This window comes from Furipterus horrens, unplaced genomic scaffold (assembly GCF_987537825.1).
Source record: "Furipterus horrens unplaced genomic scaffold, mFurHor1.1.pri manual_scaffold_6, whole genome shotgun sequence".
NCBI classification, from domain to species: domain Eukaryota; kingdom Metazoa; phylum Chordata; class Mammalia; order Chiroptera; family Furipteridae; genus Furipterus; species Furipterus horrens.
In genome coordinates, this window is record NW_028327176.1 from 131,386,335 (window position 1) to 131,674,692 (window position 288,358).

General features: G+C 37.8%; 4 protein-coding genes, 2 non-coding genes and 1 pseudogene across 11 annotated transcripts; 2 read left to right on the forward strand and 5 right to left on the reverse strand.

The window, feature by feature from the left end:
- The first annotated feature begins 2,000 nt into the window (after positions 1 to 2,000).
- Positions 2,001 to 31,019, forward strand: SLC35A1 (solute carrier family 35 member A1). Its single transcript, XM_090280539.1, has 8 exons — positions 2,001 to 2,269; positions 6,382 to 6,559; positions 19,272 to 19,431; positions 19,591 to 19,743; positions 25,316 to 25,382; positions 27,302 to 27,478; positions 27,907 to 28,041; positions 30,199 to 31,019. The coding sequence occupies exons 1-8, from the start codon at positions 2,254 to 2,256 to the stop codon at positions 30,324 to 30,326; spliced, it is 1,014 nt and encodes a 337-aa protein (XP_090136665.1). The 5' UTR covers positions 2,001 to 2,253; the 3' UTR covers positions 30,327 to 31,019.
- Positions 31,020 to 32,170: 1,151 nt separating this feature from the next.
- Positions 32,171 to 94,774, reverse strand: RARS2 (arginyl-tRNA synthetase 2, mitochondrial). The gene is made up of 20 exons (XM_090279652.1): positions 94,706 to 94,774; positions 86,129 to 86,202; positions 81,727 to 81,826; positions 80,312 to 80,395; positions 73,148 to 73,242; positions 64,581 to 64,636; positions 62,724 to 62,807; positions 59,670 to 59,746; positions 47,920 to 48,078; positions 46,769 to 46,875; positions 43,597 to 43,692; positions 40,511 to 40,571; positions 39,252 to 39,328; positions 38,633 to 38,757; positions 38,016 to 38,083; positions 37,822 to 37,931; positions 36,403 to 36,498; positions 34,758 to 34,832; positions 33,180 to 33,243; positions 32,171 to 32,516 (listed from the first exon to the last, which is right to left on the reverse strand). Exons 1-20 carry the CDS (start codon positions 94,739 to 94,741, stop codon positions 32,430 to 32,432), a joined length of 1,731 nt encoding a protein of 576 aa, XP_090135778.1. The 5' UTR covers positions 94,742 to 94,774; the 3' UTR covers positions 32,171 to 32,429.
- On the reverse strand, positions 64,239 to 64,374 carry LOC150007437 (small nucleolar RNA SNORA21). Its single transcript, XR_016512152.1, has one exon. It is a non-coding gene; the product is annotated as a small nucleolar RNA SNORA21 (small nucleolar RNA).
- Positions 94,775 to 94,892: 118 nt separating the features above from the next.
- On the forward strand, positions 94,893 to 165,064 carry ORC3 (origin recognition complex subunit 3). 6 transcript variants are annotated; one of them, XM_090279654.1, is made up of 20 exons: positions 94,893 to 94,970; positions 98,306 to 98,360; positions 105,288 to 105,385; positions 107,594 to 107,738; positions 110,077 to 110,181; positions 110,582 to 110,733; positions 112,113 to 112,246; positions 114,061 to 114,220; positions 115,659 to 115,772; positions 123,881 to 124,014; positions 124,494 to 124,557; positions 137,329 to 137,445; positions 138,360 to 138,439; positions 154,223 to 154,356; positions 156,947 to 157,026; positions 157,935 to 158,035; positions 162,328 to 162,469; positions 163,374 to 163,490; positions 164,326 to 164,405; positions 164,918 to 165,064. In XM_090279654.1, the coding sequence occupies exons 1-20, from the start codon at positions 94,947 to 94,949 to the stop codon at positions 165,021 to 165,023; spliced, it is 2,142 nt and encodes a 713-aa protein (XP_090135780.1). In that variant the 5' UTR covers positions 94,893 to 94,946; the 3' UTR covers positions 165,024 to 165,064. The 6 variants fall into 6 exon arrangements, with proteins under 6 accessions (XP_090135780.1, XP_090135781.1, XP_090135782.1 ...); XM_090279655.1 differs by having other exon boundaries at positions 156,950 to 157,026; XM_090279656.1 differs by having other exon boundaries at positions 110,582 to 110,727.
- Positions 165,065 to 168,156: 3,092 nt separating this feature from the next.
- On the reverse strand, positions 168,157 to 187,644 carry AKIRIN2 (akirin 2). Its single transcript, XM_090279660.1, has 5 exons — positions 186,837 to 187,644; positions 172,456 to 172,599; positions 170,587 to 170,736; positions 169,402 to 169,473; positions 168,157 to 168,858 (listed from the first exon to the last, which is right to left on the reverse strand). The coding sequence occupies exons 1-5, from the start codon at positions 187,069 to 187,071 to the stop codon at positions 168,848 to 168,850; spliced, it is 612 nt and encodes a 203-aa protein (XP_090135786.1). The 5' UTR covers positions 187,072 to 187,644; the 3' UTR covers positions 168,157 to 168,847.
- Positions 187,645 to 198,754: 11,110 nt separating this feature from the next.
- Positions 198,755 to 199,161, reverse strand: LOC150007440 (large ribosomal subunit protein uL29 pseudogene; annotated as a pseudogene).
- Positions 199,162 to 209,209: 10,048 nt separating this feature from the next.
- Positions 209,210 to 209,347, reverse strand: LOC150007441 (small nucleolar RNA SNORA8). Its single transcript, XR_016512169.1, has one exon. It is a non-coding gene; the product is annotated as a small nucleolar RNA SNORA8 (small nucleolar RNA).
- Between the last annotated feature and the right edge of the window lie 79,011 nt (positions 209,348 to 288,358).

Below are 288,358 nucleotides of genomic sequence, written 5' to 3' on the forward strand. Positions count from 1 at the left end.
GTTGTTCTATTACAATTGTCCCATTCCCCCCCCCCCCCCGTTGCTCTACCTTGTCCTGCCCATCCCCACCCCTCTTCCACAGTCAATCCCCACCCTGTTGTCCATCACTCTACCAGAGGATGGGCAGTTCCTTGAAGTATAGTGGATTCCAGGAACTAGGACACAGAAAAGTTAAGATTGGCCTGGAACCACTTGTTGCTAGAAAAAGTAATTTTTTAAAAATCTTCAAAAATCTATGCAGACTTAAAGAAAGGAGCAGGCTTACAAAGGTCATATTGGGCTCCTTGGAGCATCAAAAGAAGAATAATAATAGTTTATTAAGCTAAGTTGAGACTATAATGACTCCAAAACAGAAAAGAGATAAACCGTAAAAAGCATTATTTGTAAAAGAATGAATGTATGATAGAGTATTTTAATTTTTAAAATTAATTTCAAGTACACATATGTGTTTTTTGTCTTAAGTGTATGTATAAGAACATACACAGCAGGGGATTGAACAATTCTGTAAGTAACTGAACCAGTTACAGGAAGAGGTGATTAGCACTAGTGAGTACACATATAAACAGGTAGAGGGAAGGTCCAATACTGTTCCAAAATGAGATTAATCAAATATCTCACTCTACAAAGTCTACTAGGATCTGTTATGAGACTCTCCTAATATTTATGTGATGATAATATGGCATGCAAAAATTTCCAATAATGTTAATAAAGCTCTGTCCAGAAGGCATCCAGCCATGTGATATGAAAAATAGAGACATTTATTGAAGAAGATACAAGATATAAGAAACATTGTCGACATGACAATGACAGTTCAGTCCACTTCAAAGTAGGCACCTTGGGACCTCACACAGTTCTCCCAATCACCATCAGTGGCACCATTGTATTTTCCTGAATCTCATTGATAGTCTAAAATTTCTTCCCTGTCAAAGGTGATTTTAGTTTCTGGAAAAGCCAGAAGTTGCAGGGCACCAAATCTGACCTCAGAGGGGGGCTGAGTCACATGGGTTATTTGCCGTTTCACCAAAAAAACTCTGCAGGAGACATGATGCGTGAGTGGGCACATTGTCATGATGAAGCTGCCAATCACCAGGTTGCCTATAGCCCAAGCCTTCTCAATCATCTGAATAGTTTCTGTGGAAGAATGTTCAAGCTTAATGCAAAATTTGATACAGATTCATTGCTCTACTCGCTGAGTCATTTTGAATGTGATGGCCACACAGTACGTGTGCTCTCTCAAGGGCATCTACAACCCCGACTAGTACAGGGAAGTCGTCATTGTTCATGCAGGTACATTCTGGACAGACCTCATCTGTCTTATCGAATGATAAGACAATAGTGTATAACATTAACCACTCAAACCTCTTAAAATCATTTTTGGGAAACATCATTTTAGCCTGCAGGACATCTCAGGATCTTGTATCCCTGTTCCTTTGAGGAATGAGGTACCTTATAGTATTTTTAACCAGTTCACATGTGTTGAAAGCCATTTGTTTTGCCAATAAATTATTTCTAACATTGCTAATGCTCATTAATGTCCTCTATTGAAAATAGAGCTTATAGAAGTTGAAGTAAATGCCTGTTGACATGTCTAATGTTTTTGGAGCTCTTTTCTTGTACAATCATCATGCAGTTAGAATGTCTGGCTAGGTAAATATAATTGATGATAACACTGACGATAAAGCCACATGCATGATACTTTTTTTGAACAATATGTGATATAAATTATGTTAAGTTTAAATAAGAGGTAACAATGAAAGGAAATGAGTGAGCTGGAAGTTACAACCTTGCCGAAAGTAGTTTCTGTTATTTTATGAGTTGTAGGAGTTCCTACAATAGCTTTGACAGGCATGAATCATTGAGTGACTCCAAATCCTTATTTGTGGTCAAATCACCTTGGGGAGGACTACAATCCCCAGAAGGCAATGCTCTGCTCCCTTGACTCCGCTTCCTGAAACGGCCGGGATTTGTAGTTTACAGAACGACGCCTTACAATCAAGTTTTACGCACTTGTCTGCAAGGACTCGGCCGTAAAGTCCTCTCCTCCATTCATGGCGTTCATTTTTGGGATTAGTTCATGTTTCTGAGCCTAATCTTTGTGTCTGGCTGGCCCGGAAGCCAGCGGACGGTGGGCGGGCAAAACGCTCTAGGCCCAGCGGTTTTCGTCTCTATGACCATAAGAGGCGGTCCCCGGTGTTCTAAACAGCGGACACCGTGGGGGTGCGAGTCAGTTTTGCGAGGGGCTATCAAGGGAAGATGGCACCTGTAAGAGGTGAGGTGGAGGAGTGGAGGGATGGAGGGGTTGAGGGGGAGTGGAGATGGGGTGCCTCCGGACTGGGAAGCCCGCAGGGTTGGGGGGTGGGGAGCGGTGGCAGAAGAGCGTCGGCTCCAGTCGGCACCTGTCGGTGGCTCAGCCCTCTCCGCGCCTGTGGGGGCTCTGGGGCTAGGCTGAGGCACCTGGCGGCAGGAGTATGTACTGAGCCACTCCCGACCCAGTCTGCGCCCCCGCTTGTCGGGGCAGCCAGCTTCCCACTAAGGCTGCCGTCCCGGCCAAGGACTGCGCGGGACAGTTCAGGGACTTCAGACAGCGTCGGCGTCGAAGAGATGGTCGTGGGTGGGAACCAGATTCAGAGAGGCCCGGACTGCAGCGGACCGGGAGAGGGGTCGGGGCACAGGTTCTGGCTGGACCGGTATCACCGAGCAGGAGGCAGGACCGGTCGCCGCCTGTGTCTGGGTCTTAGATGCCTCTTCTGCCCCTAAGATGCTCGGAGGCTTAAGGGAATGCTACGGACGCAGAGCCTAAGCAGCGGCACTGAAACCGTAACGGGATGCAGAAGCAATCTTTAACAGAATTCCTCCTCCCAAGGACAGTGTTGTGTGTGGTTAGAACGAACACTGATATTTTGGGTGGAAGGTGAGATCCACCTCCACCCCTCTGCAGGAATGGCAAGTTAGAGTAATACTATTTGATGACTAATTGCCATGAACTGAGGGTGAGCCTCCTTAACTCCGCAGCCCTTTTGTTTTCCTGAGTAGGGGAAGTTAGGACCCGAGCTGAATTTCTTGAGGGTAGAGCAGTCGCTAGGAGAGGTTGGGTGACACCCAGTTCTTTCTTCCCCCTTCCCCCATAGAGCGGTTCCTTCACCTCTGAATAAATGTTGAACAAATATTTAAAGAGTATCTTATGTATGATGTCAAATTAGTTTCCTGGTTGGGGTGTCCGCATTTATCATTTAAGCCCTGCCCCTTGGTATTGTCTTAGTTTCATTTGCTTTTCTTATGCATTCTCTCTTTTTCGAATAAGTCCAACCTTAAGAGCCTTTTTTGTAGCAACACAGGAAGTAAAGGGGAAAAAAAATGGGAAGGCAAGACTAAGGATGAGCAAAACTTATCTGAGAAATAGTTGTAGCGATTTATCAATTTAGGCTATTGCCAATACTTATTTGTTGTGCCTTTGTCGTGTTATAAACCTACAGAAATGTATAATCATAACAAAATTGCAGTTGCCATAGCTATCTGATATTTACAAAGGATTTATCTGAAACTTCCTGAATTTCCAAGTTCTCAGGTATTACAAATAATGTCCCATCTAAAGTATAGTAAAATATAACAACAACAACAAAAATAACTTCAGACCCTAAATTTATTTTGGGAACATTTTCTATACAGAAACAAATACTGTGTGCGAGCTAATGGGAACTTGATGAGAAACAGAGAAAAACAATGCAGATGTGCTAATGTGCCAACTCAACAAAGCAGTTGTTGAGTTGGGGCCTAGGTTTATAGTTACCGGCCTTGGGCACAACGTGAAAACTTAACAAAATTTACAGTGAGTGCATGAGATGAACTTTTGATTTACCTGAAAAAAATGGAAATCGCTAATAATTGAAATTTCAAACAGAAGAATTTGTGACTGGCTTGAAGAAGAACTATTTTGATCCAATGTTAAACTGAAATTAGAGAAAACAATGCAGCATTAAGTATTTTTTAAGTTTGTTTTTTACATGGATTCCACACCAAAGCCCTACATGTTTTACAAATGCCTAAACTTATTTGTTTGCTCTTCCATTCAGATCAGTAGTTATTTTCAAGAATATAATATCTATTCCTATATAATCGCTGTGCAAATAGGTTTACTTTCAAAGTTGATGACAGTGATAACTAGGTCAGAATATATACCTGTAGGCTATACAGATTTAGTTTAGTGGGATAGTTTTCAGTTTGGCAGGCCTGACCTCTCTTATATATGAAAGTGTTGACAATGTAGGACATGGGTTGGCAATTTTTTTTCTGTAAAGGACTGGATGTCATGACCAGTCAACTGCCATTTCAGGGCTAAAAGGTAGCCATAAACAATTTGGAAACAAGTGAGCATGGTTGTGTTCCAGTAATGCTTTGTTTATGGATACTGACATTTGAATTTTATGTATCGCAAAAGGTTATCTTAAAAGTTTTTTGTTGTTTTCTGCTCTGGCTTGTGTGCGTCAGTTGATTGGAATGTCATCCCATACACCAGAAGGTTGGTCAGGAGACATACCTAGGTTGTGATTTTTATCCCAGGTCGAGGCATGTATAAGAGGCAACTGTTTGATATTTCTCTCTTTCTCCCTCCTTCCCTCTCTAAAATCAATAAACTTACTAAAAAGTCTTTAAAAAAGTTTTTCCCCCATTTAAAAATGGAACTGTTCTGAACTTTCAGGCTGTATAAAAATGAAAGATGAAATATAGTTTGCTCACCCCTGATCTAGGATATGGGAAGTGCTTTCTCCTTTACTGAGTAATTAAAGGTTATTGCTGTTTATTTTTGAAGTTATATACTTCAAACTTGTGTGGGAAAGTTTTAGAACAAAGGAAGTATTGTAGTGATCTTCACTTCCTTTCACATAAAAATTTCTTTTTAGCTCCTCAGATCTTTTGGAAAGAATGTTTAGGCAGATTCAAGCTCTGTGTCTTCTGTTCTATCACATTACTTTTTACAATAGTTAATACTTGCTATAACTTAAACATTCTCTACAATTAACAAAAAATTCTTTAATTATCCCCAGGGAAATATTTATATTGAAGAACCTGTAACTTCATAAGTTCTTGCCTTACATAATCTAAAGGTAATTTGTTTGAAACTCCTGTTTTATTTCCTTATGAAAGTCATCTTTGAGTTGTGGTGAGGCTCTGAAAGCAGTGAACACAAGCACGCCTAGTGTACATTGTAGTTACAGTAGCAGCCCAGTCACCCTATGCCCCTCTGATTCTTAAACTGTTGTCAAACTATGGCCCACTGGCCAGATCCAGCCTGTCGTTTGGCTTTGTCACCCCCATAAGCTAAGAATGGTTTTTACAGATGAGTATTTGCAATTGATTTGATAGAGCACTACTTTGAAGACTGATGGAGCAAAATGTTACCCCTCAAAATAATTCCATTATAATATAGCAGACCTATATTATAAAGCATTGTACTCAATTATTATATTTTGAATTTGTCAAAAAATTGTTTTCTCTTGTTACTTAAGTACTTATATGATATTCTTGATTTTGCTTTGTAGGTGGAAAAGCTTAAACTATTTACTGTTTGCGTTTTACAGAAAAATTTTGCTGATCCTTGTGTAGTCTTAGCCTGAAGATTTGAAAGGTTAAGGGTGAGAGGTGGGAGGTTTGTAAAGAAAGTAGAAATAGTTTGAGCCTTGGGTGATGGCAGTATCAGAGCAGGGCTGGGAGTAAGGAAGTGAGAGGAAGACCTGGTACTCCAGTGCCTGGTGCCTGCCCAGGTGCCTGAGTGATGGCTGCTGCTCATGTATACTTGCAAGCAGTTCTTAAATTGAGTGTTTATAAGTTGTGCGTATCCTGCATTTCAGGTTTTATAGGGCTTTGTTCTTAATACTCTTATGAGTTGTGAAGTATTTTTCTCTATAATGCCATGAGAGGGTAAATGATTTATCTTTTTATTATGATATAGTTTTATATTACGTTCCACTTTTATCACTCAGGTATTACTTTTGTTTTCTTTCTGCTGTGTTTAAATTTAGAATATACATTGCTGTAACTTGTTTTCATCTTTCCATGCTTCGCTTTCACAAGTTTGAGTTATAAAGATACATAAAAATACATAATTTATAGCATCTCAAACTAAAGTCAGTCTTGCAGTTGAGGCATTCCCAAGGAACAAAATCAGTGCCTAAGTACTTGATATTCAAAGTCAGCTGTTTTATGTATGTATGTTTTTTATATTCATGTAATTGGAAAGTATTGTTTTGAAATAAATTTTTAAATATGGGTTTAAAAAGTTATTTTGTACTTGAAATTGGAAAGCATTTGAGGTATAATGTTGGTTAACTTCTTTGTACATTGATATTGTCTACTAAATAATATCTTTGTTGCCATATTTTCCAGAAAATGTCAGTTTATTATTCAAGTTATACTGCTTGGCAGTGATGACCCTGGTGGCTGCAACTTACACCATAGCTTTAAGATATACAAGGACATCAGACAAAGAACTCTACTTTTCCACCACAGCCGTGTGTATCACAGAAGTTATAAAGTTACTGCTAAGTGTGGGAATTTTAGCTAAGTGAGTATAATTCCTTTTTAGTGTGTTAAATTATTTTTCCACTTAAGGTATTTTCATTATTAAAAAAAATCAAACTACATTTTTATGCGTTTGATTGCTCTAGAGCAGTGTTTCTCAACTTGGGGTGATTTTGATCCCCAGGAGATATTTTTGGTTGTCCCAACTTGGGGGATGCTCCTGGCATCTAGTAGGTAGAGACCAAGGATGCTTCTAAACATCCTATAACACACGGGACAGCCTTCCACAACAAAGAATTATCCAACCAAGAAGTTGAAGAAGGCTGCTCTAAAGCAGGGTTGGCAAACTGACCTGTGAGTCAAATTGAAATTGCTGCCTATTTTTTGTTACAACAGAGACTATAACTCACAAAGCCTAAACTATTTGCTATTTGACCCTTTAAGAAAAAATTTGCTGACCTATGTTTTAGAGGAATATAATGATAATAATAGTTCATATCTCTAGAGTGTTTCCTATGTTAAGTGCTGGGCACTGTGTTATGTGCTTTTCATTAACCATCTCATTTAATCTATATTTTTAGGTACGTACTACAGTTACCTCCTATTTTACCTGTATAACATCTGAAGTCCTCAATATTGCACTATTAATATGTGGCAGCACTGGGCTTTAAATCAGTAACATCACATGAGAATCATTTTAGGTAAGGATACAGTGTAAAAGAGGGTTAAGAATAGGGGCTTTGAAGTGAGGCAGACCTAATATTTATTGTAGCCTCACTGGGATTATGATATACACACATTTCTTACCTTCTAAGCTTTAGTTTCTTCATTTTTTAATCAGAGAAGAAAAATATAGGGTTGTGAGAATTAAATAGAATCTGTAGGAAATTCCTGAGATTTATGATCCATGGACCCATCTGGGTCATGTGGGCACGTGAGACTATCTAGGTTTCAAGATGTGGGTTGGTGAGAGTAGGGAACCAATGAGGAGTAGCATGTGTTGATGTTTAGGTAGAAACAAATTATATTGAAATTTTATTTAACAAATATTTATTAAGTGATTTCTCTGTGACGGTTTTATAATAGGTGCTGAATGTACAGTTATGAATGAAATAGATATAGTTCCTGCTTGCTTGGAACTTAGATGTAGTGGATAAGACAGAAAATCAGTAAACACACACATGGTTGCAAATAATTATGTGGGAAACATACTGCAAACGTGGCTTGGGGAGGGAGAAAAGAACAGAAAAATAACGAGGCCAAAAGGGGGAAAGCTTTAATACATTTGAGTTTAAAATTTATCATATAGGCAGAAATACTGTGGCAGCCTGACTTGTTAGGTTGCAAGTAAGGTAAAATCTCAGACCTTTCAGTTCCTTACTTAGCAAGATTCATTTTTGATGATATTTGGCTTTCATTAAAGGATTCTATGTTTTGGATAACGTCAGCTAAATGAAAGACCTTATTGTACCTTTAAAAGGAAGTGTTCCAAAGGTAAAGATCTCTATGTTTAAAATGTCAGAACTGTTTCCACATAACAACCTAAGAGTTAATAAATTAATAAAATCTTAATGTCTAATTTCTTTTAGGACAAATATAGGGTTGTTGGACGAAGAGGGATGGGGGACACATTTCTTCTTTTTATTTCCTAACTTCCATAGGGAGAAAAATGTGTGACTTGAGATTAAAATCCGACTGTCAAGCATGAAATCAGCTATTTTAAACTATAAGAGCAAATCATGGTTCCATTGTTTTGTAACTGTTAAGAATTATTTTAAAAACCAGTGTGCAAAAAGAGCAATGAGACCTTTAGTGTAACTCAGAGTTGGACTAGTCTTCTGCCAACCCACCTGCGTAGATTTTTTTGTTCTGTTTTGGTGTTTTTCCAGCTTGGTATTGCTTGGTGTATAGTATTTCTTATTCTTAAGCTATTCAGTGTTATCGGTCTGGTCAGTTATAGGTGGTTTTGTGGAAACTTTTCTGAAATTATATTAAAATTCAAGTACAAAAATTTCTAAAATTTCTCAGCCAAGTCAAATAATGGTGTCGAGATAGCAAGTTTAGAAAACCGATAGTGTACTACATCAGTATCATCAATAATTAGTAGCTGTTTCTGTCACCAGCATAATGTAGAGGCTCTTGTAAACATTTTCCTGAAAGTACACAAAGAACAGGGACAATCAGGCAAAATGAAAGAAGTATGATTACAGAGTTTTGGTGGTCAGCATTTCACATTATATGGCTAATAAGAATTTGGTTGTGAAGAAGAATTATTTAAAACATTTAAAATGCAAGGTGTTTGTAACTGGAAAAAGGACTGAAAAAATTTATAAAACATGAAAAAAGTGAAATGCATTTGAAATTACTGGATTTTAAAATGAATATGATTTTTAAGGAGAAATATGTTGGCAGATTATCATGTATTTATTAAAAATACATTGGTAGAAATGAAATACCTGCTATTCATAATAAAAAATATTTTATTTCTTGGAACAAAGAGTTTACTTTTAAGAGGGTATCTGTGAAAATGTTAATCTCTTGGAATGATAAAAGTAATGATATAGGAGAATTATTTCAGCCTATGAGGTCACAGATTGGTAACTACAAAATGAAATGGAAGAGCATTGTGATTGCTTCTTCTGCTTCTTCAGCAATATGTGACGAGACAATTGATTTAATGAAACTAAAGCACGGCCGCCAGTTTGGGAAAGATACTGAATGAAAAAGCTGAAAGTTGATCCTAGATTTTGAGAGGAGAGTTGGCTTATAATAATTCACCTGAAGCAGTTTGGAATAGGGAAAAGATGAATAAAATACATGGCCAGACTGTGATTGGGCCACTGAGAATGAATTGAACAATGAGTTGCAGCAAATTAAAGAGCCTAGAACTTTCTGTGTGTCTTTTCTGTTTTGTTGTGTGAAGTTTGCACCTAAGTTAAACATTTTCCAGATATTCTCCATGCAGTCATTTCTTTGTACAATATTAAAATTGGTAGTTAAAAAAGTAAGTGGATCAAAGGCAAGTAGGATATTATAGTTTGTCAAGAAACACATGTTGGATATCAGTGCTTTATTTGCTGTGATGGAGAAAGTTATAAATATCAAAAATATATTCGTTAATTGAAAAATTTTTTGAGTTGATTTGTTATACACAAAGTTAACCAAAATTGATTTCATATTTTTGAATTTATATTTGTTTGAAAATTCTTCACCACATGATGTTAAATAATTCTTTGTTTCATAGTAGAAGCAATACTTTTATATGAGAGAAAGGATGACAATTTCAGGATATTGTGAGAGAATGTGAAAGAATTTATTAGCAGTAGCAAGGTTTAGAACTTGAAAAACCTCTTCAGAGAAGAAAAACATTTTTTTGATGGTTAAAAATGTGTTTACTCCATCTTCCCAGGAAAATAAAGTTAATGTGAAGATTAGAAAGTATATTACTAAATTTGATTTCAAATTTTTAGAGAATGACAGGAAAAGGGAAAATAAACTGAAACTACTATTTAAATGGAAAAAACTATTAAAGGAAGTAAATGCTTCTTCCTTCTTCCTACCCTTTACCCTATGATAAAGTATAAAACTATAGAGTTGATACAAATATTGCAGAACTTGAGTTTTATCTGAACTGTGCAAAGCTTAACCTCATTTTAGACCAACCTGTTTGTCTACTTATTTAGTATGGTCTCTATAGTAATGCTCTTTACTCAATAATATGTTTAGTCTTAGCTAATTGTTAAAGTAAGTACATGTCATTTTATACCATGTGGAGATGGGGGCAGAAACTCAGGAAATATATTGAAATTCATAATGTGTTGCTTATAATTAAGGTTCACTTACAGAGAAACATACATCACTGCCACACCCAAATAACACGTTTCATTCCCTCCAAGCATTTTAAGTGTATAGTCATGCTATGTCTGTTTCAATATATTGTTAAAATGATATGATGGGATAGTCAGTTTCATTCATTTAATCATTCATTTATAAAGCCCCAGTTAGGTGCTCAACACTATTCCATATGTAAGAAATATTCAATATGGTTGAAAATTAAAAAGGCATAGTTCTACCCTCATGGGACTTATAATTTAGTGTCGTCGTCGGCAGCCGTCCGTCTCGAGAGACGATGGCGTAGCTTCCTGAGAGTCTATCTGCACCGCCGAGAATGACTGTGCAGTCCGATTCGGGAGTGACAATCCCTGCCACACATGTTACAGGTGAAGGCAGATGGCTGTTGTTGCTGCTGCTGATAACCGGTATCTGTCTCCTCCCGTGTTGAGTCGACATCTTGCGATGACGCTGGAGTGTCCTCTCAAGTGAAACTGAAGCTACAGAGCCTGGGCAGGGTGATATGGAGGGTCTGCTGTTGCCCATGCAGCAGACCCCCCCTCTCTTCGCAGCTGAAGGGTCCAAGGGAAAGACAAAGTCAATACAGCTTGGCTTCAGGTGCGCCGCAGGAGTTGCCGGTGTTGACTACAATGTCAAACCGCCTTAGGGACTCCGGCTCCGGATTTTCTGTCGGGGTTTACTCCCTTAGCCTTTCCCCTGAAGAGGTATGCCGCAAGGCAGCGGAGGTTTTTTGGGGTCAGAGTTTTCCTTCTCTGATTTAATTTAGTGTAGAAGCAGGTATTTAAGCAAATGTTCAATAAATAATAAATTTGTGGTGTTGAGGGTAACTAGAGGATGCTGTAAATAACTGTAATAGAGGGCCTCTCTTTGGACTAGAGGGCTTTCTCTCTGAGGATGTCACATTTAAACGTAGACCTGAAGATTGAGTACAAGACAGGCAAGAAAAGAGCAGAGAAGACAGAGACAACAGTGTGTTTGAAGTTGCTTAGGTTTTTTTTTAAAGTATATTTTATTGATTATGTTGTTACAGTACTTCCAGTTTTTTTCCCCTTTGCTTCCCTCTGTTCAGTACCCACCTTCCCTCTACCAATTCCACCCCACTTAGTTTATGTCCATGGGTCATGCATATCAGTTCTTTGGCTTCACCCTTTCCTATATTATTCTTAACTTCCCCCTGTCTATTTTGTACCAACAGATTATGCTTCTTAGTCCCTGCACCATTTCCCTGTTTCTCCCCCTTCCCCATCCCAGCTGAAAACCCTCCAAATGATCCCTATACCTATGATTCTGTTCCTGTTCTGGTTTGCTTAGTTGGATTTTGTTTTTATTTGTTAGATCCAGTTATTGATAGTCGTGAGTTTGTTGTCATTTTAGTGTTCATAGTTTTGATCTTCTTTTTCTTAAGTAAGTCCCTTTGACATTTCATATAATAATGGCTTGGTGATGATGAACTCTTTTTAGCTTTACCTTGTCTGGGAAGCACTTCATCTGTCCTTCCATTCTAAATGATAGCTTTGCTGGACAGAGTAATCTTTGTCATAGGTCCTTGCTTTTCATCACATTGAATACTACTTGCCACTCCCTTCTTGCCTGCGAAGTGTCTTTTGAGAAATCCGCTGATAGTCTTATAGGCACCCCTTTGTAGGCAACTCCGCTTCTTTCTTGCTGCTTTTAGGATTTTCTTTATCTTTCTCCTGTGGCATTTTAATCATGATGTGTCTTGGTGTGGTCCCCTCTGGGTCCAGCTTGCCTGCGACTCTCCATGCTTCCTGGACTTGTATGTGTATTTCCTTCGCAAAATTTGGGAAGTTTTCCTCCATTATTTTTTCACATAAGTTTCAATTTCTTGCTCTTCTTCTGGCACCCCCATGATTTGGATATTGGCACATTTAAAGTTGTCCCAGAGGTTCCCAAGCCTCTCCTCATTTTTTTCAATTCTTGTTTCCTCATTCTGTACTGGTTGACTGTTTTTTCTTCCTTATGTTCCAAATCATTGATTTGAACCCTGGTTTTCTTCCCTTCACCAGTTGTTTTGCGTGGATTTTCCTTCGTTTGACTTAGCATAGCCTTCACTTCTTCCCTTATGCATTTGCCATACTCAAGCATATCTGTCAAGCCTGTGTGCATCTTTATCCCTAGTGTTTGGAAAACTCTGCGTCTGTTAGGTTGGCTATCTTCTTGTCGCTTAGTTCTCCCACTGGAACCTTGATTCGTTCCCCCTTTTGGGCCATACTTCTCTGTCTCCTCATTCTGACAGGCTCCTGTTTGTTTGCCTCCGCATCCCAGGTAGAGCTGTCGCTCCTGTTACGTTGCAAGGGGCGGAGCCTTAAGGATTTGTCAGTACAGAGTCATCTGTTTCACCACATTGTGGCGCTGTATGTGGGGGAGGGGTCTGAGAGGGAACAATGCTGCCTGCCCAGCACTCGCCCCTTTTCCAGGCACCTCTCCCACTTCCACACCGGACTGGCGCCCCTCTAGCTGCTGCCCTGCCTGTCATTCCCAGAGTGGGTGGATCTGTGGACATTCTAGGACTGTGATGGCCCTTTAAACAAGTGGACTCGCTGAGAGACTGGCAGTTTCTGCCTCCACCCCAGCCCCCACTGGTCTGCACAGTCAGAAGCAATGAGGCTTGATTGTCCCCGGTATTGGGACCGTGAGCTGCGTGGTCTGGTGAGGAGCTGGGAGCGCTCCCCAGGTGTCCCTCCTGACTTTTTAAAACATGTGACTGTGCTTTCCGCTGGCTTGCCACTGCTACCGCTGCTGCCACCACCACACTGCGTCCTCTCCGCTCCGGCTCCGCGCCTCCGACCTGTCTAGATGAGTATTTCTTCTTTATATTTTTGTTTGTTGGACTTCCATACAGTTTGATTTTCTGGAACTTCTGGTTGTTTCTAGTTTTGAAGGAGTTGTATTCCTTCTTAATTATGGAGGGACACAACAGATCTGTCTATGCCTCCATCTTGGCTGGAAGTCTGAAGTCCCTGAGTTTTAAAGAACAACAAATTAGTGTGTCTGGAGTGTTGTGAGAGGGGAGTAGTGAAGAAGGAGAGGTCAGCAGGATATCAAGAGCAATCCTATGAGCCTATGAAGAATTTTGAATTTTCATCTCAAGCTCATTGGAAATAATTGGTTTAAGTCAGGGACTAACTAATATGGCAGTCCATTTCACTTTAAGACTTACTTTAACCCCTTGGAGAGAATTGGACCAGAAGGGTGTAAGAGATGGAAGTTAGGAAGCTTATTAGAGGCCAGAGATAATGATGAAGAGAAGCTAATTTTATGTTCTGAAAGTGGAATCTATAGGATGTGGGTGGTGGGTTTGGTACACAGTTTATTATTATTATTATTCTTTTTTGGGGGGGTTAAATTATATTGATTATGCTATTACATTTGTCCCAATTTTTCCCCCTTTGTCCCCTCCAGCTAGCACCCCCCACTCCCTCAGGCAATCCCCACACCATTGTCCATATCCATGGGTCATGCATGTAAGTTCTTTGGCTATTCCATTTCCTATACTGTACTTTACATCCCTGTGGCTATTCTGTAACTACCTATTTGTATTTATTAATCCCCTCACCTCTTCACCCATTCCCCCAAACCCCCCTCACATCTGTCAGTGGATTCTTATTATTCACAGTAGTCATATTACCTCAAGTCACCATGGACACTGAATTAGTGAATACTGAGCTATTGCTTCTAGGAGAAATACAGGGTTAGGTTCCAGGGAGCCTCTGGTCACAACATTTCGTTAACTGGTCAATATAACCTTGTTTTATGTGTGTTTATATTTAAAGATACCTTATTTAATATATATTGATTCATTAGCATTGAACTCACAGCCAACTGTTACTGAACAGGGGCCTGGCCCTGAGTGGGTCTTCCTAGGGTCAGCTGTAGCATGTGGGTTCTTGAGTTCATGTGGGAAAGATCTCATAACAGGAGTCCAGGTGACTATGAGGATCTGTTTATTAAAGCTGGGGGCAGTAAAACAAGGAAGGACTTAGCATTGAAGAAGTAACAGGAGAGCCTAGGCTGGGCTGCCTTAGCTCACTGGGAAGTCAGAGAAAAGGGCCCTAGGGACAGGTTCAGGGGATAAGCCTGGGACAAGCTGATTTTTATGTTTCTTTGTTTTTTGTTTTTTGAGACAGGAAGGAAAGCAGATTTGAGGAAAGGGGGTATGCTAGTGGGCATGTTGAATTAATGGGTCCAGAACACAGAAGAGAGGTCTAGGCTGGAGAAATAAACATGGGACCCCTTATCCCACAAATGTATTTAATCTCAGGATTAGAAGAGATTGTTAAAAGAGATTTGTAAAGGTGTTCAATTTTAATGTCCTTTGACTCCATATATATTAAAGGTTATTGCTTCCTGGACAGTGTAACCAAAAACCACAGAACAATATGAAAAGGACATGCAGTAATAGTTGTATGGTTAAACAGATGGAAGTCAGTTTGTTTAAGAAGTAACAGTCAGCCCTGGCTGGTGTGGCTGAGTGGATTGAGTGCCAGCCTGTGAACCAAAGGGTCACTGGTTTGATTCACAGTCAAGGCACATGCCTGGGTTGCGGGCCAGGTCCCCAGCTGGGGATGCATGAGAGGCAATCACACATTGATGTTTCTCTCCCTCTCTCCCTCTCTTCAAAAAAAAAAAAAAAGGAGTAACAGTCAGTCTGATCTGAATCAGTGTCCAAGAATTTTCTGAGAGTTAAATTAAGCAGGTGAGGGTAAGTATAACTTCAGTCAAGTGCCCAAATTAGGCAAATTAGAATCTTTGGGTCCCAAGAATTTAAGCAGAAGCAGTTGTAGCTCCAGGGATCGTGGTGAGCCTTTGGAGACCTAAAGTCTAGTTGTCTAGTTATGCATCTCTAGTGTAAGAACTTTGAGTCTGGAAAGGGACTAATTAATGTAATCTTTGACTAATGAATTTGACCTAACCGCATGTAAAAGCAAGATTTCAGACCCATGTTTTAAATGAAAGGCCAGCCTCTGTCAGGGCTTGAGGTGGTATGGAGTTTCTATACCTAGGAAGTCCTATTTGGACAGAACTCACAGTGGCAATCTAGGTCAGGTGGCTGAGACCCAGTCTCTTTGGCTCTCTTTCCTTTCCCCTTCCCTAGGGTCCAAGGAGCCAGATTGCATCCCTGAGGCATGAGTTATCCCAGTGTTCACCTTATCAGATTGTAGGACCCTTGCTAAAACACTGCAAGATGATAGCTTAATTTTAATCCCAAATATTTTCTTTGTACTACTTATTTAAAAGATTTTAAAAAGAACTAGTTAAAACATTATAAACAGCATTGACTTGAAAAATTTCTCCCTGATGTATTTAGGATTTTTAGCTTCTTAGAGATACAGACTTGCTTCAGTGAGGAGTGCCTGATATATCTTGGGGCAACTAAGATCATGGACTTCACGTGTATTTCTTCAGAAAAAAGTAAAAACACCTCTTTCAGGTTATGGTGAAAGAACAAAAAGCAGAGAAATGCACACCTTGGTGAGGTCTCCAAGAAAACTGGGCAATAAATTATGAGGAAAACGCTTAAAATATATCATTGCTATAATATATAATGTTATAAGTTAAAATTGCCTTAGAAAAAACAGAATAATGTGTGTTTTGGATTGTTGTAACACGAGGCTTTGAAAACGTAATGAGCAGATATCTAACTTCTTTTTTTTTTTTTTTAGAAAGCAAGTAACTACACTTTAGAATACCAACTGTTAATCACTGTCAAAACGTGTTATGTAAGGTGCCAAACATCCTCTTTTAAGATTGCAGCAACTAAATTTGCTGCCTTCAGACATTCAGGACTGTTGCTATTGAGAATGGCAAGCTGCCAGAGTGACAGTGTTAAGGAAATGTTCTTTCCCGTCTCCCCATAAAAATAGGGTGAGGGAACACACAGGTAAATACAGCTAATTTTCATTCTTGATTTCCAAGAATATATCAGGGCATGAAAACAGAAGAAAAAAATGGGCTTTAAAATTTTTTTAAATTGATTTCAGAGAGAGAAAGGAACATCGATTTGTTGTTCTGTTTATTTATGCATTTGTTGGTTACTTCTTGTATGTGCCCTGACCAGAATCAAACCCACAAACCTTGGTGTATTGGGACAATGCTCTAACCAACGGAGCTGCCTAGCTAGAGCCTGGCCTTTGGTTTTTATGCGTGATATTTTATAGTATATTCAAGGCTGTAGTATATTTAGAACCGGTCATTTATTTTTGCCTACTTAGTGGTAAAAGAAAAGTATTCATGATTACTAGATTTTTCTGGAAGATATTGCTGTTACTTTTTAAAAAACTGTAGTCAGTATAGCTAAATATAAGCTTTCAGAGCTGTATCATTAATACATATGTTAAGCAGTATTTAATCTGATTAATACTGAAATCATTTATATCCTTCTTTAAAGCTTTCTGTGTACTAAGATTCCCACATATTCTTCTTTCTTATACCTCCCAGATTTCTTTATTCTACTTTCTGATGTTTTTCTGTGATTTTTGAGCTTTTGTTTTACAAGTTCTTTTAGTATCCTCTGATATTTTTGTAACTTATTTTAAAATACCTTATTTATTTATAATTATATAATACTGCTGTAATTCTAAGGTGCTACAGTAAAACAAGCTTTCCAGTAGTTAGCATTCTGGTGTAACTTGGCTTCTCTAATATCCACATTAGCAAAGGAACCAGAAAAATATACTAAAGCTCTCCTGGCAGTGAAGCAGTAGATCCTAAGCACTGAACAAAAATGTGGTGGTATAGTCAGAAGAGCCAAAGACCTGAAGGTTAATCCAACATGCTGTACTTGACTGATTTGTCACACTGAAGGAAAGGAACACTCAGATTGGCTGGTGATGTCTCAGACCTTTCTTTTTACGTGAAAGCTGAAAGGTGTGGGAGAAGAGATAAGGAGAAAAATGATAGAAAAGGGACTACAGCAACCTTGGTTATTGGTGCAGGTTTGGTTATTAGAAATAGCAATTAGATCCTTTTACAGGGCAGAGTATCTGTGATAAAGAGATCCGCTGTTCTCTCATTAGCCAAAAATTAATTGATACCATGGAAGATATCATCTCTAATGGGTGAACGTAAAATAGCATTGCCCATTGGAAAAGAAAGGACAAATAGCCACTATAGTAGAGTTTGGGGAACCTTATGTGGAAGATAAAATGGACATGGAAGAGGGTAGAATGTGGAGATGGGAACAAATGAGTCCTTCTCAGTAGCTCCTTGCGGAAGTACAGAAGATATATCAATATTCGTCAGTATTTTAGAAGGGCATTAAAAGTGTGGAACAGTGAAAGCAGTGTGTCCTATATGTCACAAAATCTGTAAGATTTATTATCTGCTGTCATATGATTGCTTACTAGTGAGAATTATGACATTAAGGAAAATGTTCAATTATGTTTTCTAATACATCACCTTGTTAATATGGTTGGACCTATGATTATTTTAATCTTTTTTCTCTTTAATTTTTCTTTAGTTTTACAACTAAGAGAAAACAATTTTTTATACTGTTTAAAATGTTGAGTAAGTATATGGGACATGTTAGATTTGCATTAAAAGTAATTTAAAAAGAATATCAAATGTTTAAAGGGCTCATCTTCAGATATCTGGAAAACCTTACTATGGGTTTTCTCAGTAGAATGATCTTTTTGGTATTCTTTCCTCTTTTGGGTAGAGTTCGTTGTCTCCTCCTGAGCTGCGTGTGTTACTTTTCAGTATATAGATTTACCACTGTGATGTGCAGCGGGTTGAATTTGGCACCAGAGGAAGGTCTGTGACTAAGAAGGGTATCTTTTGTTTCTGTGGCCTAGGCCAAATTCCCTGTCTCACTTAAGCATTTTCTTGGGGGCTGGAATGTTGTACATTGATTGGGTAGGCATAGGTAGTCAGTTTAACATTATGGACTTTTTGCTCCCTCTTAGAACATTAGTGATTACTTTTGTAGGAAAAAGTATGTTAACCAAAAATAGAAGCTTATTGTGACTATATAAACTTTGAGTTGAAACACGTCAACAAAGTATTATGGTCTTCTTAAGGATATTGTGAATTGCAGTTAGGACTCTTTGGATTGAGTACATTTTTTGGTGTTGATGCTTATTATAAAACATTGTTTTACTTTTATTTTCATGAAATAAGCGGACTGATTATCTAGTTCCTCCTGAGGAAAAATAAGAATAGTTAAGAGCATGCATAATCAATATGCAGTCAAGTAGTGAATTTTATACACATTACAGTTTTATTTTTGTTGGTATTAGTAAATTATTCTGATTTTCTGCAAAATTATAGATATGTACTTGAGTTTTATGAGAATTTGCTTAAAGATTTACTGTCTACTATACTTCATAAGCACTGAGCTAATTTGCAAATGATATTGACCTGAATCCATCAATTCCTATCCCAAGTAACTTCCACAGCTACCAAAGCCTTTTCCTCTTGTTTGCAATTTAAATTTATTGTAATTAAAAAAAAAAAAAAACAAAAGAAAACTTTAAAAGTGGATATGTAACCTACTTAAAAAAAGATCATGGTGAACTTTATGTAATGGCAGTTAAAGTGTCATGGATTAAATTAAATTTTTATAGGTAATATCAGCACTCTGGTTTCCTGTCTCATTATTTAATATACTCAAAAACCACTGGAACTTTGACCAGAGGTTGATGATGGTAAACCTAATTGTTTTCATATTTTCCCAGAGAGAACTTATAATTGTTTTTTAATGCAATTGTTGCTCTATTTCTTTTAATAAATCTAAAATTAGTTGAAAATTATAAAAAAAATAAGTTTGCTAATTTACATTAATGGACTTAATAGCTATCCTATGTGTGAAGAAGACTTACCAAATGGATGCTTTTTAATTTTACTCCTCAATTCCTTCTCATTCCCCCCTTTTGTTTTTAAAGAGAAACTGGTAGTCTGGGTAGATTGAAGACATCTCTCAGAGAAAATGTCTTGGGGAGCCCCAGAGAACTGATGAAGTTAAGTGTGCCCTCATTAGTGTATGCTGTTCAGAACAACATGGCTTTCCTAGCTCTTAGCAATCTGGATGCAGCAGTGTACCAGGTAAGCGGAAAAGAGCAGAATCTTAAAAAATGGTTTTATATGGTGAAATTATTTTTATTAACCCTTTATCACATCAAATGTTTTTCTCCATAATTCTATTAATGGTATCAGAAATAGTTAACTAATGGTAAGTAAGTTCATTAATTATTTTGTTTCTAGGTGACCTACCAATTGAAGATTCCCTGTACTGCTTTATGTACTGTTTTAATGTTAAACCGGTCACTCAGCAAATTACAGTGGGTTTCAGTTTTTATGCTGTGTGGTGGAGTTACACTTGTGCAGTGGAAACCAGCCCAAGCTACGAAAGTCATGGTAAGGAACAAAATGCTTACCATAACTAAATAGGAAACTTCCTATGTCTTAAACACTTTGGTCACATTGATGAATGTAGCACAATTATAGTTCTTTGAAAATGATCTTTGCCTTATAGATAGGCTTTTTAAATCCCCTTAGGATATAATATTAAAGATAATGTAATTTACTGGCTACCTTTCTTTTTAGAGGGGAATATGCATGAAATATGTTAGAGATGGAAGGTACCTTAATGTTATCCATCCCCTTCATTTTATGGATGAAATTGAAGTCCAGAGAGGTGAAGTAACTTGTCCAAAGTTACAGTCAATAGCTAACCTGTGACTAAAATTGTGACAACTTCTACACAACATGTGTATGTGCAGAACTTCTAGGCCTCTTTTAGACATTTCCTCAGAAACACTGGGCAAGGTTTTGTCCATCTGATGTTCACCATCACCTACCTCTTAAAGTTTTTAATCCTTTTGCAATTACTCCCACTGTCAGTGATAGGGATTAGAGGGGAGTAGTGTTTTTACTGATAATTGATAATGAAAATAGGACAAAAAGTATACTTGACTCACAACTTTTAGTTTGCTAAGAGTTAAAAGTTAAGGTACATATCTGATTTTAAAAATCAGTTATTTTCCTAAAGAGCAGTAGGAAGTGGAATCCATTGCACGACTTTCTGAAAGTCATTAGTTTCCTTCTACAACTAGACTGTCTACAACTTTTAGTGAATGAAAGTTCTCTTAGGAGTATAAGGTGGCTGGGGATGTAAGGGGAGCTTGTGAAAATAGGAAGTCAGCTCCTTTTTATTACAGGTAGTTACTTTCTAGCCTGGTAAGATACCCCCCACCCCGAAAAATGAGTTTTAGATTAATATTTATTGTCTTCTCATGTTTAAACATGCTCATACTCCTGGTGACATTTCAAAAAAACTGATCAAATATGCACTGCACATTTAACTCAGTTGCAGACCTGCAGAGGACTAATGTATTAGAAAGTAAGGCAAGTATGTAATTAAAAGTTAAATGTGAACTTTAAGTAATATTGGGTTGGCCAAAAAGTTCATTTGTTTTTTTCTGTAAAGAAAGCTCTAGTAGTGCTTAGTTGTCTTTAACTTCATTAGAAACAATTTTGTTAAGATTGTATTGTGACAGCTGTCATATCAGCATGCATTTAAAAAAAATCAAAATTGGTTAATTTTTATGTAGCCATTTTAATATTGAAGATGGAAGAAAATACACATACTATGCTTTATTATTTCAAGAAAGGTAAAAACGCAACTGAAATGCAAAAAAAAAAAAGATTTGTGCAGTGTATAGAGAAGGTGCTGTAACTGATCGAACACTGTCGAAACTCAATTGGGTATACCAGTTGAAGTCGATAGCAATCAAATCGAAACATTGAGAACAATCAATGTTCTATCATGTGAGAGATAGCCGACATACTCAAAATATCCAAATCAATAAAGTTATTGATGAAAATGAAAAATGTGTTTTTCATTTTAAAGAAAAAAACCTACAAACTTTTTGGCCAACCCAATACCTCACACCATTAGAGAAGATGTTAGGTTCACCTCACATAGGTAATATATGTGAAAAATTTAGTAAACTAAAGCAGAGTACAGGGCAGCTTTTCCTACTTTTGGATCCCTCTAGAATAGTGATTTTTCAACTGGTCTGCTGTGGCCGGTACACTGGTGTGCCGCAAGAATTTTTAAAACATGCAATACCTGACTATTTAGTCAGGGACACTGACCTCTTTTTTCCCTTAGGTTGTCAAATTAAAAAATGACAACAGCCAACACAATAGCTGTCCAATGTGAATGAATCAGGATGATCTATTTTTTTTGTCAGAATGGCAAAAAATATATTTTTTCTGTGTGCCGCAGACTTTTGGTAGGTTATGTGTGCCGTGAGATGAAAAAGGTTGAAAATCGTTGCTCTAGAGAGTTCTTTCATACTTTAAACAGAGTTCAGCTTCCAGTAACTGCCTCTCGTTGTTTGTTCTTGTCAGAATAACTCAAATTCCTATGAATTCCCATATATCCTCTGAATGTTTGAGGACAGTGTCACATCCCTACTTTCTAAGTTCTTTTTTCCTCATTCAGACAACCTTGTGGTTTCTTTCTATATGGTTTCCAGAGACTTCCTGATCCCTGCCTCTAGCCCCAACACCTCCCTGTATTTTTCTTCTAGATGTATTCCACATTACCTCTAGATGTTGCCTGAGCAGTGTGAGGGATAGCTTGCTAATTCTCTCCTTTGTCCTAAATACAAAAGACTTGTTAAATCAGCATAAGATGATATTTGTTTTTGGGGGGTTAGGGGGAAGGATTTTATTTTTCATTTTATAACTGATTATACACAATCACATGTAGCTGTTCACACAAATACAATTTATCTCGAATGTGTCTTAGGCAGTGGTCTTCTTCTAAATCAAAATGCAGGATGTGTTTGTGTTTATCAAGCTTATCTTAGCTTTGGGTCATTATTTTGGCCTTTGAGGTCTTTCAGTCCTTATCCATTATTAACTTTTTCTTTGAGTATTGTGCTTTCTACAGATTTGACAAGTATATCTTCTAGGTTGTCACTGAAAATTTTAGACAGCACAGGACCAGAGTTCTGTGACTATACCATTAGACCTCTCTTTAGCTTGACAATTTTTTCTTGTTTAAGAAACATTTGTTCTTTCTCAGTTTTATGGGTCAGGAATATGAGGGTGCCTGAGCTAGGTACATCTGGCTTGAGATCTCTTAAAGGTAGCTGTGAAGGTGTTGGGTAGGGCTGCAGTCAACTGGGCCTAGAGGGTGTTTCTAAGGTGGCTCATTCATATGGTTTTGATTGTTGGTCTAGCTTGGTTTTGCTGTATGAACATTCACTCAGCCATAAATAGAATTGTACTGTCATTCTGACTAAATTTCTTTCTCACACACAAAAATACTATGCAAATCCGTCATTTCTTGCTAAATATTGTCTATGGAATTCCTCTCATCACTTATACCAGGAATCCTTTCAGTAAGGAAATTTGGTATGTCTCACTCTTAAGGAAGCCATATTGTTTTCTAGTGATGACCATTAAACATTTTAAGTTCTTTAGGTCATCTGTTCTACCATTTTTCTAGTAATAATTAATAATAGTAATGGCTGTAATCAGTTATACAGCACTAAATACCAGTAATATTCTAAGTGCTTTACATTGAATTCAGTTATGCCTACAACCATGAGAAGCTTGTACTGTTTTTTTTAAGTTTATATTTATTGATTTTAGAGAGAGAGAAACATTGATTTTTTTATTTATACATTCATTGGTTGATTCTTGTATGTGCTCTGACCAGGGATCGAATCTGCAACCTTGGCGTATCTGGGCGACACTAACCAACTGAGCACCGGCCAGGGCTGAAGATAGTACTGTTTTTACTTCCATTTCAGATGAGGAAATTAATAATCAAAGTTGGTTAGTCATGTGTCCACAGTCACATTGCTTGAATCCAGACAGTGTGGCTTCAGAGCCTGTGCTCTTGGTAAACTGTCCTGGGCTCCCTTACCAATCTCAAGCAGCCATCTATAATTTATGCAGCTTTCTTTCCCTTTGCCTTTTGGGAAAAGAGGACAGTATTTACCCAATTTAGATTTTCTGGCATGCTTCCATTCTCCTTTATTCCTTGAAGACATAATTATCAATATCTTGATTTGCTACTGTTTGTGGTCAAGATACTTTTGAATTTGTTTTATTTAGCTAGGTATTTTCATAATAGCAAACCAAATGTCTTGGACTTCAGTGTCCTTTTAAATGTTTATTACTTATTTATTATTTAAAATTATTATTCACAGAAAATATGGAAAATAGATTTGGGTACCCTGTTTTCTTGCCATCTAATAGTATAGCGTAATACTCTTTTCTTCCTGAACTGAACATACTTTTAAAAGCCTTTTAATATTTTAAATTACTTTTGTAAGTCTGTGCTAATTCTGAGTTTTAAATTAGTTTGAATACTAAAATTCCTGGTTAGATTCCTCTTGGTTATGTGCACTGCAGTTCTTTAGTGTGTTCCTATAAAATCAGAATTCATTGAAGATGCTCTTAATTAGTAACATTGGTTTTTTTTTTAACTTCATCAGAATCTCATTCTTTAGGACCTCTTATCCCTCTTAAACCATCTTCCTATTAGCTATGAAATGCTAACTTGAAATTTTATTTTTTGAATTTTTATTTAAGACTGGCACTTATGTCTCTTAATTGTGCTTTGTTTGGCTATAACTCATGCTAAAATGACATGGTGGGTGTTCTCCAAAGTTTTCACCACTTCCACTTCATCACCTGGAAGTTTCTTATTAGTTAGAATTAAATCCATAGTAGCCTTGTCTATAACTGTTTTTCCTAACTGTGAAGCGATTGAACTGGCAGAAAAGCAAGCCAAGAGTTTTATCACATACTATTTTAGCAGCCTGACCTTCCTAGCACTTGGTGAGATGGGTGAAATCTCACACCATTCTGTTTTCTCGTATCTGTGTCAGTCCTGTAGTATGTGTTAGGAAAACATTCATGTTTATCAGCTCTAGTCTATAGCAATGGTTCTCAGACTTTAGTGTGCATCAGAATCAACTGGAAGGTTAAACAGATTGTTGGGCCACAACCCCATGGTTTGATTAAGTAGGTCTGGGGTGGGGCATGCCAATGTTCATTTTCTAACAGGTTCACAGATGATAGTATTGCTATTGATCCTGGGTATTGCTGTTGATTCTCCTTTTATCTTCATGCTAATATTTTAGACCAGGCTTTCTTTTTCAGGTACTTAACATGAAGTAATACTCTCCTTATATCATGCTTATTTATTTTGAACAAGGTGTGTGCTTGTCATATGTTTTTTGGTCATGCATCTCAACTCCTTAGTTTCATTGTTAGTACAGAGAGTGTATTAATGTCTGAGAAAAGACGATGAAAGCTCCTGAGGATTACTTTAGTGAAGAAAAAGGAAATCAAATAAAGATGAAACAATAGGTTGGAGCCCATATATATGTGTCTTGTTAGCACAGTATTATGAATACATATACCTGAATCTGTCCTATCCATGAACTATTTAGGAACCACAGCTGTGTATCATCTTTATCTTTATTCATTTAGTATATAACATAATACATCTGGTACACAAAAAGTATGCTATTAGTATTTGATAAAAATTCAGTGAAGTAAGAAATCTTAAAACAAGTGAAAACTGTTAACGTTTCTATGATTAGTGCTATAAAGGATTGAATTGGGCTGGTGGTAGAAGTTAACATTAGGAGGCAGGCAGATTATGCAAAAGTCTATGCTAGGGTGCCCATGATTATTAAGAAGTAGGCACACATGTTATTTTAAGCATTTACTCTGGCCATGATTTGAGGGCCACATTTTTAACTTAAGTGCTTTGGGTAATCTCTGGTTAGCCTTTTGTTTGGTTTTGTGTTATTCTATAGAATAGCCATTTCTGATTTGGCAAATACTTTCAGTAGGAATGTAACACAAATTTTTGTATTCGTTTATTTGGTCTCTTGAATGAATTCTATTTATTAGTCTCTGAAAATAACTTAAAACATTACGATTGCAGGTGGAACAGAATCCATTGTTAGGGTTTGGAGCTATAGCTATTGCTGTATTGTGCTCAGGATTTGCAGGTAAATCATTAAAGCGTCATTTTATTCTGTTGTCCAAATTAAAAAAATATCCAACTTTAGGGATCTAGTTTATCTTGTTTTATCATAACTAACAATTTTATTTCCAGTAAAGGTTACCTTTTTTACTTATTTAGTTTTGTGTCAGCTATTTTTCCAGTACACACATGGTAGTGTTTAATTCAGTTCAGACCTCAGTCCTTTTTCATATTCACAGTTATCTAAGAATATACTGGTTGTCCTTGACCATCCTGAGTCCTGCCAAGAACCCCAAAGTAAATGAAAAGACCTTTGAAAATAGAGGAAACTAGCCATCAGAAAGCTTCAGTACCTCTTTCCATTTCCATTTTCCTGGAACTGTCACTTTCCTCAGGCTAGATCTGCTTCTTTAGGCTATCAGTCACCAGCAGTATCTGTGTCTCCCCCCCCCCCCCTTCTTCTGCTTCAGCAGATTAGGAAGTATAGAGTAAAGAGAAAAAAGGGGTGGGGTGGAGAGTATCTCAGAAAACTTAGTACATAAAAGTAACAAAGACAGAGGAACAAGGACCAAAATCACCAACATCAAATAAACAAGGAAGTCTGGGATCCTGTAGGGACAGGCAATCTTCCAGTCAAGAGACAGTATATGAATGTGTAACATAAGAAATGAAATGTATTTTAGAAATAGTTCCAACAGAGAAGAAACAAAGTTTTTTAGTAAAGAGTATATTAGTTATAGCTATTGTCTTTGTTATTTATTTTTATTCATGTTATTTCAAGAGTTAGGACTTTGCTTTTGTTTTTGACTAGGAAAGTAGGCTGGATAGGAAAGTGAAATATTGCTTGTAAAAAAGATGTTCAATAAGACAGGAAAATCCAAATTTGGGAATATACTTAATGATAGCACCATGCTGAACTTTTATTCTTAGTAACTAGCAAATTAGAAAAAAAATTGAGTCACCACCCCAAATAATATACTATTTGTTTTTTAGCATTATTTTGAACAATTAATTGGTTTGTGTCCAGCAAGTCTACTTAGTTCAACTTCTCCATACACAATTGAGGAAGTGCTGGGAGGTTTAATACTCTCTTATGCTGGAATAACTCAGCACTCAGTAGTTAAGTGGTTTTCCCAGATAGGAAGTTCAAAGGTGGAAATGGGAATAGCCATTATGTTTGTTCCGATTAGCTGGCTCTTCCCAACATACATTCGTTAAAAACAATCTTGTTTATCATTAGAGTTTTTTAGTGGGTGAGTACTTCAGTGGCAGCTTCTAAGTCTCTAATTAACATGGTATTTATAATTAAAATCTTTAATGTCTTTGTCAAACATGCATTCATTTTAAGTAGAGCAGTGGTATGTGATTTTGCGGGGGTTGTCATGTGCTCTTTTGGAGTATTGAAAAAAGCTGTGGACCTCCCAACCCCAGAAAAATGCACATGCACAAAATGTTTTATCTACTTAGGGAGTTCTTGGTTCTTCTGACATTGTGTATGAACTTGGCTTGAGGAGCCTTGCTTTAAACGAAATGGCTCCACTCAGCAAGTTCTATTTACATTTTATTTTAGTTATGTTACTTTGAAAAAAAATTCCAAGTGGTAATTATATGTTAATTTGCAAAGTTGGGAGTATTCATTACTAGGCAGATGTTATAGGGGTATGAGTAAGATAATTGACTCTGATAGTATAGTTTTCCTGCTGACCAGTCTTTTATTGTGATCTATCTTACTGCTATAATGGCAGAATCTGTTCTTAATACAAATTGGTAATGTTCAGTATGCCATGTCACACCAACATAATGTGTATTTAATGTAAAGCATTTGTTTCCCAAATCATATACTTTATATTATCATAGCTCCAGGTTACTGTTTTAAGTGAAAGACATTTTAGGTTAGTTTCTAATATATTTATTTCATATTTGCATGTCTTAATTTTCTTTCAGGAGTGTACTTTGAAAAAGTTTTAAAGAGTTCAGACACTTCCCTTTGGGTGAGAAACATTCAAATGTATCTATCAGGGATTGTTGTGACATTAGTTGGCGTCTACTTGTCAGACGGAGCTGAAATTAAAGAAAAAGGATTTTTCTATGGTTACACATATTATGTCTGGTTTGTCATCTGTAAGTATCCAGGAATTAAAGGTTCTGGGTAGACTCTTTTTTTAAAAAAAAAGTTAGATGTCCATTTTAAGCCTTTATAGCATTTTGAAATTGTTCCATCATATTGTGAACACCAGTCTGAAAATGTAATTTTGGTTTTATTGACTTACTTTCTTGGCATAGCTGTCCCAAAGCAATTTTGCTTACACAATCAAAAGTAATGTTAGCAGTAAATGTGTACAATTTAGTAATAGACCACACAGTCCTTTGGGCATCTGAAAAACATTGTTTTATAGGAATTACTAATGAATTTTAGTATAAATTCAGATGGCTGCTTCTAAGAAAAATTGTACTTTCCCAGGTATCTGGCATCTCTGGGGATGAAAACTGCCTCACTATCATAGATTGTTTCATTTACTTGAGTGTTTTTCTTTCTTTCTGTATACAAGTTCTTGCAAGTGTTGGAGGCCTCTACACTTCCGTTGTGGTCAAGTATACAGACAACATCATGAAAGGCTTTTCTGCAGCAGCAGCCATTATCCTTTCTACCATTGCTTCCGTGATGCTGTTTGGATTACAGATAAGTATGTCTTAGTTTGTATTTTTACATTTTTAACATGGAACAGCTTCTCACTTCCTTGATTTTGTCTTTAAAATGAGGCACTGGTCACAGTGTTCACAGAAATTCCTAGTTTTGTTATAATTTATTCTGTAAGTGCAGCAGTTCATAGTTGTGTGGAATGTGGGTCAGCAATTTTTTTGAGAATAGCCCTGGGGCTTAAGCCGAGGGGTGGTTCTGTGTGAAAGTGAAGGGGCTGCTCAGCTCCTAGACAGAGCTTTTTTGTGGTCAAAGCCTCCCTATTCCCCAAGTATTAGATATGAGACAGCTTAAGTGCCTCAGGATGAATATCCTGTGATGAGGTATAAAAGGAAATAAATACAGGGACTTTAGGAAATGATTACTTTCAACAGTGGAATTAGAATAAACAAAGCTTTTATTTTGAGGAAAAAATAGAAAAATTCTTTCATTTCCCCTAGTTTTGACCTTCCTAACTATTTTGGACTTGGGTGCAAACTGACTTTGAGATTACAATTCAAATATAACATTTCTTTTCTCTTTATAAAGACATCTATTTCATTTAATATGTAATTTTTACAGAACTCATTACTGTAGGAATTTTGGCACCACCACTATGCTGGTCCTTCTAATACAATTTTCCCTAGCCCACATCCAGCATTAAGTTGGCTTCTTATTAAAGCAATGGCGTTGACTTAACATTTCAGGGCACTTTTATGCTGTAATAATAATTTTATTTACTAATGCATGAAGAAAATGTCAAATATCAACACTAATTAAAAAGAAACAGATCTGGCTGATGTTTATATTTTATTTTAAAGTTGACTTGTTATAAATGCAAATAGAGGAATACCAACTTTGTAGAAATCTTAGAAAACTATTTTATAGTATGATTCAAATTTTGTCTGTGCCATTTATTAGCTGTGAAACCTTGGGGAAGTTACCAACCTGTGTCAGTGCCTCATCTGTAAAATGGGAATGGTAGTATCACGTGTTTCCTAGGGTTGTTTCAGGTAAGGTGCTTAGAATAGTGCCTGGCACATAGTAAGTATTCTGTATAAGGCCAACCACTTAGCATTTATGTATCAGGTATTTACAGACCGTCTTTTAGATACTTTTCTTAACCTGATTTGGGTGAACTTATAATTGAAGTTCTGATCCATCCTTATGCTCAACAAATCCTTATGGCTTTGCCCCAAGGAATATTTGGAAACAGTGTAAGATGCTTTTGGTCAATGTTCTGTCTTAATGATGGTCAAGGAAATTAGATTGTCTTAGCAATCTTCCAGTTTCTTATTTAGATTTAATTTACCCCCTTCCTCTTTTCTGAAGGTAAAGTTAGACTTTTTTGGTTAAGGTTGAACTAAAAATCATATCTTGATGGCATTTCTTTACATGCCATTTTTGTGTATATAAGTAGGCTCTTATGAGTTTATTTGTAACAGATGATCTCTAAAGGTTGAGAGCGGCTGGAACATTTTTTATTTTTTAAATTTAACCTTTATTTTTTTCCATTACCATTTAGCCCCCTTATATCCCCTGGCCCCCCAACAGGTAAAGCTGTTAAGACTGTGCTGTTGTACTCCATATAGATTATGGTTCAGTTTTGAAGGGAATATACAGTTTTGACAAACATTTATTTATAAAGAGACTACGGTCAAGTTTGGACAAGTTGTAATTCAGTGGTATTCTGATTTTCAAGATTCAGATGATAAAAAAGACAGGGCTAGCAGAAAATGGAATTTTACTTAGTAAATCACCACCGTTTGAATTTTGGTCAGCTACCTTTGGCTCTAAATTTCCACAGGTTTCTAGTGTCATGGTGAAGCCACACTCCACTGCTCTTTCTTTTGGTCAGCATATAGTGAAGTTAGTATATTCTTTGTCGGTGGTGCAGGGCAGGCATACTTGTGTTCTTGAAAAGTGTATAATCAGTGATTGTCACTCCCTAATCTTTCTAAACCTAATCATCATAGAAATAGAACACTTAGATTTACTTATTTTGTATATTTACAGTTCATTTTAAAATTGACTTTTGTCATATACGCAAATAAAGGAATGGTGTAAACCCATAATTGAAAGTTTTCAAGATTTTAAATTAATCATTGTTATATTAGTTTTACAAGCATAAATACAGATAAAACTTATTTTGTTTTCTTTTCAGCTCTTACCTTTGCTCTGGGTACTCTTCTCGTATGTGTTTCTATATATTTCTATGGATTACCCAGACAAGACACTACATCCATCCAACAAGGAGAAACAGCTTCAAAAGAGAGAGCCAGTGGTGTGTGATGTCAGCCACGAAAGACAGCCACTACGATTAAACTATTTCCATTAAACTAGAGCCTTAAATCAACCCTTAAGGTAGCTTAAACAAACAAGTATAACAAATTAACTATGTGGTATAAGAATTAAGAAGAAAGCTATCTGAGTGAATTGCTACAGAAGATTTAATGTGACCTGTTTGAGGTCAACCCATTTTGTTTTAGAATGAAGGAATTTTTTAATTATATATATAATGTATATAAAAAGTATGGAGATGGTGTGTTAAAAAATCACGTGAAGCTGTAATAGTCAAATAACAAGGTTTGGGACAATGTTAAAGGTTAAAAAGTGCCAAAGCCATTTCTGTACTGTTTCTTGTTCAGGTACCAGAGGAGAAGGATGGCCCCTCCTAACTCTCCAATTTATGTACAGTATTTTGTCCTAACAGCAGTAAAGACCTAGTTCCTTTCTTACAGGAGAGGCAAAAACAAGACAGGCTAGTCAGAAACAACATGAATGTGCACCTTCTCAAAGTGAATATTCATAACTCAGACAGCGGTTTTTGGGCAGTGACTGAGTACTCTGTTAGTGCTGTATTTGTGCCATTCATTGTCTGGGGCTGTATTTCTTTAGTTAGATGATATACTTTTCTTCAAAAAATATTTCTAATGTCATTTTTGTACTTTTTTAATAAAGTATGTTTAGCTGTGGGGCTCTCAATTTGTGAAATTTCTGTATTTTTAAAAAAATTTCTATAACGTTAATGGGGAAATTCAGCAATAAATTTTTATGAAATCTGTGTGATCACTTTTTGTATTATAGATACGACCATTAAGGAATACAAAAACAAACTTTTAACCCCAAACATTATATTTAAAATTTCTCTATGTTGGAATTATATTAGTTAGGGTTCTTTGGTTGCAAATAATAGCTATAAACCAACTCCGACTAGCCTGGCAAGAAAAAAAAGAAAAAAAGAAAGAAAGAAAGGTTTATAAGGACTGCAGTCAGTGCTGTAGGGCTGTAGGAATTAATGAGCAGGCTTCTCAGGGATCTACTTTTGGAAAGATTTGGTTCTCACCAACACTGTTCCTGTGTCATTTCACTCAACATTCAGATACGGAGGAGGTACTACTACAGACCTGGGAAAGAGAACTCTTCCTCAAAGGAATGGAAAGGGATATTGGACATGAAAATTGTGTCCCAACTGTACATTTTTATTCCATGACTGGTCTTTGCTAAGTAAATCTTAATGATACTTTAAGTAGAAAATTAGCATCTGGAAGCTAACACTTAAAATTGAAACTACATGGATGTGTCTTTTAGTCCTAAGAAGGTATACCATACTTGCTAACAAAACTGTGTTCATTCAGCTGGAGAAGCTTGGTTCATGCAAATTTTCTTCGATAGAAGACTTAGTAGCAACAATGAAAATAGAGCAGACCTGAATGGAAGTGCTGGCAGATGAGGACAGCCATACTCATGAAACAGGTCACACCCTATTTATGTTAACCTAAACAAGTCACAAAATATACTTTACCAACATGCACACAGATACATGAAGGAATTGGTTTGGGAAATTCCATTTCAAATTCTCGTTTAACTAATTTTTACAAAAATCCTAATACAATACTGTACAAGTAATTTCTTGATATTCAAATGTATTCAGTTCCTCAGCTCATATGGTAAGTCACCTATATATATCAGACAAGCACAAGATCTGTTCTCTAGGAGTTGTCAGCTGGATTGGCAAAAAGGCTTAATTTTTCAGAACTAGCCATACTTACAAGAAATTTGAAATATTTTTCAACATTAGATTGTATGAGTTACAAGAGTAACTTCTGGAAGAATGACACCAAGAAACCTCAAAGTAGAGTTTAAACTAATCCTTTATTCCCATTAGACCCCAATGAATTTAAAAGATTTAACTGTATTTTAAAAGTCTGTTTAGTACTCATTGATCATGAGGCAACTCAGACTTCTTTTTAACAATCAGGATTTAACAAGCTGATAAATCAGTTACTGACTTAATAATATATAGATTCTGATACAGAATAGCTTATCAGCAAGGCATAAAAGAATAGATAACTAGAATTAATTTAGTATTTAAAAAGCCATTTTAATTAGCAATTACATCCGATGTACAGGTGTTATTCCAAGAAGTTTCATTCCGTTGGCTAGAACAGAACGGACAGCTCTGAAAAGATGAAGTCTGGCCTACAAAATAAAGAATAATTAAATGTTCCATTCAGTAATAGGATAACAAAAGTGACTATATAAGAATGTTTTTAAGAGTAAATCTAACTTCTAATTCAAAGTAGAAATAACTGACTGGTGTGGCTCAGTGGACTGAGCACCGGCCTGTGAACCTAAGGGTCGCCGGTTCAATTGCCAATCAGGGCACATGCCTGGGTTTCGGGCCAGGTCCCCAGTTAGGGGCATGCGGGAGGCAACCACACATTGATGTTTCTCTTTCTCTCTTTCTCCCTCCCTTCCCCTCTCTCTAGAAATAAATAAAACCTTAAAAAGAATAAAGTAGAAATAATAACTCAGAGTACCCTGGGGCTGGCTTTAGAATCCCTTATCGTAATACTGGTAGCCAAGAGCTGGGGAGTAAGAGTGACAGTATCATCATAGAGTACAGCTCAGATAAAGGGAAACTCATCACTGTCATACTTGATACAGGAAAATGTGCTTCACAGTTTAGTTTGTAGGAAAGTATATAAACATTGTCACAACCCAATTCTAATTATTACTTTGGACTATAAGTACGTTACAGTAGTTGAACAATAGGATGCTATTTTAGAAACCTTTGCAAGACTGACTCAGTAATATTAACCTGAGGATGTTATTACAGACAACACACTCAATGTAACATACCCCAGCGACTTCAGGAGGACTCCCTTTTATGTGTAGTGTTTTGTGTGCCGCAGCTGCAAGATGACTGAAATGAGGGAAATTGCAATTAGGACTAGAAGTAATTTCCTGTTGTAACATGTAAACCTGATAGCTAATCTTACTCTCTCAATGTAAGATTACAAAAAATAAATAAATAAATAAAAGCCTAGATAGAGCCATTAAAATGTACCAAAAGTCAGTAAGTTGAGACCAGAATTCACACTAAACCCAAGTTCTAGATTTTGGTACTGGTTCTACTAATACCAGGTGGCAACTTCTAAAGATTATGATTTCATTTTAGTTTTACAAGTATACAAGACCTCGCTAATAATCAGTTTTTCCCTCATTTAGGCTTCCTTTAAGATGGCCTGGCTTTTCCCCCTCTGTACGATGAGGAGGTGGGGCTGATTAGTTATCTTTTCTCTGCACATATACTGGCTACTCATTTTAAAACATATTTTATTTATTAATTTTGGGGAGCGGGGAGGGAGAGAAGGAGAGAGAGAGATTTGTTGTTCTACTTATTTAGTTTATTCTTGTGTGTGCCCTGACCAGGGATCAGGATGGCAGTCTAACCAACTGAGCTACACAGCCACTCATATTTATTTTTATTTTTTCCATTGACTTAAAAAAAAAAAAATTCCCACCATTCATCTTTAAAGCATCTTTTCTATTTAGGTATGGCAGTAAGTACGACAATGTGCCAAAGAAATTATGCTTATGACATTTGTTCCTATGATTAAGTGACATTTAATAAGACTTTCTGGCTTCTTCATCTGTATATGTCTAAGAGGCATTTAAAGGAAAAAAATACATCTGGGTAAGGTAAAAGCATAATCAAGAGAACAATCCTAATAAGTCTCTGATTGCAGTAAATCTTGAGTAAAAACAAATAGTTCTTAAATAGTTGTTGCTACAGTAGAATCAACTTCTATTCAAAGTTTCGAGATAACCACCATGAAATTTCTATCAAAGTGTCACTGACTCACTTCCCATTCATTCTCTATTCTCTAGCTGACTGGTTTTTCTGTGCTTTTGCTTAAAATCTCTTTTGTGGACTCTACTCCCCTGAAAATAAGAGGAAATGCCTTAGTACATGGCAAAGAGGCAAATCCCTAGTAGGGCTACGCTTATAGTTCCTTTAACGTATCATGTTCTTGCTCAACTTTGGGCTTTTTCCTCCTCTGCCACCTTGCTTCTCCTGGTTAATACCTACCCCTTTCCTCTGAAAAGCCCTCCCTCATTACTCTAGCCTGGGCTGAGTGCCCTAACATTTTCTCTTAGATCCACTCTATCCTAATACATACACAATATTCTCTAGCCACCTATAAGGCTTCTGTTTCCCGTTCACTTGACTGTAGTGACTGTACCTTATATTCACTGTAGTGAATATATGAATGAACATTAATTGCTAATTTAAGAATTCCTGTAACTTAAAGCACATAATTTTTAGGCCTAAGGGTTTGTTTATAAGAAAACTTCAGATGAAAGAAAGGTCCTTTGTCAGATCAGGTCTTAGATGTCTTTTAACACCTGAAAATAGCAAGATTATAAAAGTACCTTAGAGTTAGAAGGTAGCTGACAACGTGCCTGGGCTGGAGGTCCTGGGATGATCTATAAAGCACTTCGTCGAACCTAAGAAAAAGATGACAGGAGCATTTGTCAGGAGAAGACTGCACACATTACACTAAACTAAGCTGTTAAGACAAAGATCTAGCATGTAAGGTTGACTTGACATCACTAAGGTTAGAAAGCATATGAGAAAAGACCTTGCGTACAGTTGACAGTGAAGGCACATTTTTCTTTCTTATAAGTGTTTTTTATGGCAGGTACTTTCTAAATCACCTTTTTATCTCTGGGGCTTAACCCAGAGCAAGAACTCAAATCACGGCTGTTGAACTGAATGTAAAAAGCGGCTTAGTGATATTCAGGAACATAATCTAGAAACTAGCAAACAGGGTCTACCCTCATGGCAAGAAAACAGCTGGCTTATTTTCCCTCACAAAATTAGCCAAATGTGAGTAGATTAATCCTTCTGATCCCAGGAAAGAATGACTGATCATTGTGTGGCAATCAGAAAACTGCCTTGTTAACCAGCCACATCCCTTCCAGAGACTGATCTCTCATCACAAGTCTGGCTTCCCCAATAATGTGTGCGAGAGCTCAAAGGAGAGGTGGTCTGCCCAGAGTGAGGGCATCAGCCAGATGCATATTTGAAACTGTGAATTGAAACCAACAGGCAAATGAAAGACTTATGGTCTAAGGGAAGCTGCACAAAGGCAGGGATTTTCCTTCACTTATCACAAGGTGAGAAGATGATCTTTTAAAAAACTAAACAGGCATGCTTTTACTATTGTTCACATTCTCTTACCCTGACCTGGAGGATGGCAGGCACCTGGGCTAATTCAGTGGTGGTAATGTTTTTAAGACCTAACAACTGACCACGAGCATGCCCTCTGTGTGTGCTCAGAGGGCACACAATCACTTTTGGTCTTCCTTTAGGAAAAATGCTGTGCAGGAGCAGGCGCTAGCTACTGGCCTGTTTGTTCCAGTGGTTAGCAAACCACCAGCAGTCATTCTGTAACTGTACCCCACAAGCCAGGCCCTCTGCTCAGCTCTGCAAGTTAAATCCTTTGTCCCCTAACAAAGCTATATTAACCTACTCATTCCCTTTGTAGCCATAGGTTGCTTCATGTTTAAACTGTGGGGCTTAGCAAGACTGACAGTTCCTGGATTAATAACTGTGCCATACTGGTCAAACGATAGTTTCAGGAAAACTTTATTCAACAGCTAATATCTAAATTCAGTGTTTCTGCTTCTTTAGAGAAAGGAATGGCTACAGGACAATAACAAGTTTACTTTTCAGAAAACAATGAAAACGTAAACTACCCCTGATACATGTGGCCCTCTGATAGCATCTTAGAATCTACTACTTGAGACCTTATCAAGAGGCCAAAGATGACAAGAATTTACCCTAACTCACTCCCCTTCCTACCTACCTTCTCCAGCTTAAAATTCCTTAACCTAGTCCAGTGGTAAGATGGGTTTAAGGCACTCTTAGGTCTCCCACCTTCTTGGTTGGTTCCTTCTCAATCAATAAACTCCACATGCTGCTTTGAGTTTTGGCCTTTCGCAGTACTGGGCACAGGAACCCAGTACTAATTCACTGAGCAGAAGCTGACTCAATAATACCCGAAAACTGTACCTGAGAAGATGCTGGAGAATTGAAACACACTGTGGCTCTTGTAAACAAGCAGTGTTGAAGTCATTTAGATAACCACATCCAAAAGTCTCTTCCAAACTGTTATAAAAACAACAAACAATTAAACAAGTCATCCAAGGACACAGAACTGCGAGTGATGCATCTCATAATATAGTCCCGTTCTCCTTAATACCACATAATGCTGGTCAGCCATGGATCGCGTATAGGATGATGCTCCCATAGATTATAATGGAGCTGAAAAATTCCTATCGCCTAGTGATGTCATATCCGTCTTAACGTTGTACTACAAAGCAATATACAAATGCTTACCACTGTGTTACAACTGCTTACAGTATTGAGTACAGTAACATGCTATACAGGTTTGTGGCCTAGGAGCCATAGGAAATAATCTGTCACCCCAAAATATGTCTATTTGGCAAAAGTATCATTAAGGCTGGTTAATTTTAAGAGACAGCAGATATGAGAGAAGCTTTGAAAATCAAGTACAAGTTACCCTTTGTAAAAGACATTTGTAAGATAAATTTCCATTTATAAAGGTGTCTCCCTGCTGTACCAGGAAGATGGGGATGACCTTATTTCTAGAAACTCTTATCAATGAAGAAGACCAGGACTTAAATCTGCATGACCACCTCACCCTTCTTTACTGTGCTTTTCCTGGCAACCTCCCATAACTGACTCTTCCCACTCCCAACATCTTTTATCTTCAGCTGTAGATGGCACTTTAAGGTGGTGACTTCAGGCATTTTGGCAAGTAACTCAGTTTTTCTGGGTCTCTTCCATGTATACAGAAGAATATGTGTTATTAAACTTCTGTTTTTCTCCTGCTAATCTGTCTTTTATTATAGGAATATCTCAGTCAGGAACTGAGAAGGAAGGGTACAGGGAAAATTATTTTTGCTTCCCTACAGAGCATTAGGCTATACCATATAGCCTAGGTGTGTACAGTACGCTATACCATCTAGGTTTGTGTAAGTGCACTCTCTGATGTTTACACAACCACAAAATCACATAAGAACACATTTCTCAGAACATATCCCTGTCACTAAGTGCAGGATGACTGCAGTCTTGGTCTTTGAAGCTAACATTGTTCAACCCGATGCCTCAATTTTTCCTAAATCTATTTCTTTATCTGAAAATGTAGTATATTCTTTGGCAGAATTGCTATGAGTAGTAAATAAATATGCATAAAAGCATTTCCTACATAGGTTCTTAATAAGTAAATATTTTAAAAACTTCACAAAACCCCCAAATAACAAGTAGTCAGTCCGCTGTATTTCTAGTTCTGAATACGAGATATCAGAGAAGCCCAGAAAACAGGGCCTTTGGTCTTAGGATCACAGCAGCCAAGCCCTAGCCTGGGAAGGGCAGAACGGTCCAAGTTTCCCTGCGGCCTCTTCTCACCTGTGGAGGCGGGCATGCGTGTACTGTAGAAAGACACCTGTGTCCCCACGACTCTGGAAAACACGATCCCAGCTGAACTGATAGTCAGATAAGAGTAAACCTCTGAAGTCCTAAAATGACAGAATAAACCTTCAGTGCTGGGATTTGTTCTGTTACCAAATAGGAGGGTCTCATAGGAAGTAGTATTAACACACCTGAATAATGAGTGCTGCCAGCCCAACCTTCTCTGCGGTCTCCTGGGGGTTCTCGAGTTCTTTGGTAGCTGAGACAGACAAAGGTAGGTATCTTTAACCTGCATGAACTATACCGTCAGGGATTGAAGTGGAGACAAAATCTGCCAAAAACGGATGCTGGCAACCTCAAGAACAGACAGGTTCCCTGTGGGCTAATTTGCCTTTCAAAATGACAATTCCTCTGCCTTCATACAAAGGGAGAATACACAAATTTATTTTTCTTATAAATATCCCTTGTAAGACATTAGACATAGCTGGTACTTATTTTTCCGAAGGTGAAGGTTAAACAAAGCCATAGGACTTGTGACTTGTTTCTAATTATATAACATAGGAACTTCACAGAACTACTCTGAACAATGGAATAATAAGGTGAAGCTGTCCATGAAAAGAGGCCCAGGGTAATATCAGTTCAGATACCTGAACTGAACAATACTTGAATAGTATTGTTCAAGTATGGCACCTCTAATTAGTGCAAGCTATTTTTGAGAAAGGTCATAATAAATCACACCACAAAAAGCCCAGCAAAATATAAAAGTGTCACATAAATGATGACTATAAAAACAAAAAAGTGAATTCACTCTTAACGGAAGCCATATTCTGTAGCATCCTTAATCGAATCTCATTTAAGACATCTTCCAAAAAAGTAACATCTCCTCTTCGAGTCTTCATTCCCTGTACTACTCCAAAGGGCACGTGCTGGCACCTGAAATGGAGTGGGCATTTAGTTACTGAACACTGAAGAAGAGCTAGTGATCAAAGTATAGAATAATAGCATTTTAGAGAGTAGTCTGAACTTAAGCTCTCACAGTGGTTTTTTAAAAAACTTAATAGATTGAAACATGATGTGATTTGTCATATGCCACAAAAGATGTTAAACACAGCATCATTTTAGACATAATCACTAGCATGTGATTAAATTCCTAGTTACCCTTATGAAAAAAAGGAGATAGGGGTCAAGAATTTTCAAAATCAAGCCACTGAGAGCAGACATCTAATCAAAACATTTATTAAATGTTTATAAACTATGAATTAATAAAGCCAGGGCATAAATTACCACAAAAAAGCAAATGGACTTTTACTCATGAAACATCTTGAAACAAAGAAGTCTTCATAGAGATCTTTAGTAACATGGTATATTTTTGGACTTGGCTGACCTAACTGATCCTGAGGCAGGTAATTAAGAACCACAGACATTACCTTTTTGCCCAGTCATATCCCATGATCTGCAGCATTTGGAACACTTGCTGAAAATGCCTTTTTTGCCCTTTATCTGTCTTTGGGGAACATAAGTATTTAAAATAAAAGAACAGTGATAAATTAATCTACAGAAATAGGTTGGGCATGAATCAGATTAAAATATCTGTGTTCTGACGGACTACAGTCATTGTCACTTGCTATGTTTTAAATAAACACACAGAGATGATGCCAACTAGAAGAATGTCTGAGCTGAGTGCACTAGAAGAGGAGGGAAGAGCTGCTGCACCCTCCTGAAGGAGGACATTCGAACTTTAGTATTCTGAGTATCCTACTTAAATTTCCTCTCTTAGCTGTTATAACCTTTATCTCAAAGAAGAATAAAGCTAAGCTCTAAAAAGATATTTACTGGCAACTTTTTTTCTTAGGGGGAAGGGAAGTTACATGGAAGAGAAGGAAAGGGAAGAAGAGGCTAAAATACAACTCAGGAACAAAAGGAACAAACTATTGACGCACGGAACATACTGGGTCAATCTCAAGGGCATTCATGATGCTGAGTGAAAAAAGCCAATCTCAAAAGGTCACGTACTTTGAGTCCATTTATATAATATTTGCACAAGGACAAAACTGTAGTGAAGGACAACAGAGCAGTGGTTGCCAAGGGTTAGGAGTGGTGGGGAGGTGTGGTTAAGAGGTTGCCATGAGGGGGTTTGTTTTGTGATGAATAGTTCTTTACCCTGAATGTGGCAATGGTTATGTGAATGCACACATGTGATAAAGTGTCACAAAACATGCATGCATGCACACATACACACACATTTAGGACCATACACTAGTGGATGTAAAAACTGGCAAAATGTAACTAAGGTCTCTTCCAATGACAACTTCCTGGTATGGACAAAGTATTATGGTGAAGGGTATATGAAAACCCTGCCCTATTTGGAAACTTCTTGTGAGTCTTAAAATATTTAAAATAGAAAGTTATTTTTTTTAAAGTGCATTATAGTGACCTGTACATACTCATTTCACATAACTATTTTCCTGATATGAATAATTTTGTTTTTACTATGAAGCAATGTGAACTCTATTATTTTTATGTTTTTTTAACATAGTGGTTATCACCTTAAACACAGTATTGAATTCTTTCTATAGTTTGACAAAGTTATTTTTCCATAGTTTTTCAACATGGCATCCAATTTCTATCTTTGCAGTTTTCATGAGGTAGGGATCATAACTTTTTGTTCTTTATTGTAATTACTTACCACATAAATCATTGTATCAAAATTATACTTGTCCATTCGATCTATAGCAGCTGCAAGATCTCTGAAAGTGGCCATAAATTAAGAGTTACTAAGCAGATCTGGGTACTACTTTGTTTTGCCTATTCAACAGTAATGAGACTTTTCTAATTAAGAACTTCTGTTATTCCACAGCCTGGGGTATACTACTCATTTTTGTATAATCCCAATATCTTACAAAAATAGCTTTGGGAAAGCAATAATATTAATAATAAAAGTACTGTGAAAAGATAAAAACATCAATGAATAAGAGCTCTGGGACAAGTAGTAATAATTAAAATAACTCTAGGCAAAGTGTCTGTATGTGTTTTACGATTTGTTAATAATAAAAATAAAAAGCCTACTGGAAAGATTCACCTAATTGTCACTTATTTGCAATACATTCTCTTTAAGAACATATTTAAAACATAGGTGATGCAACAGCTAAACACATATCTTCTAGCTTCTCTTCTTCTAAAGCATTTTAAAATATCATTAAGTACTTTGACAAAAATTCCATCTCTTTTATCTCTGATTAAGTACAGAAGACCCAGTTTGCATGTAATACAAAATAATGTAAAATAAGGGGCCTTTGAGATCTTGTTCCCAGGCATATTTTGTTAGTTTAGCTCATATATATAAACTCTTAAAACACATCTGAAAAAATAATAATGAAAAATAAACCATAAAGTATAAAATTTCAAGTCAACATTATGAAAATACTGAAGTTTAAAATTAAAGCTACTTTTGGCAATGTATGACACTGGGAGGACTTAAAAAGTTCTTAGGTCTTTCAAAATGTTGGGATTATAAAAATATCATTAGTAACCACCTCATAATCCTGTGTAATACAAAATATGCATTCTCAATAGAGGCAAAAAACAGGCTCTTGAGGAACAAAATGTATAAAGCATGTATTTGCATATAATATATATAGATATATAGTATATCTGTTGTATTAAAATTCATGAGGGGTTATAATGAAAAAAAAGGTTATGAGACACTGGTACAGAACATTATTCCAAAAATGAAGTTGCATATATACACCCCATTATACTTTTTGGTTTGAGTGAAAGACAAAACAAAGAAACCTGATCCAATGAAAGAGTAAGAGAGAAGAATATAAGAAAAAGTTGTAGGTTGAGTTTTAGAACTTGAATTTAAAAGCCAGAAAATATGTTAGGTCATTTAGTTCAGGGGTCTTATTTCACAAAGTATGGAACCATGACCCAGAGAGATTAAGTGATGGTCATGGTCTCAGAACAAAAGTTTGGGTGTCTAGCCTCACCCTGTGCTCTTGTCAGTATTCTACACTTTTCTTTACCTGTTATAACAACTCCTATAATTCACATCTACACACATAGATATATTCTATTAGGAACCCAATGAAGGGGCAGAAAAAACTAAAGATAGAACAAGGTAAAAAATCAAACATTTCAACAAGTGGAAAAAGATAATTATTTTCCCAAAGAAAAAAGAGAAAGTATGGGTATTATGGTAACTACAGTTGGCTCTCTGTATTCATAGGTATCACAGATTCAATCAACTGTGAACAGAAAATTCAGGAACCAAAGGTTCTGTTGCTGTTGATGTGTACTCTGTAGTTGGGACTACTCTATGATGGTTGCATTTGTACTTAACATGAACAGACTTTTTTTCCTTGTCATTATTCCTAAACAATACAGTATAACAACTATTTACATAGTATTAGGTTTTAAAAATACTCTAGAGATGATTTAAAATATATGAGGATATGCATAGTTTATATGCAAATATATTATATAAAGGACTTGAACATCTGTGGATTTTGGTATCTGTGACAGGGGGGTGGGAGGGGTCCTGGAACAATCCCCATGGATACCAAGGGATGACTGTACACAGAAGAATCTAGACCTAATAACAGCTACATAAAGAGACCAGATCAGGACAGTTATAGAGTGGAGACATTCTTATAACCATCGCTCATGGGTTTCTCTTGTAATCTGTCCAGCAATAATTAGCTGACAAAAAAAAACTTTTCTACTATATACATGGTGTTCCCCAAAAATGTATACACACTATAAATAATTATAAAGTGTTTATTAAAATACATTTCATTTTCAAAATGTAATAGAATCTACAGACATTATTTAATTGTTTTGTCAACGCCTGTTTCCAAACTGACGTCCGTTCTGGTCCAGGCACTGCTGACAACATGAAGCAATGGAATCTCAAACATCACGAAACAGGAAGATGGGGCACCCCCGCACTACCATCACGATGTTAGATCCCACCTTGATGAGACTGTGCCAAACAGGTGGACTGGACGAAGGGGTTTCGTAGATTACCCTGCGCGTTCACCAGACCTCACACCACTAGACTTTTTTTTATGGGGATATGTAAAAGACAAAGTCTACATTATGAAACCTGCAACAGTCGCTGAATTGCGGGCAGCCATTGAACGAGAATGCACACAAATACCAAACAAAGTGTTTCGTGATGTTTGCGATTCCATTGCTTCGCGTTGTCAGTTTGAAAACAGGTGTTGACAAAGTAATTAAATAATGTTTGTAGATTCTATTACATTTTTAAAATAAAATGTATTTTAATAAACACCAATTTTATAATTATTTAAAGTGCGTACACATTTTTTTGGGACACCTTGTATTTTTTGTATCCAGAAAAAGAAATGTACCTCTTAGATATATAGGTTCTTTTCATTTCTCACCTCCAATTGTATACAAATAATAAAAAAAAAAAAATACTGTCAAAAAGTAATAGAAAGTAGATGAATTTTCTAAGGGACAATAAGAGAGTTGGGTGGTTATTTAAAGTTGTTTGGAACAAATGATGGTAGATAAAAACAATAATAACATATCATTACTTTAACTATATTACAAAAGTGGTTTGTGATGTAATATAAAACTAGCCTGGACTAGGTACAAGAGCCATTCGCCAGCAGAACAAGAGATTTAGAAACTAGCATTTGGTAACAGATTGAGGATAACGTAATTGTCTTAGCATTAATTCTAGAACAAAGAGCATGAAGTCATGTACATATTCTAATGCTGACCTTCACATATGATACAAACCTGGTTGCATAGAGAGAAGTTCCATCGCTTCGCATTACAGTACAAATTGCGGAGGGGTCGCCATTCCCAGAAAGATCCACTACAGCCGTCCCTTTTCTAGAAATGCAAAAAACATAACTGAAGTAACATAAAAAGTAAGACCTTTAAAAGTAAATTAGAGACTTCCGGCCAAGATGGAGGCCTAGACAGACACACTGGGTCTTCATCCACAACTAAGAAGAAATACAACTACCTCAAAACTAGAGACAAACAGAAGTTCCAGAAAAATTGAACTGCATGGAAGTCCAACAAACAAAGAAATAAAGAAGAAATACTCATCCAGACAGGTAGGAGGGGCGGAGAGGACGCAGTGTGGTGGCGACAGCATTTGTGGCAGCAGCAGGCCAGAGGAAAGTGCAGTCCCACGTCTTAAAAAGTCAGGAGGGACACCTGGGGAGCACTCCCAGCTCCTGACCAGACTGCACAACTCTCGGTAGCAGTGCCAGGGAAAACCAAGCCTCATTGCTTCTGACTGTGCAGAACAGTGGGGGTTGGGGCGGAGGCAGAAACTGCCAGTCTCTCAGCAGAGTCCATTTCTTTAAAGGGCCCCCACAGTCCTAGAACATTCACAACAAACCCACCCACTCTGGGAACGATGGCGAAGGCAACAACTAGAGAGGCGCCAGGCCTATTTGGAAGTGGGAGAGGTGCCTGGAAAAGGGGAAAATGCTGAGTAAGAGGCATTGCTCTGTCTCAGACCTGTCCCCCACATACAGCGCCACAATGTGGTGAAACGGGTTGCCCTGCACTGATGAAAACCTAAGGCTCTGCCCCTTACAACGTAACAGGAGCGTCAGCTTTACCTAAGACACAGAGGCAAACAAACACAGGAGCCTGTCAAGATGAGGAGACAGAGAAGTATGGCCCAAAAGGGGGAAAGTATCAAGGTTCCAGTGGGAGAACTAAGTGAGGAGGAGATAGCCAACCTAACAGACGAGGAGAAAGCCAACCTAACAGATGCAGAATTCAAAACACTGGTGATAAAGATGTTCACAGGCTTGACATATATGCTTGAGTCTGGCAAACACATAAAGGAAGAAGTGAAGGTTATGCTAAGTGAAACAAAGGAAAATCCACACAAAACCAATGGTGAAGGGAAGGAAACCGGGGTTCCAATCAATGATTGGGAACATAGGAAGAAAAAAATAGTCAACCAGTACAGAATGAGGAAACAAGAATTGAAAAAACTGAGGAGAGGGTGAGGAACCTCTGGAACAACCTTAAATATGCCAACATCCAAATCATGGGGGTGCCAGAAGGAGAAGAGGAAGAGCAAGAAATTGAAAGTTTATGTGAAAAAATAATAAAGAAAAACTTCCCAAATTTGGCAAAGGAAATAGACATATAAGTCCGGGAAGCACAGAGAGTCCCAAAGAAGCTAGACCCAAGGAGGAGCACACCAAGACACATCATAATTAAAATGCCAAAGGTGAAAGATAATGAGAATCTTAAAAGCAAGAGAAAAGCAGAGAGTTACCTACAAAGGGGTGCCTATAAGACTATCAGCTGATTTCTCAAAAGAAACTTTGCAGGCAAGGAGGGACTGGCAAGCAGTATTCAATGTGATGAAAAGCAAGGACCTACTACCAAGATTACTCTATCCAGCAAAGCTATCATTTGGAATGGAAGGGAAAATGAAGTGCTACCCAGACAAGGTAAAGCTAAAAGAGTTCATTATCACCAAGCCATAATTATATGAAATGTTAAAGGGACTTACTTAAGAAAAAGAAGATCAAAACTATGAACACTAAAATGACAACAAACTCACAACTATCAACAACTGAATCTAAAAAAAAAAAAAAAAAAAAAAATCCAACTAAGCAAACCAGAACAGGAACAGAATCACAGGTATGGGGATCATTTGGAGGCTTATCAGCTGGGAGGGGAAGGGAGGAAAAATGGGGAAACGTTGCAGGGATTAAGAAGCATAATTGGTTGGTACTAAATAGACAGTGGGAAGTTAAGTATAATATAGGAAAAGGTGAAGCCAAAGAACTTATATGCATGATCCATGGACATGAATTAAGGGGGGTAGAATTGCTGGAGTGAAGAGGGGTACTGAGCAGAGGGGAGCAAAGGGGAAAAAAAATTGGGACTACTGTAACAACATAATAAAATATACTTAAAAAAAAAGTTAATTATCTATAACATTATCTTTGGCAAACCAGAAGCTATTTTTATTACTTAAGAAGCGATAAGTGGTATAACCAACAATAAAGATAAGATGGAATCTGTCCATGACTCTGTTAAGAGTGTGTATGATTAATTAATATTTAGTTATCTTTTAAAAAATAGCCTAATTGAAAAAAATAAGAATGTTATTGCAGTTCTACCATGAAACATATTTTTCTAATTCCAGTTATTATAATATTAAATATTGGTGTAATTTTAACATGTTATAAGGTGATAAAACCATGGATTATTGTTATTGTCTTTCCTATCTGATCATAAACTATAATCTATATATGGCAATCTAAAAATTTTCCTTAAGGACATTGCTGAGGATGTCATGAAATACAGATTCCATGTCTTATGAAAGTGACAACAGAAATTGCTCTTTGGTACTATGAAAAGCAGCACTTCTAAGCAACTAGTTTGCTTCTACATGCCTGATCTCCTATGACTGGTACTGTTTTTCTGTTTGGTTGATAGGAAGCTCAAAGCTAAATTAGAAATCTACCTTAAGCAAGGAAACAGAAGTCCTGTGTGTGCTATATGATGTACTAATACCACCCTGACTTCATATTATTTTCTGCTCCCACTTCCTGACTTCCTCATTCTACTCCTTCAAAAGTTTGTTGTAGTATACCTATTTTCATAAGAAGATGTGAGTTCTATTTCATTTTTTCCAGTTCTACCATATTGGCCTGTGTGACAAGCAGGTCACATGTACTTTCTCTTCTTCAGTTTGCTCCTGTGTAAAAAGCAGATAAGATCCTTTCTCCCAGCCTTACCAGAATTTTGTTACAGCGGCAAAAGATAGCATGTGGGAAAGTACTCTGAACTACAAAAAGCACTATTAAAAAATGCCAGAAGGCAGCACAGCACATTCTGTTCTCACTGAGAGAATATATCAATACCAATTTCAAAAAAGAACAAGTATCTTTACTAAAGAATAGTAACCTGATCATACATTGTTTTCTGTAGGAGTCCTTTACTGTCCAGTAACTTTAAGACTTCTTGAGATTTTTCACGATAAAATGATTCTCCTGAGTATTCATCAAAGTGTATTCCTAGACGCTAAAAGGGTTCAAAAACAATAGAAAAAAAGGTTACTTAAATGTACTATTATCTTACCCTAAGACAAAACAGGATGCTCTACAATCTGTCACACAGATGAGGAAAACAAGAATTAGATCAAGTCACTCCTCTGCTCTAACCTTCTAAAAGCTCCTCCCATACCAGTCAAGTCCCTCCAACAGTATTATGCTGTCCAATATGATAGTTCTAGGCACATGTAGCTATTTAAATTCAAATAAAATTAAATTAAGACTTTGTTTCTCAGTCCCATTACCCACACTTTGAGTGCCCTGTGGCCACGCAAGGCTAGTGGTCACCATACTGGGCAGCACAGATACAGACCATTTCCATCACGGCAAGAAGCTCCATTGGAGAGCCCTGGAAAATGTCCTATATTCACGCCCGACCCTACAACCTCCTTCACCTCCTCTCCTAATGCTCCTCATCTTGCTCACCTACCCTAGCCCTATGGGCTTCTTTATTGAGACTCTCCTCATGACACCCACAGACCACACACCTGATCTCTTCTCCCCTGCTTAATTTTTCTCTATAACATCATCACCATCCAATAGAGTATATGTTCTTGTTTAATTTACACCATCTTTGTTTAATTCACCTGTCTCCTTGCTAGAATGAAAGTCGATGAGAAAACTTATCTTTTTTATTTACTGTTGTATTTTTCCCATGCCCTAAAGTTTTTATTAAATGAACAAATTTATAGGCCCATCATATATAGGTCCAAGGCAGCAACTGAAAAAGGAAAACTGATAAAGAAAAAGTGAAGGAAAGATAGGAGAGAGAAAAGAACAGCCAGATTGAAATGAAGTGTCAGAATATCACCAAATATTCAGTCTGTTCAGTTCACAGGCTCCAGGATTATTTCATAGCTCTAGCTTTCAGTCCAAAGAACAATATTTGAGTCCTAATTTCCAACTCAATGTCAAATCTATTCTTAACACATGAGCTTAAGAAGAAACTTTGCTACCTAGTGGTACCAGTCAAGAGCAGCACCACATTCAGGAAAGAAGGACAGCGGAGAGGTACCTTGTAAATCCTAGTGTACTCTTCTACGCTCAAATCCCGAAATTTTTGCCATAGTGCAAGTGCTTGCAGGTCACCCAGTTCCAATCGCTGGAAGAACTCATGTGCTGATTTTGCAACACTCTTATCATCTGCTGCTTCTTTATTAACTTGTACATAAACCTAAAAGCACAAGAGTACATTAAATGAAGTATATTACTAGTCACAGTTATCTTCAATAAGAAAAAGGAGACAAAAAACAATCCTGAAAATTCTCATTTAAAGGTTTTCCAATTGCCCTCATCACAGAGCGTACCTTTCTTTTTTTTTTTTTGTCATGAGCCCTATAGATCCCTCCTCAAAATGCTTCTAAATGCATAAAAATACAAATATTTACAAAGGAAGTAATTACACTGGAATACAGTTATCCAAAGACTTTTAATATTTTTTTTATCATATAGCAATGGGAAAATGCTAACTTTCTGATAGAGGTTAGTGAAAATAATGTGTCATTTTTAATTCCCTTACATTAAGAAAGCCTGGCTTAGCCTAGACTAGCATGTCGTCATCGTCTTCTTTTTTTTTTTTTTTTAAGTCAAATTATTATAGCTGCAACTTCTCTGAGAAAAGGCTGAAGAAAGCAGATGGTTCAATCTGGCAAAGGAAAGACTGAAGAATGACTTAGCAGTTGTTTTATGGGAAGGTATTATAAACTGTTCTCTAAATCCACAAAAGACCAGTAAAATGGGTGATCTAGGAAAACTTTTTGGATAGTCAGCTTAATTATGTCAGCTTGGGCTCCTGAGAACTGTGTAGAGCACTCACTGCTGGAACGTTTCTGCACTATCTGCCTTGGCTGGGTTAGCTTTGCACCCACCCAATGACAGAAGTTGGAGAGCTTATTAAGGGCTCTTCCAGTTCTAGAATTCTGTGTTCACAACACAGTTGTTAATCATTTTTCAGTTTCCAAAATGCAAGGTCAAATAACAGCAGTATAGCTCAAGTAGTTTTCAAATTATGCATATGGACTATAAAGAATTTTATTATATTTACAAGTTGTAACTCTCAGAGAAAAACAGAAGTTTACTATCATATTTTTTCCAGAAAACTATTAAAATAGCATGAAAGTCATAAAAAACTGGCAAGTAAACTACCAAAGGAAAAAAAACAAGTGAGGTCTCTAAACTCTACAGTAATATCATCAAAATATCATGGCAGGAGTATTTAGGTAGCAAATGCTTTGATTGCTGGAGAATACATTGGGGCAACCAGAAAGTGGCTTATACCCACAAGATACTACCAACAAAAGGGAGAGGGCATGAGACATCTGTCTCAAGGTAAAAATGTCTCTCTTTTCATAGATGGCTTGTGTTAATTACTGGAATGGCAAAATTGAATGAATACATACCTAAATAAATGTCAAAACTTCCTTAATATTTTTTCCTCTTTAAAGCATATTGTTCAGAAATGAATTAATATAGCAGGCCCAAGACTGGTATCCTTAAAATGTTCTGTTTGCAGAGTTAGCCCTTGACTGGCATCTGGGAACTTGGACTTAGGGAATGTTTCCACCAACCTAACTGGTAAGAGTGGATAACTGTGCCTAAACTGTTTGTGCAAACAATATGGTTTATGCTAAACATCTGTTTTCCTTCTGAGAGTCTGGAATTTTAGTACAGGCTACGTAGAGGTACCTACATGGTCCTCCAGTAGAAACACTGGGCACAGGGCACCTAATGAGTTTCCCTGGTAGACATTTCATGTGCACTGTCACAATTTGTTGTGGGAGGAATTAAGTGCATCCTGTGTGACCCTAGTAGGAAAGGACTCTTGGAAGCTTGGGCCCGGTTTCCTCCAGACTTCTCCCCATGTGCCTTTTCTCTTTGCTGTCTTTGCTTTGCATCCTTTTGCTGTAATAAATAACAGCTCTGAGTACAATTATACGCCGAGTCCTATGAGTCCTCCTAGTGAGTCACCTTAATCCCTTTAGTTTGATTCTTTGGAGACCTGACACACATATCATAAAAATTAATTTCCATGTGGTCCTATGACTAAGTCTAAAATAAGTCAAAGGCAGAAAAAGGTGATTTTGGTAAGGGTGTAGGAAAACTAAGAGAGACAGTAAAATTGCAGACTTCCTGACTTCTGAATGACCTGTCCATTGACAACTACTTAACACAAGAATACCTCAAGATATTGCAGGTTCAGTTCTAGACCACTGCAAATTAAAGAGAGTTGGAGGGTCTTATCTTCAATTGGTAAAAAAAAAAAGAAAAAAAAAATTTACCTACAACTGTGAGGAGGAATAAAGCGAAGTGCAACACAATGAGGTATGCCTCTAGTCCAGCCTATAGGAGTGAAGACTATTCATGGTTTGTGATTCAAAATCTCTCTCTCACACTCACTCACACACACACACACACACACACACACACACACACACACAATTTATCAGCAAACATATACAAAATACTCTTATTTCAGAAGAGTAAAAATTTTAGTCTTTTTAAATCTAGGACTCTAAACTCAAATAACCAAATGTTTAACAATCTAATAAGCATTCAAACTACTAAGAATATAGAAAAAACTTAACCAAAAACTTTTCTCTTTCTTAAAGTTTAAAATAGAAGTAATTAAAACAAAATAAAACATAAAAATCCTTTCTAACACTTTAAGAATTTTGGCATTTCAGCAATTTGTAGTTAGAAACCAAACATTACTGAAAATCAACTGACACTATCAAACAGAACAATAAAACAGCCTTTATTAGCACTTAACAATCTGCCTGTAAAGGCACAATATAAAACTCTAATTATTAACGTTCATCACTGTTTTAGAAAAGAAATGCTTTTTCCTTCACAAATTTAATACTATATAATTCTGAAATTATAGACAGTTGTCAATTCACAACTACCATAAGCCTTTTACACTTAGAAAGTATGCCTTTTGAAGATAGCTTCCTTTTGAGGCTAAATCTAGACACAAAGGGAATAAAAAGAAAATTTTAAGTTTGGAGAATATGGCTTAAGCGAAGTGTTTATGAATATGGAAATACAATTTTCTTTTACCTACTAGAATGTACAAGCCAGCTGTTTTTCTATTAGGGAATAAACTAAATGTTTGAGACCTCCTTAAATAAATATTAACCTTTTCTTTTCATTATTTCTAGATGTTGGAATTGTCAAAAAGCATATGACATTTACTTCTAATGTAATTAAGATAATTAGAGCCAGCTCTTGGGATAACGTGCTCAAATGTAGAGAAGCATGAAAAATAAAAGTAGTACATAAAGTCCTCTCACTCCTTTAAAAAAAAATTTTTTTATCCTCACCCAAGGACATGTGTTTTTTAATTGCTGTTAGAAACAGAGAGAAAGGGAGAGAGGAAGAGAGATAAGAGAGATAGAGAAACATCAATGTGAGAGAGAACCATCCATTGCTTGCCTCCCGTATGTGCCTGGATAGGGGATACACGCCCGAACCAGGGATTGAACCTGCAACCTAGATGTGTGCTCTGACCAGGAATCAAACTGAGCCACACTGGCCAGAGCCCTCTTACTCCTTCTTAATCCCTTTAGTTTGATTCTAAAATACCAGTAGCCACATAGGCACAGTCTATGTCCTTGGAACAGGACTCTTAACTCCATTTCTGGTTATTTTTGTTTTAAAATTCAGAGTAACTGTTAACAATGGTTAGCATAACTTAGACACTAAAGACCCTTTTATCTGTATATTTACTTGTCCTCTATCTTAAAATGCATTTAATTTTGAACTCATTTTTTAGAAAAGAACGTGTAACTAATTCATGATTATAATTCAAACAAGCTCATTGTTAGTTTAATTTCGATTAGAAATTTCTTAGAGCTGTTGGTTGAAATAGCTTCTTTATATTCAATGCAATATTAAAGAACTTCAAACAAATTAATATAATTTTATTGTATTAGTCAAATAATTAACAAAGTCAAAGCTTGATAGATAAAAAATAACTTGCTTTAAGTAATTCATTGTCAAATTTCTCATTAGTATTGTACATTAAAGCAGCATAGAAACAGCATTTTACCATTCATTATCTCCTTTTAATATTTGGACTCTCCTATTTTTATGATAATTATTAACTTCCTGTAGATCATCACACATTAGTACCTAATAAATACATTTCTCATGCTGAAGGTGTTTTTGCACATTTTAATGGCGTGGGCTAATTACTGAACAATTAACATGTACTCTGACATTGCTTGGTATTTCATCCTTGTTCTAAAAACACTTAAGAGGCCCTGGCTGGTGTGGTTGGCGTGGCTGAGTGGATTGAGTACCAGCCTGTGAATTAAAGGGTCACTGGTTTGATTCCCAGTCAGGGCACATGCCTGGGTTGTGGGCCAGGTGCACAAGAGACAACCACACATTGATGTTTCTCTCCCTCTCTTTCTCCTCCCTTCTCCTGCTTCTAAAATAAAAACATGAGGATGAGACCCTATAGTGCTGTCCAAGAAGCTAGGAAGATATTTAAGTGGCTTTGGGGAGGATTGTCAAGAGCAATGGACTGTCGAGGAAGCTGCCTGGAGAGGGAAGAATTGTCTAGGTTGAGGAGGGAATATGGGAGCACTCCCAGGAATAGCAGAAGCTGGGCAGCCCCTGGGGTGGCAGTAGGCCCTTAGAGAAAAATGGTTCATGGTGTCCGTAACAGGGAGGCTGGTCTCAATGGAACTGGGCCACAGCAAGGACCTCCCAGGGGAAGCCTGTCACACAGGCAGAGCTGTGAGCCTGCAAGGCATTATGTAGGCTTGGATATGGGCTTATCAGTCAAGATCAGTGTGGATTGGGGCCAAGAAGAGGCCTCCACTTCCTTCCTGGGATGCCTAGGGAACTCTGCATGATTTGGAGGGTGGGGAATCCTAGCAACGACTTGACTCTCATCACTCTCAGAAGTGATGGTGGGTTTCAGATTTAATGAGACTTATAATACATGAGCTATTTCTTGCATGTAAATGTTATAACAAGTTTCACATCAACATAACAATCATCCTGAAAAAGTAATGTGACCTAACCAATAAAAAACTTCTGAATTCATTTCTTTATACAAATTTCTAATGCATAAATAATCTTGTACTTATCTAGAATTGATTCAGTCTTGAATTATATTCTTTACTTAAGTTTGAGAAATTGTTCTGAGACTAACACCAGGAAAAATATGGTCTCCTGAAAAACACATATTGCCTCCACAGTTATAAAAACAAGAGCAAGTAAACATTACCACTCATCAAATTGGTGTTTCGATCATGTCCTATATTTTTCACTTACGATTTTTTTCTTTTGTTATTGATATAGGGAAACTCATGGTCAAAGCTCTTATAGAGTATTACCTAGTAATACAATATGCTCTGACTTCATGTCTTTTTTAAGTGCCCATCACTGTAATTACTTCAAATTCTTTCAGAATGGGGCTAAGTAAAAATAAGGAAATACTAGAGGGTCATTTTGAACTTAAAAAATTTATACTATCTGTGTTAATATATTATGTTACCTTTACAAATGCCAGAGCTAGGGTACAGGGCCAACACATACTTTATTGGCATAATATTTATCTCTTGTGAGAGGCTCCCCATATTTCAAATGAATTTCTATAGTTTTCAAAGTTCATATTAATAAGCAACTTGCAATGAGTCAAATTCCAAAATCTTCTGTAGCAAAAAAAAAAAAAAGAAAGAAAAAAAGGCAGGTTTACCTATCCCTAAAGGTACAGTGTTACAAGTTATCAAGGTCCATTGAAGTGGTTTAAATCTAGGATGAACCCTGAGAAATTTCTTCTAAAAATGATTATTACAAAAAAAGTAAATGACACCCATATACCATGATTTAAATTTAACACTTGCTAACCTTTTACCATAAGAAATTAATTTTCAGTATAAGTGGAAAGGCTTTTTGTAAGTGTTCTAAAACTTTTTATAAATGTTTTTCTTGATTGAACAGTGTAAATGCCAAAGAGCAAATAAATTAGTTGTTTAACTCATAAGCCAATTCATGGGGGAGGAACTACAATATTATGAAACCACATCCCTATTTTGTGGCAACAAATTAGAACAATTAAAGAAACAGTGTCAAATGCTGGCCTACAAAAGGTCTCAGTTTATGTACAACACAGCCAGATGTCATTGCTAAATAATGACCTCAGGTACAGAGAAAAACTAGTAATGAAGCAAAGCACAAAAATGGAAATGCAGTAGAGAAATGACTGTAGGTGTTAAATAACAGAAAAAAAACGCTAAAACTATCATATAACATCATTTATAATCTGGCTGAGACACTGAAATGGGGATACTGATCTTGGTGCAATATAAAGAGATGCAGGCCACAAAATTGTTATTGGATGACTTAAGCCAAATTCAAAACAAGTGTGTCAGAAGTTTGAAGCTGCCAAAACTAAATTACTAATTGCATCCCTGGTACAGCAATTTGAGGATGAAAGAAAAGAAAATGATATGTAATTATAAACAATGGAAATAAATGGCTCAAAAAGGCACTCTGTAGTGCCAGCAGGGGGCAGGGCAGTGTAGTACAATACATAAAGCACTTGGGAGCCAAATTGCCTGTACTGGAATCCTGGGTCTGGTCCTTGGGTTCTTCATTAGTAAACTGCATAATAAAGTAAGTTAGAACCTGACAAATGGTAACTAGTGTGTCCTACCATAGTTAGAGCTTCCTTGGAGCTATACAAAAGGTTTTATATTTGCATAACTTAAATAAAAGACAGAAAAAGGGGCAAGACCAAATTCAAACATTTCTTGCAAGGCACGTTTGGGGCTGGGGATAAAAGATCAGGAATACAAGGTGCTTCCTCTCAAAGACCTCACAAACACCATTTGACATAGAAAAAAACCAGGGGTTTGACTATGGTTCAGGTCCCCCCTCCCCCAAATAAAATTATTAATATTTGCTTAAAGCTTTATTTAAAAGAGAAAAAATTCCTCTGTTATGCTAAAAGTTGCTGAAAATAATCTATAGTGACAACTATAATTTTAAAAACTAGGTCTGCTAGAATTAGCAAAAGATAAAATAACCTGGAGGTTGTCACTTTAGGCTCTGCATGTTCTCTGTCCTGCAAAGGACGGAGGAAGAGAGCAGGTGAGTGCTCTAATGGATTTCTATCTTCTATTCAAATAGCAAGGTGGGTGTTAAACTTGCACTCTTTTGTCAATAGAAGCTGCTCTCCTATGAAGCTATTAGGCAAAAGAACACATAATGAAAGCAAGCCATTGTTCCTTGAGTTTTTAGTTATTCTTAGGAGTACCCCCCAGCCCATTTCTTCCTTAAGTGTATTTACCAACTAGTCACCTTTAACATAGATACATGCATGATCTCCTTTTTATGAGCCTTAAAAGACAGAAAGTTGTGTTAAAATAGATAGAAACATGTTTAAGTTTCTAACGAGTCTGAGAACAGATTTTACTAAAATATCTGAAACATTATGGGCAACATAAATTTACTGTTTTCAGGAGTCAATAAAAATTGTGTGTGTGGTGGGATAAAGGTGAGAACAGTTACTCTCATATGTGAAGCTATATTTCAGATTCTTTTTCTAAATTGTATTTTATTGATTATGCTATAATAATTGTCCTGATTTTTTCCCTTCCCCCACTCCACCCAGCACCTGGCACCCTCTAAGGCAATCCCCACACTATTGCTCATGTCCATAGGTCATGTGTGTTAAGTTCTTCCATTCCTCCATTTCCTATACTGTACTTTACACCCTGACCCTTGCTGGTTTGGCTCAGTGGATTGAGCATCGGCCTGCGAGCTAAGTGTCGCTGGTTCGACCTTCCAGTCAGGGCACATCAGAGAAGGAAAACTCTGACTCCAAAAAACCTCCGCTGCCTTGCGGCATACCTCTTCAGGGGAAAGGCTAAGGGAGTAAACCCCGACAGAAAATCCGGAGCCGGAGTCCCTAAGGCGGTTTGACGTTGTAGTCAACACCGGCAACTCCTGCGGCGCTCCTGAAGCCAAGCTGTATTGACTCCGTCTTTCCCTTGGATCCTTCAGCTGCGAAGAGAGGGGGGGGTCTGCTGCATGGGCAACAGCAGACCCTCCATATCACCCTGTCCAGGCTCTGTAGCTTCAGCTTCACTGGAGAGGACACTCCAGCGTCATCACAAGATGTCGATTCAACACGGGAGGAGACAGATACCGTGTCACTCCCGAGTTGGACTGCACAGCCATTCTCGGCGGTGCAGATAGACTCTTAAGAAGCTACACCATCGTCTCTCGAGACAGACGGCTGCCGCCGCGGCCGACGAGGACGACTTTACACCCCCATGGCTATTCTGCAACTACCTACTTGTACTTCTTAATCCCCTCACCTCTTCAACCATTTCCCTACATCCCCCTCCTGGAAACCATCAAACTGCTCTCTGTATCGGTGATTCTGTCTCTGTTCTTGTCTGCTTAGGTTGGTTTTTTAGATTCAATTGTTGATAAATAAGTATTTATTGCCATTTCATTGTTCATGGTTTTGATCTTTTTCTTAAGTCTCTTTAACATTTCATATAATAATGGTTTGGTGATGATGAACTCCTTTAGTTTCTTCTTGTCTGGAAAACTCTTTATCTGCCCTTTGATCCTAAATGATATTTTTGCTGGGTAGAGCAATCTTCGCTGTAGGTCCTTGCTTTTCATGACTTTCAATATTTCTTGCCAATCCCTTCAAGCCTGCAGTTTCTTTTGAGAAATCAGGTGATAGTCTTATGGGAACTTCCCTGTAGGTAACTGCTTTTTTATTGCTGCTTTTAAGATTCTCTCTTTATCTTTACCTTTTGGAATTTTAATTATGATGTGTGTTGGAACGGGCCTCTTTGCAGCCATCTTGTTTGGGACTCTGTGCATATCTATTACCTTCACCAAATTAGGGGAATTTTCTTTCATTATTTTTTAAAATAGATTTCCAATTTCATGCTCTTTCTCTTCTCATTCTGGGACCCCTATGAGATGAATGTTGGACCTCTGGAAGTTGTCCCAGAAGCTGCTTTCCTCATTTTTTGGATTCTTTTTTCTTTTTCTTGTTCAGATCAGTTGTTTGATTCCTTATGTTCTAAATCACTGATTTGATTCTCAGCTTCATCCACTCTACTGTTGTTTCCCTGTAAGATGCTCTTTACTTCAATTCGTGTATCCCTTGTTTCTGACTGGATCTTTTTTATGCTGCTGAGGTCCTCACAAAGTTCCTTGAGCATCCTTATAACCAGTGTTTTGAAGTCTGTATCTGATTGATTGCTTCATTAGGCTCTTTTTCTGGAGTTTTGATCTGTTCTTCCATTTTGGCCAGGTTTCTTTGTCTCCTCTTTTTGGCAGCCTCCCTGCATTTTTCTATGTATTAGGAACAGCTGTTTTGACTCCACGTCTTGGCAGTTTTGCTTAATGTACTGGTGTCCTGTAGGATCCAGTGGCACAGCCTCCCCTATCACCCAGGCTGTGTACTTGAGGTGTGCCCTTTGTGTGGACTGGGTATATCCTCCTCTTGTAGTTCAGCCATAGTTGCCGTTGGCAGATTAATGGGAGGGATTTACCCAGGCTAGTCAGCTGACCACCAACCTCCTCCCTTTGAGGAGGATCAGCTGTGCAGGGGCAGGATGGTGATGCTCAGGATGTAGCTGTCCACTGGGTGGGCTGGCCCTGGGTTTCCCGGGCGGTGCAGGCCAAGTTCAGCCCCCACATGTGTTTTGCCCAGGGCAACTCTGACTAAGCTATAAAGCAATCGGAGATGGCTGCTACTTGTGCTGGGCTTGGAGATTCCCAGGTGAAGCCAACCTGGGAATCTAGGCTGGCTGTTGCTAGTGCCGGGCCTGAGGCTCACTGAAGTCATCTGTTGCTTGTTTGAGATGATGTAGAAAGATGTGAAGCATGAGCTAAGACCAGCCATTCATATGGAAACGCAGCCTTGGTGGGGCTGAAAGTTGGGTGGGGAGAGTCTCTGGGGATCTTCAAGGTGGGCCAAATAGTGTTAGCGAGGTTGGTGGAGTCTCAGATATGGCACCAGATTGCCAGCTCTGTGGCTCTATGGGAGAAAAGGTTTAGAAAAGGAACAATGGCCTCTGCTCACCTTGATGCTAGACACTTCAGTTTCTCCCTTTTTGCCACTAGTGCCTTTCAAGCTGCTACCCCAGTGCTGGAGCTCAGAGGGAGTGAGTCTGAGTAGGTGAGTCTGTGTGTGGGTTCTTTAAGAGGAACTGCTTGGGGTTCCAGCAGTTTCTCCCACCGACTCAATCTCTGCTGGTATTTGCAGCCAGAAGTACAGGGCTTATCTTCCTGGCATTGGAACCCTGGGCTGGGGACCCTGGTGTAAGGCTGGGACTCCCCACTCCTCAGATATCCCTCCTGAATTTTTATTCACTACATGTGGGTATGGGACCAGCCTGTTCTATGTCTGTGCCCCTACTACTAGTCTGAATGGATGTGGTTTCTTTAATTCCATAGTCTTTACACTTCCATTCAACTTGATTTCCGATGTTTCCGAGTGATGCTTGTTCTGTATTTTAGTTGTAATTCTGATGTGGTCATGCAAAGAGGCAAGCCATGTCTGCCTATGCTGCCATCTTGATTGGAAGACCCTATACTTTAAATTCTTAAAAATGTTCTCTCAATGACACAAGGTCTCCAAGCAGGTTTTTATTTTCTGCACCATGGGTTGTCTCTGTGGGCCTGGATCTGATGAAAAGGTTCACTAAACTTGTGGTAAAAAATATTCAACATCATTCAAAGTTTAACAAATAATATAGTAAAAATTCCAGGCATGGAGATGTCATGCTTTATTTACAGAAAACCATAAAACATTATTAATTTTTAAACTCTTGCTTATCAATAAAACAATCAGAGAGAAAAAAGTTATAAATCAAAAGTAGGCATTTAAACTGCATTACAGGCATGGTTTCAAGAGGAAATGAGAAACCTTTAAAGATCTTTAAGAATTAGGGTGTTTTTAAAAAAAAATTTAATGACAAAGCCAGATGCAGAAGGAAAACCATTTAATAAAAAGAAAAAACAATGAAGTGCTCTCTGTGGTTTTGGCTGTAGGAATAAAGCATTATTTTGGCATGTGGTCTTCCTCATACACAGGCATAACATGTTTAGTCTGATTCCCTGGTCTTTAACCAGTATGGATGAAGGTGTATCTACACTTTGTGAGGCCCAGAAATAGCAGAGGTAACAACTGAGGCAATGAAAAGGAAACACATCCCTAGAGATTAATTGGACAGGAAGAGTTTTATTAATGAACTCCAGGAAGGACTGATGACAGAGACATGAAGGGGGTAAATGAATTAGAATAGAAAGGAGTTCACATTGGGCAAAAGCCAGGAAAAAAAGCCAAAAGCTAGAAATGAAAAAAGCATTCAGAGAGAAACACATCTCGCTTCCTCTGCACCAGAACAAGAGCAAAAAAAGTACATTCTCATGTTTTTCATGTCCAAACGTGAAGAAAGCTGCAGTATGTAGCAAATGACAAAAACTGAAAATTTTCTGTGTGTTAAATTATCCCATGTGTTTATTCTAAGAAGGTTCTATACCTGGAGAACTACTGTCTCAAAATAACTAAAATAGTACAAAAAGAACATTTGGATTTGAATATTAAAAGAACTTGCTAGTAAATTAAAAGCAGCATTTTAACTTTTTGGTTCCTTGTGTTAAAGAACATTTGTTAAAACCCCTGGGTCTAAAAATGCATTATCAAGCTGCATAGTACTCTAGAAAAAAGGAAGTTGAAGTATTTTCTAATGTTTCTTGACAACTTACTTCAAAGAGATGCTGTAAAGGATTGGAGTGGAGTTTCTCTTCATAGCCAAACAGTTGGAAGCCAGTTCCCAGAAGACCTACCACAATGATCCGTAAATGAAAACATAAAATGGAACAGTGGAAAACAATCATGGCAGGGAACAGGTATAGTTCTATGAAAAGATCAATTTCCCATAATTATGTATCTTGAGAACATTGCAAACACATACTATCACCTTCTGCTACCCCATTAACTGACACAAGTCAAATCAATATTTTGAATTAGAAATTCAATAGATTGAAATAGATCCATTACTAAAATTAATTTCACAGAAACCAATAGACTATGAACTCATCAAAGGCAGGGGCTAAAACTAATTAATCTTTGTACTAAAAGTGTTCAACAGCTCCCAGGCAGACATAATAAAAGAAACCTTTGCTGAGCAGCTACTCTGAGGAAAACATGATGCTGGGCACTGGGCACTCAAAATTTGTGAAAACAAACTGATGGCAAGTGGTTTTAAAACTTTTTAAAAAACTTGTAGATGTTAAAATAAAACAAAGGTAGAATTATCTTGGTATTATAATATTAATTCTTAAAAAAATAATTGAATTAAAATAAAACTCGAAACATCCCTGATTACTTCTCTCATTCAAGGTGACGAAGCAACAAAATTCTTTTATCTGGCTATATTTTTGTCTTTTGTCAATGATTTATTTTTTTTAAGTCTTTGATGATAAGTTCAGCATTCAGAGACAGTGTTAATTTGAACCTTTAAAAAAACAAAAGTAACTTAACGTTTATAAACTAGAAATGAAAACGCCTAGTATGGAATGTGAATATTTACACTTTAAGATATTTTGCTAAAAGATGATCACAATTTCAGTTCTAAAGGATATCTGCAGCCTGGGGCCAATAGCAATAAAGGTATTATAGTTTAATTATTTAAAAAACCATCTTTCTACAACTATATCAATCATCAAGCTTCAGTTCTAAATGAGCTATTGCCACTGGGACCTGCTCATTGATGTGCATTTCTCTATACAGGCTCAGCAGAAAGTGGGATGCTACTGAACATACGGGTATGTGAGTATAATACTTTGGAGCTTAGACAGGAACTAGAAGGATAACTAAAATATGTGCCAGCTCTATTCACTTGCAAGCAAAAGCACATATGATTTTCATTCAGGGTCTTGGGAGCAAGCAGGGTTTGGAAAGATGCTCAGAGTGTTCTAAAAAACAGAAATAGGAAAAGTAAAGGCCAATTCCATTTAATATTTCACCTAATATATTTTCAAAAACTAATTCTGTGCCTAGGAATGTCTGCCAACTTTCATTAGGGAATAGCTGAAAAACCAAAATTAAAACTCTTCAACAATGACGGTTATAATGGAAATGTTGACAGATCATTAAGCACTACAGTCCTTTAGAGAAAAAACAGCTGTAATAAAATCCTGCAGCTAAAATTTTATGAATACCATAATCACATATTTGCTAATGCCTGTGAAATGCCTTAAAGTGGTCAAACTAATGTAAAGCGGACACCATCTATTAAATCTGACAGTTGAGCCTAGAGCCTAAACCTCTGACTACCAGCTGCTGTGAACTGCAGGTAGATTTTTAAAAGGCAGGGCGTGTTTTCTGATTCTCCCAAATAAAAGCACAGTGAATATAAGAACAGATTCAAGTTCTACCCTTTTTAAGGTCTAAAATAAGATTTTTATTAACTGAAAGGATAATATTCATAAGAGAAGGTCACGGTAAGTCTCTCTTTTGGAAGCTTTGATTTCATTTCACTAGATATAGAACATAATATTATCAATGAACTTTAGAACTGGCAGTGCACACTGCACTTTATGAAGCTTTAAAACATTACTTAGCCTTTCTTTTGGATTAGTATTGTAAAATGGGCCCCAGGACAGAGTCATTCATCATCCTAAGTGCCTCTTAGGTGCCAAGCACTACAGACACAAAAATAATTAAGACACACTCCATGCCCTCAAAAAACATCATCTAGCAGGGAGAGGAGCACACTAATAAGACAGTAAGACAGAAGCCCGTTTGAATAGAGCTGGGTACTAGGAATGTGATGTTGTGAGCTGGACAGGGATGTGTCTGTGTGTCATGCTTTACAGAGGTGACACTGTAAGGGCTGGATCTTAAAAACATACATAGTAGTTGCCAGAGCTTTTTTAAAACTTCATTTTACATGCTACCAGCCCTTCACCACCTTAGCAACCACATTTGCCTTGCCCTTTTATACCCTAATTACTGGTGTGTATGAGCTAGGAATGAGTCTGACTAAATTCTTGATATTGGAGAGAATTTGTGGCAGTCATCTGTCTGGTTCTCACTCCTCTCTTCCTCTCTTTGTTTTTCCTCTAGGTCATGCGCCCACAATATAAAAACATGTAGGATGGCCCAGGGAGGCTGGACTTCTCTTGTTTTAAAAATGGTGGGTCACACCCTGGCTGGTGTGGCTCAGTTTGGTTGGGCACAGTCCTGCAGAGTGAAAGGCTGCTGGTTCAATTTCTCCACGAGCACATGCCTGGGTTTTGGGCCAGGTCCTCAGTTGGGGCACGTGTGAGAGGCAAGTGATTGGTGTTTCTCTCGCACATCACACATCAATGTTTCTCTCCCTCTCTTTCTCCCTCCCTTACCTTCTCTTTCAGAATGAATATAAAGTCTTCTTTAAAAAGAGGTGGGTCTGTGGTTGAGAAGGGTGTATATAGCTAGACTTAACTTCTTCCCTGTATATTCACTTCTACATTTAATGCACAAATATAAGCTATTTTTCTTTAATAAAACCACAAAAGCCTATATTTATCGGGTGTTCTCTAAATGTGTGAAGTTTCCTCCCTCAAAACTTACTTGTGTGGTGAGAATTACTCTAATAAATAGAATACAAGGTTTATGCAAAAGAGCCATTAGAAAAAAAAAAAAAAACAGGTAGGAGGCACTACTTTATCTAATGAGATTCTGCCTATATTCTTGTCAAGATGATCAAGTGACATGATGTTAAAATGTATTAAATTTAAGAGTGAAATGAAAAATAAAATCTCAAACTTACTTACCAAACTGCATGCCCCAATCTCCAAGGTAATTTATTCTGGTTACTTGATGCCCTAAAGCTTCTTTGAGATTTGCTATGAAATTTCCTAGTAATGAATAAAATATATTATATAGTTTCTCATTCTTGTTAATCCATTTTGGCATAAGAACCATGTACTGCTCTATTATCAAAGTATAATATAGAAAATTATTTTGGCAAAACTTACCAATTCATTTTTTTTTAATTAAAATATTCATTATTGTGTTTTCATCTATGTTATGCAAAGTACAAAATTATTGTGGGGGCAGTTATTATGAGGAATTTCCTAACTTTCACAAGAACCGAGTTTTTATTAACATTAATGGGAGTAGGGAACACGTCCAAGTCAATGCCAAGCACAGAAAATAACACCATATTAGTAATTTGGCTGTACTCTAAAGAATCTGAGCAATATTGGTTTTCTTTCTAAATAGCTCATTTACCAAGTAAATTCTCAATAAATATTCTCTCTTCCTAGTCCAAACAGTTCCCTTAAAAACAATTAAACAACTTTATTATGATCTACTCATCATTCCTTTTCATCACTCCTTTACTTTTGACTTACTCATGTAGCTTTGCTTATACTGTATATTTGTTATACTCTTTTTTCCATCAAGTCCTAGCATTTCTTCTCTTAAAATGCAGCCTGAGAACTTTGTAACATGAAAGCTGGCTCCAGTTTAATAATAACATCTACCACAAGCGCTTACTTCTCCGATTCTTAGAAGTATTCAAGTATGGGTTAAATGGCTTTCTCTTAAGCATGCAAGAGACAATTTCTATACTAGAAGACAGGTTAGATAAACTTCAAAGTCAGCTCCAATTCTAATTGCACTTTTTAAATTGGACTGCTGCATTATATCATGTTTTAAACATATAAAAATCATAAACCTACACACTATAGTGCAATTTTCAACTGGTGTGTTGCAAGAATTTTTAAAACATGCAATACCTGACTACATATTTAGTCAGGGCACTGACCTCTTTTCTCATAGACTGTCAAATAAAAAAATGACAACAGCCAACACAACAACAGCCATCTGGTGTAAATGAATAAAAATTACACTTATTTTGGGGGGATCAGATTGGCAAAAAAGCAGAATATATTTTTTGGTGTGCAGCAGAATTTTAATAATTAGCTTATGTGTGCCATGAGATAAAAAAGGCTGAAATCGTTGCAATAAAACATTATAATTATGAAGTATTATACTAATCTCTCTTAGGATAGTCTTGTTTCAATTTCTAGTCTTGAACACTCTAGTTAGTACACCCATTACTGAAATTGAGTTTTTTTTTTTTTTTTGAGATATAATTGACATACAACATTGTTTCTTTTTTGAAACAAAATACATGAACAAATAATTGGGGGTGATTATTATCATCTCCAAATAATTATTTTCATTTTTATATCTTTTACATCTTCTTATATACATATTTTTAAAAAGTTAAAATCATAACAAATATACCAGTTAAAACAGGTTTCTTTTTTTTTTTTTTTTCCTGTCACACCACCGATTGAAGCAAAACAGCACAACATGCTGCCACTTCACCCAAAAGTGGTGTTTTCACTTTGCCCTTCTTTGATGGCTCAGTGGGTCATTAGCGACAGGCCCAATGAGTGCTTTTAAAAGCGGTTAAAACAGGTTTCTGAGTTAATCTTTTGTTTTTCAAAAAATTTCTTTTTTCCACTTTTAAACCAATTTTCCCCATTTCGTGTAATATTTAATTAGCACCAAGCTCATATAAATTTGAACTTTTTTGTCCTATTTTTATTTACGCATTAAACCATTAGGCTGCATTATTTAGTATTAATTAACATTTTCTGTGAAACAACACTTACCTATGATGGTAGAACGCAAATGTCCAACGTGAAATTTTTTGGCAATGTTAGGTGAACTGCAAATAATTGCAAAAGTTATATTTCTGTTCTAAGAACAAGAGTTCTAAAATGAACTAGGTCATGCCCCCCCAGTTTAACACATTTGGGGACTCAGGCCTTTGGTAATTTAGGGCAAAGATAAGTTAGAACTCAATGATTCATCCTTTGTGAAACTGATCCTGCGATTGATGAGGCTGTACCATACACAGAGGTGGCACACTTTAAGAAGCAGATACATTTAAGGACTAATAAAAAGATGGAAGAAATTAAGAAATATTATTTTGACACAAACAATGTTCACTGTAGGGAATTAAATTTGGTGCACCAGTTCACAAACCCTTTATCTTAAAAATAATTGAGGACTCCAAAGAAATTTTGTTTGTACGGGTAGTATCTATCAATATTTACTGTATCAGAAAATAAAATAGAAAATATAAAAATATTTATGAATTAACCTTCCCAGAATAATTAGAAATCTGATTCACCATTCTAAATTCTCAGTCAATACCTTTATCACTCCTCTGTGTGTGTAAGAAGTTTTAATCAATAATTTTAACAATACAAATGCTTCTAAGGCGCTCACTACCTGACAGGCAGTTTTATGCACTTTACATGCATTAACTCATTTAATACTGGTAAGAAGTGTGAAGTAAGGCATTCTTATTCTTATTTTACAGATGAGAGAACTGATACAACAAGGAAAAGAGATAAAGCAAATGTGGTAATAACTTGTATCTGGGTGATGGGTATATGGAATTTAATTATACTCTGTTTTGTGTATGTTTGAAATTTCCTAAGTTTTTCAATATTAAAAAGAAGAATTAACCAGAAAGCCAGGAAAATATATAAAATGCTAGTTTTATCGAACTGGATAGTTAAGGTCTGTGGTTCCTGAGAGAATGAGAACAAACAGGGTGATGTGTAGGACTGCCTTACTAGCAAACCTGTGAGCTAAAGAAGAAAAATTTATAGCGTGAAATGCTTATACTGAAGAGAAAAAAAAGGTTTCAAATCAATAACTTAAGGTTTTCCTTTAAAAAACTAGAAAAGGAGGACCAAAGTAAGCAGAGTAAAAGAGAATACTATAGAGAAAAGCAAAAATCAATAAAATAGAAATAAAGACAGAATTGTTCTATATTATATATAATTGTAGTGGTGGTTACATGACCGCTACACCTTTGCCAAAACTCACCAAATTATATGTTGAAATATGGTGAACTGTACTATATTGTATGTAATTATGTTATAGAAACAGGGGAGTCCAAAAATCCCCAGAGTTTGCGACTGGGGGATGGGGAGAAGGAAGCAGCTTTTAGAATGCCTCCACATGCCTGAGGCTGGTGGCTAGTGTCTTTCTTATGCAAAATGGCTTTAATGCATCCAAAGCCTCAGGTAGATGGGAGGAGTCTTGAACCAGGGGAAGGTATGGAAAAAGCACACAGAGCCTACGTAAGGTTCTGTGAATGGTCAGAACTGTTTGCAACACCCACTGTGTCAGAGGACACAGTCAGGGATATATAAGCAGCTGCGGACATTTTAGCTCTCTCTCTCTCTCTCTCGCTCTCTCGCCCCCTCCATGCGGCTTGGTGAAGGGGCCTTCTCCATGCAGAATAAAGAAGCTAAGTTCTCCATGTGGCTTGGAGAAGGGGTCTCCAGGCTGCTTTAAGAGGCTCTCGCTCTCGTGTGCTCCCTCCATGTGGCTTGGAGATGGGGTCTCCAGGCTGCTTTAAGAGGCTCTCGCCATGCTGTTTTGAGAAGGAGAGAGATCCATGCAGTTTGCAGGAAGAAGGCAGTTTGCAAGGAGGCTGAGAATCCAGGTGGTTCTGCATTGAGAGCTGGAGGGCACCACAGCACAGAAAGGACCTCCCCAATCAGAAGAGTGATTGGCAGCTGCTGGTAAAGCTGAACTGTGTTTGGAAAGTAGGGAAATGGTTTCTCTAACTTTTCTAAAGCTAGCCTGGTTTGGTAGTGGGGAGGCAAGGATATGTGTTTATGGGTGTTTTAAAGAACATAAGACTTAACAACAGAAATCCACAAATAACTAAATCTATATAACTGTTAAATAAACAATTCTTTTTCTTTTCACTAAACTCTGGTATTGAGAGTTATAATTTTGGCGGCGGGCAATCGGGCCCCTAACTAAAGAGCCCGTGGGTTTGTTTTCAATTGGAGCAACCCAGGGGTTCTGTAACAATTATACATCAATAAAGTTGATTTAAAAAAAGATCAACAAACAATACTACAAAACAATAAAATTATAAACCAGCCTTGAAGTTCTGGTAGTAAAGGAACATAAGATAGATTGTTGAGTGAAAAAAGCAAGGAGTAGAACATATACATAATCTGTGAGATCTGCTTATGGATGCACAGACTATCTCTAGGTGAGTAAACAGAAAGTTAGTATTGGTGAATACCCAAAGGAGAGAACCAGGAAACAGGGATGGGGAGGAGATATGGGAGACAGGCAGGCGTGGTTTGAAAGACTTTATGAGGACTGCTGTGTGGAGACCTGCCCCAAAACAGGAACTTGGGACTTAACCAGCAGGTTTCTTATCTTTCATGCTTGCTCTGAACCCCACACTCTAGGGGATTTTAATGATAGAATAGAAATACAAAGTGGCTTTTAAGGAAAAGGGAAACTGCTCTGTTTTTCTCTGTATATCCTCAAATCCTTGCCAGTAGAATATGAAAAACAGAATGATTAAGTAAGAGGAAATGTTTTTGACCTTGTGTAAAATACCTGGATGTTTCACCCCTGTATTGATCTGCATTTTCCTTTCACTCTCTACCATTTGGGGAAGGACTGCATGTTTTCCTTATGCATTTCCGTGTGTGGAAAGTAGATAAAAACCCTGGCTAGTAAAGAAACGGGGGCAATTTTCCTCAGAGAAAACACCCTCCCTTCCTTCCTCAGATGGAGAGTGTCGGAGCAGTTTCTTCATCCACTCTGAGGGACCCAGAGTCTCTTACAAGGAGACTTTTTCACTAAATATACTTTTGCAATCTTTGATTTTTTTTTTTCAAACTAGGTATTTATATTATTAGTTTTTAAAGCTTTCACAGAACCTTTGTTTTTTCCTCCAGGAATAGAAGAATCTATCTAGGTCTTCAGCCTTAACAAAAAGCTGCTTGAAATCACCAATTTGCTATCCTCTGACACCATATTCCTCTATTGGGAAGGAAAAACAATAAGATGGAAAATACAAATTCAACTCCTTGGCAACCAAAGTAGCCACAATGAATGAATTATAGTTTGGACACCCTACTGGAACTTGTAAAAAATTATTTCATGTTAATTTCCTCAATCTTGTAAGAAAAGACAAAGATTATTGCTCTTATTTTCCAGGTAAGAAAAGGGTCCAGGGGGAAAATGCTGTCCTATCTGAGATCACCAAATCAGTTACGAAGAGTCAGAACTAGTAACCTTGTTACAGAAACAGGGGAGTCCAAAAATCCCTAGAGTTTGCGACTGGGGGATAGGGAGAAGGAAGCAGCTTTCAGAATGCCTCCACATGCCTGAGGCTGGTGGCTAGTGTCTTATGCAAAATGGCTTTAATGCATCCAAAACCTCAGGTAGATGGGAGGGGTCTTGAACCAGGGGATGGTATGGAAAAAGCACACAGAGCCTACGTAAGGTTCTGTGAATGGTCAGAACTGTTTGCAACACCCACTGCGTCAGAGGACGCAGTCAGGGATATATAAGCAGCTGCGGACATTTTAGCTCTCTCTCGCTCTCGTGCGCTCCCTCCATGTGGCTTGGAGAAGGGGTATCCAGGCTGCTTTAAGAGGCTCTCGCCATGTGGTTTTGAGAAGGAGAGGAGATCCATGCGGTTTGCAGGAAGAAGGCAGTTTACAAGGAGGCTGAGAATCCAGGCGGTTCTGCATTGAGAGCTGGAAGGCACCACAGCACAGAAAGGACCTCTCCAATCAGAATTGAGTGATTGGAAGCTGCTGGTAAAGCTGAACTGTGTTTGGAAAGTAGGGAAACGGTGTTTCTGACCTTCCTAAGACTGGCCAGGTTTGGTACGGGGGAGGCAAGGATATGTGTTTATGGGTGTTTTAAAGAACATGAGACTTAACAGCAGAAATCCTCAAATAATATAAATCTATATAACTGTTAAATAAACAATTCTTTTTCTTTTCACTAAACTCTGGTATTGAGAGTTATAATTTTGGCGGCGGGCAATCGGGCCCCTAACTAAAGAGCCCGTGGGTTCTGTTTCAATTAGAGAAGCCCAGGGGTTCTGTAACACCGTGATCTTCTGGATTCTCATTTTACTAATCAGAGGTCCTCAATCTGTTCTGTGACAACACTTCACACTGGGAACAGCAGTGGGTAGAAGAAGATTGTGTTGAGTAAAGAGGAGGAAAGGCTATCACTACTGACTGTGCTCCTGTATGTTTGATCTGAACAAAATAAGAAAAGCTGACTTTGCAGAGAAGATAGAGACAGCAGTAGTTATCTTCAAGTTTTACACCACCTAGCAAGCAGAGCCCACCCATGATGGAAAGTCTTCTACTCTGCTACTTCATCACACCGCTCATAGATCTGACAGAGCATGTACATGTATCAGGGAGGCAGTAAAGGTTAAGTATGCAGGTCTCAGAGTCAGAGTTAGATCTATGACCCCGAGCAACTTACTTGACCTGTTATCATCATCTCAATGTAGGGGGCAAGTTTCTGGAGCACAGTGATTATATCTCTTGCTTTTGGGGGAAAAGTTGCCTGTTCTATTTGAGATATTATATATTTAAAACATTCTCTTGAGCAACCTCTCTCATTTTCAGAAGAAATTTAAGAACAATGTTTCTATCAATTTTTCCCCACCCCCCCACCGGTTCGTCTCTACTTTGAAATGACAATGGTAAGCACCACAGCAACCAGAAAACGTCCAAGAAAGTAGGGCAGCTATGGTTGTCCCACAGCAATGCCGGATGGAAAATGACAGAGAGCAAAGATGGCTACTGAGAAATGGATTCTGCCTTCTTCAGTGTTCAAATGCTCATTTAAGTTCCAGCCACCTAAAATGCTTTAGAAAAAAGTTGACGGGGGCAAATACATAGGCAAATAAACCACCATAGAAAAAGCCTACAGAATGCAACTCCAAGAGAACAGGCTAGTTTTAGACATTTCTTATAAGCATAAACAAAAAAAGAGCATTGTATGCGAAATAAAAAATGGAGGAGAAAAGCCAGAGAATCAATGAGTAAGGAAAACTGTTTTTGACCTTTCAAGCCTGGCTGGGGAGGAGAAATGGTGAAGTGAAAGTGAGAAAGAAGGTGTTAGAAGTGAGCACTGGGGGCAACTTTTCAAGTTTGAAGAAACTTACAATGGCATGATTGCAAGGAGGTATGCATGGGAACAGATACTATACCGTCTCACTACTGATTTTCCTTTGCTGCTGGTTAGGTAATAGCAAGGACTGTGAGACTAATATGGTACTGAAGGCTCTCTCCAGAGAAGGAGGTGGTGTGTCTTGTATCAATTTAAAGACATGAAAAAAACTAAAGATGGCCACAAATTTCTGCCACTAAGAGATGTAGTGTATTTCTCCTCCCCCTGAATGTGGGCTAATCTTGTGACTTGCTTTGACCAGCAGAATGTGACCAAAGTAGAGCTGTGCCTATTCTAAGATCAGATGTTTTTTCCATCTTGGAGCCCTGATCACCATTGTAAAGAGGTCTGGCTACTCTGTTGGAGAGACAATGTGGAGAGAGATGCCTGGTCAGCCCTCAGGTGAGCTGCCATACAGCTAAATGCACCACCTGTAATTCTAGCTCCAGTACAATCTCTAGATAAACAGAGCTGCATAAGTGACCACAGGCAAGTAAGAGGATCATTGAGCTAAACGATCCTTGATTTCTTGATCTGTGAAGTCATGAACATTAAAATGGTTGTTTTAAACAGGAGGCCTACTACATTAGGCCATACTACCAAGACACGGAGTCAAAATGGCTCTGCCCAATACACAGAAACAAACACAAGGAGGCTGCCAAATTGAGGAGGCAAAGAAATATGGCCCAAATGAAAGAAAGAGAAACCCCAGAAAAAGAACTAAGTGAAACGAAGATAGCCAACCTATCATATGAAGAGTTCAAAACACTGGTGATCAGAATGCTCAGAGAAATGATTGAGTACACCACAAAATAAAGGAAGAAGTGAAGGTTATACAAAGTGAAATAAAGAAAAATATAAAGGAAATCAACAGTGATGGGAAGGAAGTTGGGATTCAAATCAATGATTCGGAGCAAAAGGAAGAAATAAACATTCACCCAGAACAGAAATAAGAAACAAGAATTTTAAAAAATGAAGAGAAGATTAGGGACCTCTGGGACAACTTTAAACTTACCAACATCCAAATCATAGGGGTGCCAGGAGAAGAGGAAGAGCAAGAAATTGGAAACTTATTTGAGAAAATAATGAAAGAAAACTTCCCTAATTTGGCAAAGGAAATAGACATACAAGTCCAGGAAGCACAGAGTCCCAAACAAGTTGGACCCAAAGAGGACCACACCAAGACACATCATAATTAAAATGCCAAAGGTGAAAGATAAAGAGAATCTTAAAAGCAGCAAGGGAAAAGCACAGAGTTACCTATAAAGGAGTTCCCATAAGATTATCAGCTGGTTTCTCAAAATAAACCTTGCAGGCAAGAAGGGACTGGCAAGAAGTATTCAAAGTGATAAAAAGCAAAGACCTACAACCTAGCTTACTCTATCCAGCAAAGCTATTATTAGAATGGAAGGGCAGACAAGGTAAAGCTAATGGAATTCATCATCACCAAACCATTATTACAGGTAATGTTAAAGGGACTTATTTAAGAAAAAGATCATCAAAACTATGAGCATTAAAATGACAACAAAATCATAACTATTAACAACTGAATCTAAAAGATAAAAACAAAGTAAGCAGACAACTAAAACAGGAACAGAATCATAGGTATGGAGATCATATGAAGGGTTATCAGTGGGGAGGGAGAAGGGGGACAAAGGGGAAAAAGATACAGGGATTAAGAAGCATAATTGGTAGGTACAAAATAGACAGGGGGATATTAAGAATAGTATAGGAAAGGGTGAAGCCAAAAAACTTACATGCATGACCCATGTACATGAACTAAGGGGGGGGATTACTGGAGGGAAGTGGGGTACTGGGTGGAGGAGGTCAAAGGAAAAAAAAAGGGACAACTGTAATCGCATAATCAATAAAATATACTTAAAAATTGTTTTAAGACACTAATCAGGAGTTGGCAAACTTTTTCTTAAAGAGCCAGATAGTAAATATTTTAGGTTTACAGGTGACCTGATCTCAACTATTCACCTCAACTGTACTCAACTGCCATTGTAGTATAAAAAGAGCCACTAAAGGCAACATGTAAATGAATGTGCAAGCCTGTGTTCCAATAAAACCTTACTAAAACATGTGGCAGATTGGATTTTGCACATGGGCTGAAGGTTGCTAATCCCTGTATTTGGTTTTGAAGTAATGCAAGAGGAGGTAACTGAAATGACGGGCAAATTGCTTTGTAAAGTGGCCTCAGGGGGACCACATGAAGTCCCTCTCCTCTCTGTGATACAAATGTTTAAACTTAACTTTTAAGTTCCATGATTGGAGTGCACTGCTAGAATAAGGAACATTAGTTTACTTGGCAGTCGGACCTTATCATAAGCAGATGAGTTTATTGAGTCTTATTGGATGTCTTTCCTGAGAACACAAATGAACGGTAGAGACAGTGCAAGTGTGGAATCCATAAAACCTACTTGCTTCTGATTACGCAAGTGTTCATCATATCCAAGTTGAATTAAGTTATCCTCATAAATTATGATGTTAGAAAACTCAAAATTATTTCCCATATCAAATTTTTTAAATCCTCCACAGAAGTAATAGTTATGGAAACAAAAGGCTCTAGCAAGTTCCATCTTCCCAAATCAGGAAAAATTCATTAAGGCTCTTCTTCAGCTTTTAGGAAGGCAAATTCAATAGCTATGATAATTTTCAGAAGCTGTCAAACTGTCAGCTATATTCTGAAAGTGTTTCCTTTTCTTTTTTGATTACTTAAAAACAGTTCAAATTTTAGACGGTTGTACTGATCGCATATCAGAAAATTATTATGAGGGCTATTTAGAGATATATTAAAACTTCAAGCTATTTTATGATAATTTTTAAGATGGAATATTACAAATACTACAAGGCTTTGTTCCCTGGTAATCAAATTACTTAAAATTCTTAATATGGTAGTAACTATTACTTCTGCTTTAAAAATTTATTAAAATGCAGAACTAGGTCTTTCCAAAAAGTAACTGTTAAATACTTAATTCAAAAAAACAAAGAGCCCATAATAATCACTAGACCTTTTTTTAATTGGAGTATAAAAATTTTTATTCAATTCACTGTGATTTTAAGAAAATAATATAATCTCACTGGTTTTCAATTTTTCCACATGTAATTTCATGAGAGATCAGGTGATAAGTAAAATTTTCATCTGCTCAGCCAACTGATTAACCAACACATAAGAAGAGTAGACACTCACCTGAATTCAACCACAATCTTCTGGGGAAGACCAGAGAAAAGCTCACTTTTCAATCCATATTTTGAGCCATCTTTAATTACTTGTTTTAGCACTGTCTGAAAAGTAAAGGCTGGAATTTAATGATAGAAAAAAACCCTGCAATTTTAAAAACTACTTTGCTCCTGGAAACTAAATATTGCTGATTTGCTTATTTTAATTTACAGAACTGAGAATTTTATAGCACTGTCAGCAGCATCACCTTTTTGAGTTCATATCTAAGGGGGCTCTGTGCTATTTTATACAATATATCCTCTCTATTCCTCCTCACAGTGATTAAGGATGTAGCTATTTTACAGGTGAAGAAACTGAAGTTTAGAGAGGTTAAGTAACCACCAGAAGTCCCACAGCAAACAGTATTGATAACAACAAAACCAGGAGCAGCATCTAATATTTTACTGACTACATACTATGTGTCAAGCACGGTTCTAAGCATTTTTTATGTATGTACTCATTTAATCCTCACAGCAACCTTAAGAGATAAGCATTACTTTTACAAATGAGGAAATAGGAGCACAGAGAGGTTAAGTAACTTACCCAAGGTCATATGCCTATTAAGTCACGTAGCAAAACTTGTTTTTACTCTACAGCTTATGTGCTAACTATTGCATGCTGCTGCTACTTCTATGATACTAATGATCACAAGCAATGGTAGAAAACAAATAAAAAATCAGAATTCAAATGCCTATTGGCTATGTAAGTAAAAACCAGGAAACCTTAGGGAAACAGCCAAAACATAGTCCAGGTTAATTTTTAGTTATTAACACAGGACTATTGTATACTTCACAAAACTCTATTTTTTTTTGCTAATGGTGATGATTTATTTATTTCAGTGTTTTGAATTTATTGTGATAGACTTTTACTTACTCTTATATTGGTTTTGCTTTTCAGATTGGATTCTGAGTCCTAAATAATGCAGTTTATGATGTGAAGAATTTTACTATCAGAAATGAGAGTTAAGATGGTCACTTAATGAAAAAGGCAATAAGGTAGCAGGAAGCAGCAGAGTAATACTTTTAAGTTGCATCTACAGAGTGCTGGGTTCTAGCCTAGATGCTTTTATGTTATCTTTAAGCCTCACAATCTTAGAGGTGGGCAACATTTACCACCAAACAGCTGCAAAAACTAAGGTTCAGAAACAGTATGCATTTTCCCAAGGACACAGAGAAAATACAGTGGGACACAGAGATAAAGGATTAATAAACATACAGACATTAAAGCAAATAGTGCCTATAATACACTAGCAGTCTATTAAATGTTAATTACTTCAAGAATATGCATGATGAGAAGATAGCAAGAGGGGAGGTAAACAGTGAGAAGAAATTCATATTCAGAGTATTCTAAAGAATTCTACTCATCTTTTTCGCTTTCCATCCCTTTTTATATAATGGATGGTAGACTCCACAAATGGAAATAGCAATAAGTTAGAATTCTCTTTAACAAAGGACTCTCAGTTCATTGATTTCTTTGGCACAAACAAAAAATAACTTTAATAAAGAACTATCTTATATGCTTCACCTCCAAACATTCCTTTAACAATTTGACCCACCTGCCACCTGGAGCTTTCTTCTCTGCTATTTCACTGAAAGTGCTCTCCAATCAAAATTCTAAATGCCAAACCTAAATTAATGCTTAAATTTTAATATATTATTTTTATGAATACATTCTTTTTATAAAATAAAAATAATCTGCCCTAACCTTGGTCCTTCCGGCCTTCCCCAGGGATAACCACTTCTCATACACTATCTTAGCTGATGACTACTCTCATCTCCTTGCAACGACCCTCCCTCCTTGGTTGCAATGATACCACTCTCTATTGATTTTTGCCTCTCGGTTTCCTTTGCAGGCCCCTCTTCTACTGCCTATCCCCCCACTTCCCACTCTGCACTTCTTCCTTGCTTCTAGCTCCTTACATTACACATCTCCTAGTATAAACAGCTAAGACTTCAACTACTACTTACCTAACAAAATACATTCCGGTGCCACAGAGTGATATATCCAGCTCAGGATCGGACAACTCTCTCAAGCACTTTAAACAGAATATATTAGGTTGGCCAAAAAGTTTATTTTTTTCCATAAAACAATTTTTCATTTTCACCAATAATTTTATTGATATGAATATTTTGAGTATGTCGGCTATCTCCCTCATTGATTGTTCTCAATTAATGTATTGATTTGATCGCTATCAACTTCAATGGTCTACCCAACCATGAAGCATCTTCCAGCGAGAAATATTCAGCATGAAACTTCACAAACCACTTTTGAAATGTTCTATAAGTCACAGCACCTTCTCTACAAGCGGCACAAATTTTTTTTTTTTTTTTGCGTTCCAGTCATGTTTTTACCTTTCTTGAAATAATAAAGCATAATATACTGAAAAATTTGCATATTTTCTCCCATCTTCAATATTAAAATGGCTACACAAAAATTCATCAATTTTGACAAGCTTTTTTTTTAAATGCATGCTGATAGGACAGCTGTTACAATACAATCTAACAAAATTGTTTCAAATGAAGTTAAAGACAACTAAGCGCTATTAGAGCCATCTTATGAAAAAACCAAACTTTTTGGCTAACCCAACACTTCTCTTCCCTCTGTATTCTCCATTTCCATGAATTTTACCCCCAGTGAAACAAGTCTGAAACCTAAGAGTTCCTAAGATTACCCTTTTCCCTCCCTAATATTCATAATGAATCAGGTATTAATCACCAAGTCCAGCTCATGCTATCTCCTAAATATCATTGTAGTTATACCCTCTACCCCCATCATATGTCAGCAGTATCACTACAAAACAACAATCACAACAAAGCAGTAACACCTAACTATCTTCTTATATAATGTACATATATACATAGTTGGCCCTTGAAGAACATGGTAAGGGTTAGGAGCACTGACCTCCAGTGTAGTCGAAAATCCATGTATAACTTTGACTCCCCCAAAACTGCAGGAAGCCTTACCGATAAACAGTCTATCAAAACATTTTTGTATGTTATATGTGTTATATACTGTATTCTTACAATAAAGTAAGCTCAAGGAAAAAATGTTAAGAAAATCATAAGGAAATACATTTACAGTATTTATTGAAAAAAATCATGTATAAGTGGATCCATGCAGTTCAAACCTGTGTTGTTCAAGAGTCAACTGTATAACTATTAAAATGAAATTTCATTAGTGTAATACCAAAAATCATCATTATGTACCAGCTGTTGATACAGGAAAATGCTAATACTCTTTATGCAGAGCATATAAGGCCCTTCACAGTGTATAATTTCATATCCTTCTCCCATACCATCCTATGTGCAAAGCATACTCAATCACCTGCTGATTTCCAGACAATGCCATGTTCTTGACTGTCTGTACTCTAGCCCAAGCTGTCCTCTCTGCCTGGAATGCCTGCCCTTGTATCTCCCAGCCAAATTCTTCTTTATCTCAATTCAAGGTTATTCCTCTCGCCTCAAGATAGACTTAAGTGTACCTTTCTTTACACTGGATTGCAACTTTAAACATGCCTCCATTACATTAGTCATCACATTATTATACCCATTACACAATACACTATTTTTTATGCTTTTATTTTTGATCATAGCTCCTCAGAGGCAGGAGCTATGCCATTTTATCTTTAGATTTCAGTAATATAGTCTCCAGTAAATAATAAGCAGGTTTATTAAATTACTGGGCACAGAGAAGAAAGCTATTATTTTAGAATGGCAGTGAGCTAGTAAATTCCCTCATTCCAATAGATGAACAGGATAGAGGCCCATCTATTCACCAATATGTATGTCTAAATGTAAGATGTACTCAATAAAGTAAATAGAGGTACATATTGAGTTTATAATCAGAAATTAAATATTTCGAAGTTTTCACTTTCTGGAGTGCTTTAACAAATTAACAAATATTCTAATTGGCTGGCACTTGTTGTTTATCTATCCCCATCACTTTTCTGTGGATGACTTTTGTCATTTTACCTTACTCTTTGTTGGTTGCTATTTCTCTACAACTCTAAACAGGACTCCTAAGCAGACTACCACTTCCTGTTTAGTTAATTCATTGGTCAATAGTGGAAAAATGCTTAATCATTCATTCTTTCCATGTGTTCAACCACCTGGCACTACACATGATTTGAATGCATCCTGACTGCCTACTGACATAAACTTAAGTAGTGAAATAATGAGCAGAATTAGAACCATTTAAATGAGTATCTTTTTTGTAGGTCTTAGTAGAGCATCAAAATTGAATTTGGCGAATAAAAAAATGCATGTACATATGTGAAATAAAAATGATGTTATCCACTGTATATTTCTAAGGTACACCTAAAAAACAGGATTTTGTTAGCCCTTTTCCTCAACTCTTTTCTTTTTTCTTTCTCTAATCTGAATTAACTATTACTTGAAATGAGTTTCTCTTGAAAGTCATCCATAAGCTACTAACAGGTGGGAAGTTTAATACCAAAGTGATAGTTCTTCACAACTAAAGAGCAACACAAACAAACGAACTAAATAGGCAAAGACTAGAATAGTAGTCAGTAGGGGGGAGGGGGGAGGGAGAGAAGGGGGATAAGTAAGGGAAGGGTCCAGTCAGGGAACGTGTATGAGTGACTCATGGACATGGACAACGGGGAGGGATATGATTGTGGGAGAGGGCATGGGCTGGGAGGGAGGAGCAATGGGGGATAAATGGGACAACTGTAATTGAAAAACCAAAAAATAAAATTAAAAAAAAAACAAAAAAAAAAACAATGTATGAACTGATATCATCTACTTTTGAAAATTTACAATCTAGTGCCAGAGATCCAGCAGTTTCTAATGCATTTAATTTCACATTTTAGCCACCTACCTTAGAGAATCATTTAAATGAAGAGATTGTAAGGCACTATTAGTGATGACATAAGCTAACATTTAAACATCCCTGGTGCTGCCAGTGCTAATAACTCAACTGCAATTTACAAACAGATAATGTTTCAGCAGGCTAAATTTGTACATGTGTAAGCAGTGACAAATTCATAATTCTCTGCCTGCGGAGTAAGTTTTTGGACATAAATCACTGGCTACATGTTAATCTTGATAACTCTAAAATGTAAAAGAAAAACAAAACAAAAAACAAAACAAAAAAAAATCCTCTAATGGTCCTAAAAGGGTTGAATATTTTTTCTTTATATGACCTGAAAAATTCATTAGACATGCAAATGACCACTGTTTAAGGCCTGAAAATAATAGAGCCATATGTTAGAAGAAATTAGACTTTGAGCAAAAAAGAATTATCATTAAAAAATTATAATTTATATTAGGCACATTCAATACCCTTTTTTTCAGACTATGGGTGTTTGCTGCTCAGCTACCATGAGCAACAGGCATGTTCCTTTAACAAAAATCATACTAAGATCCAGATCCTCGAAGCCACAATGAAGGAAGAATTTCCATGTAAGAAAGAGTGGCTGGACCTCAAAGCAAAGCCCTAACTCTTATTCTCTCTGTTGTCAATTGAGAAGGATTTGAGAATATTTTTAATAAGCAAGTGGGCATCCTTAAACCAGAGAAAATCTCCATTAGTTGTAATAAAGCATGAAAATTCATCGCCATTAAATGTTTAAATTATTCAGTAAATACATACCTTGACTTAAAATAAAAACCACATCTCTTTCAGGTAAGCTGGCTATAAAGGCAAACTCCATCTACCATAGCACACTTTCCCATCTTAGAAAAGTAAAAACAAACCACAGTATAATATTGCTGCCTATCAAATGGCCTTAAGTTTGCTGGGCACTTTGGTGAGGTGCATTTCTACTTCAATAAAATGAAGGCAATAGCTGGAAGAGTCACTTATTTAAAAATGGTAAATTAGATTCACTTGTTTGCTATATTTTTATTTTTTTAAGTCTTTATTTATTTTTTGGAGAGAGGGGAAGGGAGGGAGAAAGAGAGGGAAAGAAGCATTGATTGGTTGCTTCTCGTGTGGCTCCAACTGAGTACCTGGCCTGCAACCCAGGCATGTGCCCTGACTGGAAATTGAACCAGCGACCTTTTGGTTTGCAGTCCAGTGCTCAATCCACTGAGCCATACCAGCCAGGGCTGGTTTGCTAAATTGACATGAAATGTTATCAAGAGCCCAATAGGTTATAGACACTTTTTAAAAAGCTCAAAAAGATTTATTTCTTGTCCTTGTGACTGATTTTGATTAACTAATTTACCTTGAAGTAAGAGTGAAAAAAGAAAAAAAGTTAGAAGACCTAGAGACAAGTATGAAATAGTATCTCTCCAGTGAAAAAATACATTATTAGAAATTTTGGTTTTATAATAGTTTTCAAGAGGCAGCATTTACTAAGTCTGACCAACTCAATACTGCTGTATATGTGTGTTTTAAAATAATACACCAAAGCATGCACTGTGATAAATTTTAAAGTTTAATTGAGATGAAACTCTTAACAGAAAGTCTCGTAACATTGCCTATCCAGGATTACATGTCCTCCATGCTTTCACTCACGTAAGACCCAATTCCTCTATGTGATTCCCCCAAATCTGCCAGGACATCCTTATTCTCCACCTTTGAGCTTTCTTATGCTCATTGTACCAATCATCTTTAGTATTTTTTTATTAAAAGAAGCTGTATTATATATTTATAAGATTTATGTCTTATAAATCTTATGCTTCCCAACACATTATAATCTACCAGAGAGCAGAAATCAGCGGTACCTTTTTTACATTCAATACAGAATCCATTGATTCATTCAACAACAGTTATCTCATACCTACCACTTGCCAAACATTGTGCAGGAACTGAGGATCCAATAGCGAGTTACAAAAAGAAACTATAAGCCCTAATGGAAATTAGAGCTTACAGGACAATAGGCATTAGTCAAATACAAATAATGTAAAATAGAAACTATGGTAAGTATTGCAAGGAGAGATGTACAGTGCTATGAGACGGTATAAATAAAGGGGTTAGAAAGCCACTGCCCAGGAAATATAAAGAACTGAAGGATAAGCAGGAGTTAATGTGGGGTGGCATTCCAAGAAGAGGCATTAGAATGTACAAAAGCTTTGAGGCAATAGGAGGCACAGTAAGTTTAAAAACTGGAGGAAAACCACTGTAGCTAAAGCAGAAAGAGTGAGTGAAGATGCAACCCATTCTTACCTTTGTTAATAGTTCTCTATTTATTTTGAAATTTATAGTCCCCCGACCAGTGCTGATTTCACTCACCACTGTATCACATTTTAGCTGAAAAGATAACAAATCAAGTAAAATAGGTATGTTATAAAATAAGCCTAAAGAGAGTTGTAGTTCTAAAACTATCAGATTTTTCAACTGTCCAAAAGCAGCAGGTGGATCATCTCTCTCAGTCATTATATCTGGACCTGGACTTTCGCCAGTCCTTTACGTCAATCATTCTATTTGGGCAAACACGTTTCCTTCTTTTCCTGACTAGAACATTATTCTATATTTCAAGTCTCTTCCTCTTTCTCATTCCTCACCTCAAATTCTCCACCTGACATGGAAGAAAGAGAGCATCGCTTTACCCGCACCCTACGTACCTGTACCTGGACACGCAATGAACTCTTTTTTATCTCACCCACCTTTAGTGAGGGCAACAAAACATAGTCAGGACCTATGCTAAATCACTTGCACCAACACATAGAATGTAAATAATTAAAATACTTTGTCTTCAGTGAGTATGCCTTAAAATTTTAACCAACTATTCAAAGCACCTAACATACATATGGAACTTGAACAGACTCCTGTTGTCACTGAAGACCCAGTAGTTTCTATTTTGAGACTAAATATTACTCTAATTAGGGTGGTTCTATTCCTGGTATAATTCCTGATAAAAATCTGAGGTGGTTTTAGATCAAATATTTACTCAGTTACCAAATCTCCTTTGCCATACTCATTCTTTAAACATCTTTTTTTGTGATAGTGACTTTCATTGATCCAATTCTACAGGGTGCCCAGATACCTCTTTTGTGTCACATATTAAAAAAACAGCAACAAACCTTGCCCAACACCTGCCTTTTCTGATGGTATTACACTAACAATTTAGTCATTCTCTACAATCCTTTCAATTCCTCTTTTAGATACCAAACTTATCAGAGAAATTAGAAATTAACGGGGTTTATTAAATCATCTAACCACCTTCTCTCTACAACCACGATTCTGTTTCCACCTAATAATTTCTTCTCATATTTTAATGTTCATCTTCTCAAACTCATTTTAAAAAGTGAAACCCACTACTCTAATTTATCAAGCTTGTTCTCCTAAATTCAGAAGTCCATCCAGCTTTAATCTGTAATGTTAATTACCACTTCAGTCCTCCTGTAAGTAGTTAAACAAAAAATTGAACAACGTCAGCTCAACAGGAATGCTATATAACTAATTTGAAAAATCACCCTAATATGATTAAAATGAATTTAAATGATATTTTCCAAGGTGCCTTCAACAAAGAAACATTATTAAATTCACTATTATCACTGAGATAGCCTGCAGAATATTATTTTTCCTTTAAAATAATAAGTGTATTACAAGGTCAAAAAAAGATAATAATGCTAAGGTACCTTCTCTGCTAGTCTTGTGACTTGAACTTTAATATCGGGTCTTGAATTGTCATTGTTCTCCAACAGAGAATCCACAGAAAGCTGAAAATCAGCTACTTCTCTGAAGACAGATGTTGAAATAGGAAAAAGCTGTTGTTACTCTAAAAACATTACTAGTATGACAAAAAAAGACTAATCAATATGGATTCTCCACATTGACACAATTTTATAAGAAAAAGGTATTATGCTTTCAATACAGAAAGCAAATAAATCAGAAATATCATAAGCTTGTATATTTATTTAGAATTTTATCTTTTATCTTCTTATAAAATTCTTCCTATTCTATTACCTAATTGTATTGTACAATAGCTCCATGATATCTCTGTGAGGTAAGTAGGGCAGCCACTTTGGAAAAAGTTAAGACCTGACATGTTAGAAAGTAAGCATGTGAGTGTTAATGAACATTATTCTCTATAAATTTTTCTGTAGGTTTGCAATACTTCAAAGTGTAAAATAATTTTTACTTGATAAAGAAACATCTACCTAATTACTCATAGTGAACATTTGCTATTTAATAAGGAACCAGAGAATGACTCTATGAGCAGAATAAGTGGGTTGAACCAGTGTCTAGCCCACTGTCATTGACACAAAAAAACACATTTTATAAACTAATGAGCAAAACAGAACCAGAAGCATAGAATCATGGCAGTAGTAAGAGGGGAGGAGGAAAGAGGGGACTGTTTGAAAGAAGATGAAGCGATTAGTCAAGGAACCTATCTGAATGACCCATGGACATGGACAATGGGGTAGAGATTGGCTATGAAAGTGGGAGGCGGGCTGAGCAGAGGTGGGCGAAGGGGGAAATAATGGAACAACTGTAAAACATAAGAATTAAAAAGAGAAAAATGGACACATTTTTGAGAGGTACAAATGATTCCATTGTTATTGCTCTTAAAATTCAGAAAGATGTCTAAAAAATTCTGTGTCTCTTCTGTTTAATAGCACATTAAATAACCCAGTCAACAAGGACCATTAAGAATTTTCCTGAGCCTTATTCCATTATCCAGCAGCCTAATGTGAATTATACTTACCTACCTAAACTTATCTACTGATATTTAAGCTGTAATTACAGACCCATGCTCATCTATTAAGCAGTGTCTGTGTGATGTTGGGCATGTTGCTTAAACCTCCCTTTTAACCGCAGTAAAATAATTATAGTACCTACTTCATAGTCTCGTTGAGAAATTAACTTCTGGTCAAATAACACTAATCCTAATTCTAATGTTAAATAAAAAATGTTTAATAGTACTGGTATTGAGACCTGGGGAATTATTCTGTCTGTAGTTCTTTATATACTGGCTTGGTTGGCAAACTGTACTCTGTTTTACTCCTAAGACTATTCTCTAATGATTAAATGACAATCTCATTTTCTAAAGATTAACTTTAACTGTGGAAACACATATAAGGTCTGAATGTATTTATTTTATTTATTATTTCCAAAGGATTCTGATAACTTAGTCGAGTATTTGTGCCAATAATATGGGAAATTGAAGAAATTAGTTTAACAAAATGGAAATAAGAAAATAACACAAAAAGATTTTTTTTAATGAAAAAAATTTACATTAAAAGTAGTAAGTTCCATAATAACAATATTAATTGAAATTATACAGATTTGAATGTGTGAAATATTAAACAATGATTTTTTAACACAGAGCTAGGATATGTTCTAAAAGGTTAAATATGACGATAAACCTACAGAATGACTCTGAAGACATCTAGAAAACAAAGAGGTCACATGATTTTCTACAGATAGTTTTTTAAAATTGTGATTTAGTAGGAGGCATCTACAATTTGATTCTAGACACAAATAATAAACTAGTTCAATTTAATTAAAAAATTTTATTATCTTAGTCAAATCACAAATATCCTCAATTAGTTCAGTGATAGAAGGACAACCTTTTAAAAAATCACTGTTTTAGTCTATCGAAAATGATTAACAATAATTTATTAAACTAGGATTATTTAAAACATAAATTATGAAATGATGCAAAAGATTATTTGGCAGTAAAAAAGACCAAAAAGAGAAATAAATGCTTTAAGGAGGTAGGCGGGGATCAACCAGACTTGACCTACTTCCCGGGTTTCTATTTTGAGAGCTTTCAATGACTGTTATATACCTACAAGGAACTTTTTGCTCTATTTAAAGATGTAATTCTTGAATATGAATTATGAAAAAAGTCAGAACTGTAAACCTTCTAAATGTCCATTAGCAGGAGAACATTAGAGTATTATTTATCCATTGTTAAAAGTGATACTTGCAAAAAAATAAAAAAGAATGATGTCAAGAGAAAGGATTAAAGAATCATACATATAGTAGTTTTATAACTGTTTTCTTAAAGGCCGCAAGACATGTTCAAAAAGAAAATGTGAAAATATACCAATTTGCTAACATCAGGTATCTCAAAACAGTAAGACTAATGGGAATTCTTTTCTCTCCTCATTCTTCTGTATTTTCCTAAGTTTCCCTAAGATTATCTTGTTTTGCTTTTGTGATAGAAAAACAAATTAATTTTTTAAAAAACCTTTAAAAAGACATAACACCTAGACTATGAAAAGCGGTAGCTGTCAAAATAACCCATTGTGAAGGAGAGTGGGTAGGTGTAAAGGTGAAACACAACTGGTCATGTGCCAATGACAGTGATTGATCTATTCCTCTAATACTGTTTAAATTTTTAAAAAAAGTTTAAAAAGCAATACAGTATTCCCTCACTTATCGCAGGTATTACGTTCTAGACCCCCCATGAAGTAGGAATCTTACACTTATTCTACACTCTTAAACCTATGTAACTTTAACAATATACGTATACAGTACCGCAAAATCCTACGATATAGCGAAAAATCCACGATAAATAATTAAATATATTCTAAAAAATCCCGCGACACAGTGAGGCCACAGTAAGTGAACCGTGATATGAGAGGGACTACTGTAGCTACTTTCCAACACCTTCTGAGGAGCTGTTGTGCTAGAGTGAAATCTCTAGACTTGAGTACTACTGGCTTATAACAATTATTAATCCTCTCTACTATGATCAGTATTAAATAGAAGTTCCACCATAGTTGAAAATATAATTGAACTAGGAGAACTAGGCAAATTGATTCATATCACATTAAATAAGCCACATTAACAAAATTATTTCTTAATCTTTCAGCATTGAATAGCATTTTAGAATAAAGTTAGAAATATAGAATAGTTAGGCTTGGTTTTAGTTCTGTAAAGGACACTGGGCTTGTGACAAAGCATTTGTTGTAAATAGTGTAATATGTAGAATTCTAGACTTGTTAGCCTAGAAAAATTTGAGGTCCTTTTCAATATTTATTTTCTATAAACCAAAGTCTTAGTATTTCAGATTGTTGAAGTACAGCTACCAAAAGGAGCTCCAGGCAGGTAAAAGAAACCGTATCCAAAAGATGGACCAAGACGGTTTAACTTATTAAAGGCCTTTGAAACATAAAATAAAAATGGATACAATCCCATGATTATGCAGAATGATATTTACAGATATTGTGAAATAGGTAACTAGTTTAGAATAGTACATCAATGTATATATAATCATAAGTTCTCCTTGGTTAGTGGTTGCCTCTCTTCTTGGAAGTCAATATAGAGGAAGGTCCAGCATGCCATTTTTAAGATGCTCTCTTCTACAATGCCATAAGTAGCTTTCTTTTCCTTTTCCACTTATCTCTTTGCCCTAATCTGGGAGCAAGAATATTTATCCTACTCTATTTAAAATCCTGACAAAGGGGAAAAAACATAAGGACATAATGATACTGATGGTTATATCTTTACATCTTTCTAAAGCTTGGGGCTTAAATGTTACCATGCAGTGAATTTCTTGTCATTATTAATTGACTGACAGGGTACTTCATCCAAATATTAAAGTGTTCTAGCCAAATGGTAAACAAGTATCATTTAGAATGATCAAAGGCATAAAGACAGAGATATTTCCCTGTATCCAACAAGGCAACTATTGGCTGCATGTAGTCCTAACCAATAGTTATCTATATCACTGAGAGTTCTCAAATGGAGACAAGGAAAAAAAAAAAAAAACACAAAAAAACCTAGCAGGTAAATATTGTACAATGGTATTCAAACACCAGATGGGTGTAGAATCTCTAAGAGTCCTTCAACCACAATCTTCACTCTTTTATTTACTGTTACAGAATTGAATTTGAACCTTATTCTTCATTCTTCTTAAAGACTTTGCCATAATTTTAGTTAATAGTATAAACAAACACCAAAACAACACAGGTATACTAATACGGTTAATTTCATGGACTATTCTGTGAATTGAAGAGTAACTTTTTTTTGTATATTTACAAAGTCAGAAACATTTTAAATTGTTACAAATATATTATACTTAACTCTTTTCTGGAAATTGGAACAGCAGATATTGACTTGATCAAGTTTTCTGGTGGAAGATCCAATATTCTGGAAAGCTAAAAACAAAAATGAAACAGAGCAAGATTTAATATATTGAGACGCTTAACTAAATAAGCCTCAAATGCACTATGCTAAGTGACAAAAGCCAGACTCAAAAGGCTATTTATAGTTTAAGATTCAATTTACTTAAAATTCTGGAAAACCCCAAACTGTAAGGATGAAGAATACATCAGTGGTAGCCAGGGATTGAGGGTAAGAAGAGGATTTGACACTAAGAAACAAACGCAACTGTTTTTCCTGCCCCAGAATGAACTATGTATACTTAAAAATAATTTTTTTTTTTTACAAAAAGAAAGGAGATGAACCACTGAGGAACCAACTATAATTCATTTATAAAGTATTTATTGAGTACCTATTTTGTGCCACTGTTCTAGGAATCGGGGTTACAACAATGAACAAAAGAGACAAAAATCTCATGGCACTTAAATGTAAACAAATACACAAACAAATAACGAAAGGAAAAATCTAATTCCCAGGTCCCATCAAAGGTTTACCAGAATAGCAAGGGTCTGGATTTTTAAAAAGCTCCTTGAATGACTATAATGCATGAATAGTCATAGTTTTAAACTACTGCCCTAATCAATTCCTGTTACTGAATTATTCTTACATGGCAGGCACATCTTATATGCCTTAATTTTTCCTTGAAATAATCCCATGTCTTTCACACTATTATATACCTTATTTCATGAATGATGAAACTGAAATACAAGAAGTCATGTAACTGGCTTCACTGAAAAACCTCAGATGTGAACACAAGTAATCTACAAGAACTTACACTTAACCCCTGTGTCATACCTATATCCTTTCAATGAGAAATGCTTAAAAACAGTGAAATAGCAGGACAGCCATATGGATTTTAAAGTGTTTTGATCTTTCTTCCCTGCCTCCTCAATTTTTATAAAGCCTTTGCAATGGACAAACCATGGCTGTTGAGAAAGCAGACAAGGGAGAAATAGGGTAAATAGGAAAAGTAAGAATATAAAAAGAAATTTTCTTCAGAGTTGTTTATAACTATTCCAAATGGGAGTAAAACTAAAACCACTGTCTCCTGACTAGTAATGTTACTCTCAAATTGTCAAAAAAACTTGGTTAGATTTCACAAATGTTAAAAATAAAAGTCAAAATTTGCAAACCTGGAGATGTCATATATTTTTAAGATGCTTTGTACATTTCTGCTTTGATCTAGTATATATTGATTTTTCAGTATGTAGGATGTCTGGTTCTCCATCAACAAATACACTGAATAGGCAGAATCCAAAAATATAAACTTTAAAATGATAGCCAAGGAAAGATATAGCAGATTCTGAAGAGGAATGGATGCAGCTTGTTTGGCTAGCTCCTAACTTGAATTAACAATCCTCATTAATACCCCAAATCTGGAGAGAGAAAAATGAATTCCATTTTTTTTTCCTCTTTATGGATAGGAGATGCTACAGAGCTGCAGGACAGAATGAGTAAACAGAGAAATGAATTCCAGCACTTTCCAGCAGAAGTGAAGATTCTAGAACAGCACACTGAGGGCCTCCCCAATGGAAATACAATACTTGTACATTCCCCATTACAGGAAGTAAATCTTGATCTGGTGTTGCATGGGCAATAAAGAATCACAAGAGGAACTTTTATGGGAATATGAAAAAATATCAGGGCTAGATAGCAAAAACCTAATATGCCAAGTCGGAGTTCAGGAGTATGTGTACAGATCACCACGACCTACTGCAGAGACAAGAGAGAAATGTGGAGCTGCAGAGTTTATGTTTTTGTAACTACAAAAATGAGGTGAGCCAAGAACAATTCTAAAATGGAGAGTGAGAAAGTCACCCGCACAATGCAGGAAAAAATACAAAGTTTGGGCAGAGCTGTCAAGCCTGGGCAAGATGAAGAAGAATAAACATCACATACAGGCAAACAAACGGAGACAAAGACAGAGACAGGGACAGAGAAAGACGGGGGGCTGGAGGTGAGGGCAGGGACCTGAGCACCTCCGTGGGTGAGCTCTTGAAGAGGGAAAGAAAAAGAAGAGAAGGAATGTGCCATACAGGAGATCAAAGAACTCCTGTCTAGAAGAAAAATATAACCCAATGAAGAAAAGACATTCTTAAGTGCTTCAAGATTTATAAATACAATAAACAAGAACTAAAAGACAAAAAGAATGAGATAAAAAGGGAGTCTAAAAATTAAATAAACAAATTGATACTCAAACATTTTTAATACAGAATAAAAAACACAAAGGAAGAGAACAGCTATAATTAAAAATAAATATATGACATAGAATTTCTAAGACAATCAGACAATACAGGTGTTATAAAAACATAAAGTAATCAGGGAAAGAAAAAAAATTGCACAAAGATAATCCAACCTTAGGATAATTGGTGTCCCTAAAATATAAAAAGAGCAGCAAAGGAAGCAAGAGGACAGGAAGATGGGTACATTGGTTCTCCAGTAGCAAATACATAAGGATAGACAAAGTCCAAAGCCACTCTTCCAAAAGTGATAGCCAAGAAAAGATATACTGTAACAGATTCTGAAGCAGAATAGAGCAGCTTTATTTAGCAGGGCATCCTAACTTGGTCTCACTTATCAGAAGCCATACAGATAAATCAACCAAATCCAAGAAAAATTAAAACGTATTCATAGATATATACCTTGGCTCATTCAAAATCAGGGCCTGAGAAAAGGATAGAATGCAGGTAGTTTATTTGAGAGATGATTCCTGAGGGCAGCAGTGATTGGGGAGAGTAAAAGGAAAGGAGAAAAAGTCAATATAAGATTGTGCTATCAAGGTCACTGCTCTAGGCAATGGGGGCTTAATTTTCATTACTGCCTCCTAGGAAGTATGCACAATGTCTACCAAAATTGTCTACCCAAAAATAGGAAACAGGAGCTTCCATCCCCCATTGACTGGGGCTGTCCTTGATACTAACTCAGCTACACTAGAGTTAAGTATGGATTGGAACTAGCAGACTTTCAAACTGAATGGGATGCTGTTAGCAGTAAGTGAATGGAAACACCTGTGAAATTGTTCTCACAAGTGGCAGCTGGAATCACAGGTGTGATCAAGTGATGGGAGATAACAGGGCATAATATTCAATAAAAGGAAAAACCCTGAAGTAAAGGACCAAATCTAAATTGTAGCATATTATGACAATGACACACCACTCAGCAGTAAAATGAAAGAACTAAACCCCGGTGCATTATAGATCTTTTTTTAAAATTGAGGCAAACAAACTCCAAATTACAGGATAATTACAGTTTGAATACCACTTATGTAAAATTTAATAACTGAAAAATAAATTATTGCAAATATTATTAAAATTTCCTGGCTAACCACCCCTGCAAATTCTCTTTCCTCACATATGAGATTTTGTGTTTGCCATATCTGTGCATGTCATTTACAAGCTATGAATCCATCCCAATTAGTAATGAGTACATGAATACTATCTATATTCTTCTTCATGAGTCAATATTCCATTAAAAAAGAAACTGAATCTACAGATAAAGGAAATTACTATGTCAGGAAAGGATAATAACAGAAAATCTAATACTTAGCTACATTGGGCTAAGTTACTAAATTTTAAAACTATAGCACCAATCAAAAATCCAGACACAAAAAAAATGCACTTGTAGCCTTGTTACCTAATCATAAAGAGCATCAACTGGTTAAAACAAATAATTTAGCAATGGTATTATTATATAGGACTAGATTCATTCACTAGGGAAGTTGCAGACTGGTACATTTGTTTCACCTGCTCAGTCGTTGTATTGCTAAAAATAAAGATTTTTAAATTATTTTTTAAACCTATTATTTTGACATCATTTCTGATCATGCTAATTCCCTAATGATTAAGCCTCCTCTTGATACTTCCAGGATTATTTTATCTGAGAAATCATAAATTTCTTTAAAAAATAAATAAATAAATAAAATAAAGCAGCATGAGCCCTTCTTAAAAAATCTACTTAGAAAGAAATCCAGCAATCAAGCCATGTACCAGGAAAAGCATTGGTAGTAAGCATCTATCCAATATGATACAGAATGAACAGGAGAAAAGTTGTGTAGATACGTTAATAAACAGACTATGAGGGTACAAACTTTGAGTGAGAAAGTTACTCAGATTCTAAAGTCCTCCTTTCTGCCAGGGATTGATACTTTCTAAATTTGAAACATCAAGATTTTAAAGAAGCACTCCAAGTTGTAACATTCTGTATAATCTCTTTTCTTAACTGCAGGACTCGTTTAGGATATACATCAACAATTCTTTGCATTGCACTTTGATTTCTTTTTCTTTCGTTAAATTCAAGCAAAACTATGTTTAATACTTTTTATTTAGGACAGCATTTCAGTTATGGATACGCGGGGAATCCTAACACTATTACACTTTTAGTAGTTGAACATTATTCATCATAAAATTTTTTTAAAAAGCAAACTTAAAAACAAAAACTCATTACAATACAGCCCAATCTTTATAAAAAGCTCATCTATCCAATCTTCCTTCCTATCTTCCTTCCTTCTTTTTTCCTGGCTGTGTATCTCCAAAGAAATATATCTAAAATGAAGGTCAACCTGTTAATGATGATTATTTATGGGGAAGTTTAAAATCTTTTTTATTACTTAATTCTTAACAATGAACAGGCATTATTTTTGCAAAAAGGAAAAAGATTTTTTTCTTTATAAAAGCAGAACTTTATAGAAGTACTGCTAAAGAATTCCCATTGAAAATTAAGTAAAGTTCAGATATGTACTGTAGCTTTCTGATGATCTAGCTTCATGTGGGAGTAGAGTATTCACTGAGGGTAAATGTACAACTAGGTCCCCCACATCAGAAAGCCTCTGGATGGTAGTGGTGCGAAAAGGGGGTTCAAAAATACCATCCTCAGCATTCTAATTTAATGTAATAATGTACAATATTTATTGATGCATACAATGCACCGAACGCAATCCTAAGTACTATTATATATACATATTAATTCACTAAATCCTGAAGACAAGCCTATAAAATAGCTAATTTTCCAAATTTTTTGAATGAGGGATGGAGAACTTACCTATCAGAAAAGCTGGATTTACATCCATATATCCTCATGATCAGTGTTCATACCGGCGGTTCCCTACACATTGGAATGACCTAGAGATCTTTAGAAAACATTGATGCCTGGCTCATGCAAATATTCTGATTTTATTAGCACAAGGTATGACCTGAGCAACAGGATGTTAAAAGTTCTTGCGCTGATTGTAATGTGCAGTGAAGTGTGGGGACGACTGCACTACACTTTTCTGCCTTCTGGTTGTCCCTGGTTATTGATTATTAAACCTAGACGAACAACAAAATCATCTGATGATGTTCAGAGCATCAAGGCCCACTCCAGGCCAACGGGTCTAGACTTAGGTAGTTTTTAATGCTTCTCAGATGATTCCAGTCTACAGTCAAACCTCGAGAACCACTGCTTAGGAAGATACCAGCTGCCCTCCATGTTAACAATCAGTGCTCAAGCTGGTGAGTGCTTTTAATTAGAGAAATATCTTTCATACAGATGGTGCACACACACGTACACACACACACACAAAATAAAAGAACCACTGTTAAGTGGTGAAATGTCAGAGAACATGGTTTTTAATTCACCTACATTCTCTCAAGTTCATAATTATTCTGGAAACAATAGGATTGTACTTAGTGCTTTTTCTGGTGGGAATGTAGCCTATGGGTTCCCTTAGCTATAAGATTTTTCTTTTTTCACCTTCAGGTAATGGTGATACTCCAGGCATTGGGCTTCATCTAGGGCTACCACAGGTATAACGAGGGCCTATTGATGACAGAAAAAAGTTTTAGAGAATGTATACTATACTCAATGAAAATAAAATAATAAAAGACTATAACAGTAAAGCCCAAAATTTAACAGAGAAATAAAACACAAAATATTAAGCATGGTCCTTGAGAAATATATTAAACACAACTGAGAGAGGAAGAAGCCTGAGGTTGAAGGCAGGGAGCACTTCAAGGAGTATTAAAAGTGAAAAACCCATGCATTCCAGATCTGGTCAGGGAACCAGAGATTCTATTGTACAATATAATAGTAGCTAACGTGTACTAAACGTTTAGAATGTACAAGGTACAATTCTAAGCCTTAGATTTGGTAATCTGAAATCAGAGATTCTAATATAATAGAATCTTTGGCTCCCAGTATAAGAAAACTCATTATATTAATCAACTTTTGGGCAGCTCCTAACCATTCCTTTCCCAGGCACACATAATTCCTATCCTGCTTACCCAGGTACTGAATACAAAGCCAAAAAATATCCTATCACTTTGGCTCTAGAAAAATTCTAAATTCAGCTAGGAGCCAATTTCAAGAACAAAATTTCTGGTACTCACAATAAAAACCCAAATTTTGCTAATGCAAAGAGTTCCTTGTGCTTTAGTAACCAGACATCTAGGTGGCAGAACTGACATCTTATGAAAATTAGCTCTATGTTTTTATCCATATACCAGCCTGCAAGGTCGTCTTAAAATTCTATGAATTACTCTTTCAAGATCTTAAGTTACTTAAACTGTTAATTACCTCTGGTTCTTCAGTCTTACTCCCAAATATAACCAGGTCAGGTGTATATGTTTGCCACCAAGAGCCAATGAACAAGCAGTCCGACATTTGCAGAGACTTTCTTCAAGTACAGATCTGCATTTGCTCAGACTCAAACAGGCAGCAAAGACAGTAACAACTGAAACTTCAGGGTTCAGAAGAGACCTTCCTAAATGATTTGGAGGGCAAGGTTGTTGCAATATTATATTCTCTTTCTAATTAAAGAAGTGTTGAAAGATGACTCTAAATCAAGAAAAACAGGATCTCATGTTATCTTTGGAGTTATCAAACTAATGTTAGGGCAGGCAGCCAAAGTAACCATAAGAGAAATGACCACTTCTCAAATTAGATCCTTTAGAAGAAAAATTCAGATCCATCATCAACAACACTAAGTGTAAAGAACACTGAAGAATATTCGGTTGGTCAAAAAGTTCTTGAGAATTAGTTCTGCATTCTTACCCTCTGAATTGGTCCTAGATGGTAATCCTCTCAGTGGTTCCCAAACATTTTGCTACCAGGGACCGGTTTCGTGGAAGTCAATTTTTCCATGGACAGTGGGGGTGGGAGAGGGGGATGGTTTGGGGATGATTCAAGCACATTCAAGTTCACCTCCTGTTGTGTGGCCTGGTTCCTAACAGACCCGAATCGGTACTGGTCTGAGGCCCAGAGGTTGGGGAATCCCTGATCTAGATGACCAGTGGTTTGGGTAATGGATGTCAGGTGGTCTAGACAAATGAAAGTCATTCTTCTCTCTCAGAGAGCAATAAGAGGATTACCTGGAGGTTTGGTGTATATCCAGAGATTAATGTAGGATTGGAAATTTAAAATTTTAAGTTCCAGGCTAGTTAAAACAATAAAGTTACTTCCTCATGTATCAACCTACTTTATTTTAGTAATTTAGCAACTTGACTATGGTGATTCCATTTTATAGGGTTGGCTAAAAAGTCTTTTACTTTTTTTAGTAAAAACACATTTTTCATTTTCACCAATAACTATTGATTTGCATATTCTGAGTATGTCAGCTATCTCCCGCTATTGACTTCTAGCAGGTAGAGGCCAGGGGTGCTGCTAAACATCTTCCAATGCCTAAGACAGCCCTACAGCAAAGAATTATTTGGCCAAAATGTCAACAGTACCAAGAAACTTGGCAAATCACTTTTGACACATTCGATCTGTAAAGCACCTTCTCCACACGCTGCACAAATCTTTTTTTTGCATTTCAGTTGCGTTTTTACTTTTCTTGAAGTAATAAAGCATAATACACACAAAAAAGTTGCATATCTTCTTCCATCTTCAATATTAAAATGGCTGCACAAAAATTTCACCAATTTTGATGATTTTTTAAAAAATGCATGCTGGCTGATGTGACAGCTGCACAATACAGTCTAACAACTGTTTCGAATTAAGTTAAAAGACCACTGAGCACTACTAGAGCCATCATTTGGAAAAAACAATGGGCTTTTTGGCCAACCCAATACTATAAGAATCCTTCCTTCTTTCTTCAGCACACTCTCGGTATACATAGTTGTATTCCTGGTTTAGAACTTAAGACCCTTGGATAAATCTTTGTCATTCATTTCCAGCCAAAGCCTCCTGATTTCACTAGGTCAATATTAATTTCTATGGGGTCTAATCATTGCCAAATGACTTTCCACCCAGATAAAGCACACAAAGCTGTAGAGTAGGAAGGACTGGGAGAAAAGCAACACGTGCTTTTCAAAGTTTACTTTTCACCCTGAAAACTGATCTAAGCCGCATATCCTACCCTCATCAGCTAAACAGCTTCAAAGAGGGGGAAGAAGGCTGCAGAAATACGGAGGGTTTTCTCAGAGCCTGCCATCCCGCTATTTGAGGACTGGCCCACAGCAGTGGAATGCCTTCGGGGTGCGGGATTCCGCAGCAGCCTCCTTCTGCCAGTTCCCGGGTCCGTACCTGACAGGCGATGGACCTGCGGAAGCCGCACGCCATGTTGGCCTCTACGTAGTGACTCCCACCAGTCTTGGCCGGAGCCCCACCCACCCCGTGCAGCCCCGCCTCCGCCTGCCGGAAGCCCGCCCCGGAGGTTGGTGCCGGCCAATCAAGAACCCAGTGGCCAGCAACTAACCTCTGCCCTGCTGCCGCGAAGGAGCGCGGGAAGTCCCGAGTTTCTGGATTCCCGCGAGCCGCTGGGACGATGGCCACCTCCTCGGTGTCCAAGGTACGTAGGGGTGGGCGGCCACTGAGACTGCGACAGCCTTATTCCCTTTTGAGGAAGTCATGAAGCGGAGGTTACGTAGGTCTTGGAGTACCGACTTCTGGGCAAGGTGCGGCGGACAGAGCTGAGGCTTCTTTGTTCCAGGTTCAGTTGAGGCTAACTTTACTTGGGGAGCAAAGACGCCCACGTGTTAGTGTTTTGGCCAGGAGGGTTTTTAAATTGTGCTTGTGGAGGTCGAATGCCCGGAAAATGTGCCCCAGTCTCCCGTACTTTTTTTCCCTCATAATTATTTAATGTGCGCCAAGCACTTCATTAGGTACTAGAGTACAGAATAAACTCAGTTTTTGCCCTCAAACACATTAAACAGATAAACTGACTACAAATTGTGATAAATGTTAGTTAGAAAGAAAGTTCTAAGTGAGAGAGCAGAAGAACGAGAAGAACCTAATCTAGATTGCAGAGGGTCAGCGAAGGCCTTTGGAGAAAATCATTTTAGCTGAGATCTGAAAAATGAGTAAAAATTAGGTAAAGAATTGGGGGGGAGTGCGGTTTTAGCAGAAAGACATTCTTTTGGCCCAGAATATAGAAATAAAATGGCATATTAATCCATATAATCAGAGAGTAGAGGTAGAGAGGGAGTCTTATGAAAAAGTGTAGGGTGGGTGGGTGGGTGGGTGTGAGAGAGACAGAGAGACATCTTTAGACCCTCTCATATTGGCTGCTTAGATGGCCAGGGATTGCAAGACACAGTGTAGTTGGTAAGAGTATAAACTTTAGAGCTCTGTTGTTCAGTGCGGTAGCCGCTAGCCACATGTGGGTATTTAAATTAAAGTAAAATCTTTAAAAATTAAAAATTCAGTTCCTCAGTCTCACTAGCCACATTTCTAGTGCTCATGAATCACATGTGGCTGTGACTACATATTACTGCAAATTATGTTACTTCTGTCCTTAACTGAAAATCCTGTTGGGTAACACTGCTATAGACAAAGTAAGATCTTTAGTAATATTATGAGTGCAACTGGAAGCCCTCTAAGTTAAGCTGTCCGATAAAGCTGATAATGCAGATACGAAGCTGCAGACATTTTTCTCTCTGTTAAACCAGATTAATGAAGAAGGCTATACCATGGGTCAGTTTTAAATTTTGATTAAAATTAAAATTATGAGAAACAGTGCCTTCCAAGACTACATTTCAAGGAAGAGCTACAGGCTTAGGGTTTAAGTTTTCAAAGGAATGACTAACTGATGCTAGATGCAAATGCCAGGAGAGATGTAACAGCTATTTTTTAAAATTAGGATTGGTACTGTTTTTGTTTGCCCTGGCTGTGAAGTTCCATAGGTTTTGAGTGGTCTGCCTCCTAATCCTTTCTGTTGCATAAGACTGATTTTTGATATATTGCAAAATTGTGAGATTTTTTTTTTTTTCAGGAAAGCACCTATGGTGTTATAGCAGAAATGGTTGTATTGAGATAGTTATGAAGGGGATCTTACATGAATAAGAATCTTTAAAGACTATTTCTGGGGTTCATGGAACTGCCAGGTTTTTTTTTTTCCCCTAACCTATCTAAACTTCTCTTTCTGTGTCATATTTTCTTGCTGTCAAATCTCTTCCTAGACTTCTTCCTCCATCTCATATAATATCCCTTGATCAGAGTTCAGAGTGGTTAACCTTATTACTGCCCAGGCCATACATTAGGATTCATTCTGATTCTCCTTGTATCTGATTTCATCAGAGCTCCCTTTCCTTTTCTGATTTGTAAATGAACATAGAAAGGAGGTCATGACAAGCTTGTCATGGTACTGCATGGTATTTCTAAACATATATATGCACTGGTAGCAGATATAAGAATATAAGGCACAGTTCTCACTTTGGATCCTGTAATCCAAATGGCCACTTTATATTTTCACTGCTGTCTTTAGCACTATCTTGAGATGCCTTTTTCTAGATATAATTTTATAATCCTTTTTCATAGAAATTGCAGTCTTAAGTAGCTGCCCATGATGTGTGGCTTTAGGATTGGTAGAATAAACAGCATCAGTAACTTGGGGCTAAGTGTCAGTGGTCAAGTAACATGAAACTAAGTGTAGCTAGGAAATTACCAGGAATATTATTTGGCAAGCATTCATTCTGTGTACTAATTAGGCCTAATGTAAATGTTAATACTATCCTAAACTTTGGGGAATGATTATGAACTGAATGCAGTCTTCTCTGAAGGTGCTCACAAACTACTTTGGAGTACAGACCCTAAATAACTATGATACAGAGTGAAAGTGACTTAAAATAAAGATACTCAAATATTGTGAGATTTTAGGGGAAGGAATAATTTTAATTAGAGAATTGGGGAAGGTTTCCCAGAGTGGGTGAGTTTGAGTTAATCTGTAATGGATAAATGAATAAGAGTTTATCAGGTGAAAAAAGATGAAACAAAATAGCCCAAATTATGTATTTCCCATCAAGGTTCTAGATAGTTGGAGTTTAATTAAATGATTAGTACTTCTTCTGAGATGAGAGAGCATAACTGTTTTATATCTTCTGTTTTTTAAAGACTATTTATTTATTTTTAGAGCATGGGGAAGGGAGGGAGAAAGACAGGGTGAGAAACATTGGTTGGTTGCCTCTCATACATGCCCTGACTGGGGACTGAACCTGCAACCGAAGCATGTGCCCTGACCAGGAATCAAACCCACAGCCTTTTGCTTTGCAGAATGACACCCAACCAACTGAGCCACACCGGTCAGGGTATTTTATATATTCTTGATCTTCATTTTAATGTATACTACTAATGTTGTTTTTTCTCTTAAGTTTTATAAAAATGGAACCTTTCGAGTTAAATTTCACCATCATTTATTTTCTTTGTCTACCTCCTAGATAAGGTCCCAAAGAGCAAAATAAAACATGAACATCCCATGGAAAGGAGGAGAAAGAGATGGATAGTTCTTGTATTACTTAACCCTCTGAGTGCCAACGTTGCTGTGAGCGACACTGACAAATTTTCCCAAAAGTGCTAATGTCACTCTCAGCAACTCTTTTTTCGATAGCTATAAATTTAAATAACAATGGAATAATTCATATTTTATGTTTTGTTCTTTTTTTGTACCTCAGGTTATATATTGATATAACTTTTTCTCATGTTGATCCAAATTTCAAATTACGCATGGCACTCAAAGGGTGTTAAGAATTTTCTTTCTAAAACTTGGTTAGAAAGGGGATGACTTCTTTGCACTTTAAAGAATCACATTTTTAAAAAATCCGCTTATCTATAAAATATTTGGTTAGTAGATTTATCTGTTTCTTGGTTACTTTAACTTTAGGATTTTTTTTTTTTTTCTTCTTTTTATAGGGCTGCTTTGTATTTAAGCCAAACTTCAAGAAAAGAAAAATCTCTGTGTCAATAGGTAAGATGTCTTAATATCAAATTTGTTAGTTTTCCTCCCCTAGCTGAATATAGTAATTCTCTTGTCTAAACTTGGCTTACCTACCATGTTGACATAGCAGTTATTTTCCAAGGCATAAGTCAAAGGGTTAAAAGTACACCCCAGGATTCTAACCTAAAAGGGAATACAAATGTACCTTCAAAAGGCAATTTAGAAAGTAAATGTCCTTTAAAGGATATTTCACCATTCTATAAAAGAGGTTTCCTATGGTAAAGTAGGAGGAATTGACTGCAAAAGGGCAAGAGGGACTTTTTTTGGAGTGAGGGAAATGTTTCCTAGATTGGGGGGGGGGGGTGATCACGTGAGTACTTAACTTTTGTTAGAATATACCAAATGAGGATACTCAGACATGAAGAACTTTCTCAGTGATGTTGCTAGTGGCAGAGCTGGGATTTGAACCCAAGCTGTCTGATTTTTGAATCCATGGTCTAACCATTATTTAGTACTGCCTCTCAAACTATGAGGTGAATTTTTGCTTAGAACGTTTTTGTATTGAATTTCAGCTATAATTGATTAAGATTTGTTTAAAGTTTTTAGTAGTACTAGTAAACCTAATGTTTATAATTGTATAATATGAACTTTGAAGTATATTAGGTTTTTTCCATTGTGCAGATCTAAGATGAAGAGATACTATTTTTTAAGGCATTTATTTATTTATTTTTAGAGAGGGAAAGGGAGAAAGAAAGGGACAGAAACATCAATGTGCAGTTGCCTCTTGTGCACTACCAACTGGGGACTTGGCCCATAACCCAGGCACGTGTCCTGACTGGGAATCAAACTGGTAACCCTTTGGTTCACAGGCCGGCACTCAATCCACTGAGCCACACCAGCCAGGGCCATCAGATACTGTTATAATATGAAAATCCTAGAGGAATTTACCCTAACTTTAAAACAGATGGAGCAGAAATGAAGAAAACGTATCTAGATATTAGCACTTGCCTTCAGCGTCTTCAATTCTTGAAACAAAATTGTCTGAACAAGTAGAAAAGTGCTCTGCATTGTGCCCACCATCTGTCCCCTGACTTGGAGGTATTTGTACCTAAGAAAAGACTGATAACTCTCCCTTTCCACAGTAAGATTCTGTGGAGAGTGACAGAATGAACTGAGTAGGAGCAGGAGCTAAACTGTCAACAGTGAGAGCTGATTGTTACTCTTTAAAAGAGCTCCTCTCAGTGCTTGCATATTTTTTTACCTATTTGCTCGCTAAATGACTGTTGCTGAATGACAGAGAGACGTTATGGTAACAGGTTCAAGTGTCCTACTGCTCTTGTTTTCCAATTTCTGACTGGTAAGTGTTTTAATGCAGCATTATTCAGCACAAAAATATTCATGTCTTGATTTGTCACTTCAACATTTTATATGATTTTACTCATTTTCAAAGATGACTAGTTTTATCTAAGGCTACCTTGTTATTTTGCTTTGTTCTTAGTATATCTCCTTGCTTTTTTTGTTCACATTTTCATATTATAAACTTGTCTATCATTTTATCATATGATGACTTCAGTATATTCTAAGTCTTTTGATAAAATTTAAAAAATATTTGTTAAAAACGGAGTCAACTGTGATTAGAAGGAAAGTTACTTAACATGAAAGAGAATTTCTATTCCAAGCTCTTAGTTAACATTGAAATTTGTTGTTGGAATACTAACAGCATTTTATTGAATTCAGGAGCAAAATATATACTTTCACAATTATGTAATATCATGAAAGTTCTTGCTATTACAATAAAACACCTAGAAGTAAACAGGAAATCTGAAGGAAAGTAGAAAACTATAGGAAATGTAGAATATTGATTAAAGGAAGAGTATTGGAAGGGTTTTGGATGTGAATTTTTACCACATTAATATTTCTCCCCAAGACAATCTACATTGTCTTTTATCCAATCAAAATACCAGTGTAATTATTTTTTAGAAATGACAAAATTAGTTTAAAGAATGGCTTAAAATATTTTTAAAAGAATTACGGTGTTTTGTGATGATGGGAGGAAGACCCAGATCTATACAGAACTATAGGAGGTTCTGGTCAAGATGGTGGTGCAGGCAGATATGACTCACCTCTTTGCACAATCACGTCAGAATTGTAACCAAAATATTGAACAACTGTCACTCAGAACCATCAGAAATCAAGTTGAATGGAAGTCCGAGAAATATGGAATTAAGGAAACTACCTCCCTCAAGATGGGTAGGAGGGGCACAGATGCAGAACAGCTGGTCTTTCACTCACATGTGGTGGATAAAAATTCAGGAACAAGGAGTCTCAGCCCCACACCAGGCCCCCAAGCCAGGGTTAGGAGTTTGTGGTAGAAATTGCTGGAGCCACAAGAAGTTCCACTTAACCCATACATAAACGTACCTACTCAGGCTCACTCCCTCTGAGCTCCAGCACTGAGGTAGTGCTTGAAAGGCACCAGTGGTATACAGGGAGGAACTGAAGTGTCTAGCATCAAGGCCAGCAGAAGGTTTAGAAGGTTTTCTAAACCTTCTGTCCACAGAGCCAGCTAGCTGGTGTCATATCTGAGATTCCATCAACCTGGCTAACACTGTTTGACCCACCTTGGATATCCCCAGAGACTCTACTCCACCCATCCTATGGGCCCATCCAAGCTGCTTTTCCATATAAATGGCTGATCTTGGCTCCTGCTTCACAACATCCTAAGTCCTGTCAACCAACCAACGGCTGGCCTCAATGAGCTCAACACCTGGCACTAGTAGCAGCCATCACAGATTGTTTTATAGTTCAGGCAGGGTGCCTTGGACAAAACACAGGTGGGAACTGACCTTGGCCTGCAGCACCCGAGAAACCCCAGGGCCTGCACAGCCAGTGGACAGCTACAGACCATGTTAGAGCACCACCACCCTGCCCCTGCACAGATAATCCTGTCCAGAGGGCTGAGATTGGTGATTAGTGCTCACAGCCAGTCCTTGCAGCTGACTAGCCTTAGTAAATCCCTCCCATTGATCTGCCAACAGCAACCATGGCTCAACTTCAAGAGGAGAGTGTACTCAGCCCACAAGAAGGGCACACCTTGGGGACCCAACTTGTGTGATTGGGGAAGCTGTGCCACAGGACCCTACAGGACACCTATTACATTAGGCCATACTACTAAGATGTAATCAAAGCAGTTCTACCCATACACAGAAATAAACACACAGAGGCTGCCAAATTGAGGAGGCAAAAACAATATGGCCCCCAAAAAGAACAGATCAAAACTCCAGGAAAAGAAAGAAACAAAACCTCTGGAACAACTCTAAACTTACCAACATCTGAAACATAGGGGTGCCAGAAGGATAAAAAGAAGACAAGAAATTGGAAACTTATTTGAAAAAATAATGAAAGAAAACTTCCCTAATTTGGTGATGGAAATAGACATACAAGGACAGGAAGCACAGAGAGTCCCAAACAAGTTGAAGCCAAAGAGGATCACACCAAGACATTATAATTAAAATGCCAAAGGCTAAAAGTAAAGAGAGAATCTTAAAAGCAGCAAGAAAAAAGCACAGAGTTACCTACAAAGGAGTTCCCATGAGACTATCAGCTGATATCTCAAACCTTGCAGGAAAGAAGGGGCTGGCAAGAAGTATTCAAAGTGGTGAAAAGCAAGGACCTACAACCTAGATTACTCTGTCCAGCAAAGCTGTCATTAGAATGGAAGGGCAGACAAGGTAACACAAAGAAATTCATCATCATCAAGCCTTTATTATATAAAATGTAAAAGGGACTTAAGAAAAGAAGGTCAAAACTATGAACATTAAAATGACAACAAACTCACAACTACCAGCAACTGAATCTAAAAAACAAAAACTAAGCAAACAATCAGAATAGGAACAGAATCACAGGTGTGGGGATCATTTGGACAGTTATCAGTTGGGAGGGGGAAGAGGGAGAAAGGGGGAAATGGTGCAGGGATCAGTAAGGATAATTGATAGGAACAAAATAAACGGGAATATTAGAAATAGTATAGGAATGGGTGAAGCTAAAGAACTTACATGCACAACCTATGGACATGAACTAAGTGGGGGTGGATGGGTGGGGATTGCTGAATGGAAGAGGGATACCTGGCAGAGGGGGGCAAAGAAAAAACAATTGGGACAACTGTTAACACCATAATCAATAAAACATACTTAAAAGAATGAACTACAAAGCTACAATAATTAAAAACAGTTCAGGACTGGTATGGTTGGATTCAGTGGAAAGAAAGAAAAAGTTCACAGATAGTTCAAAGTGTATATGTAAGTATGTATTTAGATGATAAGGGCATCCCAAATCAGAAAAAGTGAATGTTTTTTAAACTGAAGATTTTTATATATAATCCAAATGTGAGTCATGAAATCAATTCAGTGGGTCATGAGAGTTTTAAAAAACAATAGCAATGAAAACTTTTGGAATCACGTGATAAGGATAAGTATTTTTTTGTGGGACTTTTGTCTTTGTTACGTGTGTGTAGGATTATGAAATAAGATGTATTCTTTAATGTGCATCGTGGTTTTAAAAGTTTGAAAATGACTGTAGCAATTGGTATGTTGATAAATGGCTAACCATTTGGGGGAAAACATTCCAAAAGTATATAAAATAATACAGACAGAATAAATAAAAGTCTGGACTAAAACTATGTCAGTTGAAGAAATAAACAAGAATATAGTAGTAAGAATCATTTAATAAAGGAGAGCTCAGAGCAAATATATGAAGCAAGTATACAAGGCCTTAGAAGAAGAGGAAATAATAAATATATTAATATCAAATCAAAACCACTAAATAGAGAAATTGAGAAGTAAATGATAGAAATACATTCTAGGACTTCCGGCCAAGATGGAGGCTTAGACGGACATGCTCGGTCTCCTTCTACAACTAGAGAGGAATACAACTACTTCAAAACAAAAGACAACTAGAAATTCCAGAAAATAAAGCTACACGGAAGCCCAACGTATGAAGTTATAAACCAGCGGCGCCCTTTGGGCAGGTAAGAAGAGTGAAAGGGGGCGGTGCTGTTTGCGGTAGCACCAGGGACAGTGGCAGGAAGAGCAATCTCAGCTGCAGTCTAATCCCGGCAGCTTGCGGCTCCAACGCTGGGAAAAGCAGCCACTGCATCACCTCGAACAGTGAGGCCCAGAGGGCAGGAGGACAGATCCGGTCTCCTAGCGGAATAACTGCAGGAATCCATCTTGGACCCCCGCCCCCACACAAAGTGCCACAGCGCTGCGAAATAGGTTGTGGATCACCACTGGTCGCTGGGCAGTGACGACAAAGTGCCACAGTGCGGCGAGAAAGGTTGCTGGACCACCGCCGGTCGCTGGGTTGTGATGACAAAGGGCCACAGCGCTGCGAAAAAGGTTGTGGATCGCCACCGGTCGCTGGGTTGTGACGAGTACACAGGCACTGCCCCCTATAGCTGGCCCAAGAAAACAAAACGCATCTGTCCAAATGAGGCAGAGTACTATAGAAATCCCCGTGGCGCAGCTCACCAGGCAACAGATGAAGAACCTGACAGATGAACAAATAAGAAACCTGTCAGAGGCTCAGTTCAGGGCCATTGTTATCAGGTGGCTTACAGAATTAACAAAAGATCTGGAAAAAGATGAGAAAGAATTGAAAAACACTCATACTGAAAGGAACAAAACCACATACGAGAGAGATGGTGAGGAAATAAAATCCAGAGTTCAAATCAACAAACCAGAACATAGAGAAGGAGCAAACAGTCAACCAGGGCAGAGAGAGGAAACGGGAAGCAAGGAAAATGATGAGAGGATCAGAAACCTCTGGGACAGCTATAAGAGATCCAACATACGGATGATCGGATTGCCAGAGGGCGAAGAAGAAGAACTAGAAATTGAAAAATTAAGTGAAAATATAATAAAGCAGAACTTCCCAAACTTGGGGAAGGGAATAGACTTACAGGTCCAGGAAGCACAGAGAGTTCCAAAACAACTGGACCCAGGGAGAACCACTCCAAGACACATAATCAAAATGTCAAAAGTTAAAGATAAAGAGAGAATCTTAAAAGCGGCAAGAGAGAAGAAAAGAATCATGTACAAAGGGGTCCCAATTAGACTATCAGCTGACTTCTCAAGGGAGACCCTGCAAGCAAGAAGGGACTGGCAAGAAATATTCAAAGTAATGAAAATCCAAAACCTACAACCACGAGTACTTTATCCAGCGAAGCTGCCATTCAGAATAGAAGGGCAGAGAAAGTGTTTCCAGGACAAAATAAAACTGAAAGAGTTCATTAGATCCAAACCACTGTTATATGAGATGTTAAAGGGACTGGTTTAGAAGAAGGAGGATCAAAACTATGAACACTAAAATGAAAACTGCATCACAAGAAACAACAACAGAAGCTAGGGAATTGAAACAAAGGCAAACTAAATAGGCAATGAGAGGGGAAAAAGAACTATAGGTATGGGGAGCATATTGGGGGGAGGTCAGCAGGGAAGGGGAAGAGGGAGAAGGAGGGAGATGGTATAGGAATTAAGAAGCATATTAGGAGGGAATGGAGTAGACAGAGAGAGGTTGAGAAGAACTATACGCACAAACAATGGACATGGACTAAAAGGGGGGAACAACTGGAGGGAGGGGGACCACCGGGTGGAGGGGAGAAGAGGGAAGGGAAATTGGGACAAATGTAACACTATAATCAATAAAATACATAAAAAAAAATACATTCTAAAAATTAAAAAGATATTTAATCTTATAGATAGAATAATTGTAGCAAGGTATAAGATATATAAATAAGATTGAATACAAAGGATATTGAATATTACCTATCTTCAAATATATATGTATTTGAGGTACATAAAAATTTCAACCCCATCACTTATTGTGTGACTTTGTACAGAGATTTTCTAACTTTTGTTATATAAGAAAGACATTAACTTAATTTTTCTCTGTTTACAGAGGAGTATTTTAATAAAGGAAAAAATGAGTCTGAGGACAGTATGCTTCGATTTGAAACTTATCAGTTGATGTGGCAGCAGATGAAATCTGAAACTGAGGTGAATACATTTTTTAATAACAATATTTCTCTAATACCATAAATCTCATATTTGTTGCTTCCCATCTTTTCCACCAGTTTACAAGAGAATTGATGAAATGTTGGAATATTGTTTAAGCACAATCTGTATATCCTAAAACAACAACAATAATAACAAAAAACACCCTATGTTCCTAGTATTAAGCATAACTTCAGGTACTAGAACATAGGTTTATAATGATATTTGCTAAGGCAAAGGGTCCTTTACATATCTTAACAGCTTTGAAGTACTGGCACTCTTCAAATGACCAATTAAGTTACACAAGTAAGAAATCATGCTATTTTAAACTACATCACTCTCTCATCCTCATATCTAGTTACCATACTCTTGATATTCCAGCTCTGAAAAGTTTCTCCCTTATAGTAGATTTGTTGTTAAAGGGTCAACATCTTGAGTGGACTTACTTTGTTTGACCAACACTGTGTTGAATTGGGTTGGCCAAGAAGTCCATTACATTTTTCCATATGTGGCTCTAGTAGTGCCTAGTTGTCTTTAACTTCATTCAAAACAATTTTGCTAGATTGTATTGTGACAGGTGTCATATCAGCATTCATTTGGAAAAAAGTCTATCAAAATCAGTGAATTTTTGTGCAGCTATTTTAACGTTAAAGATGGAAGAAGATATGCAACATTTTTTGGTGTATTAATGCTTTATTATTTCAAGAAAAGTAAAAACGCAACTGAAATGCAAAAAATATTTGTGCAGTGTATGGAGAAGGAGTTGTGACTGATTAAATGTGTCAAAGTGATTTGTGAAGTTTCTTGGTACTATGGACATTTTGGCTAAATAATTCTTTGCTTTGGGGCTGTCTTCTGCATTGGAAGATGTTTAGCAGCACCCCTGGCCTCTACCCACTGGAAGCCAGTAGCAGGAGATAGCCAATATACTCAAAATATCCAAATCAATGAAGTTATTGGTGAAAATGAAAAGTGTGTCTTTTATTTTACTGAAAAAAATATAACGGACTTTTTGACCAACCCAATATATATATGGGATGGTTATACACTTTTCACTTTATTACTGCTTCCCACTACACTTTGTTTATACCTAGTAGCTTTGCTCATTCATGTAATCCATGTGACCATTGAAGGTTTCCGGTTTAAGTCCTCTTCATTTCTTTTTTTTTTTTTTTTTTTTTTCTTTAAATCCTCACAAAAGGATATGTTTACTGATTTGAGAGAGAGAGGAGGGGCTGGATGGAGAAACATTGATGTGACAAAAACATCACTGGTTGCCTCCCATATACACCCTGATCAGGGATCAAACCCGCATGCTTTTGACGTTATGGGATGACGCTCCAACCAGCTGAGCCACCTGGCCAGAGCTGTCCTCTTCATTTCTTAACCTGATTGTCATAATATTCTCCTAACTACTATCCCTGCTTCTGATGTAAAACCCTTCATATCTGCTACTAGTCTCTGTGGCACCATTGGGCAAGTTAGAAAAGTCCTTCTTGCAGGGATTTTCCAGCTCTGCTGCCAGTACGTATAGCTTCTCATCCCCTCTAATTGGGCCTTCACAGTGCTGCCAGATCAACCCTTCCTAACCCTGATTTAATTATGTCTCTGTTTCAGTTCTCTTCAACGGTTATCTCCACAGGATGCAATCCAAACGCCAACATGAAGTACATATTTTCTTAGTCTGTCCCCTTACATATTTGTCCAGTTTCATTCCCTACCACTTCTCATGTTCTTTATGCTTAACTATATCTATGGTTCCCCAAGTGTTTGGTGCTTTCTTCCTTCCTTGCCTCCTTTACTCCCCCATTCTTTCTTTCTATTAGCTACCATCACTTCCTCCATCACCTGTTCTAATGCTTTGGCTCAGATATAGCACCTCCTCATCTTAAGTTGGGTGGTCCTACTCTTTATTCCTATATTATAGCACTCTACACATTTTTATTATAAGTGTTCTTGCTCAATTTCTTTTTTAGGGTAGAGACTCATTTGTACAGTGGTTAGTCAATATTGAATGAATAAATGAGATTCTTTAATGAGGGAATCCAAAACACTAATCACTGGAAATCTAAGGGGAAAGCATTTTTTTTATTTCATTATGATTATAATTTTACATGTAATCTTTGGAATTGAATTCCTGACAGTATTCTTTCATAAATTTAGACGCATCTGATTATTACTAGTAATCAAAGTTTTGTGTGTTCTGTGTAGCAACTGCAAGAGGAATTAAATAAAAACCTATTTGACAGTCTAATCAGATTTCTGCAAAAGTCTCGTTCTGGATTCCAGAAGAATTCAAGAGACTGGGGCTATCAAATAAAACTCAGAGAAATTCCAACTGCTGCCCTTATTCTAGGTATGTACATATTTGTTTTCTTAAATTGATGGTTTTGTTGTTGAGAATAGTAGGGAATAACCTGATAAGCCTGTTTTGTCTCTCTCATTTACAGAATGAAACCAATTATAGTGTGTTGGGCATATTTTCAAAACCAATGAAAGCTGATCTTACATTTGTTAATTAAAAGAAATTGATTTCGATTAGCTAGTATCTTCCTCAACTGTTTGTCTGAAAAATGATGGGGAAATATATTTCTGTTACTCTTTTCTTTCTTATTATGAAAATAGATGTGAATTCAGTAATAAAGAAACCAGTATATTAATAGATTTTAAAAATATGTTTATCATCTCTTCAGTGCATTTACTCTTATGACCTTAATTTTATTTCCCTGTACATAGTTTTTCAATCTTGTATTGTTATATAATATCGTATTAGGAGTAAGTGTTTAAAAGTCAGTTTGGATGAATTATATATAAATTGCTTTCAGACTGCAGGTTTAAATTTCTTACTTAAATTTTCATCATTAATGTTCTATTTTAACCAAACATTTGGATTGCAGTTAATGAAAACTTTTTCTTTGGAATATTAGCAAATTTTTTTCATTGCTTTTGAAAAGAAAGTTGAATTTATGTGGATTTCTAATTACTCTTATTGCACCTTCAATTTGATATTCAGGGTTTTTATACTAGTAGGGTCTGAGATAAGAAATTCTTCTGTCTAATACTGGCTAATACTGTTTTTTATCTACTTGGTATTCACGGCAGTACTTTTCAAATTTTATTGTACCTACAAATGACCTCCAGGGGATCTTAGTAAATGAAAGTTTTCACTGATAGGTCTGGGCTAATGCCTGAAACTCTGCATTTCTAACAGGCCTTTAGTTAATGCCCATGCTACTGATCCTGAGACCCCTCTGAATAATAAGACTGTGGAATGATTTATAATGCAATGGACCAGCTTTTCAGTGCAGCCTGCCACTTAATTTCAAAACCCCTTCCATTATGGATGAGAAACTGATGGCTGGCTTGTACTGTTGGGTGCTTTCTTTCTGTATACTGCCATGTTACAGTAATTGGAGGTGGAATGAGAAAAACGCAATCAAGAGGCATAGGCTGATAGATTGTTGTGAGAGCACTGTTTAAATCCCTTCTCTGTGTACTGCTGAAAGTAGGAAGGAAACTAATGGAGATCATGTGTTTCAAAGTCAGGGGTTTGAGGAGAACATTTTTCCAGTTAAAGCTGCTGATTATCTTGTTTCAGATAGTTCCATTGTCTTAGGGAACATAGTGTTAATAGCTTATAAACTCAGACAAGATAAGCCAGTGTTTAGTCAACTCCTAAATTTGTTCAGAGATGTAGTATCACAATCTTAGACCATAATGCATGCTAGGAATATCATTTTGATACTTAAAAAAAAAAAAAAATCAAAGATATTTAAGTGTAATTGTACATTTTCTGTTTTCTAAATGGTATATGTCTGTTTGTTTATTTATTTATTTATTTTAGTGTGTGTCCATTTAAAAATAGCCTGCCAACATTTTTATGTGTTGGCTTTCCTAGAAAAAAAGTGTTGATTATTGATAGTGGCCTGGTTGATCCTGAACCTTTTCTGACAAGCAGTTGAGGTTCCATAGTAGCAAGCCTCAAGTAGTTTCAAAACATCTGCTGCTGGCACCTGCCTAACTGCCAAAGCGCTTTCTAGAATCACAGATTGCAATGTTAGGGAGGTTATCAGTTAATAGACTTTTTTCCAAAGTTGTGGGGAAATTTTCACTCAATTCTGATAACTGCATTCAGAGGGCTAAAATTCTGATTTGTGGAAACGAGAGTCAGGGTTTAGTAAATACCTACAGGACCTTAAAACTATAATTTGTTTTTAGGCTCTTTGCTTGGAAATCAGTTCAGCATACACTTTACCTATTATATTTACTACTGTGATCATAAATAATATTACTGATTGGATTCTCCTCAGTTGTTAAGTGAGGGTCACAGTAAGGCTGGAATCTATAATCCTTATTTTTTTAATAATTATTTTAAAGAGTTCTTTGTGAATGTGACAAAAGGATGAAATTATTCCTAAGATGTTTTAAAGGGTCAACTACACATCCCTAGTAATTTTTTTAAAAAGAGAAATTGTGCTGAGTACCTTTACTGACAAATAAGTATAGTGTGTGCCCCTAGATCTCTATTATTGCTAGAGATCTCGTCATTTATGCAGTGTATATTTTTGTTTCCTGTTATTCATCATGTTGTAAAATATTTTTACTTAGCAATTCACTTGATATCTTAAATAGCTTTTGTTGTTAAATTATTAATAATAAAAGTGCTGGTGTAATATTGATGTATAATCCCATAGGTGTGAATGTAACAGATCATGATTTAACATTCAGAAGTCTAACAGAAGCCCTTCAGAATAATGTCACTCCATATGTAGCCTCATTGCAAGCTAGAGACTGTCCAGGTAAAGTATAAATGCTTTAATAACCTCGGTGTTACAAATCTCTTTAGTCCTCTCTCCATCTCTTTTTGTGTGTCCCTCTGTCTCTCTCTCTCAAGCTTTTTTTATCCCTTTTTATTTGTAGGAAGAGTATAATAGTTTTTATATTTATATATTTGTTTTGGTAACATTTTTATTATAGGCAATACAAGCTTTGGCCTAGTGTTAGTTCTAATTAATGAAATTGAAATATTAAGGAGAGGAGACTAATGAACATTAATAGTCAATATGTTAAATGATACGTTACTTAATGTTAAGTATAGAAAAATACATTTTACTCAAATACAGTAATGTCATCTACTGGTTAAGAAGTTTCAGTTCTATAAAAATTTAAGGGTGATAAGCTTTCTTTTATCTTTTGCAGATATGAAACATTTTTTGAAAAAGCTGTTCTCACAGCTGATGGACTGCCATGTAGATGTGGAATCCAAGGACGAGGAAAAAGATATCCAGAAAAAGACACATTGTTCAATGGACTCTCTTTCCCATTGGTATATGAATGTCACCCAGGTAAATGTAAACTGACAGTTTCCTCCCAAGAAATTGGCATATGATTGAAGAGGCATGGAATTATATTAAACACAGTACTGTTTTGTTCTAATAACGGTATGCTTATGCAGCACTAGCTATTAACTTAATAGTAGCTACTTGTTTTTCCTAAGGCTATTAGAATTTAAAAGTATTCTTTTATCAGTTTGCAGCTTACCTCCTGGTAAAAGTTTAAGTTCTTACAAGGCCATTTTATTTGTGGGAGAACATCATCTAGTGACAAAAGAGCATCTGGAATTGGTTCTGCTGCAGATTTTATCTCTGCAACAATGGCTATAAGGTTAATAGAATCATGCTGTATCTATTGTCAACTTAGTCCAATAAGAAACAGCCATATATATTTTTTAAGAATCTAATTAGTTCCATGTTTAGAATTCTTGGGGAATAATTGCTCTCTAAGTAAATTATATTCAACAAACAGATAAATAAAAAGAAGCTCCATTAACCTAGTGAATCATGGATTTCTGTACCATAAAGTCACAGCCTTAGCTTATGATGCTGTGTAGCCAGGTAGTAAGGGACAAAATACTGTAGTGATATTTTTTGATGAATGTATTTGCTGAAGTCATCATTAGTGTAGTTACCTTTTGCAGTATGTACTGGTTCTAATTCTTACTGTAGTGTCTTAATTTGATTTAGAATTTTATATCTGGTAGAAATCAAACGCAGCATTCAATTTAAGATTGGGATTGGACTAGATGATATTTAAGATGCTTTTCAACTTGAAAGTTCACAGTAGCAGAGCAGTTTTTATTTATTTATTTGGTTGTTTATTTTTAGAGAGAGAGGAAAGGAGAAAGGGAGAGAAACATCACTGTGTGGTTGCCTCTCACTCACACCCCCAACTGGGGACCTGATGTGCAACCTAGTCATGTGCCCTGACTGGGAATCAAACCAGCGACACTTGGTTCACAGGCCGACGCTCAATTCACTGAGCCACAGCAGTCAGGGTAGCAGAGCAGTTTTATTCGTTGTGCTTTTTAATTAAAATTACTAGTTGTTATTTTAAAGCCAATTATGACATCATACCAACAGAAAATTCAGTTTTATAGAGAATGTTCTCTTCTTCCCATGTTTTTATGTCATTTTCTTCAGATAGCAGAAAATATAAATATTTCATATGTGTTATAGATTTTACTGAGCCTTTTTCTTCTTGGTTATTACTCCCATGTTAGATAGAAAGATTCTGCGAATAACTGTTAGAATGAGTTTCTATTTATTATGTGGGAGAAATTTAAAAAAAAAAAAGTTACTGTGAAATGTAAAGGCAGCTATATATACATGTATAGCATTATTTGGTTGGTAAGGCTTACTTTTAACTCCTTCTTTCCACAATGGCTTTAAAGAAGACAGACCCAGGAAAGCCAGGGAAAAAGAGGACTTCTTCTAGCCAGTGGCAGTCTCCTCCTGTTGTGCTTATCTTAAAGGATATGGAAAGCTTCACCACAAAAGTACTACAAGACTTCATAATTATCAGCAGGTAGATGATGTATCACCTGTTTTTTGTGCAAAATTTATTTAATTAAGAAAATATACAATGTTTAACTTAAAAAAGCACACCCACCACCCCGTTTTTTTGTTTTTTGTTTTTTGGAGAAAACAAATTGCAATTTAATCTTTATATTAATAACAAATGTATGGAAACCAGGATGATTTCAAATTCCATATAATTGAATGTTCAGAGACCTATAAGATTTTCATTTGCTTTTTGATAAAAGAATGAGAATCACGACAAAAATTAACCAATTTAAATTAGCATAAGGTAGTATAGAATATAGTTTCTTTCACCAAGGTTGTCGGTCTCTTACTTGGCCATTAAATATATACCTACTGCATATTGAGATATTTTCATCAGATCTTACTTTCTATTTCCTATTCACCCTTAAATATTTTGAGTTAGTTCTACTGAGCAAGAACATTTTCTAAAAAGCATTATTTTATATAATATTTCTAATAAGAATCTACTTCCATGACCTCATTGCATCTTTAAGGCAAGCCTGTGAGACTCAGAATTGAAGTAACTAATTCTATTTTAAAATCCAGTAACAAGCATTACCCATGTACATTTTTATTTTTATTTTTTTAAGATTTTATTTATTTTTATTTTTTAGAGAGAAGGGAAGGGAAGCGGAAAGAGATGGACAGAAACATAGATGGGTGGCCTTTCTCAGGCCCCCACATGAGGGCCTGGCCCATAACCCAGGCATGTGTCCTGACTGGGAATCAAACCAGCTGTCTCTTGGTTGGCAGGCCTGTGCTCAATCCGATGAGCCACACCAGCCAGGGCATCCCATGGTATATTTTTAAAGATATAATTTGTTTTGTTTTCTTCTGTATGTTACCTTGCTTAATACCTATGGCTGCAGCCCTGGCTGGGGTGGCTCAGTGGATTGAGCACAGGCTTGCAAACTGAAAGGTCACTGGTTCAATTCCCAGTCAGGGTACATTCCTGGGTTGCGGGACCAGGTCCCCAGGTGGGGGCGTGTGAGGGGCAACCGATTGATGTTTCTCTCGCACACTGATGTTTATTTCCCTCTCTTTCTCCCTCCCTTCCCTTCTTTCTAAAAAAATAAAAATAAATAAAATCTTAAAAAAAAAGTTATGGCTACATTTGCCTTAAAGTTATATTGTGTTATAATTTACTAATGTACTTATTTCTATTTTGATAGTCCCTTTTCCCCCCATTTTTAAACTAAGATTTCTAGATCCTAAGACTTCTAAATGCTAATATTGAACTGCTTAACATGCTGGAAAAATGCACAGTACAAAATAGTGACAGAAAAGCTCTATTTTTATGGAGCTCAGACCTGTGACTACTTTTCCATCAAAAGTAAGAAAAAGGAACTTAAAACAGTGACAGACTCCAGGTACTTTACTCCTATGCAGGTAGAACTGTATGCAGCTAGGATATGAAAAGCAATAGCTAACAAGAAGGAGCTAGCAAAATCATCAGCCAGGATACATGGGACTTACCTACAGTAGCTCTCAAAGGGAGTATTGTTTTACTTTGTGAAAGTCATTTGTGTTCCTACTGGTAGTGCCAAGAATCAGTAAATAATGTTCAGCCCTGGCCAGGTGGCTCAGTTACTTGAGTGTCATCCCATGCACCAACTATGTCTCTGTTACTTTAATGGGAAAATGAGTAACTAGCAAATTTTAGTATCTAGAATGATACTCCTTATCAATGTCTTACAAAGCAGGCATAAAAATAAAGGTCTTATTGTGAAATATGGCATATTGAAATACATTTGTTAAAAAAAATCCCACTTTTGTATTTTTTTTTTTTAAAACTAGTCAACATCTACATGAATTTCCACTAATACTCATTTTTGGAATTGCCACATCTCCTATTATCATTCATCGGTTGCTTCCTCATGCAGTATCATCTCTGTTGTGTATAGAAATATTCCAATCTTTGTCTTGCGAGGAGCACCTGACTACAGTACTTGATAAGGTAAAAAGAAAAATATTTATCAGTGAAATAGGATGAAAAGAAAACTCCCAAAAATAATTATAAATATAAATATAAATATACATCTCTTCAAAGTATGGTATTGAACCATATATTCCTTCACATATTTTAATACTTCTATATTTAATGGTTTTTATATGGTATAGTATTACCTAAAATAGAAATACTTATAACACTATAAGATAAAATATAATATTTATGAAAAGAATGATGTCTGTCAATGTATGGCTATCAATCAATCAGTTATTACTCAGTGGAAAATTGTTTGTTGTTGTTGTTTGTTTTTTTGTTTGTTTTAGAGAGGGGTAGGGAGGGAGAGAGGTGAGGAGAGAAACATCAATTGGTTGCTTCTCGTACATACCCTGACTGGGGACCGAACCTGCAACCTAGGCATGTGCCCTGACTGGGAATCAGACTGGTGATGTTTTGCTTTGCAGGACAATGCCCAACCAACTGAGCCATACCAATTCAGGACATTTTTTTTTTTAAGTTTTACAAATGTAATGACTTCCTGGTAACAATGACAATGTTTTGACTCAGATTTAACATTAAATAATTTGAAGTTTTTAGTGAACTTTTTCCTGTCATGCTGATGATGTTTTCCCAGACCATAGACTGGGTTTCTACCTAAATAAGATACAATCTTTTGTATTGACTTTTCACAAATTGTTGCTAGATTTAGCTTCTTTAAGGTGTGCTTTATGTTGCTTGTGTCAGGTAAACAGATGACAGCCTTCCCTTTATTTACTACCCACTTCTACATTTTTACCCCATAAAGGTGGTATCCATTGGTTTACTAACGTGTTAGGGGAAATTTTTCCAGCTGTAGTATTTAAAATTGCGTGGTTTGTAGCCAAGTTCAATTGGTGTTCTATAACCATGCTTTTGTTTAAAAAGCCTAGGATGACTTCATTTTCAGATGTAAAATCTTCACTATAGACCATTGAAAGAAAATTAGCTGAACAATGCAAATTCATCTATTTTATATATTTTTAAAAGACATTTGCTAGTTTGGGGTTTTTGACTTAACAGTACATAATGTGTACTGTTAATTACTGTGTATCAGTAGGGATGAAAAAGAAATTAGATAACAAGAATTACCAAAGCTTGCAGCTTCTTTGGTGGCTTCTTGTGGGAGAATAGGGGTTATATAGTTCATAGGCTGAATTTTTTAAAATTAGAGATTAGATAGAGGATGATGAACATCTTTGATTCTGAACATGTTGTATGAATATGAATAGCTTTATTATCACTGTTGTGTAAAATTTTAGTCGATGTTTGATCTGAAAAGCCTACCTATTGTTACAGTTTTCATAGTTAGTGTCATAGTCTCATTCTTTGCCTCATTATTTATACTTGATATTTATGAAGAGTAAAGACTAACAAGGAGTGTGTCCTGCCCCCCATTTATCTCTTTCAGCTACTTCTTACAACTCAGTTTCCCTTTAAGCTGAGTGAAAAGGTGTTGCAGATTCTGACCAGCATCTTTTTGTATTATGATTTCTCAATTCAGAACTTTATAAAAGGACTTCAGGTAAGAAGACACTGATGGCCTTGAAAATTCACAAGTTGATTCTAAATAATTTGCATGTTATTTCAAACAGACTAGTATGATTTATAAGGCATTTTAAATGGCAAAATCTAGAATAAGTAAATCCAAGTTATATTATTTTAGGTTCTATCATTGCTTTGTTACCTTGCAACAAAAATATAGAGAATATGTTAATTGGATATTAAAATGGAAAAAGGCCTCCCTCCATTCCAGTGATTCTTAACCATGTTAAGGGAGGTAGGAGGGAAAGGGACCTTTTTTTAAGAATCTGATGAGAACTTGTTAACTTTCTACCTAGGAAATATTATATATAAAGGGTCAGCAAACTTTTTTTGTTAAGGACTAGATACTAAATATTTTTGGCTTTTCATGCTACATATGGCCTCTGTTGCATATTCTTCGTTTTCTTCTTTCTTTTTTAAAATAACCCTTTAAAGATATAAAAAACATTCCTGGGCCATATAAAAATAGGCTGTGAGTTATAGCTTGCTGTCCCCTGCACATATATGTGTGTGTTCATTTATACTTATTTTTATATATTGAGAATGCATTTTCACTAAGGTTTCATAAATTGACAAAAAATTCACAAACCTAGCTTCACAGCATCTGTTTTAAACTAAAAACGGACACTATTATTCTGTTGTTTAAAGCTTAATATCATTCCCCTCTCTTGGCAACTACCTAAACTACCTTAGCAAAGTGTAGTCATTGTGAACACATGTCAGCTGTCAAGTTGATTAAAACCTATATATTAGTAACCTTCAGTACAAAAGTGCAATGTAATACCTTATGTTTATGTAGTACCTAGATGATTATAAATTACTTTCCTTGTGTACTGTTCTTCCACATAAAACACTTTAGTGGTTTGCTATGGCTAATATATGTTTTTTAATTCAATTTAATTAAAAAAAAATCCTCGCCCAAGGATATGTTTATTGATTTTAGAGAGACATCGGTGTGAGAGAGAAACATCGATTGATATATGGGAAGATGCTTTGTTTAGCTGAGCCACCCGGCCAGGGCTCAAATTTAGATTTTTTTTTTAAGTATATTAAAGCAAGAGAGTATTATTTAGCTCAGCAATATATGAGATAAAATGATATTGAGCTATAACCATTTCTTATTTACTTCTTATTCATTTTATTCATGTCCTTATTTACCCCACCCTGGCTGGTTTGGCTCAGTGGATTGAGCGTCGGCCTGCGAGCTAAGTGTCGCTGGTTCGATCTTCCAGTCAGGGCACACCAGAGAAGGAAAACTCTGACTCCAAAAACCTCCGCTGCCTTGCGGCATACCTCTTCAGGGGAAAGGCTAAGGAGAAGGGAAACTCTGACTCCAAACCTCCGCTGCCTTGCAGCATACCTCCTCAGGGGAAAGGCTAAGGGAGTAAACCCCGACAGAAAATCCGGAGCCGGAGTCCCTAAGGCGGTTTGACGTTGTAGTCAACACTGGCAACTCCTGCGGCGCACCTGAAGCCAAGCTGTATTGACTCTGTCTTTCCCCTTGGATCCTTCAGCTGCGAAGAGAGGGGGGGTCTGCTGCATGGGCAACAGCTGGCCCTCCATATCACCCTGCCCAGGCTTTGTAGCTTCACTGGAGAGGACACTCCAGCGTCATCGCAAGATGTCGACTCAACACGGGAGGAGACAGATACCGGTTATAAGCTCATCCGATTGGCGAAGGAAACGAGCGCCAGGGGTCTCCTCTGACGGTGGGAGAGGTCATCGCACCTCACTGGACAGCTACCGCCCGCCTCAAGCTGGGCAGCCCCCAGCCAATTAGGTGCCGTCTCGCCATGGCTCACCTGCCCCACTGGGTGCGTGGGGATCAGAGAGGCGTCTCTTGAAAAGTGGGCCACAAAACACTCGCACCAGGCAATTCCAAGCAAACAACAAGAAAGAAGCCTCCAGCTCTTCGCCTCGCTAGCTGGAACATCAGGACCATGTGTCCCGGACTTACTGCAGACCTTCCGTGGATCAATGGTGCCAGGAAAAGCGCCGTCATCGACAGGGAACTGGCACGACTAAACATCGACATTGCGGCTCTACAGGAGACCCGGTTGGCCGACAACGGAACTATCAGAGAAACCAACTACACCTTCTACTGGCAAGGGAAGTCTCCGGACCAACCAAGACAGCACGGTGTTGGGTTCGCTGTGAAGAACACGCTTGTTAACTCCATAGAGCCACCCACAGGAGGCACAGAGAGATTACTTACCCTCCGATTGTCAACAACTTTCGGCCCAGTCAGCATTCTTAGCGCGTATGCCCCAACCCTCTGCGCCACCACCGAAGAGAAAGAACAGTTCTACCATGCACTGGACGAAGCGTTATCCAAGATCCCCAGAAGTAACGCTCTTTATCTCCTTGGAGACTTCAATGCAAGAGTAGGAGCCGACCACATGGCCTGGCCCACCTGCCTCGGAAACTTTGGGAGAGGAAAGATCAATGAGAATGGTCAGCGACTGCTTGAGCTTTCGTGTCACCACGGCCTGTGCGTGACAAACACATTCTTCAAGTGCAAAGAGATCCACCAGGTGTCATGGAGGCACCCCCGCTCCCGCCACTGGCACCAGCTTGACCTCGTCATCACCAGAAGAACGGATATTGGCAGCACCCTCCTCACCCGCAGCTACCACAGTGCAGACTGCGACACGGACCATGCCCTCGTGGTAAGCAAGGTGCGCATAATGCCGAAGAGGTTGCACCACTCCAAGATGAAGGGTCGCCCACGCATCAACACCAGTTGTGCCAGCAACCCAGTTAAGACCCAGCAATTCATCAACAGGATGGAAGATGCACTCGGCGAGGGAACGGCGGCAGATGACATTATCGAATCCAATTGGCCACGTCTCCGCAACGCCATATACAACTCCGCCATTATTGCTTACGGGAAGAAAGAGCGGAAGAACGCTGACTGGTACGAGGCTCACTGGGAAGAAATGGAACCCGTGATCGAGGCTAAGAGGAAGGCCCTACTGGCTTACAAGGCCACGCCCACTCCCAGTACACTTTAAGCTCTATGGGCTGCCAGGAACAAAGTCCAGAAGACCGCCCGCCACTGTGCCAACACCTATTGGCTAAACCTGTGCAGAAGCATCCAGGAAGCCGCCGATATAGGCAACGCACGAGGAATGTATGAGGGTATCAAGAAGGCAACAGGCCCAATCCCCTCCAAGATCGCCCCCCTTAAGTCCAAGACAGGTGAGGTCATCACTGACCAGGAACAGCAAATGCGGCGGTGGACCGAGCACTACCTCGAGCTGTACGCAACGAGGAACACCGTAACAGACACTGCTCTTAACGCCATCCCAGACCTACCAGTCATGGAGGAGCTAGACATCCCACCTACTGCGGCAGAGCTCGGCAAAGCCATTGACCGCCTCGCTTGCGGGAAAGCACCAGGAAGCGACGGAATCCCTCCAGAAATCCTAAAGAGCGGGAAACCAGTCCTGCTACAGCCGCTCCACCATGTACTCTGTCTCTGCTGGAAGGAGGGTTACATCCCTCAGGATATGAGAGACGCCAACATTATCACCATGTACAAGAACAAAGGAGACCGCAGCGACTGCAACAACTACCGGGGCATCTCTCTCCTCAGCGTCGTCGGCAAAGTATTCGCCCGGGTCGCTCTTGCCCGCCTGCAGACCCTTGCTTCCCGCGTCTACCCAGAGTCCCAGTGTGGCTTCAGAGCTGGCCGATCAACAGTGGACATGATCTTCTCCCTACGCCAGCTGCAGGAGAAGTGTCACGAGCAGCATAAACCACTCTACCTCGCCTTTATCGACCTCATGAAGGCGTTTGATCTGGTCAGTCGAAGCGGACTCTTCAGCTTGCTACGGAAGATTGGCTGTCCACCACATCTGCTTGCTGTGGTCATGTCCTTTCACGACAACATGCACAGCACGGTGTCCTACAACGGCGCAACCTCTGAGGCCTTCCCAGTCAGCAGCGGAGTAAAGCAGGGCTGCGTCCTCACGCCTACACTGTTCGGAATCTTCTTCTCCATGCTCCTCCAATACGCCTTTAAGGACTGCAGCAAGGGTGTCTTCATTCACACCAGATCCGATGGCAAGCTGTACAACCTGGCCCGTCTACGAGCCAAGACCAAAGTCAAAGAGGTGCTCATCCGTGAGATGCTCTTCGCCGACGACGCAGCTTTGACATCACACTCCGAAGAGGGACTCCAGCAGCTAGTCACTTGCCTTTCCCACGCATGCAAGGAGTTCGGACTAGCCATCAGCCTGACGAAGACGAACGTTATGGCTCAAGGCACGGGGACTCCCCCATGCATCACCATCGACGGATACACCCTGGAGGTTGTCAACGACTTCACTTACCTCGGGTCCACCATTTCGAGCTCTCTGTCAGTTGACTTGGAGGTCAACCGGAGAATCGCCAGGGCAGCCACAGTTATGGCCGAACTGAACTGGCGAGTGTGGAACAATTCCAGCCTCACTGAGAAAACCAGACTGCGCATCTACCAAGCCTGCGTACTCAGCACTCTCCTCTATGGCAGCGAGATGTGGACCACCTACACAAGGCACGAAAGGAAACTCAACAGCTTCCACATGAGGTGCCTGCGACGCGTCCTGCATGTCGCCTGGCAGGATAAGGTTCCCAACACCGAGGTGGTGAAGCGAGCCAACATGAGCAGTTTGCATGCAGTTCTTATTGAGAGACGCCTCAGGTGGCTTGGCCATGTCAAAAGAATGGATGCAGGCCGTATTCCCAAAGACCTCCTCTATGGCGAGCTAGCAGAAGGCCAGAGGATGACAGGGCGCCCAAAACTGCGGTTCAAAGACATCTGCAAAAAGGACATGACACAATGCTCCATCAATCTCAACACATGGGAAGTTCAAGCAGATGACCGCCTAGCCTGGAGGCTCGCGGTCAGGCAAGGTACGTCACGCGCAGAGGCTGCGCGCAACGAGGAGGCGGTCCAGAAAAGATCGAGGCGGAAGCAGCGTCAACAGCAGCAACAACAGCCATCTGCCTTCACCTGTAACAAGTGCGGCAGGGATTGTCACTCCCGAGTCGGACTGCACAGCCATTCTCGGCGGTGCAGGTAGACTCTCAAGAAGCTACGCCATCGTCTCTCGAGACGGACGGCTGCCGATGACGATGATGACTTATTTACCCATAAGTATTTATCAAGAGCCTACTGAAAACCAAACACTATGTATGTTGAGCCCTGGAGAACAGGGGACAAAAAAATGTCTGCCTTCCAGTTGCTCATTGCTTAATGAAGGAGGCAGAAGAATAAACCTGCATTCATAGTTCTGAGTCAGTGCTCTGAAAGAAACGTTCCTGGAGATTTTGTAGGAGACTAGAAGTGTATCCTAAGGCAGAAGAGCTGTCCAGGTCAGAATTAGAAGAACATTCCAAGTAAAGGCAACAGTAGAGGGAGCCAGGTGTATCAGAGGGCTATTGCAATAATGTAGACATAATATGACAAAGACTAAACTAAGGTAGTGGGACTAGAGTGGAGGAAACCAATTTTAGGATGAGATAGAATCAACAACATGGTGACTAAGGGGATGATAGGATGTGTAAGAGAGGAGCATAAGTGACAGATACAAAGGTTCTAGTCTGGCAGATGGTTTGGAGGTTGGTACCATTTATTAAGTGTACATGTTAACATATAAATCAAAGCCAGTTTGTTAGAAAAGGGTGACTTTCTTTGGAATAGGGTTAATTTAGGGTGTGTTGGATATAAAGATTTGGCACTGAGGAGAAAGACCTGGACCGGAAATATTTAGGATTATCATTAAAAGGTAGTAGTTGAAGTCATGTAATGAGGATGAGGCAAAGCAGAGGAGTGAGGAAAGCACTAAGGGTTAGGCAAACTGACATATAAGAGTGAACAATAGGAAAGGAGACTAAAAACAAAAAGGAAAACTAATAGAAAGCAGAATATCACTGAAGTCAATGGAATAAATAGTTTTAGGAAATACAAACTGTAGTCTTAAATACCATTGAAAAAGTGAGTGAAGAGAAGAACATTAACCGAGTTACTTAATCTCTCTGGGTCTCATTTTTCTCATCTGTAAAATAAGGGGAATCAGATTGGATGATTTTATAGGTTTCTGGTAATTGACTAAGCACCTCCTTTGTTCTAGACGCTTTACTAAGTATTTCCTTTGTTTCATTAATATGTATTATCCTCAGTTTTGCACATGAAAAAGCAGGCTTAGGTTAAGTAGCTTGGCCAAGTTCACATAGTTAATAAGTGGCAGAACATTTAGAATCCATTTGTCCAGTTTTCCAAATCAGTGTGAAATGTGTGTAAGTCCTGATTTCTGTACCAGGGACAATAGGGTATATGATCATTCTGCATATGTTTAAGTCCTTCCCACATTAGGTGGATATGTTAACCAACTCATTAATTGACCCAGATATTGAGAATGCCCTTGGACAAAATAGTTAAGTGATATTGGATTCTTATCTCCTTCATAGCTCTACTCTAGCTCATGTGACTTGCCCACATTCCTCCTCCCCAGGAAGTTCCTTATCATGTTTGATTTTTGTTTTTCATATGCTTAAGAAGTGGTGTTAATCTTAGAATAAGTATTATCACATTAGTTTAATTGGAAAATATAAGTAAGAAATCAGATTACATTGATATGGTCAAAGATAATTTAACACTTGGCATGAATAGTCGCTTTCTAATTTGTACTTGTTTCTAAGTTAGGCTGGCCCCTTGCCTTACAGCCTTACACTTCCTCCAGAAGGGACTATTTTGGGGGATTTCCTCTAGCCTTGGGTTTCTGATCCTCACCTCTGTAGGCTCAGAAATTCATTGTTAGTTTACCCAGGAAGGATCAAGCTCAAATACCTTAAGGATGATATGTAAACTTAGCATGTTAATTTATTAATTTGGGATGGGGAATGATACTTTTCAGTGATCAAAATGTGTTTTATCTATTATGTAGGGACTGTCACTCCAGTATCAAGGTATCTGGAAAAACCAAACTGATCATGAGAAGGTTGCTTAGAGTCAAAGCTTTTAACATTTGGAGAGTTAGGGGATATATCTTACCAGTTATGGTAGAATCTGGAAAGTCATTCTCCCTTATACTATGGAGACTACAGCATTCTAAGTTACTAGAATCTCATATCTATCCGATACTGTACATCAGAGAAGGAAAACTCTGACTCCAGAAAACCTCCGCTGCCTTGCGGCATACCTCTTCAGGGGAAAGGCTAAGGGAGTAAACCCCGACAGAAAATCCGGAGCCGGAGTCCCTAAGGCGGTTTGACGTTGTAGTCAACACCGGCAACTCCTGCGGCGCACCTGAAGCCAAGCTGTATTGACTCCGTCTTTCCCTTGGACCCTTCAGCTGCGAAGAGAGGGGGGGTCTGCTGCATGGGCAACAGCAGACCCTCCATATCACCCTGCCCAGGCTCTGTAGCTTCAGCTTCACTGGAGAGGACACTCCAGCGTCATCGCAAGATGTCGATTCAACACGGGAGGAGACAGATACCGTGTCACTCCCGAGTCGGACTGCACAGTCATTCTCGGCGGTGCAGATAGACTCTTAAGAAGCTACACCATCGTCTCTCGAGACGGACGGCTGCCGACGACGACTGTGTTCCTCCAAGAAGTAAAACTGAATTTAAAAAGATACATTTTCTTTAGCCATCCTCATTTTTTATTATTCTTTTTATCAGTAGGCAAAGCTTCTACCATTATAACAATTTTATTTATTTAGCAGACCACTTTTTACACTGACTTTAGATTGGTATTTTCTTACGAGTTTTGGGGCATCAATTAGAACCCCATTCCCATCACTACCACATTTATTGTTCTGTTATTGTAAGTGGGTTACTTCTGAAAATAGCTAATTTACCCATTTATATTAGTTTCTTTTAGTTTATACTTAAGATATTATAATATTCTGACCTTGTCCACAAAATGGGAGCCTTAGGTATGTAGCCATTAATGTACTGTTTGCAGTTATTGTCACATTATTAAGTATATTTGTGTCATAAATACCTCTGCTGTTTAAAAAAAAAAAAACACCTTAAAATTGATCAGATTTACTGCCAAAATATAACAAATATATTTAATCTTTACATTTTTTTCAGCTTTCTCTACTAGAACATTTCTATTCCCAGCCCCTCAGTGTTCTGTGCTGTGATCTCCCAGAAGCCAAGAGAAGAATAAGTTTTTTATCAGATAATCAATGTGAAAACATCCGACGTCTTCCATCATTTAGAAGGTAAAAAAAGAAGTACATATTTAACATATCTTATAATAGAGTTGGGGCAAAACAAAGGATCTCAGATCCAGTTATTTTTGAAGAGGAGATAGGAAAATTAACCTTTTAATTTTTTAGATCATATTAAAACCTTCTCTTTTTAATTGTGAGATTTCTTCATTGGATTTGAAAATTCAGCATAAAGAAAAATATTTTTACAAGGGGACATAATGTACAGCTTTTCCAGAGTTACTTTTTATAAATAACATTTATTTCTGGAGTTTCTGTTCTTTGTTTATGATTAGATCCCCGAGACTGAACTGTAGCCCACTTTAGGAGTTAAAGTTACTGTAAACCATGACTGTCACCTTAAATTTATTGTTGAGAAGAAATGAACGAATGTGACCACCAATCTGGGTATTTCTTTTTCCCCATATGCTAGTCAAATATTTAGAATATTTTATTATCTCTTTTTGTGTATGGTATGGTAAATATTTTAGGTACGTGGAAAAGCAGGCTGCAGAAAATCAAGTTGCACTGTTGACCAATGAGAGATTTTTAAAGGTAGGAGTGTGGATGTAGTTATTCAGTTTTAATCTCTTGTTTTCTTTATAAAAAATATGCACATAATATTTATTGAGTTAATTTTATAAAACATATCTGTACATCCTAATATGCTTTGCAGAATGAAGTAGTAGGTCTTGGTAATCATATAGGAATGTGACTGTTAAAGATGACACAAAACCTCATCTAAGAGATAAGACTTTTTATTGAGTAAAATAATAACTAGAACATTAGGTTTCTCCTATGGTCTATTTCGAAAACACTTTTAGATCTCAGATTTCTTTCCACATGACAGTTTTGGAATCTGCAGGCAATTTCATTTTAATGTCCTTTTAAAGGTAGTCATAAATAAAAGCGTAGAAGCCATGTAGTTTAGGGACCCACTGGTAAGTGGATACTGATTTGATAAAATGTTATATATTGATAATATAATGCCAGGAAAGAAGTAATGAGCTTAAGACATTATGAACTGGCCATATAACTTAGGGAATATCAAATGAGGGAGGTTTTTTTTTTTTCTTTCTTTCAAAAATAATACTTGAACATGACATAATTCAAAAGGCAAAGGTAATATACAGTTAAAAGACTCCCTCCCACCTTTATCCTCCAACTGCCCTCTTTCCCTCCCTGGATACAGCCAGTGTTACTAGTTTCTTACATATCATTCTAGAGATATTCTACACATATACAGTAATTATATATATTATGGGGGTTTCCTCCCCAGTCTTACAGAAATGAGTGTATTATGTACACTATTCTGTACCTGTTTTGTTTTGCACCTAATCTTGGAAATCATTACATATCAGTACTAAAAATTGGCATAATGTCTTTATTGAATGAATGGACCTTTATTTTATTTAATGAGTCTCTTACCGATGGACAATAAGAAATTCATAATGTCACATTTATTTTTTTAAATAATTGTTTATTTATTTTTTAGAGAGAGGGGAAAAGAGAAAGAGAGGGAGAGAAACATTACTGTGTGGTTGCCTCTCACTCGCACCTCCAACTGGGGACCTGATGTGCAACCTAGTTATGTGCCCTGACTGGGAATTGAACCAGCGACACTTGGTTCGCAGGCTGATGCTCAATCCACTGAGCCACAGGAGCCAGGGCTATTTTTATAATTTTAATGCCTTTTTTAGGAAAATGTTGTTAGAAAATTATGATAAAATTAAGATGACATCTAAGTTAAGCCCTGGTGCTACGTATGAGCTTTGCTGATAACGTATTAGTTTAAAATTTTGAATAAAAGAATTTTAGTTCCTAGAGGGCATGCGTTCTGTACAGTTCTAAATACTGATTTACCTCCTTTTTGAAAATTCTCAAAAAAAATACTAAGAATAGCTTTATTTTGAGGTACAGTTAACGTATAACATTACAATGGAGAATGGCTTCTTATTAAACATTATTTCTAATGCAGAATCCACTGGGCCTTAATATAAAATTGCCTCTAGATTGAGTTTTAATAATCTCTGTAACCTTTTCAGAGCAGTATATGAAGTCCTCAAACCCTAATGGAGGTTATTTTGGTAGAGAGCACTTTTAAGAACCACTGGAAAAGGATGTGTGCATATTTACTGAAGTCTTAAGGGGAGATAGATTAGCTCTCTGATGAGTGAGCATTTCCTGATAGAACTTTCCCTCAAGAGTATCTTTTCAGAAGTCAGGAATAGATTTTTTAGAGTATCTTTAACCCTTTGAGTGCCAATGTTGCTGTGAAAGGCACTGACAAATTTTTCCAAAAGTGCCAGCATTGCTCCCAGTTAACTCTTTTTTCGATGGCTATAAATGTAAATAACAATGGAATAATTTGTATTTTGTGTTTTGTTCTCTTATTTTGTACCTCAGGTTGTATATTGATATAACTTTTTCTCATGTTGATCCAAATTTTGAATTGCACATGGCTCTCAAAGGGTTAACCACTGAGATGACAAAGGGAGAGAATGTCTAGTCTAGTCTGTTGTAAAAATAGGCTGACACTAATCTTTGCTTCTCAGTAACTGTTTGTGTATTTTCTAAGCATTTATTTCTACTGTGCTTGTTCTTGTTGCATTTATCAGCCTGTTTGTTATCTTTGTCATATTCATTTTAGGATTTTATGTTTTGTCACTTAAAGGCATATTTTCTTAAGACTTACACAGTGGGAAATATGAAGGAGCACAAAGATTTGTAACCTTACCCTGAAAAAGTTATCTGCAGGCTACCTGCTGAATTCAAAGGACAGAAGATGTCTGTGAAATAAAAATTAATATGTCTGTTGATTTCTCTAGTGTAGAGTGAAGGTATCTTTGAATATTTCAATATTTTAATAATTTTGTTTTAAAATACGTAAAAATTAATTTTATGTGTATTTTACCACAATTTAAAAAATTGGAAAAAACTTTACATTATAATACGGTGCTGCATAATACAGGGAAAAATCCTTATCTTGAACTCAGAAATTTGCATTTGAACTCCAGCTTCTCAAGAGCCATGTGTACTCAAGAAAATCACTTAGCCCTGGCTGGTGTTGGTCAGTGGACTGAATGCCAGTCTGTGAACCAAAGGGTCACCTGTTCAGTTCCCAGTCTGGGCACATGCCTGGGTTGCGGGCCACGTCCCCAGTTGGGGGTACGCAAGAGGCAGGCACACACTGATGTTTCTCTTCCTCTCATTCTCCCTCTGTTACTCCCTCTCTAAAAATAAATAAATAAAATCTTTAAAAAGAAAAACTCACTTACCCTATTTAAGCCTCTATTTTCCTTTTTTTAAAAATTTATTTATTGCTTTTTCTATTACAGTTGTCCCACTTTTTCGCCTATTGCTCCCCCCCACCCCCAATTCACCCACCCCTTTTCCCACAGTCAGTCCCCACCCTGTTGTCCATGCCTATGGGTCATTCATACTAGTTCCCTGACTAGATCCTTTCCTTTCTTTCCCCTCTTATCCTCTATCCCCACCCCCCTGGTCACTGTCAGTCTCCTCCTTGTTTACTTGCCTCTGGTTCCGTTTTGCTCGTTTGTTTGTGTTGTTCATTAGTGTCCTGTATTAGGTAATATCATATGGTATTTGTCTTTCGCTGCCTGGCTTATTTTGCTAAACATAATACTCTCCAGTTCCATCCATGTTGTTGCAGATGGTAGGAGTTCTTTCTTTCTGCTGCATAGTATTCCATGGTGTAAATGTACCACAGTTTTTTAATCTACCCATCTACTGGTGGGCACTTAGGCTATTTCCAGCACTTTGCTATTGTGAATAGCGCTGTGTGAACATAGGGGTGCATAGGTTCTTTTGAATTTGTGTTTCAGGGTTCTTTGGGTATAATCCTATCAATGGATTTGCTGGATCAAAAGGCAGTTCCATTTTTAGTGTTTTGAGGAAATTTCATACTGTTTTCCATAGTGGCTGCACCAGTCTGCATTCCCACCAACAGGGCACTAGGGTTCCCTTTTCTCCACATCCTCGCCAGCACTTGCTGTTTGTTGATTTGTTGATGATGGCCATTCTGACTGGTGTGAGGTGGTATCTCATTGCGGTTTTTATTTGCATCTCTGATGGCTAGTGATGTTGAGCATTTTTTCATGTGTCTGTGGACCTTCTGTATGTCCTCTTTGGAGAAGTGTTCAGGTCCTTTGCCCATTTTTTTAATTGGATTGTCTGTCTTCTTGGTATTGAGTCTTATAAGTTCTTTGTATATTTTGGAGATCAATTCCTTATCTGAGGTATCATTGGCAAATATGTTTTCCCATGCAGTTGGTTCTCTTTTCATCTTGCTGATGTTTTCTTTTGCTGAGCAGAAACTCTTTAGTTTCATATATTCCCATTTGTTTATTCTTCCCTTTATTTCCTTTGTCCTAGGAGATATATTGGTGAAAATATCGCTACATGGGATATCTGAAATTTTTCTACCTATGTTTTCCTTTAGGACTTTTATGGTGTCACGGCTTACATCTAGCCCTTTGAGTGCCATGTGTAATAGCTAAAATTCATGTGAGAAATGCCAGGCTATTTTGCTGAGAAATGCAGTTTATGAAAAATGTCTATAAAAACATTATTAATTCATAATAATTTGCTGAAAATTTCATGACATGTAGTAAATACACTCTTCTTTTGTAAGCAGTGTTCTTTGACGTAATTTAGCAAAAAAATTATTGCATTAAAATTTTATTATAACAATTTTAGAAAAGAAATTCCTTCAATATGGCTTTTGAAGTATAATATATGGCATAATATAAAACCTATGATTATCATTTGAAAAAACACATAGCAACATGGATAACAAGCAAGAAGTATGCCAAATATTGCATAAATCTTTGGGAAAAAAACGCTTTGTAATGTACAAAAAAAATGAACACCACGGCATTCACACTAGAGGCATATATCAATAGATATCAACAATGAAAAACAGTTTATAAACAAAAATGAAATGCAAAAACAATACAATAATAGTAAAATGTTTATATATTAACATTTGTGGCTATTGACACATCTTGGGTGCAGCCCTTTGTCACATCTCACGTACTGTTCTTGATCTGATTTTTCTTTCTGGTGTTGAGCATTCCTTACACAATCTTAGCTTTCTTTCTGGAAGCATCTTTATGCCATATATGTGAGAGGGATCTGGAGAATTTTCTTCATTGCTGGATTTGTTAACAGCGTCTCTAACCTCATGCCATTTTCTGGCAAGCTCTTCTGTTATGGAGTTGTTAAAGTTCAATCGAGACATTGGTGTATTCCCACCTAAAAAATTTTCCTTATAAAGAATGTATGCATTCAGCAGCATTCTTGATAATACCTTGAACACAACCTTCTTCCAGTACCTTAGTGTTCTTCTTTCATCCAAATGCACATAAAGCATTATATCAGATGTGTCTGTGCCTCCCCTGTATCGTTTGTATTCCAATATGATATCTGCTTGGAAATTGGTGTCATATTTCTTTTTGATGCTATGTTTGACACTGTTGGACCTGAATAAGAACTAAGGAGCAATACCTGCTTTCTTTGAGATTTATTTTTCCTAAATCCACACAGTAACAGGAAGGCATTTCTAAAAAATCTTACCTCTCTCACATTGAACTTTTGTAGAATCTGGTGAGGGAGAAATATTCAATTCCCATGAAGTGTTCCTGTAATGTATGTCCCTACTGAGTAGAGGTACCTAGCCAGGGGAATCGAACTAAAAAAATTGTTGCAAAAGATGTGGTAACCTTTACTCGTATAATTTCCTATGGTAAGCAATTTAGTTACTACAGTATAGGCCAAACCATGTTTTTTCACTCCATATTTGTATTACTTTTTGCTCCAAGGTAAGCATAGAATACAAGACAGTAATTTGAGAATGCATCACACATTATCCAAAATTTTACTCCCCAGTGATGATGGTGTTTATTTGGCAAGTACTACAATAATCTGCTGTGACTTTTGGTACCAACCAAACTCTCATCAGTGCTCAATTGTTGTTGGGGAGTATAGTAATGCCAAAAGATATGATCGGCGTGATCAACTATTGGCTGAAATTTAGCACATGGGTCATAAGATGGATCATCAGGAGTAGGGATTTTGGAATTGTCTACAAGATGAAAAAACCTCAGCAATAACTGAAAGTGGTTACAAGGGAACATGTGTTGGAACCTAGGAGTTGACAAAGATTATTTTTTTCGACCAGTAGCTGTACATGCTTGATTTAATAATTATGCCCATGTTCAGTATACAAGCTATAAAAGCTTTTATTTCTGCAACTGTCATTGGTTTCTAAGAACTCACTCTAGAATTAGGGGATACGTTTTTGTGTGACTGAAGGTGCTGTTGTGCATATCTGTTGGTGTCGGTGACCATCAGCTTTAGCAGCACTTCAGTGAAGAAGAGATAAAAATAAGCAATTGGCTTAGAATGAGTCGGTGGGGCATGCTTCATACCTGGAAGCTCTACAAACTGATGTTGAAGTTGTGTTGTGTCCTGCCCATCTGCATCCCTCTCAACCCAACAGCTTTCACTAGCATCACTTTCAGAAGAAGATGGTTCACTTTCATCTACACTTACTTCATCTTCAGATGCACTGCTTTCAAGGTCACTTATCACAAAATCACTGTCACTCGATTCATCGCTGATCAATTTAGAAATTTCTTCTTCATGCAAAGTTTCCTTTCTCTTCGTTGGGGCACTCATTTTCAGTTCTTCTATAAATGTCTTTTCAATATAAAAAAGCACAGGCACAAAGTGAATGAATACTGGCCGTAAGGATCGTATAAGATCACTCCCTGGCCAAAGTTCAACTGAATCCTTTTCTTCATCTACGACTCTCAAAAGTAGTCTTGCTCTTGCAGCACAAAAAAATGATCCACTTTAGTATGATAAGAATATCACTTTACCCAGAGAATACCAACTTTTGATACTTTTTATTCAAAGCAGAAGAAAGTGTGCATTTACAGCAAACAGTATTGGGCAGTGGTGATATCCAAATCTGCTTCGATGCAGAGAGAGACTAAACTTCATTATGTTTACAACCTACTAGAGGGATACCCTGAGAACCAATGCAGCACTTTGTATTTTTGCAGTAAATAACATTCCCCTCATTCAGAAAGGCTGACTCATTGTCAGAGGATATCAGGTCTTTATCTCTCCAGATGAGGGGGTCACATTTTCAAGGATGCTCCATGATTCCATTGCTGATGAAATGAACCTAAGACGCAGCACTTCGCATTTCCTCAGTAAACATTGTCCCCTCATCGGAAAGACTGACTCATTGTAAGATGGTATAAGGTTCCCTCTATATCATATCCATATTCAGGTTCCTATCTCTCCACATGAAGTGGTCAAATGTCTCAAGGACTCTCCGTGTTTCCATCATGAGAGCAATAAACCTACTGTGCTGCGACACCGGAAAAAATGCTAATGCAATATCGTGGAGCAGTGAAAATGTCCATTTGCAAAAGCTTCCTTATCACGCACACTGCATAGAGTTTCAACGATTATTGCAAAGATGAATGAAATTAAAAGAACCATTTAAAATCTAAGTAAAAATTAGAATTAATATGTCAGTATTTGAACAAGCATAAAAATTCAAAATTTGGATCAGCATGAAAAAAGTTATATCAATATATAACCTGAAGTACAAAAAAAAAGAGAACAAAACATAAAATACGAATTATCCTGTTGTTATTTACATTTATAGCCATCGATAAGAGTCGCTGGGAGCAGTGCTGGCACTTTTGGGAAAATTTGTGTTAGCATTGTTCACAGCGACATTGGCACTCAATGGATTAAGTCTTTGATCTGTCTTGAGTTTATTCTGGTGTATGGTGTAAGTTGGTAGTCTAGTTTCAGTTTTTTGCATGTTCTTGTCCAGTTCTCCCAGTACCATTTGTTGAAGAGGCTCTTTTCACTCCATTTTAAGCCTCTGTTTTCTTATCTATAAAATTGGGTCTTAATTCCTGGTACAGTTTTCTCATAGGTTTAGTGATAAAGTCTGCTCAGTAAGTGAAAGTGAGTGAGAGTGAGTTAAAAACAAATATAACTAAAACTTTTATAAATGTAAATCATATTATTACTATTTATTTTTCACTATTGATAAAAAGATCGATATGAATACAACCTTATATATTCTGCTTTATATACTATAATCTGTTATATAGTCATATAGATTATATAGTTATATAGACATGCCTACTATTAGAGATTATTATTTTGTACTTGATTTCTACACTCAGATTTCTAAGACATAGACCTCAAAATACATTCCAGAGAAATGTTTACTTTTTATGTCTGGACTGTGTCTGCCCTAAAAATATACTTTCTCTCTACTCTGATGAACAAAACCAGTGGTTCACAAATCAAAATCACTTCAAAGGTCTGTTAAAACAGATTTCTGGGCTCAATCCCCAGAGTTTCTGATTTTATAGCTCTTCATTTCTAGCAGGGTTCCACATAATGCTGATACTATTGGACTAGAGACCGTTTTGTGAGAACCACTGAACTAGATTGACTCTCTAGAAGGAAATGTTTATCTTTCCATTACCTTATTTTCTTAAGTATAGAACTAATCTATGAAATTCCAGTATAAGCAAATGATTCATCTTAATTATCCTCTGACTGGACTCAAGATGTTTTAAAAAACCTTCAACTCCCTTAAAATTATGGACCTTTAGTTTACTAAATACTGCCTTAAAACTATATCCGAACTTTCCGTTTTTTAACTTAAGGACTGGGCTTTTTGAGAGCGTACTTTTAAATTTAAAAATTCAGCTGACTGCCCTGACTGGTGTGGCTCAGTTGATTGGGCATAGTACCTCAAAGCAAAAGGTCACTGGTTCGCTTTCCCATTTGGGCACATGCCTCGATTGTGGGTTGAGTCCCCGGTTGGGGTACATTCAAGAGACAATCCATTGATGCTTCTCTCGCTCTCTTTCCTCCTTCCTTCCTCTCTCTCTAAAAATAAATAAAATCTTTAAAAACAATTTTTTTACCTGACTAAACCATATACATTTGTAGAAAATTCACTAGGAAGTTTAAGGTGGCATGTTAGAAGGGCATTTACAGCTGATGAAAGATAAAAGACTGCGTTTTCTCCTTTCTAAATAGTTGATCCCTTGAGCAACTCTACAGTGCAACTGGATACAGTGGCAGTTCTTAATTGTTGATTGACAACAATCAAGTTTACTAAGTTTAAGCAAAATAAGCTTACACAGCTCCCATTAATTTGAAACTTTGATGACTCAGTAGCTTTCAAACCCTTAAACGAAGTTTAACCAAATAATATTTAGATTTCTTTGTGTCTGTGTGTGGGAGGGAGGGCTCAGAGAGGGCATTGCCACTATCTGGCTCCTGAAGGTTTGCCTGATGCTATCCCCATTCCCAGTCACTTCATCTACTTCCCATATGTGGCTGGTGCCCTTCCAGCTGTTGTCCTAGTGGTGAATGCCAGAATGGGTAGGTTTGCATATGTTCTAAATCCCTGCGGGCCCCTTAAAAGGACTCCTAAGAAACTGGCAGTTTCTTTCACCGCCCCAACCCCCACTGGTTTTTACAGCCAGAGGTCATGGGGCTTTATCTTCCTAGCGCTGGCACCCTGGGCTGTGCTGTCTGGCCTGGGGCTTGATCATTTGCCCCCAATGTATACCTCCTGATTTTTACCCACCACATGTGGAGCAGAGAGGGGGTGGCCTGTTCAGTCACTGTCCCCTCTCCGCGCCACCCTGCATCTCTTCACCATTCCAGCCCAGCTCTACATCTCCACCCCACCACCTGTCTAGATGAATGTGGCTTCTTAAAATCCTTGGTTGTTGGACTTGCATACGGTTCAATTTTTTGGCAGTTCTGGGTGTTACTATTTTGAGGTAAGTCTTAATTCTTCTTGTTGGGTGAGGAGGGAAAGCATGTCTACCTATGCCTGCATCTTGACTAGAAGCCCATGAATAATTTTTGAATGAATGATAGGACTGCTGTGATTGGAGACAGCTGATTTTAAAGGGTATATTACACATTGACTGGCAACCCACAGACCAATATGAATATGTTTTTTTAGTTCCATGTTTTTTTGAAAATCTGAGTCAACATTTACAAATTGAGAAAATTTACATTACAAATTCCAACTTTTGTCTTCTTTTGGAAAATTAGTAAATTTGGCCCACATCCAGCAAGACAGCAAGCAGTTACTCTTATATAAAAGAGGACTGAGTGTTGGCCTTCATTAATGTACTTCCTTATTTATTCAACAAGTATTTTTTGAGTGCCTACTTTGTTTGCAAGGCATTAATCTAGGTGCTGAGAATACACAGGTGAAAAAACAGACGAAAAACCCCTGTCTTTATGGAGCTTACATACTACCATATTAAACAGGTAAAAATACCAGTGATAACTGTTAAGGAGAAAATGAAGGAGAAAAAGGGAATATGAAGTTTGGTGTTTATGGGAGTGGGATTGAAATTTTAAATAACATAAATTTTAGTGAAGACCTAAAATTACAGAGCTTGCCATGCGGAAACCTGGAGGAAAAGAATTCCAAGCAGAGTGACAGCAAGTGGAAAGGACCTGAGGTTGGAGCATGTCTGGCATGTTTGAGGAAGAGTAAGGAGGCTGTTATGTATTTGCTCTGTTTTTCTTTTAGTAGAGAAATATTTCTCTTCCGGTATCTACATCAAACACTAGTAAAGACCAAGAGATGTTCATGTTTCAATAATGGAAGAAAGCATGTCTCACCATATTTCTTTGGGCAATAAATAATATTCCTAGGCAAGGTGTATCTCTGTTGAAAAGAATCATCCTAAATGCAAGTATGAAATAAAACAATGGCAGCTGTGACTAGTGTATAGAAAAGATGCTGGAGGAAAAATTTAAATATGGGAAAGCAGGGTTACTTTTTCAATAGGCTTTGTTTTTGCATGTTCATAGTGTGATGCTGCTATGGACATTTTCTCATACATTAACACCTTTTACAGGCTGGAGTTTATTAAAGTATTCATAAAGTGCATCAGGAATTGTTGGCCTTGATAGGTAAAGGCATTTCCAGATATGTATCTTTGTAAGACAAATAACTTAAAAATTGACAAACTTAGAACAGATTACATGAAAAAAGTGAAGTTAATCATTTGTGATATTTTGTACTGCAGCTGAAAACATAGATATAAATAACAGTGTAATCTTATGTGGTGATTAGGTTCTAAAGTCAGCACATAAGGAAAGATCTGGAATGGTCAAAATTACTCTCGTAATTCCCTTAGAAATGTGTAACAGATATCCTCCTATTAAGTCCAGCATAGCCAATTTTACTTCCAGTGTTGGAACCAGAAATCTATTTTTCCTTAGTTGAGCATCAGATGAAATAGTTGGCCATGTTATATGAACAAACAACGTTTTTTTTAAATGCTAGAATTCCACTCAACACAGGGATGTAATCACACATTGAGAAGTAAAGAAGAACTAAAACCATCTGGGAGGAAAACAGGTTCATACCTGTCATCTCACACTCCAAGCACAGTTCCTTGTGTGTGCAATGTTGCCCATTCTGTGTAAAATATTTATTTTCTTCTCATCCAAGTATATTTGGGGAAGATGTTATTCATTTCTACTGTATCACTCAGTGATTTGTACATAGTTACTCCACAGAGTAAAAGTAATAATTGGTGCAAGTAGCATAAAGTATGATTATCATTCAGTAACAGGTTCATTTTTCTCCAGAATGTTCCCCCTGGTTTAAAAGCTCTTGAAGTACTCATTAAGGGAAGCAATTACTGACTTTATGCAATTTCTATGTTATAGCTTATAGCAGCGATTTTCAATCTTGTTCATCTCATGGCATACAGACTAATTACTAAAATACTGCGGTACCTCAAAAATATATTTTTTGCCAGTCTGAGAAAAAAATAGGTATAATTTTGATTCATTCACACCAGATGGCTATTGTTGTGTTGTCATTTTTTATTTGACAATATAAGGTAAAAGAGGTCAGTGCCCCTGACTAAATAGTCAGGTACAGTATTGTGTGTCTTAAAAATTCTTGCGGCACCCTGGTTGAAAATCAATGGCTTGCAGTCAGCATATAATTAAAGCATGGTCTCCCAGTGGTGGTTAAAATGCCGTGTGTACTGATGATGGGAGACCTAGATTTTTGAAACTACCAACGAACTAAAATACTGGGAGGAAAAACATTTTGATATTAAAAACTTTTCTTTGATTTGCCCCGGCCTTTCAGGTAATGACCCATAGATTGCTGAACAAGGAGTTGATTTCTCAGTGATTTAGAGTTCAGGAAAATATCTCAGATTTGTTGCTTTATATAGATTAGATTTGCTTGAATTTATTGATACCTGAGGTGTTATTTTCTGCATAGTCGGCTGCTAAAATTAATAGGTATCTGCAGGATGTTACCGGAGGAAAAAAAAAAGCCCAGTAGTTAAAGTCTTTTATTTGACTTAGAAGAGAGAAAAAAAATTTAAGACCATGTCACAGATTGTAATCCTCTTAAGAAGTAAGCAATTATGAAAATATTTGAGACCTGGGATGCAGTGTTTTAAAATCGTTTTTAAACTATTTCAGAAGGTTCTAGAAAATATGTTTCTTTTCTTCAACCTCCCTTCCCCCAAAAAACCTTCTGAAATTGATTTGTAATGTTAGTCATCACATGGGTTTCTTAAGAACACTATCTCTTACATCGTACATGTTGGATTCTAAATTATAAAGCTTGTTGGTTTTAGATTTCTCTTTTTCACTATTTATTAATTGGTAAAGTAAATAAATAAAACCTGTACATATTGGAGGTGCTCAACAAAAGACAGAATCACCTGTGGTGTTACTTCTACAGTATTTTCTTCCCTTTCAAGCACAACGCTAGCAGTACTTTAAGAAAAGCATACATTACAAGTGGAACCTCAACAACTCTTAATTATGTTGGTATTGGTCGTCTCCTCACTCTTCTGATGCCAATAAAATAGAGGGTAATGGGCCTACTTTGCACGTGGCACACGTGACAAGCATAGGCAGGTATCCAACAAGGTGTTTCTTTGCACACTTGTATTTTAGGGGGTTAAGTTATTGTGGCAATACTGTAGATAAGAGGAAATTAAATCACAGTATTAATTTTGGTGTGTGTGAAATATCAACAGACTTGATGCTAAATAAAAAATACCTATACTTTTATTCTGGATTTTGTGTACATTAAAAATCCTCAGAATTAAGGAGGATAATTTGTAATTCTGAATCATTTCTTTTCAATTTTTCAGAAATTATATATATCCATGAAGTAGATTTATTATTTTAAAAAAATTTTGGCTTACATATGTATTCTGTGATTTTTAGGAGGAAACACAATCATTACTAGAAAACCTGCATGTTTACCATACAAATTACTTTCTGGTTTTGAGATGTCTTCATCAGTTCACTTCTTCTCTTCCCAAGTACCCATTGGGTCGACAGGTAACCCAAATTTCCTCATTTGTAATCTATGAAGTCAGAATACTGGTAGTTTCTTGTTTTGATTTCAGTAGCATTCAGGCATCAGAACTTAAAATGAAGTGAGTGTATAATTTAAATCCATCCAGCTGTACACATTACTGGTAATTGAAACAGTATTTTTTGTTCTGATGGCCACAGCTAGAAACAACCACATGAATCCCCATTGTGTTGCTTCTCCTACAATGTATTTGTGCTAAGGCATTTTAAAGTTCTCTCTCTAATACTTTTTATCATTTGACCTGAGAGCTGATTCTCCACCTTAGTGAAATGGAAAAATTCTGTTTGAGAACACTTTATGGTTCACCTTGCGTTGTACCAAGAGCGAAAAGAGAAGCCGTGCTTCTGCTCCTTGCAAAATTACTCTGCTGGCCTTTATGTCATACATGCCGTAAACCATCTGTACAGTGGATGTTAATGAAAGGATTTTGTATCCCTGAATCTTTGCATCCTTAACTCAAAAGTTTGGAGAATAAATACGTAAAAATGATTTGTTCGTAAGATGATTTCTTGCCTTTAAGCCTTCTTTGAAATAATCACAGTATTGTTTTTATGATTTTCATATTGCAAAGTGACCAGTGATAATAGCCAATCCCAATCCCAGTATAGTTTCATTTTGCTTATATGTAAATGATGTTTTTATAAAGCCTGATCCATGTGATTTATGACAGTTCTTTTGTCATTTAAAGAAAATGGTTGTTTTTTTTGTTTTGTTTTGTTTTGTTTGTTTTTATTTTGGTGCGCCGCCCGGGAAATGGTTGTTTTTAATAACATTAATTTTTTTTTGTCTTGACCGTTTATGTGGATTTTGTCAAACTAGTAGTGTACAAACTTTAGTATATCACTTTTGGTTCCTCATAAGTGCTGTTCACTTGCAGATCAGAGAGCTGTACTGCACATGTTTAGAACAGAACATATGGGATTCAGAGGAGTATGCATCAGCATTGCAGCTGCTGAGGTAATTTTTTTTCTTTTATTTTTTTTCTTTTAGTCTGCTTTAAGCTTGCCAATAACTAACACCTTCCTCCAGACCTCTGCCTGCCAAGGAGTTTTATAAGTAGCCATGTTGTGTGTAATATTTATACCTTGAATTTATGTTTGCAGCTTATGGTGTTTTTAATGTAGCAAACATTCATTTCTGTGCTCATTTTAGCTTGTTTTTGAACTTGTGATTTTTAAAGTAAAACAAGTGTTTCTTTAGTCAAGTATTAACACAACACCAGGAGAACTTAGGTATGGATAATTTTAATCTAGCTAGCCTAATATCATGGCTGGGAAAGTAGTCATGACGAAAAGCAAGCTCACCATTGCCCCTACCTACTTGAGTGGAGGTACAGCATCACTAGGTGAAATGCATCCTGTGAAGAAGGTCACTGCTGACCTTGATGAGCAGTCACGAAGTAGGCAGTGGCATTGATGCTTTCCTCTACCTGAGCTGACCCTGTTCACAACAACATTGGATAATTCATAAATTATATATCTAATATTGCCCTGGCTGGTTTAGCTCAGTGGATTGAGCGTCGGCCTGCGAGCTAAGTGTCGCTGGTTCGATCTTCCAGTCAGGGTACATCAGAGAAGGAAAACTCTGACTCCAAAAAACCTCCGCTGCCTTGCGGCATACCTCTTCAGGGGAAAGGCTAAGGGAGTAAACCCCGACAGAAAATCCGGAGCCGGAGTCCCTAAGGCGGTTTGACGTTGTAGTCAACACCGGCAACTCCTGCGGCGCACCTGAAGCCAAGCTGTATCGACTCCGTCTTTCCCTTGGACCCTTCAGCTGCGAAGAGAGGGGGGGTCTGCTGCATGGGCAACAGCAGACCCTCCATATTACCCTGCCCAGGCTCTGTAGCTTCAGCGTCATCACAAGATGTCGATTCAACACGGGAGGAGACAGATACCATGTCACTCCCGAGTTGGACTGCACAGCCATTCTCGGCGGTGCAGATAGACTCTTAAGAAGCTACACCATCGTCTCTCGAGACGGACGGCTGCCGACGATGTATCTAATATTATATGAATAAATGAGATATCTCAGAGTTGTTATCACTTTACCATCCCTGACAAATGTACCTTTTAAAGTTATAATCTTTTTTTTTTTTTTTTTTTTTGATTCTCCTATGTATGGTGACTCTTTAGTCTTCCATAAAAATAGTGACCACTTGGACAGTGAGAAAAGGAAAATCAAGTATGAGTTAAGTTTCTGCATAAAGTCTTATAATTTTCCTTAGTGGATATAAATGCTTACATGAAAATATAAAAAAATTTGAGAACTGAATATTTATTAAGTTTTGGCATCCTCTGGGCCCACAAAAAAAGAACAGATGGGCACAGTAGGAGGAAAATTAACATTGAAAGCACTTTAAGTCCAGAGACTTAGTAATACAAATGTTCAGTGATCTAGTAGGTGCAGCTTAAGATAGGAAACTAATTTTAATGCTATCTGGAAAAATAACTCCCCATGGAAACAAGGTTGCCACTGAAAAGCTATGTTTTATTTAATTTTTTAAAATGCCAGTGAGAGATTTCTGTGCATTTATTTACCTGGAATATTTCTGAGGCTTCTTCTGCTTTCTATTCAATTAACATACCTATCTCTAACACCCAATTGATTCTTGCTAGGTTTCCTCTTTCACCTTCATTATTAGTGATTATCTTCCTTCTCTAGTTTGGTATTCCCAAATTTATAGATTCCTTCATCAGGGAGGGACCTGTTCTTTCCCTTCTGTATCTCCCTTGGCTTGGTAATCTTGGGGTACAAGTCAAGGACCAAAACTACCAATTCCAAATAAGGATAAAGAAACATGAGCAATAAAAATAATATGATAGTGGTAACCACTGTCAATGAAAGTGTGTAGTGTGCCAGGCACTGCATTATGCACTCAGTACGTTTTTCAGTCTAATACTCAAGCATTGGATACTATTAGCCACACTGTAGCTGAGAAAAGAGAAGCACAGAGAGTGTTTCAGTGATTTGCCTGATTCTCTCTCTTTTTTTAAAAGTGTATTTTATTGATTATGTTGCTACAGTAGTTCCAATTTTTTCCCCCTTTGCTCCTCTCTGCCCAGTACCCCCCCTCCCCTCCAGCAGTCCGACCCCCCTTAGTTCATGTCCATGGGTCGTGCATATAAGTTCTTCGCCCTTTCCCATATTATTCTTAACATCCCCCTATCTATTTTGTACCAACCGATTATGCTTCTTAGTCCCTGCACCATTTCTCCATTTCTCCCCTTCTCCACTCCCAGCTGATAACCCTCCAAATGATTCCTATACCTATGATTCTGTTCCTATTCTGGTTTGCTTAGTTGGATTTTGTTGTTATTTTTTAGATTCAGTTGTTGATAGTTGTGTGTTCGTTGTCATTTTAGTGTTCATAGTTTTGATCTTTTTCTTAAGTAAGCCCCTTTGACATTTCATATAATAATGGCTTAGTGATGGTGAACTTCTTTAGCTTCACCTTGTCTAGGAAGCATTTCATCTGCCCTTCCATTCTAAATGATAGCTTTGCTGGATAGAGCAATCTTGGTTGTAAGTTCTTGCTTTTCATCACATTGAATACTGCTTGCTAGTCCCTTCCTGCCTGCAAAGTGTCCTCGAGAAATCAGCTGATAGTCTTATAGGGAACCCCCCTGTAGGCAACTCTCCACCTCTCTCTTGCTGCCCCCAGGACTCTTGTCTTTATCTTTCACCTTTGGCATCTCAGTCATGATGCATCCTGGTGTAGTCCCCTCTGGGTCCAGATCACCCGGGCCCCTCTGTACTTCCCAGACCTGTAGGTCCATCTCCTTTACAAAATTTGGGAAGTTTTTCTCATTTTTTTCAATTCTTGCTTCCTCATTCTGCACTGCTTGACTGTTTTTTTCTTCCTTATGTTCCAAATCATTGATTTGAACCCTGGTTTCCTTCCCTTCACCATTGGTTTTGTGTGGATTTTCCTTTGTTTCACTTAGCATAGCCTTCACTTCTTCTCTAATGCATTTGCCATACTCAAGCATATCTGTCAAGCCTGTGAGCATTTTTATCACCAGTGTTTTGAATTCTGCATCTGTTAGGTTGTCCATCTCCTCATCTGTTAGGTTGGCTATCTCCTCATCGCTAGGTTTTCCCACTGGAACCTTGATTCGTTTCCCCTTTTGGGCCATACTTCTCTGTCTCCTCATTCTGACAGGCTCCTATGTTTGTTTGCCTTCATGTCACAGGTAGAGCTGTCGCTCCTGTTATGTTGTAAGGGGCGGAGCCTTAGGGACTCATCAGTATGGGTGACCTGTTCCACTGTGTTGTGGCGCTGTATATGGGGGAGGGGTCCGAGAGGGAACAATGCTGCTGCTCAGCACTTGCCCCTTTTCCAGGCACCTCTCCCACTTCCGCACTGGACTGGTGCCCCTCTAGCTGCTGCCCTGGCCGTTGTTCCCAGAGAGGGTGGATCTGCAGATGTAGGACTGTGGGGGCCCTTTAAACAAGCAGACTCCGCTGAGACCGGCAGTTTCTGCCTCCATACCAACCCCCACTGGTCTACACAGTCAGAGGCAGTGAGGCTTGATTTTCCCCAGTGCTAGGACCGTGGGCTGCAAGGTCCGGTTCAGGAGCTGGGAATGCTTCCTAGGTGTCCCTCCTGACTTTTTAAAATGTGTGACTGTGCACTTTCCTCCTGCCTGCCGCTGCTGCCAACACACTGTGTCCTCTCCGCCCCTCCTACCTGTCTGGATGAGTATTTCTTCTTTATATCTTTGTTTGTTGGACTTCCATACAGTTTGATTTTCTGGAACTTCTGGTTGTTTCTAGTTTTGAGGTAGTTGTATTCCTTCTTAGTTGTGGAGGGAGACGCAGCATGTTTGTGGACGCCTCCATCTTGGCCGGAAGTCCTCCAGCTGATTCTTATGCACACTGAAATCTGGAAACATTACCCTAAAAACATTACTCTGAACATCTTTTGCTTTTAAATGAGCTTCAACAAGTCTGCTTTTTGTCTGATTTAACCATGCCGACAGATAATTATGGAGGAACTGATGTGATGCAAATTCAAAACTGACAATCTCTTTCTAAAAGAAAGAAATTATATTTTAATAGTGCAATCTCATATATCTTCTGTATGGATAGATCTTGATAATCAAAAGTTATTAGATTTTGCTATTTAATAAGCATCTCATAAACTGTGGGGCTGTCTCGTTTTTCATAACTAGATTTTCAAATATCACCTAAAGATGATTCGCAAAGTCAGGAAACCGCATTATTTAGATTCCAGATCTCTCTTCTCTTTGAAGCTAAAGTGATCAAATGTTAATATTATTACTTGGGTCATGTTTTTTCAACTCAATGAAAGCTGAGCTAACCTGCTAATATAGTACTTTTAATTCAAAAGTCTTCCTCAGAAATTAGAATAATTTCTTTCAGTATAAATTCCTTCAGCTACCGATCAACTTCAATTTACGAATCTGTTTCTGTAGCAAGCTCATAAAGTCACCCTTGGGATAAGCGGACCAGACACTGTGGTTCCTTTCATTTATGTTGGCAGTCTGTGCCAAGATGACTGATGTCAAGATGCTGGAGGTTATGGGGCACTGAGTCCACAGAAACTTGCTCTGCTGGCTCGTTTTTTAAAATTGGATATGTTCTGAACATGGCCACAAAACCATATAAATTTCCTTTTACACCACCTTTCAAATAATTAGAATAGGATTGAAAAACAGACTGAACTTTGATAATTCAGATTTAAATTCCAGCTCTGCCAACTGCAGAAAAGTCACTCAATGTTTCTGGCTTTGGTTTCCCTATTTGGAAGAAAAAATGGGATAAGCATGGATGAATAATTCTCAATTGATTGTGTAGAAGGCAGAATAAATTCACTAAGGGGGCACACTTTTCATTGTCCCCAATTTAAGAATCATAGTCAAAGTAACCCATTGGTCCTGACATCAGGGTTTAGTACTCTCTGGGTCCAGCTGATCCATCATCTTCCTATAACTTAAGAACTGTGACTTATATCAATCCTTATAATCTTACTATTGAAGCAAGGCTTTTAGAACTTCAAAAATCCAAAACCTTCTTGACCCAGTATTTGATTTCTAGAAAGCTGTTTAGAAATTTTCTCCAACAGAAAGATAAATTTTTCATCTTAGTAAAGCCAGTGCTCACTGCTAATAGCATCATTTTTACCACTTCCTGTTCCCAAATGGCATTTTAATATAATTATGTCCTTATATAATGATATGTGGTTGAGTGAAAAATTATATAACTCATATACTGCATATGGTCTTCATACTCAAAGAGTTGACTCAGAGAAGAAAGGTTATAGAAGGCAGGCAGAACAATTGTACTCATGTTGAATTAAAACACAATAATAGAGATATACTTGCATGCTTACCACATACACATCAATGTCTGTTGCATGCATTTTTTTTTTAAATATTTATTTTTAGAGAGAGGGGAAGGGAGGAGAGAAGAGAAGGAGAGACACACCTAATGTGCGGTGGCCTCTCACTCACCCCCAACTGGGGATCTGGCCTGCAACCCAGGCATGTGCCCTGACTGGGAATTGGACTAGCGACCCTTAGGTTTGCAGGCTGGCATTTAATCCACTGAGCTACACCAGCCTGGGCTGTTGCATACATTTTTAAATAACAGTGATATAAAATTCTGCAGCTATTTTTCACTCATGAATATATAACAACCATTTTCCCAAATTATGACAAATTCCATATAAATTCTCTTTAAAAATTGGGATATAACTGACACATAACATTATATTAGTTTCAAGTGTACATATCGTCGTCGTCGGCAGCCGTCCGTCTCGAGAGACGATGGTGTAGCTTCTTAAGAGTCTATCTGCCGACGATGTATCTAATATTATATGAATAAATGAGATATCTCAGAGTTGTTATCACTTTACCATCCCTGACAAATGTACCTTTTAAAGCTATCTGCACCACCGAGAATGGCTGTGCAGTCCGACTCGGGAGTGACATGGTATCTGTCTCCTCCCGTGTTGAATCGACATCTTGCGATGACGCTGAAGCTACAGAGCCTGGGCAGGGTAATATGGAGGGTCTGCTGTTGCCCATGCAGCAGACCCCCCCTCTCTTCGCAGCTGAAGGGTCCAAGGAAAAGACGGAGTCAATACAGCTTGGCTTCAGGTGCGCCGCAGGAGTTGCCGGTGTTGACTACAACGTCAAACCGCCTTAGGGACTCCGGCTCCGGATTTTCTGTCGGGGTTTACTCCCTTAGCCTTTCCCCTGAAGAGGTATGCCGCAAGGCAGCGGAGGTTTTTTGGAGTCAGAGTTTTCCTTCTCTGATGTACCCTGACTGGAAGATCGAACCAGCGACACTTAGCTCGCAGGCCGACGCTCAATCCACTGAGCTAAACCAGCCAGGGCACAAGTGTACATATAATAAATTGCAAAATGATCACCACAGTAAGTATAGTTAACATCTGTCATCACATATAATTACAATTTCTTTCTTTTAATGCAAACCTTTAAGATCTACTCAGCTACTTTCAAATATGTAATATGGTATTATTAACTGTAGTCACCATGCTGTATATTACATCTCAGGGCTTATTTCATAACTAAAAGTTGGTATCTTTTGACCACATTCATCCATTTAATTTAATTTTTTTATTTTAGAAACAGGGGAAGTGAGAGAGAGAGAAAGGGAATGAAACATAGATGTGAGAAAGAAACATCTATTGATTGCCTCTTGTATGTGCCCCGACTAGGGGACTGAAACCGCAACCCGGGCATGTCCCTTGACTGGGAATCAAAATGGCGACATTTCAGTCTGTGGGATGATACCCAACCAAGCCACACCAGCCGGAACTACCACCTTCACCCGTTTTGACACCCCCAAGCTGACTACATCCCACCACCGCCCCTTATATCTGGCAACTACCAATCTGTTCTCTGTATCCAGGAGTTTGGTATTATGGCAATATTTCCTTTTTTTTATGGCTAAATATTAGTGTGTGTGTGTGTGTGTGTGTGTGTGTGTGTGTGTTTCCTTTTTTTTTATCCAGACATTTACTGATGAACACTTAGGCTGTTTGCATGTCTTGGCTATTATAAATAATGCTGCAGTGAACATGGAGGTGCAGATATGTTTCTGAATTAGTGTTTTCATTTCCTTCAGATAAATACCCAGAAATGGAATTCCTGGGTCATATGGTAGTTCTATTTTTAATTTTTTTAAGAACCTCCATACAGTTTTCCATAGTGGCTACACAAATTTACATTTGCACCAACAGGGGACAAGGGGTTCCTTTTCTCCGCATCCTTACTAACACTTGCTATTTCTTGTCTTTTAAAAAATATTATCTTACAACTGTAATAGAATTTTAAAAGAAATTAAAATTATCTTATTGATTATGGTATTACAGTAGTCACAATATTCCCCCTTTGCCACTCTCCACCTAGCACCCTCCCCCCACTCCCTCAGACAATCCCCATACTATTATTCATGTCCGTGGGTCATGCATATAAGTTCTTTGCCTACTCCATTTCCTATACTGTGCTTTTTACATCCCCATGGCTATTCTGTAACTACCTATTTGTACTTCATAATCCCTTCACTTCATCACCCATTCCCCCACATCTCTTCCCATCTGACAACCATCAAAATGCTCTCCATATCCATGATTGTCTGTCTTCCTGCCTACTTGTATTTTAGATTCAGTTGTTGATAGATGTGTATTTATTGCCATTTTATTGTTCATAGTTTTGTTCTTCGTTTTCTTAAGTAAGTTTCTTTAACATTTCATAAAATAATGGTTTGGTGATGATGAACTCCTTTAGTTTTTTCTTGTCTGGAAATCTCTTTATCTCCCCTTCGATTCTAAATGATAGCTTTATTGGGTAGAGCAATCTTGGCTGTAGGTCCCTGCCTTTCATCCTTTCAATATTTCTTGCCAATCCCTTCTAGCCTGCAAAGTTTATTTTGAGAAATCAGCTGACAGTCTTATGAGAACTCCTTTGTAGGTGACTCTGCTTTTCTCTTGCTGCTTTTAAGATTCTCTCTTTAACTTTTGGCATTTTAATTATGATGTATTTTGGAGTGGGCCTCTTCGCATCTATCTTGTTTGGGACTCTGTGTTTCCTGGCCTTGCATGTCTCTTTCCTTTACCAAATTAGGGAAATTTTCTTTCATTGTTTTTTCAAATAGGTTTCCAATTTCTTACTCTTTTTCTTCTTCTGGCACCCCTATGATGTGAATGTTAGACCTCTTGAAGTTATCCCTGAGGCTGCTTATTATATCCTCAGTTTTTTGGATTCTTTTTTCTCCTTGTTGTTACGATTGGTTGTTTTTGCTTCCTTATGTTCCACCTCATTGGTTTGATTCTCAGCTATATCCACTCTACTGTTGTTTCCCTCTAAATTGTTCTTTATTTCATATTAGTGTATCCTTCATTTCTTACTGGATCTTTTTTATGCTGTTGAGATCCTCGCTAAATTCCTTAAGCATCCTTATAACCAGTGTTTGGAACTCTACATCTGATAGGTTGCTTATCTCCCTTTTGTTTAGTTCTTTTCCTGGAGTTTTGATCTTTTCCTTCATTTGGTCCATGTCTCTTTGTTTCCTCACTTCGGCAGCCTCTCTGTGTTTGTTTTCTGTGTATTGGGCAGAGCTGCTGTGACTCCCTGTCTTGGTAGTGTGGTCTAATGTAGTAGTGTCCTGTAGGGTCCACTGGCACAGCCTCCCCTATCACCCAAGCCGGGTAATTGAGGTGTGCCTTCTGTGTGGGCTGAGTACACCCTCTTCTTGTAGATGAGCCTTGATTGCTGTTGACAGGTCAATGGGAGGGATTTACCCAGGCTACTGAGCTGCAAGGACTGGCCATGACCACTGACCACTAACTTCTGCCCTCTGTGGAGGATTATCTGTGCAGGGGCAGGATGGTGGTGCTCTGACATGGTCTGTAGCTGTCTACTGGTTGCCCAGGCCCTGGGGTTTTCTGAGTGCTGCAGGCCAAGGTCAACCCCCACCAGTGTAATGCCCGTGGCCATCCTTCATGAGCTATAAAGGAGTCTGAAATGGCTGTTACTTGTGGTGGGCTTGAAGATTCCCAAGCGAAGCCAAGCTATGAATCTAGGCTGGCTGCTTCTAGTGCTGGGCCTGGGGTCACTTAGCAAGAGTTATGGGGGCTGGGAACTTACTAAGGCTGGCTATTGCTTGTGTGAGAGGATTTAGGAAGTTGTAAAGCATGAGCTAAAGTCAGCCATTCATATGGAAATATCACTGTTAACAGCTTTTGTGGGCCTGTAGTTGGGTGGGATGGAGTTTCAAGAGATCTCCAGGGTGTGGCAAATGGTATTAGCCAGGGTAATGGAGTCTCCTTCATGCCCCCAACCATGGATGTGGCCTGCAATGTGGGCATGTGCACCAATGGGCAATCAAACTGGAGTCCTTTTGTTTATCGGATAACGCCCAACCCATTGAGCCACACCAGCCAGGGCCTCTTTTTACCTTTTTAGCTCAAACATTTTCTTTTCAGTTTTACTCCAGTGTTTTTGAAGCAACATGCCGATGGAATCCACCAAATTTTGAAAGCATTGTCACACTATCTTCAGTTCCTCTCCTCTCATTCTCTCTTTAACTGGTATGTTTTTTGCACATTCTCAAAACTACTTTGATCAAGGTCCCCAGTGACCTCCATGTTCCTAAGTCTAATGATCAGTTTTGTCTTTAGTTGCATTTAACCTATTATCAGAGCTGCCCTGCTCTGAGAAATCACCTGGAGACCACTGTGGGATCAGGCATTGGGTTTATTGAGGGAAAGAAGGGAAGGGGGTGGTGGGGAGAGGCAACTCCCAGACCAACTCAAGGGCCTGTAGGAGCAAGGGGAATGGGGAGCAAGGGAATGGGGACTGGGGGCTCTCGGTCCTCTTCTTGGGCCCTTAGGAATCCCACCCGCACTTCTGCAGGCACCTTTGCTGTACTTGGCAACCACGCATTTTGGTGAGGGAGGGTGAGTTTACTTATCAACATAGTCAGTAGGTTATTTACATCTCATTGCTTCTCCCCCACCCCCCCAACACACACACCAGGTTAGTTAACATACCAGGCTAGGTCCATTACCATTTCCCCTGGGAATGGGTTCAGTCCATCAACATATCTTTTGGGAATGGCTAAGTCCAGGGCCAGGTTGATTAGCATATACCAAAAGTCCAGGTGTGCATTCTAGCTGCCCCCATGTTCTGACACCTATGAGCATTTAACAGTTTATCAGTCCTTTCCTAATGACTTCCAGGACCCAGACTCTCTTGGCTTTTCTCTTCTGTGATGCTTTTCAGTGTTTCTCCTGGCCATCTGACATCACAGTGCCCTAGGGCCTAGTTGAAAGCCTACACTTTTCTCCTGAGTGTTGTTATGCCCATTACCCTATTTAACACCTCCACTTGGATGTTCAATACACATCTCAGAGTTAACATGTTCAAAACTGAATGTCTGATCTTCCCTCTGCAAGGTAGAATCTTCCTGCAGTCTGTCCATCCTTCTGATTGTCCAAAGCCAAAAACCTGGGTTCTGCCTTCAAAATGTATCAAGGATCAATCCTCTGCTTGTCACCTTCCCTCACTGGTACCACCATTGTCCAAGTCAGCATCATCTCTTACCTGGATTATTACAGTAGCCTCCTAACTGGTTTCCTTTCTAACACATGCCTCTTTGCAGGTTTTTCTCTAAACAGAAGTCAGAATCATCCTTTTTCAGAAAAACCCTCTATTAACTCCCCTTTTCACTCAGAATAAAAGCCACATTTTAAGCAATGACCCTTACACGATCTAGCACACACACGCACACACCCCTGCCCCAATCATTGCCTCTCTGATTTCATCTCCTGCTTGGCCTCTTTCCACTTCAGTCACCTTGGCCTCCTTGTTCATTTTGAACATGGCAGACATGCACCCACTTTTGAGCTTTTTGCATGTTTTGTTCTTTCAGGAGAAGCTCTTCTAGATAGTTGTATGGCTAACTTTCTTACCCCTTCACATGTTAATGTCAAATGTCATCTTCTCAATGAAGCTTAATAAACATTTTAAAGTTGAAAGCTACCCACGCCCGCCCACGTTCCCCTTTACTGTGGTCAATGTTTTTCATAATATTAACGTATATGAAGCAGTATGAGAGAGATTATTGTCTGTGCCCCACCTCAGCCCCTTTTAGAATAAGTTTCATGTGAACAGGAGGTTTTGGTGCAATGAGATGTATCCCAGATACCCAGCACAGTGCCTGATATGCAACAGGCATTCAGTAAATGTTTATTGAATGAATGATTTTATGACTAACTAATGGTGGAAACCCATTTTGAAAACCCACTTTGAAAAATGCTGGTCTAGTGAGTTAGACTCCATCCTCAATTTTTTATTTGGGGTGCTATATATTGGGTTCGCCAAAAAATCCATTTAGTTTTTTCCGTAAAAATAAAAAGATACATTTTTCATTTTCACCAATAACTTTATTGATTTGGATATCCTGAGGATGTTGGCTATCTCCTGCTATTGGCTTCGAGTGTGGGTAGAGGTCAGGGGTGCTGCTAAACATCTTCCAACCCATCAGACAGCCCCACAGCAAAGAAGTATTTGGCCAAAATGTCAATAGTACCAAGAAACTTTGCAAACCACTTTTGACGTGTTAAATCAGTCACAGTATCCTCTCCATACACTTCATAAATTTTTTTTTTGCATTTCAGTTGTGTTTTTACCTTTCTTGAAATAACAATGCCTAATACGCCAAAAATGTTGCACATCTTCTTCCATCTTCAATATTAAAATGGCTGCACAAAAATTCACCGATTTTAGTAAGCTTTTTTTTTTTTTTTCATGCACACTGATGACAGCTGTCACAATACAATCTAACAAAATTGTTTCTAATGAAGCAAAAGACAACTAAGCCATCGTATGGAGAAAACTAAATGAATGTTTTGGCCAACCCAATATAACAGACTTTTGGGGATAAATTAAATTTTCCATTTTTTAATTATTTTCAGTTCATTTTGTTCAGTTAGTTTTGATTTGTCCAAAGTACTTGTTGGAGTCACTCTAATATTAACCTAAATGAAAACATAACAGTACTTTTCTGATATTACCCCTTATGTTACATAACTTTTAAAGCCAGTCATCCACTGTTAGCAATTTGTACTTGTAAATTTTTTTTTTGTCAGCACAAACATATATTAAATCATACTTACACAGTGTTTCACAACTTGCATTTGTTTGCTTTTTAATTTGTTTGGCACCTAATATTCTACATTGGACACTGTGTCTTGAGATGCAGTGTAGCATGGTCAGTAAGAGCATGGATACCAAGTCAGACTGGATTCACATCCCATCTTTGCCAGTTACCACTTTGGACAAGTTACTTAAATTTTCTCTGCCTTTGTTTTCTTATCTCTTAACATGGGGATAATAATCATAGCTACCTCATACAGTGTTGTGTAGGTTAAATAACACCTGGAACATACGTGTGCATAGAAATGTTAGTTGTCATCACTAGTATTAACTTCATTGTTTATCACCACTATATAATCCCTGTTTTGAAAGTGTAACATTTTATTTAATCAGTCCCTTATTTGATATATATTTAGGTTGTTTCTAATTCTTTACTATTACAAACAGGAATCACCTAGGGTTGAGTGTATGTTTGCACATTTGTATAATTGTTTCACACAAAAAAATGCATATATACAGACTGTCTGAATCTGAAATCTAAACTGTTGTACCAATATACACTTGCACCAACTCTATCAGTAATTGTTTCCCCACACTCTTGCTAATGATGGATATTATCAGGCTTAAGTATCTTCGTTTTCTTCTAGTATTTTATGATTGATGGAGTAGTTTTTCCCATCCCTACACCATACTCACATTTTAATTCAATCTGCAATATATTGAGGTAGTGATCTATTTTTTTCAAACAAGTCATTCCCAGTACCTCCCATCTCTTCCCCACTGATTTGAAATCCTACTTTTGTTATGCACCAAATTCCCATATGTACCTTGATCACCGGGACTCTTAATCTCTTCTCTTCTATTGGTGTGTCTACTCCTATTAAAAGTGCCATCTGATTTTAAATCACTGAAGGTATACCTATTGATAAGTTAATAAGCCCACTACACACACTCAAGTATACACACATTGTTTCTCTTTTATAGGGACAATTTTTTTCCATATAAATTACAGAATAATTGCTTTGGGTTTTAAAAACACACCCATTGAGGCATTTCAAAATTAAAAGTATAGATTACTTTGGAATGAAATTGTATCTTTACAGTAACGAGAGTTAGTACTTAAAATGTCTGTTTGTTCAGGGCTTTCATTTTTTAAAATCTTACGCATTTGTTATAAAGTATATTGCTGTGTATTCTATAGGTTTTTTTGTTTGTTTTTTGTTTTGTTTTTTTGCCATTTTGAATGTGCTCTTTTTTTTCCGTTACCAGGTTTAATAATATGTAAAGTATTAACACGTGTACACACACACACACACTCACCCTTTTCTACTCTTTAATACTTCTGAAGTTCTCTTAAATGTTTTAACTTTCCAGTCACATCATATGCAAGTAATAAATGTAATGTTCTAATGTTTATGCCACTTGCTTCTTTCTTCCTAACTTATCATTGAGTGCCATGTGTAATTCCAAATTTGGATCAACATGAGAAAAAGTTATATCAATATATAACCTGAGGTACAAGAAAAGAGAACAAAACATAAAATACGAATTATTCCATTGTTATTTACATTTATAGCCATCAAAAAAAGAGTTGCTGGGAGCGACACTGGCACTATTGGGAATATTTGTCAGCGTTGCTCACAGCAACATTGGCACTCAGAGGGCTAGAATGATGTTGAATGACCATGATGATAGAAGGCATCTTTGTTGATTATTTCTGTGTTTATACAATTCAATTTAAAATGTTAATGACTTTTTGTGTTTATCACATTAGCTCCAATCAGTCTTACCTCAAGGCATGTTTTATATTAAACCAGAGAGTGCTTAGGAAAGTGTAAGATCTTTTCCTACTCTGGAAGCAATAAGAGCATCATCTTTCACTAAGAATAAAAAGAGTAATAACTATCTCAATCCCTGGAAATTTACATCTGAGGTGAAAGATTTACCCCTACCCCTAATCCAATGCCACATTAAAAGTTATGACTAATAAAGTTTGATTGCAAAATACGACATTCGCCTTCCTAGATACTCAGTGTGTAGCTAGCTGCCTGTATCCTGGGAAGCTAGACCTCAGAGCACTTGCTGATGTGAGTTAGACCCCTGCCAACCTTCCCTCAGCCTTTTTGCCCCTCTGAGCAAGCCAGTGAACTTCTTTGGACCCTAGAAATCCTGATTTTATCTATTTGAGTAGGGCTAAAGGTCAGGTAAAATAGATTGTTCAAGTGTATCTGACTTCAAGTTAACTGTTCTCTTAACAGTTTAACTCTATCTGGGCAATAGGAAGCCAGAAATTTTAAATCTCAAATGTAACCAAGAATTAAATAGGTTGCCTTAGTTTTCTGTGACCTGTTAGCTGCCCTTCACTCACAGATAATGATTACACTATGGAAAATTATTTTATTGCTGTGAAAGAATAGAAGATTTAATATGTTTTCTTAACACTAGGGAAAAGTTTGCCTTTGTCTACATTTCTATTTACTGGTTTTATGACATTGTTTAATTTTTATTTTTCAGTTTGTATTTGAATTTTAGTTGAAGTAACCAGGTTAATTTTTTTCATAGTCATAATTAGATTTATATCTTTTTTCCTAATTTAGTAATATTAATATTTTCCCTAATTTTTTTTAACTCTGAAAAATATTAAGCATAAGAGTTATCTTGCAGAATGGTATGCATTCTGGATTTATCTCTTTCTTAATGATTCATATAAGACCTTAATTATCGTAGTCTTCATAATTTAGATGTTTGCTGAGAATAATTTGTATACTTAGTTATGGTACTTAACATTATTATTGACCTAATTCCATTTTATTCTGTTACTGAATGTGATCTTTAGTTGAGAGATCTTATAAGTAATGGCTCTGAGAACAGGACCCTAATTTGAGAATATCTGTGTTCTGTCCCCATTCCTAACAAAGATTTCTCTATGGCCTTAGGTGAATTACACAACTCTTCTGCTTGTGTTATAAAACAAACAGAATTTCCTATTTTAATTAAAGCTAAGTGGATATTCTGATTGATGGTTATAAAACCCATAAAAGATGTAAAGCATAGCTAAAATGGTAATAATTAGAGAAATGATTGTGATACTGTTTTGGTCTTTCCAAGCAAGCTTCCATTTAGCGTTAAGTGTTATATCCTCAGCAGACATTTCTTGTCTCATATTTACATTTACATCTGAAGGGAAGGAAACCTTAAATGCCTTCTGTGTGGTAAGTACTATGTTAGATTCTTCAAACTATCTTCTCATTTAGCTTTAAGCCTCCATTCTAACTTGTGAAATAGGTGAGTTCCTAGTTCCATTTTACAGACAAGGAAACTAAGGATCAGAGGTGTTTAGTAATTTGTTCTATATTACAAACATAGTTAGCAGAGATAAATCCAGATGTTTGTAAATTTTCTAAGCTGAGCTTTTTCATGAGAACTCTTAGGAATACTTCTGAATGAAAATCTCTCCAACAAAAGTTGGTAGCTGCTAATGATGAATTTACACCAACTTCTTACCAGAATCATTTAATGTGTAAACAATATTTTTAACTTTATTAATTTTCCAGTTATATTACAACTCCAGTCATTGCTTCTGTTCTAGAATGTTGGCGAAGAATGAACTGATGACCATACTTCAGAAATCTTTGAACGTTTTAAAGACCTCTTCTGAAAAGCAGCTTGGCAGCTCAGCAAGGAGAATAGAGGAGCTCCTAGCCCAGTTTGAGAGCCTTGATGGTGAGAAGATAATATCTTGCCAATTTTACTATGACGGTCATGTAACTGAAGTAACATGGAAAACCCCATGTTCTGATGTATTGAGAGATGGAGAGATAAAGTAGTTCATGGTCATCAGTCAGTATACCAAGCCTCAGAATAGCACGCACACCTTGAAAATCACAAACAGGCCAAATGGATCTCTTCCAGCTTTGGTTTAAACAATAAAAAGCATCAAATGGGCATCAAACAAACACATTCTCTCTCCAAATGACAGTTTAAAGGACTTACCTTAAAAAAATGGGGTTGGAAAATAAATAAAAAATAAAAAGTGGTTGGGGGTAACAAAAAAATATATCAAGATTGTTGAGAGTAGCGAGGCATCATAATGGAGGGTTCCTTTTAGGTTTTTTTTTTTAAGCATTTCATCAAGTTCTTTATAGGTTGCAAAAACACTGCATAAATCATTTGTAAGCTTGAAAACAATAGCTCTGAACTGCTTTCACAGTCACGAAGCTCATTGGTATGCTGATCACTAAAATATGCATGAGGTTTGCTTTAATCGGATTTACAAGAGCCTGAATCTTTTAGTGTAAATGAACTGAGGCAGCCTGGCATTTCTACATTGAAGTGTTACCAGTTTCCTTTATTGTCATGACCCCCACATTTTTAGCACCAAAGTATGTTTTCTTTTGGTAAAACAAGCAAATGAAATAAATATGCACCGTTTACTTTCCTCTATTTAGGAAAAATTTTAACGAGGTTTGGGGAAAAGAGGCAGCTTGGTGTATAATATATGAAAAGCACATAGATTGGACATGGTATAGTGAAAATATTTTACTTGGAATGCCCATATCAATCCTTCTTATGTTTGGCAAGATTTCCTTTGCTTTGAAAAGCCTTTGGATTTAGGAAACCACTTTTGCAGAAAACCCTCCCTTTTCTCCCTAGCTGTGATGTTAGGTACCTGATGAGTGCTTAGTCAATGGAAGGCGAAAGAAAGTTTGAAGGGGCATGAACAGGCAGAATGAGGAAGTACTCCAAGGACTAAGGGGGTTGGTTCCCTCCCGGTTGTGTGTAGGTATTTCTTTTGTACTACAGCAGGAGCCAAGCCATTTTTCAAAAGGCCTGTAAATTGGTAATCAGAGATCGTTTTCCAGCTACATACATAATCTGAAGCCCAGGAAGAGACAGTAACTTGCTCCAAATCCCACAGCTAGGTAGCACTCAGACCAGAGCCCACCTCTCTTAAACACCAGCTCATTGTTTTCTTGCAGGTTTACAATGCTGCCTAATTGTGGTCACTGAGACATTGATGGTCCAACTTTAAGGACATAAATAGGGTAAAAGACTTAGGAGAATTTAAGATAAACTAGGTAAATTTCAATCTTATATAAAATTGGACTCAGCTTTTTGTAAAATGAAACTGCAGATACTGTAATTTTAATTAGAGTTCATGTAACATAAGCTAGTGAAAAAATTCTGTGATGTGCTAGTACTCAACAAAGGAATGTAGCTTAATGGGAAGGCTGGAGATTAAGGTGATTGATATTGTAAAGAATAAAGGATTTTACAAGTAGAAGTAAAACCACTGTCTTGAAGAAATGTTTATATTTTCCATTTCCAGATGTGACACATTGTTAATAATAAAGTGATATTAAAACCCCCTGTGTTGGACAAGAAGAAATATTTGACTATATGCTATCTCTGGTTCCTTAACTCTTACTACATATTATAGTTTGGTTTTAAAATTACATTTGGAGGGTTAAGTAGGTCAGAGTGTCCTATCAGATTTATTTTTAAGGCTTTGCTACATGTTAATGAAATGGGACAAAGAATTTATTAGATATTTTAACTTTAAATTATATTTTTCTTGAACCAAGGATTATCCAGAGCTAAAAAGAAATGTATTCTTTGAGAATAATGTAGATTCTCCAGCTGCATCCTGCTGTCTTAGATTTAGGCCAGATAAGCTGCACAAGTGAGTGTGAAGTTCCCAGAACCTGCCCTGCAGAAGGAAGAGGTTATAAGGGAACCTCATGCTCTCTAGAAGCACAGCTACACCTTTTACCAGATATGGTTTACTGTTGCCTTGACTAAAGAACAAAGATGCACTTTGTGTTTTAGTAGATTTCAAAACTTTTATGCTCCCTCTTTATTCTTTTAATAGCATTTTGTGGAAAATAGTGCATTGGGACATCAAGGCCAAACTTGCCAGGGTGTAGGTTTATGTTGTTTGTTATCTTGGCATAGTCAAATGAACACTATTTAAATTTGTTTGTTTTTTAGAAGCTATTTATAACAGCACAAAGATATGGGGCTTTTTGCTGTTGGTTTTGGGGAAGAGGGTGTTTGTATTTTGTTTTCATTGTGGTCATTTTTAAAATCCAGTAGCTGACTTTTTCAAGACTCTTCTGCAACATAACTTATGTAATATTTATTGACCTTCAGCTTCTGGAACAAATTGTTTATCTGATGAACCCTTGATCCCCTGCCACGTTAAAAAAAAAAAAAATAGATGACACTATTTCTCTTGGAGTAGTAGAAATGTTGGTTCTCTTGACTTGATTGGATTTATCTTAGTTGCTGTGTATTTGCTTTATATTCAAAGCAGAAATAAAAGAGGAAGAAGACACTTCTGGGTCACAGTCAAAGGGGCTTCAGAAGACAGACCTCTATCATCTCCAGAAGGTTAGGTCATTTTCTTTTCCTTCCAACTACATCCTGTGATAATCCCTTCTCTTGGTGTATACTCTAGATGTTTTTATTTTCCTTTTAAAACCACAACCAGGAACAAAGCAGACTTTGTAACTCACTTATAAATTAAACATCCCATTTATCCCATTGCCATCCTCATCTGCATGTACCTAGTCCCCAATTTGCTAGTGAATATAGGTGGAAACTGTTCCTGCAGCCTCAGTGAGAGAAAGAAAATTAATTAGCAGGGAAGGAAAATGGAAACACAGTTGCACAAAAGAATCAGATTATTTATCTGATATATCTGTTTTTATGTTAAGCCTAACTCATTAGTTTTAGATACTTTACTTAATTTTTTAATGCATATTCAGCATAGATGAGAAATTGAGCCACAGTTATACCCAATATAATCTTTTTCAGACAATTCTAACTTTATAATCTTGGTTGTCGAAGTATGAAGTCTTCTTTGTATAGCACGATACCAGGTTATGATAAATGTAGAGTAAAATTTCAATTTAAGAGAAATAAAATAAATAGAACCTGTTCTGTTAGCATGGTAAAAGGGTAAGGTTTTTCTTCCTTCTTCCCCTTCTTGTGAGTCCTTTACTTAAATGAAGTAATGAGTTTTAGATAGTGAGCACTCTGCCATATAACTTAGTAATGAAGTGATTTAACTGCCCTTTTCCTCTTTTCCTGAAAATTCACTTGATATTTGAAACAGAACACCTAGGAAGAGAGATTCTTCCCAGACCTTAAAATAAAAATCTCGTTTTGATTTAGTTCTTTCTTGCACATTCTGTCTTACGGAGAAGGCATCAACAGCTTCTGCCTGAGCCACAGAGTTCCCCTCTGAGGGATTTTCTTTCTCAGAATCACCAGAGATATGTTCTTTCCATTCACAGTCCTTATTGGAAATGAAGGAGTTAAGAAGAGCAGGTAAGAAGCAGACCAAGTTCGAACTACTGAGAGAAAAAGTTGTGAACTTCATTGACAGTCTGGTGAGGTGAGTCTGTTGCTCTTAAGAGCTAAAAGTCCAGCTATTTTCCAAAATAACACTGGTGTGATAGCTGTCCATAGCCATCCCGGGACACTTTCCCCTAGGTTAGACTTTATGCTTTTCAGGTTCCTCCTTCCATCTAAGAACTGTAATTTTGATAGTCTTTCCATCCTTATGAAGATGTGTAATCAGAATGATTTAGCGCATTCTTTTACTACCAGTTAAAGAATACAGATTTAAATTTGATCTAGTTCATTAGGTTCGGGCAGAGAGGGGTGGTGGTAGAAACAGAAAGTGTTTTCCCCTAATAACAAACTGTATGCAGTGCGCTTTATCCATTATCTTTGCTAGGAGTAGGCAAGACCTGGGCCAGGCCCAGACATAGCCGTAATGTCCTATTTTATCCTCAGTAAAGGACTTATAACTCTAAAGAGTAACATTGCAATGTATTAGCACTAAATTCATGTTGAGAAATGTACTCGTCGTTAATTTAGAAGTCTGCCAGTCCTGCCTATATTTTAAGATTTTTTTTTTTTTTAAGAAACTCAGGTCATTGCTATAGAAAAACATGAGAAGTGTGAAAAAAAATGATTTAATAGTTAAAAAGTAGGAAAAATTTGTTATTTATCATTGCTTATTTCTTTTAATGGCAGTTCAAACTCAGCAGCAGGCTAGGCACTGAATAGAATCAAGTACTGGAAAAAAAAAAGGTCAGTTATAAGACAAAGGACTGTTTTCTGATAAATTACCTGACCCTGGAAGTGAAAAGTTCCATTTTCTAGGACAATGGGGGCAGTCACTGGGGAGAAATTACTAATGTCATGGAAGAGGTCCAGATGATCAACTAAGTATGACAAAGGAAGGAAAAGTGTGTCTTATAAAAGTGATGCAATGCAATATTGAACTGACCTACTAGCCAGAAATGACTTATAGAACTCATAGAGTTAATGTTGCCCTACTGGCTTTCCTGTTCTTACAGTTTCTAGCCCCAAGTTCCTGGCTCTTCCCTTTTACCAGGCTGTGAACATTGTAGTCAGTAAAAATAATTTTGCAATGTAATGTAGCATAATTTCTGGGCCAAGTATCAGATTCCCTTCCAGGTTCTCACGAATCCCAAATTGTAGGCACTGAAACCAAACTTCCTTTTTGTGATCTTTGACCTAATGTCTGACTTTTTACCTGAGTATTTACTGAAATAAATTTCAGCGTGATTGAAATATTTTGTTAAATCACAAGTTTTTCCATACTAGGAATTGACTTTCTTTACCAAGATTGACTACCGCAGGAGGGAAGAAATTAGAATTTGTAGCGTATCAGAGTAAAAGGGACCTGAGGAGTCATGTGGCAGCTAAAGCCCAGAGAGAGGCTATGACTTGTGGAAAGTCACAGCCCCAGTATGCTGACTTCTGTCAAAAAGGCCCCCTCTGTTTTTCCATACTGTCTCCAAGAAGCAGTCACATCAGATGTTTGAACAGAGACTAGAGTTCTGGAGAAATATGGAGAAGGATGATCCAGAGCTGTTCAAACAATATACGAACAGACCATGAAATTTGCTGAGCTGGAAATTAAAAGGACAGAGGAGCCAAAGAGATGCATAAAAGGAAGTGACAAAGGGAAGAGATTGATGCATCAAGCCAGATGGTAAAGAGGGTGACAGAAAAACACTGAGTGAAGTCAAGATGGCCACGTGGACAGTTGGTGAAACTTCCAAACTAATACAGAGGGGAAGAAATAGAAGAAAAGTTGGACCTTCCTCAAACTACCAAAAGTGAAAACAGAGCAGTGTTGAGTGACTTCCTGGGGTCACAGCCAAAGACTCTTTCCCCCAACTGCCTCCCCTCCTCCTCTGAAGGACTCATTCTATTTCCAACCCAGCTAGAGTATTATTTGATTTTTAGTCCATTTTTGTTTTCAATGCAATTTAATATCAATCAGGGTAATTCTTTTGTACGTTGAAATGAGAGGCTCTGTTTAAAAAGAAACCTTCCCACAGCCTCTACCCCTAGGCAAACCAAGATTGGAAGGTGCCACTGTTGGTACTGCTTCTCTTTCCACAGTCTGTAATGGAATGTTTTGTATTTCACTAAATTGTGCTAGTTAGAAATGCTGGGGGGTGGGGGGGGGGATCTAAGCAACAGACTCCAGAAGGCAGGGTTTCCAGTATACCATGAGCAGCTCTTGCTGAAACTACTGAGACCGAAGACTACGTTGCCACTTTCTAACTTACCAAACAAAAGTTTCAATTCTGTAGCCCTTGTTGATACTAAGTGGTTCTACCAGTTCCCTTAAAACTACCTCTCTGATCTGAATCCAAAATGAGCAGCATCCTGCATGTAGGCTCTAGTGTCAGACCTCATTGTTTATTCTCACAGCAAATAAGTTGCAGAAGTATATTTCTATGCCATCCTCCAGGTTTGTAATTGGATAAAACATCTAATGTATGATATTTTGTTACTGTTGTTCATCTGATTTGGCCCAGTGGAAACAAAATACAGGCAAATGTATTGCCTCTGATGGATATCCTTTGAGGATGTCAAAAAAGGCCTATTCCCTTGGGAATTACCTGAATTTCTAAACATTAAAAATGTTAAAAAGGAAGAGGAGTACAATTGTGAGACAATAGATTTTTCTTAAATTGACTATCTGGTTGCCTTGTTAGACTTCAGTCCTTATTACATAGCAGGTACTTCGGTAGGGTATTTAATGACTGGGGAGAAACATCCTGAGGTTGGTGAGGGAAGAATTATGGTCAGAAATTATAAATGGGTATCCAGCCAGCCAGGGAGGCATTCAGCATCACAGAAACCATTCTTGAGGCTACAGCTAAATTAACTTAATCTTGGGTAAGAACTTAGCAGTACTTGAGGTATGGAATTCTGGTCCTTAGGGCCAACATTAAAAGCATACTTTGCAAATAGGCTTTATTCTGATTTACTCTGCAGAAAGTCTACAGAAGTAGACTGAGCAGGGGGCCAGGAGCTCTTAAGACAGGGAGGAAGGAGATAGTGAGGAGTCATGTGCATGGTTAATACCCTCTTCACTTTCTCTTCCTCCACTGACCATACCAGTGAAGCAGGTTTAAGTGGGATTTTCTAATAGTGGTACCCTCTCCTCCAGGAAAGAGAAAGCCAGAAGTGGGTAATTTCCCTGGGCTGAGATAAGTGCTTTGCTCTGCTTACACTAGTGGAAAAAGGACCTGACACAAATCTTTCATGTGGCCAAAATATTTTAAGGCTAGCATTGTAGTAAGCCCAAGGAATATTAAAAAATATTTATTTTTAGAGAGAGGGGAAGGGAGGGAGGAAGAGAGGGAGAGAAACATCAATGTGTGGTTGTTTCTTGCGTGCCACCAACTGGGGGCCTGGCCTACAACCCAGGCATGTGCTCTGACTGGGAATTGAACCGGCAACACTTTGGTTTGCAGGCTGGCACTGAATCCACTGAGCCACACCAGCCAGGGCCAGCACCAGGAATCTTTATGAAGGCATGTGAATTAACTGAGTGACTTACTACTCTGTGTTTGGGTAGTGTGTACCAATTTGCTACCCTCCAGGCCATCAAAGGACAGTGTCACTTTCATGGTTGAGACTAGCTGATTGGGCTGATTATACAAATGAAATTTTTAATGCTTTGTTTTTAAAATTCAGGTTTCATTACAGTTGGTTTGTCATCTAGCTCATAATCAAGAGAATGATACACTTTGTTTCAATAACTAGAATTTTAATGATAAACAATTTGCTTATTTTTCAATATTCTGAAGCAAAAGCAGCCTTTTCTGTTTTCTTCAATAAAAAGTAATTCTAACAAATAAAGAACTTTCCAGGTATCAATAAATTAAAACATTTTCTGTGATCCAAAAAGAATTTCTTAAACTCTTTTAATTCCAGGCTTGAGGCCTGCTTAATATTGCCAAAAGTTAAATGTTTGCTCTGGTAAGGAATATGGATATCTCCATTTTCTAAACAATTTAAGAATTCATTAATACTTTCAGATCTTACTCTACTTTTATAATTTTGAGCAGAGAAGTAATTTATGTTTGTTTCTAAAGATTTAAATCAGAATCAAAATAGTTGACTGTACTCTATATATAGAGTTCTGGAAGTTCCTAAAAATATATGGAAGAGGTACAATTTTGAGTGAACCTGCCCTGGATATAATTGGTTATTTTATTTGTTTTTGGTCACTGTTGATTTTCCTCTTTAAGTAAATTGCTCAGTCTTCCACTGAGGACTGACAGTGTTATATTGAAATTAAACCTGTGCTTATCTAAAAGCTGATATTTGACTTGGCTGTTTCAGAGAATACCTTCTACCCCCAGAGACACAACCTCTGCATGAGGTAGTGTACTTCACTGCTGCCCACACCCTCCATGAGCACCTGAATGCTACTCCGCGAATGGCCCTACACACTGCACTCAACAATCCTTATTATTATCTCAAGGTAAGAAGCAGATTCATTGCTGACAGGTTGGTTTCCAACCTCAGGCATTACTTCTCACAAAAATACTGTAAATTTTACAGTTCTAGAGACCAGAGAGTTAGTTGGCAGCTAACGATTGCACTTCTTTCAGGTACTTTTTAAAAAATCCTTTAGAGGGCATTTTCTAAGCCAGTGAAAATAACAATAGTTAACTAATGCTTCCCCTTCATGTGCTAATGGATTTCAAATAAATTTAAAAGCACCGAGGGTTTTTGTAGAGGTTGGGGTCTGCAGCGTTGAGAAGTCTTTTTTTTGAGATTACAGCTATGATAGTAGTATTAACACAGTACAGTAATTTAATTTCAAATGTTGGAAGTGGCAATTTATTGAAAATCCACAAAGAATTCCATAAACTTTTTATGGAAACCATAAAAGTCATTAGTGTCTCAAAAATTAGCAATATGTTATTAAAGTAAAAACAAAAACTTATGAATGAAAATTATGCTTTAAAAAAAATTTGATTTTAGAGAGAAAGGAAGGGGAGAGAGAGACAGAGGTTGATTTGTTGTTTCACCCACCTATGCACTCACTGGCTGATTCCTGTATGTGCCCTGACTGGGGATCAAACCCACAACCCTGGTGTATGAGGATGATGCTCCATCCAACTGAGCTGCACCAGCCAGGGTTATGCTTGTCTTGTGGTCCTGGGAGTATTCTAGTGACTTGGAGCTGGGGGATTATGACCAAGACCTAATCTAAACAAGCTGTTAACTGTTGGGAGAGTAAATGCAACTCACTACATATAGGAAACTAGATTCAATTTTATTATTGGCTTACTAATTTTAGTTGTGGAGGCTTATTAATGTCTGGTTTTGCTCCTGGTCATTTCTAAAAGGTAGTCATTTTAGTTTACTGTTATTTTTAGAATGAAGCACTGAAAAGTGAAGAAGGCTGCATTCCAAATGTCGCCCCAGACATCTGCATAGCATATAAACTGCACCTAGAGTGCAGCAGGCTAATCAACCTTGTGGACTGGTCAGAGGTAGGAGGTGTTAAAAGAGCAAGTGGTATATTTGTATTCCATCCCTGACAACTTTCTTGGGAGGCTTTACACTTTTGGTACTGTGGAATTCATGTATTTTTAATGTCTTATTTGGAAAGTATACATCGCCTCATACTTCAAAAGTTCCTCCAAGAATAGCAGCTAAGCCCAACAGCTCCACTCCCAATCCCCTGCACCCTGATCCCACAATACTTCAACCAAGCCAATGGTGCATTCACACCCAGGTCAGAGTATGGGATCAAACCCCACAGGTAAGCAAAAGCTGAGCAATTTAGACCAGTTTTGTTACTCTGCAAAATAAGTGTATTAACCAGCATTTCCCTTATTGCATAAAAGGTAAAAAATACTCAAATAACCACATTAGCAATCAGGAAGCACAAGGCAAGGCCATGACACACTGTCATTCTTCCCCTTCTCAGAATACGTGTATTACAAAGTTAATTCTGTTGAAGGCTCTTTTACAGATGTCTTTGTCTCCATTTAAAAATACTCATAACTAGCTTCTTCCAAGAAAAACAGGCAGTTTTCTGGGGTGATGGAGGCTGGGGAATATAGGATACAGGGTATCCTTTGCTTTTCAACTTTGGTTTTTTAAACTTAAGATTATTCAGGAACCACTATTATCTTTTAATGTGTATTTGATTTAAAATCATCAGTATAGTTTTGAGATTCTAAAGTTTGTTGTAATTTTTTTAGATGTGCCAGTTAGCACCAGCAGCAGTGCTTGACCTGGCTTCATACAGAGCCATCAAGTGCAATTAAAGATGTTTGGCAACAGTGGAGATTTTAATTTTCCTGTCTTGTCTCTCAAAAGGCTTTTGCAACAGTTGTGACAGCTGCTGAAAAAATGGATGCCAATTCTGTAACCTCAGAGGAAAGGAATGAAATTATCCAGTATCCTTTTAAAACTATTTCTACAGTGTCCAAGTCTATGTATAGAATGTTTATAATTTTCCCAGATCTACATTAGAGATTTGTAAAGACATGATGCAACCAACCTTACTGTTAATATTAACCATACCATCCCAGAATGACTCATTTCTAAATATTGAATATAAATTTAATCTAAAGTGAGACCAAATCTAAAATACTTGGTTTAAAACTTGTATCAAGGTCATATTCCAAAATTTACCAAAAATATCCCAAACTCTCATTATTGAATTCTTTATTTTTTATAAGGTTATTAATGTACTTTGGGGGGGGGCGCCAATTTTTATACTATGGTAAAAATTAGAATTAGGTAAGCATTAAGCAATTCCCCATTCGTGCTTATTGACTGGATTCTAATTACATTTAATGTTTTCCTGTAAGGGTTGTAGTTTAATTTAAGAATGTTTTAACGTTGAGATTTTAACCTCTTTTTATCAAAATACAATGTGGCCAATTTCCTTAACTATACCCTTTAGTGCTCGGTTTATTAGAGCTGTTTCTGAACTAGAACTTCTAGGATTTGTAAAACCTACCAAACGGAAGACTGACCACGTGGCAAGGCTAACATGGGGAGGCTGCTAGAAAGCAAATGAATGAAGCCAGAAGGCTCTCATTTACCTTAAGAGAAAAGGGAGACCAGTCATACTTAGATGAAGACAAATGCATTAATTCCCATGATGTTTAACCAGAAAGTAGACTGCTAATACCAAACAGGAATATAACATGATTACACTGTAACTAAAACCTTTCTTACATTATCACTAATTTTCACATCAATAAATTGTTCTCGGACATAGTATATAAATGTATTAAATTCCTTATCCAGGAGTACAAATCAGTTGTAGTTGATTTAATAGTATTCATTCCTGCTCCAAGACATCTAGGGGGCAAATGGGGAAATCTGAGTATGGACTGCATATTAAATTAGGGAATTATTAAGTGGGATAACAGTATTATAGAAGAAATACCTTTGTCTTAGGAGCTGCAGCATGCATGTTCTTTGAAAGTTATACACATATATAAAGCAAATATGGTACAATAACTGTTCACACTTTAAGTGTATTGTTGTACTGTTCTTTCAGCTTTTGTTTGAATGTTTTCCTAATAAGTTAGTGGAAAAAATAAAATTCTTGAGTTTTGCTTTAAAGGTTATTATAAAGCAGAAAAATTGGGTAATGGAGCTAGAGACGAATTACAAGATCAAAAGATTTTTAATAGCATGTTTATTATGCTTATGGGAATGCTCTAGGACACAAAGAAAATGGATGCAGGAGAGAGGATGCTGGGAACCGTCTTCAAATGAGACAGGAATTTGGATCTAATTTTTACCTAAGGCAAACGTAGGAACAGAATTGTTAGAGCCATATCTGAGTAAACAGGGACAAATTATTGGGTGCTTTACACCAACTACTGTATAATTTTGAAGGGAGTAGATAACCGAAATAAGACAATCACTTCCAACCCTAACACTTGAGATCACCTAGGGAACATACTAAATAAATTCCAACAGTCCTTCCCTCCCCATCTTCTATAGCGGTCTTGGGGTACAACATAAGATTTTCCTAGAATTTCCAGTTAATATTGCTGATTCAATAAATGTCTCATTTGAAAACCATTTCTTTAGTAACATAAGTTCTTAACATAAACCAAATACAGCTTTGATATTTTAAACCTCCAGCACATTTTTTTGATTATCTATGCTTGCTTTTCTGAAAAATCCAAAGATTTTTATCTGGTACTGTGCGCCCTTGTTAATTGAAGATTTACTGAACACATTATAGTAACCTAAGTACAGCACCCTACCAGCATTGCCTTTTACTAAGATTTAGCACACTAAATTCTGTACCTATTTACCTATTAAAAGCGATCTCAATGATCTTTAGGAGTCAGAATCCCTAGGTAGCTTATATTGTATAATCTATTGGTAAAGTGTGATTGGTATTAGGACTAGAATAATCAACTACTGACTGTGTCCATCTAATTATAACTAAATTCAAGAAGCTGCCCAATTTATTTTTTCCTGGCAATACCTCATACACTACTTAAAATCAAGTAAGTAGCCCATAAACTAGTTTTTAGTAGAGATAAAGCAAAAATTTGGCTACGGAGGAAAATTTACTTGATCAAAATTGAATCTAGAATTAAAACCATATTACAGGCACACCTGGTTTTACTGCACTTCGCACATACTGTTCTCATCAACACTGAGGCAATACCCACCACCAGCAAAATGAGTACAACTCACTAAAGGTGCAGATGACAGCAATATTTTTAAATTAAGGTATGCACACTGGTCTTTTTAAAGACTGCTACTTACTGTAGACTGAATAGATTACAGCATAGTGTAAATACAACTTATACGTACTTGGAAATCAGAAGAATTGTGTAACTCACTTTGTGATGTCTGTTTTATTGCAGTGGTCTGGAACCACACCCGCAGTATCTCCAAGATATGCCTTTACTCGTGGCTCCATTCAGATTTATTCCCCTTTCAGTCTCTTACCCTACAAGTATAAGTCCAGTTCTTTTATAACTTTATGTGAAAATTTGCACAAGCTTATTTAAATGAATGTTCATTATTATGCCCTTACTGGGGAGTTAAGGGATAAAACATAGTTCATATGCACTCTACTCCCACTCCTTCAGATTTTTACTACTGCTTTCTCCTAAATTGCTATCAAACTGTATCACTGGTTCTCAGCTGGGGACAGTCCCCCCACCCCCCATCTCAACATTTGGCAGTATCTGAAGATACATTTTAGTTGACACAACTGGGGGAGGGTGTGCTTACTGGCATCTAGTGGTAGAGGCCAGAGATGCTGTTAAAACATCCTGCAATGCACAGGACAACCCCACAACAAAGAATGATCTACCTCAGCCCTGACCAGTGTGGCTGTTAGTTGGGCATCATCCCACAAAGTGAAAGGTCACTGGCTCAATTCCAGGTCCAGGGCACATGCCTGGGTTGTGTTGACATTTCTCTCCCTCCCTTCCCCTCTCAGACTCCTAAAAAAAAAAAAAAATCTGACTTAAATTATCAATAGTGTTGAGGCTGAAAATCTCTGCCATTAGTCCACTGAAACCAGGTAGAATTATCCACCTTATTGGTGGCCACCCTGTGTTAAACCAATATTTCTCAAACACTTAATAGGCATATGAATTATCTGAAGATCTGGTGAAAAGCCTGTACCTCTTTTTGGCCTTGTTTAAAACAGAATTGGAAAGTAAAATCACCAAAGTTTTTAAAAAGGAAAAAAAACACTTTTCCACAAATTAAGTCAATTATAAATATGTATGTCCCAGGACATGTATGACTGGAATATGCTAATAGAATTCATAAAAATTCACCAAAGCATTCCCATTCACTTCATTTATAGGAAAGCTTTGTTTGAAAAGCATGTACTAAAACTGAGTTAAATGTGCTTTCATACATCATCCTTAAAAACTTAGATTCTACTGGTATCTTTGAAGTAAAAATTCCACAGCTGTTAGAACTGATCCATTATGTAACATTCTATCATGCAGTCAGTTATAAACAGTTTGGAACCAGACTCAGTTTTTGAAAATAGCACTCAAATCTTAGATTTGGTAACGAAAAGAATGATTTTTAAATCTTATCAGAAAATTAAATTCATAGATTCCTGGAAAATGCTTACATTTAAAACACTGGCTTTATTCAAATACTACCCACCTATACATTAAAAAAACAAGCAGATTAGAAGTAATTGTTTTATTCTTCCAACTAAATTCCAGTACTACAAGGGCAGTAAAACAATGATACACTGGGGGGGGGGGGGGGGGGGGATGCAGCAATAAACATTTGTTAAAAAGACTGATAGAATAAATAAAAACTACCAAAAAAAAAAAAAAGAGAGAAAATCATATAAACCCATTCCGAAACCCCCAAAATTCCTGAAATACAGAAATGCCCTCCTCCTTCACTATTTCACAGGAAGCACTGTAGGCTATTTGCTTAATAATGTCCTGGGATTACATTCTAAATTATTAATAACTGGTTACAGCTTGGTTGTAGTGCACAATTAAAATCACACTAATTTCATCTGAAGTGTCATTCTACAGTTTTATTTACACAACCATTGAAGGGCATGTTCTTAGAATACCAGCTTTAATCCTTTTCAAACATATTAATATAAGAAGCCAAATTGTAATGATACAGCAAATGAGGCCACTGGCATTAATACAGGTAGCAGAAGTCCACATCCAGGTGGTACTGACATCAAGGAAATTTCCAAAACCAGTTGCTGCCTAAGAGTGGTTGCCACAGACGAAAGCCTGAAATAACCTGTATTCAAAGGGGGGTATTGGCATTGCTGCATGTCATGATTGGGACTTCTTGCAACAATTCAACAAGGAACAAGGCAGCCCACAAATGCAGAAAATGTGATTCATGAAACATCTAAAGAGGGAGAAAAGAAAAAATTAGTGCAAAGTCCAATTCAAAATTCAAACACATACCAGATTTTTATCCCCAATAGTGCCCTAGGTCAGCAATTTTCAACCTTTCCATTTCATGGCAACATAAACTAATTACTAAAATTCTGCAGCAACCAAATATTTTTTTTGCCAGTCTGACAAAAAACAGGCATAATTTTGATTCATTCACACCAGATGGCTACTGTTGTGTTGGCTGCTGTCATACATACATACATACATATATATATATATATATATATATTTTTTTTTTTTTTTTTTTTAATGAAAAGGGAAAAGAGATCAGTGCCCCCGACTAAATAATCAAGTACTGCACATTTTAAAAATTCTTATTGCACACCAGCATGCCTCTTGTGGTACACCAGTTGAAAAATCACTGCCCTAGGTATTTAAATAACCAAAATAAACCTTAGTAAAATTTGTTGCCTTATTTCCTTCAGGCTATTAAGATAATTATAATAAATGTCTTCTTAAAAGATTGTTTTCAGTTCATATATGCAATACTTACAACTAGCAGGCTGTTCTCCATATCGTCGCATTATTTGATCATGCGTAAACTTCACAAATGCATCATACTGTTCTATAAATAAAGGTACATGTGAATTATATGACTTGCAAAATGCCCTCTAATTAGAGCCAGATAAACTCTGAAAAATCCAATGTGTATAGTGGAACAATCCTAAGTTGGCACTTAATCAGACACATATAACCTTAGTAATAATTACAGTATATCATATGGAAACCTACATTTTAATTCAAATCACATGACTTCATATATAGGCTAGGTAGGGTATATTTCTTAACCTATTAAAAAATAAAGGGCTTGAATGCCCTGGCTAGGTAGCTCAGTTGGCTAGAGTATCATCCTGATATGCCAAAGTTGCAGGTTCGATCTCTGGTCAGGGCACATATGATGGTCGATCAATGAATGCATAGACAAGTGGAACAATAGAGCGATGTTTCTCTTCTCTTATCAATACATTAAAAAAAATTATTTTAAATAAATGGCTTGAAATAAAAAGATCTTTGCACTCTGAAAGTTTATTATATGTGATATATAAATGGCAAATTCACTGCAATGAGAGGAAATAAAGATAACAAAAGCTTTAAAAACCTGTAACCTAATCAGATGTCACAGAAAAAGATGTTATATACTTAAGCAAATTCTCTTGCCTATATTAGCACCTTGATTTAACTCCTTAAGAATCAAAAAGCTTTTAATACTGATCCCATAAAATCTGTGGCATAAATATCAGGGTGGGGAATTCTAATTAAATCACCATACGTAACAAATTTTATTCATGCATTTACATTATCAAGTTTTACTATATTTTTCTTTTTTGGATAATTAAGGCTGCAGCAGCTTGATACTTGAAAATGATGTACACAGTGCCAGTTAGATTATTTCAAGTTTCTAGACAAAGTTGATGGCAAAGTTATGAAAGATATGAAATCCAAAAATCGAATCAAATTTACATCAAAAGAGAAATCTAATTCACTTAGACTGCTGCTGATCTACATGACTAACAACTAGTTTCTTGAGGTCACTAAGGAGGGCCATGAGCTACTGAAAGATTCCTCAGAAAACATATTGTACCAGTATACAGTAAAGGTAAATTTACTGACATGAAGTACATATGGGAAATAATGCATTTCTTATGGTGAGTTTCTGGGAGACTAAATAAACTCAAACCTGCAAGTTTTGTGTTCAGTATTTCTTCATACTCTTCTCGAACTTTCTCTTCACGTTCTTTCAACAAACGTTCACAGATCATCCCAACCTGCCGTAGAGTGAATAAGGGCTGTTCTTTTTTTAATGGTGAGGATGTTGCAGATGAAGTCCCTACAGAGAACATGAACAGCAACAACAAAACACCTGATTTAGAGCCATCATAGAAAGTGTCTCCTGTCATTTGAATATTTTGCTGTGATTGGAAAAACACAGCAAGATGCATGCAATCAAATATAAGAGAAAAAGCCTGAAGATGAGTGGAGAAAACTACAAAATACAAACAAAACTTAATTAAAGTTTTTGTTTTTTAATTAGTGATATTAGCTAGGAAACCACTTTTTAAAAATAAATACTGAGCATATATTCCTAATATTCAATATTAAATTTAATTGTTCAGAGTCTTTAAAGATTGTTAATCTAAAAGCCACTTGTGGTATAATCAGATAGTGATACTTGATATAAAATATTTCTTAGGAATGCATTTTTCTTAAAATACTACTTAAGGCAATTTGATTTTCGAGAACATCATTCCTCACTTCTTGAAAAGAATATCTGAAATTAATATTTCTGAGAAGTCAGAACAGTCCTCTTGTTATAACACTGCTTCAAGTATTTTATGTACATACAAATATATGAATTTGCTACTAATAATGTGTCCTGCTCTAATATCTGTCCCTGGTGTAGCCCCAATTCCTCTTTTCACTTGTTCCTTATAATCTGCAGAAACTATGTTTCTGAGGGCTGTTTCAATAGTAAGAATAAAAGTATCCCAGAGCTTTATTTATACCACCTAAAGCAGTCCATAACTACACCAAGGCTGTCTTTATTAACTTTCAAACTCCCAGCTTTGTTAGCTGAACCTGCCAGTTAATTGATCTATGAAATAAACTGACTACTAAATGATGATCTTTGTTTCCTGCTGATATAGTCTAGTCTCTATCTTCACCTCCCCTTACCACATTTTACCCACTTATACCTGGCCTTCCGATTGGCAGTACTGTAGAATTTAGTTTTAAACAAGTTCATGTTTCCTAATCTAATTTGATTTCACTGTTTTATAGCCTTTTAATATATATATATATACACACACACGCACGCACATATGTGTGTGTGTGTGTGTGTGTGTGTGTTCTGCCACATTTTCCTATCCCTGCTGGGAGGGAGAGGAAAGAAGGCAGGCAACTACTGTCAGGAGAAAAACTTTTGCTGAGAACTTTACTAAAGGTAGGAGCCACTTTTGATGGCTGTTCTAGCAAGAAGCTTTTCTTCCCCTTCACTTCAAATAGCCCTAATTTTTCTGCCCTTTTTAAAGTGTTACTTGCAAGCTACTCCCTCCAACAAAAGATAGGTAAAAAAGAACAATGGATCAAAATAATCCACTTTTAGGAATCTATCCAAATAGGACAAGTGCATGAAGGTACATGTATGGAAACAATTTTGTAATAAATATTGTAACAGCAGAAATTCAGAGTCTAATTTATTAATGGTTAAATAATTATGAAAAATCCATAAAATAAATATTCAGCTATGGCAAGGTACATATATACCTAACAGAAGCACATGGTATATTGTTTGTTATTTATTTCTTTAATGGAGGCTGCAAATCATAGCACTTTTGGGGACCTCCACTTGGGAATATTATATACATGTCAGTTGTGTTTGGATAATGGGCATCCAGGTGGCAATTACTTATTTTGTACCATATTTTAAAGACATCATGCATTATTATATAAATGTTTAAAAATTAAAGGGAGAAATAGGAGCTTAAGTGACTAAAGGACTACTTTTCCCCATACTAAATAACATTTCCTTTCACTTATTTATTATTACCTGGTGAAGCTGGTCCACTGAGAAGAAATGCATGTGGCTGTGCATCAGAAGTACAACATGGATCTGTTTGCTGGAAACTAGTTTCTAAATGTCTTCTCTTCTGCATGCGTTTATACTCTTGTTTTATGTTGTACAGAATTTGTTCTAAAAGAAAAAATTTTAATTTGGCAAGATAAATACTTCCAAGGTTTTTTTATTTTTTTGTTTTTTTTAAAGAAGGTTCTTTATAGCCATTAGCCCATGGTAAAATGGGTTTTGTCATACGTCATTTCACTCAATGTCACAGAACCTATCAGTGATGTGAAGACTTACTGTACATTTCAAAAAGTTAATTCCAAAGCAAAATTACACAAAAATTAAAAGTGAGAAGTGACAGTAGGTCAGCAAAATGATAGAATACATGGAATTAAAAAATTATCATACATTAAATGGTCATGGCCATTAATATTAAGCTCAACAAAAACTATGAGTATTAGAGCATTAACATCAAAGCTTTGTTCTGAACCTTGAGGGGAAAACCCATGTAAAATGCTTGGTACATTACAGGCACTCAGTAAGAACCATTATACTGCAGTGCCATTATCTTTAACCACAACCATGGAAACGGGTAGAATTATATCAAGCATGTCTTCTAGTCCAGTATGATTCATTTTAGAACGATTTCTAATTCAAGACAGTTACCATTTGGTCTCTAGAAAATCCCTCCCTGAGGTTTCCATTCCCCTCCAAACAGACTTTCTCACAATCACCACAGCTCCTAAATTAACAGGCTATCCATTTGAAACTACAACAGGTCCTTGAATAACATCATTTCATTTGATGTCAGTTTCTTTTTATAACACTGATGAGATACCACAGGAAGTTAAGTCCTGTTTATATTAATCAGCCTATGGTAAAACTGGTTTTGTTATATGTCCATGACGTGAAGTGAGGAGTTAAAATACATCCCAAGAAGTTAATCGCAATCCAAAACAAAATTAAACAAAAAAGAAAATTAAAAGTTATGGTGGTAACTAACAGGCAATAATATGATTCATAAATATTATGGGCTATAACTTTAACAACTTTACAATGATGAACTGATTTAAACATTAAGAACTCAATTGAAGACTAAAGATTTTTGTTAAGAAAAGAACAATCTTTTTAAAAAATATTTCATACTGGTGGTTTTCTTAGGCATATATTAATTGTTTTCTTATTTTATATTGTTTCCCTAGTAAGAAGAACTTTTAGGGCTTTTGAGAGAGAGACTGAGGGTTCATTAATCAGTCCCCTGAACATTTTATATTAAGTCTTTTCAGTATTTTAACTGAAAAGGGGGTGGGGAATATAAACTGCAAAATATATACTCAGGGAAGATTCCATTTATGTACAAAAAATTTTTTTGATCCTCACCTGAGACCATGCTTACTGAGTTTAAAGAAGTGAAGGAAGACGAGGAGGGGGGAGACAGAGAGAGAGAGAGAGAGAGAGAGAGAGAGAGAGAGAGAGAGATCAGTTGTTTCTTGTACGTGCCCCGACAAGGGACCAAACCAGCAACCTAGGCATGTGCATGAACTTTGAATTTACAGGACAATGCTCTGACTAAGCCACGCTGGTCAGGGCCATTTATGTAAATTTTTTGGGTAAACAAACCTGCTTATATATACATGAATGTGCAGTGCAAGTACAAAATCACATTTTGGAATAATTAACCTTTAGGGTGGTTTTGTAGGGATGCTTTAGCTATATTTAACATTTTTCAGAATATTAACATTTGCTTATATCAAAGTTATTTTCATCTTTTTCCATCCAATTGAAATGTTTGTAATTCAAAAACAAATTTACCCATGTAAAATAAGATGGGTATTTGAACAATTATGCACCTTGATTGATAGAAATGGGATTTCCTATGATTCAGAGGTGTTGAATAAAACTGGTGCAACATCCTATACCAATCAGGACAAGTTCACGTATCCTTATTTTTTAATAACTCTTTCAGTAGCAATATTCTAAAAGGTTTCAAAATTGTGGTGGTTTGGTCTCATTCACTTATTACTTCCTACTGAAAGCTAACACCATCCTGATCAAAAGTTCATCCAAAGTATCCTAAAGTTTATTCACAATCAGACATTTCAAATGTACTATATATAGCAGAGTAACCTGACCTTAACACCTTTTGTATGACTTATTCTTTGATCACCACGAAGCTATTCTCAGATTACTTTAGTCTTTTCACTTCACAAAAGTCAACCAAAGCACAACTAAGATATACCAAAAGAATAGTTGGAACAAATAATTCATTCGACCGTCTCAAAAAGATCTAAGCTAGGATTAAGATATGGTCAAATTAAAAACTTTATCTTTATATACTCCCCACAACCACCATTTTAACAAACCAAGGAATTTTAAGTTGTAATTTACAAATGAATTCGATTTAAATGTATAATTCAAGAAGTTCTGGAAAATGCATAGTCTTAGAACCACCATAATCATAAGAACTTTATACCACCCCCAAAGTTCTCTCACGCTATTTACCACCTTCACCACTGCCACTACTCACCTATTGTCACTGTATAGTTTTGCCTTTTCTAAAATGTCATATAAATGGGATAAGATTTTTGTGTGTGACTTCCATCACTCAGCTAAATGCTGTTGAGATACATACATGGTACTGTATGAATAAGTAATTCCTTCCTTTTTATTAACAAATAGTATTCCATTGTGTGTGTGTGTACCATAACTTATCTGTTCTTTTAATGGACATTTGGATTATTGCCAATTTGGGGCTATTATCAACAAGGCTATCATGAATATCCAGGTACAAGTCTATGATTGGGCAAATACCTAAGAGTGGGGGCTGAATGGCCTAATTATATGGTAACTGCATGGCTTTACTTTGTAAAAAACTGCCAAACCATTTTCCAGAGTACTTATACCAGTTTGCATTCCCACCAGCAATGAAAAGTCCCAGCTGCTCCACCTCTTTGTCAACACTTGATACTGTCAGTTAAAGAGCTGAAGAATTCTGAATGTTATTGCCTGCACTGCTTTTTACATCTAACAGGCTGCAACTATGCCATCTAAGCTCCACTGTGCCCTCAAATGTTCTAATACTGGTAACATGCGATTAACAGTGTTATGCAGTATTTAACTTCACCACTATCTCCGCAACACAAGTAGCAAAGTAGCCAACAGCTAACTGTAAGCCTCAAACTCAATTTACCTCAATTCAAAAGTATAAGCAGTTTTGAAGCTGATTAACTCAAGAAATTTCCCCAGATTCAATCCAATAGCAGAACTCACACTGTAAGCTCAACCTAGTTATTTGCCTGATTTAAGTTGCTTCCATACCAGCTAGATAAAGGCCTTCCATACATCAATAAAGTGCCTATGTTCACTTAAGTCATAAGATACTTAAATCTAGCCATCTCTTATCAACCTAGGAAATGGTATTTTATTCCAAGTATATGTAACATCTGACACTGTTTTGCCAACACAATTGGCAATCCATCAGAGAAAAAAGTCAAAGTTTCACTTACACAATCAGTTGCACATTTGAGTTTTAGTCATACAGCTTTCATACCTGACCAGGAAGCACAGACTGAATTTGCAGCAATTCACTTAAAAGAGCAAACTATGTAGTTACCTTTAAGACAGTCTACACAACAAATGGCTGTACATCCCCTTTGCAAGATTCCCCAAACTACATCACTCTTTCATAATAAAATACTGCTAAGACTTGCTTCCACTGTACTAGATTAAATGAAAAATCATTAACAAATTCTATGATCTGTAATAACATTTTCATTCCCAAATCTAGTAAATGCCATTGAAAATGCAAATAAAATTATCCTCCTTTAATAGGTAGTAGTAGATTATCAATAAGCCAGACTGACTCCTTTCGAATAAAAAAACAATGACAACAAAAAACACCAACCAACCAAAATGTGAAAAGAAAAAGCCTGGCTTCAAAGAATATAACCTACTTCCAAAACTGTTTTACTATTCTTAATTGCCACTGATTACTTGAGAAAGCCTGGATACAATGAGAAAAATAAAAAATATAAACAGGAAAAAGCAGCTGACAGGATAAAAAAAATAACTGAGTTCGTAAGGTTAAAAAAAAACGCATTAAGATGGAACTGAGAGCAAAATGAGAAATATGGAATTATAAGTAACTAAAAATGTGTTTAGAGAACAAAATTTGGGGAAAGGAGTTATTAACTATCTGTTTCCTAGAATACATAAAAATGTCTTAAAAAAATCTGTGACACTAAACTTTTGATCCAGACTTGTATAAGACTTAACTGTTTTCCTACTGACATCATTAAGTCCCATTAACAGTTTTAAGTTTAGGTGTAGTATAAAACCCTTTTATTTCACTTTATATGCTTATTTTTCTATGGTATATCTTCAAAAAATCAAAGTGAAAGTTCATTTAGACAGATAACTAGAACAGTGGGATTAACTAATAAAATAAATCTTGCAAGTCTCAGGAACACAAATGTAATAATGGAAAACCTGTACACAAGTACGCAAAACCTGTAGTAACCACTAAGACCTAAAACTAAGAAAACGTTTAAAAAACAGTCCAAATCTAAAACTCTGAACTATATACTACATGTTGTCATGCCTACTTTATACATTAAAACACTAGTTGCTATGGAGACCCATCTTTGTAAATCAACTATTTTCCCATGATCTTCTGTTCAGAAACACTTCTTATTTTCACCTCAAAGGAACCTTAAGGACAATGTTCTTAACCAGCCAAAAGCTATTTAATAAAAAGAATGTGCTGATATCATTTTTAATTCACTTTAAAAGTATTGCTATGTCAAAGGGAGTTGGAACCAAATTTTAACACAAAATTGTGAAGTTATATCTACAGTTTTAACTTCTATTTGGATTAGCTTGAATCCTAATAGGCATAATATAGTTGCACAGAATTACATAAACATTAGGGTGTTATTACCTACAGTACTTTAAAATTTATATTACTTAATATTTTACTGTGTGAGAACCATTTGTTTATCTACAAGAGGAAGAAAAACTTGAATCACTGCAGGTCGAATTCTGTCATTTCACTGGTACTATAATAGCCAATGATTATTTATTTGAAATGACTCAATCTGTTAAAACCCTGCAGGAGTAAGTATAAAGTTTACAAATTGCACAATGGGAGTCACGAAAACAAAGAGCCCAACATCGCTCAAGTCAGCAGTTACCTCTTCCGTGTCACACCTCTATTTTATATTACACTAGATTCTAAAGGGATATGTTACTCCTGTTGCTTTTGCTGTTTAGCTCTTTAAATATCTGCAAGTACCTCTTCAAATAGCTTACAAGCTAGAAAAACAAAAAGTAATAAGAACAAACAAACGGCAGTAAATGGGGAAAAGAGAGAAAACTGAACCATCCAAATCCAAACCCCAATGCATGCATGTTACAGAACACATTTAGTGCCAAGGTAAGAAGTCCAGCTTCGCTTCCAATTAACCATGGCCATGAAGGTAAGGCTTGGAAGGACACACAGCAGACTCTCTGAGGACTCCAGGGAGCACAATCAAGCTGAAGAACAAACTAGCCTTCTATAATACAAGTTATGAGGGCACCCAAAATGCACACACACATAGAGCATCAACACATCTGGAAGGTTGCAAAATGATGATTCATGGGCTAAAGATATGTCTGGCTTGAATACTTTTTAACAAGTGTGAATTTGTGGCCAACGTTTAAAAGTTGGGTATTTTACATTAAAAGTCAGGTTTTTAGTTACTGTTGGGGTGGGGAAGTAATTGGACATGGTAAAGTTCAGATGAAGAGCGGCTGCTACCTTTTGGTCACAAGTTCTCAAGTGCTTTTAATCTTCAAGTGCACACATAAATCACTTGGGGAATGGAGCCTCAGACTCCATATTTTTAATGAGTTTCCAGGTGATGCAGCTGGTCAGTAGCAAGATTGAATTCACCTACTTTACTTCACTGATTTATATCACTTGCCTTAAACTGTGGGCATTTAAGTTTCTTTCCACGGCTTAAAATAACTCCCTACTGTGGCAATTAAAAAGAAAATTGGTTGGCTTATTTATTATTGGTCATACCAGGAAATGGAAGGGAAAAGAAAAACAGTGACGGCAGGGATTACTACAAGTATTCAATTTAAATATATTTAACGTGTATGAAATCACTGCTACCCTCACTTGTACGGCTACTCTAGCTCTATGGTGGACATACCCCTCCCTAGCAGGAAAATATTCTGTAAATCAATTTGAACTTGATTGGAAACTCATTACATGACATTAACACACACACATTAATTTTTCCTAACATACCTTTCTTAAAACCCATGTTCATTATGTTATTGATAGTGAACCAATGCAACTTTCATATTCTTTTTTCTAATTTTTATTTTTAATCCTTACCAACCTGAGGATATCCTTTTTATTGGTTTTAGAAAAGGGAAAGAGAGACAAAGATCACTGTGAGAGAGAAACATCAATCAGCTGCCTCCCCACATGGCCCTGCAACCTTGGTATGTGCCCTGACCAGGAACTGAACTTGAAACCTTTTGGTGTATGGGACAGCATTACAACCAACCGGGCCAGGGCAATATTATGCCTGCTTTTAAAAAGCAATTAAGACTACCTCACAACAGAGTCACTGACTGGAAGCCCACAGAGGTCTTTTGTTTATACCATACATTTTATAAATTTATCATAAATATTTAAAGGTCAACAGATTTCACAAAAATTATCACTTCTGAAAGGAGGGAAGACTTCTAAGAAGGTCCAAATTCTCGATGGCCCAATCTGAGAGGAATGGTCTGAACTAAATAAATTAGTCATCTGTGAGGAGAAACAGAAGCCAGAAGCATGAGTGTGATTGTTTAGGGACTATTAAGCTGGATAGAAGCAGACCTAAACATAGAACTAAGGAATTCTTAAGTTTAACTTCATGTTACATTCAGGTATTTACTTAAGGGATGATGCAAGAAACTGCCTCCTTTCAGGATAGGCATTGATATCTAACCAGAATGTTTTACTGGTGTTTTAAAAGTGAGGAAGTATTCTAAATTGGCAGCTCAGCACTGCCAACAGTACTGATTACAATGCCAGCCTCTGATAATGTATTTATTTTCACCTTGGGCCATGGATGGGTTAAGAGTGAGCACCAGCTGTCATAGCAGCCTAAAACCACCTATATGTTAAACTAATTAATTATACACTTAGGAAAGTTTTTGTTCCAGAGAATACTTCAGCATTGGGAACAAAGTAATCCTCTACAACAAAGGCAAATTTCAGGGACAGTAATGTTTAAAAAACTGGCTTTCTGCAATCTTTCACATTCTATTCTATATTCTGTTCCTCAATTGCTATATCAGTGCAACAATACAGAAAGGAAGGAGAGGAAGGAAGGAAGGAAGGAAGGAAGGAAGGAAGGAAGGAAGGGAGGGAGGGAGGGAGGGAGGGAGGGAGGGAAGGAAGGAAGGAAGGAAGGAAGGAAGGAAGGAAGGAAGGAAGAAAAGAAAAGAAAGAGAAAGAGATAAGAGAAGAAGAGAAAGAAGAAGGAAGGAAGGAAGGGAAAGAAAGGAAAGGAAAGGAAGGAAAGGAAAGGAAAGGAAAGGAAAGGAAAGGAAAGGAAAGGAAAGGAAAGGAAAGGAAAAGGAAAGGAAGAGAAAGGAAAAGGAAAGGAAAGGAAGGAAAGGAAAGGAAAGGAAAGGAAAGGAAAGGAAAGGAAAGGAAAGGAAAGGAAAGGAAAGGAAAGGAAAGGAAAGGAAAGGAAAGGAAAGGAAAGGAAGGAAAGGAAAGGAAAGGAGAAAGGAAAGGAAAGGAAAGGAAAGGAAAGGAAAGGAAAGGAAAGGAAAGGAAAAGGAAAGGAAAGGAAAGGAAAGGAAAGGAAAGGAAGAAAAGAAAAGAAAAGAAAATCAACTCTCCCAGGTCTCTCCCTCCAACCTTTAATTTTAGTTTGATTTTTGGAGTTTTTTAAGACCTAACATTAATGAAAATGAAAATGAATGCTAAACCAAAGTCAGACTACACATCATAGACTGAGACAATTTCAGAAATAGCCAATAAATAAGGTTCAACACTCACTAGAATAACTTTTTCTTTAAGGTTTCAAAAGTAGTAAATAAAACATGTGATTTAATCCAGTAACCCAATTTCAACAGTTAGGCTGCCAAATGTGAAAATAATGCTAATGTGGATAAATGTTCACACGGAACTAAAATGGGTACATTGTTAAAGCATAAAGATTAGAGTATTTTTATTCAAGTTTAGCTAATCAAGTATTAGCGCAGCAGTGGCTTTATAAGTAGTCCCCCCAGAGACCTTGTCTTTTCTTTGCCTGAACAGCACAGTATCTGAAACTCAAATGAGGTTCATAAAAGCTAGAGCAAGTGACTTCTAGAATAAGTATTTAGATTTTTTAATAATGTTGAGAAAAAACAGGTACTTACATAAGACCTAGAAATTAAAAATTAAGTCATATCAACAAATTATATTAATGGAAAGATTACAATTTCAACAAAGTCAAAATATTGTCAGGATGATTTGACCTATGACAACTGTGACAGAAACTTATGATTTATGATTTTTAAAGGAAGGAAGAAATCAGATTACACTCCAAGACAAACTACAAGTATACTTACTATGAGCTGTTTTTCTAGTCTAGAATGTTAAAAACAAAACAAAACAGAACAAAACATTACCACCACCCCAAAAAGGGAGACTACACAATCTGGCATACTATAAAATTCTGATCAAAAGGCCCAAAATACGTGTCAAACCTGACAACTTGTCATACACTAGAATTTTAATTTATATTCAAGGATAATCTCCCTGCTCAATATGATAATAGTTACAACATCTTATCACATGAGAAATTTACTGTAACTTAAAATAACTCAATTCTCTTAGAAATAAAAAATCAGAACTTCATAATACAAAGTACTTTCTCCTAAAAAATCATGTAAAATGTTTTAAAATGTTTCATCAAATGAGCCAATCTCTGAAAATGGTAATCTTTGTGACTGGGGCTATTTCAAATATTATAATAAACATAATCCATGTATAATATCATTGTCCAGAAAAATGAGGGAATACTAAGTATACTTCAAGTGCCTAAGAAAAACTATTGTTCATAATCTTAAACTAATTGCTGTATGTATTATCACTACCCATTTTTTTTGCACAATTTAAAAAATATATATTATCATATATTATAATTATCATATATTATAGCTATATTGTCACAAAAGTCTTTAAAAATTGGTTCAGAAGGAGGGGTAGAACTGAAATTACTTTAAAAAAACAAACAAAAAAACACCTTCAGCATCTCTAAGAACTTTGGGAAATGCCAAGGCTTGATTAAGTCACAATTTTAAACTCTGATATGACATTAACTAAGAAGGACAGTTTGGCAGAGAATACCTTTGGAGTTATTTTCAAAATATACAAAACCCATGTAACCCACCTCAAAATCCAGAGGACATTCCTGTTAAGTTTTATTGCTACAAGACTGCTGCTAATGGATCACATTTATCAGGTGCGTTTATAAGTTGAGAAATGTTGGTAAGTTGAGTTCTAGAATTCCTACACTCAGCAATAAAATTAAAGATAAATGTCATGAACTAAATTCATTTGTGAAGACCTCTGTACCATCTGCAGATGCCAGACTGGTTCATATAGGGTTGAACAAGTATTTCACCATTTACAGTTTTCTGAAAGTAGGTAGTCTTCTCAAAGGCAAGAAACTCACCACGGTTTCACATATTCATAGAGAACATACTGTGAGTCAATAGTACTAGCAGTGTAAACACCAAGGCTGCAGGAATCACAAGTTGCTAGTTAGTTCAGTTATAGGTACGTGAAAGGATCCACTCCCAAAATCATTATCCAGTTTCATGAGCCAACTATCCAAGAGATCCAAACTTAACCCATGCTATTATTCTGAAGGAGAACCAAGTTTCTTTTCAAATCGGAAAAATACACAAAACTGGGTACTTCCACCAAATCTCTTCTCAGCCTTTCAAACAAAAGCATTGCTATCATGTCTTTTCCTAAGCACTTAGGAAAGACCTACCTCAGTGATACACAGTGTATTCTTTTTCCCATAAAGCCATTCAAGGACTGAAGAAACTACAGTATTCCCTCACTTATCGCGGGTATTACGTTATAGATCCCTCTGCGACAGACAAAAATCCACGAGGTAGGAACCTTACATTTATTTTAGTATTTATATATATTTTAAGGCTTTATAAACCCTTCCCACATACTTAGAAACCGTTCCCAGTCCCTTATTAACCTTTCCCACTCCCTTATTAACCTTTTCCACACTTTTAAAAACACTAATGTTCTTAAACATATTCTACATTCTTAAACCTACGTAACTTTAACATATGTATACAGTGCCGCAAAATCCCGCAATATAGCGAAAATTCCGCGATAAATAATTAAATATACTTTAAAAAATCCCGCAATACAGTGAGGCTGCGATAAGCGAACCGCAATATGAAAAGGAACTACTGTATTCTCCTTTACATCTCAGATTATAGTTCTGTGGCAACCATGGTAAATAGCAGCATCTATAACTCAAGGGTAACTTCTCCCTGACCTAGCCATATTTACCCAATGTGTTTGTGTGCTCAAGTTCGGCTTTGTTTTTCTACTTTCAAAACAGAACATCTCAATGATGAATACAGTTACACTCTGCTTTTAATGGCCATAAACTGACAGAATTTTTAAATGCATAATTAACAGAACTATGAAATAACTGAAGCTACATACAGTCCTAAATAAAATATCAGGTTTAAAATCCCAAGTACAAAGACCATAAAAGCAGTTTATTTGCCAAATCCACTGAGAAAGTAGAAGCAACTTAACAGCTGTCTAAATAACCACAAAATATTAAAAACACTTCTGGTTCAACATAAATGACATCTGAAATGAAATGCTGCCTCCTCCAAAAAAATCTCATTTGTTTGCCTAGAACCATTTATACTTCATTTAAGCCAGCTGGTGTCTCTGCAGGCATGCATCAATGCAAATCCTTTCCCATTCACAAGCTGCAATTTCCATTTTTAATGGCAAGTTTCCAGCAAATACAATAAGTTCTTACAGTAGACTTTAACTCTTCATTCAACTCAATTCCTAAAGCAGGCTAGTCCAATGGTAACAAGACAATGTGTACAAAAGTGCCTAGCAAACTCACAAATAGGTTGACATTCACAGAAGGACCTCGTCACCAAACCATTCATGCATTTAGTACATAACTTATGAAAAGCAATATGTTGGATTTGACTGACAGTCTCTTGTAATGTTGCATAATATTTTGGTTTTATAAAAATAATTTTGTTGTTAGGAATGTCATGACAATCTTTTGGCTAAATGTTAATATTCTGAGATGTTTCAAAAAACAACGTGAGAATAGAAACCTTTAAATCTGTTTTCAACTAACTTACCAGGATGAGTGCTGACACAGCTATTAGAGGCATTCATTTCCCCCATTAGTTAATGCTTTTCACACACACACACACAGTCATTCAATTTTCCTTTTTCACATCCGTGGTATTATAAACTGCTGACACCCTAGACCAGGGACATGCAATCTTTTTCTGTAATGGATCAGACAGTAAATATTTGAGCTTTGAGGAAAAAAATAGTCCCTGTCACACCTACTCAACTCTGCTATTGTAGACTGCAATAAAGAATGCTAAAAAAATTTATAAAGGGCTGTGTTCTAATAAAGCTTTATTTGTTAGCCCCTTTTCTTTTTCCTGGTATGAGGCTGCAACAGTCTGAAAAACAATGATTTAAATAATAATAAAGTCAAACTTTGGAATCACCTTCCAGGATGACTAAAATAAACTAGGGTTTAAAACAGATGTCCACTTTCCTGAAACTACTAGTAATGCCACAACATGACTTCAGCTACACATCAGAAGACACTATGTAAGTATCCAGAGAAGAATAATGATAACGATAAATTATATACATGCGCTGAAAAAAAATTAACTTCAGTACTCTAGGTCTAAATTGTTTGAATTACATTTGAATTCACAGAAATGAAAACAGTTTCCACAGTCTCAACCTCAATTTGGTAAGTCACTTTCCATTTCCAATCCTAGCTACTTATTTCAGCTTAGGATATATGGGTATTCACTTTTGTAAAGTTTAAAAATCACCTCTGTTTAAAATAGGAAACTAAAATTTAGGTGCTTGGAAAAATTATTTCCAAGTCTGGTGACAAGAAAACTGGGAAGCTCTTTGATACCTGCACAACACTGCAGCTCCCATTATGACAACATCATTACAAAAACCACAAAGAAGCATGCCCCAAACTGGCCATGAAAACACAAAGCCAAACTACATGTAAAATGTCATTTAAAATGAGTTACAAAAAGCAGATTTTAGCAATTCAAAACTAGCAATTTTAGCTGCTTTTCTCAAGTCAACTTTTTATGTTAATACTCAAATTAGTTGTAACAACTAAATAACTTAAACTCAATAAAACTCAATTACGGTGATTTTACAGTTCAGGATACGATCAACTTTCAGGAGTAAATGTCAAAAACATCTTGAAGAAGAGGGGAAAACAATATTTTGGAAAATGTGAATTTGAATTATCAGGCTTAAACAATTCCAATCGTTTTTACTATCCACTTAATTGAAATTTGAGATAACATGAAGCCAATGCATTAGCCAATGCTATAAATATATCAATGAAATGACAAAATTTACCAAGGCTCACAATTCTTTCTGAATAAGTTCCTTTTGAAGTGAGGACAAATGTGTAACAACCCCTGGCACGTTTACCATATACGTGTTCAAGACTATTTTAGTATTGAGATATATTTTAACTCCCGAACCTAATTCTATATTAATTCACCCTGTGGACTGAAATTTACTGCTGGTTAGCTAGAGCTATTTTTAAATGGCCTAATTAGTTAAGTACAGATTCCACGGTATTTCCATTTTCAATGATTTTACTAAAAAGATGAACCCTAAAAATAATGTTCATCACTAGGAGTTCATTCTTAATTATTTTTTACTGTAAAGCCTAACAATAAATCAATAAATACCTTTATATAGAAGACAGCTTAGGTATGGTCACTAAATAAAAGTAGAAATTCCTCTGAAAACTCACTGCAACTCTACAACAGTATGTACTTAAGTTAGACCAAATATTTAATGGGGATAAAAGGAAGCTCCTTATTATTTGAGGAAGGATATTTTAAAATCTGACCTGAAAAAGACAAAACTGAACTAAGTCAATTCCAAAGGGAAGTTACTAAGCAGGCCCACAGATTTTTTTTTTTTTTTAAGCTAATGGAAACATCTAAATCAAGCTATTAAAAGGCTTTGTCTACAGGTCATGTTATTATCAAAGGCTCAAACACAAAGGGAACAGATTCATACTACCAGCCCACAAAAGCCTATTCCTAGGACTGTGCCAGGGGCACACAAGGGCTTTCCAAGTAAAGAAAAATGGCACACACACTGCAGTACAAAGCTGCCAAAAGGCCTTTTCCCTGTAGTCACTTTCAGGAAATGTTTCAAGATGAAAAAGCAAAATAGTCTGAAGTCCCTTGGAATCTTAGGTTAATTTACTATTTCCAAGGCCTAGGCTTTTCTCCCAACCTACTTTGTTGGGCACAAATAAAGTACTTCCAACTAAAAGCAACTACTCAGCTCCAATTTTCGATACAATTTGCTTTTCGTTTAAGTTCAAGTTTCTCAATTCTCAAGGTCTAGAGTGTAGTGTGATCATATTACAGGACCAGGGAAGAGCATTTTCTTTGTTGTTGACCCTGCTCGGAAAACAGGTCTTGACTCAGCCAAAGTGCCGTTCTTGTGGGTGATTAATGACAGGCCTAGATCTCGCCCCAATGACATCCATCCCCACCCCCCACCACCTCTGCACTAAAATCAGCCATGTCTGCACTGGAGGAGGGGCTGTCGCCTCGCCTGAAACCACCCAGCCCGAGGTAAAGGCTGCAACCAATCGATTTGGGGAGACAGCGAGATTCGCGTGAAATGTGACCCCTTTCTCGCCTAAATTTATAAGTAATATTGTCCTCTCTGATCATTTCCGCTGGGGCTCCCCCGACTACGGAAACACTCAATTCCAGTTATTCGACCCAAAGAAGAGGATCTTCCTCTTCCCCACAATACCCGGCAGGGCACAGCCCCTATCCACCCCACTTACCGACCCCCCTCCCAGCCCCCTTCACATCAGGCCATTTCTATTGTGTCTCGGAAGCTGCAGGAGTTAAAGAAATGTGGTCGCCCGACTACTTCGCTAACAACTAGGACCAATCTTACACCCCCACCCCTGCGGCCGCAACCCACCCCCGGAACCCCACTTGCCCACCCTGGCGAACGCGGGGCCGAGTCCCACCTGTGGTGAGGCGGGACGAGACGTCGCCGAAGGGGGACGGTTCCATTCTGAGATACTTCTGGGGTGAGGCGGCAGCGGCCGAGAAGGAGGCGGCGGTGGCCGCGGCCACAGACGACGGGGAGGCTGTGGCCGAGGTGGGCGCCGACAATGGCGCACATCGTCTCCTCTTCGGGGACGCTGGGCTCAGCAGCGGGTCGAAATCCAGAGTCCTTTTCAGTGTGGCTCCGCACGCCATGGTCGGAGCGGCCGAGGTGCCGGGCTCGGGTGAGGTTCAGAAAGGGTGACGGGAGGGGCGGGGGAGAGCAGGGACTCGAGGAGAGGCTATCCAGCGGGCTCAAGAGCAGAAAGGCGGGCGTCCAAACGCCTGTGAGGTGAGGGGAGCCGCCGCTGCCTCCGCGGCAGGGGCAGTGGCCGGGGCCGAGACGGGCGAGAGCGGGAGGGGCGGTGTCGGCAGCTCACGCCAGCCGCGTCAGGGGGGGCTCTTCCGCCTCCTTAGGAACGGATCCCCGGGGAGAGGCTCCGGGCGCCCCCGCCGTCCGTTCGAGCTTTGCGCCGCGCCGGAGGCGCTCCTGCGCTGAAACTGGCTCCCTTCGGCAGTCAATATCAGCCCCGTGAGGTGTGAGGCTGGAACGTGGCTCCTAAAACGCTCGAGTAGAGTCGGAAGCTTAAGACCGGCGGTCGATGAGGAGAGATTGCAAGGCAGCGGCGGCGGCGTCAGAAGCTCAAGCAAACACATCCAATCACTTCCCCCTCCGCCGTACGACTCTTCTACCCGCCGCCGGCCCCAATATGGCGTCAATAACAACGCCGCCGATTCAAATCCTGCGGAATCAGGGCGCGTGCGTCCAGGACGGGGCACCCCCTAGGGTGCATTCTGGGAGTTGTAGGTTTCTACTGCAGGGAGCAATCCGCGTGAAAAGCTGTTAGGAAGGAGTCGCGGAAACTACGACTCCCGTCATTCAAGGCGCGTCATTCCGAGTTCCGGGTTGGAATTTAAATCCCCCTACAGAGCTTGAATGTAAGAGGAACTAAGCAAAAGAAGCAAAAGAAAAGGCACTGAGAAACTGGGAGAGAGGAAGGCTAACCAGTATGGAAAACAGGCTTGAAAGACCTTTAAAATTTAGGACACAATTGTCCTGATACCGCTTCCACAGGGATTTAAAAACCAGAAAATAGGAAACTAACAGCCCAAGACATATGAGTTTCGGTAATACGAGTGCCAAAAGCAAAACCTGTCACATCGAGGGGCTAGGAAATAAGATTATGGAACCTACTTAAGATTACAGGAGAGAACAACAGTAATATCAGGTTACAGGATCCTTGATTGAACGCGATACTTTGCCCTTCCAGGTAGCTGCTTGCATCCACTTAGTAATTCTGCAAAGCCAATTTCACCCTGTAAATGAATAGGATTTGAATATTATACAGAACCAAATTTTTTTGCTTTAGGTAAAAAGCGAATGATAGAAAAAATTGTATTATCTATGTTGAATATTGGTGTATATCTTGTGAACGGGAAAAATAAAAGACATAATGTATGGAATAGATGCTGGACCCATTTTGTAAGCAGAGAAAACATTTTTTCCTAGAAGTTGTGCTTTTAATTAGGTGCCTAGAATAAGAATCAAATACAGCATTAATAAAAAAGTGATTTATGTAAAAAAACTGTCACCAGTCTTTTGCATGTAAGGTATCACGAGTACAATACAAAACTAATTATCTATGTGAATGCCATATTATCAAATGATCATAGATATCAAATACTGGCTTCCAATGTTTATTCCTGTCATTTATTAGGTAACTAAAAGACGTACTGTTTTGTTTATAATTTTTTACATTGTTTTGAGACAATAGGTCAATATATTTATTCTTGTTTTATAGAATTGTTCAAAGATCAGCAGTCCTGATCACAATGTTTGTGCCAACATCTGTATTAATTTAAAGATATTACGCTGTTTGGGAATATCTTTTGAAAAAGATTAGCATTTAATGAAACATCAGCTTAACTAAAATTTACCCTAATAGATAAATTTTTACTAAATTCTAAACACTCGATGAAATCGATGATAAGGTGAAATTAGCAGAATAAACATATTTTATAAAAATGAGTAGGAAGGATAGGTTAACCCATGGAAAACAAATAACAAAACGTTTATGTTCCTGGTAAATATTTTCTGAAATTAAGATTTGAACTTAAATTATAGAACATCTATCGGAAAGTGAATGTTATGAGTTGAACTATCTCCTCAAAATTAAAATGCTGAAGTCCTAAGCCCAAGTATTTCAGAACGTGGTCATATTGAAAATTGGGTCATTTCAGATGAGATTAGTTAAGGTGGGGCATTACTGGAAATCCAATGTAACTGGTATTCTTATAAAAGGGGGAAATTTGGACACAGACAGGCAGAACACCATGTGAATATGTGGGCAGGCAGAAATCGAGGTGATTTGTCCACAAGCAAGGGAAAGCCAAAGATTACCAGCAAACGACCAGAAGCTACTAGAGAGACATGGAACAGATTCTCCCTCACAGTCTACAGAGTTTTAGTCTCCAGAACTGAGAGACAAATTTTGTTGTTTAAGCCACCTAGCTTATGGTACATAAACTGGTAGCCCTAGGAAACTAATGCAGGAGTTGTGGTTATTTGAGCTACGCTGGACTGCTGGAAAATTAGGAAAGGGTTGTATTGGTTTGGCCAAAAAGTCTGTTTAGTTTTTTCTGTAAAATAAGAGACAAATTTTTCATTTACACCAATAACTTTATTGATTTGGATATTTTGAGTATGTTGGCTATCTCCCACTATTGGCTTCTAGTGGGCAGAGGCCAGGGCTGCTGTTAAACATCTTCCAATAAATAAGACAGTCCCACAGCAAAGGATTATTTGCCCAAAATGTCAACAGTATCAAGAAACTTTGCAAACCACTTTTGACATATTCAATCAGTCACAGCATGTTCTCCATACATACACTGCAGAAATCTTTTTTTTTTTCATTTTAGTTGCATTTTTACCTCTCTTGAAATAATAAAGCATAATATACCAAAAATGTTGCGTATCTTCTTCCATCTTCAATGTTAAAATGGCTGCACAAAAATTCACCAATTTTGATAAGTTTTTTAAAAATGCATGCTGATACGACAGCTGTTAAAATACAATCTAACAAAATTGTTTCCAATGAAGTCAAAGGCAACTGAGCATTACTAGAGCCATCATTCATGAAAAACTAAACAAATTTTTTAGCCAACCCAATATATAAAGATGATACGGAATATCTGGTAAATTTGACACTTTTGTCATAATATCTGCCCATGAGGTCACTCCTGCACCGCATATCTGCATAATGCTCCCTGTTATGATTAAATAGTGACAAGGCTGGGGCAGCCTCCCCTTTTACCAATGAGTAAGAAGCTGAGAGGAACAAGAGGTGCCTTTCTCTGTTCATCTTTGTGTCTTTGCTCAGGCTCTCTGCTCCAATTTTTTGCCTGACTACTTATCTTTAAGATTCAGCTCAGGCTAACTCCTGTAGGAAGCCTTCCCCCAACACTTCAAGAATTAATTTGTTTTATAGATGCACAGAGAAAGAGACACCTATCTGTGGATCTTCATCATTACCCTTGCCACATTGTAATATGACTCCTTAGTCATGAATCTCTCCCACTGCTGTACTTAACTCCTTGCCAATAGTATAGTATCTTGCACACTTCACCAAACACCCACTGAATGTTTCTTAAACATTTTTTAATCACCTTATCCTCCCAGTAGCCCACATTATCCTTGTCTTTTAAGACAGTTATCTACTAAAATATTATAGCAACTCTTTTAGGGTAAAATAAAGCTGTTGAAGGGGAAAAAAAAAAAAAAACCTAAGAAAATATTTCTTAGACCAAACTTAAAAAATTAAAAATCAAAATAATACTCGAAAGCCCATAAGTTTTAACATTATTTAGAAGTGAATTTTTATTTTGTTGGTCAAGAGGAAAATGAAACTATATTTAATACATTAATAAGTTGATTCGAGTCACATGAATCTAAATATATAGTACAGCAAATGGCTTCAGTGACCTACACAGGCCAGACCAGAATTGCTCTTGTTGTGACTAAAAGGCCTATAACAAGTTTTAAAAGCTTTATACTAGTTTTGCAATGATAGAGCAAGTATTTTCTGATTTGTACAGTCTCAGAAGCCTCTGAAAATAATCAAACTATTACATCAAGATGCTGGTCTTTGCTTGGCCCTAGGTTTTTCTAACACCTCCCAAAATATTCCACAGGATCTGATCTAGATGAGTCACTCTTTGACTAGAGCCTGTAAAAGTAGACATAGCTGGATGACACAAAATTTCGTCATCCTGAACTTGAAAATTCTCTTTGTACCATAAATTATTTTCAAACAATTGTTCCGACATCAAATAAAGATAAGTACAAATATGTAAAGTGTGGAGAAGTATTTGCTGACTTTGCATGCTGAGTTTCAGTAATGGTAGGCTCAGCATTAGGAACAGCAGTTCTAATTCAGGAGTCGCTTCAAATCTATATTCAGAACAAGCATTGCCTAGAGGCAAGAAAAAAATTGCTTAATCACTGTGTAAATGAGTGCAGTAGGGAGGACTAGACATTATAATTCCTTCCACATAAGATTAGGCAGACTAGCCAGAATCTCTTTTAAGCACCATATTTGGAATACATACTATTTTCCATTGTAGATATGTTGTTGGCTAATTTTACTTCAATTTCATTATTTTGGATGTGGTCATTATTTTGAATTGATTGCATAGATCATAACTATGTATCTGTGAATGATTTCAAGAGGTCACCTAGTCTAGTCCCCATGATTACTCAAGCTAAATTAGTATATATCTAACTCTTCTTAAAGATTTTCAAGAACAACATGCAATATCCTGTTGTGAAAATGAAGCTGCAAATTTGCTTTTATCTAGCTTTAACCTCTTCTCTGTTAGAGTTTGATTTCTGCTTGTACAGGCACACCTCGGAGACATTGCGGGCTTGTTCAAACACTGTCATAAAGCAAATGGCAATCTTTTTTATGGTGAAGGGTCTTGCCTTCCATTTGTAAAAAACGCAACACCTGTGAAGCACGATAAAGTGAAGTACAATGAAACTATATGCCTGTATTGTGCACTATAAAAAACAATGCACTCCAGGAAATAAGCCATGATTCACCTATTCTGAGGGACTTTGAAAAGAAACTACAAGATCTCTGGACAGCCAAAATAAGTTTTCATGAAGTCCTTATTTTAAAATTTGCATACCTCTCTCGAATATGTATTCTCAAGTAACTGTATCCTTAATAAAAAACAATTGACTTTTACTTTACAGAAAGCTCAGCCATGTTTTGGATCTTATTTCCCAGCCCAAACCAATGAGAACAATCAAGTAGGAGAGAGAAAGGGAATTGAAGATGCAATATACTGACCACAATAAGCAATACAATCATTGGATAGCAAAGCAAGAGACTTAAAAAAAAATTACAAAATTCAAAAAGCACAAGAGCCTTGAGCCACCAAAGTATCAGGACTATCAGCCCAATTGCACCTGAGGCATTACCGCATTATTACAGCATCATATAATAATGGTAGTGTTGCCAGATTTACCAGAAGTGTATGACGCCTAATTAAATTTGAATTTCAGGTAAACAAGTAATAATTGGTTAGTACATTGAATCCCAAATACTGCCTGTGTTTATCTGAAATCCAAAGTTTACTAGGTGTCTTGTATTTTATCTAGCAATTCTAAGATGGTGACCCCAAGTCATTAAGAAAGTACAAACTATGTTTAGTATGCAATTCAAAACTGTGTAACAAATATAATCTTAGAAAATGTTCCATTTAAGATCATCAAAACTTCCAATGGTCTGAAAAGTCAATTTATGTGAAATAGTTTGAGCTATGTATGTTCTATTCACTCTAGAGTGCCAGGCATAAAATAAATACTTAATAAACAGTGAATGAATAGTGAAAAGCTTAACACACCATCCCCTACTGGTGGGGCACCTCAAGCCCCTGAATATTGTCTCTAGCCCCTGCTGGTCATTTAGTTTTAGAATTCCTTCACACCTTCTACTATAGGTGTCAGTTCCGTTGTCCTTCTAGAGTCCAAGCCTGACTCAGAGTTGGTGTCACTGTCTGTGTCGGACTGCCATTCTTGCTTGTGCCTCTTGTCCTGGGTTTCCATGATGCTACAGTCAACCTTCTCTATGAGGCTTTTTGAGAGAATGAGATGGTGCCTACACTTTCCCAATATTTTTGGCTTTTTCTGCAAACCCGTTGTTATAAGGGTCAGTCAGGTGTGTGGTGTGAAGGAAATGAAGAAACAGGCTCAACTCTTCCTTCCGGATCAGCTTTTCCAACCCCACTCACTGATAACAAGCATCAACCTAAACTAATTATTGGTCACTTACAGTCCTGGGGCCTGTATTAAGGCTAGGGCTTCACTATGTGCCCAGTCAACTGCCTGAGTTCATCTTGAACTTGTGTCCCATGGTTATTCTTTGTGATCCTATTAGTCCAAAAAATTGCCCCTATCTTAAAGGAGACAGTCTGAACTCTTAATAAGGTTTGCCTCTTAGCAGTAGGACATGGAGTGCAGCTAGGGGAACAAGATGAACAGGACATGGTTCCCATCCTCAAAGAAGCTTACTCCCTATCTTATATGATTGTCATAATTATTTCTAAAATAAAATATAATTTTCTGAAAAAAATAAGTCATCTCTATTACCATAAATCTGCAAACTCAGTCACTATATCTCGCCCAGACCGGTGTGGCTCAGTTGGTTAGGCGTTGTACTGCAAAGTCGCAGGTTCAAGAAGCAACAGATAGATGTTTCTCTCACATTGATTTTTCTCTCCCTCTCTTTCTCCATCACTTCCCCTCTCTCTAAAAATAAATAAATAAAATCTTTAAAGAAAAAAAGCCAGTACATTTCAAAACAGTGCTTAGCACATAGTTAAATCATTAGTAAGTGATGGCTATTATTATCATGCTAAAACAAACTCCAAATCTCACCAAGCTGAAGCAGTAAAAGAATTTTAAGAGTATTTTCTTCCTAGACTGCATAGAGGTCACCCACAGTTACTGGGGGCCAGTTTCTTAGCTAACCTCCATCCCCTGCTGCTGGGGGGAACTCGGTTAAGATCTAGGTTCCACATCAGTGTAGTTGGGCTACAGGGTATACCTCACTTGAACCCCATTTAGGTAGGTGAGTTAGAGCCTAGAGTGGGATTATTTGGAGGGAACAGAAGTGCTATTGATAGGAATCCCACCATGTCCCAGGGGCTTCATCAGTTTATCCTAATAACACTACAAGGTAGGAGTGTTAATTTTATTTTACTGTTGAACCTGTGGTTCATGCCTACAGCCACACAGTCTTAAATGCGTCAGAACTGGGACTAATAGCCAAGTTTGTAAGATCCCAAAGTTGTGTTTTGCACTCTGTAATGTTTAGTTGAGCAGCAAAGAAACCTGGAAAGAGATGGATTAATTTAAATTTTACAAAGCATCATAATGGTAATAAGTAGAAAGTGATCAATAAAAAAATTTTAAGGACAGTGTCAGGATGTAATCCAGAGAACACAAAAGAATGTATCTTATGACTGCTTCACTGTGTTTTGTTTCCCCATGGAACCTGATACTTTAGTACCAAGCTTTAAAAGGTGATTGATTGTTGTGGCATCACGTTTCTGTTCTAAGGCACTTGTGAGTTCCCAGGGAGTATTGTGAAATCACGTGTAGCCTGCATGCCTTATTTTTCTTTCCTGAAAAGGTCTTTCATGGTGTCTCCAAAACAGCTAGCTACAGGTCACTAAAAATCATTCCTAAATCACCCATTTTTTACTTCGTTTGCTAACAAGCAGCTAGATCAAAGTTTAGGTTCCTTTTATTCTTCTTGGTTATTTAATACTCAAAATGTGGCCCATGAACCCGAAGCACTGGCATCTCCTGAGAGCACACCTGGGAGCACACCTGGAGCAATTGAATCAAAATCTGCATTTTATTAAGATCCTCCAAGTGATTCACATGCCTGTTAAATTTGAGAAGCTCTGCTCTAGTTCACTTAGCCTCTTCCTGGCAGATGTGCTGATAACACCATACCACAGTCCTCATGTGTGAACCAGGCCCTCTATGTGGCCACAGTGATTGATACTAAGGTAACTAAGAGATGTCCTCTGGGATAGAGAGAAAGTAGAATTAAAAAAGGGATCTAGACAATCTAAAAATGCTCACCTGGATCAATGAGAAGTCCTGTATCTAAATGACTTCTGCTCTGCAAAAGAGTGAAGTTCAGAATGGCTTTCAATGAAGACAATAAACCTGAACATGTGTTTGCTTTTCAAGAGATGGTAACTTAACAATGTAGTAAGAAGAGAAAGGAAAGGTGCATACATTTCCTATACTGCTAAACTGTTCCTTCTTTCCCTAGTAACTATCCCTTCGCAGCACTACAACAAAGACAGCTAATCTTGTTAGAATCCACTCACTTAATGAATTTTTGATAATCCAGTTACAGGTAAAAAAAATAAATGGTCCCTGCTCTCATGAAGCTCATAGGTGCATGAACAATTACTAAGTGTATAAACAGAAGGCTACAGTTTTCAGTTTGAGAGGAAAGACAAATTCTACCCCAGTGTTCTTTCCTCTGTAAAGTTTGTAGTATTACTTTGATAGCTTTGGTGTTCCTCTTAAGAATTTCTTTAGCACCTGAGATGCAAATGTGTGAATAGGAGATGGTTTCTTTCTTCAAAAATGGAAATAATCTTGATAAAGAACTAAAGCATCATCTGTCATTCAATAATATTTCTCCTAAAATTTTGCAACTCATCATTCTATCTCTCTGTGCCTTATCACTGCTACTTAAACTGTGGTCTGTGGGTTTGTGTCCAGCCTAACAAGGTAAGTGTAAAATGCAGCAATGATGGTTTAGAAACTTTTACAGTAATTTGACATTATCATAACATGTTAGGGCACCACCAAAAGGCCAGTCTCATTGACCAGGGTGTTATGTATTGAATATTTGTGCCCCTCCCTCAAATTCATATGATGAAACCTAAATCCTCAATAGGGTGGGTTTTGGAGGTGGGGCCTTTGGCAGGTGATTAGGTGATGAGGGTAAAGACCTCATGAATGCAATTAGTGCCTTTATAAAAGAGGTCACAGAGAGGTCTCTTGACCCTCCCACTATGTGAGGATGCAGAGAGAAGGTGCTGCCTATGAACCAGAAGCAAGCCCTCTACCTTTATCTTGGATTTCCCAGCCTCCGGAGAATGTGAGAAATAAATGTTTATTGCTTTTAAACCATGCAGCTAATGGTATTTTGTTATAGTAACCTGAACAAACTAAAATGCAGGGTATAGTTCAGGTATTGAACTGGAATGGATGAGTCACATGTGACACAAGCTTCATACTAGCTGTCCCCAATAGAACCACATATGATATGTTAAGGTTAATTTGTCAACTGTAGCCCCAAAGTGTATAAAATCCAAAATTCATCTTGTTCATTTGTATATCAAAGATAATTTAAATTTAACTATAACTTTAAAGGATCAGTTTTGGAACTGACTACTGATGTGTGAAAATGAATATTGAATATACAACATCAAGTGCTTTATTTTTGATCAAAGTGAAAAGTGAATTTTCAAGCCTTGCAGAAATTGCTTTAAATTCTCTGTTCTCTTTCTCATCAACCTACCTCTATGAGACTGGTTTCTCTACTACGAGTGTTTTTAAAGCAAACCTGGAAACTGTTTAGATATACAGGATCTCCTCTTCATAGTGTTCTCATCTATCCAAACTTGATAAGATAAATTAACAAGCAAAATCTAAGCTCACCACCTGAAACTAATACAAAATAATATTGAATGTAAACTGTAATTAAAAAATAAAATTAAAAAAGCAAGCTCACATGAAAACTTTAAATATTAATATACAAAGCTTTGTTTCTAGTATGCATATCAGCATTCAATATGGACAATTGTTATTTCCTTCATAACTTTTTGTTTTGTCACAGACATCAAATGAGAAAAAAGTACTCAAGTAAGACTATTAATTGCCTGTATTCAGGCTTTTAATGAACAATGTACACATATTTGTAATTTTTCCTGTTTTTTTTTCCCCTCTGATTATCTTTATTGAAAGATGTATCTATTGAATCTAATTTAAAAAGTGGACTTGCATTTTATATTTTCTCTCTTTTTTTTTTTCTTTGGTTCATTTTCCTAGTAATTCACTTTTGTTCTATTTACAAAAGTATTGGTCCACATGCATTAGGGGAATAAAATTGGTCCTTCACCTCAGTTAATCTGAGAAAAATGTTTCTATAGTAACCCGCCTGTTAATGACTACTAATGTCAAATCCAGCTGGTGAAAAAGAAAGAACACTATTAGCTAATATATATATTGTGTTAAATACCTATCAAGCATGTTCTGTGTGCTTTACCATGTATTAACACATTTGCTCTTACCTGATGAATTAGGTACCATTGTATCACCGTATTACTGATTTAAAAAATGAGGCACAGAAAGATTGAATCCTTTGCTCAAGATCACACATCTCTAAAGTGGCAGAGCCCAGTTCCAGAGTCTATGTTCTTATCTGCAGGAGAACAGAAGACAGGTGTTGTCAACACAGTCTTCCACCAAGTAACTACGACCTTAAGTGAGTCATTTAACCTGTGTGGGAAAAGAAAAGGAAGAATTAGAAAAGATAACAAAAGCTGCAATGCAGAGTCCCTCCCTTGTGCCAGGAATTGAGCTAAGTGCTTTACATGCATGATCTCAGTGTATCCTAAGTGTGGGGTAATACAGGAAATGGTTTCAGGTAATGAGGGGGATGATTAAGTGGTGCACGGGCCAGGCAGAAGTGAAATTGCATCACATAATGAGAAAGCTATTTCTTCTTTGAGTATGAGACTCCTTCTGTTCACACCTGGAAGAGTCCCTTTGGTGTAGGCCTTGAATGACTTCCTGATATTAACTTATTTCCTTTTATTATAAAAGGAGAACAGGGCTTAGACTTAACATCTGTCTGAAAACAAGGTCTTTTTAATTTTTATTGCACCTTCAATTTAGAGCAAGTTGTTTTCCATTTATTATAAGAACGTAAAAAATTTTTTAAATGTATTTAAATTTTAAAAAGTGAGCCATGGAAAAATATAAAGAGGATAACAGTATAGATCTTACATGGACTTGACAAAAGATATGACTAATGTAATTTAGAAAATGCTTCATTATCTTTCGACAACCCAAGAAGGTAGGTACATGAGGCTGTCCTGCCTCTGACACCCTGACTCAGTTGGAAACTCCCCGTCCTGCAGAGATTTCATGACCACAGTGGAACAAATTTATCCAGGACACTGTATTTTGTCTGGAGGGATGGAAGGTGGCTAATCTCTGTAGGGATGAAGAGCACCAAACTTCCATCTCCCGTGCCTTTTATTGAGGCGGGGATTCGGGAGATATAAGGTCAAGACTTAGGAATCATCAATAAGCTTTCAGATGCTTGGGTTAGAGTTGATAGTTACTGATTACAGATATCAATATAGAGAACACAGAAGCCAGTCTATGTCAGGGTCTATTAAACATCTTGATGCCACACTGGCATTAGGTGCAAGGCTTCATATATTTTTAGCTACAGATTGTTTATAGTTAACTAAGCAGAGCAAGCTCTAAAGCACAATATGTATTCTTTAAATCTAATTCCCATGGGAACCCTCTGAGTGGCCTTTGGTCCTGCCTGCCTCACAGCCTTCCGGTTTTCCATTGAGACTTAAAGGCCTCTTCAGGGGTGGGGTGGGGCTGGCTCACAGCTTGGGCTACAATTCCTGAAATCACAAGGAGCTATCCCCTACAGGTACACTGTTGTTTTCTTTCTTTCTTTCTTTTTTTAACATGAGACAGTTTGTGCTTTATTGACCTGCGACGCTCAGGCCTTGACCATGTACTTCCACAGTGGGTATAGCCGCTCCTTCCACTGCTGCTGCTTGGTCTTCAAGTTCTCTTCATGTTTGTTGAGCCGGCGGCGCATGGCCCGTGTTTTCTTGGGCCGCAGATCCAGGGGCTTGTACTTCTCGCCCTTGTAGAATTTTCTGAGGTTCTCTTTCTGAGTCTGGTTAATGATGGTGAGCACACGGACAATGGAGTTGCGAACAACTCGGATCTTAGAAAGTTTGGAAGCTGCGCTGCCTGTCACTTTGGTGACCCGCAGCTGGGACAGCTCCACCTTCAGGTCATCCAGCTGTTTGAGCAGGTCCTCCTTCTTCTTTCCGCGAAGGTCCCGAGCCTTAATTTTGGCCATGTCTGAACGAGGTACCGCTGCCGCCTGCTTGGGGAGAAAAGGGCTGTTTTTTATTTAAACGTAGGAGAGCCGAGCCTTAGAAAATATCAGAAACCTTTCCAAGGTCACTCACTGTATAGGAAGGTGAGGAGCTGAGATTCAAGCTTAGAAGTGTCTGCCTCCAAAATTAGTGTCCTTACCCATTCATTACATATACTGCCTCCCTTTGATGACAACCATGTCTGTTCCCTCCCAGGGTTAGCACTCTTTGTACTTCATGATCTAAAACAGCAGTTCTCAAAGTGTGGTCCTTTCTGGTGGTCCTCCAAAAAGGACTCCCTCAGGTATTTTCATCATAACACTAAGATGTTGTTTGTCTCTTTCACTCTTGTTCACTTATAAGTGTTCAGAGAAACTTTCCAGAGGCTACACAATATGTGACATCACAATACATTGAATGCAGAAGCAGATATGAGAATCCAGCTGCCTTCTATTAAGCCAGACACTTAAAAGATTTACAAAAATTTAAGCAATGCTATTCTTCTCATGAAATCATTTTTGTTCACTTGTTTTAGAAAATTATTTTAAATAAAAAATATGATTTATGTTAACATGTAACAGGTTTATTGTTATTTTTAAATGCATAAATAAATATTATATGCATTTATTCATCTTAATGTCTAATACATTAAACATGAATGCATGCAACCCACAGAAATAAGTTCTTTGGGGTTGTCATGGGTATAAAGGGAGTCTGAAGATGAAAAATATGTGATGAGCTGATATTTTTCATATTAATGGAAACTTTTTTTCTCCCAATATTTCCACCCCTCCTTTTCCTCCAACCCTCCTTCATTTAAGCAAGTAACCCCTATGAGTCATTGCTTCAGTGGAGGAACATTACCAAAGCAGATACAGTGTTTGGCTTTTGTGTTTCCAAAAAGCCTAAACCCATTAAAGAAGTTATGCTATGTCCTTTGAAGCAGTACTAACAAAATATAACAAGTGCCATTGAGGGAAAAAAATTGCCATGTTGAAAGAGGGCAGCTTTCGCAGAACTAGAACAATATTTCTCACCTCTTGAGGCTGAGGGGAAGAACAAAGACAAAAGAGAGATTTGGAAAACAGAACAGGACTGAGCTGAAGGGGCCAGCAGAAGAGAAAGCAGGCAGTGCTTAGCCACAGTGGGGAATCTTTCATTGTCCAGGAGTCATGTCTGGGCTGTGAACTGACATTCCCTAAATCCAGGATCTCTGTGAGCCTGTTCTTCCTCTCCATCCCCATGACCATCTGCAGTAGTGACACCATCTGATTCACTCAACCTGGACAACTGCACCTTCAAAACATCTTTGGCCCATCAGAAGCCCGAGGGAGGGTGGCTGAGGGGCCCCATGTGAAATGGGGATGTTAATAATATCTAACTCTAAGGGCTGATTTGAGCAGTAAATGAGCTAATATATGCAAAACCCTTTGAATGACAAACTTGTAAATGTTGACTCTCATTATTACAAAGGAGGAAGAATGTAGGGGAGCAGGGCTGAGGGGCCTATGGAAAGCCTCTTCAGAGGGGCTAACCTAGGGTAGAGGGCTGAGGGTACCTTTGGTGATTGCGACATACCTTCAAGATGTAGCCTGCACAGCCCTCAGAGCTCACTTGTTCAGCAAAAGTTTCTGGCACATTGAAAATGAACAGCAAAGCTTCTCTGCATGTGGCCAAAAAGGCTGTCAGTGGCTGGGATATGTGTGTGTGTCTCTTGTTCTGAGAAAGACAAATATTTGAAGGTGGTAATCTGAGGGGGCTTAAAGCCATGATCTTGGAGACCACAATTCTGCTCTAGAGACCAAAGCCACCTTAGTTCTAGGATGTAAGCACCCAGGTGGGCCTGCCCAAGGAACAGAAGGTATAACAGTCAGACAGCAGAAACTGGAATCTATCTCCACCACTTTCTAGCTGAGTGTTCTTAAGCAACTTATTCCCTAAGTCATAGTTTCCTCTTTTATAAAATTGAATAATAATATAACTACTTCACCAATTACATAAGATAATACAGCATATTAAAAAAACACTTAGTACATAGTAAGCACTCAATAAATGGAACCATTGCTATGATAAGGTGTGTAGTCCTGATACAGGGCACACAGGGAGCTGAGTGGCAGCAGGGGTCTGGGTGTCTAATTGGAAGGGGAATGCTGGAAGAATACATTTAAAAACATGACAGTGAAGACACATTTGGCCCGTTGTGCAAGTTTTGCTTCAGCTTTTCTTCAAGATTGGGAATCAGGTTTCTTAGGGCTTCTCTGAGCTTCTTAGGAACCATGAAATGGAAAAATTAAAGTCAGAATATTCTTTCAAATCATCTTCTCCTTCTGTCCAAATATGCTCATGGGGAAGAATTTGTGATATTTCTATCTGAACAGAAATCCATTCAAATTAGCTTAAGGAGACAGAGCTTTCTCACAGGCTGGAGGACAGTAAGCACCCAGGGCTATAGGTCCTGATCTCTGCTTCCAAGATATAACTACTTCTGGTTTTTCTCTGTGCAAATCTGCTTTCTCTTCTTTATGATGCATGTGACCAAAAGTGGCTGACACAGCCAAGCTTTGCATCATTTTCTGGTTTAAATACAGCAGCCTAGCCGTGGCTGGTGTGGTTCAGTGGATTGAGCATCAGCTTCTGAGCCAAAAGGTCACAGGTTTGATTCCCAGTCAGGGCACGTTCCTGGGTTGCAGGCTAGGTCTCTGATTGGGGGCATGTGAAAGGCAACCAATCGCTATTTCTCTTGCACATTGATGTTTCTTTTCCTCTCTCTCCCTCCCTTCCCCTCTCTCTAAAATAAGGAAGTAAGAAAGTAAATGGAATCTTTTAATACAACAGCCTAGAGGTCCCCTGTTCTCAGATCCAAATTCCCAGGAGAGGAACTTTATTGGCCAGCTAGTTCCTGTCACATATCTGGACCTGCTACTGTCAAAAAAAAGTGTGTATGTATGGGGTGGGAGGGGGAGGAAATAGAAGTGAGTAGTGCAGACACACAATTTCAAAAAATTCATAGAAGAAAGCCAAACTGTTAAGGAACACCTGAAATGACATTCATAGAAATTCATATTAGCACAAGTATGTGAGGTGTTCATTTTTTCTTTTTGGATCATCAGATTGGCAATAATGAAGCATAAAGGTAATTGCAGGAAACTTGTTAAGAGTATGAGGTGTTATGACTTTTCTGGTTTGCTATTGGGCATTTTGTTGTAATATTTTAAATATGTGTAATCTTTAACCCAGTAATTTTAGTTGTAGAAATAATCCTAAAGAAATAATTAGAACATGCACGGGCACATGCATATGCATAAAGGTATATAGATGTTTATTAAAACATTTTTAAGAAAAACTTAGGTCATCATAAATACCTGTCAGTGAAGGATAGAGATTATATACAAAGGAATACTGAAAGGCCATTATAAAGATGAGAAAGATTCATATGTAAGATGTACCGAAGCTTTTTAAAGTAAAAAAAAAAAGCAAACCACAGAAAAGAGTAAATAATATGACTCCATTTTTGTTAAACACATATAGTATCTAACATATACTCTACATATTGTATTTGGCATATGTATCCATATGTATCTATATGTGTATATATATAACATATAATACTTTATATATGTACATATACATCTGTAAGAATAAATATAAAACTAATAATGGTGGCCATCTCTGGGAATAAGTAGAATTATGAAAAGTTTTTACTTCCTGCTTTATCCATTTCCATATTGTTAAGCTTTTTAAAAACAAGGATGAATTATCTTTATAATTGGATGAAAAGAATAGTAAGTTCCATTTGGGGGGCAACAGAATACATATATTAAATATAAAAGAAACATTTGATATTTTAAAATTAAAGAACAAAAGTCCACTTTTCCAGTGGCAAACAGCCATAGTAAGTGGCAACAAAGGCTGCCCTGCTCAGGTTCTAGGGTTATTGAGAAAGAGCTTTCTAGGGTGGAAAGGAGAAAAGTCAGTTTCTTCCAGTACCACCAGGTATATTAGGGCTATCCTATTGAAGAATTTGGTTTACCCACAACCCAAAGGGCCTTCCCCTGCTACTATAGCTAAATAATGAACTTGATTGAGTTGAACGCTTCAGCTCAAATCTAGAGATAAATCTAGAGGTGTGCAGCCAAGTGAGGGGTTGGATACAGGAAGAACTAGAGGCCAAAATGAGAAAATTGGAGGTGTTTTGGGTCTTCTATTCCCAAGACACATTTACCTGCTGTCCATAATGGGTTTGTGTGGATGCTTGCGGCTCTTTTAAAGGAACTTAAATAGGTTGGAAAATTGAACTTCTTGCTGGGATTATTATTTTTTTAATGTTTTGCTTTGGATTTTTCCTTTCTTGGTAAGACTACGTTAAATACTAAAAGTCCAATTGTAGTTTCTTTCAATACCACAGTGGATTTCAATGGTGGAAAAATTAGTTTTGCTGTATAGGCATCTTTATAGGAATGCCTCAATTTCACATACTGCGGGATAGCTACATTAATCTGGCAGAGATAGAAAGCAATTTCAATTAACACAGTCTTTTGTCTTTATTTGCAGGAGATAGTTCACCAATAATGCATTTTAGAACATTGTTCACCAATAGCATTAGAATTGACCGAAATTGACCATATTACCCTTTTTAAAGCTTCTAACACTTTGACAAGCATCATTTTTAGAACAAGGTTTGTTTCTCCTCTTCTTTTGGAATTCCACTCTAAGCAAGAAACACTTGCTAAATGCCTACCTAGGGACTTCAACATTGCTAGCTTATATAATGGCTTTCCAAAAATGTTTACAGTAATGGTAATATTGGAGATAATACACCACTGAACTTATTACAAGGGCAGCTTTTTGAATGATTGTTCATATAAAACCTGCCAAATCATTGGTATTAGAGCTGGTCATTCCTTACATGATGAGATTCTGAGATGAAAATAATAATTATAGACAGCAAGAGCTGGAAGGTGTTTGTGTTCAGTTCCCTCAAGTTACATATAAGGAAATGAATCTCTGAGAGATTTAAGAGTGTTGTCCAGTTTCATGACCAAGAAGTAGCAGATATTTCTTATTTTACTCCAAAACTGCTGCTCTTTTTATTACAAATCAGCATGCCTCTCTCAGACAAGTCTGCCTCAGAAATGCCAGACATTCCCTTCTCCCTACCCACATTCCACCTTGGAGACTCTGCCCCACTCATGACCCTGGGAGGGACAGCGCAGCATACCATGTGACTGTGCCCCACCAATTGCTGTGACTGACCCGAGGATAGATATCTGACCTAAGCTGGGCCATTGGATACTCTCCCAAGAATTTGGAATAGGGACAAAGAGGCTGAGTCATTTAGCTATGCAGAGTCAAGTTGCAAGGTCATGCCCAGCTGGCCTGCCGTAGCAGGCCAAAGCTTCATGCTAGCAAGTGAGGGGAAGCTGAGAAACCATGAGTCAGCAGATAAAGCTGGTTTGCAAAAAGAGGAGCAGAAGGATGGAGCAGATGCTCAGAGACAAATAGAGAGACCATTTACCTCAAAAGACAGAGGAGAAAGAGAGATAGGGAAAAATATGCATAATTGCCTTCTTGGTCTCAGAATGCCAACTTCATCTCCTGTGCTGGTTTATCATGACTCCATAACAAACTCTGCCTTTCAATCCTCTCTTTATTTGGGCTAAATGGAATTCTTTGTTTTGCATCTAAATTCTTCCTATTTAATCTAAGACACTACAATTCATAGTGAATATATTTTAGGTGGAAAGACTGCTCTGATTTTTCTGAAGATTATGGAAATTGAAGTTTTATCTCAAAACCCACAATAGAATAAGTGGTTTTCTGCATTCTCTTCACTAACTATTCAGACTCTAGAGATCAAGCTTTCCAGGTGACTGGTTTCCAGAGCTTCGAATGGGAGCTAGCTTTATTTTGGATCTTCCCCAAAGTATGCTAGAAATATTCTGTTCAGAAATAGAGATCTTATAGGGGTGTATGTAGCTGCCACCTTGGGAATATATGTCAACACTTCCTAGAGTTTTTACATTTAAAGGTTCCAAGGGTTAAGCCTGTTTTTTCATAATGCCACTGTTCCTGTAGATGTACTTGTAGAATCGCCATAGGCCCAACATCCACCCAGCTGGGAGGTGGCCATATCCATAAAAAGTTCAGGTACTATTTCTGTAATCTCTTTGAATAGGGAAAAGGGCTTTTGAAGAGGTCCACTCACCCTTTTAAAATCCTTAGAACTAAGTAAGTATAAATAATGGAGAAATGATTCAGTAAATTAGGACTCCTCAGATGGAATACTCTAAGATATTTTAGAGGATAGCTACCAAGAGTAAATAATATGGAAAAGCATTTATGATTCAATGAATAAGGAAAAAAACAAAATACAAAGTTTTAAGTATCAACCATGTGAAAACAGGTTCACATAAGGACATTCTTCTTGATAATCCTTAGCAAGGTGATCAAGGTACCCACAATCAATCCCTAGATCTTGATTTGTAGGATAAAATCTATTGGGCATTTCTGCCTTAGATGATTTTGGCTAGGGAAATGTCGCTGACTCAGTTCAGGTCCTGAACTTTTTCTTACGGAAGCCTGATTCTGTGTCCTGTGCTGATCTATTTCTATGCCCGTCCTTAGCAGTCCCAACTGCTGTGATCCACTGATAATGAAGAGATTCTCAGTCTCTCTGTCTGCAATTACTTAGAGTCTTATACAGAGACTCTTTTCTTCACACCACACAGATTTCAACAATTGTATTTAGATTGTTTTCATTCGTGTTTTCCTAGCTACTATTTCTCAAATGTGTGACTAGGTGGAGATGTGACTTTCCACCAGTGTGCTAATAGCTTCTGCAAAGTTTCTGGGAACACCCTCTAAAGCTAAAGTGAGAAGGAGGGACATTGTATATCCTCTTGCATTTGGTAAGAAAAAAATATTTATAGGCTGAATGCCATCTGAAAGTCTTCCTTTCATTACAGAAGAATTCTTCTATGGTTGTTTTCTGAATCAGTCAAGACAAGTCTCCTTGACGAGCAGAAGGAGTTAAATACTGGCCTCTTGCTGCTTAATGAGGGTTTGGCTGCATAATGATCTCATGTAGACTTTGGTTATGTTTGTGGCCACACAGGATCTCTTGAAAACCTTTCCTATATTGAGGAAACTTATACATTATGCCCTGACTTCACAAGATAAAACTACAACTCATGATTCCAGCCTACTCTGCAATCAGGGTGTAAGCGTGTGACCTTGTTTCTGCAATCAGATGCATCTGTGCAAGACTGCAGTGTAGAAAAGGAAACCATGAGAAAGCAGGTGTCAGGCAGAATCAGTTTTCTGGTGAGGGCTATGGAGCTTGGCAGAGGCACCAAGGCTGAACCAGCCCTAGTGTTGGTGTCCCCTATAGGGGTTACCAGTGCAGCCTTGGTGCCTTTGCCTGTGGCAGTCCACTGCACTGTCCAGCAGTGTAAATGTGATCTGACGTCCTGCAAAGTAGCCTTAGGGCATGATTCTCTGGTCTATCCAGAAGTTTAGGTGCTAAATAACCCTTTAAGCCATCCTTTTTATTTTAAACTGGCAAGAGCAGATTGTTGTCTGCAACTAAAAATCTTGAATAAGATACTAACTTTCATGATTTAATATCAGGTTGAAGGACTTAGAAATGATGTATTTTTCTTATTAATCATGCTCTGCCAGCTGGGAGATACAAATAAGTTTTCATTAATGACAAATCTTGAGTTCCATTAGGTCTTCCTTCCAATTGCATAATGTAGATTTTTCTGGCCTCATCCAGTGTGTCATCCAGAATCTCCAAGGTTAGGGCCTATATGCTCATAGTTCTTTCATGTTCTTCTTGTAGCTGGTCTCCTGTGTTTTTGGCCGTAGCCTAAGAAGCCATTTGCTGGTGCTAGCTCAGTACCTATGCCACTACCAAGCATGATGAGACTGATACCCATGTCAAGTGTGTGCCACTTCTAATGCTTTCACTCTGTGTCATCCCTGAACCAAAAGCATTACAGCCTATATATATTTATTTCACAGGCATCCTTTAAAAATACTTCCTTTAGTGACTTCATACAGCCCTTCTCTAAGGCTCAGTGGTAAGTACCTTGAACTGAGCCGAAAGAGTAAATAGGGTGCTGTTTTGTTTATCTTTTCCATTTCCTTATTCTTTCTCCAACCTGCAGGCTCTCCTCCCCTCTCCCCTATGCAAATTAACTCATGCAAATAGACATCAGCAAATAGACATTACTGGCTGTAACATTACAGTTCATCATTCAAACCTTGTCTGATCTGTGTCCTCTAAGTGGGAACAAATTAGGACCAAGCTGGTGGACTTCTGAGGCATTATTTTTATTTTTCAACATTTCACAGTTGTTGTAATGCTATTTTTCAACAAGTAGAAAAGTATGACCTGAAACAGTAAATTTGTCCTATGAGATTTATGCTGACACAGCCTGCCTTTGCCAGAATACTTTCTTACAGATGTCTTCTTCCCCTACACTCTGGGGTATTTGTCTGTTAACAAAACACAGGCAACCTTTTTGGCAAGTATATTCAGAATGTCAGCACAAGCGATGAGTTTTAGGAAAATGAAACAATTAGGGGATTTCTCTGCAGTTCCACTGCCAATTTTCCCTGGACACTTGTATCAGTGCTTATTTTAATGACTTCAATCAGGATATTTTACTCACCCTAACTCAGAGGCTCCAGATTTTAGAGATCAACAGAGGATTCAATATATTATAGTTTTGCTCTGCAAAAATTATTGGGTGGAGTTTTTGTGAGTAAATGGAGCAGTAAAAATCCCTTCTTACCACTACTTTCCACCCCAGCTTTCCCATTTGGCTTCTGTCCACCGTAGTTACTTTAACAATTCCAGCTTATGGATCATAAAAAATCATGAAACAATATTATGCCCACAGACGAGTCCTGCAAACAGCATTCACAAATCTTTTCTTCAGAAAATATTACCAAAAAATGCCTCAGAATTCTATAGGTCCAACATTTCCATTGCTTTTTTGATTTGTGTTATGATTCTTAGGGGAAACACAGTTTGCTCTTGTATAGTGAACTCCTATAACCTTTTCTAAATTCATCAAAGGGCAAAGAAAGAAAAAACTGGTGAACATAAGGAGGGGTTTCCAGCCATGTTCTGAGGGAGAGATTTTATGAGCTGCCAAAGTGGCCCAAAAAGATTGAAAGGGAAGCAACATTCCAAGGGAGGTGTAAGCCTTCAAGTTGATTTCAAGCTAAACTTGCACTCTGGGAGAACTTACATTGTTGAAAAAGTATCTCAAGATCTCACTTTACTCCTCCTATCACTAGCTGAATCTTAGAGGAGAAAGAAGACATATTTTTAAGTTGTGGTAAGAAAGGAGGCAAGCTACATGAGAAGAAATAGCAGGAAATATAGAGAAGAAATGTGACTCTAAGATGTATATGGGGATAGTTTGAGAAGTGATTCATTTAAAAAAATTTAAAAAAAAAGATTTTACTTATTTACTTCTTAGAGGGAAGGGGAAGGGAAGGAAAAATGGAGAGAAACATCAATGTATGAGAGAGACATGGATTCATTGCTTCTAGTACACCCCAACTGGGGACCTGGCCCATGACCCAGGAATGTGCCCTAACTTGGAATTGAACCTGTGACCTTTTGGTTTGCAGGTCGGTGCTCAATCCACTGAGCCAGTGCTGATCCATTTTTAAATACCTGTTTCTACCTCTGTAATGCAGTATCCTCTCTTACATTTCCTGATAACCAATTTTTCAAAACATCTATAAGGTTTTTATATATATAAATTTAAAATAGTAACCATGCATAAACTAAGCATCACATTTGTTATGTATATGAAATATATAATCATATCATTTTAGCAGTGTTTCTATTGAAAGTATAGAGTAAAAACAAAAAGATAATGACAAGAGAAGACATGGAATATATCCAATTATTTTCGCAGGATATAAAAATCTCATGGTACGTATATGGTCAACTTGAAATCTTGAAATGCATTAATTATAAAGCTCAAGTAGTTCTGAAATAAGATATAGTTTTTTTTTTTAATACTGTATCAGTAAAAATACCAGGTTTAACATGCACAAAGCCAAGAAAACCAACGATGCCAGATACTGAATTTATGTTGCACTGGCCTTTGAACACCCAGCAGGAATAAGCTGCTGAATGCAGATACCATGCAGTGCAAATATAGTTTTGGTTTATGACCATAAAATAAAATTTGAATCTGGGGCAAATGAAATATTTTCTCAGATATTGTGCTTTCTTTTTCATTTCTTGCAGAAAAGTGTAAGCATACAGTACAAAATGTATGGGAAGACTATAACTTTCTTGCGTCATTCTGATGACAAAATGGTGAGTGAGTCATCTGCTCAAACACCAGCCCAGAAATTTTATCTCATGTGTCGTCGAATAAGAAGCCTAAGCCGGGCACCCCTCCGGTTGGTAAGAGGATCTTGGAGTCGCATGATGAAAAGGGACGGCTGAACCTGCAGTCTTCCCTTTCTCCTCTCTCTGGTTTCTCACAGTGTTTCTGCACACAGATCATCCTCTACGGTGGTTCTGCATGCAAGTGTCCAGTGCTATTCCCCCTTGGCCACACCATTTGGATCAGAACCCTGAGCATCTGTGGAGATATAAAACCAGGCAGGTCTGGCTCAGCTTCACTTTATAACACAAAGGAATGTGACCTTTAGGTTCCCTGGAAGTAGTTTATACAGTTGGCTGGGCCCCGAAATCAAGGTCATCTGTGTGATTCTTGGAAAGAGTGGCAGAGTGGGTATCCCTAGTCTGGGCCAGATGCCTCCAGTCATAATATGTTAGAATAGGTTCTGGAGAAGGCTCAGGCAAGTGAGGAAGGTTGCAGTGATGCCAGTAAACACTTCCACTAGGGAGACATGTGAAGGTGTGGGTCACCTAGCTCAGCTGAGTCACCTGCAGGAGTTTTAGAAGTCGGACAAGCCTCAGTTATGTGACAAGCCAGGTGCCTCACCAGCAATGCAAGTTCCAGTCACTTTCCCTTGCAGCGGGAGGAGGGAAGTACATTCTACTTTGAATTTCCATTGTGGTGGTCACACAGTTGGAAAGAAACTAAGATGAAGGAAGCTCTGTGGCTTTCTTGGTGAAGTAAACCAGTTTTGGCCAGAAAGAGGTGAGCAGCCAATGTCAAAGTAGGAACAATGCTTCCTGTATCCTCTCCTGAGTCATCATACAATAGGCTTCTGACATGTATAAAGCCCTAAAGAAATGTAGCAGAGAAGGAAGTGAATGAGCTAACTGTGTTGGCTCGCTGCCCCAGGAACACCCTGCTTTGAGAGTAAAATTGCACCTCTTGTGCCAACAGTTCAGGCAAGGGAATCCACACAAATAATGCTTGGAATTCAGTGGAAGAATACACCAAAGAGCTCTTGTAGGCACTTTTTTTTGTAAGTAGCCTTTAAGATTGTCCTGTAGCTTGGTCTGTTTGCTTGCTTGTTTTAGCTCAGATGATGAGATGAGGGAATAAACAACTCACCTTCTTGTTCTGAGTAGCCTCTGTTTAGATGACACAGAGGGACATCATCCAGGTAAAAAAGGGTGTGGAACCCTACTACCTCATACCTCCTTCCTGCGTAAATGAAAAGCCAAGGGCTACTATAAAAAGTAATTTGTCTTCAGCTCTTCAGGGAGGGAAGTATTTTCACACTGAGAATGTCACACTCCAAATTTTAACCTACTGCTGTTTCCTGCTCTTACTCATAATGTGATTTACAAGACTTTTAGTAGCTTTAGCTTCTTTAGGATGGAGGAACCAGCAAGCCAGTGGCCGCCCGATGTAGTTACACAACACGACTTATTTGGGAGGAAAGGGAAGTCAGGGTGAGGATCATTTATCTCATCAGCCTCGTGATCACAAAACTTACCCAGGCTAAAAATGATCTTTAGTCACTCAGCCATTTATACTAACCCCCCTCCTCGCCTCAGCTTCCAAATTCTCATGCTTACATTTCTTTTTTTGTGGAAGCGACTTATAGCTTAAAAATTCTTCCTCTGTTCTTCTTTCCTGTCACTCTTCTCTTTGTTTAGTCCTTTCCGTTATCTAATAATAGAAATAGCATAGCATAAGGACTTGAGGTTTCCTAACTCAACCCAAAATCAGGGAGTAAGAAAAGAAATGGAAGAGGCTTGTACCCCAGTTTCTTGGCTATAGTCAAGAAACCAACACGTGGCCAAACCCAGCTGGATTAAACAAAGAAAACTGTAGATTAATCATGTCCATTACAACCAGTCTGAGGTAATTAAGGACACTAATACGGTGTTTTGACAAAAGGATATCCAAAGGTCAAGAATTTCAGGATCTGACAGTAAACATTAGGAAAATACTTGATCTGACCACAGAGCGAATACTTCAGAGTTTATTGTGTGCTGGGAACTGTTCTAATCACTTTGCACATATTAGCTCATTTAATCCTCACAACAAAGCTACCAGATATTTACCACGGTCATTCCCATTGTGCAGATGAAGAAAACTGAGGGACAAAATGATGCTTTTGGTAGACGTGGAGACTCATTGTCCTTCAAAGGACTTTCTGCCCAGTTGCCCTCACTAGGACCTTTGGGGTCAGCTCAGCTATTTGGCTCAAGTCAGGGCCTTCCCAGGGCAGCCTGCATTTGGGTGACAAAGAGACAAGGTGTAAAAGTTCAGTCATCTTAGCCCAACATGGGACAATTCTAATAGGTAACAGTCACAACAAAGCTCCCTGACTGAGTGGCAGAACCTCTGATGAGCTTACAAAGCATTTCAACATCTGCCTCTACTAGGATGACCAGCTGTCCCAGTTTTTCCAGAACTGTCCTGGTTGTAGCACTGAAAGTTCTATGTCTCAAGAATCCCTCATCCCAGGCAAACCTGGTTGGTTGCTTCAGCCTAATACTACTTCCTTTCCCTTCCTTCCACAGGTATTGGTCCCTAATCATCATCTTGCACCTCAAACTCCATCTCAGTGCCTGCTTCCTGAGAACCACACATGTGACAGAGTCCTGATTGCATCACAGACAATGGGCCTTCCAGCATCAGACTATGTGTTCTTAATCTCCAAATTTCACTGTTCTAGTCACTAGAAAGTGGTACTCAACAGAGGTGCAGATTCTCTAGGCTTTATACGTTCAGATGAAGTATTTCTCAATAAGAATGAAATTAGTTCATGTTTATTAAATGTCCCAGGTGATAAGCTAAGTGCTTTGGCTATGATGGAGGTTCTATCAATATCCTTATTTTACAAATGAGAAAACTGAGGCTTATAGAGTTTACTTGTCCTAGAATTTTAACCTTGACATTCTGTCTCTAAATTAGAAGTCTAGATAAATCTGAGTATCTTAGCATTATAAATTGGAAAGATATCTTGGGGGATGGGGGCTGTAGAGTTATAAAGTGGGTTCAGGATAAGTCAGTGAAGACTCTGTATTTTAAAAAAAAGCTCAGCAAAATGGAAGGAGGCTATAGTCCAAGTCACTAAAAAAGCTAAAAGAGTTCAAGAACAGAGATGTTAAATATTCAATCGTAAGTTGTTTTTATTACAGTGAAGTAAATCTCTATCACTGTCTTCATCTTCTCAAACCTTCCTGAGCCTTCACTAAAGTTTGGCACAGAAGGGCCTCATATTTAGTGTGTGTAATCCACCAAGGGGACTGCCTGAGCAGAGAACAGGAATTGCTAGAAGCAAGAAATCAGAGCTGGAGGGACCTTGGGACAGATTTCTCTAAATTCCCTTACCCCCACCTGCATCAAACCTAGAGGAATTTGCAAAAATATTCAGGAGGTTATTGGACTTTCCACAGGCCTGGAAAGAGATTTGAATCTAATTTGCTTATATCTGTAGGGATAGGGAGATGCCAGATGACAGCTGAAGTGCACATGCATGATAAGAAATTTATTAATATAAATCAAAATGAAAAGATAGCTACCTGGATTAGGGAAGTGGGAAATTGGGTAATTTTTATATATATATATATATAGTGCTTTTACTGTGTTTTCCAGATTTCTATAACAAATATGTGTTATCTCTATAAGCTGAGAAAAGAACAAGAAATGATCAGTGTCTACTTCTTCTGTATTCCTAATTACATAGACTATTCTGTCTCTTGGGTGTGCCTATTGATTAAAAAGAAACAGGGACTTCCAGCCAAGATGGAGGCCTACACACACACACTGCATCTATCTCCACAACTAAGAAGGAATACAACTACCTCAAAACTAGAGAAAACCAGAAGTTCCAGAAAATCAAGCTGCATGGAAGTCCAACGAAGATAGAAAGAAGAAATACTCACCCAGTCAGGTAGGAGGGGTGGATCCGAGGCAGAGAGGACGTGGTGTGGCACCAGTAGTGGCAGGCCAGCAGAAAGTGCAGTCAAACATTTTTAAAAGTCAAGAGGGACATCTGGGGAGTGCTCCCAGCCCCAGACCAGACCACACATCTCACAGTTCCAGTGCTGGGGACAATAAAGCCTCATTGCTTCTAACTGTGAAAACCAGTGGGAGTTGGAGTAGAAGAATAAACTGCCATTCTCTCAGCAGAGTCTACTTGTTTAAAGGGCCCCCACAGTCCTAGAACATCCGCAGACCCACCCACTCTGGGAACGACAGCCAGGGTAGCAGCTAGAGAGGTACCAGTCCCATATGGAAGTGGGAGAAGTGCCTGGAAAAGGGGGAAGTGCATTGTTCCCTCTCAGACCCCTTCCCCACATAAAATGCCACAACGTGGTGAAACGGGTTGCCCTGTACTGACAAATACCTAAGGCTCTGCTCCTTAAAACATAAGAGGTGTGACAGCTCTACCTAAGACACAGAGGCAGAAAAGGGGGACAGATAAAGGTTCCAGTGGGAGAACTAAGTGATGAGGAGATAGTCAACCTAACAGAGGAGGAGATAGCCAACCTAACAGATGCAGAGTTCAAAATACTAGTGATAAAGATGCTCACAGCCTTGACAGATATGCTTGAATATGGCAAATGTGTAAGTGAAGAAGTGAAGGTTTTGCTAAATAAAATGAAGGAAAATCCACACAAAACCAATGGTGAAGGGAAGGAAACCAGGGTTCAAATCAATGATTTGGAACCTAGGGAAGAAAAAAACAGTCAACCAGTACAGAATGAGAAAACAAGAATTGAAAAACATGAGGAGAAGCTTAGGAACCTCTGATACAACCTTAAACATGCCAACATCCTAATCATAGGAGTGCCAGAAGGAGAAGAAGAAGAGCAAGAAATTGAACGCTTATGTAAAAAAAAATAATAAAGGAAAACTTCCCTAATTTAGCAAAGGAAATAGACATATAAGTCCAGGAAGCACAGAAAGTCCCAAACAAGCTAGACCCAAAGAGGACCACACCAAGACACATCATAATGAAAATGCCAAAGGTTAAAGATAAAGAGAGAATCTTAAAAGCAGCAAGAGAAAAGCAGACAGTTACCTACAAAAGGGTACCTATAAGACTATCAACTGATTTCTCAAAAGAAACTTTGCAGGCAAGATGGGACTGGCAAGAAGTATTCAATGCGATGAAAAGCAAGAACCTACAACCAAGATTACTCTATCCAGCAAAGCAATCATTTAGAATGGAAGGGGAGATGAAGTGCTTCACGGACAAGGTAAAGCTAAAAGAGTTCATTATCACCAAGCCATTATTATATGAAATGTTAAAGGGACTTATTTAAGAAAAAGAAGATCAAAAGTATGAACACTAAAATGACAACGAACTCACAACTATCAACAACTGAATCTAAAAAACAAAAACAAAAGTCAACTAAGCAAACCAGAATAGGAATAGAATCATAGGTATGGGAATGATTCGGAGGGTTATCAGCTGGGAGGGGGAAGGGGGAGAAATGTGGAAATGGTGCAGGGATTAAGAAGCATAATTGTTTGGTACAAAATATACAGGGGGAAGTTAAGAATAGTATAGAAAGGGGTGAAACCAAAGAACTTATATACATGACCCATGGACATGAACTAAGATGAGTGGGATTGCTGTAGGGAAGGGTGCTACTGGACAGAGGGAGCAAAGGGAAAAAAATTGGGACTACTGTAACAACATAATCAATAAAATATACTTAAGAAAAGATACACACAAATGTAAAAAAAAAAAAAAACCCAAAGAAACAGATATAACAAATACACATATAAATCATGCCACTGACTCATACATATGTATTTCATATACAGTCGACCCTTGAATGATATAGGTTTGAACTGCTCAGGTCCACTTATATGTGGGTTTTTTTCAATAATTATGCAGTCAGACCTCCATATCCCTGGGGTTTTACATCTGCAGATTCAATCAACTATGGATCAAAAGTTTCATGGGAAATCTTCAGATGCTGAGGACTGGATGTATACATTGTTATACATCATTTTATATAAGGGACCTGAGCATCTGCAGATTTTGATATCTGCAAGGGGTCCTGGAAATGATCCCCAACAGATACCAGGGGATGACTATAGTTATGTTTTGGGGAAATCAAAGTTATATGTGTATTTTTGATTATGCAGGGATCAGTGCCCTAAACCCCAGCATTGCTCAAGGGTCAACTGTAATTATAGCAAGATGGTCTATATATTGAGGACTTATTATTTTAATGTTAGAGCACACAAAATGTTTCAAGTCAGCCCCACTGGTCTAGGAAGAGCAAAGGGTCTTCAAGATTTTAAGCCAGTCCTTGGGACTTGGATCAAACCAAGTAGATACTGATCAGGCCAAGGTTTAGTCCTTGAGTGTGCAGGCAATTTTCTTTTCTTAACTTTCTTATTTTCAGAATGACCAATATTATTTGCAAAGAGATAAAAGAAAAATTTTCAGGTGTTTGGATTAAATATTCTGTATAAAAGAAGGGTTGTGATTCTGACATATATATTTCAATGTTACTAATCAAGCAGTGATCAACATTCAGACCAAAACACAGAAACAAACATTTATAAACAAGTTTCCTTGCTTCTTTTGAATAACATGGGTCTTAGTACATAATAAAAAGGCTAATTTAAAATGTAAATGTTTTTCCTATTTTCAAAACTATTTAATAGAAAAATAAAAGCACAGTTTATTGTTCAAATACTCTGGGGTGCACAGGGATTAAAGATCCATGATCTCATGTCTTGGATACATCATTTTTGACTTACTAATTTCCACATTTTTGTCAGAGTGGTTGAAAAATGAATACTCTTTGTTTTTTGAGAAAATGAACAGATTCTGATAGAAGGCATGGAAAATTTAAAGTGTCATTTTAAAGAGAAAGGAAAGGGAAAAAAGAGAAATGAGATTCTGTGAGCCTTCAGATCCATATCCTCTTGACTGTCAAGTCAAAATGTGTTGTTTCTCTCATCTCTGAAGTCTTAGTCTAAACCTGGCCTTCAAGCTTTGCTTCCTTCTGGTGAGATGGTACTTACTGCCGAGGAGCTACTTTCTGCTTCTGAGTCACTGGGCAAGATTCATTTCTGGGGCCCAACTTATAAACAAACATTTAAATCTCAAAGTGATTTTAAGACTTCTTTATTGCTACTAAGGACTTGAGAATCATGAATATATAAATGTGATAAGTGACAGTAAGTTTATAATTGAAAGAAATTGCAAATATTCTAACCAAATGCGTGCGATGTTCATTTAGTGCAATGACAGCAATAAAATATTTCTTTCTAAGTTAGTGGGTAAAGTATGAAATTAAAAGGAGAATTCTGTACCTAAATGATATACTATTTAAATTTTTTGTGTGTTATCATTTAAAAATTGTTTCTTGCCCTGGCTGGTGTGTCTCAGTGGATTGAGCACCAGCCTGTGAACCAAAGGATCACCGGTTTGATTCTCAGTCAGGACACATGCCTGGGTTGCGGTCCAGGTCCCCGGTTGGGGGTGCATGAGAGATGACCACACAATGATGTTTCTCTCTGTCTCTTTCTCTCTCCCTTCCCCTCTCTCTAAAATAAATAAATAAATAAATAAAACCTTAAAAAAATAAAGTAAAAATTGTTTCTTTGTTTTAGATCCAGGTTTGGAAGCTAGATATAAAAGACATTTTAGGGAATGACTGGAGGAAATTTTTGAATATGGACTGAACTGCATACTAAGTGATTCTCAAGAGTTAAAGTTAATTTTGTTCAGTGAATAGTCTTATTTTAGCTATGAAGGAAAATGTTCTTACTTTTTAAGGACGTGTGCTGAAATATTTATAGGTTGGATGTCATTATGTCTAATGTACCTTAATAACATCAACATAAAAAAGTAAAAAGAATTAAAAAATTAAAATTTGTTTTATTCTGTCATGTCCTTTGTCATATTTTTATTCATGATTTTCTTCTCAAATCATCTTACCTCCTTGCTTATTTATACATTACTTATTTTATTATGAAAGTGACAAAGAAATATTACAAAAAAATTGAAAAATTCATGATTCTACTCCCCAACCCCAAATATTATTAAGGCATGTATTTTTTCAGTTAAAAATTATATATATGCATATATGTGTATATATACATATATGTGTATACATGTGCATCACATATACATGTGTGTGTGTGTATATATATATATATATACACACACACACATCTATCTATCTTGAGTCAGAGGATTTGTACAATTGGGTCTCCTGTGTTTTTTCCCCTTAATATTGTATCTTGAGTCTTGTTACCCCTCAAATTTCCTAATATACATCCTTTTTGTGCTAAAAGGCAGGCAGGCTATTTTTAACTTGCCTACTATCTGTTTCATGGCTAGTGAAGCCTAGTGACCATTTGCTGAACACATGTGTGTTGCCTGGTGGCCAGTGTGACACAACTAGAATGGACAAAGGAGTGAATCATAGCACACTGAAGCCTTGGTTCTTCCATCCCACCCTACACAGAGCATAGATTTAACCTTTAGGTTTTCTGCAAATGGGAAAAAAAGTACACTGTGCCCATTGCATATTTGTATAATGCCAAAAGATTATTCCACATATTTCACATTATTGCCAGTTATAAGGAGGAAAACTTTACAATGTTGAAATCTGGAGGTCATCACTTAAACTCAGTGATCAATTTCAACATCCCCAATAATGAGACACTAGATATATGTGTCTCTTAATATGATGCAATATGAAGTATAGGTCTAAAGACTTCTGTGAACTATGACTGCCAAAATGTTTAATCTACATCTAGTTAAACCTCCTGCATCTACATTTTAATTTATAGAAAGTACAAGGGATTAAAGAGCTTATTAAGTGGTACCATAAGGAAACAGTCACATAAATCTAGAAGTTGGGACGTTCTACAAACCCGCACACTTTTCAAAAAGCCAAAATTGCATAAAGAAAGAAGGCAGGGAGGAAAGGGCTGTTTTAGATTAAAAGAGATTTGATATCCATAACAGCAAAATGCAATGCATGTTCCTTGTTTGGATCCTGGTTTGAACAGACCAGATATAAAAGAAATTTTGGGGAAAACTTGGTATTAGATGGTAATAAAAATTATCAAAATTTTGTTAGGTTTGTTACATAAAAGAATGTTTTTTATTCATTGGAGATGAGTATTCATTGTACTATTATTTCTACTTTTCAATGTATTTTAAATATTTCATCATTAAAAAGGTTTTATGGGAATTAAGTGGAGGCAGGGAGGGGATGCTTTCACTAGGAGCAGGATGGGATGTTTCTATTGTTTCCTGTTATCATAATAAAGCAATTACTGTTCAGACATAGGAGATAAGATAATCAAATAATAGAAATATAAAATTACACAAGGTTAAACAGACTCTATTTTATAAAGTTTGTTGTAGAATTTAATTTCATCTGCTTGTCTCTGAGATGAGGATAACACAGGCAAACAGTCTTAAAATAGACATTCCTAATACAAAAGTTTTACTGCACAGAAGGAAAGAAAAGATAACCACAGTATGTATTATTGAGAACCTACTGCATGTCAGACACCATGCCAAGTATGTACTGCAGATAGTGTAACACAGTCCACTGTGGTCCCTCCCACAGTGAATGTATTCTCTGGAGAAGACAACAGATTAAAACCTGCAAAAAGACAAATAACACACATGTAAGAATTCCTCTTGTGAGAGAAAAATACAAGGGCTATTAAAGAGAGATGGTCAGGAAAGGAATCTTTATGGACACATACTTAAGTTGAGTGCTATAAAAGAAGGAGGAGCCTTGGCTGACATGGGTCAGTGAATTGAGTGCTGACCTGTAAACCAAGGGGTCGCTGGTTTGATTCCCTGTCAGGGCACATGCCTTGGTTGCAGGCCAGGTCCCCAGGTGGGGGAATGCGAGAGGCAGCCATACATTGATGTCTCCCTCCTTCTCTTTCTCTCTCCATTCCTATCTCAATAAATAAGTAAATAAAATCTAAAAAAAATTTTAAAAAAGAGGGAGAGAAGGAATAAGTGAGAAGAAAAGTGAAGAGCATTCTAGACAGAGGAAACTGTATGAAAAAGTTTTAATGGAGGGAAACTTCTGGTCAAGATAATAACATAATTAATCATGGCTCACCTCCTTGCACAATGAAATCAAAATGACAACTAAATTATAGAACAACCATCACTCACAACCATCAGAAATCAAGTTGAATGAAAGTCTGACCACTACAGAATTAAAGAAACTACATCCACTCAGACTGGTAGGAAGGGCAGAGATGCAGTACAAGCCAGTCCCACACCCAAGTAGGGTGAATAAAAATTCAGGAGGGATATCTCAGAAATGAGGAGTCCCAACCCCACACCAAGCTCCCATCCCAGTGTTCCAGTGCCAGGAAGATAAGTCCCCACAACTTCTGGCTGCAAAAACCAGTGAGGTGGGAAGAAACCAATGTCCCTTTTTTGAACCCTGCCACCACAGAGCCAGCAGGTGGGTGTCATATCTGAGGCTCCATCAACCTGGTTAACACTGGTTGCCTATCCTAGAGATCCCCTGAGACTCCATCTCACCCAACTTACGGGCCCACCCTAGTATCTTTTTCATATGAAGGGCTGGTCTTGGTTCATCCTTCACAACATCCTAAATCCTCTGAAACAGTCAGCTGCAGTAAGCTGTACCTCTTGCTAAGTGGCCCCAGGCTCAGCACTAGCAGTAGCCAGCCTAGATTCACAGCTTGGCTTTGCCTGGGAATCCCTAAGCCCAGCACAAGTAGCAGCCATCTCAGATTGCTTTGTAGCTCATTCAAGGTGGCCCTGCGCAGAACATAGGTGGGGCTGACATTGGCCACCACCACCCGGGGAATCCAGGGCCTGCACACCCATTGGACAGCTACAGACCTCACTGGAGAACCACCACCCTGCATCTGCACAGCTGATGCTCCATGGAGGGCAGAGATTGGTAGTCAGTTGTCACAGCCAGTCCTTGCAGCTGACTGGCCTGGGTAAATCCCTCCCATTGACCAACCAAGAGCAATCAAGTCTCAACTACAAGAGGTAGGTGTACTGAGTCTACATGAAGGGTGCACCTCGAGTACCCAGTTTGAGTGATAGGAGAGGCTGTGCCACTGGACCCTAAAAGTCACCTACGACATTAGGCCACACTACCAAGAGATGGAATTAAAGCAACTCCACCTAATACATAGAAACAAACACAAGGAGGCAGCCAAAATGAGGAGACAAAAAAAACATGGCCCAAATGAAAGAACAGATCAAAACTCCAGAAAAAGGACTAAACAAAATGGAGGTAAGCAATCTATCAGATGCAGAGTTCAAAACGCTGATTATAAGGAAGCTCAAGGACCTTAGTGAGGACCTCAACAACATAAAAAAGATCCAGTCAGAAACAAAGAATACACTAATTGAAATAAAGAACAATTTCCAGGAAACGACAGTAGAGTGGGTGAAGCCAAGAATCAAATCAATGATTTGGAATACAAGGAAGCAAAAAGCAACCAATCAAAACAAGAAGAAGAAAAAATAATCCCAAAAAATGAGGATGGTGTAAGCAGCCTCTGGAATAACTTCAAGTGTTCCAACATTCACATCACAGGGTTGCCAGAAGGAGAATAAAAAGAGCAAAGAATTAAAAATCTATTTGAAAAAATAATGAAAGAATCCAGATTACTGCACATTAAAATTAAAGAAAAATAATGAAAGAGCCTCCAACAAAAAGTCAATGCAGCATGTGAAAGGGTCACTTTATTCTCAAAAGGAAAAAAGTGAATGCATATTCACTCCTTTCCTTTCTGTCTGTAAAGACAGAATTGACTTGATAGAACAAAAAACAAAATGCCTGCTTTTACTTGATTCTCCTATTTCTAAGAAGGTAATTCATTTGTGTTCAAGTAGATAACATGGCAATCTCAAAGTATGGTATTCCACACACAGTAGGTCAAACAATGGCAGTTGCTCTGATGGTTATAGTACTAATGCTGGCTGGGTTCTTTGGTACTGTGCTAACTAAGTTGTAATAAAATCCTGGATGACTGCTCCAGCAGGAGAGCAAATATGTCCTGAAGCAAGAGACAGAGAATCTGGATTTCACTAGGTGGAATTTATTTGGCCTAGACACATTCATATTTTACATGTCTCAGTTAAATAGCACAGTAAACTTGAAAGGGAGAACTAGGCTTTTAAATATGTTTGAAAAGAGGTGCATCCTGGGAAACCTCTTCTCCCGGGAGAGTAAGGCAGGAGAAGAAAGACAACTCCACCCTTCCAAAGAGAGATAGAAGACAGGAGGCTGTTTGTTTCATGTAGGAGTTGACAGCACAGATTACTGTTTTCTTTGTTAAGCAGTTTTCTGAAACATGTTAGTACTTTGTCTGACTGTTGCCTGAGATGGTGGAGGACACAGAATAAAACTGCAAATTGCTGGTTAGTTACCCAATATTTGAGTTTGTAAAAATCTGGAATTCATACTGATGTTATATTCAATTTCAAATTTAACAATAAATCTGGAAAATCTGAAATCTTGTTCACAACCAATTAAATGATAAATGAATTTAAAAATAAACCCAGAAGATCAAGAGTTTAAAAAGAAAATTATTTCAGTTAATATGCTCTCTCCCCTGAGGTTCTCTTTCCTAAGTCAACTGAAAAATGCTTAATCACATTCCTTTAATTAAAGATTTTCACCCATGGAAAAGTACAAAGAGGAGTTTATTTCCCTCAGACAAGAGTGTCCAATGGTTTAGTTGCTAGAAAATTGATATTTAATAACATACATTTCTAATAGAGTCTCCCATTTTGTTTCAAGTTGTGCAAAACTATACCTTACTAAGGGAGGAAACAGCCTTGAACATTTCTTCTATTTTTCTTTTTCTTTTTTTTTAAATTTTCATTTCATTCTCAGTGATTATTACATGTGTATTAACTTAGCCTGAACTTATTAAACATAATCAGTGGGCCAAAAGTCCATTTGCACTTTTCTGAAAAATAAAAGAAACATTTTTCATTTTCACCAGTAATTATTGATTTGGATATTTTTTAGTATGTTGGTTATCTCCCGAGTGGTATAACATTGATTGTTCTCAGTTAATGTCTCAATCTGATCACTAGCAACTTCAACTGGTGTACCTGACAATGGAGAATCATACATTGAGAAATTTTCGGCATGAAACTTCACAAACCACTTTTGACACATTAGACCATTCACAGCACCTTCTTCCTACACTGCACAAATCTTTTCTTGTGTTTCAGTTGCATTTTTACCTTCCCTGAAATAATTAAGCATAATATGTTGAAAATGTTGCATATTTTATTCCATCTTCAATATTAAAATGAATACACAAAAATTCACAAATTTTGATAGTTTTTTAAATGCACACTGATATGACAGCTGTCACAATACAATCTAATAATTATTTTGAATGAAGTTAAATACAACTAAGCGCTACTAGAGCCATCTTATGGAAAAAAACCAAACGAACTTTTTGGTCAACCCAATGATTGTTGAGGTAGGACAAGTTCCCTGAGAGATTAATTGCCTAAGATTTACTGACTGATTTCACCAACTACTCCTAAACCAACCAGGAGAATTTGTATGATAAGCACTTGACTTAGCAGATGCCGCACTATTAGATGATGCGAGGAGAGGCTCTGTGCCATGGATGACGGCACATTGGGCTGGGCACCAGGGTCCTCAGTTCTAGCCTAGCTCTGCTGCAAACAACCTGTATAAGTCAGGATAAGCCATTCACCCTTATAGTCTCTATTTCTCTCTTTAGACCTTAACTGGATGGTTCATAGTATGAGGCTAATTAGTGAGCCTTGCACATCTATACATGGCAAGGTGTCCTGATGTCCAATGTAGTGGAAAGCATAGGCTCAGCAGCACAGCTGTCTTGGTTCAGAGTGACTCTTAGGTGAGTGAACTCAATGCCCCACTGCTCACCTATAAAATGAGGATACTAATGGGCCCCATGTTACAGGGCTTTTGTGAGGTCTAGATATGACAATATACCTAAACCCCTTAGAATAGAGCCTGGTGTAAATGTTAGCTTACATTTGATTAAAGAAAAAAATGTTTCCCTTTCCAGATGGATTTTTCTGAGTTCAGTGCTTTTGCCTAGTCACCGCCCCCAATCATCTGAAGTGTCCATATGTCCCCTGTGACTATTTTGTGACTTTTGTTATCTCATGGAAGTGTTTAATGGATGTTCTGCATAGCTAGTAGAGCTCTAATTTTCAAGCTGTGAAAAAAAAGTAAAACTTGTTAAGGAGAGATGCGTTAAGCTTTCAAAACCTCTAATGTTCCTTGATTTTAATCTCATGTGCAGTGGTGACTGTTTAATGCCTCAGTGTGGCATTAAGTATCAGGATCTGAAGATTAAGTATCAGGATATGAAGAGCAGTATTAAAAATGCTGCTGATAGCTCCCAAGCTTTTACAAGTCATTAGACATTGCATAGGCCCCAATGCAAAGGCATTTATTCATGCACTCATTCATTCTTTCATTCACAAGCTTTTATTGTGCACTCACTATGTGTCAGTCACTGTACAAGGTAAATAATACATGGTTCCTCCTTTTGAAGAGCTCAGAATGTATGGGAAAGACAGATGAACAGATTTATAAATTACCAAAGTTGTATGTGCAAGGACATGAAAATTTTAAGTGCAAGGACATGAACAAAATGCTGTGGGAGCCCAGAGAATGGGGCAACAATGTGCCTGGAGAATCCAGGAAGTGACAACAGAACTTGGCTTTGAATGGCAAGAGAGAGCTTTGTATGTAATTGTGAAAGTGTTTATTTCTCTGGGCATTGCAGGGAGGGAGAAAAGCAAAGGCACTGGGAAAGGGGCTAAGACCTGTGGACAGGCACAATCTACATCCCCGGGAAATGACAAGGTTTCTTTAAGTGGTGAGAGAGAAGTGGGGAACAAATTCCTCTAACATCCTATTTTCTTCCAGGTGTGAGAGAATTTAAGTCAGATATCCTGAAGGGAAGGGAATATCTCTATAGGATATTTAAATATTAAGTCTTGAACTTAAAAGCAGGTGCATAACGATTTTGAGTTCTTTAGAAGAACCTGGTATAGCCCACAAGCTGTTAAATTCATCATAAAATGTATGTAGTATGAGATGCCATACACAATCCCCAAAAAGTTTTTTGAGGTCAGCTTGTGAGTAAGGTAAATAGAATGGGTGTTAGAATATGGAAGATAAACCAACTGAATGCTTTTAGAAGCCCACAAAACCAGTGCAATGCACACTCACATACCTACTACCTAGATTCAACAATAGTTAATATTTTTTTATTTCACCATATTTGATTCACATGTAGATATGTATGTGTATGCATATATATATATGAACAATTTTAATGAAAATTACCAACATTGTAATATTTTATACCTAAGTATCACATGACCCCAAATGGAGGTCATTTTCTTGTGTAACCAAGTACCAGTATCACACCTAACAGAATAAATAAAAATCCCCTAATTTCTAATACTGAATCCATATTTATTTCCCCCAGGTTGTCCCAAATTATCTTTCATACCTCTTTTTAAAATAAGGCAAATATATATTTTCAATGGGTGGCATAAGAGTTTTGGACTTCTTGGACATGGAAAAATCTAATTTCTACTTTAGACTGTATTTTTCACCTTGACAAATTTATTTGTAGCTTGAAATATCACTAAAGCTTGTATAAGTACACATAAATGCACAAGAGAAATGGGATCAATCTGCTAAGGAAAGCTAAAGAAAAGAAGAGCTGGGATTTAGAAAACCATAACATTCTAAGACCCTCCTCGTCCCTTCAAACCAAGTCTCTCAGAAAGGTTGGTCTGCTTTTTTTCTAACAGAGAGCTCTGGAGAGATTATATTGATGACAAAAATGCTAACAGATGATATTCAACTTTTTTCTTGACATTCCACAGTGAACTTGGGTATTTTAATCAGATGTTAGGAAATAAAAAAGTGAAGCAAGAATATTCTGTCTGCTTTTCAAAATCTTTTTCTCCCACCTCTCCACACCATCTCACACCACCCAGGATTCAATCGGTGCTGTTACCAGCCCTACCAGACTCCATGGTCCAGACCTAAGATGTTCTCCGTTAAGGTATGTGCCTGAAGATGCTCTTACCCCTGAGAAAATGAGAACTATCATTTCTTCCAGGAGAAATGAAGCCACAGTTGGAGGGAAAAGACTTAATTCTAGTACAGTATAAGAAATGGATTTAGAAACAAGTGATATATACTAACATTTTTAAATGATCACCAATTTACAAAAAGTTTGTAAATATAGTACCAAGAATTTTGTTTCAGAACTGTATGAGAATAATTTGCCAAATTGATGTCTCATAATTACTAATAATTTACTCTCCTACATAACCACAATGTAACCATCAAATTTAGAAAATAAACACTGATACTTTAATACTATCACTTAACACTCAGATCACATTCAAGTTTCACCAAATTCCTTTATAGCCAAAAGATTCAGTTTGAAATCACATGTTGCCTTAAATTCTCAGGTCTCTTTGATCTTCTCCAATCTGGAAGAAGTCCTCCACCTTTACTTAATTTTTATGATCTGAAAAAATCGCACATCTGAACCAGCTGTTTTGTAGAATGCCCCTCAGCTGGTTTTGTCAGATATTTCCTCGTGATTCAATTCAGATTGTGACTCTTTGGCAGGAATAACACAGAAGTGATGCTTTGTTCCTCTCATTGCATCCTATCAAGAGGGTATTTTAATTTGTCCCATTACGAATAGTATTCACTTTGATCATTTGATTAAGTTCTTACCTGCCAAGCTGCTTTGATGTGCAGCTACATTTTTTTTGAATTAATAGTATTTTGTGGGAAGTATTTCGAAATGGTGTAAATGTCCCATTTCTTCTCAAACATTTAATTAATTAATTAATTAATTAATTTTAAGCATCACTGGGGGTATATTTTTAGTATTGATTTTTTTTTTTAGAAAGAGAAGAAGGAAGAGAGAGAGAGAGAAAGAAACATTGATGTGAGAGAGGAACATCAATCTGTTGCCTTCTGTACACGCCCTGACCTGGGTTTAACCCTGCAGCCCTAGGTATGTGCCCTGACCAGAGATTGAACCCGCAACATTTTGGTGTATGGGACGATGCTTCCAACCAACTGAGCCTCCCAACCAGGGCTATTCATTTATTAATTCCTTTCATTATAGGCTCATATTTCTATTTTATTCAGTGGTTTATAATCTGTCACTGTTATTCTTTATTTTGATGATCAGATTATCTTGGATTTGTCACACAGCAGTCCCTTCAAGCTGACTCCTGTATCTTTTTGACAAGGCCCCACCATCCTTTGAGTACTTCCTTGCTTTCTGATACAAAATATATTTCAGATTTATCTTGTATGTTCCAAGCCCCAGCCTTGAATCAGCCATTTCTCCAAGGAGCCTTGGTTCTTTCAGTGCAGGATGGTATTTATTCGCTAGGTGTGCTCCTTGACTTGGGGGAGTGCTTCTCTCAGGAGCTCTTGTTGTATTACTTTCCAGTTGCTGCTGTAACAAATGACCATAGGTGCAGTAGTTTAAAACAACACAAATTTATTATCTTAACCATTCTGGAGGCCAGAAGTCCTAAAATCTAGATGTCAGCAAGGCTATGTTCCTTCTGGAGGCTGTAGGAGAATATTCATTTCCTTGCCTTTTCCAGCTTTTAGAAGATACCTGCTTTTCTTAGCTTGTAAACCCTTCTACCATTTTCAGAGTCTGCAATATAACACCTTCAAATGTCTCTCTCTTTCCCTCCCTCTCACTTTTGCTTCTGTTGTCAATCTCCCTCCCTGACTCTGACCTTCTTGCCTTCCAATATAATTACAAGGGCCCACCCAGATAACACAGGGGAACAATTTTTAACATAATTCCTGTTGAGTTTGATTTTTCAGCTGTTTCAGACTTAAATAGGCATGCTGATTTCAAAATTGCAGTTAGTTTTCTTCTATCACATTAACTTTTTTCCTGTACAGCTTATCTTAATGCGACCACTCTAGGCTGGATCAATCCTGGATCAAGGGAAGCGCTACTCCTCTCCTATTGGCTGAGAGTAAACCTTCCTTGAGTGGGGAGGGGTGGAGGATGACCTTGGGGACCAATGACAGGTTCATACTTGTCTAGGCTATTCAGTTACACATGAGACAGTATGGTGAGAGGTTGTGTGCCGCTCTATATAGTGAATCATATTCCAAAGTGTAGTCTGAGTTCTTGTCTGTATACAAGGAGATAGCAGAATTTTTTTATTTATTTACATATGTACTTATTTCCTTTCCTTCAGATCATGTCTGCCTCTGCTATTTCTCGTCGTAAGTGTCTAAACAACCGTGGTTCATTTCATTCTATCTGTGGTAGTTTCACCATTCCCAAAGGACAAACATCAGCGCGTTTGTCAGGCAAGCCTATTTTGCATATTTTAAAGTAAAACTTGGTGATCAAGATAAGTCTTGGGCCCCTCACAAGGTGTGCAAGCAGTGTGTCAAGAGTTTATGGATGTGGATGAAGGGAACATGTGATCAATTGCCATTTGGTAGACCTATGGTGTGGCGAGAACCCAGAGATCATTCAAGTGACTATTACTTTTGTATAGTGAAAATGTCAGGATAGAACAAGAAAAATAAATGTATAATAGAGTATCCTATTCTACCATCAGCTATAGGCTCAGTGCCTCATTAAGTTGAAGTCCCAGTGCCAGTTTTCATTGAACTACTCTCATTCAAAAACAGGAGTATGGTGAAGAACTAAGTGACAGCAATGATGAAGGTTTTGAAATTGAAGATGACTCAGTTCATAAGGGATTTGATCGGCATGAGTTGAATGATTTGGCATGAGATTTGGGACTATCCAAAAAGGCTTCAGAACTCCTAGCATCAAGACTGCATGAGAAAGACTTGTTTGAAAAAGGAGGGAAGGTATCCTACTTTCGGTCAAGAAAAAGTGCATTTCTGCAGTATTTTCGAAGTTGATGGTGACTTTGTGTATTGCCATAACATACATGGTTTAATGGAGTAATTGGGAATTCCAATCTAGAATGCAACTGAATGGTGACTGTTCATCAAAAGCTCAAAGTGGAGCCTGAAGTGTGTCCTCCACATGACAATTTATTTGGTGCAGTTCCAGTTGGTCATTCGGATTGTTTTCATGAAGAATATGAAGACATAAAGAGAGTCATTGATCTGTTGCAATATCACAAGCACAATTGGATCATCTGTATTCACCTTAAAATGGTATGCTTCCTTCTTGGTCAGCAACATGGATACACCAAGTATCCCTGTTTTCTGTGTATGTGGTTCAGCAGAGCTTGTGAGAAGCATTGGGTGGAGTTGAATTGGTCTCCAAGATCTGACCTCAAACCTGGTGATTCAAACAGTCTACATGAGCCACTTGTTGACAGAAAGAACATTATATTCCTACTTCTGCACATAAAACTTGGTCTCATGAAGCAATTTGTTAAAGTTTTGCCAACTGAAGGAGACTGTTTCAAGTTTCTCATTTTGGCATTTCCTAGCCTGTCGTTTGAAAAGATAAAATACCTTAATATGTATATTTGGTAGCAGAGCTTTACTACTTGCACACACTTACACAATTTGACTTAAAGTAACAATATATAGCCTTTATATGAATAAAATAACTAAATAAATAGTATATTCAAGTAATTTTTTCTTTATTTTCCTTTGTATGTACATTTTGTATGATTTTTGTGACAAAGTGATGATATCTAGTACCTTAAAAAGTGGACATGATAGAGAAAAACTGTGGTCATTTTTGGATTCAGATACCAAAAGTTAGTCAAAAACAAGTGTCAGGTCTAACTCAATGAAAATCGTGTTCCCCAGTGTAATCCATGATAATCCTCCCATCCTAAAATACATAACTATCACAGCTGCAAAGTTCCTTTGCCATGTAAGTAACATCCATAGGTTTGCTACATAAGAATGTGAACATTTTGGAGGTGGGGAGTCTATTACTCTACATTCCACAATATGTCTGTACATATATACATATTCACTTCTACATAAATATATTGAAAAACACGAGTTTACCTGGATACCTCCAATTCCAATTCAACAACTAGAGCATTCATTCCAGGTTTCTCTGTTTCAATACTTGCAATACCTTAACCAACAGTGATAAACCTAGCTCTTATTATTCTTAATAAGTTCCTTATTCGATTTATCACCTCTGTGTAAGCAGTCTCCTGTTCCACTTGGGTCCTCTTACCCATGGAAGAATGTTCTCCCACTCTGCCTGGCCTCTCATACTTCACACTCGGCTGTCCTTCCCCAAGGACATCCTCCCGACCAGCTTAGACTCTGCCACCCACGCCAGGCTGCCCCCTGCAGGCACAGCATCCTCACCCTGAGCAGCACTACTACTAGTTAACCCCCTTCTAACCCTTCTGTCGTCCTGACAGCCAGTCCTGGCCATCAGGGCTTCCTCTTGTCAGTGTTCTGTCCCACCTAATGGTTTTAGCAGCAAATTGTTGAGAGATGGAAGAGAAGAGCCCAAATGACAAATTTTTAGGAAAGAGAAAGGGTACTGAAATCCTAATCCAGACAAGGGTGAAGGGTAGGAGGGACATGTAAAATGCTGCAGTGGGAGAGGTGGGGACTGAGGTAGAAGCACACAACAGGGGACTTGAGGCTTGAACAAATACTGGTTACTGGAATTGGCCCCTGTTTTTGGACCTGTTTTACGTATTTGAGGAGTTGACTCATTTTCCTAGGCTGAGAAGGCTGCCACCAACCTGGAGTCTCATCAAACTGCTTTTTATTTAAAAAACAGCAACAACAACAAAAAAACAAACCAAGAGAAAAAAAAAATCCTTTGGATCCTGATTTTTTTTTTATGCTGATTAAGAACACTGATTTGGCTAAAGGAATAAGACAGCTGATTGTAGTTCTGTCTCTTGAAGCAGAAGAAGCTTTTGACCAAGTTAAGTGAGAATTTATGTTTGAGGTACTTTAGAAGATGAATAACTTTGGAGATAAGCTTATGAACTGAATTTGAACTTCATTCCAAACTCATTAGACAGAAATGTTTCAGATCTGTCTAATCTGGGAAAAGCCCATTGCAATTGCCCTTTTAATCCATTATTTTTCTTCTCAAATTGCTTATCATTGATCTACCTACTGAGAAGGGCACTTCAAAAATAAACTCTAAAGTTTAAAAGTGTTTGAATTCCTTATTTTCTGAGGTGATGGACACCTTGACTCAAGTGCCTTCTTCCTTCACCCCGACATCCAGACTGAGGACTTTGTCCAGGAGTGAGGAGGGAGGACAGGCTTCTCAGTGGCAACCTGAGATTGCACTCGGCTTCATAATGTGGATCTGTGGGTTTGTTGCACAGAAATCAGAAGCTTATGGGTTCTGATCTCAGTTCCTCCACTAGCTTCTGAGTGAATTGAGGCGAGTCACTTAATTTCCACATGTTTGGGCTGCCTCGTTCACCATATGGAGCTAATGATACCCCTCATTCACTTATCTCAGAGGGATGTCGTAAGGGCTGATTAATGTACAGGGCGGTCAAACATTGCATATGTGCGATGAGCTAAGCAAAGTGAGGCTGTGAGCCCAGAGACCTCTTCAAATTAGAGGTGATCTTTCCTTTCAGGAATGAGCCATGCTTGTGGTGCTGGTATTTTTTTGGCCATTTCTCTGTTTGCCTTATTAATTCAACTCATGCTATTATTTATTATATACATGATAATAGGCTTGGTTCAACAGAGATGAAGTCATCCACTTTAACTTTGTGTGTGTGTGTGTGTGTGTGTGTGTGTACTTGCTGTGTGTCTGGCACTCTCTGTATTAGAATTTAAAACCTAAGCAAAAACCAAATCATGAGACAGTCAGAAAATGTGAAGTATTTATGAGCAAATTTATGTTTATGTTTCTACTGTTAACTCTGATGATTAATTTGTTTGAACAGAGGCTTCTCTTCCTGCCATAAAACTTATCTGAAGGAAGCTATGCTTCAGCTTCCTGAGGATTTGTGAAAGACACAGCTTAGTTCTGAAAAGGTAGGACTCCCCATTAGTCAATTTCTCACCAGTATATCCTCAATGTAGGGAAGTTAAGTCAGACTGTACATGAACTCAAAACTAAACTGAAAATGATTATTTTGCACTTCTGAAAAATCCTCATTTATGCACATGTGGAAGGAATTTCTTTTCACAGCACCCCCCCGCCCCGCCCCCTGTGGATGATCACTGCCTTCAATGACTTCATCTTTGAACTTGCTGCAGAAGGAAAGCTTTGGATTTTTATAGCAAGCAGAGCTGACATCGAAGTTCAAAATGCCAAAGGGGGAAACACACACAGACACGCACACACACACACATCACAGAGTGGGAAATATTAAGGGTTTGGCAACTTCGTTTTCAGTTGTTGGCTTTGGCTCTGAGTAGGGCTTCTGGTTGGCTGCTGTAGGAAAACTTTTGGACTATTTTTGACAGAATAGGCCATGTGAAATTTCTAATATTATTTCAGTCTTACCTGGCTCTAGTGCACTAATCTGACTGCCCTCTGTCCCTTGTCCCTGCAATGTGTCATTACTGAGTGTAGCACCGATACAGAGGGACCTCACCTTCAGAGCCTGTTTCAGGAGCACCCCCTATTAGGCGGCTGCTGATGTTTCTGAAGGAGAATCAAAGCCAACTGGATTTTTCTTTCCTAAAACTATGTTGTAACTATATGTCAAAATGCAAGGCAGCAGTAAGTCCTTAAATTAGAAACTAGATAACATTTTATAGGACTGCAACATTTTAAATTCCTCCGTATTTCTAATCTGTATTCCAGTGGAGAATCAGGGAAAATGTTACCAGTTCTCTAGGCAAGTCCCACAATAGTGAGCTTGGTTTTGCTCTCCAGACTCTATTTTCTTCTCCTCAGCTCCTTGGGATTTAAACAGAACCCTTGAAGCTTCAAGTTTTTAATATAATAATTCTTATGTCTTTATATGTTGAAAACATAGACACTGAAAACCTTTGGTATTCACATTCCTTGGCCTCCCTAAGCAAGAAGAGAGACTTTGGATCATGTGAACTTCACTCTGTGGTGTACCAGCAGGTTGGGTGACTTTTTTTTTTTTTTTTTTTTAATTTTTATTAGGAGCCCTGAGCTTTAGGAAAATGGAATTTTAACCAGCAGAGACCTTTGCTTTTGAAATGGATTTTTGTTTCTTCATGCTCAGGTCCCATTGCCTTGGGAACCATTAGAAATGGAATAATGATGACAAGGGAGGAACTGTCTTTATGCAGATTGGCTGATGGAAGAATTGGGCCCAGAAAGAACGAGGATGATAGAGTGTTCTGACTGTGTCACTGATTCACTTGTTCAGTGACCTGAGGTGATTCTCTTCATTATTTCACAACTCAATTCCTCTTTGTAAAATCAGGACACTGACTATTCGTCACTCAGGTAGTACGGCAAGAGGGCTGAGAGTGTGGCGTCTGGAGGCAGATCGCCTTGTTTGAATTCTAGCTCCACCACTTCTAACTGTGTGGTTTTGGGCAAATTATTTGACATGCCTCTGTGCCTCAGTTTCCTCATCTATACAATGAGGATAATAGTAGTACCTATGTCTTAGGATTGCTGTGGGAAACATGTGTTATGATAAAGGTAAAATGCCTGGCACATAGTATTCAATCAGCATTAGTGTTAGTGATATTTAACTTATCTGAAGGCATATTGGTATTATTATTATACCCTAACCAGAGATATGGAGGTCCAAAGAAGTAGAGAACTAAGCACAAATAGAAGTTTTACTTGAGTCTACTTAAAAACAAAATAAAACAAAAGCAAAGACAAAACAATAACAACAACAAAAACTCACCTCAGCTGTTCTGTAAAATAACCAAGATTTCAAGAACTTTTGTAAGTCTGGATTCACTGAAAATATTTCACAACTATGTCTACATGATGTCAGTAAACTAAGTAATAAGCAGAGTGATTCAAGGTCAAGGAGAAGGGTGGGAGGTACCTGCCTCTGTTGCCACATCAGGGTGATGCCAAGGCATTTGCAGGATCTTCAGTGACATCCTTATAACAATTATTTCAGGTGACATTAATTAGTTGCTTGGGTGAGATGTACACTATGTACTTCTTCAGCTGAGTTAATTGAGTTGCAAATAAACAAATGCGTAGAGATGATGCATCCCAAAGTGCTCACTTACAGAGAAAGGCAAACCCAAAGCAATAACCTGGGTCTCAGTTTGGTCCATCTTTCCTCAACTGGCCCTTCTCCATCTATTCAGGCTTATTTGCTGCTTTTCCTCAGCATGCCTCTCTTGCTCCCTTCAGCTTTGCCTCCCATGGTGCAGGACTAGGAGGCACTCAGGCTTTTTCTCAAGTTGCCCATCTTAGGAAGCTTTCCTTTCTCATTCTGTTTTGTATATATTACATATTCTTTAAGCTTTCTCTCCATATGTCTCTCCTTTATGATGCTCTTAGGATTTCTCTCAGTATCTAGAAGACATATACAGTAGTCCCTCTCTATATCGTGGTTCACTTATCACAGCCTCACTGTATCACAGGATTTTAAAAAATATTATATTTAATTATTTATTGCGGATTTTTCACTATATCACGGGATTTTGCGGTACTGTATATGTATATTGTTAAAGTCACGTAGGTTTAAGAGTGTAGAATATGTTTAAGAACATAAGTAGTATTTATAAAAGTGTAGAAAGGGTTAATAAGGGAGTGGGAAAGGTTAATAAGGGACTGGGAACAGTTTATAAGTGTGTGGGTAGGGTTTATAAAGCCTTAAAATATATATAAATACTAAAATAAACGTAAGATTCCTACTTCATGGATTTTCACCTATCATGGGGGAGTCTAGAACGTAATACCCGTGATAAGTGAGGGAATACTGTATAGCCAAAGTAAGGCTTACATTTCTTTGCTATAGCCATAGTACCATGTTCCTGCAAGTACTTAATACATTCTTTCTTTATGTCCCTCGTTGCACATTTATTGAATGCCTACAATATGGCACATCAGTGCTGGCAGCCAAATGTTAAAGGGGGTATTATTTTCATTTCATAGATTAAAGAAAATGAGACTTTAAGATATTAAGTTGTTTGTTCAAGGTCCCACAGCTAGTAAGTGACAAGGATGGAATTTAAATCTGGGTTTGTCCTTTCTAGAAAATCTCACGTGTTGAATGTGAATAAGTCATAGTGAGTAGATAGGAGGGGTGGAAAAGTCTTCTTAGATAATCTGGAGATGAACTTTACAGGAGAATTAGAATTGGTTACCAGAAATAGTGTGTGGTTGGGTGGTGGTAGTGGCAGGTAGGCAGAGTGTTCAGGACTGAGGACACAAAGAGGGCAAATGGAATGTTCATGGGAGACCAAAGGGAAATGAAGCCTCAGAGATGTGTGGAGGCCACATCTTGCTGACTTCCTGTCTTGTGGGGAGGCTTATCTAGGCTTGGTCTGAGTGCTGGCCAGAGGCCTAGGGCCATGGTGAGAGTTTTCCTAGATAGCAGGAAGAGAGATCTAAGAGTTGACCACAAGCTCTGACCCTAGGAAGGGAGAAGGCCAAAGTCATGGGTTATTTCTTCCAGCACTGAACCCAAGCACTGAGAATGAGCCCAAACTGAGAGACAAAGCAGAGCTTCAGAAGCTAGGTGGACACAGAATGGAGTGGAGAGTCAAGAGTAAGTGTGGGGGCAGAGCCTGTGTCCAAGACACATTTGATGACTGACATTGGAGCGCTAAAGCTGGTCTGAAATAGCTTCATGGGGTAAAGGTAGATCTGTGAGGCTTATAGGCACAGAATATGGAAAGAGAAGATAATTAAGAACCTTACAGGATTATACTATCATGCTGTGCATAACAACTTTCTGCCAATAACAAATCACATGTACGAAGGTGGTACTATAAGATTATAATGGAGCTGGAAAACTGCTATCACCTAGTGACATTGTAGCCATCTTGATGTCATAGTGCAATGCATTACTCATGTGTTTATAGTGATGCTGGCGGAAACAGACCTACTGCACTGCCAGTTGTATAAAAGTATAGCATATACAATTATGTACAGTACATAATACTTGATAATGACAATAAATGACAATGTATGGTTTATATATTTACTATACAGTATTAAGAGGTAGAGTCCTTTAAAAGATCTCACACCTCTCTGGCCTCACAGTAATGTTAGGGGTTAGGGGTGGGGTTGGGGTGGAGAGCAGGACTGTTGGTGGAATAATCAGTTAAGAGCCTCTGTAGAGTTGACTCATTGGAAATTTCTAGTTGATTCCTTGAGAGCTGCAAAGATATGGGTAGAATACTCTATCCCCAAAAAGGTCCTAATGACTATAGAGTAAAATGTGTCTAGGAGGAGCTCTGTTGAGTTCTCTAGAAGTCTCAGGTTGTATGTGGGAGGGCTTCTGCTTGGATGCTGAGGAATGCTTTGGGGGTTTGTGATTCCTGTCCTTCCACAAATATTCATCTATTCATCCATTTCCTAATTATTTGTTGAGCATATAACACTGTGCTAGGTACTGCTCTGGGCATGAGAACAGTGGGACCCAAAGCACCAAGGCCCCTGTATGCATGAAGGTTTATCACAGTGAGGGAGACAGGCTTGCAATAAATTAATACACAAATTACAGTATAAATTTGCAAAGTGAGTGCTATGAAAGAGATGATAGAAGAGCCTGATTTAGATTGGGATAAATAAGGAAGTCTCTCTGAGGAGTATTTAAGCTGAGATCTGATGGATGGGCAGGAGTTAATAAAGCAAATCACGAGGAAAGAATATTTCAGGCCAAGAGAATAGTGTGTGCAAAATCTTTAAGGTAGCAAAGAATGTATAGTTTCCAGAGAAATCAAGAAGGGCAGTCTGTTGTTGAAATTCAGTAAGCAAAGAAGACGGGGCTGGAGAGTAAGCAGGGACCTGGTTCTTGCAGGGCTTCAGAGCCCACATTGAGGATTTCAGACTCTATCTTCTATTCAAAGGGAAGCCTTTAAAGAGAGTTAAACAGTGGAATGACATAAAGAACGGATGTTTTAACTCTGACTGCTGTGTGGAGAATAGATTGGAGAGGTGAAAATGGGAAGACCAATTCAGAGTCTGTTGCAGAGTCCAGGCAAGATATAACCACATTCAGATAGCGAAGTGGCAGTGATGGTGAAGAGATGACAGTAGACATGTGGTGTAGTTTTTTCTTATTCATGGGGAATATGTTTCAAGACCCCAGGTGGATGCCTGAAACCACGATAGCACCAAACCCAATGTACAGTTTTTTCCTATACATGCATATCTATTATGAAGTTTAATTTATAAATTAGGCACAGGGAAACATTAACAACACTAACTATGATAGGACAATTATAGCAACACAGTAATGTAATTAAAAGTTATGTAAATTGGTCTCTCTGATAACTGAGCTGGTGACTAATGTGTGGGTAGCATATAAAGGGATAATTCATGCCTTGGGTGGGACTGGGTGGGATTGCATCAGGTTTCCTCATGCTACTTAGAATGAAACAAAATTTAAATCATATGAATTGTTTTTCTCTGGAGTTTTTCATTTAACATTTTCACCCTGCAGCTGATTGTGAGTAACTGAAACCATGGAACATAAAACCGGGGATAAGAGTGTGGGGGTTACTGTATAGGTGGAATCAGTCCACAGAACTTCATGGTATATTCTAACCTCTGAAAATAAAGCCTTTCAAAAGTATGTGGAATATGGAACATCTATAATTACAGATTTGCTTTCTCACCAAAATTCAATCAAGACGCTAAAGATGTTCATTGTCTTTCCAACATATACTAAGAAAGAAAGCACATTATGTGTCTTCTCTTGATCCCAGTAAACTGGCACATTAGGTGATGAGAAGTCATATCTAAAGTACTTGTATGCTTTACTAATGTCCTTTTAGTGGCAGTCATTAATCTCTTGTCTGCTCCAGTTATGTTTATTTGAATAAGACTGCAGGCTGGATGAATTTCACTAAGATGTGTCTCCTTGGTGAGAGGGTCACAGAGGGACAGTGGGGATGTTATGTGAGCTGATATCAAGACAATACACACAGCACAGAGCAGACAGAGGCTGTACCCCTGCAGGGAATGCCTGATGCTCCATGAATCTAATTGTGTTTTAAGAAGAGCATCCTTTTTTTAAAAAGCTTTTTTTTTTTTTTCCTGGCAAATTATATTACTGGTGTTTATTTAAAAATTTAACTAATAATAATATAATACAAATATATAGATGGCCTTAGATTTCAAAGGAACTGAAAGGTGCGGATATAAAAGAGTGATCTCTAAAGAATTTCAACTTGTTATCAGACAGAAGGGGTGGGAGGTAGTGGATGGTGGAGGGGACCTAATATGTGGTGACAGCAGATGGTTTGACTTTGGGTGGTGGGCACACAGTGCAATATACAGAGCTTGTATCATAGAATTGTACACTTGAAACTTGTATGATCCTATTAATCAATTTCACCCCAATAAATTTAATTAAAAAATTAAAAAATAAAGACAGTCTGAAAAAAAGAATTTTAGCTTGTTAAATATGGACAGAAAGGTCTCATGGTAAAATCTTCTGTTATAAATGTGCTGTATTGAGGCTATACTTAAAGTTTTTTTTATTGAGGTAAAATTGATATAGAACATTGTCTTAGTTTCAAGTGAGCTACATAATAGTTTGACATTTGTGTACATTGCAAAATAATCACCTGGATAAATCTAGTTAACATCCTTCACTATACATACTTACAGAATTTTTTTGAGGCTATATAGAAAAAGTAAAAAAGCAACAAAAATACTTTTTTCTTTTTCTTTCTTGTCACCTCTCCCCCACCCATGTACAATCCAGGAAAATATTTCAAGAGGAAGAGTCCGAGGTCAACCCTACCTTTTCTTTCTCTTCCTGATGTCTTCTTCCCTTTTAACTTCCTCAAAGAATCAGCATCTTCAAAAGAAAGTGTCAGAAGAGCAGTTCTGTGGGAGTGTCTCTGGATAGGCGGTGTGCAATAACATTTCACGCCTTTGTAATTCGAAGTGTTGGGATAACAGCAGAAGGAAAGTGAGAGGAATTCTAAAAAACTAAAAAAGATAAATATCTCTGCCTTGTCTCTTGGAGATTGGAAGCAAGGATCTGGAATTAAGAAACCAAAATGTACATATCAGAATGATGAACAGGGCTCTGGGAATCTTTAATGTCCTTACAAGATAGACAAGTCCTGGGTTTTGAGGTCTCTTTAAGAAGGCTCCAAAAAGAAAAGAAGGTAAAAGAGACTGAGAGAGGAGAATCGGAGGTGGAGCCAAGGAGAAGCAAGCAACATCAGCTCACAGCTTGGATTTATCTATATTTCTCAGTATTCATGGGTCTGAATAGTTCTAACTCCTGATAAAGGGTGTAAACTAATTTTTATTAGATATATTTTTCTACAGCTAAAAATTGAGGTACCTGTTGTAATTACCAGCAAATAATGGAGAGTTTAGTTGAATATACTGTGGATGAAAGGGAGCCACATACTAAACCTGACAAGCTCATGGGAGGCCTGAGTGGTGGTGGCCTTACAAACTGAGAGAGCAAAGTAACCACACAGGATGGTCTGAAAAAGCAGTTCTTGGAGGGTAGTTATGTCCTAGAGCAATGTTTTTCCCTAAGGAGGGTCAATCTTCTCCTTAATTGAGACTGTCTGTTGTGTTTTTGCATCTAAGATAATATACCTGATAACATACCTTTTGAATATCAAAGTAATTTTCTTCCTTCCTTCCTTCCTTCCTTCCTTCCTTCCTTCCTTCTCTTTCTTTTTCTTTCTTTCTTTCTTTCTTTCTTTCTTTCTTTCTTTCTTTCTTTCTTTCTTTCTTTCTTTCTTTCTTTCTTTCTTTCTTCTTTCTTTCTTTAATTGACTTCTCAAAGTACAATCACTGCAGCAGAGCAGAGACTACAAATCCTCTCATTGTTATTATTATCATGTTAATTACTATATTGTACCCACAAATGTAAAAGAAGTAGGTGGCTTTTTGGTTTATTTTTTTTTCCTTTTCTTTCATTGTTTCCAGAGAGAGGGGTAGGGAAGGAGAAAGAGAGAGAGAAAAACATCATGTCAGAGAGTAACATCAATCTGTTGCTTCTTGCATGTGCACTGACTGGGGATTGAACCTGCAACCCAGGCATGTGCCCTGACTGGGAATCAAACCCATGACGTTTTAGTTTGCAGGATGATGCCCAACCAACTGAGCCACACTGGCCAGTGCTTGTTTTACTTTTTATCCAGTGCCAGAGATTTCTCCACTTTGCTTTTTCCTGCCTCCCTTATCTATCACTAGTGAACTTCATGGAACCTCCTACTTCTCTTCCTTTGATTGTAATTATAAAATAAGATTCATAACTGCTATTCTCTGGAATATTTTCTCAATCCATGGAGATTTTGCTTTCTGGCAATTGTCTTTAGTTTGGCTCATATAAACTCACAGGAATTCTTACAGGCTTGGGTATTTCTTAAGTTGATACTACATCAACATACACTTCATTGTTGTGACCCTCGTGGACCTTCTAGATAATTTTTAAGAAAAAAAAATTAGCTCTTTCTAGTTAAAAAAAATTTTCATTTAGGTTTATTCTGTGAACTCGAGCAAGTTCCTGCTAGAACATAAATTTCATTAGCTTGTGTTCACTGATAAATCAGCATGTAGGTGGCACTCAGTAAGCACTTGCCAACTGAAGTCATTTATATTTCCGAACCTTAGTTTGCTTCTATGAAAGAGGGAAATGTAATACCTCAAAGGATTATCATGAAGATAATCAATGACATATGGTAAAACACCTGAGCAGAGGAGACAGTCTGTTTTGATAACTTCAGTTGTATTTTTGCCACCAGGCGAGGTTTGTTCTTGTGTCTGTCTCTTCCAAGTTTTATATTTGGTTTGCTTTTACCAAATCGTTCATTACTCTTTTTTGTATTATCTTAGCACTGTTCTCAGATAGATTTTTAGCTCTATTGGAGAATGTAGGCAATTGTTCATTAAAAACTATCAACCAGAAAGCAGAATCCTGCCACATATGCTGCCATTGGGCAACCTCTTAATGATGTACTAAAAGAATATTTACATATAAATACAGTGTGTTGTTCTTGGGGACTTGTAACTCATCTAAACAAGTGCTTTTGAACAAACAAAATCCTTCAGCCACGTCTCTATGACTTCCTTTCCCCACAGTTTCTATTTTTTGTCCACCCTTAGTTGCTCTCAATTCTTGAATAAGGCACATTCTTTTAGGACCTCTAGCCTTCACATGTGTATTTCCTCTGCCTACACTTCCATCGCTTCACCCAGTCCTTTAGGTCTCGTTTTAAAAGTCACACTTAAAATCTGCCTTTTTCTAATTTGGCAGAGTAGCTCAGGTCTCTCATCATAAGAGCTCATAATATCTGTGCTTCCTTTTTTCTGATACTAATCACACCTGCTATTACTGCCTCTTTCCCACTACATACACTATGATACTCATGGTGACAGAAGCTTCTTTGCTCACCATACCATTCTTAGTATCTGGTGTAAAGTAAGCACTTCAAAAATTTGGTTGGATTGAGAGTGAACAAAGTAAAACAAAACCTCAAAAAGATTTCAGCTCTAGAACAGATCTCAAAAGTATAATGATCATATTTTCTCAAGGAAAAGGCAAAAAGTTATGTCTTGTAAAGGATTTTGGTTTTGATTTTTTACTTTTTAGAATTTATTTATTTATTTGATTTTTTAAAAGTTTTTCTTTCTTTTTTACTTTATTTATTTATTTAAGTTTTTTTCTTTGGTTTTGACTTTTTAACTTACTTATATAAAAATCTAATAAAACTCAAAATTAAATAATCTTTAGTTGTGTATTTAATAATTTGCCTTTATCAAAAATATTAAAATTACTTGAAATTATAATAATCAAGAAATGTCTTACACCTTAAGTAATCCAGAGATCAATAAAATAAAAGCCTATGTAGTGGGTTAATGTTTTTGAAATACCAACTGAGGTATTTTTTATTCTGGTAATTCCTAGTTGTTCCATGTTGCTTCACAGCTCTTGATTCTAGAGCCAAACAGCCTGGGCTCAAATTCAGTTTCCACCACTTAGTTCTGGTTGATTTTAGGCATGTCACTTAAACTCTCTATGCCACTTTTTTTGTGTGTGTGTGTGTCTGTTAACAGGGATAATAATAGTACCTGTAAATAAAATTATATTTGATAGGGGAACTCAAGAGTTAAATATTTTAGCTTCAGTCATAGTTGATAAGCTTAAGTAATTAATGTATATTGACAGCTGTTATTCCAGGAACTGGAATACATGACCTATGAGACTCCGGGAGGTTGACAAGTAATTCAACATTTGTGCAGGGGGTCTGCAAGCAATGGAGATGGCACCTGAGCCATTGTGTTCCAGGGAGGGAGTGTCCATGAGGCAGATAAAGAACTGTTAATCAACAGATAAAGAAGTACAGTACTAGAAAAATTGATGCCAGACTACAACTCTTAACTGATTAAACTTTTTTCCTTTCCTACCCTTTCTTTACCTTATAAAAAAGTCAGCCTAAAATGAGATATGAAGATGGTTTTTGAGGTACCTAACCCACCATCTTTTCAGACCACTGACATCTGAATAAAGCACCCATAAAGATTCAATCCTTGTCTCTACTTATTGGTTCTGGTAGTGACAGGCAGCACTAACATTGATTTTTCTGGTTTCATTTTCAAGATTAACTGAGATAATACATGTGAAGTTGTTAGAATGGTACTTGACACATGCTCCCCAATAAATATTATATTATTATCATGACTATCCAGAGAAAGAAAACAGGCACAGCTGAAAATAATCATTGCTTAGTTTGCATCTTAAACTGCTTTTAAAAGTCTGTAATAGAGTGACATCAGCAAAAGTGGCAGAGCAAAGACCTTCAAAAATTCAATGAAAGCAACAAAAATACTGGCAAAGGAATCAACTTTTTTAAAAAAGGAATGTTGGAAATTAATCAAAGGCTGTAGTACTCCAGAGAGCATTTATTCAGGAAAACAATTGAATCTCAATAACAATGAACTGTGTGGCATTTTAACTTGCTCTATTTCCAAGCCCCACTCAAACTCTATGGTAGCCTGGAAACCAATGGCCCACAATCAGGTAAAAACCAGCAGTGTGGTAGCCACTAGAGAGGGAAGAATAGGGTTGTAGTTCCTTCAAAGTTTCATTCCCAAAGAATTGTCATTATTTGACCTGTATAATGGTTCTCTAGAAGAGAGTCATTTTATGAGGGTCTTAACTTTATTTAACTAGGAGCTTCCTCACTGCCACTGCAAATGGCCATTACTCCTGAAGCAGGGTGCTTATTAAAAACATTTTAGAGGCAACTGTTTAACTTTCTGGATGCCTGAGGTGGTAGATAACTGTTGGGGCAAACAACAGGCTAACCAAAAACTTAAAAAGGAAAAATTGAGGAGTGAGATGTCTATAGGGGTTTTGAAAAGCTTCAACATATTCCTCTTGGGAATTTAAAATGCTACGTGCAACTGTACAGCTCTCTGTGTGCCAAGACTTGAGTATATTTTCAGGAAAAACCCGGGAAAGTCTTAAAGTCTCACCCCTGACTAAACCTGAAGCTCTACACAAAGTGAAGGGTAAGGCAAAATTATCAACTGCCTGGCTAAATATTTAAGGAATGATCCAACATGCAAACCCAGATATTATACTTTCAGCAAAGACTGGAACATTCACTAGTTCCAGATATTTAAGATTCCTGATATCTAATCAATAGCTGATTACTAAGTTACCTGAGCACAGAAGACTTCAGCAGCCATATATCAAAATTGTTCAAAGTTAGTTCAGAAAACTCACTAAACCAACACAACAAATAACAACAACAAACTCTGAGCAGTGGGTCAAATTGGATTTTTAGAGTTGCCACATTATTTTAAATGCCTAGTTTCAACAAAAATTCTACACCTTCAAAGAAAAAAGAAAGTATGGCCCATGTATGGGGGCGGGGGGAAGCAATACAAACTGTCCCTGAAGAAGCTCAGACATTGAATTTACTAGATAAAGACTTTAAACTGGCTATTTAAAATATATTCAGAGAACTATTGGGAATCATGTCTAACAATCTAAACAAAAGTAGGATAATAATGCTTCACCAAGTAGAGAACATCAATAAAGAAATAAAAATTGTAAAAGCAAATAGATGGTCTGGATTTTAAAAGTATAATAACTGAAATGAAAATTTTAATAATGGAACACAGAAACAGACTTGAGTAGGTATATGGAAAAAATCATAAAACTTGAAGATAAATTAATTGAGGTTATCTGCATTGAGGAATAGAAAAAGGAAAGAAAGAAAAGTGAGCAGAGCCTCAGAGACCTGTAGGACAACATGCACACATATTTTTAATGGGAATCCCAGAAGAAGAAGAGATAGAGAAAAGGGCAGAAAGAATATTTAATGAAATTTCTGAAAACTCTCCAAATTTGATGAAAGGTCGTTAACAGAGATGATAGCCTGAGAATTAAAAAGTTTTTGGGTTTGCAAGAATCAGAGTTTGGAAGGGAGGGAAGCACATCCCACCTTCCTTCCCCACCCCATTTTTATTTAAGTCATACCATTTACACGTGGTATAAGGAAGCATGCATAATGATGTCAGATATTTTCAGCCAGGAAGAGAGGAGACGGGAGCACTTTCTGGGATAGCTAGAGGGGCTTAGAGATTTTGAAGCGGAAAATTAGAGTTGAAATGCTAGAATGGGGCTTTATATTTTATACCCTCTCTCAAGATAAAAATTCTGGTTGGATGTGGACAGAAATCTCAGACAAGTCTAGTGATACCTCAATCCATTTGGAGGTATGGGAAGTGTGCCCCCACCTAAACTGTGGGTCATAATAGAAAAGAAAAGGAAGCACATTATGTTTAGGTGAAAAGGGTATGAAAAAATTGGCTTAATTATCCTCTCCCTCTGTAGCTGAAACAAATCTGAAAATTATTTTGCATGTTGTAGTGGAACCCTGAATAAGGTTCATAACTAAAGGTGGGTGTATCTGTCAGAGGGTCACTATGGCATGGAACAAAGGGACCCAAAGTAGAGGTCATGGTGATGTAACAGAGTAGGGGCCCTCCCCAAAGTCCCCACAGCTCATGGTTTTGGAAATGTGGAAAGGAGATAATACAGCTCTTAAGATACTTTTCATATCTATGGCAAATTGGTAACTAGATAAGCTGTGCTGCAACCCAGGGAAAAAAAAGTGGATGATAGACTTAGTAGATACTAGCCTTTCCTAAAGGGAAGCTAGGCTGCTCCCAGGTAAAAGGGCAGATGATAGGTTTAGCACACTTTTCATAATAATCAGATATGGTGCCCTGGGTCTGCGTTTAAAATAAGTGCAGGCAGCCATAAAATTGGAGAAGCCATGCTGTCTGAAAGGGGGTAAACAGGGAGACACCAAGGAGGACTGATGTGCAGGAGACAGAGCCATGATGTATCAGCTGGGCAGCTTTGTAGGAAAGCTGGCCTGCCATGGGAGAGGGCCATGCAGGCAGAGTGAGTGTAGAAGAGAAGAGGAGGAGTAGCCATGAGGAAGGAACCATGAGCTGGAAGGGGATTCAGCCATGCTGCTTGTAGTGAAGTAGCAGCTATGCAGCTCGTAGTCAGAATTCGGCTGTGCAGCCTGGGCCTGTAAGAAAGCAGGCGTGCTGCTGCTTTGATCGTGCCCGCTCCAGCTGACTCTGAAGCCACCAAGGACTCTGCCTTACAGACCTGGTCTCCATCTGGACTGTTGGAATTCGGGACATATGGAAAGGACACTCTCTTAGGACTTGTGTCTTTCCTGGTCTTCACCATGATCCAGTGTAAAATGGCACATGCTTTTCTGGATTATTATGTGGCAGCTGATGACAATGTACCCCAGATCCTGAAGGAGAGAGCTGACAGATAAGGGATGGGGAACTATTGGGTTTGGTTTTGGCTTATAGCCTTTTGGGGAGCAAGGGCAGTGCTGGGTCTTGGGGGAGAACAGGGCTCTGAGCAGGAGTGCTCCTAGTCCCCTGCAAGGTTGGAATATTGTAAACAAGGGCATGTTTTTCTCAACACTAATTGTTGGGTCATACACCAAGGCGCCACGTGAACAAGCCCTGCTTTGCTCAGTAACAGTAAGTCAGGACAAGGGGAACAGGGAAACTGAGACAGAGAGTTAAATAAGCAGTTGGCAGCCATCTGTAAACCTAGATGTCACACAATTTGCAGCCATCTAGATAATTGCAAAATCCTATATTCTGTAACCCAGGACACTTAGGAGTAAGTGGTTTGTACTTCTCCTTCCCAATCAGAGGGTAAATAGCTTAAATCACCCTACTCAAGGAAATAGCAGAAGTCCAATTAGTGCCATTTGCCAACCACACCCAAGGACAGATGAAGTTAAGGGAATAAGTCTCATTTTAGTACATCTGCATAAAAATGATGAATATTCTATTGAGATCCTCACCTAAGATCTCCCCTAAACTCCAGCCTTTAAAACCCCTCAAAATGAAGGTCCCCATGTGCATTCTCCCTCCCAGGAGCAGACTCGCACCTTTACCTCCACCCCCACAGGTTTGCATCTCCTGAACTCTAAGGGACCCCAGGAGGCTTGCAACAAGAGAGCAATGGGCGGCAGCAGCTCATCCTGGGCAATTCCTGTGACCCTGTCTCCATGGCACCCTTTTCTCTGACTCCTTAGTGAGCTAAAGCAGTCCTACCAAGGCTCATTTCTTTCCTATAACATTCCTAGAGAGCCCAGGCAGCCCTGGATAGGCTCTCCTTTTGCTTCCAATATCCTAAGCCCTTCCTGTCCCATTGTCCCCAGATTTAATAAACATTCTCCGAAAATCACTTGGACTCGCGTTGTGAGATCTTTCCAACATGAAGTCAAGAACCTACACAGTACTGGCCAGCCCTAGGCAAACCCCCCTCAGGGCCAGATCCTCTTTCTGCTACCAATGGGAGAACAGTTCAACAAGGGCTGGGATGAGAGATGTGGTTCAACAGCAGAGGGTCTGCGGTAGAAGGAGAACTGGTATGGGGGAGACCACTATGCCCTCAGGCTTTTTTTGAGCACCGAAGTGGCAAAGAGATTTATGATTCCAGCTGACTTTGGCCACAATCACAGTGGAAACAGGCTACTGCCCAAGACCTGGTGAGATAAGCCACACCTCAGGAAGGCCATTGAGGACAGAAATGACACATGGACCAATGACCTTTCCTTGATGCAAGGATACTATATAATCCTCCATGGAACTTTGATTATTCTGGGAGAAAGAGAAAGAAAAGGGGAAAGGAAGAGAATCTTAAGAGACTACATTTTAAGATGGAAGTGACTTAAGTCTCTAGAATTGGTAAAACTAAGTGTTCTGTTAGCTGAGGAGATGGGATCTTGAGAGCTAAATTTAATTTCAGCTGTAAACAAGAAAAATATATCCTTGCACATCTGCACCCTTGTACTGTAAAACTAAATCACCACTGTATCTATTTGGATTACTCTTCATTTAATTCCAAATTACATATATTTTGCATTATATATGCATTTAATTATATAAATTAAATACTCTGAAAAAGAAAAAAGGAAATATTTTTTGAGTAATATGGGAGGGTCCACTTATCGTTCAACTTAGTGAGCATTTGTCCCTGAGTGAATGTGAGCCAAGACATGAATAAACCTTTCCCTAGATCTGCTCTGCTCAATCCCTACGGGCTTCTCAGAGAGTAAAAATCTCACCAAATTGAGCATGATTCTATTGCCAAAGATACTTAACTTTTACAATCCTAAACGCATGTCAGTTATTTCATCTGGTGCTCAGTTCAAGCAACAACAGTCTGTTCCAGCAATGGAACAAAAACTGTCTCTGTGGGATTTACTGAATGAGCATAATGGCCTCTAACATGGAGGTTTCCTAAGGGATTGTCAAGGGGATTTGCTGACATGTACACTCTGTTTGTGAACCTAACCAAGGTAAGGTAAGACTTCCTTGAAAGTTTAAGTTTGGCTGAATACCCAAAGGACAGCTCTAGACACACTGCCTTTAAAGAGAAATTGGGACAACTGTAACAGCACAATCAATAAAATATACTTAAAAAAATAAAGAGCTTACAGTGGTTTTACATTATAGTTTAATTTTTCTTTAATAACTTCCTAGATCAAGTTAAATTAATGTTTGCCTTTCTCAAAATGTTGAGATCATCAACCTAAATTAAGTCCAAATGTGGTAGTTTAATATCTTCTTATAACAAAGTACTAATGTTTGAAGGAAAAGATTGCCTTATGGATTTAGTTTCATATATACTGGGGTCTCTCAAAGATGAACAAACATTTGGAGCCAACTGGAATTCAATGCTGAGTTAAAGCATTCAGCTAGCTGAGCACAGTTGCCAAGGCCTTGGGCAAAGATCCTGAATTGGGGCCACTTAAATGGGGTCCTGTACCTAAGTTTCAACAGACTCTAGAATATATTTAGGCATTTTTTCCTCTTCTACTGATCAAAAAATCAAAAGGAGAATTCAGCACTGCCTTTTATTTTTTGGCTATTTAGGTACTTTGTTAAAATGGAAATTTTATTAAAAAAATAAATAAATACAGCCCTGGCAGGTGTGGCTCAGTCGATTGAGTGTTGGCCTGTGAGCTGAAAGGTCACTGGTTCAATTCCCAGTCAGGGAACATGACTGGATTACTGGCCAGGTCCCTAATTGGGGGCATATCAAAGTTTCTCTTGCATATCGATGTTTCTCTCCCTCCCTTTCTCCTTCCCTTCTCTTCTCTCTAAAAATAAGTAAATAAAATATTTAGAAAAAAAGAAAACAAAAGTAAATACATGCCTGTAGTTTTAAAAGTACAATAAAAGTATGGGGCTCCATTTCTCTACATGTTCTCTTTTTTTAAAGAGGTTAAAACGTTCAAACACCTTCAAAAATAGTTCTAAGAAGCCAGCAATTTTCTGATATTTATTTCTGTATTTCTAAATAATAATATTGCTATTTTTTTTCCAGTTTTAGATTTTACCCATAAACTTCTTACTATGGAAGCTATAGATTCAGCTTTCTTAACACCCACTCTACCCCAATACACACATGGGACCTTTAGAGATCTATAGTTATGGAGAGATCACCAGGCAGGAGCTCTGGCCAAAGGTTAAAGAACATGGCTGTTGTCAAAATTCTATGGATTTGGGGTAGGAGTGAGGGGGAAGGTGGAATCAGTATTTCAACCTCTCCTGCCCTTTGATCTCTTGTTGTAAGACATTGATAGCAGGAGGTGACCTCTCACTGGCTGAACCAATCTAGAAACCAGGAGATAAAGGGGCTTGGGTCAGGCATTCTACGGGAGGTCAGCTGCCAGAAACCAAGATGGATAGAGAGCAGGGGTAAGCTAGCACATACAATTTTTGTTTTTCCTTAAGTAATAATTACCTCACTTTCATTGTTGTTTGTTTGTTTGCTAAGTTTTTTATTGCACTGTGGAAACAAAAACTTATATTTTACCCTGATTCCAATATGACTAAGCACTTTTCTCTCTGAGACAATCCAAAAATAATATGGTCCATCTGGTTTGGTCCCCCAAGTAATAAAAACTTGCATATTTCTTTTAGACCTAAAATACCTAACAAAAATAATGTTATCCATGATTTTTACTATGTAAATGTCTAAATAAAAGTCATGACTTCATGAATGAGATAATCATTTGAAAAAATAGTTTTATTTCCATCATGAACGGAGTAATGTAAACTTGGTAGCTCAGCAACATTTTTTTTTTCTTTAAAAACTTGTGTTTTTACCAGCCCAGAGTCAGGTGACCAGCTTTTATGATGTGTTCTAGGGACAAAGATGAAAGAGAGTCCTAGAAAGGTTTATAGTTTAACGAGGGAAGATTTAAACCAGTGTTTCTCAAGATTTAATGTGCATCTAAATCCCTGGTATCTTGTTAAAATTTAGATTCTGATTCTGCAGTTCTGGGGTGGGGTTTAGATTGTGCATTTCTAACAAGGTTATGGGTAATGTTGATGCTGATGACCCAAGGACCAGACTGAGTTCAAGAGATATGAATTGTAATACAATAATAAAAGTGTTGTATCTGAGTTAAAACAGAATGCTGTGGGAGAAGAGAGGTGATAACTAACTGTTGGTGAAAACGTTTCATAGTGACATCTCAGGCTTGAGGCCAATTTTCCTTGGCACTAGGAGAGGAGTGCAGGGCATTTCGTGCACATGGTAGAGCCTAAAAAAGTTTGCTGTGTGCCAGGTACTGTGTTTGTTACTTTAGACAAAATTCAAAGGGGATAAGAGCATATTCATTGAAAAGTCCTTCCTCAGTTACTCAGTTCCCTTTCCTGGAGGGAAGCAATGTTTAATGTTTCTGGTGTATCCTTCCAAAAATATTATTTGTCTATGTAAGTGCGGTGGTGGGTAACCTCTAAGATAGCCCACAATAGTCCCCAGTGATCTCACATCTGTGTACACCTCTTCCTCTTCAGTGTGGGCTGGATTTACAGATCTGCTTCTAGGGAACAGAATGCTGCAGATGTGGTGGGATGTCACTTCTGAAACTTGGTTATGCAAGAGACTGCAGCTTCCATATTGGGTGCTATCATTCACTCTCTTGGATCACTCACTGGGGAAGTCAGCTCCGATGCTGGGGGGCAGCCCTGTGGAGAGCTCATGAGAGATTGATGCCTGCCAGCGAGTGAGCTTGGAGCAGATCCACTCTCCCATTTTGAAACTTCAGTTGAGACCACAGCCCCAGCTAACAGCTTGACTGCAACCTCATGAGGACCTACACCAAAGGCAACCAACTAAGCTGTGCTTGGATTCCTGACCCATGGAAACAGATAATAAATGTTTTAAGTCATTAAGTTTTGGGGTAATTTGTTCCACAGCAATTGATAACTAGCACAACAAGCAAATATGTTTTTTGTGCATTCTCTATAATTTTATATAAATTGTAGACTACTATATACCAGCTTTGTACCTTGTTTTTCTACTTACTATATCTTGGAGATCATTCTGTGTGAATACACAAAGAACTTCTTTCATTTTTTCTAAAGAAAAAAACTTGTGTTTTTAATTTTGTGGCCAGTCTTTATGGGTCTGACTTCCCTGTAGTCTTTGCAGGTAACATTTTTCTTTCCTTTTCTAAATGCTTCTGCTACCAAGACTTCTTTTTATATTACTTATCAGTAACTCATCCAGAAACTTGCTGATAGAAATGAAAGTTTCCCCTCAATGTTTAGCACATTGGGCGTTCAATCAATTTCTACCCCTGGAATCTGTCTAATTCATCCTCTTCAGAAAGTAAACAACAGTATTTTGCTTGACAAGGGAAAGAGTGATTTTTGGCTGCACAGGGAGGAGGGAATTGATGGAAGAGACGGGATCAGGCATTCTAAATACTCCTTATACAGACATATGCAATGATTGCATTCTCTGCACTCCTCTCTGCTTGCCTCCAGCATTCCTGGTGTCTTCAGTTTTTAAGGCTATCAGAGATGCTTATTACCAACTCCATCTCTGCACTCTTGAAAGTTTAGAAATTTGTTGTTTTCCACTTTGCTACATCAGTTATTATTTATCCATCTGTGTTCTGGCTTCCAGCATTTGTGCTGATCTCTGTTGTTTTTATTTTCTCTATTTCTGGGGCCTTTTCTATTCTTTTGCTTTCATTTAGTGAAATTTTGGCAGGGAGTGGAATAAAATACACATGTTTAATTAACTATATTTAAGTAGATATCAGAACTTCTTCTTTGGGGCACAAAAATGCCAAATTCCAGGATTCAGCATTCTTTCACACACCAGTTTTTCTGATCTGAGTCAACTTGTCTTGGATTTATCAAATATAAGGGTTTTGAGCACTTTTTTGGTGCACATCTTATATCCTTTTGGCCGCACCTCTTACTCTGGCCACTGCTGTGGTAACTAGTTTCCTGCAGGTTTAGCCTAGCTGCATGTAGTTTTATTCTGATAGTGCCTTATCTCAGCCTCTGGTTCCTGCCCTAGAGCTTCCTGATTCTGAGTGAGGACACACACGGATTCTCTGAACTCTCATGCATGGGAAAACAGGAAGTTCAGTGGAGTTGATATTCATGGGGTCATCTTTGGCCAATGGAAGATGAGAGTCAATGACTAAATGCTTCCTTCTTTTGTACTTGGCAAACAGTTTTGAGATGACTTTCAGGAGGAGATTTTGCTCCTTCTGTTCCACAATCCTGCACATTGGGATCACTTCCCAAATCACTCTTTGTACACAAACTTTGTTTAGAGTACAACACTCAGGGGAACCTGGGATAAGACACTTGGTATCAGAAATGACACAAGAAAGCAGACCCTCATGGGATTTTAGAGCTGGGTCACTTACCAGTCAGATGGCAATAAGAACTCCATTGCTAATTTTAGCCACTCAAAAAAATACTGTGGTACCTTATCCAGTTTCTAAATTTAACTCAATTCATAGATTCAGATCCCTTTGTTTGAAGCCAGGTCCTTTTGAGAAAGGATCTTATAATGCAGCACAAGTGTATAGGTAAATATTTTCTACTCTCTTTCCCTGGAGGGACCTGCAGACATTTGTCATGGTAAGCCTACACTGTGAAAAAACAAACAAACAAACAAAAAAAAAAACGCTGAGATTCAAAGAATTTGTAATATGGTATCTTAGTTAACACTGATATCAGGGAACCTCAAAACACTGCCATGGACATCAGATATAGTGGGTGCTTTTGGAGGCCATATGTTAAATGGACTTCTTTACCAAGTCTATCTCATAATGGGTCCAGTGGGTCTGTGAACTATCTTTTATCTCCCAGTCCCTGAGGACCTAACAGATATAATAGGACTAAAGAATTCTCACATTGGTTTCTTAATTAGTACAGTGAAGGCCATTAATATAGGAAAGGCAAAGTTGAAGGTCCTAAAACTACTCCACCCCTCTGTTCTGCCCCATTACCAGGTTAATAAATCAGAAGTCAGCCCTGGCTGGTTTGGCTCAGTGGATTGAGCATCGGCCTGCGAGCTAAGTGTCGCTGGTTCGATCTTCCAGCAGGGCACATCAGAGAAGGAAAACTCTGACTCCAAAAAACCTCCGCTGCCTTGCGGCATACCTCTTCAGGGGAAAGGCTAAGGGAGTAAACCCCGACAGAAAATCCGGAGCCGGAGTCCCTAAGGCGGTTTGACGTTGTAGTCAACACCGGCAACTCCTGCGGCGCACCTGAAGCCAAGCTGTATTGACTCCGTCTTTCCCTTGGACCCTTCAGCTGCGAAGAGATGGGGGGTCTGCTGCATGGGCAACAGCAGACCCTCCATATCACCCTGCCCAGGCTCTGTAGCTTCAGCTTCACTGGAGAGGACACTCCAGCGTCATCGCAAGATGTCGATTCAACACGGGAGGAGACAGATACCGTGTCACTCCCGAGTCGGACTGCACAGCCATTCTCGGCGGTGCAGATAGACTCTTAAGAAGCTACACCATCGTCTCTCGAGACGGACGGCTGCCGCCGCTGCCGACGAAATCAGAAGCATACAGCATGCCAGGATGAATTTTAGAGATTGGCTCTAAAATTTAAGATACAGGTGTTAGGGTTACCACCACTCCCCCTTTCATTTTGCCTATATATACTTCCTGAAAAATCTGGATAGATCATGGAAGATTGTGGACTGTAAGATATTTAACTAGGTATTAATTTCAATGGTATCTGTTGTCCTGGATGTGGTATCTTTCCTGGTTCACATCAACACAACCTCTCACACTTGATAAGAGCCACTGATCAGGCAAATGCATACTTCTCAATCCCCACTAAAAGGGAGGATAAAAGTATTTCGCCTTCACATAGGCAAGACAACAGTATGTATTTATGCTCCTACCCCATGACTGTCATCAGGTTATCACATGGTATCTTGCTAAATGATGAGCAGGAAGTAGCAAGAACCATATATCCTAGTAGAATCATGGTTTCCTCCAAAAAAACAAAAACAAAAAGGTGGAGATAAATCCCATGAAGATTTAGAGATTTGCCACATCGGTGGAGTTTTTAGGAATCCAGTGGTCTGGAGGATGCCAAAACATCCTTTCTGAGATAAAAAACAAAATGCAGCACCTCACGCCTTGTGCCATTATGAACGAGGCACAGCATGTGCCTCCCTAGCAACTCTGCACCTTGAGGACAGGAGATGAGAACATGTTTTAAATGTACTTCACAGGCTCTCTAGATTTCAAAGCAGACTTTGGACTGGCAGTTGGTTAACCTGAATCTATTTTCTTTTTTCAAGGCTCCCAATTCTTCTAATAGTATTAAGGCCAATCCACAATATTTATGGTCATAGTTGCTCCCATAATTGCCTATTTTTCAAGCACCACAGCAATTGCAAAACCCATTGCCTCATTCTCCATCTAATGCTAAATTCAAGTGAAAGTCTTAGGACTCATAATGCCATCATATGCCAGGAATTTTCACCCCACTTAATACCAATAGAACTCCATTGCTTTCAGATTTTGGGGGAGTAATTGAGCACCAAAACTTCATCCTGAGGGTCTGCTTTCTAAGTTCACTCTTCTTGCCAACCATTTATCTGATAGGCAGAATTCTAAGCTGATCCTCAGTGACCCTTGTATTTGTATAATCCATATCCCTCTGAGGGGTGGTGGTGGTGAAATCTGTGAATATGTTACATTACATGGCCAAAGAGAATATTTTTTAAAACAATGTGATGAGAACTCCCTCTGTTTTTTTTTTTTTAATCAGTTGACCTTAAAATAGGGAGATTATCCAGATAGACCTGACCCCATCATATAAGCCATTTAAGTCTGGATCTAGAGATCAGAAATTTTGCCTGTATACTTTCTAGAGAAGTCAGTGAGATTGGAAGCACAGGGATGATCTGATGTGCTGTTACTGGCTTTGAAGATGAAGGGAGCCACATGGAAAGGAGGAAAGTTGGCCTCTAGTTGCTGAGAACACCCAGACTACAGGAAGCAAAGAAATGGGAACCTCAGTTCTATAACTGTGAGGAATTGAATTCTGCCACAACCAGGTAAGCCTGGATGAGGGCTCCAAGCTCCTGAAGAGACCTCTACTTGGCCTACACCTTGATTTCAGTTTTGTGAGAACCTGAGTGATAAACCTAGCCTCACCATGGTGGACTTCTGACATATAGAGTTGTGACTTGGTAAATAGGTGTTGTTTTAAGCTATGAAGTTTGTGGTAATTTGCTACACAGTAACAGGGAAAAAAATACATTTGTTGCTTAGACAGCAGAGCCTGAGGCCATGGCTTATGTGCTCCTACTTTACTAGGGAGCACAATCCCAGACAGGGAGCAGAAATAAGGGAAAAGTAGAAGGAGGCAGGTAAGGAGGAAAATGCAATGTAAGAGTGTTTATTAAGAGTGACTGATTCCATAATTCTGGGAAATTATTTATCGAGAAACATAAAACTGATCACTTCTCAGGACAGTACTTCAGGAGAGAAAGGGGGAAGAATTATTTGTTGGCTTCCATCTCCCTTTGGTCAAAGATTCTCCCCACTGAGTGTTCATTCTCCTGAACTTCTTGAGTGTGCATGTGTAGGCACTGAGTGTGTTCTGTAGGGTCTCACACTGTAGTATCAACGGGAAAGCCGCAGGACACAGGGTGAGAGATATGCATGAAGTGAGTTGCTATTGATCTATCCAAATGGAGTTGATTGAATTTACATAGAGTTGGCTTCCAAAGTGTTGGCTGAGACGGAACAAGAGACCAAAGACCACAGAGAAAGATAAGGCTGAGAGGATCTAAAGTGGCACATAAAAAGTGATTGATATAGTAGGGATGTTGTTTCAGTGTCCTCTTTTATGTTAAGAAAGCTGAAGAGGTAGTTAAATTTTTATTATGTTTTGATTTATTACTTTCTTTGACAGAGATCATTAACTGCAGTTTCAAAATCTATCATAATATTTGTTGTAAACAGGATATCTAATCCTGCTGAAGCATCTCCATAAAAATTGCTCTAGGTCTCTCAGGGACATTTTAATGTCCCAGAGAAAACTAATCATTGTCAACTCTTTTCTGAGTTAATATGACAGTTTTCTCTCAGAATTTTAATTTTTTCCAAACATGGTTTCTTATTTAGTATAAAGCTTGGAAAGTATCTGAAGAGATCAATAAAGTCCTTTGATGCATACAGAGTTCTCCGAGAGTAAACATAGATTTGTAATTTCAATCCTTCTGAAATTCAAATTACATTGACTTTTGCCACCACCTACTTTGAAGGCTCCAGTTTTCTCCTTAGTATCTGGGCCCAGGGAAGGGATAAACTGTCTTTGGGTGGTTTTTAGTATTATTACGGAGAAAAACATATCCCAGAAGTCTCTCAGAAGATTGTCCCTCATGTTTTTTTTTTTTTTTTTTGGCTAAGACAGTATTACCTTTTCACCCCTAGCTGCAAGAGAGGCTGGGAAAGACTGGCTCTGGCATTTTCAACAGTCAATTATGGGAGGTAGGTCCTGACACTGATGAAGAAGTAGAAAGAAATGGCTGTTGGAAAGGTAACCCTGAAATTATGTTTTCTGTTTTCTTAATTTCCATCAGTCCTGTCTCTTTGCAACTTACTCTAGAAAATGTGACTAAAACTGGAAGTAGTAGATCTTCTCAGTCATATATTTACAGACCAATTTTAGGATAGGTGATTTCCACTAATGGCTCATCTCACCCTTTATGTGTTGATTCTTACTAGATTCACTCTCAGAGGGTGAACTTACTTTTAAGTTCCAAGAGTACCTTTCTTTCCCCTACACATTAATTAAAATAGGGATCACAATTTTCAAACACTTTTGAGCTTGCATCTCTGTTGTGTTTTGAGTTTGAATGCCTACATCTACTTTATGTATTTGTGACTTGTTTAATCCTTGAAACATGTGACCTTGAAACTGCTTGGAAAGAATATACTGCAAAAGGCATTTATTCATCTTCTTTGGGTAAATCACATGTAAGGAAATACAGGTTAATTTTCCAGAACAGAGACATTTATTTCTTAAAGTACCAAACACTTTTAATTTTAATTATTTTGAATGCAGATCTTTCTAATATATATCCTAGAGCTTACTGAACATAATTTAAAAATATATCTGGAATATGGGGCAGGAGCATAACTACTTTTTGACTCCCATCTATTATGGGAGGCTTTCAGGAATACTAAAGTAAGGCAGTAAAGTGTGGTCTGGCACTTCTTCCTGCTGTGTCTGCATCTATGATCTTTTCCAATTAGCTAATTCATATCCACATTGGCTTTAGGAAAGGATCATTGAACTAAAAAAAATTTTTGTCTAAAATAGAAGTAAGTGGTATTTGTCTTGTGGATTTTTTTAAGTTTCTCATTGGTTTCTGCCTAACGCAGCTGCCAAGTGACATATGTCTGCATTTGATGTCACTGCCATCCAGGAGAGGATCTCCTCTGGAAGACCTAAGGAGGAGAAAAACCTCTGAGGACTTCAATCAATATCCTATAGTTCTAATGCTATTCTCTCATTTTATGGAGGCCTAGAGAAATTTCATTACACAGTCAGTTAGTGGGAGAGCCCAGGCAAGAACTCAGAACTTGCGTGTTTTACTCCATGTGTGCAGAGGAGAACCTCCTTGGGTAGCTTGCCCTGTTTCTCCCACATCCAGTGGAAGTCCCATGAGAGAGGGCTGGGAGTTTGTCTTATTCACAACTATATTCACAGCACCCTGAAGGTACATATTAGTGATCAATGATGATGGAATGATTGAATACTATATTTTTTTCTGTTTATGATCTTTTTGGTAAATTCTTACTCTCATTATTGCTCAAACTCAGAGAACGTACTAGGGAGAAGCAGCAAAAAAGGAGAACTCCAATGTGGGAAGCTGTCTTAGAGGAAGAGGGGAGTTGAAGTATTTTGAAGCACAACCCCAGTAAGAAAACTCTTTCTTGTTGGGAATAGGGTGCAGTGAGAACATTTTCTCTACTCTTATGCGTCTGTGTGGATGAACTTCAGGTAGAGTTACCTTCTGGCATCTCCTTACCCCTGAAACAAAAGAACTAAATAACTCTGAACAGTTTCTTCCTTTCTTTTTAAAAGACCCTCCTGCCTCTCCTTCTCTCTGCCACATTTAAAGGACCTGCCCTTGTGGAGGAGGCCTGTGGTGGGCCAGCTCTGCCTGTCAAGTCACAGGTAAAGCCGTACAAGCCTTCTGTGGCCACGCAGTAAAGCTACGTCCTGCTATTTATGGTTTTATCAGTAATCAAATTGACATTCTAATCTTCCTCTGTCTGAGCTCTGTGTCCATTTCTCAGTTACGCTGTTACAGGCTGACCCTTAAAACCTCTCAGTAGTATGGCTGCTGGCATTGATTTTGTTGAGAAGCTGGGATTTCTTGCTTTAAAACTGAATTATAGTAATTATTAGCATTTATGTAGATGTCAGATACCATGCTAAACAATTTACATGTATCATGTTGCTGAATACTCCCACCAATCCTGAGAGATAGGTACCATTATCATTCTTTTTATAGGTGAAGAAGCAGTTTTAGAGAGTTAAAAATTTTCCCATGTTCAGCGTGGCTAATAATCAGTGGAACCAGCTTTTGAACACACTTTTATCCTGTTCTTAGTCTTGCTCTTAGCTACCAGGTTATGTCTCCCACAGCTATTCCAGTAAAATACTGTAAGGAGAAGGAGAACAAGAATGTTTTTGAAGAAGTGAAGGAAATCCTGTGTAAAGTTAGTATGGGTTAATCTAGGGTAGTCCCAAGCAAGAAAGGTTTTCTAGAAAATGCTGGCTTGATTTGGTCCATTTGTGTGAATATATAATCTGCAATTATTTTAAGGAAGAATAGTCCACGAAAAAACTGGTCTCATATTCACATTCAGAGAGCAGTTTAGATTTCAGAAAGATTTTTTTCTCTTCATGTTACTCTATGTATTTTTCCCCGTCTCTTTTTTGTCTAACACTGGCTCTCAAACAAGCAATACCTGCTAATTTGTACTGGTTGTCAGTGTTTTTGGACAGTTTTTAAAGTTTTAGTATGCCTAAGTTTCTCCATTTGATAATATAAAGGAATTGTTAATACTGACTTCTCTATCTGGGTATTGGGTTAGATTAATTATATAAAGTTTGTAGCACATTTTGAAGTATGTGAATAAATGCTAAGCTTTAGTGTCTGTACAGACTTAAATATTTTATACCATATACACATTTATTTTATTTATTTATTTTTGGCCATATCTATTCAGATTCTTTAAAAAAATTTTACTTTTCAATTATAGTTTATAGTCAATATTATTTCTTATTAGTTTCAGGTGCACAGCCTAGTGGTTAGATAAGCATATACTTTACAAAGTGTTCCCCCCTGGCATCATAAATAGTGATTACAACGTTCTTGACTATATTCTCTATGCTGTGTTGCACTTTACATCCATGTACTATATGCATATTTAAATTTAAGGAGAATTTTCCATTTTTCTTTGGAGAATGGTTTCTCCCAGTGGGATCTTCCAAAGTAATCCCAACTCAAAATTTCCTTTCCCACATTTCTAAGATTTGAAGCATTTGTAATAATCTTTGCTGAATCAGTCTCCTTGTGAGAGGAATCAGTGCCATCATTTCAAAATATCCTAGCAAAATCCAACCCATTCACAGGTGGTAACTTGCAATGGTAGGGCCGTTCCCAGGAAGCTGGGAGGGTAACACAGGCACAGGCAGGACAAGTGTTAGGGCATTGGGAAATGCTAACTGGAGGCTGCCAAAGACTGACAAGGTGGGGATGCCTCACAGCAAGCAGTTCACATACCTTGAGCAAATCCAGCAGGCACTAGGAAGGAATAAAAAAGGAGGAAACCCATCTAGGTATAAGATGAAGGATGAATACAAACAAGGCTGGGAGGATTGGCTTTTAATGATTTGTACTCCCGCCTGGATTCTTGTTTTCCTACATAGTATAGCTTTATTCACTAACATATTTCAGTAGCTAAGCCAGGCCTGCAGGATTACTCAGGAGTGCGCAAATCAATGGGAGGGGAGGCTGAGGTGGAGAAGTCACACCTCACTGCTGCATTTGATGGGCTACCTGCAGGCTTCTGTACGACTTGTTTAACAAGCCTCTGATTAGTGTAGAGCTGTCCAATGGAAAGCAAATGAATCACTCTGGGAGCTGCTGTGAAGGTCATCTACGTGATAGTGGGGAACTTGAGAAATGCAATATAATTGTCCTCTAGAAAATGACAGCAAGTGTTGCCATTCCTCACCCCAAACCTATTTGCTGTACTGTTCTGTATTCCAGCTGACGTGACCAAACTATTACCTTGTCCTTTGTTAACCTTTATCCAAACCTTCAAGGTTTCTTGGGTTCTGCTGAAGTAAAGGTTTATTCAAAGCCTAGAGACGAAGACACAAAATTCCTGTGTGATGGCACAAATATCCCTTAGCTTTCTAAAACCTTGACTGGGGAGTCACACAGCAGTTTTCTACTGAGGACTTCCTACAACTCTCTACCTCCCCTCCTCACTATTCTTCCTACACCTGGTAATTTAATGCTCTGGGTCAGAATTTATTTTGATTTGTTTTCACAAAGCAATAGCATTTAATTGGTAATTTATTCTAGCTTTATCAACATTTGCTAATATTTGGTGGGAGACTTCAAATTTAACAGACTCGTTTTAGTGAATGTCAAATAGAAACTAATCTGTCATTATTACATTATTTGTTCTTTCTTCTTTAGGAGAGACATCATTTTATCATGTAGAATACATCCTCCGTTTAGCAAGAAAGGGAAATAGATGAGCTGAATGCTTTTGTTTTTGTTTTGTCCTTCTCAATAAACCAGGACACGATCCTTTCCTCTTCCTCTCCTAATTTTTTTATTATCACAGCTTGCCCAAACGAAATTTGAATGACTTGTCCTTCAAGATTCCTTTTTATCATTAGAATGTGAAAGGAATTAAAAAATAAAGACAGAACCAACTCACATGGTTTAGAATAAAAATGAGGAGGAGCTGGGAGCAGAGGGGTTGGTTTGACCCCTCTAGGCAAGTGCTGTCAACAGAAGTATAATATGAGCCATATACACAGTTTTAAATTATGTAGTAGCCAGCCCCATTATAAAAATGAAAAAGAAACAGGTAAAATTAAAGAATATATTTGCTTTAACTCAGCATATCCAAATGTTACATGTCAACATGTAATCAACATAAAAACTATTAGTGAGGTATTTTGCATTGTTTTGTATTAAACCTTTAAAATTTGATGTGTTTCTTCCATGTACAGCATAAATTGAATTAACCACATTTCAAGCCTCAACATTCACAGGTATTGGAGATCACCGTAGTGGACACCCTCACTCTAGGCTGTGATCAGTCCTCCTCCATGGTGGTGTCTAAATGGCTCTGCTTCAGAACTCAGAGCCCAGAACCTATGGAAAGCCAGGCTTTGCTTGTGTATTTTTAAAAGCATGCTATTGCTTTCTTTTCTAGCTTTAGTCTTCATTTCCTCTTGGAACAGCCCACTTAGAATAATATCCTAAAAATTGTTTCTGGATAAAGGGGGTTAGAGGAAACTGGATTGTGTCAGGGGAAGGGATCAAAGCCAGGCTTTCTAAATGAATGGCTCTCTCTGTAGACCTGGTGCTTCTTTCTCAGGTGGGAGATCACCCAGATGGCTTATATTAGGAAAAAAAATGTTTATAATGCAACAAATTCTATACTTTAATTCCTACTCGGAATGTAGAAATTCATATCAGCTATTTAATAAGTAATATGTACTTTCACATTTTGCTTTTCAAAAGCATAAAGAAGCATTGTACCGGCAGCAACCACATAGAAGACAGGCTTACCCCCATGAGTTTATGGAGTCGCCAACAGCATGGAATGGGACAGCTGGCCCACAGGGTTTCCGTTGCACCCAGTTGTCCAGAATTCAGGGAAGTTAGGAATCCTGACTCTCTGGTTTCATTCCCTTCTCTTCACTTTAAGGTTTAGGCAGGGAGCTCTAAGTCTTTCTGTTTCACCCATCTTCACACCAGTCCCTAATCCTTAGCCACACACTGGAGCATATCTTGCTCTTCCCCTGGAGAGTAATTACTATGGCAGGCAGCTGTGCTGTAGGTGAATGAGCCCTCCACTTAAGGTCAGAAGATCCAAGTTCTGCTAACTCTTTATTACATGGCTTTGTAAAAGGGACTTACCTCTCTAATCTATTGTGCCTTCATTTGTAAAGTGGCAGTGATAATGTTTACCTCACAAAGCTGTTCAAAGGATTAAATGAGGTAAGTGTATAAAAGCACTTAGGAATCTGTAAAACTTGGTACACGCTTCAGTTGTTAATAGTGTTCTAGTGAGCTTCCAAGATATATTCCTGATGAATTTCCTGGCCATTCCAATTCCTTTTCAAGTTCCTGGGGCTCTTAACCCCACCCTATTCAGAGTCTCAGTTCTCAATTTTGTCTACGTCTTTTCAGACTGTCTGGTCCCACAATCCTTATGAAGTGGGCAATAGGCCACATGATCACATGCCTGGCCACACTGAGGGCTAGGGTAGGCACGGCACTCAAATTTTCTCTCCCTGGAGTTGGAAACTGGAACCCAGGGAGTTTATTAATTGCTAGAATGTGAATAGTTTAGAGTATTGGTTCTCAAGTGTGGTTCATGGATCCTTGGGGGTCCCTGAGATTGTTTCAAGGAGTCTACAGCATCAAAACTATTTTCATGATAATGCTAAGAGGTTATTTGCTTTTTTTACTGTGCTTTTTTGCAGATGATACAAAAACAAAGTTAGTATCTTAGCATGAATTCAGGCAGTGGCACCAAACTATAGTCATATTTTTCACCACCATGCATTCACAGGAAAAGAAAAAGAAGAGAAAAGCAAAAGAAAAGCAAAAGGCTAGTTTCACTTAAGACTGTTTTTGATGAAGTGGTAAAAATTATTCATTTCATTACATCTTGACCTTTGAGTACACATCTTTTTAACATTCTGTGTGATGAAATGGGAAGTTTGTATGTTTTACTTCTACTGAAGACCAAAGCAGGCACCTTAATTGAAGAAAACTACTTAATGTGATTGTTTGAGTTGGGAACTAAATCAATGGCTTTTTGAAAGGAAATCCATTCTTGCTTGAAAGAACAAACTATGGTTTTTCAGACCAGGCAGACATTTTCTTGAAAAAAGGAATGTTTTCCTGTCACTTCAAAGGAAATAACCAATAGTATTTTTTTGGCCAATAATAAAATTGGAGTTTCTAAGTGAAAACTAGAATTTTGAAAAACTTATAGCCACCACCATGAGCTTCACAGGTTTTTAATACTTAAAGATTTTTTCTGATGGCATTAGTGGTGATATTAACAAATGTGATTTAAAAAATATATTTATATGAAGTATGTCAACATTTGGAAGATATTGCATATTCAGTGAACCAATATTTTCCAAATAACAAATACATGGGTAAGAGATATATTTAGTGAATGACTAGTGGATTTTGATGTAACAGTAAGAAAGTTTGTTGACATTATTTTATTTTATTTTATTTATTTATTTTTTTTTTGTTGACATTATTTTAGATTCCACATCACATCTAAACTATGAGAAACTAACATTTGTTGAGTTTTGGTGTAGTTATCAAATATTATTCATAATCATTTGAAAAGCTTATTAAAATACTCTGCTCATTTTTAGCTACATGTCTCCGTGAGACTGAATTTTCTTTATATACTTCAACCAAAACCACATATATTATAAATTGAATGCAAAAGCAGAAGGAACTCAGCTATCTACCATTAAGCAAGCAATTAAAAGGATGTGTGAAAATATCAAACAATATTATTGTTATCATTAAAACTTATTTATTTGTTCTTTGAAAAACAAAATAAGTCATGGGCAGCTATGTTTGGCCCATGTATGTGCAAATGAATAGAGGAAGCTACTATTTGGAGAGCAAGAAAGAGAGAAGTACAGAGAGAAGCAGAGAGGAGAGAGACCATGAGAACGTTGTGGTGGTGGTGGTGGGTGGTGGTGGGTGGTGGTGAGGAGAGAAGGACAGAGAGAGAGAGAGAGAGAGAGAGAGAGAGAGAGAGAGAGAGAGATGCTTGGTTCCTGATGACTTCTGTACCAGGTTTTAACCTCTCTTAAAGCCTAGTCATGAGACTCCAGTTTAGAGATCTAGATTTTCATGTATTCTACCATAAACCTTCTTCTATTTTAGCTGACTTGAAAAGGGTCTTTTTCTTATGTGGTTGTCATAAATTTCAGTCAACAGATTCAGGTGTGCAAGAGATATGATCTTTTAAATTTTTCTCTAAGTCAACTTAATTTTATCCTCAGGCCTACATCCTGCTGGTGGCTGAGTCATTCTTGAGGTTTTTCTGCCTATTTTCAGGTTATATCAAAGCACTGGGGAGCTTAGTCTCAGAAAGCTGCTCCCTTGAGGCCTCCAAAGATAGGCCAGAATCATCACCAAGTGACCATCAGCCTGGAGTGGATTCTCCTAGTCATGAGGAAAAGCAGGCTAGGGGCCCCTTCTCAGTCCTGGTGAAGCTTGTCCTGATCATGTAGAGAAAACCAAAGGCATATTCAGGTGGAATCTCTCCGTGTGGGTTTCTTGAAATATTTATAGAGGGGAATGGAAGTTTTGGGATTCTGATCCCACAGTAGCCAGAGTGGGGAGGGAGAGTGCAGTTGCTCAGGGACAATGTGATGCATTTTCACCCTCTCTTCCCACTCTCTGTCACATCTTTCATTTGCAAGGATTAATGTCTTTTGTTTGTGAACATGTTTTTCCCTCTGCCCTCCCTTCACTATGCTCCTGGCAGTGATGATGGAAGAATCCTGTGAGCTTTGATGACCTGGGAAAAATTTTGGGAACACCATTATTCTGGTCCACACCACACACTTCCTTATAGTGCGATCAGTTCTTCCACATCCACTCCTTTCTTCCTTTATTTTTCCATGGCGACCCTGATGGCTCTCATCCTTGCATGCCTGTATCCAACTGGCCTCCCTACCCCAGTGAGCCATTCTGCACACAGATTAGAAGAGTCCTCCAGAACTGCAATGTTCAGCATGTCATACCATTCATCAGTGTTTAGCATATTTAGCTTCTTTTGAAAATCATTTGTGTGTGTGTGTGTGTGTGTGTGTGTGTGTGTGTGTGTGTGTGAATGGTTTGTCTTCCCTTGAAAGTGGAGACATTTTTTTTGTGTATCCTTCATGTCCATCACAGCATAGAGTCTGCTGCTGCTCTTACTTTAGTGGGAATTTGAAAGGGGTCTTTGAATGGTTATAGTTAATTCATTCAATAGCTTGTATTTAGCACTCATTGTTTGCCTTACTCTGCTGAGGGCTAGGGTCTCAAAGATGAAATGGCTATGTCCCTTCTTTGCCCATAATCATGCAGCATGGTTAAGTGCAAGAACAGCTCAATAGTTGAGCCCCTGTCTTCTCTGTATAGCTGTTCTCAACCACCTCAGGCTAGCTTAGCACCCTTCCTCCCTGCTCCCAAGTCCCTCAGCTTAGCACCCTTTCTCCCTGCTCCCAAGTCCCTCAGCACATAGCTATTAGTGCACTTAGCATGCAATCTGCTATATTTAAAAAATATATATAACATTTTATTATGGAAATTTTCAAATATACATACAAGTAGAGAGAGGAGTGCAAAGGCTCCTCCCTGTTTCAATAATTATAAAAATTTTGCTCTCCTGGCTTCATCTATCCCCTCAATTATTTTTCCTGGGAGAGAAATTTAAGGCAAATTCCAGATATTATTTAATTCACTAATACTTCAAAATATATCTCTATCAGATAAGGACATTTTGAAAAATGTAACTGCAAAACAATGATCATACTTAACAAAAGTAACAATAATTATTTAATGTCATCTAATATCTGATTCATGTTCATTTATTTCTCCAGTTGTCTTAAAAAATGTTCTTTTTTATAGTTTTTGTTTTCAAAATTAGGTTCATAGTTGCATTTGGTTGATATGTTTCTTAAGTTTCTTTTAACCTGTAACAGTTCCCATCACCGACCCCCACCCCCCCAGCCCCATGTATTTGTTAAAGAAATAAGCTCAATTATTCTGTTTCATACTCTAGTTTTGGCTGAATCTAGCCTTGTGATGTCTTTACCATGTTCTCCTATTCCCTGTAGTCCTGTCAATTGTCAGTTAAATCTAGGGACTTGATTATAGTCAAGTTCTATTTTTCTGACAAGAGTATGTCGTAGGGGTATATCTTTAATTATACTATACTAGGAGGCATGCAATGTCCTGTTATACTGTACTCTCATGGTATCTTTCCTTGTCTTCCCTGTTTGACTTGCTGTTCCTTGAGGAGAGGGATTCTTGATTATTTCTGACCCCATCATGTGTAGCTCTTCATCAGTACAGCCACTGAAGAGCTGGTGAGTAGCTCTGCAGAGGGAGCTGGGAAGGGTTTCCTACAGGACTTGGGTCTTGGAGGATGAGCAGGTGTTTGTCAGGTAGATGATGGGGCAGACATTCCCAAGAACAGACCTGAATGAGTCCAGTAGTCTCCTTGATCCTTGTGGGTGTGGTCATGCTAGGGACATAGAAGACACATCTAATGTATTGATACTCACTTTAGACCTAGTGGTTATGTGGGCAGAGAGAGTATCTCATAAAATAGTGCCAAGACTACTTCTCCATTGTCTTTGGGCTAGTTCCAGTCCCACTAGGGTCTAGCCAAAGGATTAAAAAAGCCCCATGAACCTCAAGCAAGGGTTGGTGGGAGGCAGTGTTACTAGCACTTGAGGGATTGGGATGAGTTATTTCATAGACATCACCAACCTCATTCATCCACTCATTAATGGAGAGAAAAGAGGAGGGACCATGCAGAGGGACAGTTCTAGAGTCAAGTCTAGCTCTGACTCTAACTGGCTAAGTGACCTTGGGCAAGTCTTCTAACATTTTTCAGCCTTAACTTTTTTTTAAATCTGTAAAGTGGTGATAATAACACTGCAAAGACTGGTTGTGAGGAGTATATAAGATCACATATGTTAAGCATTTAATATGGTAACTGATTCAGCTTAGATGAATGCATGGTAATTCTCTTTCTTCTGTTCTACAAACATTGTAAGGGACTAGTGACTACAAGGCACTGTGCCAGGCAGGGAGGAAACAAAGATGGAGCCATTGTGTATAGTCTGTGTCCTCTGGGAGCCTGCAGCTCATTAATAGAGGAGATAAAGTAAGTGGTAAGTGCACAAATTATTATGATATGTGGTAGAGAGTGTGAGGTGCTATGTGAGAGGTGGAGCTAAACTTGCCATGGGATAGCCATGTCTTTGCCGTGTGTGTCTGTGATGAATTGATTTCATCCATGGCAGGGGCTGCCCTCACCAGATTCAAGCAAGTTCTGCTTCTCTTGTTACAACAAGTTTAAATTTCTAATTTGGATGTTGAAAAGAAAAAACAAACCAGAAAGGACTTCTCTGCTTCTATAAGGAATGAAGCTGTCTACCAAAATGACCCAATGTCCTTTCTGACCTAGGGATGAGGACACACCTGGCTCCCCCATCTTTGCTGTAAAGTCAAAGCCTCTTGGGGGGGATGGTTGGTCCAGGTGCAGTAGAACACAGCTCTTTGAATCATCAACCTTAATCTGATTTCTTTCATTTAGGATGTCACAAAGCTCAGCTGGTTGATCCAGTAGAAAGTATAAACTACAGCCCAAGCCTGAGGATAATAGAGAAGAATTCCCCACACACTGGGAAATCAGAGGGGCACCTACTCCTTGCGGGGGTGGAGGCTCTGAAAGCAATACTTTCTATTCTAAAGGAAGGGTAGACTCTGCAAGGATTTGTCTCCAGACAGCACTACAGCCTCCTCTTCTGGCACCAGGGAGATTGATGCTTCCATCAGAATTTCTGTTACCAGGCATGCTCCCGGTGAAGGTGAGCCTTTCCTCAGAACCTCTATGAGAACACACGCCATGAAGACCTGGTTGGTCAAGGGTGGGCAGCCTGAAGGACTGACTGTTTGTGTGTTTGAAACCTCAGCGATCCATCTTCACTGCCTATGCTGCACACACTTTGTGAATCTGACAGCCTGCGGGTTTGGGCTGGAGTTGCAGCTTTATTAGGCATTGCAGCAGCTGAATGGGCTTTTCTTTCCCTTTTAATTTTGAAACCCAAGTTTCCCTAGCTAGTCTTAAAACTCTCAGGCTTTTCTTTTCTTTTGAAAACGCTTCTGTTAAAACTGTGAAGTGTGGTACACTTACTGAAAAGATCGGAGAGAAAAAAAAAAAAATACAGCACCATGAAGGGAACACCCAGGTAACAATGACCCAGATCAAGAGGTAAACCATTTCCGGCTTGCAGAACCACAGCTCTCCTCCATATGTCCCTTCCCAGTCCCATTTCTCCCTCCTCCCTAATTTTAATGCTGTTTCCTTGCTCCTCTTTATGCTTTTGCCACTAAACTATTCATCTAGAAACACTATAATTTATTTTGCATGCTTTTAATTTTACATAAACAGGATCATACAGCACACATTATTTCACTGCTGGTTTCTTTCACCCAGTATTATGTCTGTGAGGTGCATCTATTGGTTACATGGAGCCTTATTCATTTTCATGGATATATAGTATTCCATTGTTTGGACACACAGTATATTCATTCTGTTGTTTCTGGACATCTGAGCTGTTTCTCGTTTTTGGCTCATGTCAATAATGCTGCTGAGAACATTCTTATATAGTGCTCCTGGTTCAGAATCTCCTCTTGAAAGCTGTGATGTGATTTTATGTACTGGAGATAGAGGCCTTTGGCAGTGCTGAGATTCAGAGAGCTAACTGTGTATTCAGGATGGTGCTTCAGCTTCTCTCCTGCTCACCACTGGGTGGGTGGATGGGCCTGGAGGTCACTCTTATTAGAATTCTCCCTAGAAGTCAAGGGGGAAAAGAAGCCAGAATTTTCTGGGCAGGATAAAGGGAACAACTTGAAAGTGTACTGAATTGGAGATCAAAGAGCCCTTCATGCTGCTGGCTTTGATGTTAGTGTACTGCACACACTGTGGTGATTAACTATGTTATCTTCAGAGCTTGCTGCATTCCCACCTACTGTTTCCTAATCAGCCACCTTCCACTCAAGGCCAACACCATCATCATTAACAAATTCTGGGACTTGGAGTGAGGGTGGCCTTGGCTGCTGCAGGCACTCAGCGCTATTGGACTCGCTCTGGGGAAGAACTTTGAAGGCCACGTGAAGAGGCTGTAAAATCAGAGAAAGTTGGAGCTGAAACTCCTTAGAGATCATCATAGGCGGACTCTATGACTGTTTACAGGCTTGTTGGGAAAAGTGAAGTTTTAATGGGAAAGAAGTAGTGTTTGTTTGCGTTCCATGGCATTGGGAGGCAGGGAAGTTTCAAAGAAGAATCCCCATTTTTCTCCCCTTTCCAGTCCCTTTTGTCTTTTTCAGCCCCATGTCTTCGGTTCTAGAAATTAATTTGCTTGTTCTTCTGGCTTTGAGGAATTGATATACATATCCCTAGAATGAGCCTTTGACAATAAATACAGCCTTAAAAGTAACAAGAGGCGAACAGAGAAATGAAAGGTAGAAAAAAGAAACATGAAAAAAAAAAAAAAAAAACCCATTGTTGGAACAGGTAAAACTAAACTGTGGTGAGAGAGTGGCATCAAATGGGAGGGGACATTAAGGAATCTCCCAGGGAACCTGGAATTAAAAAAAAATTTTTTTTTTAAATCCTCATTTGAGGACTTTTGTTTTTTATATATTGCCTTTAGAGAGAGTGGAAGGGAAAAAAGGGTGAGAGAGAAACATCAATTAGTGGCCTCCCATATACATCCAGACCAGGGATCCTTCATGCTTGGACTGGAGATCAAACCTGCCATCTAGAGATTGAACCAGAAACCTAGGTATACGCCCTGACTGGGAATCAACCTGCAACCTTTCAGTTACAGAGGACACTCCAATCAACTGAGTCACACAGGCCAGCGCAGAACCTGGAATGTTTTAAATCTTAATTTTAATGGTGGTTATATGGGTGAAGGCATTAGTTAAAATCCATCCAGCTGTGCACATTGGGGAAAAAAAAAGGGCTGTCAGGAAGCTTGTGTTTGCATTGGTTACCTGTTCTTTTACCTCCAGCTTCCTCTGTTATGATACTGTTGTCATATGTATCACAGGTTTATGTGAAATAAACCACATAAAACAATGCTATAATTTTTACTTTCAACAGTCATATGCATTTTAAAGAAAATCAGGAAAGAAAAATTTTTATATCTACCCAAATATTTGCTATTTCTGAAGTTTGTTTTGGGAGATCCAATTCTCTATCTTCTATCATTTTCCTCCAGCTGAACTTCTTTAAGTATTTCTTGTAATGCTGGCAACAAATCTCCTTAATTTTTATGTATGTGAAAAATGTCTTTTGTCTTCAGTATGGAAGGATATTTTCACTAGATAAAAAACCCTAGTTTTTCCCTTTCTCGTCTCCCTCTCTGTCTCCCTCCCTCCCACCTTCTTTCCTTTTTGCACTTTAAACATATTATTCCACTCTCTTCTGCCTTCCTTTTCTTTTCCTGAGGAGAAATCAGCTATCATTTATATCTTTGTTTTCCTGTATATACTGTGCTGCTTTTCTTTGATGCTTTAAAAATTTTATTTTTATCTTTGGGTTTCAGCATTTTGACTAAGATGTACATAAGTATAGTTTTTATTTATCCTGCTTGGGGTTCATGTGATTCTTGAAACCATAAATGTATGTCCTTTACCAAATTTGGAATTTTTTTTGTAGTTATTTTTTCTAAACCTTTTTGTTCCCTCTTCTATTTTCTCTCCCTCTGGGACTATAATTACATGTATGTTTTACCTATTATTCCCTATTTTCTTTTTGATTTTAGATTGGATAATTCTCTTGATCTATCTCCACACTTAGGACTCTCTTGTCATGTTCAATCTATTAAGTTCATTCAGTGAATTTTTTTATTTCAAGTATATTTTATTCTAGTATTTCCTTCATATTCTTTACAATCTCTATTTGTTGTGGTTTTCTATCTTTTCATTCATTACATTTATTTTGTATATTTAAACATAATTATAATCACTGCTTTGAAACCCTTATTTGTGCCCTGGCTGGTGTGGTTTAGTGGATTGAGCTCTGGCCTGCAGACTGAAAGGCTGCTGCTTCTATTCTAGGTCAGTGCACATGCCTGGGTTGCTGGCCAGGTACCCAGCTGGGGGCATTAGAGAGGCAATCAATCAATGTTTCTCTCCCTCTCTTTCTCCTACTTCTTCCCCCTCTAAAAATAAATAAAATCCTTAAAAACACTCCCATGGCTTGAAACTGTACATAAAATAAAATCCAAACTTAAAAACAAAAAAAAACCCCTTAGTCCTAGCCCAGTAGCTCTGTTAGTTAGAATGTCATCCACTGTGCCAAGGTTGTGGGTTTGATACTCAGTCAGAACCCATACAAGACTCAACCAGTGAATGCAAAAATAAGTGGAACAACAAATCTGTGTTTATCGCTCTCCACCTTCCTCTCTCTCTAAAATCAACGAATAAAAAATATTATTAAAAATACCCTTATTTGTTAATTTCAATGTCTAAGTCATCTTGGGGTTGGTCTCTACTGATTGTTATTTCTCTTGTATGAAGTCATATTTTCTAGTTTCTTTTTTTGTCTACTAATTTTGGATTGTATCATGCATTTCTTGGGTAATTCATTGTAGGGACTCTGGATTCTGTTACCTAACTCTGAAGAATATTGCTTTTTTGTTTTAGGAGGCAATTAACCTGATTGATCTCAAATTCTAAATTCCCCTGTGGTGTATAGCAAGTGAAATTTCTGTTTTGTTCTTTTAGCCTTAGATGTGTTTCTTGGTATCTGCCCAACATATGCTTAGTTTAGGATTGGCCAGAGATTTGAGCAGAGTTTGTACATAGAAATTGGGGCTTTTTTGTGTGTGTGTGTGGCTCTTTTCTTTCCATTGTTTCTCCTATCACTTGCTAGCTGCTGTTGTCCTGAACTTAGTCTTCTGATTTACCAGCCAGTAAGCTGTCTATTCAAGTTTTAGCCATCTTCTTGAGACATCACTTGTGAACTGCCCTTAGACAAAAGGACATAAAAAATTGACAGTTTTCTAGTGCCATGCTTTTCCTCTAGTTTGTGCCTGCTTTTGGCAACTCCAGATGACTTAAAATATTGTTTCTTGTTTTTTTGTCCAGAGCTCAAAATTGTTACTTTGGGAGGATTGATCTAATATGAGCTACTGTGCCATTACTAAAAATAGAAACTTGAAATCTATTCCTTTCTAATGACCTTGTGGCTTAATTTCTTATTCAATTTAAAAAAATAATATGGCAAAGCCACAGACAATAAATTTTTTCTTCATCATTGGTGATACTTCCAGTGTTTAAAGATAGTTAATACTAATATAAGTACAGCAATTTTAAAATTATGACTTAATAAATATATTCTAGTTATAAAGATATGAGGATAATGTTTCTTGGAAAGTTGGATAGTTTTCTTAAACAAGAAGATTTAGAATAAACAAAAAATTTCAAGAGTTATTTATCTAGTGATTTTTTTCCTCTTTCCATGGAAAGTCTTTTTTTTTTTAAAGTACATTTTATTGATTATGTTGTTACAGTAGTCCTGAAACTCTTCTTAGTTTGCTCACTTCTAAACTTCATCCTCCAAAATTCTTTTTATATTAATTTGTGCAAAGTGTGGGGGCTGAAATAGATTTTAAATTTTGTGGGGAACGATGGTAAAAGAGTAGAGTTGGGTCTAAAATTAGAGAATTATTATTATTTTAGGGCATGATCTTGGAAGGATTATCCTTGCCTTTACTTTTGGCATAGACCAGAAATAAATGTTTGCATGTTTAAAAAAATTCCTATTCTGGCTTTCTGCACATTATATAACATCATCCTATAAAAGCTCCAATGTTTTCTTTGGTCAGTCTATCATTCCATCTAACTCATGAGTATGTAGATCCTCATGGGACAATAGGATTGGTACTATTGCTGGGACACAGGGAAAGAAAATGCTGAAATACATTCTGGCTCTGCTGAGCAATGAATCCTGAGGTGCTAAGGCTCCCAAACTTTTCCTGTGTTTCACATTATGTAAAATGAATAGAGCCCTGACATTTTAACCATGGGCAACTCTAGAACCTTGCTATTAGGGATAACACTTTCTGATTAACCTCTCCTCCAAGACATTCTCTATTAACATGAAACTTATTTATATTGTATTTATTGAAGCTTGAATAATAATTCTAAAACCTTAAAAAAATTTTAAGTATATTTTATTGATATTGTTGTTACAGTAGTCTCAATTTTTTCCCCCTTTGCTCCCCTCTGCCCAGTATGCGCCTTCCTCCAGCAATCCCATCTCACAGTCCATGTCTACGGGTTGCGCATATAAATTCTTTGGCTTCACCCTTTCCTATATTATTTTTAACTTCCCCCTGTCTATTTTGTACCAACAAATTATGCTTCTTAATCCCTGCACCATTTCCCCATTTCTCTCTCTCCCCACTCCCAGCTGATAACCCTCCAAATGATTCACATACCTATGAATCTGTCCCTATTCTGGTTTGCTTAGTTGGATTTTTTTATTTTTTAGATTCAGTTGTTGGTAGTTGTGAGTTTGTTGTCATTTTAATGTTCATAGTTTTGCTCTTTTTTTTTTCTTAAATAAGTCCCTTTAACATTTCATATAATAATGGCTTGGTAATGATGAACTCTTTTAGCTTTACCTTATCTGGGAAGCATTTCATCTGCCCTTCCATTCTAAATGATAGCTTTGCTGTATAGATTAGTCTTGGTTGTAGGTTCTTGCTTTTCATCACATTGAATACTTTTTGCCAATCCCTCCTTGCCTGCAAAGTTTCTTTTGAGAAATCAGCTGTTAGGCTTATAGGCACCCCTTTGTAGGTAACTCTCTGCTTTTCTCTTGCTGCTTTTAAGATTCTCTCTTTATCTTTAACTTTTGGCATTTTCATTATGATGTGTCTTGCTTGGTGTGGCCCTCTTTGGGTCTAGCTTGTTTGGGACTCTCTGTGTTTTCTGGACTTGTATGTCTATTTCCTTCGGCAAATTTGGGAAGTTTTCCCTCATTATTTTTTCACATAAGCTTTCAATTTCTTGCTCTTCTTCTTCTCCTTCTGGCACTCCTATGGTTTAGACTTTGGCATGTTTAAAGTTGTCCCAGAGGTTCCTAAGCTTCTTCTCATTTTTTTCAAAACTTGTTTTCTCATTCTGTACTGGTTGACTGTTTTTTCCTCCTATGTTCCAAATCATTGATTTGAACCCTGGTTTTCTTCTCTTCACCATTGGTTTTGTGTGAATTTTTCTTCATTTCACTTAGCATAGCCTTCACTTCTTCCCTCGTGCATTTGCTGTTCTCAAGCATATCTGTCAAGCCCATGAGCATCTTTACCACCAGTGTTTTGAATTCTGCATCTGTTAGGTTGTCTGTCTCCTCATCTGTTAGGTTGGCTATCTCTTTATTTGTTAGGTTGGCTATCTCCTCATCACTTAGTTTTCCCACTGGAACCTTGATCCATTCCCCATTTTGGGCCACACTTCCCTGTCTCCTCATCTTGTCAGGCTCCTGTGTTTGTTTGCTCTATGTCTTAGGTAGAGCTGTTGCTCCTGTTACATTGTAAGGGGTGGGCCTCAGGTATTCATTAGTAGAGAGTGACCCGTTTTACCACGTTGTGGTGCTATATGTGGGAGAGGGGTCAGATAGGGAACAATGCTGCTTGCTTAGCACTCACCCCTTTTCCAGGCACTTCTCCCACCTTTGTATGGGACTGGCACCCCGTCAGCTGCTGCCCTGGCCGTTGCCCCCAGAGTGGGTGGGTCTGCAGACATCCTAGGACTGTGGGGGCCCTTTAACCAAGCAGACTCTGCTGAGAGACCAGCAGTTTCTTCCTCTGCCCCAACCTCCACTGGTTTGCAGTCAGAAGCAATGAGAGTTGATACAGTATTCCCTCACTTATCGCGGGTATTACGTTCCAGACCCACCTGCGAAGTAGGAACCTTACATTTATTCAACACTCTTAAACCTATGTAACTTTAACAACATACGTATATAGTACTGCAAAATCCCGCGATATAGCAAAAAATATGCAATAAATAATTAAATATAATATTTTAAAAAATTCCTCGATACAGTGAGGCCATGATAAGTGAACTGCAATATAGAGAGGGACTACTGTATTCCCTGGTGCTGAGACTATGAGCTGCGCAGTCTGGTCAGGCGTTGGAACTTCTCCCCAGGTATCCCTCCCCACCCCTCAAAACATATGACTGCAGTTTCTGCCACCCTGCCTCTGCCACTGCATTGTGTCCTCTCTGCCTGGGCCCCACCCCTCCCACCTGTCCAGACATGCACCTATTCTCCATATCCGTGTTTGTTGGACTTCCATAAAGCTCTACCCTCTGGGACTTCTGGTTGTCTCCAGTCCTGAGGCAGTTGTATTGCTTTCCAGTTGTGAAGGGAGACCTAGAGTGTCTGTCTAGGCCTCCATCCTGGCTGGAAGTCCCCAAAACCTTTTTGAATAATTAACAGGTTAGCAAATAATAAAATAACAAATATTACTGCACATGACAAGTGAAATTTATTAATAAATAAGATATTATAAAGTAATGTTTTTGAGGACTCAAATACATGTTATTTAATTTTCTTTACCCAATACCAGTATTTTCTTACACAATAAAACACCAAAGTATTTTCTTGAAGCACATCTGGGTGGCCAAAAGCAACAAATTTTTTTATAAAAGGCTACAATACACTCACATAAGTGAGAAGGCAAGAGGATAGACATTGTTTTATGTGGCTACTAACAATTTTTATCCAGGTCCTACTTTCACTATATGCTGACAAACCACTGACCCAGGAGAAGTTGGAAAAAGTTGTACATTCCAAATTATGAAAGCATTAAACAAAAATGTGAGTCTTTTAGTTTTATAAAAAGTAAAAAAATATATAAACAAACATTTTATTATTAATCCAAACATAAAAGTTTGAATTAGTTATCAGCTGTGCTTTGTTATGCTGCCAACTAAAATTTTTTTCCAAATGTTGTTCTGGTTTATATAATTCTGGACTGATGTTTTGTTGCATTTCCTTTTAAAATTAAGCCAAGCTTACTGGATTTTAGTTGTTTGTTTTTGGAGATTATGGAGTGACGAGGAACCTAAATGTTTCTTTATGAAGCTTACGGGAAAGAGCTTTAGAGTAAAGATTATCAGAAGAAAAGGATATTCTTCAAATCAAATAATCCTAACTTGCCAAATAACTGAGTTATTTCCTGGCTCTTATCATGGCTTGTTCAATGCCAGACACTGGGTCAAGGTTTGGCAGGAGGTAGTGGGAGGTGGACCTGGCTAAAACTGATTAGTGGCCACATAAAGTAGCATCCTAATCTCTTCCTTTCTCACTCCTGTCTCTTGTAAAAGACATTTGTTGTCTTTGGCTACATAGCATGTGCTCCAAGGAAATACTTTCCTGTTTCATTTTAGAAGAATGTTCTGGCATTGGCTAAAGAAAATTAAATAACTTGTGTATTTTGTGTCCTTAACAAAAGTTATGAAATGATGGTAAAGAAAGCTTAGGGTAAGCCAGAGAGCAGTGATCAGCCTCCCACTTTTTAAACTTTATGTTATGTGAGGCCCCTATAGAACCAGTATAATTATAACTGGGTCCAAATATATAACTAGATCCCACTTGAAGGCATTTTCCAGAATTTCTTAGTGATACCAATCACTTTGTAAGCCAGCTATGGGTATGGAAGGACTTCATTTCCTCCAGAATCACTGTATGCCCAACAGCTACCTTAGTGGTATAGTTGCTTGGTAATTTTTCATGTGGGATAGGGACATCTAAGATATAAGACATAAGTCATCATTTTTAGGACTCATTCTCCAAGTATAAAGAGAGATTCATCTACAATGGCTGTGAGCATAGATTTGACAAGTAAGAAAATGTAATAAAGTCAGCTAATATATTGAACACTCATGATATGTCATGCATTATGCTAAGCACTTTACTATGCCATGTGCTCCTCACACCCCATAAGTATCATTATTACACCTATTTAAAAATGGGGGTGCTGTGGCTTACAGGATTTGCTTGATGTCAGACAGCTAATATGTAGAGGACCCAACTTTTAATTTTAGGTTTGCCCTTCTCCAAAGCTCTTTTTAGTAACTTTCATATCCCACTATTTATTGATGAAATTTGTAAAATTCAGTTGACTCATGGGTTCACCAAATCAATCAAATTAATTTGATTAATGTAGGGGGCAGAATTGGATGGGCTAGTTTATATGGAGAGGGAGAGAAGTTACTCCTATAAACCAAATTGCTTTGTTCAATTTAAGCGTCTGCTTACACGCAGATGGTAGGTTGATTTGTGGTGTGACAGTTCTCACCTGGAGGCCCTTGAGACCTTTTCACGGCCATGTGTGATCAAATCTGTTTTCCTAATAAGATTTAGACATTATTTGTTTCTTTCTTTCTTTTTCAGTCTCACAAGGGTGTACAGTGGAGTTTTCCAGAGGGCACACAATGTGTGATACGACAGAAGATTGAAAGCAGGAGATGTGACTGACTATATTAGAAATCTATAAAGCTAGACATGGAAGGGAACTACAAAAAGAAAAAACAATGTCTTTTCACTGAGTAATTTTTGTTTTGGAAAATGTAATTATTTTGCATATGTAGACTTATGTTAAAATTTAATGAGTTTTTTTTGTTTTAAAATAAATATTTGAAGAATTTCTGTTTTAACATTTAATATGGTAAATACTATTATATGCAGATAGAGCCCACATAAGCAAAAGTTCATTGGGGTTGTTAATAATTTTCATGAGGATGCAGGGAACTTGAGACCCAAATCCTGGAGCCCTAGCCAGATGGCTCAGTTGGTTGGAGCGTTGTCTCATACACCAAAAGGTTGTGTGTTCAATCCTCGGTCAGAGTCCCTTACTCTTGTTTAAAGGTCCAACTGAAAAGATCTCAGACATTGAAAATAAGTTGTTATAAGAAAGAATAGGAATGTTATATGGACCTAGATCAAGTCATCCTTGTTTGGAATTTTAGGAATGTTTACAGACATTACTGGCTTCAGAAGGACAAGCAAAATGTGGTAGATGGGCAATCTGCCAGTGAAATCAAGTATCATCTTTTATTGCCTTACCTAGTTACCTAGAAGTTCCCAGTCACTGTCCTGCACTAGTGGAGTGTGGTGTGTGAGTGCACAGCATAGGCAGATTTTCTGGGCTAACCACTTCATTTTAGTATTATTATTTTAGGTCTACTTTGTCATGTTTACCATTCTATCCCCAAGGACTTAGAATTGTGCCTGGCACAGTGTGGGCATTCAGTCAATATTTGCTGAACAGCTAAATAATTGATAATTTCAAAGTGTTGTGGATGAAGTTCAGTAGACCAAAATTATAAAGTAACATCTTATTACAATTTTATTTAATTTTTTACTTTTAAAGTTCAAATATGAAATGTAATTTTTACTTGGATAAAAAATTATTTTTTCCCCTCACAAACATTTTCCTAGCAAGTCTCAACCTCTCAGCCTTTCTGTCTGTTTGCCTGTCAGTCTGTCTCTCTGTGATTCATCATCCAGAGTCATATCACTCCCTTCCTTGCCTCTGGTCAGTCATAGCAGTTCTTTCTTTCTTTCTTTTTTTTAACTCCTGGGCTCTGTGTAGTTGCTTAGTGATAAGGTGCCTTCATGGCTTGTGTGATGGGAGGTACAGAAGATTGAGACAGAATGAGCAATTGAAACCAGATCAAGGAGAGATTTGAGGTCCAGGCTGAGGAGTTAGGTTTTACCTTGTGAACATTAGGTTATCCTAGAAGAATATTGTATGTTCTTCCACTCCCTGACTTCTTACCTAAAGAAATTTATCTTTTAGGAAGGTTAACAAGCTCTCAGTGTGCAGAATGGATTGGAAATTGAGAATCAATGGCTTGAAAGACAACTAGGGGCTATCACCATGGTCTGCATATAGAGAAAGATACTGTTCAGTTTCTTCTATGACCGTGGTAAAAGGCACTGGGAGACACTTCATGTACAGGAGAGGCAGTAATGTGCTTCTTTTTTCTCAAGACCCCTGTGCTCTGAACACAGTGTAGGCAGGACATAAAAGTGGGATTTAGGAGTTGATGCGATTATATAGTTTCTGAATTTGTAAGGCTTGCATGCCTCTGTGCCACTGTTATTGTTACTTCATCTTCTTGCAGTGCCATTATTCTCCTTGTTCCTTAATTGAAATCCCCTTTATCCTTTAGGTCCACTTTCTCTCTGTCTCTTTACCTGATCTGCTAGTCAGATTTAAGGTCTCCATCCTCCCACCTTCTACAGAAATAACTAGCTTCTTTAGTAGGCACTTCCTCCATCATGCCTTGTAAAATGTCCATCTTGCAATAGGATGTGGACTTCTGGAGGGAAGGCGTGACCCCGATGGACCCAACTTTGTGTGCCCTGTGGTGCCCAACTCATGGCCTTTCACTTATATGAGGATGAATTTCATAGAGCATACACTTTGAGGCATGTTTTAAAAATAAAGGCAGAGTTTTGCCTATGTTCTGGGTAGCTGAGAAGCCATTAGATAAGGCATTTTATTTATGCACAATGGTCGCAACATTGCTAAAATGTAAATTACTTTAGTTAAAGTTGTGAAAATCATACACTCTGTGTTCATTCAAACCTACTCGTTTTCAACCTACTGTGCAGTCCCAAATGACTTGCATGGCCATTCTTTTTCCTGAATGTTAACTGAACACCAAGATTATAGGGTAAACCTATAAGTAATTGCCTCAGAGCTAAATCCCACCTATTCAATCTCCCTGCTTTTTTTGGAGATTAAATGACATGTCATTTAACTGTATATTGGTCTAGCATGGCTTACAGTAAATGGTGTGCATGATTTGAAAAGGTTCATTAGTCAGAACTAACAACTTGACTACACCCTTCAAAACATGAGTGATTAGGACTCATTCAGCGAAATGAATCGGTACACAGGAGTAGGTTCATGACTCAGATGGCATAAATGCATTTTACAAGTTTTTAGCAGAGGAAAAGGAGCCGACAGAGGTAATGACTCTGGGCTTAGGTTAATATAGTCTTTTATCCAAGCACTGTGCCTTAAAGGACTTTGTACTTCCAACACAATCACCCACCCTTGAGATACAGATCCTGCCCATTCTGGGTGGAATGGAAGTGAATGCAGACTCTAATAAGAAGTTGGGCATGCAGAAGAGGCCCATTGCTATTCTCATTTGCTTCTTGGATTCAGAGACCCTAACTCTTCTATACAAGATTGAGGAAAATTACATTGTACAACATTATTTAATTATATTCAATCTCATTTCTTAGGATTTGACAAACATGAAATCAAACAGTCCTTAATTGAAAGGCTGAGATATGGAACACCCTAGTACTTGAAGGCAGAGACAAATTTCTCCCTGGAGTTCAAAATTTTTGCCCACACAAAGGGAAGGAAAGAGAAGTCCTATTTTCTATATCTCTTGCCTTCTGTGGGAGACTTGGACTTCTTCATCTGTTCTCAAATATGGGATGTTCTAGGGAGCAGGCAACATATGAGTAGAAAAAGCTGAATGTGGATTGTCTTTTAAAAGCAGTGAATATCTGGTGATCCTCACCTGCTTCACTGTTATAATCACAAAACCATGAATAGGTCATGGACAGTTCGATCTTCTGTGGAAGCAGTTAGAGGAGGTTGAAGGAACAGGCAAAATACCTTGTTTCTACAATTCGACACAGGCAATAGTGTCCACTACTGCGGAGACCCTCAACATTCTTTTTTTTTCTTCTTGAAGTTATGTTACTATGAGGATTGTTATGGAAAGTATATGCAGCAAATTATGTATTCCAGTGTAGCATAAATTAATTTATGGAAGGCATTGAAAAATATGTTTGTTATCTTACTGTAAGCATCATTAATTCATGCATATATTCATTCAAGCAATGTTTATTGAGAGTTTACTATATGCCAGACACTGTTGTAGGCCTTGAGGACACAATTAAGAATTTAGCCCATAGGAACCTTGATGTGCACAGATCATAAATCGGAGGCAGTTAAGTGATAATTTATTTTACAAATTGGGAATCTGAGACTGCTCATCCTTTTGGAATTGTAGTTATGGATAAGAAACATCAAGGCGAGCAGCAAGTAGGGTAGAGTAAGTATCCCAGACCATAAAAGAGTGCAGGAGTCAGTGTTTGAAGAATCATTTCCTTTAGACTGAGTCAAGTTTAGATTAAGAAAGAAGCATACTATAAATCCTTTTTCAAAGCAGAAGGGACAAATTTTGTGTCATCATTAATGCTAATGTCAAATAGCATTCAAATCACATTTGTAAGTGGCTACTAGAAAATGAGCAAAGTGCTTTTACCTATAGTATCTTATATAAATTCTTCAACCATCCTATGAAATAGAAGTTATAATTCTTATTTTACAGATGGGGCAACTGAGTTTAAGAGGCTTTCAGTACTCTGGCAAAGAAGTAGTAAGAGAGCCAGATCTTGGAGGTGGGTTGTCTGAGGCTAAGCTCAGAGCTCTTTGTGTTGTGCCATGCTGCACAGTGTTCCTAACACCTGGGCATTGGTTAATTCATTTACTTGACAGTATTTGAGGGCCTGTTACTGGCCTGGTACTGTGCTTGGCATTATGACAACACAGATAAAAGTCATAACCTGGCTTCAAGTAACCTGAGAATTATAAAACAGTGTGATAAAAGCATTGATGTGCCCAGAGTGTAGGGGTTTCAGAAAAAACTCATGGATCTAGTTCTGAAGTGGTCAAAGAAAGCATTCTGAAGGAAATGACACCTGAATCAGGGCAATTTTTTTTTTCGGCAGCCGTCCGTCTCGAGAGACGATGGTGTAGCTTCTTAAGAGTCTATCTGCACCGCCGAGAATGGTTGTGCAGTCCGACTCGGGAGTGACACAGTATCTGTCTCCTCCCGTGTTGAATCGACATCTTGTGATGACACTGGAGTGTCCTCTCCAGTGAAGCTGAAGCTACAGAGCCTGGGCAGGGTGATATGGAGGGTCTGCTGTTGCCCATGCAGCAGACCCCCCCTGTCTTCGCAGCTGAAGGGTCCAAGGGAAAGACGGAGTCAATACAGCTTGGCTTCAGGTGCGCCGTAGGAGTTGCCGGTGTTGACTACAACGTCAAACCGCCTTAGGGACTCCGGCTCCGGATTTTCTGTCGGGGTTTACTCCCTTAGCCTTTCCCCTGAAGAGGTATGCCGCAAGGCAGCGGAGGTTTTTTGGAGTCAGAGTTTTCCTTCTCTGATGTGCCCTGACTGGAAGATCGAACCAGCGACACTTAGCTCGCAGGCCGACGCTCAATCCACTGAGCAAAACCAGCCAGAGGAATCAGGGCAATTAGCTAACTGGAAAGTAGTCAGGCAAAGAATAGGTGAGCCTACGATGTCATAGGCAAAGGAGCCAGTATGGGCAAAGACACAAGATTTTGAGCAAGCACAGTGCAATTAGGGAACTGAGCAGGCCAGTGGGAAGCTCAGGGCATGAGGAAGACTGATGCAGAATCTCTTATTTCTAGGGAGGGGACTGTGGAAGACTGTGCTCTCAAATTAGCTCATTGGCCAAAAATATTTTATTCTCCTAAGAGACTTAAGCAAGAAAGATTTGAGGAGACTTCTGGCCAAGATGGAAGCCTAAACTGACATGCTCCATTTCCCTCCACAACTAAGAAGGAATACAACTACCGCAAAACCAGAAATAACCAGAAGTTCTAGAAAATAAATGGAAGTCCAACATATGAAGTCATAAAGAAGTAGTGCTCATCCAGACAGGTAGGAGGGGCAAAGCCAGGGAGATGTGTTCAAGCTGTGCTGTCTGCAGCGGCAGCAGCGACGGAGGCAGGACAGCAGGAAGCACAGACATCCGTATTTAGGGAGAGGCAAGAAGCGCCAAGGGAGACTCCCTGGCTGCAGACCAGACCTGTCAGCTTGTGATTCCAAAGCTGAGGAAGGCAGACCTCCATTGCCTTGGACTGTGAGGCTCAGAAGGGGTAGGGATGAAGGAGGAGGCTCCCAGTCTCTCAGCAGAGAGTGAATTCATCTTGGACCCCCACCCCCGCAGAAAATGCCACAGTGTGGGGAGACAGGTCACCTGGCTGTGACAAGTGCATGGGGCTCCACCCCTTATAGCATAGGAGATGTGACAGCCCTGCCCAGGAAGCAAAGGTAAACACAAAATGGTCAGGATGGCATGGATCATGATAGAGATCCCAGTGACACAGCTGACCAGACAGCAAATATCTAATCTAACGAAGCAGCAGATAGGAAGTCTTTCTGAGGCTCAGTTCAGAGCTTTGGTTATAAAAATGCTTACAGACCTGAGAGCAGATCTTAAACAAGACAGGGAAGGAATGAAGGCTAGTCCTGTTGAAATGAACAAAAACACATATGAAACTAGTTGTGAGGGAAAGAAAATCAGGGATCAAATCAACAAACTGGAACATAGGGAAGGAACAAACAGCCAGCCAGTGCAGAAAAGAGGAAACAAGAAGTGAGGAAAATGAGGAGAGGCTCAGAAACTTACCGGACAGCTATAAGCGGGCCAACATCCAAATCATAGGGCTGCCAGAAGGTGAAGAAGAAGAACTAGAAACTGAGAAATTATGTGAAAAGATAATGAAGCAGAACTTCCCTAACTTAGGGAAGGAAATAGACATACAGGTCCAGGAAGCACAGAGAGTTCCAAAAAAACTGGACCCAGGGAGAATCACTCCAAGACACATTATAATCAAATGTGAAAAATTAAGGATAAAGAGAGAATCTTAAAAGCAGCAAGAGAGAAGAAGAGAATTATACACAAATGGGTCCCAATAAGACTATCAGCTGATTTCTCAAAAGAAACTCTGCAGGCAAGAAGGGACTGGCAAGAAATATTCAAAGTAATGAAAAGCAAAAACCTATAATCACGATTACTCTATCCAGCAAAGCTGTCTTTCAGAATAGAAGGGCAGAGAAAGTGCTTCCAGGACAAAGTAAAACTGAAAGAGTTCATTAGACCCAAACCACTGTTATATGAAATGTTAAAGAAACTTGTTTAGGAGAAGGAAGATCAAAATTATTAACATTAAAATGAAAACTGTATCACAACAACCAACAACAGAAGCTAGGGAATCGAAACAAAGGCAGATTAAGTAGGCAACAAGAGTGGGAAAAGAATTATAGGTTTGGGGAACATTTTTGGGGGAGGTCAGTGGGGAGTGGGAAGTGGGGTAAGGGGGGAGATGGTACATGAATTAAGAAGCATATTAGGAGGGAGTGGAGTAGATAGGAAGATATTGAGAAGAACTATATGCACAACCAATGGACATGGACTAAGGTGGAGGACAACTTGAGGGAGAGGGATCACTGGGTGGAGGGGAACAAAGGGAAAAGAAATTGGGACAACTGTAATAGCATAAACAATAAAGCATTTAAAAAATGATTTTATTTATTTACTTATAGAGAGAGGGGGAGGGAGGGAGAAAGAGAAACAGCAATGTGCAAGGGAAGATCAGTTGCCTCTCTCATGCCCCCAACTGGGCATCTGGTCCGTGACCCAGGCATGTGCCATGACTGGGAATTGAACCAGCGACCTTTGAGTTCATGGACCAGTACTCAATCCAGAGCCACACCAGCTAGGGCAAGAGACTTTTTTAAAAATGGAAACATAGCTGCCTTCGCCCTGGCTGCTATGGCTCAGTGGATTGAGCATTGGTCTGCCAGTGAAGTGTCGCTGGTTTGATTCCCTGTCAGGGCACATTACTAGGTTGCACGTCAGGTCCCAATTGGGGGTGCGAGTGAGAGGCAACCACATAGTGATGTTTCTCTCCCTCTCTTTCTCCTTTCCCCTCTCTCTAAAAATAAAATTAAAAAAAAATAAATAATTAATTAAAAAAAAGAAACATAGCTGCCTTCAACTCAGAGTTATGAGTCAGACATATTCTGACTGCTCTGAAGAATTTACCAACAGTCTGAATGATATGATTTCTCAGTAGGATCAGAAAACCTGACACTAGAATCTTCAATAGTCACTTGAGCCTCAGATGCCTCCTTGGTGCTTCTCTGATCTTCTTGAGGAAGGTTTTGCTTTGAAGTTGCAGGAAAGAAGATTGAACCCTCTGTGAAATGGCAGCAACCTGGTTTCTAACAGGAAGTTTACGATCAAATGAGTTGTTGATACATATATCTTGAAAGCAACATTTGCTTGTTTGATGTTTTCTATTATTCACCAAAACCTTTTCCTTTGAGATTTGCAATGTCCAAACATATTCTAAAATATGCACAACTGAACATTTAAAATCCTCTAAAGAAACAGGGGATGCTGAATCCTTGTATCTGCACAGGTGGATAAGCCAAAGTATAAAAACTGGCTTTGCCTGCATCTGAAAAATGCATTTAGTCTTAGTCTGAAATATCAACAGTGGAAACATCTACCCCACTTTGGTTTTCTGATTTCAATTTGGAATCTTTAGTTTTCTCTAGTTATACTTTGTAAGGCAAACTGTCTTCCTCTCTTTTTCTTTTCACCAAATATTGACATTGTACTTCTGATACCAAACTTGTATAATGGTTCCTGCCTCAGCCAGACATTGGGTAAGTGAGTAAAAAGCTCTTTTAGGAAAGATTTGAACTCTGCATTAGTGTTGATCCACACTCTCTGTCTCGGACTCTTTTGGTTGTGTTGAGATACAGAATATGTTTTGAACAAAAGTGTTGCCAGAGCTTCTCAGGAAGAAGGTCAGAAGAAGACTAAAATGACTTCAGGACCACCTACTTCTTTCTTTTCATGACCCATAGAGGGACTTGCCTGACAAGTGTTCACAGAACATAGCTTTTCCTATAGAGGCCAGGTGGTAAATCATCTAGACAAGTCTTAGTCCCATAGAAGGGAAGGTTTAGCTGTTCCTCTTATGGCCTTCTTCTTGTATTTTTGGTGCTTTTACTTGAGCGACTACTGGGACAACACGTATAGGCAAGTGCACTTTGAGTTTGGTTACCTTTCTGTCACATAGTTCCACAATCCTTGAAGGGATCCTTTAAACTTTCATTGCCTGGATTATCTCAACTGAAAGATGAGGATAATATAATTGAATCACTTCACAGGGTTATTGAAAAAGATGTAATAAAAGCCATTCTTTAGATGAGGGACATTTTTGGGTTGGAATAGCTCTGCTGTTATTTCTGCACACTCTTATTACCAAAGCTCTGTCTTAAAAAATTTCTTTTGTCCTTGAAACATTTACTGAATACATCAGCTTGAATTAGGCGAGGCTGCATGTAACAGTAAAACCTCAAATAACAGAAGATTAAGTTATGGATAGGAGGTGAAGAATTGGAGGTATAAAGGGTAGATAATCAGGAAAGGACAACAGGTGGGCTGCAAGAAAGTTTATTTTGGGGATAGGAACTTTTGATCATGTCTGTAGGCTGAGAGCGCAGATCCAAGGGAAGAGAAAGAAGAAGGACAGTACTAATGATATGATGTTTGTGTGGTAGATGGGGTGAGGTAGAGACTTCCTGAGATGGATCTGCCCATAAAAAAAGAGTAGGGCTGCCTCTTTCCCTGGGACGTAAAGAAAGATGATAGCAATTGGTAAAGGACATAAAGATACACTGAGAACATGCAAAGGAAATTTGAGGAGACTTTTCAAACAATAATTTCTACTAATAGTTGAATTACGGAGCATGGTGCTGGTGCATTTTCAGTGTCTATTATCATTCAGATATACACAGAGTCCTAGGTTTAAGCTGCTCAATTCCCCAGCACGAGCTCCACCTTTGAGTTCAAAATGATCTCCTTTCTTGAAGCTCTGCAAGCAGGAGATATGCAAAAGGAGTGGCTAGGGACATTGCAGAACAAATTCCAGAATGTAAGAAAGGACAGAAACAGCAGCAACGAGTGTTATTTTCAGGAGTCACCTTGGTTTATCAGACCGTGGCAGCTGGGCCCTGCAGGGCTTTGAGTGCCAGGGACTTACTGACCCTGAGGTCCCTCCTGGAAAAAGAAAAAAAAATTGGTACTCTCCCAAGAAGAAACTTTTTAAATGTAACTTAAAAAAATATTTGGTGTGGATGGTAAAATAATTACTGGAGGCCATCAGAGAGCTCCCATGACTCACTGCTTAATGATTTCCAGCAGGATTACAAAGGATTTAAAAGTAAGCTTGAAGCTATTGAGAAGAATATGAGAGTGGTATGGGTTTTGGACTCTCTGAACACTGTATTGTTAATTTAAGAAAAAAATACAAACTGGATTCCTAATGCTCAGGAAGTCTGCTATTTTCCTAATGTTATTTGCCTTGTCTCAGCAAGACATTTGACATTAAGAAAAGGAAAAGGCTAGGCAGAGAAGAGTAGCTCTTTAAAACCTTGTTGACCAGATCATCTCAGAAGAGTTTGGTAGAGCAAAGAACTAAAAACTTTTAGACATTTAGGTGGATAGTTGAGCAGAAAGCGGGAACAAGAAACAGAATAGGTGCAAGAAAAGAAACAGGAATGGTGGCTCTTTGCCTTAAACCCCAAATGTGTTAGATGTTTTGCAGAAAGGGCCATAATTATTTCCTTCCCTAAATCCATGACCCTTTGCTATGTAACTTTGTAGGCCCTCCTATGAAGAGATGGTGTCTGTTTCACTGACCCTTGAATATGGCTGAACTTGTGATTTGTTTGGCCAATAGAGTTTGAGGGACATGAATTCTGCCAGTTTTGAGCTTAGGCCTCAAGAGGCCTTGCATACTAAAGGCTCTACCTCTTGGAACCCTGCTGAACTCCCTAAGGACAAGTCTAGGCTAGCTCACTGGATGATGATATTCAGTTGTCCCCATAGTCTTTGCTGCAGCCAGTTAACCCCAGAAACAAAGTTTCTCAGCTAAGAAGCAGCATAGAACAGAAACATAACTCAGCTGAGCTCAGCTCAGACTGCTGACCAATCCACTCAACTGTGAGCTAAATAAATGACTTGCTAAGCCATTAGGTTTTGGAGTGTTTTGTTACACTGAATACCAATTGGTACTCACTTTGGGCTTGGGGGGGTAGTGAGGTAGGAGAAGAGCAAAGAAAAAATATGAGATTGGAGGTTGGAAAATCATGCAGGCAAGGATTGTGCATGGCATAATGGAAGAAAGATTAAATTTGACAGGGGGAGGACTGAATACCCATTGCTGCTTGTCTCTAAGCCCTGTCCCCCACCTTCTGGAATCAGTATGCTGCTTTTCTTCAATATGCATAATGAGCTGTGTACTGCTCAATCAGTTTCACTTTTCATGTGAGCTCCTGGTGGGGTTTGCCTCAGAGATTTAAAAAAAAAAAGGCGGCTGTCTCTGTTTCTGCTGTCTTAAAGCAATAATTTTTTCTGAGGTTTGTGGTCAGGTGTAACTAAGAAGATGATGGCCCAGAGCTTTAGGCAGCAGTAGGTGCTTTTAATTGTTCATCAATATTCATTTGGGAAATTTCCGTTTCTTTTATTTATTTATTTATTTTTGGTGTCTATCAGAGACTCAATTTATGTCACTCAAATCCTTCTGTGGCAATTCATGTTTCTTCCAAATAAATAGGCTTTTTCTTATGCTTTTTCTCTGCTCAGCATGTTGTATAAAAATTTGTTGAGATACTTCTGGTAGCTTAAGCTCTATTTCTTTCTTTTTGCTCACCAGGAGCTTCTATAGAAGACAGCTCTGCTGTGAAGGGTCTTCCTCCTGCCTCATCATCCCAGGGTTCTGAAGGCTCCGCCTAAGAG

Coding starts and splice junctions, on each gene's coding strand:
- SLC35A1 (XM_090280539.1), top strand. Junction 6,560..19,271: donor AGTGTGGGAATTTTAGCTAA/GTGAGTATAATT, acceptor TTGTTTTTAAAG/AGAAACTGGTAGTCTGGGTA. Junction 25,383..27,301: donor ATTGTGCTCAGGATTTGCAG/GTAAATCATTAA, acceptor ATTTTCTTTCAG/GAGTGTACTTTGAAAAAGTT.
- RARS2 (XM_090279652.1), bottom strand. CDS start 94,741: ATGGCGTGCGGCTTCCGCAGGTCCATCGCCTGTCAG. Junction 48,079..59,669: donor CTTTACAGCATCTCTTTGAA/GTAAGTTGTCAA, acceptor TTGTGCTTTTAG/GTTTATGTACAAGTTAATAA. Junction 43,693..46,768: donor GGACTCCTACAGAAAACAAT/GTATGATCAGGT, acceptor TTGCATTTCTAG/AAAAGGGACGGCTGTAGTGG.
- ORC3 (XM_090279654.1), top strand. CDS start 94,947: ATGGCCACCTCCTCGGTGTCCAAG. Junction 110,182..110,581: donor GCAAGCTAGAGACTGTCCAG/GTAAAGTATAAA, acceptor TATCTTTTGCAG/ATATGAAACATTTTTTGAAA. Junction 115,773..123,880: donor ACTTTATAAAAGGACTTCAG/GTAAGAAGACAC, acceptor CATTTTTTTCAG/CTTTCTCTACTAGAACATTT.
- AKIRIN2 (XM_090279660.1), bottom strand. CDS start 187,071: ATGGCGTGCGGAGCCACACTGAAAAGGACTCTGGATTTCGACCCGCTG. Junction 172,600..186,836: donor CTCGTCCCGCCTCACCACAG/GTGGGACTCGGC, acceptor TTTTTCTTTTAG/AACAAATTCTGTACAACATA. Junction 170,737..172,455: donor CAGTGGACCAGCTTCACCAG/GTAATAATAAAT, acceptor TGTTCTCTGTAG/GGACTTCATCTGCAACATCC.